Source organism: Phodopus roborovskii, unplaced genomic scaffold (genome assembly GCF_943737965.1).
Source record: "Phodopus roborovskii unplaced genomic scaffold, PHOROB, whole genome shotgun sequence".
NCBI classification, from domain to species: Eukaryota; Metazoa; Chordata; class Mammalia; order Rodentia; family Cricetidae; genus Phodopus; species Phodopus roborovskii.
This window is the reverse complement of record NW_026126459.1, coordinates 8,031,350-8,303,292: the sequence shown is the minus strand read 5'-3', so window position 1 is coordinate 8,303,292 and position 271,943 is coordinate 8,031,350. Positions and strand designations below refer to the sequence as shown.

At 47.2% G+C, this 271,943-nt stretch overlaps 3 protein-coding genes across 3 annotated transcripts; all 3 read left to right on the top strand.

Moving 5' to 3' along the window:
* Positions 1-28,868: 28,868 nt before the first annotated feature.
* Positions 28,869-39,326, top strand: Pnpla5 (patatin like phospholipase domain containing 5). The gene is made up of 9 exons (XM_051189520.1): positions 28,869-29,061; positions 29,358-29,590; positions 31,211-31,276; positions 31,493-31,702; positions 33,006-33,066; positions 33,876-34,061; positions 36,061-36,187; positions 38,042-38,158; positions 38,719-39,326. The coding sequence occupies exons 1-9, from the start codon at positions 28,869-28,871 to the stop codon at positions 38,819-38,821; spliced, it is 1,296 nt and encodes a 431-aa protein (XP_051045477.1). The 3' UTR covers positions 38,822-39,326.
* Positions 39,327-43,841: 4,515 nt separating this feature from the next.
* On the top strand, positions 43,842-63,258 carry Sult4a1 (sulfotransferase family 4A member 1). Its single transcript, XM_051189519.1, has 7 exons — positions 43,842-44,074; positions 50,151-50,281; positions 51,694-51,774; positions 52,158-52,284; positions 55,631-55,725; positions 60,232-60,370; positions 62,831-63,258. The coding sequence occupies exons 1-7, from the start codon at positions 43,906-43,908 to the stop codon at positions 62,941-62,943; spliced, it is 855 nt and encodes a 284-aa protein (XP_051045476.1). The 5' UTR covers positions 43,842-43,905; the 3' UTR covers positions 62,944-63,258.
* A 33,790-nt stretch (positions 63,259-97,048) lies between these two features.
* Efcab6 (EF-hand calcium binding domain 6) lies at positions 97,049-267,329 on the top strand. The gene is made up of 30 exons (XM_051189518.1): positions 97,049-97,193; positions 104,457-104,668; positions 116,454-116,542; positions 121,916-121,982; positions 140,694-140,830; positions 145,901-146,013; positions 162,791-162,915; positions 170,286-170,434; positions 185,768-185,878; positions 188,647-188,755; positions 190,597-190,764; positions 192,806-192,865; positions 192,971-193,131; positions 193,826-193,996; positions 195,642-195,810; positions 204,329-204,443; positions 206,177-206,310; positions 209,506-209,738; positions 216,674-216,770; positions 220,051-220,169; positions 226,778-226,957; positions 230,954-231,109; positions 235,883-236,084; positions 238,979-239,170; positions 252,124-252,351; positions 261,125-261,367; positions 262,506-262,656; positions 262,805-262,989; positions 265,548-265,697; positions 266,898-267,329. Exons 1-30 carry the CDS (start codon positions 97,052-97,054, stop codon positions 267,018-267,020), a joined length of 4,491 nt encoding a protein of 1,496 aa, XP_051045475.1. The 5' UTR covers positions 97,049-97,051; the 3' UTR covers positions 267,021-267,329.
* The last annotated feature ends 4,614 nt before the right edge of the window (positions 267,330-271,943 follow it).

Here is a 271,943-nt window from a genome sequence, read left to right as displayed (position 1 = left end):
ACTGATACAGGTTAGCTGATCAGCTGGTCAGATAAGGGACTGACCTTATCACCAGTTCTGAGCTGTTCCCACACTGGCTGCCAATGTACCTAGTAGGCTTAGCAGAAGAAAGATCTCCAAAGAGCCTGTTATATAGAGAGTGCTGCACTACCTCAAGCCCCGGAGATGGAGTTGGAGGCTCATCATCTGTCCATCCCTAACACACACTCTGAATGGAGGGTGGAAGGAGTATCCACAGCCTTTCCCCAGAGTTTAGCATCTCTCCTTTCTCCAAGTGAAGGGTTACATCACCTGCCATTGTGTTGCAAGCTCCCTACAGTTGTTTTGATGGGATTCAGTGTGATGTGCCCATCGGTGATCATTCTATGTTTGTGTGGATATGTGATTGATCAGCTAGTTGGACAGATAATGTCCACTCATGTACCCACAGGGCAGAGTTATCTGCCTCTGCACTTTCTCTCACAGGAGCCAACTGCTGTGTTGACACAGGATTCATTCCAGGTCAGCCAGGGCCAAGAACCTCTGTTCTTAATGCAGAAGAACCCACCCTAGCAAGGCATGGCAATAATTCTCACTTGTGCTGGTGGGCTCACATGTGTGTGTCTGATCCACTTATCTACCATTATGTCCTGAGCTGTGTACAGTGTACAACATCCTTCCTTTGTTTAGACAGACTCTCAGTCTAGCCTTGAACTCTCTTTATAGTCAAGTATAACCTTGAATTCCTGATCCTCTTCTCCCCCCCCCCCCACCCAGTGCCTTAATGAGTGCTGCGAGTAAGGGAGTAAAGGCATGCATCACCATGTCTTTCACAATCATCATCATCATCATCAAATTCATTATTGTTGTGTGTGTGAGTGCAGACACACATACCACATCTCAAGTGTGGGAGCCAAGAACAACTTTCAGGAGTCAATTCTCTCCTTCGACTGCTTATGCTTATCATTCCCAACATCGACAACAAATGACACTGTACTTTAGGGTCCAGAGAGATGGCACAGCTGTTAAGAGCATTTGTTCTTCTGGAGGATTCAAGTTTGCTTCCAGCACCCAAATCAGTTACAATCACCTGTAACTCCAGCTTCAGGGTATCTGATGTCCTCTTCTGGCCTTCTTAGGTACACACAGATGCTATCTATCTATCTATCTATCTATCTATCTATCTATCTATCTATTATCTATCTACCTTTAAAAAAGTGGTGGGGAATTTCAAATTACATGTCCATCCCTTAAGAACAAACTTTATTTTTTGTTTGGATGATTCATGTTTTTAAAAGTCACGGTTTCTCTGTATAACCCTAGCTGTCTAGAAACTTACTTCATAGACCTGGCTGGCCTCAAACTCAGAGTTCTGACTGTCTCCATCTCCAAACTGTTGGGATTAAAGACATGAGCCACCATACCTGTCAAGAACAGACTTTTATTTATTTATTTCCAAATTTTTATTCATTTATTTGCCTATCTATCTATCTATCTATCTATCTATCTATCTATCTATCTATCTATCTCTATCTATCTATTTTGAGACAGGGTTTCTCTGTGTAACCACCTGGCTGTCCTGGAACTCACTTTGTAGACCAGGCTGTCCTGAAATGCATAGAGATCCACCTGTCTCTGCTGCCAAGTGCCGCCACTATCATCTAGCCACTTTCATCCCTTTTGTTTTGTTCTCTTTTTTCCTTCCTTCCTTCCTTCCTTCCTTCCTTCCTTCCTTCCTTTCTTTCTTTTTTTTTTCTTTTGGTTTTCACTTTTGAGACAGGGTTTTCCTGTGCAGCCCCAGAGCAAACACCACTCAGACTTTTTCTGAACAAGTCAGTTCAACACACGTATTGAGTAACTAATTGTGTCTAATTACTGTTGTACTATTGGTCAATGAGATTCAAAAGAAAGCTCAGCTTTCACAGTCACTGCCTCAAAGCACAAACACATGTATTCTTTTGGAATGCAAAGATGATCTTTGCTACTTCAAAACACAGAAAGCTGAGTTCAAACACTGCCACAAAAGCTAACCAACCAAACAAAAACCTACAATGGAATTGAAACTAGAAAAAAATTATGTCTTCCTTCTTGACTTTATGTCTCCTTTCATGACCGTGTCTTTTTCCTATACACCACCTTAACTCATCATGTCCTGCCTTTGAAAGGCTCTGAATAATATTCCACTGTGTGGATGGATGGAGCACATGTACTTGCTCTGTGTGTGATCCAACTCTTCTTACTCTATCTGGACCTCAAGTCCTGCCTCCTCGGGGATGCTCCTCCCCCTCCTAAGGTTGGCCTTCCCATCCACCAAACAAGACCAAGGACATCCCCTTGTCCTGCACATGTACCATCTGGTCTCCTGAGTCTAAGGGGTTAGAATTGAGAATCCTAGAGTACTGGGAGAGAGAAGAGATTGTTTGGGGAAGGTGGCCACTTGTCAGACTTCTTCTCTGAGCCATGGAGAAGTCTGATGTATGCATCCACTATGAAAAAGGCCACACTGCTTGTGCCCAGAACCCTCCTGTGGCCAATGATGATAGGCTCCCCTCTGCTCAGCCTGTTTACCTCTTTTAGCCCCTTCAGGGTGTTGTCATATTTCTAAGCTGGATGCCTGAGTCTGAGAGTTCCAGAACACCAGATCCAGCCACCTAACCACCTTGAAAGACAGAGGACAAGGCAAGGAAGGAATATGTTCAGTATGGCCCACTGTGTGGAGAGCTTCAGGATTGTCCAGGGGAAGAATAAACACAGACAAAAAGCAAGCAGAGTAGGGCCAGTGAGATGACTCAGCAGGTAAAGCTACTTGCCATCAAGCTTGATAACTCATTTTATCCCTAGGATCCACATGGCGGAAGGAAAGAGCTGGCTCCCTCAGGTAGTACATTGACCTCCACACATGTGGTGGCATTTAAACCTTGGTCCCCACTGTACATACATGATTTAAAAGGGTGAAATGTGAAGCAAGCAGCATGAAGCACAGTGCAAGTGATGTCTGGCTGATGCTGACCTTGAGGGTGAGCTTCATGGGATCCAGCTGGTGCCCAGGAGCTCACAATTAGGTCCTCCTCATGAAGTGACTGTGATGGGCAACCTCAGATTTGCAGTCCCTGGGATATGAAACAGGTCATAGAAGCAGAATGGAGTTAGAACAGTGAGTAGTCCTTTCCCACCATGCAGACTGTACCCTTTGGCTAACCAGGAGACGTGGCCTCTGGTGGCCAAGGTCTGTATTCTAAGCCCCATCCACATCCATAGTATGACAAGAGTCACCTGCAGGTTCAAGGCTCATAGGAGCTGTGTTTGCAAGAGCCTCCCTATTAAGCACAAGACAAGGTTTTTCTTCATCTGATAGCAGCAAGGGTCCAGCCACCTTTTTCTATATGTACCAGGATGCTCATAGGTCAACATGTCCAAACAAAATGGAACTATGTACCACTCTTCTGTCCCCTAGGTTCTCTGTGTATCCAACCTGTGATGAACCAGCCTACCCCCATCTTGTCCTTGAAAGTAATCTCATAGTAAAGACAAACTAGGGCCATTCCTGTTTATGATTTAGCAAGGACCTGTGAGTTTCAGCCCCAGTGTCCTCTCGGGGCCAGGGGCCAGGCCAGAGGCTAAACAAAAAGATCTGAGAATGAACGAATTAGTTCATATATGAATGATTCTTCTCATGGTTCTTTATTCTGATATAGAAATATATACTTTGCATTGGTATGGATTTTGGCTTATTGATACAAATTTAAGTTCAATTTTGTTATATGTATATTATTGTATAAAAATAAGGATGGATAAAACAGGCTGAATAGATGTTTATTCAGGAAAAAACAACTTACAACAGAGACGGATGACCACCAGCAGGTTCCCATCTCAAGGATGCCTTGGGATGCTATCTGTCTCTGACCAGGAAGCAAGAGAGTGCTCAGGGATCTCGACCCCAAACCTAGTTCTCCCTGGTCATGCCCACACCTGTCCCCATCTCCCAGTGGGCATGGTCAGTGCAGTAGGCAGGGTGAATATCTCACTACAATTCCCCTTTTAGTCTAAAGAAAAGATTTAGGCTTGATACAAAACTACATACAAAGATAGTAAATATCAAGCAAGAATATACAAAATTAAGACCTACATATCTAGTCTTAGGGTGATGGCATAACAGAGATTATAACAGAGTTGTCCTAAGATGGAAAGCTTAAGTCTAGTACCTAATATTTCTATCTAGGAGGAGAAATTAATAATTGTGATCCTCATTAAAAACCTGAGAAGGAAGATAACAATACTAGGGTAGGTGAAAGTGCAAATGGGCAGCTTCCAAACTGTGCAGTGAGGACAGAAACAGCAGGCTACCTGGACAGTCACCCAAAGTCTCACAGCAACGTTGGTACAGCCAGTTATGGCTAAGGCCTAGAGTACCCGACAGACCACTACAGAAGCAGGGAGGTAGAAAGGCTGTCATACCCTGACATGGCAAGGTTTAGCAGTCTTCCGTGTTTGTCTCCTGCAAGTACAGTAGGACAGCATGCCCAAGTCAGTGGTCCAGGTCAGGGCAGTTCTTTGCCGAAGAGGCCATTAGCCAAGGAGAGGATGGACTCCAGAAGGAGCAACATCAGTGTCCAACATATTTTCAGGAGCAGTAGTGTCTCATGTCAATGGAGTACTAATTTTAAAACATTGAAATGCCATGTTCTGCAGGCTATGAAGTGTCTGAAAATCAAGCATCTGTGTCTGACTAGTCTCATAGGTATAAGAAACATGGGTGAAGATAATCTGCAATACTCAGGAACCTAGGTATAAAAATGGTTGAAATTTCCCTGAGTAAAGCAGGGATAATTACTTTAGCAACATAACTACGTACGTATATACACATGTAAATCTCTAAAACAGAGGTAGAGTTGAAATGTCTTGATCGGAGGTAGAACTGTATAGTGTAGCATGATAAAAAGATCCTAAATTGTATCGATATTCAAAATATCTTGAACATAAGTAAAAGTATACATACATAGAATATGATAAAGATATTGTGCACAAAACATCGTAAATGGAAAGATTTTACACAATATGACAAAATATAATATACAAATCATCCAAGAAAGGAATACAAACTTAATTTTACATAGGTTACAACATATAAGAATCTATAATAATGTAAGTTATAAATAACTAATAATTACTAAGATAATTTACAAGAAGATAAGTTAATCTACCTATATCCCATCTAAACCATACCTTTCCCAACTATACTATACCACCTGTCTAAAAGAGATACCTGAGTATGTGCTTCACATTCCATATCCAACCCTAAGCAACTAAAACCAACCCTATGAAGATGAATATTATCCCTAAAAGCCAACAGTAGGGGAAGGGGGCGTGGGTTTTGGCTTATTGATACAAATTTAAGTTCAATTTTGTTATGTGTATATTTCTACTCTTGTTTAGGTATTGTGTTTATACAGCTCATTAAAATGTAATGCATAATTACATACAGATTATAGATAATCACCTCTAATAGCCAACACTTATGTTAGTTAGGTTTTCAAGATATTCAAAGATATATTTCAAATGGATAGGCATTCTTCAAAACCTTTCAAAGATCTACAGAATATGGCATTTAAAATGGTTTATTAGGGTTTTTCATTACAATGAGACACAATTGCTCCTGGAAACACCAATTACATCAGAGAGGAATATAGGCATTGAAGAAACTCATTATGGATTTTGCCTTCAATGTGGCAAAACTGACCTATTGGGCAAAGAACTGCTTTTCCTCAACTGCTGACAGTAAGCACATTGTCCATACTAGACAAGCATGTTTCAAAGAAAAATGACTGCTGAATTTGCCAAAACAAGATAGGGCAGTCCTTCAGGGTTCCTGCTTCATGGAAGAGTCTGCCAGACATTCTGCAGGGGCACAGAGAGAAATGACTGAAAAACTGCCAATACAGGTGGTACAGTTCCAAATTTCCTGCTTCACAGAAAAGTCTACCAGACACTGGGCCTATAGGCTGAAGAGGGGCACCCCAACATTACAGAGGAACTTTGGGTGACTGTCCAGGCGGTGAGATGTCTCTGTCAATTCTAGTGTTTATATATTAACCTCCTATGATCTTTGATGGAGGTGAAGACAGTTATAGTCATTGTTTTCCATAGTTATGATAAAAGATAAGTTACATATAAAACTTTAAATTTGTAGTGAGATATTCATTTTGTCCTCACCTGTAGCACAGACCACACCCATTGGGGGTGGGGACAGGGCAGATGTTACCTGGGGGAACTAAGTCTGAGGAAGGGGCTCCGGGAGGCCTCTTGCTTTCAGCACAGGGTCAGGAGAACATCCGGAGGCATCCTTGGGAACATGCTGGTGTTCATCTGTTGTAAGTTATTTCTCCCTGAATAAACATCTATTCGGCCTATCTGTTTCTCATGATCCTTATTAAACCTCAATATAAATTCACAAAGATAGGATAGATGATAGAATATTTTCTTTAAATTTTGCCAAATGTTAGTGATCTAAATATTAAGTATAGTTCTTGCTTGATAACTGCTTTGTTATATATAATTTACTATGTTAAAGTTAAAACCTTCCTTTTTATTTAGACAGAAAAGAGGTGATGATGGGGGATGCCCTTTGTATGCTGTGAATATATGTGTATTGGTTGATGAATAAATGCTGATTGTCCAGTAGCCAGGCAGGAAGTATAGGTGTGGATACCAGGCTAAGAGAATGCTGGGAAGAGGAAGAAAGCAGAGAGGTGCCGAAGGAGTAACATGCCAGAGCACTACAGGTAAGCCACAGCCTCGTGGCAATACATACTTTAATAGAAATGGGTTAATAATTAAGACAGTTAGCCAATAAGAAACCTGAGCCATCATCCAAATAGTTTATAATCAATATAAGCATCTCTGTGTTTATTTGATACAAAACAGCTGCAGAACCAGGCAGTACAGAAACTCCGTTCTCATTATTCTTAAAAAAAAAAAAAATCTTCTCTGAAAGTTCTCTTCAAAAGTTTCTCTCCAAAATAAATCTCTCTTTAAGATTTCTCTTCAAAAGTTCTCTCTCATCCCACAAGGCTTCCAGTTTATATACCCACAGACACAATTAGTAATTCTCTAGCAATGGTAAGGATTCCAGGCATCATATCTCTCAAGGCTAGGAAGGCAGACAAAGTTTTAACAAAATTGGGGTACCTTATGTCTCAGACTTATAAAACGTGAGAACAAACTTAAGAGGTGGTGTTTGTCCAGCCAAATGTTAACTGATTAAAGGGACTTCTCACTTCTGTATCAAAGGGGAACTGAGGCTAATGTAGTGTGAGATCCAGAGGCTACTGCTTCCAGCCTCAGGGAAGCAGTGGGGTGCTCTTACCACTGATGCCCAGTGAGAAAGAATTCCTTCCTCTGGGGCCTATTTGAGAATACAAAGCACCCAGTATAAATTCTATATGTCAAGATTATACAGCCAAATGAATCACCCTCCTGACTTCCCACAAATAAATGTACCCATTAGATGGAATATTTTTATGAGATAAACATACACAAGCAGTGGGAAACACCCAGATCTATCTTTAGGGAAGAGATGAAGTGACTCCATGACTTTGCCAGGCAGAGCTTACCACTCATGTGGAAGGTCGACCTGTTCAACATCAGTTACCCTGCTGTATTTCTCATGGCCCTTGACAATAATTAAATCTCTGTTTCTCAAGGATTGGGCTATGCCCTACATGTAACCTTAAATACAATTGCTTCTGTATTGCCTGTTCCAGGAAATAGCAACCATATCTTTGTTTTAAAAGTTGTTATGAGCTGGGAGGTGCTGGCACATGCCTTTAATCTCAGTACTCGGGAGGTAGAGACAGACAGATCTCTTTGAGTTCAAGGCCAGCCTGGTTTACAAAGTGAGTTTCAGGATAAGCTCCAAAGCTACAGAGAAACCCTGTGTTGAAACAACAACAACAAAAACAAAACAAACAAACAAACAAAAAAACAAAAAACAAAAAGAAAGAAAGAAAGAAAGTAAGAAAGAAAGAAAGAAAAAGAAAAGTTGTTATAACCACTTTGTTATGACCACTGTGGCTACCTTGTTATGGCTGGCTACCTTGCAACCACGTCTTTTGCTCCTGTAACCTTGCTTATTTTCCTGCCAAATCTCCCATTTGGAAACTCCATACTCCTGAGCTATAAAAAGCCTTATCATGTCCAAAGCTGATCTCTTGAACCCTGCCTTAGGGAGAGACAGCCCATGTACACAAATTAAAAAGCTTGCTTTAATTAACTTGGCCATGACTTCAGTTCATGGTCTTTCTCCTCTCACCTGTGGGATTAAAACATGCAATCAGGCCTGGGCTCTTCCATTTTAGGACCTTCCTCATACTTCTTGCTTCCCTACAGCATCCACTGATGGAACCTTCCTCCAGCACTTACATTTATGGACCTCAAATGGTTTCTTCCCTCTCAACCCTGCCCTCCCCTCTCTTCCCCTTTTTCCTTTTCCCTTCATCTCCCCTTTCCCTTCCATTTTTTCCTTCCCCCTCTCCCTCCCTCCCTCCTTCTCTCCCTCCCTCTCTCTCTCTCTCCCTCCCTCCATCCCTCCTTTCCTCCCTTCCTAGGTAAAAGACAAAAGTTAAGGCCTCACACATTGTGTTCATCTGATTTTCTGTTATTTCAACAAACACCCAAGGGAAAAGGAAGGATAAATGTTTATTTGGCTCATGGGCTCAGAGATTACAATCCATGGTGGTGGGCTGGATCTGGGTCTTTGGATATGTGATGAGGAAGAACACCAAGGCTTCAGGGTAGGGTAGAGAAGGCTGCTCCCCTCAACTCCTTTCCACTTGGAAGCAGGGTGGAAGGCAGGGTTGGGGATGTAGGAAGAGTCCAGAAACAGTATATACCTTTGCAGAGTTGTACCTTCAGTGACCTTTCTTCTACAAGTAGAAGACTTCCCAATGATGTCATCATTTCTGGAAGCCATCAAAAGGTTAAATCATTATAAGGTCAGAGCCTTCATGGTACCATAACCTCTCAATGATTGTATTTACCAACTGGGGACCAAGTTTCCAACATATGAGCTATTGGGAGCAACATTGTTTCCAGGAAAGCTCTCACAGGCTTCTAACAACCTTGCAGAGTGAGACTGAAGCCCAGACAAGAATGGCTGGATGGTATTCTACTGTGGCCACCGAATAAATCTCCGCTTGTCACTATTAGTTTGGCTCTTTTAATTCACTTGTGGAGGATGGGTAGCTGAGCCTGGCTTAGGGTACAGCCCATGACCCTCAAGTTTGAGAGCAAAGTGACATAAAGGGACAAAAAATGCATTTGTGTGCTACTAGAAGTGATGTGATAACGGACACAAAGGATGCTGTTCCCAGTGTCTGCCGGAGTCTCCAGGAACTTTTTCTATCCTGCTTCTGCCAGTCTCAGAGGCCTTTACTCTCCCTGTGAAGCAGCAAGATGGGTTTCAACTGTTTTTGATTCTTCAGAAAGCTGGGCCATTGGCAAGTGTCTCTCCAGCTGGAGCACCCCAGGCTTTGCTTTTCTGTTTGCCTTCTGGCTCTTTGGTGTAATTTGGGGTTCTTTTGAACTACTTGGGGAGTTGCCATATGGTGGCTGACTTTGCCTTTCAAGTGTTTGAACAATATTGGGCTGTTACTGTTAAATAGAGAGACATAGCAACCAGCAGCAGAGGAGAGAGCGACAAACTGAAGAAAACACTCAGAACCTGACCACGACTCCAAGACAGGCACTACAGAGATGGAGGGACAATGGCATTACCCAATCAGAGCTTTGCCGAGACATGCAAAATAAAGGACTCCTTTATTTTGGGTTTGTTTTGTCCCTTCAGAGACCCATGTGTATTTTAATCCTCCCAGAAGGAGCCTGTTAGCTCTAGAAGGAAACATGGCTTGATTTCTCCAGGCTATGAAATGATTATCTAGAGTGATCCATGTCTTAAAGGGACAAATCTATAATCTATCAATAATGCTGCTTGGAGAATGGGACTTGCCAGTTGGAAAGATCTTTTCAGCGGATTTGGAGTTTTTCTGAACTATTTTGGGGCATCTGCCATGTGTCAGAAAGTTGAGGGCTCTTTTGAGCTGTTTGTTCCCAGTTTAAATGGGGCTGGGGACCAGACCAGGACTTATGAGCTCTAGGCATGTGCTCTACCAACTGAGCTACATCCCCACACCTCTGATGCCAGCTTCTAACATTCTCGGCACACCTTAGTTAAAACCTGTGGGATGTATACCTCAACCGATTACTACCATAATAAAGTGATCGCTGGAAGAATATGGTATCTTGCCCATCTCAGTGAGCATAACCAAGAGGAATGTTGTCACTTATCACCCTAAGGGTCACTGGGATAATTATCAGTGAATGCCATGGAGGCTAGAGGCATCAGACCCCCTGGAGTTGGAGGTTGTTGAGTGGGTGCTGGCAACCAAATGTCAGTCATCTGAAAGAGCCTCGAGTGAGCACCATACTCACTGAACCATTTCTTCATTCTGTCTCCTCTCACAAAGGGCTTTCATAGGGAGACTTACATGCATCCATGCAGGCAAAGTCACCAAGTGAGTGGGCACATTTCTGGGCAGGCTCAGTCAGAGATCATGCACCATCTGTGTGGGAAAGGTTTGCTGGCAATGTCTCTGGGCAAGGTACTTAGCACTGTAAACAAGGCTTGCTGTCTGGTAGGAATCCCTCAGTGATTTTTGGCTGCTTTCTCTGGGGTACTTTATCTGAAGCAACACTTTTTTTTTTTTTTTTTTTTTTTTTTTTTTAAGTACTGAGGACCAAACTTGAGACCATTCGGACAAGGACAAGTGATCCACCCCTAAGCTATGTTTCCAGACCCATAAAATAACCCTGAAGGAACATTAGCAGGTATTTAAAGCTCTATCCTCCTCCCACAGTATACATGATTGCTCCCACCAAAACAATGCTGTCTAGAGGCTAACATGGCCAGTCAGAAGCATGGACAAAGGCTCTTTGGGCTAGAAACCAGTGTCGAAAAGAGAAGCTTTTGGAAAGATGCCCAAGAGCCCAAGAGGAACAGGCAAGGATTCTAGCTTTTTACTTCTCTTGGCTGCAATTTTTTTTTAACCCTGCCCTTCTTTGTAATTAGGAAGATCTGGACATCAGGAGCTAGTGGATGGAATTCAAGAGGTCTGCAACATTGCCACCTTTACCACCTCTAATGAGAATTTAGTATTTCCTTCAGACAAGTGTGCAGGCAACAATCATTAGCAGCAACAGGTCCTGCAGACCAGTCTCTGACAGGACCTACAGATGTTTCTACTTGTTGTCAAAGGTCAGAGTTGCAACAACGTAGTTTAGCAATCTTTAATTGGCTCTATTTTCTGTTCTGAAATTGGGCAATGACTTTGTAAATTAGCATTAGTGTTCTAAAGAGCCAAGCAGATTTAATAGATGGGAAAGGAGTTGAAAAAAAAAAAAAACTAAACAAACCTGCAGAATGGATTGGTTATTTCAAAGCCACTTAGCAGCTGGTCATGACCCAGACAAGTGGATCATGAGTTTGAGGTCATTCTGGGCTACAGAAGGAGACTCTGGTCTCAAAAGGCTGGGGGTGAACCTCGTAGCTTAGTTGGTAGAGTGCATGCCTAGTGTGAATAGAGCCCTGGATTCCTTCCCCAGTGACACACAAACCAGGAATGTCGATGTGCACCTGCTATCCCAGCAGTCAGGAGACGGAAGCAGGTGGCCATAGTGATCAGTAGTTAAAGGTCATCCTTGGCCAGGGAACTGGAGGCTAACCTAAGCTACATGAGACCCTGTTTCCAAAAGAGGGAAAAAGGAAATTACTTGTTCTGCAAGGCAAGGAGACAGAATAATAGAAAAACGCCTGATTGGTTAACATAGAATAACCTGTTTTGTGTCAGGGGAAAGGTGGAGGACTCTGTTATCATGACAAGGGAAACAGACCTGTTCAGGACATTTGTGCTACTAATTTCTCTAACTAGATAAACAGTTTACAGATGAATACCTTTATTTTGGTGTAGTGACCTGAATGAACGTTTAGCATGAGTGAGTATTTTGTTTTTTAGCTGATTTTGCTGGAGCTCAGAACAAGATACCACAAAGGACAGAGCCAGACATGCTGTCAGGCCTTGGACCCATCTTCAGAGTCCAGGTCTGTGCTAGTTATCCTGCTGCTGCTGTGGTAAAATACATTGACCAAGGAAACTTACAGAACAAAAAGTTTATTTAGGCTAGTGGTTTTAAAGGAGTGAGAGTTGAGCTTGGCCAGGAAGCATGGCAGCAGGAATGAGGCCAGCCTGATCTACAGAGAGTTCCATGATAGCCACGGCTACACAGAGAAACCCTGTCTGGAAAACAAACAAATATATCACAATCACATTTTTAGCCAAATAAAAGTGAGAAAGAAGCAGAGAGAGTGAACTGTGAGTGAGACCTTGAGTGCTCAGGGTCCACCCCCAGTGGCATACTTCCTCCAGCAAGGCCACACCTTCTAAAGCTCCCTAAACAGTGCCACCAACCAGAAACCAAGGGCTCAAAAGCCTGAGACTGTGGAGGCCATTTCCCATCCAAATCACCACAAGGTCACTCTGTTTTGGTTATATGGGTGGCAGCTTCCTGCAGAGTTCATCTGAGGCTGTTGCCCCTCCCCCCAAAACAAAGAACATAGCTACCTGCCATCTTCACATGGGGATGCAACACAAGAGGAGAGGGAACTCTGGGAGGGAGAGAAGACTGAACTCTGTCATCATAGATTCTTGTCTTACCTATGCCTCTACTTTGGCTCAGCACAGAGCCATCTACAAAGCAGCCTTTGTCCCAGGCCACTGTGTGTGTACATGTTCTGTGTCCTCTAGAGATCACCCTCCCCCATTTTCCATACAATTCTCTTTATCCCTGTTGTAGTTTAGCAGCAGTGAGAATGAACCACAGCATACCATGAACCCATGTTGGAAGTTTATTCATGAATTGTGAAAGAGAGGAGTTGGTAGACAGCCTCAGAAAGGGAAGTTGTAGAGAGAGCGAGGAATGGGCCAAGACCTCCATATTTAAAGGGTTTAGCTTAGCGCATGTGTACAGAGACTTATGCAACCACACAGCACATGTGCACAGATTAATTATGTAGGATTCTGGGCTAAGTATTTGTCTTATACTGACAACACATGCCAGGTCACAGGACCCTGGGGCTGGCTAGGTGATGCCATAAATGCTAACAGTCCCCTATTCTCCTCCCTTCCTCATAGGAAAAGGGGTCATAAAAAGGCAAGAGGGGTTGGCGGAATATATAAATGTCTGCATTATAGTGAACCTGTTTCCCTTTGGGTATGGGTAAGCCTGCATGTCCAGCTTTATTTGTAACACAGAGGGGTCCTGTGCCTCCTTCTGATCAGCCTCACATTGTTTTATGATTGTCTGACTTAAAGTAGCTCAGTCAATGAGCAGAACACAACCTTGAGTGCATATTTTGACCTCTAGAAGTGCTGATCCTGCCTGGAGGAATTGGACTTCCTGCCAGAAGCATCTTTACTTTTTTTTTTTTTTTTGAGGAAGTTTTGTCTTGTTTAATGCTTTGCCAGAACAGACAGGCTGTTGCATTTGACCTGTCCTATGCCTGTGCAGGGCCTGGTTCAGGAGCTCAAGTCAAAGCCTGCTACTTTAACATACATGATGGTTGGTGAGGTCTGGATATCATCCATGCTCATTTAGTTTGGGATGTGGGGTTTGACCAGATATGTGCTGTCACTTTTAGTTATTTGTCTTGTTGATGTGACTAACCTGTCCAAAGCAGTTTGGGGCTGAGGAGATGGCTTCTCAGATAGACCCCTCTGGTAACTCCCTCTCAGATATGCCCAGTGACTCCTTACTGCTGAGCCATCTCCCTGGCCCCTTATACATCTACAAACTTAACAAAAGGTGGGTAGGGAGCTGGAGAGATGGCTCAGAAGTTATGAGCTCTTGCTGCTCTTGCTGAGGACTGGAGTCAGGTTCTTAGTACCCATTGTGGGTGGCTTGCAACTGCCTGTAACTTCAGCTCCAGGATATCTGGCGCCCTCTTCTGGACTCCATGGACACCTGCATACACAGATACTCTGTGTGTGTGTGTGTGTGTGTGTGTGTGTGTGTGTGTGTGTGTGTGTGTGTGTGTGGAGAGAGAGAGAGAGAGAGAGAGAGAGAGAGAGAGAGAGAGAGAGAGAGAGAGAGAGAGAGAGAGAGAGAGAATCTCTACCTCTGGGCATCCATTGCTGTACCTAATGTAAATCCATGGACACCTGCATACACAGTACTCTCTCTCTTTCTCTCTCTCTTTCTCTCTCTCTCTCTCTCTCTCTCTCTCTCTCTCTCTCTCTCTCTCTCTCTCTCTCTCTCTGTGTGTGTGAATCACTACCTCTGGGCATCCATTGCTGTACCTAATGTAAATCCATGGACACCTGCATACACAGGTACTCTCTCTCTCTCTCTCTCTCTCTCTCTCTCTCTGTGTGTGTGTGTGTGTGTGTGTGTGTGTGTGTGTGTGTGTGTGAATCACTACCTCTGGGCATCCATTGCTGTACCTAATGTAAATCCATGGACACCTGCATACACAGGTACTCTCTCTCTCTCTCTCTCTCTCTCTCTCTCTCTCTCTCTCTCTGTGTGTGTGTGTGTGTGTGTGTGTGAATCACTACCTTTGGGCATCCATTGCTGTACCTAATGTAAATGAGCTTTGTCTCTCCTGTCAGTTTGTGTACTGTCTGTTAATTTGCACATTCCTGATCATGGAGCCCAAGAAGGTGGGGGAAACCTTTTTCATCAGTGTAGGAGAACAGCTTGTGGAGGAACAAGTTGGAGTCCTAGAGCCAGAAGATTGTGGTGGAACCTCTGACCTGGAGGTCAGAGCAGCCTCTGGTGGTAAACAGATGACGATGGGGTCAGGTATAGATAGAAAGCAACAGATAGGCATAAGCAATATGGCCTATGTGCAGACCAGACCAGGCCTTTATTTTTCAGCTTCCAGTCTCCCCTGCAAGGTTCACTGACAAGACGTAGTCTTTCTCCCAGTGATAATCCATTTTCTAGCCCCAGGACTTCAGGCTTCTTTCCTTTTAGGGCAGATTTCTGGGAGACCTCTAATTTCTTGGGGCCAATTATTTCAACAGTCTGATCTCCAAGGGAATGATGCAGGCTGAGGCCATCTAAAGAGGTCACAGGACAGAGAGGCTGGAATATGGAGGCCAGGGCTCCATGAATGAGGACAAGAGAGGGGTGGAGAGAAAAGGGGCTGGGAGTGCTACCGTTAAAGTGTATTGACAATAGGCGTGTACAAGTGCGCATGGTGGAGTCGAGAGTGAGTCGCAGCCCTAGGAATGGAGGAGGAGGAGAGGCAGCAGCTCGAAGGAGGAGGGGAGCAAGGGGGACAGCCACCAAGAGGACAGGCAGCCTCCCAGTGATACCAAGTGTCTTCAGCCAGTGGAGCTAGGGCAAGCTAAGGGTACGGTGAGGGCTGCTGATGTCTGCGGTGGGAATGAGAAGGAGGTGCGGCCGGCTGTTTGAAGGTTTTTATCAAGAGACATAAAAGAGAAAGGTCTTGACTGGGCTAATTTCCCTGAATGGGAGGGGATCCCCAGTGAGGGCAGGGCCCCAGCAGTTGGTTTTCTAGAGCCAGTTATGGCTTCTCCGAGTCACTCACTGCTTTTTCTAACAGACGAGGTCAGGCTGGTGTTAGGTGCCACTGAGCCCTGGGACCATCAAGGGATGATGCTACCTTTGTCACAACTGATGTTGGAGAATGTTCTACAGTGTACTTGAGAGATTGTGTATATTCTTAATCCTGTTTCAGCCTCCAAGTGCTAGGATTATAGGTGTGGGCCACCATGCCTAGTTGAGTGTCCTGGCCTCCAATTTTTTCTAGCCCAAACAGGACTGGGTTAGCATGGAATGCTCTGTATGTCTTTTCTCCTGCTAACTCCTCCTAACTAAGCCAAAGGACCCGATGACAGGCCAATATGGGGCTGTTTCCATGGCATGCTTGCTCTGATCTGGGCAGATAGGTGCCTTTGCTGGGTTCTGTTTCCCTATGTGTAAAGTGAGACCATGCTTGGCAAGTGATGCCCAGAATATCTACATTTCCAGTGCAGGGGGTTGGATACCTGAGCTTTGCTGTGTGGAGCTCAGCAGGAAAGGGATAGCAACATCTCAGCATCCTGCTTTGTTAGATACCAGAACTTCATTATTTCTTTCCTCCTTCCTTTATTCCCTCTATCCTTTTAATTATTCTAAATTGTGGGCGTGTGTGTGTGTGTGTGTGTGTGTGTGTGTGTGTGTTTCCTTCATGTGTATCTGTGCCTGTGTATATGCAGTGCTATTGGAGGCCAGAAAAGAAAATTGAATCCCCTGGAACTGAAGTTACAAACAGTTGTGAGCTGCCATGTGGGTGCTGGGATTTGAACTCAGATCCTCTGGAAGAGCAGCCAATGCTTTTAACTGCTGAGCCATCTCTCCAGCCCCTCTCCCTTTTCTTTCCCTTCCTTACTTTTTCTTTTTTAAGATTTATTTATTTATTATGTATACAGTATTCTGCCTGCGTGTATGCCTGCATGCCAGAAAAGGGTGCCAGATCTCATTACAGATGGTTGTGAGCCACTATGTGGTTGCTGGGAATTGAACTCAGGACCTCTGGAAGAGCAGCCAGTGTTCTTAGCCTCTGAGCCATCTCTCCAGCCTCCCCATTCTTCCTTTCTTATTGTTTCATTTGAGACAGAATCTGGTTATGAGACAGGATCACCACATCCAGCCCTTTTGCTCTTTTTTAGAAGCCAATATCTCACCAGTTGCCCAGGCTGACCTCCAACTCCTGGGCCCAAGTGGCCCCCCTGCCTCACCCTCCCCTGTGACTGGGGTTACAGATATGTGCCATCATGTCATCTTGTAAAGTGATTTGGGATCATTAATGATGAAGTAAATTGGCTTCCTCTAAAGACACTGTAGAGGGCTTCAGGGGAACTAGAGGCTAAACCAGAACTAACAGCATGGTCCCCAGTTAAGGAATGGGGATGAATTAAGGATGTGGCTCATGTCTGGTGTGGGAACCAGATGAACACTGAATAGGGCTGGGGAATTCTCCCTGGTTGCAAATTGCTGCGATTGAATAGGGAGCTGGGACTGTCCCCTCAGGTAGGTGGAGGAGGAACAGCCTTGATTTCTAGCAGGACAGAGTTCAAGCTGACCCAGTGAGCAGGGCAGATGTGAGGTATCAGGTCACAAAGTGCTGCCTCAAATGAAGAGCAATGGACAGTGCCAGGCCACTGGCTCAGAATTCCTGGCTGGGCACTGCCTCCAGAGATATCTCTGTAACCAGAGAGGAGAAGCAGGAGCCACAGGGCGCTGGCCTCCTGAGTACTTGCACTGAGCCCAGGGAACAGGGACCCAGTTTGCTGAAGGTCATGGAGGAGTCAGAAGCCAGGCTCAGTTTGGCACTTGTCTCTGTGTGAACTTGGAGTCAGAGAAGTCACCACATTTAAAACTATAATGTGTCTTCCCGGATGTTTTGTAACAATAGAAAGGCTCTTGGGGGGAAAAATTGGACAACGTGGATGTTGTGCTGGTTGGTGTGCCAGAAAAGGGTGGAGACATAGTTCAGGGGGTGGAGTTGCTGGTTTGGGTTCCTGGATACCTGAGTGGGGAGATGGACTCTAGACTGAGAAGGGAAAGCGGGCATGGGGACACATACATATAATCCCAGCACTTGGGAGGTGGGGGCAGCACCAGAAGTACCTGCAGGCCTTCTCTCAGAATTCTGGATTGGCAGGTAACAAATCCTTGCCAGGTTGGATGTGAGGAGGCCATCGTCCTCAGTCCCAGCTCTTTTTTTGTCCTCTGGGGTCATCTTTGCTTTCTCTCTGGATCACCTGTCCATGCTGTGGCTTGAGAAGTTCCCTCTGGCCATTGTGTACCTGGCACCTTCTACCCCATAGGCACTCTGTCCCTTGGCAGTCCAGGTTCCCTGGGTACCTCTTTACCCCACAGGGACACAGAGCCTGGCTGCCCAATCCTGAACAACAGGTCTGCAGAGGGCTCAGCACCCACCCCATCCCTGGGGATAAGTTCATCTTATCCCCAGTGGGTGGTGGTGGCACATGCCTTTAATCCCAGCACTTGGAAGGCAGAGGCAGTTGGATCTCTGTGAGTTTGAGGCCAGCTTGGTCTACAGAGGGAGTTCCAGGACAGCCAGGGCTATTACACAGAGAAACCCTGTCTCAGGGAAAAAAAGTTTGTCTTCCTTCTACATAGAGGATGGAGCATGCCTTTGTCAGGGTTCCCTGTGTGGGTTCGAGTTCTTCCAGGTGACCACAATCCAAATGATTGTGGGAGTAAGGTAGGAGCCATTGAAAAGGAAAAGCAGGGAAAACTGAGTTCTGAGCTTCTAAAGGCAAGTGGGATCCAAAGAGCCAGCGGTTTTGAGCATGATGGCATGATGGCATGATGGCCTACCAGCCTTTACCCTGGTATTGGATGAAACTAGGGTTGGCAGTGTCTGGAGCAGGCGGCGTGCATTCCTGGCCTAAGTTCAAGGTGACAGGAGATATTCTAGACTCAGACATGGGTAGGGTGGGTGCCTAGGTTCTGGAATGGCTACGAGGCATGACTCAGGCTGTGGGAGCCAGGCCAACTGTCACAGGGCCTGCCTCTCTGGGAGTGTGGGCTGATGATGAGCATAGGTCATATCCATCTGTTTTGCTCAGAGGAGCCATTTGGACATTGGAACTTCCGATGCTTGCGTGTCCAGTGTCACAGACCCTTCACTGCCCAATACTTCCTTCTGTGGATGGCTTCAGGGCCGTGCATCTTGTAGCTTTAGGGCATACCTGTGCAGTGGGCAGAGGGGTTCCTTGTCTTCATTGGGATGAATCAGTGGGAGTGAGAAGGAGAACCTCCCATGCCATCCTCAGCTGACCTCACTCAGCAAAGCAATATCTCTGGCTAAGTATCCTATCTGCCAACTCAAGGCTGACCTGGCCCTTTAGAGCATCTTGACCCTGCCCAAAGGGCATTCTTTGTCCTCATTTCAGTAAGCTGATGCCAGCTCCTATCTCTATGCTCACTCACCAAGGTGACAATGCACCCTTTGCCCTTCCGCGGGCAGCTATCCTAGATGTCCTGCTGCAGCCTGTCCCCACCCCGATCCTGGCCACTCAGCCTTCACCTCTGCAGTCCCGTGCATCATCTCACTTCACATGCAATCCTGGAAGGTAGCACATACACACCGCCCCTCCATTTGTCCTTCCTCCTGAATTATGGATTCTTGTCCCTTCGAGAGGCACCACATGTCCACATTCCCAGGAACTCCAGAACAGAGTTAAAGTAGAGGCCGTCAGTTCCCTAGGCCTTCACACCTTCCCTCCCTTTCCCAGGGCTGCTGTAGGGACAACTGACATCCATGGCCAGTTATAGTCATCAAAGTAGCCATTGATATGCTTCTGTCTCCCAGGTTCATTGGATTGAGTTCTATTTATCCACGATTCTCTTAAGAACTGAGCAGATGTCCAGAGCCTGTCTACAGGGATAGGAGTGGTAGACAGCCACATGGTCAAAGGCATGCTAAGACTAGACTGAGTGCTCTGCAATGGCACCCTTTACTTTGCATATATGATTTCATGTATTTGTTTGTGTGCATGCATGTATATGGGTGTATTATGTGGAGGCCAAAGGACAATGTGTAGGAGTTGATTCCTTCTATAATGTGGTCTTGGGGATCAAACTCAGGTCATCAGGCTTGGTAGCAAGTCCCATTCCATCCTTTCTAAAGCTGTGGTAATGCCATGAGGGAGGTCCTACTAGAACCTGCTTACAGGAGTAGGGGATTGTGACACTTTGTGCTTAATGATGCCAGAGTCTGCCCTGAGCAGTAGGTGGGCTAGGAATGTGAGGTTAGGGTTGGCAAATAACACATGGAGATGTTTTCTGTGGACTGGATCCCAGTCCTATTTAGCTGAGTGAGGGGCCCATGCTTTGCCCACAGAAAGAGTTGGGGGGCGGGAGACGACACAGAGACCTATAAGGGAGAAAAGGGGGTCTAGAGGACAGGAGCTCTGGAAGTAGAGCCACTTAGCTGGAGAGAGGGGAGAGTGTGGGTGTGCGTGGGTGTGTGTATGCATAGGCGTGTTCCCATATATTTGACTGTATTTGTATACATATGCATGTGGAGGCCAGAGGTTGACATTAGCTGTACCTTCTTCTTCTATGAGTCTCTAGCTTATGTATTGAGGTGGAGTCTCACTCATTCAGAGCTTGCCAATTCTGTTAGTCTGGTAGCCAACTTGCCCCAGGAATGCCCGTCTTTGCCTCCCCAGCTCAGTAACATTTTCGTGTGGGTGCTGGGATCCAAACTCTAGTCTTGATACTTGAACAATAAAAGCATTACCCACTGAGTCATTCCTATGGCTTCATCAGGATGACAGTTTCCTTCAGCTGTTGAAAATGGAGTGTTCAAATCAGGATGTTTTGTACAAACATAAGGTTTAGGAGTATAAGGAGAAAATTATTTATATCAATAAATAAAATGTGTTGTTAAAAGTAATCCCCTTTCTTTCTTTTTTTTTTTTTTTTTTTTTTTTTAGCTATTTCTTCTTCCTCTTCCTCCTCCTCTTCTTCTTTTTTTTTGCTTTTGGGTTTTGGCTTTTGGAGACAAGGTTTCTCTGTGTAGCCCTGGCTGTCCTGGAACTCTGTAGACCAGGCTGTCCTGGAACTCACAGAGATCTGCCTGTCTCTGTCTCCTGAGTACTGGGATTAAAGGTGTGCACCACCACCACCTGGCATGGCTAGGTGATTTAAAATAACGTTCAAGGTTTGAATTTTCCCTGTGTACTTTGGGGGCGGGTAGGGTAGGTACATGGGGGAATGAAGTCAGGGGCTCACATGTATACAAGGCATCCTCCTGCTTTACCTTCTTGAGTACAGGATGCATCACCACACCTGTATTCAATGATATTAAAATATATTATCTTAAACAATTCAGTATATTAAAAAGTTTTCCTTTCAACTTGAAATCAATATAAGCAATAATTTTTTTTCTCCTTACATTTTCTAAATCTTCTGTTTGTATAAAACTGTCTACCACTGAGCTCAACTCAGGACCAAGCCATGAGTTCTATTTCTGTGGGACTGACTTAGTCTTCGGTTCAGTTAGTTTAGATTTGTTTGTTTATTTATTTTAGACAGGGCTTCTGTGTGTAGCCCTGGCTGTCCTGGAACTCACTCTGTAGCCAAGCTGGCCTCTGCCTCCTGAGTGCTGGGATTAAAGGAGTGTGCCACCAATGCCCAGCTAGTCTGGCTTTTCTAAAAGAAGAAAAGGCCACCCAAGTCAAAGACAGAGGGTCTGATGTGGGAGAGGCTGAGGTGTCAGGTGACTGGACATCCCCATGAGACGTCAGCTCAGTCAAGCTCGGTGGCTGATGAGACTCTGGTCATATCAGCAAAAGCTGAGTATGCATAAAGAAGGAGGTGAAGGCCTCACTGTGGCTATCCCTGAGGGTGGGGCTTCTGTGTGGAAGTGGCCTTAGACATCATTAGCTGTACCTCGGGCAGAGGCCAGGCACCTGCATCTCAGCCACAGCTCTGAGAGATTGATCTCTCAGAATCACTGAGAGATTGATAAGCCAAGTCCTTAGTGACTGCCCTCTGGAGTCCAGATGGGGGGCTTCCTGAATCTAGGCACAGTCATACCTGTGGGAGTAGGTGGTACTGGGCTAGTCCCTAAAGCTAAAGTCTCCAGTTGCCATCTGCAGCTGAGGGGCCAGGCTTCCGGTGGGTCGCTGCTGATACAAGGACATGGCACCAGATGCAGGAGCCACTAAGCCTCATAAACACCCACACTGTGCAAATAAAGCTGGTCTGACCTTGGGTCAGGTGAACAAATGAGAGCATCTGGGGACGCAGGCCCTCTGTCCTCTCCTCTGAAAGCTCATTCCCACTCACACAGCCTCACTTCCTGCAGGTGCACATCTCACCCTTCTGGTGACCTGTTCATGTCATCAGAACAATGGGGTCAAGCTTATTGGATGAAGGGTCACCTGTTCAGGGCTGTTCCAACATCTGGGCTGTATGAATTCACTCATCTTCAACATCTGCCTATGGAGGAGGCAGCCTATTACCCCCACTGCAAGAGTAAACCTAGGCACAGATCAGTGAAGTCCCCAGATCACCACTTAGAAAGAATTGGTGTTGGAATGCACCCAGACAGCTTTGTCATAGACATAATGCTGAGGGCACCCGGCTTCACCGTGTGTAGAGCATGCTGATTGGGGGCAGTCTGCAAAGCTAGGCCTTGTGAAATCTCAGTGACCTGGGGAATGGACAGACTCTTGCCTTCCATGCTTGGAAGGGAAGGAATATCCCTACCCCCAGAAGTTCAAGAGTCTCTCTGCATCCTGAATGCCCCGTTTATGGAAACCAGTGATTCAGCTGGAAACAGTAGCACACACCTGTAATCCCAGCACTCAGGAAGTTGAAGCAGGAGGATTACTGAGAGTTCCAGGCCAGTCAGAGCTCCATAGTGAGACCAAAAAAACAAACAAAAGACCAAACCAAAATAAACAGCAAATCCCCGACCTACCAGGAGGCAGCATCTCACAGCTGTATAGAACTCTGGGGTGCCTACCACCCCATCTGGTTTGTGCAGGGCTGCTCCCCTGCTGCCACTATCTGACTGTCTGTCAGTACCAGAGTTGGTCCTGTTCGGATTTGCTGGTTCATTCCCCACTGGGAGTTGAGCTGTTCTTTGTTCTGCACCTCTGCTTCTGTTTGGAAGGCCTGTTGCTGGCTGTCAGTGATGTAGGTAGGTACGTAGAAAGGTCCAGAATGGGTGACCATTGGCCTTTGAAGAGGGCTGGGTTTTCAGGTTTTCCCTGTTGCAATGTTATGTGGTGGGGGAGTTTGTGTAACTGGGACCAGAGCCATTTTGCTGAAAGCAGGGATGAGGTGGCTCAGAGACAGCTGGAGGTGGTTGTAGCTGCTGGGCGAGAGGTGACAGGCTGGGTACACAAGGAAGGAGTCAGGAACTGGAGGAAGGGGATGGGGAGTTATCTGATGAGTGTGGCAAGGGCTGGTGGTGGGACTTCCATCCTGGCATAAAGGACTCCATTGAGGTTGGTATTGCTATAGGTGAGATCATGGGTTCAGGTAGGGCATTTGGAGGTAACATATGGTGGGTGGATGTTCATATGGTGAACAGCATATTCATTGGTAAGGTGACCATGTTTTTCCTTCCACATCATGGTGGACTTGATTGCTTTTTAGGGTCTTTATTGCCACAATCCTCTGTAAAATGTCCGATGAGGAATTCACAGCACATGAAGATGTTAGAAAGAAGTCAAGGGCTGGCTATGGTGGGTACACTCCTTTAATCCCAGCACTTGGGCATCTCTGTGAATTTAAGGCCAGCCTGGTCTACAAGTTGAATTCAGAACAGCCGGGGTTGTTATATACAGAAATCCTGTCTCAAAAAAACAAACAAACAAATGAAGTCAAGGTTCCTTCACTAGTGCACAGGTATGGGAGAATGCCTTGTGCCTTAGTTCCTATTCTTGTAAAAATTATTTTGCACACCTGGGTGTCTCTTCTGCATGTAAGTCTGTACAATCTGTATTTGTCTAGTATTCTTGGAGGCTGGAAGAGGGTGTTGGACTTCCTGGAACTGGAGTCACATATGGTTTGTGAACCACCATGTGGGTGCAAGAGACAAAACCCAGGTCTTCCGCAAGAACCACCAGTGTCTTGACCACTGAGATATCCCTCCACCCTACCATTCCACGCCTCAGTTTCTGATACAGTGGGAACAGCAGTGATGGGGAATGTCCTTTTGTATATATGTTCCTCTTATTGGTTGATGAATAAAATACTGTTTGGTCAATAGCCATGCATAAAGGACAGGCAGGGCTTATGAGAGGGAGGAGAGAGGAGAGAGAGGAAGGCCTCAGAGAGATGCCATGTAACCTCCAAAGGTGTAACAGGTCCAGGAATTCTCTGGTAATCCAAGACCACATGGAAATATTTAGATTATAGAAATGGGTTAGTAATTAAGAGAGAGCTAGCCAGTAATAATTATAATTAATATGGCGCCTGGGTGCTTATTTGGGGTTGAAGTGTGGTGGCACTTGGTGGGACAGAAACCTCCATCTTCACTGCAGCTTCCAGTATGTTCAACCAAAGAGACATCTTAGTCATCAGGAGACAGCCACCAAGATCAGCTACAATTTTCCTTGGTAACCTCATAGCTAACTCCTTACCTTCTTGGACTCAGGTCCTTCATGGTCATCTACTGTGCACCAGGCTCTGTGTGGGACCCTGGACATGTGGGTGGAACACTGAGGGGCTGGGACAGTGTTTACACTGCAGGACTGAACATATGGGTGGAACACTGAGGGCCTAGGAGAGCGTCTACACTGCAGGAGCCTCCACTCTCAGTGGAGGGAGTGTTTTGTGCACTCATGTCTTACCTTGAGTGTAACTTCCTTAGTTATATTTCCCAATGTGTCCTAGGAGCCATAGCAGCTATGGGCCACCCAGGATTTCCTCCATGGATGGAAGGATGATACTGTTGACCCATGGCACCCTAGGGGCATTGTGTGCAGAAAGCTGTGGTTCAGCTACCTAACCCACATGTAGGAAATCCCGGAATGTCAGGGAGCTGCTTCAAGCCCCAGTGAAAATGCTTTCTGCCGGTCTGGTTCCACTGCCATGCCAGCCCCAATTAACACACAGACATTATATTAGATATAAAGCTGTAGGCCAGTTACTAGTTTCTTATCAGCTAGCTCTGTCTTAATTATTAACCCATTTCTATTAATCTAAGCATTTCCACGTGGTCTTATCAACGGAGAGAGGGGCCGGCGTTCTGCTCTCTCAAGTCTCTACATCCTGACCCTCCTTACTACTTCTTCTCTCCTCCTTGTCTCCTAGTCCCACCTATCTTGCTTTCCTATTGGCCAACAGTGCTTTATTCATTAACCAATACGAGAAACATATTTACAAAATGACATCTCCTATCAAAAATGTTGGAGAATCTGGTACCTCAGGGTCCTGGGCCCTGGGTAGAGTGCTTTTTGGGAAACCCTACCACTCTGGAGATGGCTACAGCCACTAGGAGAGAGCATCCTGGACCTGAGGGGCAGTAAGAAGAGGTCTGTATGCCACCAAAGTCATGGTCTCTTCCTCCTCCTCCCTGCCTGAGGCTAACTGAATGGCTTAGTGACATTACAAAATGTTTACATCACAGTTCCCTGGGTACAAGGATTTCCAAAGAGATCTCCCCATCACTCCCTCAGCTCTACTCGCCATGGGCAAGGTTGCCTGGTCAACTGGGGCCATCAAAGTAACTTTCTTTAGAGTCCTTCTTCCCTGTTTGGCACTGCTGACTTCCCTCAGACCCTGCCATAGTCTCTCCTGCTTTTTCTACCCCAAAGCTCCTTAGATGGAGACACAGGGACAAAGCTGGGAGCACACTGTCTCATTACAGAGCCCTTTGAGATAAGCTTGGTAATGTTTAGCCTCTGCTTTACAATTGGAAATTTGGGGGGGGCTGCCACATGCTATTGGGGAAATGGGGGTCCTATCTCAGGGTTCTGAGGCTTATTAAAAGAATATAAGAATGCTAAAAAAAGAATCATGAGGAGAATTGTATTAGAATTTGAAAGTAAAACCTTAGGGCAGGCAAGCTGTACATCTCAGTGACTGCCCGGAGGAGGAAGGCAAATAGAAAAGCCATGTGCTTGGGAGTTAGGCACAGAGGTGTGGCAAGTAGCTACGTGGCAAAAGGGAAGTGGCTTCAGAGAAAGAGTGAAAGCGCCAAAAGTACCAGGGGAAGTATATTATACACTGTCTGCATCTGAAAGAAAGACGCAGAAAAGAGAAAAAGAGATAACCAAGCCCCATAGAACCTCATGGTGGCTTCCTTAGGTAGCACACAAAAACAAGGATTCTGGGAAGGGAAATACATTTACCCTTTAAAGGAATAACTATTCCTCCATTATCTCCAGCATAGTGTTAGGAAAATCTGCTTCCCAGGAATGGGAGAGGGAATCCCTTAGCCAGGTGATTGATTGGCCCAAATGGATTAACTCATGGCTTGGGTAGCTTAGACTGCTAGGTCTCTATTCAGGCCAGAGGTGGATTGCATTCTCTTGACCAGGAGGAAGCAGCACTCTCTCCCTTAAAGGGCCTGTGGCGTCACTTTAACACTCAGGTACTACAGCCCTCTCAGGAACAAGGCATGCTTCCTTGTTCGCTTGTTTTAAGTCAGGGCTTGCTGGGCAGCCCAGGCTTGTCTGGCACTCAGTATGGCCTTGAAACTCATGGCAATTCTCCTGCTTCAGCTTCCCAAAGGCCAGGGTTACAGGAGTGCTTCAACACACCAGCTTAAAATATAACCACATTAGAACCACTTGGAACCCCCAAGCCGATGATCAGCACAGCGCTGTGGTGTGATCCCAGTTCAAATGGGCATTCTCTGACTGTCCCAGTGGTGCCCTTCATGGTGCCTCCTCCATGCCTCCGTTAGATTTGTAACGGAGATGCCATCGCCAAGATTTGGTCAGCTAGGTGATACAACTACATTTCTAATTAGGATGTTTTTAATCTATGAGGGTCCTTCTGAGGTGTCACCAGACCTGAGTGGAAGGCCATCTACCCGGTCGGTGCTCAGCCTTCTTATTACATTTTTTTTTTAGAGACATGGTTTCATTAAGTTACAAAAGCTGATCTTGTCTTTGTTCTGTAGCCCAACCTGGCCTTGTACCCGTGATTCTACTGTCTCAGTTTCCAGAATGTGCATCTTCTTCTATAGGACAAAAGCAACACTACTGAACTTCATTGTCACAATAGAGGTTCCCGACCCCAACCCACCACCTATGCACATCTGCAATCGGCCCCTCATACAGCAGGGAACCCAGCTTCCATGCCCCATGCCCCCTCTTCTACACTTCCCTACCCAGCTGCTGGGCTCTCCTGGGTTCCTGGTACAGGTCTCTGTGTCTTTACTTGTAAAACAGGGCTGGCTGCTCATATGATCTCACAAGGCTGTGATAGAGATGAAAGGGTGTCACCAAGCAGGCCTCATTCTAGAGCCAGGAAGAAGTCTATGAGTAAGGAGAGAAAGATAGGGGACACGAAAGAAATCTGCAAGGGAAAAACACTCTTCCTCCCTACAGAATCTGGCTGGGAGTCACAATAGAGCCAGATTACCACTAAAACTTGTGCTCATCTTCCTGAAGTCTCAAACAAGAATGTTGGGGACTACAAGGTATGGGAGTCCCCGAAGTGTCCCAGTGGGTGAAGGTGGCTGCTGCCAGGCATCACAACCTGAGTTCTATTCCTGAGACTCACTCATGGAGGGACAACACCAACTTCCTGCTATAATTTGCCTTCTCAGCTCCACACATGCACCAGAGTACATGTACACACACACACACACACACACACACACACACACACACACACACACTAAATGTTTAACTACATTAAATGATTTAAAAAGTCCCCTCTTATTTTGTGTGTACACTGTCCTCTTCTTCTGTGACTGTCCCAACATTTGCTTCATTCTCTCTGGTCCTGAAATGGTTTTTGTGGTAAAATCGGGACCTGGCTTTACTTGAGTAGGAAGGGACCTCTTCAGGCTGCTTGCTGGCAGGGGAATTATGTGAGTCCTGAAGGTCTGCTGCCCCTTCATGGCTGCTTTGGTGGGGATGGTGCAGGGAGACTGAATCATGCTCCTCAGTCTCGCCTTGCTGCCACCTCCCACTTGCTGTCAGTCCCTGGATTCAGTGAGCCCTCCCCCCCCATTGCCCTGGACTTCCCAGACAGAGCCACACCCTCTAGGACATTTCGCCTGTGATGTATATTATTTTTACATCACAGAGTGCTGTTTGCATTTATTTATCTTTGTGTGTGCGCAGGCGCGTATGTGGGTGCATGTGGCATGGTGTATGTGTGGAGGTCAGAGGACAACTTACAGGAGTAAATACTCTCCCTTTGTCGTGGGGATCCTGGGGGTGGAAACTCGGGTGCTCAGGGTTGGCAGCACTTTTATAGGATGAGCCAGCCACCTGGCTGGGGCGCAGAGCTTGTTGGGGAAATGTTTGCACCAGGCAGCCTGCGGTTGGTTGCTATCTGCCCTTATTGGCTACTTGTAAGGTCCTTCAGTGCCCAGTGTGGGTCTCACTGGGTTCCACTCATCCCATTTCTTTACTTGGGTCCTCTTTGCTCACCACCCCAAACACTGCTGTGGCCTTGCTCTTCTCAACATCATGGTGTGTGCTTCATTTCCCTTGCCCCTCATGGCATGAAATGACTTGGCTGTGTAAGCACCTCACCTCACCTGTTCAGATATGTGCACCTGTGAGCCTGGTCCCTGCTAAGCGACTCCTTGGAGACTGCAATGGGGGGAACTGGCATGCCTGGAGGCACTGTTCTATAGCAACCTTTCGCTGATGAGTTCAGCTTCAAGGCCTACAGCCTCCCACATGTTTGCTGGCCCCTGACCCCTGATCTCAGAGGCCCTGCGGATCAGGCTTGGCCCTTTCTGATTGTGCCTCCATTTCTTGTTTCGAAATGCAGACACCCCGAGGTTAGACGACTGCAATCTGGAGCAGGGTGGCCGTGCATGCCTGGCCAGGGTGCTTGCAGTTTGTAATGACTCTGACGCAGCTGTACACACCTGGAGAGGGTGGCAGCGCCAGCCCCTCACTTGCCAGGGTCACAGCTGACTCCGCCTAGGGCGGGGCCACTCTGCTGCGCCACCAGAGTTCCATCCCCATCCTTGTCTGGTCCCAGTCCATTGGTATCTGGAGAGTCGTCCTTCCAGCTCCTGTACTACAGACATCCGGGCTGTGGTGTCTGCAGACTGGTGTTCCAAGCAGGCCAATATGGATTTCCTGGAGGCAGAGGGTGGCTGGAGCCTGTCCTTTGCAGGCGCCGGCTTCTTGGGCCTCTACCACGTGGGCGCCACCCAATGTCTTCACCAGCGCGCACCACGCATCCTCCAGGGCGCCCGCCGCTTTTATGGATCCTCCTCAGGAGCACTCAACGCTGTGTGCATTATCACCAGCAAGTCAGCAGGTGCTTGGAGAGGTTCAGGGATCCTGCAGGGAGCTGAACCTGACCACACCCCACACCCCCCACCCCCAAGGGCTTTACACCAAGCCTTTGAATCTGAGGACTGTGGTCACTTCTATCTCCAAAGATGGGGCCTTGGCTTCAGATTTGGGATACTACCCCTAAGGTCATTGACATCCAGGACTGGAGGTATTATGTACTGACTCCCAGGCATCCCTGAGGAAGGTGGGCAGTTGGTGAGTGCGGGTGGCATTCAGTGGTCCCAGGTAGCTGAAACCTTAGTCCTCACCACTCTGCAGATTTCTGCTGCTCCAATCTCCTCGGCATGGTGAAGCAAGTGGAGCGTCTGAGCCTGGGCATCTTCCACCCGGCCTATGACCCCATTGAGCACATCAGGAAAAAGCTGGAGGACATCCTACCTGAGAATTGCCACATCCTGGCCTCCCAAAGGCTGGGCATCTCCATAACCCGATGGTATGATGGCCAGAACATCATAGTTACTGACTTTGCCACTCGGAATGAACTCATCCAGGTGAGCTGATGCTGGATTATGACCCAAGGCCCAAGGAGCATAAACCATCAAATAATTGTGAGCCCAGGGGTCTCTGTGGGTGACCTCGTGTGTGTGTGTGTGTGTGTGTGTGTGTGTGTGTGTGTGTGTGTGTTGGAGGGTGCAGCAGGAGCTAGACTGTATCATTGACTGGCCTGAGTCTAAGGCTCTCTAGGGGATGGGGTGGAGAGGAACCTGAGGTGTTCCTGGGCCAGGCTGAGGGGCAGTCAGCTTCCATGGTCAGGGCATCTAGGGTTGCTCATTCCAGAGGTGTCCTCCCTGCCCCTCCCACCCCCATCTTCCAAGTGCTTTCTGATTGCCAGAGCAAGTATTTACTGAGCATCTATTATGAGTGGGCACTGTTTGTATGCTGTGATTTTTGCCAGGGAGGGGGCACAGATGAAAAACCCTTGCCTTCTCCCAGCTTGTATCTAATGAGCACACCTCATAGGAAAGGGCCTTTGTGAAACTAGATCAGGAGAGCAAGGTAGGAAAGGAAAGGAGCCTGTTCTGATCTGATGGGGTGGAGTGGGTGTGGGCAGGCTTGGAGGATCAGGAAGGTTGAGCAGGGCCATAGGGGAAAGCTCTGAAGGGATATGGGTTTCCATGCTGGAAGGCCTCAGCCCAGTGTGAAGTGTCCCAGCGTCCCTCAGTGCAGCTCTGCCCACCCTTCCTATAAAGGTCTATGTCTGCCTCTGATAATACGGTTCCCAGTCTCATCTTGGTGCCCTGTACCAGACACTGGGACAGCCTGAGCCAGCAGCTACTGGAGCATAGGTGTGTGGTTCTCAATATGCCTGAGGGGTGTCACTTGCTGTGGGCTGGTACCCAGGAAGGGACTTCAGAGCCTGTCCCGGTGTGCTCACCTGGATAGCACATGCAGATACTCTGTGAATGTGAGCTGTTATCAACTGCAGCCATCTGTTGGAAGGACTGGCTTACTCATATTCCAAACCCTCAGAACTAGGACTGTGTCTGCTTCTCTGAGGAAGAGTTGGAGGAATGAAGTCTTTCAGGGCTCTCAGACGAGGCCTTGGAGCCCCAGGTCTGCAGTACTTTCACAGTCCCACTCTCCCCACCCCCAGCACAGTTGACCATGCTGGAACTATCCTTGTCTGTCATGCTCTGCATGCTGCTGGCATCTAGCAGGTGAGACAAGGGATGATGCTAAGCATCCCATGACACAGGACAACTTGCACAGCCCCATTACAGCAAGACCAGCACCAGGTGTTTACAGGATCAGTCTATAAAGCAAGCATCTTCCCCCTCCCCGGTAGGACTTATCAGGACTTTTACTAGGAAACTGTGTCTCTTGTGGGGAGGGAGGCCTGGAAGCACTCCTTAGAGGAGCATCCACTTGGATCAATACTGAGAATCTTCTTTGGGAGATACACAGAGGTTCTTGGTGGCACCTTTGTGCCAGATCCAGGGTTGGTATGGGTGCCTTGGCTTATATATTATGGGGCATCCTAAGTGCACTATCCAGGGAGAGGAAGGTGGTGTCAAGGATACCCGTGTTCCTCTGTTCTTCATTTGAGCAATGGCTGTGTGCACAAGAGCAGGTGTGGAACACTGATCGAGGATGATGGTCTTGTCTTCCAGGCTTTGATCTGCTCCTTGTATTTCCCCATGTATTGTGGGACAATCCCTCCGGAGTTCAGAGGGGAGGTGAGTGTGTTTGGGAGGGGCCTGTCTGCATCCCATTCTGGGCTCTAGGAAGCTGGAACAAGAGTTTGTCCAGAGGTAGAGTTAAGAGTGAATCCCTACTGTGTGCCAGGCTTCCCCTGAAGAGGCTCAGCACCTAGGCTGGAGGGGGATACAGATACCGGTCAGCAGTGAGAGTGTAGGGAAGACAGTGTGGACCACTGCCTCTCTGCCTTGCAGCGCTACATTGATGGAGCCCTGAGCAACAACCTGCCCTTCTCCGACTCTCCCACCACCATCACCATCTCTCCCTTCCATGGGACGGTGGACATCTGTCCCCAGAGCAGTTCGGGCAGTCTGTACGAGCTGACCGCTTTCAATGCCAGTTTCCAGATCTCTACCAGGAACTTCTTTCAGGGCATCATATCCCTGATCCCCCCCAAGCCTGAGGTAGGTCACCCTGCATGGTCCTGGCCCACAACCCTTCCCCTCGGCTTCAGTTACTGCCTGTCATACAAGCCCTGGAGCAGAAACCTGAGCTCAGGTTGGCTCTGCCTCTTCTGCCTCTTCCTGGGTGAGGGCTAGAATCCAGCTGTGTCCTGCACTCAACTGGCAGGCTCAGTGAGTAGAAATGGTTATTTCTATTTCTTTTTCTAGATTTATTATTTTTATTTATGTGCTCACTCGCACATGTGTGCATGTGCGTGCATGCGTGTGTGTGTGTGTGTGTGTGTGTGTGTGTGTGTGTATTTGTGCATGTGAGTGCAGTACCCACAGAGGCCAGAAGAAGACACTGGACCCCTGGAACTAGAGTAATAGGCAGTTGTGAGCCACCCAGCATGGGTGCTGGGATTTGAATTATGAACTATGTTCCTCCTGAGGAACAGCCAGTGCTTTTAATTGCTGAGCCATCTCTCCAGCACCTCATTAGTTGTTTTGTCTTTGTTTCTTTTGAGACAGAGTCTTACTGTGTAGCCCTGGCTGGCCTGGAACTCACCATGTAGACCAAGCTAGTCTCAAACTCACAGAGGTCTGCCTGTCTCTGTCCCCCGGGTGCTTGATGAAAGGTGTGTGTCACAATGCCCTCCAGCCCGTAGGGTGTTCCATTTCTCAGAGGACACAGGCTCAGACAGATTAGGTAACTTGTTCAATCACACAGCCTAGAGGTGGCAAAACCAAGATTATACTCTATTAGTCCGGCATGGCTTTGAAAGTGAGCTCCCAAGGATTCGCATGCGCGTGCATACACAAAGACTGAGAAGGTTCAGCAGATAAAGGCACCCGTGGGGCAAGCCTGGTGACTGTGGTTGATTCCAGGAAGCAGCTGGTGGAAGGGGAGTGCTGACTCCATGGAGCTGTCTTCTGAACTCCACTCTCACTCCCTACCGCATCTCCCAGGGAGGGGAAGGGGCTGCTCTGGCCTGTGGGGAGCCAGGTGGAGACCCCAGTGACCCTGATTCAGGCCTTGTTACTCTGTCTACTAGAGGGAGGACCTCAGAGGGAGGCAGGTGTCTGAGCTCTAGGTAAGAAGTGGGCTGACCAATGGGAAGGGACGTCGAGGGCAGATCTGTGCCTGTGCACGATCTGGGTCTCTCTGACCAGTATTGGGGCTCTGGGGTTTCTGAGCCCTGCAGAGAGTCACTGGAGCAGCAGGCTGGGCTGGGGCTGTGTCCATCTGCTGACTTGTCTCCAGCCAGTGGCTTGTTGCTAAGGAGCCCCAAACACTGTTCCCCCTCTGCTCCGTGTGTCCCAGGTGGTGGCTGACTACTGCAGACAAGGTTATCTGGATGCCCTGAGGTTCCTGGAGAGACGGGGTAGGTGACAGAGGGTAGGAATGGGATGATATCAGTTGAACTCCACTTCTCTGTTGTTTGAACCCTGGGACCTCAGTGCCTGCTCTGTGTGGGGTCAAACCACACTAGGCAGACTGAAAGAAGTCTTCTGGGTTCCATTCTGGAGCCTCCAAAGACTGAAGCAGGGTGATATAGATGGGCAGAAGCTCCTCCAGCAATGGGCTGGGGGCAGAGAAACATTTCATCTTGGCCTGAGATTGGGAGAGCAAGCAGGGCTATCTTCCTGGAGGCGACAGCTGAGCTGGGTTGGGACCAGCTGTAGAGTGCCTGGTTGTGATGGGAAGACAGAGGCAGATGGATGGAGGAGAGTTGCACCCCAAGGGATTGTCAGCTGGGATGTGCATGGTTCCCAGGACTGGAAAGCATGGCTGTCACCCTGTAAGACGAGGTTGAGAGATGAACCCAGGCTATGGGTTCCAGACCCATGAATGCCTGTACTCCATCCCAACCTGCAGCACCCCACTCCAGGTCAGGGCTTGAGAGTACTTCATTAACTCCCATGGCAGCAGGCCTTAAGTTCTTTTTAGAGGGAAACTGAGACAGAGGAGCTGAGGCACACAGGTCTGGCAGGTGGGAATAGGACAGAATTTGACAGAACTATGTTTCTGGGGCTCTGGAGAAGGCTGAACAGCAGGGCAGGGCCCCATTGGGGCCCATCCTGCAACCTGAGTCTTGGAGTTGGTTTGAGCACTGAGACATGTGGATAGTTAGACATCATTTCTCCTGAAGGCTGCCACTGCACAAACTATTACATCTCACTTCTAATCCAGGACTCACCAAGGAGCCAGTGCTGTGGTCACTGGTGTCTAAGGAGCCTCCAGAACTCATTGAGGAGCCTGGGAGTGCTGACCATGACCAGGGCCAGAAGCTTAGGCTGACCATCAGGTGGGACATCCCCAATGTGCTGGTCAAGGATGTGTCCAACTTTGAACTGCTGTCACCGGAATTGGAGGCTGGTACTGCCCTTTCTCACACTACTCGCCTGCCTGAGTGCTCACATCTACCAAGCACCTGCTAAACATCAAGTGTGGCTGGGGGCTTTCCTGTGTCCTTTACTCCAGACTATAACCCAACACTATTTCACTGGTGGGGAAACTGAGGCTCTGAGAAGAGAAGGAACTCAGCTGGTCTTTCTGTCTGCCATTGGAGTACTGAGTCCAAGTCTGTGCCTGGGAAAGCCAGATCTATGCCCTGGTCAGAGTGAGGTACTTAGAAACAAACACAGGCATAGGTGGCAGGTGACATCCAAGAGACATTTCAAACAGCCAAAGATGGAAGGAGGAGAGTTTGGGCAAAGGGTACCACATGTGCAAAGGCCCTGGGGCTGTAGGGGTTGAACTGGTAAGTCTCTGGGGTTATGGCATAGTGTTTGGGTGACACAGCAGACATGAATGTGAGGAGGACTGGGTAGGCAGGAGGGGAGAGCTGGCTGGTGTCTTGCTTAATTTTCTGTTGCTGTGACAAAATACCACGACTAAGGCAACTTATAAAAGAGAGGGTTTGATTGCTCTTCCAGCACCTCGATGCTGGCAGGAATAGCTAATGTAGGAGACACAGAGCATAGCACAATGGGCCTGGTGTGAGTTTTTTGAAATCTCAAGCTCACCCTGGGTGACACATCTCTAACAAGGCCACACCACTTCATTCTTCCCAAACAGTTCCACGAAGCAAGGAGTGAGTATTGAACTAGATGACCCTCTGGGGAGACCTGGTGGTGTGGGGCAGCTAGTGCGGAGGGTAGAGGCCAAATAAGTTTAGTTAATAGTGAAGGTCCAAGAAGAGACAATGGGGCACAGAGGAAGCAAGGTGGTGACAGGCTCGTTGATGGGAGTTTCTGTCCCACCTGGTCCTGCAGCTGTTTAATCCCAAATAAAGACACAGAGGCTAATATTAACTATAAACTGCTTGACCAATGGCTCAGACTTCTTACTGGCTGGCTCTCTCTTAATTATTAACCCATTTCTATTAGTCTGTGTATCTCCACATGGTCTTTGCTTACCGTGATGCTTGGGATCTCCCTCCTTTCCTCTTCCCAGCATTATCCTAGTGGGGTAGCCCTATGTATACTTCCTGCCTGTCTATTGGCTGAAACAACTTTATTCATCAACCAATAAGAGAAACATATATTCACAACATACAGGAGGACATCCCCATTACAAGGGATAAGGATAGAACATTAACTTGTACCCAGAGGGTTTTAGTCTGTACTGAGTTCTAGGTCTAGTTTCTGAATCTGGAATCAGTGGGATGTGGCTATTTCCCCTGTGCACTGCAACTGTCTGGGGTAGGGACTGAGTGTGACTTGAATACCTAGACACCCTAGGTTCCACTCACTGCCTTCAGGAATGTTCTGCCGAGAACCCATTTCCTGTGACTAGGGGATGGAAGGAGTTGGGTGTTGTCTCCTTGGCTGCAAACCTCAGACCTTGTTTCTCAAACCTGAGCTTTAGGCTGAGCTCCCAGCAGTCTGGAGTGGCCTCTTGGCTCTCTTGTCCTGCTTAGCCTAGTGAACAAGGGGGTTGGAGCTGGCAACACGGATGCTGTGCTCACAACTGCTCTGAGGCTATAACTGTGAGAAAGGCCTGGGGATACTTGCTTTTCCAAGGCACCACACAGACTTCTCCTGGTAGGAGAGGAGGGTAGTGCTCAGGACAGGAGCCTGGTGAACCTCGAGGCTGTCTTGGCTCTGCCTCTTTCTAAAGGAGTCTCTCACTAGATACTTCTGAACCACCACTCTGAACCTTAGTGTTTTCCTCTGCATGCCTCAGTGGGTTGAGAGGGTGTGTACATGGTGACCCCTGCTGGCAGCAATGGCTTCATCGGTGTGGAGAGGCTGAGGGTGGATACTCCCTGCTTCTCCTGGACCCTAGCACTTGGTGGCTCCAGGCTGACTGGGGGAGGCAGCTCCACAGCCTGAGGGTACCAAGGGGCCATGGGCCTCTTCTTGTCTTGCAGCACTGAGGAAGGCTTGCAGGCGGGACTTCTGGGCTCGATTACAGTGCTCTGTGCCAGGGAGAGCACTGACCTACCTCCTACTGCCCTGCACGCTGCCTTTCGAGTATGTCTACTTCCGGAGCAGGAGGTGAGGTAGCCTGGGCTGAGGGGCCAGGTTTGTGGCCAGTGAGGGTGGCTGAACGGCTAGGGCTGGCAGGCACATGCCTTCCTCAGTCTACCTGCTTGGTCTAGCCTATGGAGTGCCTGGGTAGGCTCTGCCAAAGAGGACTTGTAGGGAGGTGGTGTGGCTAGTACCTGGACTGCTCTGTGACCTTCTGCTCTGTGTTCCATGGTCAGAGCCCTGATGACAATGTGCTGCCCCTGGCAACTCTCCTAGCTGGTCTACCTCAGATTGGCTATGTGGTCTAGGCCAGCTCTCTTGATCTCTGTGGGTCATGGTATATTTTCTGAAAACAAGACTCCTTGTAGCTGAGCCCTCATCTCATGCTAAGCATTCAGCCTGGGTTAGTGGACCATGCTGCTTCATCTGCTCACTCACCAGCTGCTAAGGGCTGACCAGGGACTAGGTATTAGTTTGGGTCAAGAGAGGCAGGCTGACCCCAACCTTGCTCCTTGCCTGGCAGAGCATACAGTCACACATGTGCACCTGTGCATTGTAACTTCTAGGAGAGAACCTCACTATCCCCAAGCTACCCTCTCCCATACTCAGAACTGTTTGTTCAGAGAAGGCAGGCAATAGCATTCAAGCTATAGTCTTAAGGATGTGCCAAGTCCATCAGGCAAAGAGGAAGGAAAAGCCTTCCAAGTAGACAGGGTACTGTGAGCCAAGGTCACAAGGGAGTCAGGCACATCCAAAGATCCTAAGGAGAGGTGTGGCTGGAATGCAAGATGGTGTCTGTATGAGATGGGGCTAGAGAGTGGCAGGAGCCAGACACGAGGTGCTCTGTATTCAGGCAAGCAAGCTTTATCCAGACAGAGGGGTGCTGTAGGGAGATAGAGTTTTGCTTTGAGATAGGATCTTGCTGTGTAATCCAGAGTGGTTTTGAACTCAAGGTTTCCTCTGCCTGGGACTCCAGGCATGTGCTCCAACACCAGATCTCTCCCATCCCCCTGCCTCTGTCTCTCTCTGTGTTTATTTCTTGTTTTGTTTTGGTTTTTTTTTTCCAAACAGGGTTTCTTTGTAGCCTTGGAGGCTGTCCTGGAACTTGCTTTGTAGACCAGGCTGGCTTCCGACTCACAGAGATCCCCAGTGCTGGGATTAAAGTGTGTCACCACTGCCTGGCAAGGGCTGTGTTTCTAAAATGCCTTTTCTTTAGACAGTCTATGGTGGGGAGCTCCAGGACTGTGTGTTGTATTGCCTTGAGTTAGTGACTGGAGAAGACCTTCCTGACACACTCATCTCACCAAGAGCTGTTTGCTAAAACCATGAGCAGAAATGAAAATGAAGAAATTTAGACTTTTCTGTGGTGTGAGGCTACTGGAGTCATCCCTGAACATACCATGTTCATCCTTGGTCTATAACCCACACACAGGGTATTCAGAGCAGAGGAAGGCACTGGCCTCTGAAGGGAACATGAATGAATAATACGTGGCAGGAAGAGGGATGGATGGTAAGGGCAAAGGACTCTAGGCAGATGGTCATCATTCAGTAGGAGAGGAAAGCTGAGGCTCAGCAAGTTTTTTTTTCCTGGATCTCTAGGCTGCATAGCAGAGTAGCTATAGAGCTAGAATCACATGACACTCTACCCTTCCTACCCCAGCTTTGCACTGGAACTCTATGGAGGCTGATACCAAGGTTGATACCGAAGTTCAAAGCTCACCTTTGGACATCTGCCATGGATGTGACCTATGGGGCCATCCTGAGGTCTTCTTAGCACTCTCCCTTTCCCTTCTCTCCAGCTGTTGCCTGAAATGTAGGGGCCACCCCTGATCTGGGACTACCCCAGAGCACCCTGGGAAGCTGACATTGCCCCTTTCACAGGCTGCTGCTGTGGCTGCCTGAAATGCCAGCCGACTTGTGCTGGGTGCAGGGTCTCCTGAAGAGTACAGCCCTTGAAGTCTACTCCATGGCAAAGACACAGCTCCTCAGGCTGGGCAGGTGAGGCAGGGGGGAAGGGCGGAAGTGTTTGTCAGGACTGAAACATGTTGCCCACATTCACTCCCTAGCACTCAGTGCCCAGCAACCAATTCATAGAACCCAGAACCTAGCACCTACCACACAGCATCCATTTAGTGCCCGGCATGCATCCCATGTCTTTGTGTTCAGCCACATAGGGAGACCTGTCTGTGTTCATTGCTGTGTGTGCCATCCAGTGCCTGGGGTCTCTTAGCTAGTCACACTGGTCAGTCTAGACAGTCTGCTGGCTGGTACAGATCTCTCTCCCCCAAGGCTGGCTCTGTGTATCTAGGGGCTGCTGGCCCACCTTCTGACTGTTTCCCTGATACAGGAGATCAACTCAACCCCCCACTGCCCCTTAGGAAAATCCACCCTGGAGTCCTGATATTCTCCTGTTTGGTCCTGCTGAGGGCTTGAGACCTTCTGCAGAGGGCTAGGGACGAATTAGCCTGCTCCCTGTAAGGGCTGCCCCTTGTGGTAATATCTTACCTTTATCAAACGCCAGGCCTTCAACTCACACATGTTTCATGGTTCCTCTGCAGCCTACCTGTCACAAGCACAGACTCTGGTCTCCTCCAGCCCAGGACAGATGCGTCTGACAACCAGGCCTTGAACCCCAGACTTGCTGATCGTGCAATGGGCTAGGCCAACCACATATGTGACCTCCCTGGACCCTGTCCTTGCCTCATCTGGTGTGCTCATGCCTTTCTGTGGTTCTTTCCCCAGGAGCTCTGAGTCTAGATCAGGGAAATTGCTGAGTTATTGGCAAAAATACCTGGTCTCCTGCCCATGCTAGGCCCTGTGTTTCTTGTGTGGGCAGGTGGCTTCTTGGAGGGGTCAAGAGCCCTCTGCAACTGCTTCTGAGGCCTTTACCCCAGGGTCTTTCTGGATGTCTCCAGGCTACTGTGTGCCCAGGCCACTGCCTTCTTCCTTCCCATTTTGTCAGGGGAGAAAAGACAGAACAAACTGACATGTCTCAGTACTGGATCTCCATGTGGGGGACACAGAAGGCACAGGTGTCCAACAGAGGTGTGTTCCACATTGTGCAGAGAGCACTAACACTAGGAAAGACTGGAACTGGTACCCCAAGACCCAGCTCATGGTAATGACTGCTCTGACAGGGCTTGCCTACCTCCTATTTCTGGTCTGCACTTATAGTTGACCCCTGTGACAAGTGCATATGGAAGGTGGCTAGCTGAGGATACATGTTAGGGGGGACCATGATAATAGATGCATCTTTGGGGAATGGAGCCTACTGCCACTGCAGCCTGGTTTCCTAGGAAGTTTTCTGGGTACCACACATACCAAACTTCCTCTGTCCTCTCCCTGGGGGTCTTTATTTTTTCTGTTCCGGAAGAACCTACATTGTGTCCCTGGCCAGACAATAAGGGACACTCAGCCTGAATGGAGATGGGTCTGTAGAGAAATGGAGACACCAACAAGAGGTGAGATTAAGTAATAAATGGTGTATAGAAGAGAGGATTGTTACTCATTCATTAATTCATTGATCTTAAGTACATTGATCATTCATCTATTCACCATGTATCATTCATTCATTCAGCTCCCAGATGGGACACAGATGGGAAATGATGCCATGAACCTTCCCAAGGGTGCTCAGAAGAGAACATAGTGAGGGAGGAAGTGAAGCCAAGTGGAGAGCCACAGGGACCAGGCTGTCAGGAGGCTGCTCCAAGAAGGCTTCTATTGAGCTGAGATCTGGCAAGAGGCCATGGCTTCTGCAAGGCTCCAAAGGGAGAAGCAGGTGCAGAGGGCTTGCAAAGAGAATGAAGCCCTTGTCACAGCATGGCCACAGCTATGGAAGAGAGGATGGAGGGCATGTTGAGACCACAGAGCAGGTGGTGGCAAGGCTGTATCACCAAGGTGTTTGAAGATTTCTGTATTTTTATTATGTGTGTGTCTGTGTGTGCCACTTGTGTGCAGGGGCCCGCAAGGGTCAGGAGATGACCTCCAATCCCCAGAACTACAATTATAAGTGGTTGGGAGACCCCTGATGTGGATGCTGGGAACTGAACTTGTGTCCTCTGCAGGAGTTTAGTTAGGGCAGGGGGTGAAGTAATGAATGAAAGAAGAGCCAGTGCAGGGTTTGGGGGTGCTGGCACTGATTTGGCAGAGGCGGGGGAATCTCAAGTTCCAGGGTAAACCAGGATATACAATGAGACACATCTAAAAGAAAAAATATCCCAAGCTTCCTGAAACATCAGAGGTGTGGACCAGTGGCACAGGGACAGGACTGAGGGGACCAGGAGAGCAGACGGCATGAGCAAGAGTCTCTCCATTCCGTGGCAGCACCAGGGTTGAGCCAGCCTCACACACTTGTTTCCCCTGTCTCCCATGTGGGCCAGACACAGACTCCATCCTTTATATCAGTGAGGGGCTATCCCTTTGGGGTTAGGTGGTTACAGAAGGCCATTCTCTGTTTCTACTGAGCTGGGGTCACTGCCATGCCCCTCCTTTCAGATGCCAGAGTGAGGTCTCTTCGCCCTGACCAACTGGGGCTCTGGGCGCAGGGGGCTTGTATCTCAGGACACCCCTGAGGACATCTCATCCCTGACCTTTGTGTCTCATTACAGACACAGACTCCATGCTAAAGCTGCTCAGCCTCCCCATGCCACCCCCTTCCATGTCAGCTCCTCACTCCTTAGGGGACCTTCTGGGGTGACAGAAATGCTGAGTGTGTGGTTTCGGGGAACTCAGGGCTTTATCAGTACTAGGCAAGCATTTTAACAACTGGGTTGCATTCCAGTCTGTCTGCCTGCCTGCCTGTCAGTCCTGTGTGTGTGTGTGTGTGTGTGTTTGTGTGTGTGTGTGTGTGTGTGTGTGTGCATGTATGCAGGTGCAGACATCACAGGAAGACTTTGGGTGTCTTGTTGCCTGAGAATCTCTTACTGAACTGGAGGCTCATCCTTTTGGCTGAACTGACCAGTTAGTGTGCTCTTGGGACCCACCCATCTTGACTCTTAATGCTGGGATTACAGGCATGAGCAGCCATACCAAGCATTTTTTCATGTGGGTGTTGGGGATTCAAACTCATGTCATAAAGCACACACAGAAAACACTTTAGCCCCTGAGCTGTCTCCCCAGCCCTTCTCTTAAATGGACATCATCATGCTAAGCGATGCACACACTGAACTGGCCCTCACAGTGAAACAGGTGTGTTTATCACTTCTGATGTTGGTGTCCTGAGGTGTCTCATGTAGCCCAGGTTGTCCTCAAGCTCACTGTGTAGCTGAAGATGACCCCAAACTCCTGATTCTCCTTTCTTCTGGCTCTCAAATGCTTGTCACGTGACACCATGCCTAATTAATCATCCTGGTACTCACTTTGAGGTTGTGCCTCTCTTTGGGAAGTGTGTTTTCAAAGTGTTCTTATCTATTAGAGATCTGCAGGGAGGTACGCATGAATGAGATGATGTGCAAATACCCAGTGTGTGCATGCATGTATTCATAGTAAGCTGATAAAATGAGTTGATAATAGGCATTGTGTGATGAGGTGTGACAGTTGCCTAAAAGGTATCTCATTCTCAGATTTTGTGCATATTTGGTATTTCCAAACCTAAGAGAAACTTATTTATTTAAATTACATGCACTTAAACCACATTCATTTAAATCCCATTTCTACATTCAAATAACATTTGCTCATTTAAATATTCATTTATTTACTCATCTCTATCTTTCTTGGTGCTAGGTGCCTTTACATCTCGCCAACCCTTCCCTTAAGGTTTTTAATAATACAGGGAAATAGGAGAATATGCCTCAAAACAGACTGTTAGTGAAGCCGGGTTGCAGAGGGCCAGGCGGCCAGGGCCAAGCTTTGAGAGTTCAGCACCGCAGACAGCGACAGGGCCCTTCCGCCTCTGTGTCAGCAGCAATCAGAGGACAGAGGTCCTATGTTTACTCCCGTTACACCCCTCTAATTGTCGCCGGCTTACTATTCTGGGGCCCACACTTTGACTGCAGCCCCTTTGTGTCACCCTAATTGCTCTCCATAATGCACTTCTGTGTGGAAATCCGGCGGGTCCTGTCCTCCCTTTTTGCATCCAGGCAGGTCTCTGCATCTCTGGTGCTTGGCAGCAAAAAGGGACAGTCTGTTGCTCTGTTCTAAGCCTTGTCTTGAGAAAGGCTCTCATCCTAGGCTAGCTTCTAATGTACTATGTAGCCGAGGTTGGCCTTGAACTTTTTTTTTTCGTGACAGGGTTTCTCTGTGTAGTTTTGGAGCCTGTCCTGGAACTAGCTCTGTAGACCAAACTGGCCCCGAACTCTCATAGATCCACCTGCCTCTGCCTCACGAGTGCTGGGATTAAAGGTATGCATCACCTGTTGTTCTTTTGCTGCGCAGCTAATGCCTAAGAAACACAAACACGAGACAGTGCCCACGCGGAGTTTATTGAGAGAGGGGAGAGAAAGAGGGGGTAGCTGGTGGCCAACCGAAAGCAGGAGAGAGAGAGAGAGAGAGAGAGAGAGAGGGAGGGAGAGAGAGAGAGAGGGAGAGAGAGAGAGAGAGAGAGAGAGAGGGAGGGAACAGAGAGGGACCAGAGAGAGAAACCAGAGAGAGAGAGCAGAGAGAGAGCAAAAAGAGAGAAGCACTTGGCGGGCTTGCTTTAAAAGAGGCTTGCACTGCGTAACTGAGTCCTCTGGCCACCAGGTAAAGCTGATGTAGAGATGACAAGGCCATGAGCATCCCGCCCATCCTCGGGGTGGGGGTCAGCTGGCTGCTAGTTCCTAACACCACCAACGCCTGGCTTGGTCTTGGATTTTGATCCTTTTTGTTTCCACCTTCCAGTGGCAGGGATCACGAGTGTGTGCAAGCCCAGTATTTGTCTGTTTTCCTTTTCTCCCTGGTCCCAGGGGTTCATGCCAGCTAGGCAGGGGCTCTATTCCTAAGGGGCTTCCCAGACCCTTGGGTTCTTGTTAGCTGCTTCCCCCAGCTGTGGCTCCTGGAAGCAGTATTCCCATTCTCAAGAAGGATACAGACCTAGGCAGGTGGAGGGCCTGGAGAGTCCCCTCTGCTTGGGGATTTCCTAAGGGTGCCATCTCTGCTGGAGGTCTCCTCTGCCTGGGGACCGGTCCTCTCTGCCTGGGGGTCCACTCTGGGGTTCTTCTCTGCCGGGAGGCGGTCTTCTCTGCATGGGGGTTTCCTCTCTAGAGGAGGGGGTCCCCTCCGCTGGGGTGCCCTCTCTGGAGTGAGGGTCCCTACCTGCCTGGAGATTTCTCTGCTGGGGCGTCTGGTCCTCTCTGGAGAGGCCCACTGTGGGGTTCCTATCTTCCCGGGGGACTTCTCTGTTTGTTTGTGTGTGGGTCTTCTCTGCCTGGGGCGGGGTGGTCTTCTGTCCAGGGGTTTCCTTTCTGAGGGTCTCTCTGCCCGGTTTCTCCCTGAGGGAATCCTCTCTGTCACCGGATTCCAGGCTGCCTTTGTCAGCCGCGCTCTGACGCGGGCTTTTCCATCTCTGGCATCAGCTTCTGGAGGTGAGGCTTCCCGGGCCCCGTGGCTCGCCCTGGTCTGCCCCAGGGCGTGGGAACCCTGATCCTGCCCCGACGACTGACAGGCGGCGACACGGACCCGGACGCACCTCTGCGGCAAGCGCGGGGCCTCGGCGCACGACGTCACGGGGCGCGGCGTGCGTGGGTGCGGCCATGACGTCATGCCCGCGGAGCCCCGCGCCGGCGCCGTGACGTCACGCCCTGGAGCTGCGGGCCGGGCCGGGCGGCGGCATGGCGGAGAGCGAGGCGGAGACCCCGGGCACCCCGGGCGAGTTCGAGAGCAAGTACTTCGAGTTCCATGGCGTGCGGCTGCCGCCCTTCTGCCGCGGGAAGATGGAGGACATCGCCGACTTCCCGGTGCGGCCCAGCGACGTGTGGATCGTCACCTACCCCAAGTCTGGTAAGTCGGGAACCCTGCACCGTACCCGGCGCCCGCGCGGCTGTGTGACCTTGGACAGTGCGCTCAACCTCTCTGTGCCCCAGTCCTGCCTGGCTCCCCGTGTGGTGCCGTCAGCCGGGGCGGCGAGCGCTCCTCCAGCGTGGGCTCTGTGGGGGATGGGACCAGCCTCTGCTGCCCCTACATCCTTGTTTACGAGCTGCCTCTGTCAACGGGAGGGACCTGGGCACCTGGGTCCCCAGCAACCATGCTAGGTAGAGCTTCTGGGCAGAGGCTCAGAGAGGGGAGAAGGCTTGTCCAAGGTCACACAGCTGGGTTGGGAGCTCAGCCATCCAGCCACCAGCCATCCAGGCCTGGTGTAGAGACAACCCTGTGGTGCCTGTTCTGGGGTCTGTAGGGCGAGTTCAGCCGGCCTGAAGAGCGTCCTTATCACCGCTGTCCAGCAGGTTCAGAGTAGTTGTGAAGGTGGCTGGCCATCACCCTGCTGTGTCTGAGCAAGCAGTTATAGGAGAAAATATAAGCAGTGTGTCACTCAGGGTGGAGTCCCAGCCCCGTGGGCAGATGCCTAGCATCCTACCAGAGAGTGATGGCTGCTCTCAGGGCGGGCGGGGGTGCAAAGGTCCTGGGGCCAAGTCCAGGTGCAGGCACTGACCCAGCACCCAGCATACAGCCTGCTGGGCTGTCTTGGAGAAAGCCTGGCAGGAGACAGGTCTGACTGAGGCTAGAACCACCCCACAGCCCCCATCTCAACCCTAGTCCCGGCTAGGGTCTCCTTTCAGAGAACTCCCTGAAAGTCATCATACTGGGTGCTTCAGGGCTGATTTGGGCCAGTACTCGGTGCTGTCTCTTTGGGGCCTGGGATGAACCCAGGGCCTTTGGCCTTATGCTCAGTGCGTACTCTGCGACTCGGCTGTGTTCCCAGCCTCTTAAGCTGGACTCATGGTTGTACCGTCCTTGCCATAAAGTATATGAATGTGCGCAAGGGTAAAGAAAGATTCCAGTCCCGTCTTCCTCCTCCTCATCCCGCCACTCTGGGGATTGTGGGGTTGTGGCTGGGATAGTGGAGTAGCTGCTGGGGGACAGGGGCAGAGGCTGAGTTACTGGAAGGGACTGAGGCAGTGGCCAGGCAGTCCTTCGATTGAGACCTACTCAGATGACTGTAGGCTGTGTTAACAACTAGGGACAAGGCCCCAGGTTTTGGGAGTTTCTGTAGTGTGGCAAGGAGATGGGGCCCAGTGTAGCACAGCCACGTGCTGTTGTCTCAACAGAAGGAGCAAGTCACAGTTGGTGCTGCTTCTTCCTCTTGGTGCCCAGTGAGGTTCTGGCCCTGAAAAGAATGCCCAATAGGGTTGGGACCACCTCCCGCCTCTCAGGCCAACGGGAAGCTGAGCTCCCATTTCACAGGTGGGGTGTGTCCCAGGGCTTCCTGTTGCCATCTCACCTTGGTCCTCAGCAGCTAGTAGGGTGCATGCTCCGTGGGGTGTTTCAAGCACTCTTTCCCGCCAGCCTGGTCCCACAACTGCATCAGCCCCAAATGAATACACAGAGGCTATATTATGAAACTGTTGGCCAATGACCAGGGCTTCGTATTGGGAAGTTCTGTCTTAATTATTAACCCGTTTCTATTCATCTAAGTATTTCTACATGGTCTTTTCTTACTGGAGAACACCTCACTGTGTCCTCTTTTTCTGGGATCACATGACAACTCCTCTTTGCCTATATCTCCCAGAATTCGCCTTGTCTCCTAATCCCACCAATCTTGCTGCCCTATTGGCCACAGTGTTTTATTCATCAACCAATAAGAGAAACATATTTACAAAATGATATCTTCCATCAATGAGGTAGATGGAGCACAATGTAGACAGAACTCTCCTTGTTTTAGAAACTTCTCTAAACTGCTTAGAAGTAATGGACAGTAGACAGTCTAGAAGATCAGGTTCGGTTGGGCAGGTGTTGGTTGAAGATGAGGAGGGCAGTTCCCATTGCAGAGCCCTGGGAATCACCCTATAGGGTTTCTTTGGGGTCACTGACTCCAAAAGGCTGTGGACATGGGGATGCAGTCATAGGCCTTGTTCATAGTGGTGGTCAGGTGATAGGTGTCCTTGACAGGATGCCTGGGCCACCCATTCAAGCCCTACAAGAGGTCGGAGGCACCCATCTTGGGGGACAGACCTGTGGTATAGTAGAGACCCATGGTGACTAGAAGTGGCAGATCCTTGCTAGGGAAATAGATAGGCTGGGAGACCTGTGTTCTGTCAGATTGCCCGTCTGTGTTCTGTCAGATTGCCCGTCTGTGACTCTGCCTACCTGTCCTTGTCTCTCTGAGTGTGTGCCTGCCTGTCTGTTTCCCCCTCCCACCTCTCACATGTGCACACACATCCCAGTTGCTTTTGCCTCTCACTCCCACCTGGGAGGGTTCCAGCCCAGGTAGTGAGATGTCCTGTAGGTTGACAGAGACACACAAACACTTAAGTGCAGGAAGAAGACACAGAAGTGTCCCGAGTGTCCCCTCTCATGCCTTTGTGGACTCTGTCCTCAGAGAGTGAGGGTGAGGCCTTCTCAGAAAAAGCATCATGGAGGAGGGATTGGTGGGAGTGCCTTGGGCTCCAGGAAGTCTTGAGAGGGAACCTCAAAGAGTTGTGAAGTGTTGGGCTGTAGGGACTAGCTGAGGAAGTGGTCACGAAGTAGAATGGCTTTATAAAGTGAAGCCAAATAATAGGAAGATAAATGAATTCCAGTGTCTTCCATACATTTTGACCTAGGACTCAGAGTGTCTTGTCAGCCACCACAGGGCACTGATATTTTCCACTCAGGCATTGGCTGTGTCAGCCAAGTGAGCTGCAGATAATGGCATTGGTTCACCAACACACAGAGCCCATGGAGAGTCTGGCTGTGTTCCCAACTGGCAGCTGTTTTCCCTGCAGATTGTATCTGTTGGGGCACAGCAGGCTGGTAGCTCAGGGGTTACCTCCTTCAGGCAGCATGGGAGGTCCCATCTTCTTTTATATATTTCAAGGTGTCCTGGTGTGTGATGGTGGCCACCACAGCAACATAAAATCCTGTGGACTCCCACCCTGCTCTGCCCTGCTGCTCTTCTTCCCAAGTACTGTGGAGGTTTGGCTCCAGACCCTAGTCTGCTCTTTCCCAGCTCTGATATGGCCTTAACTGCCACTCTGTACTTGGTGACTCATTGGGAGACTGGCACTTCTATACCCTGCTAGGAGATCCACACAGGCTGTCATCCAGGAGCTGGCCCACCCTATTAGTCTGTGGCTGGGTGTCCATGTGATGTGAAGCCATATCGTGTCCTCATGCATGACTCTCCCAGCTGGGGAAGAGGGTGCTCAGCCACTAAACAGTCTTGGCCTGGGCAGGTCACTTGTTGGCGCTTTCTGTGACTTCTGTAGAAGGGAGGTTTTGTTTTCTTTGTTTTTGTTTTTTTAAGTGTTATAGCTTTACTTATTTATACAAAATTTCATACATGTATAACATGTATTTTGGTCTTATCTATCTGGTCTCCCCCTCCATATCGCAATACCTCTCCTTCCCAACTTCATGGCCTAAAAAAACCAAAAAACCAAACCAACCAACCAACAAAACAAGCAAACAAATAACAACAACCACAACAACAAAAACAAGAAAACAACCCACAGAGTCTAATTAGTGCTGCTCGTGTGTGCGTGAGTGGCTACCAGGTAATAGCTGCTTTTGGCCCTCATGGTGGTGTTCCTAGCATGAATATGTAGCTGAGGTAAGGGTAGACTTGTGGATGGAGGTGGCTTTGAAATACAGCTCAGGTCTGCTTGGGACTTGGCTTCTGTGGGCTGAAGTCAGGATGGGGCACATTAAAAATGGACCATAGAGATGGCCCAGGAGAGACTCATGACAGGACCGTTCTGGGAAGCCAGCTGAGCCTGAGTGGACAGTGCTCATTAGAGGCAGGCTGGCCTCACCAGCATCTGTGACCTTGGCATCTCAGTGGAGTTTGTGACCTTGGCATTTTGTGTGTGTGTGTGTGTGTGTGTGTGTGTGTGTGAGTGTGTGTGTGAGAGAGAGAGGGGGGGAGGGAAGAAGGGAAAGAGAGAGAGAGAGGGAGAGAGAAAGAGAGAAAGAGAGAGAGCTTCCTACTCCAGCTATGGCCTAGGACCCTTCTTGTATGGCTGCAAAGCTGCTGTGTTACTCCATGCTGGCCATTTCCTTCCTGGTGGATTTGCTCCCTGGTGCCTCCCTGCCCCCCTGTCCATCTTGCCTGCTCAGATGTGTCTAGAAGGCAGGGCCTTGGAGGATGGATGGACCACTGAAACAAATTGGCTTTGTGGCTATAGCTAAGATCTGGATGCATGTGTATGGCTCCTGGGCTGTTGGCACAGCAGGTGTTGCATGAAGGACAGGGCAGCTGATGACAGGCCTTTGCTGATGGGTGCCGTTTGAATAGACATGTAGAGGAAGGAGGCAGGGAGAAAGGGCTCTTATAGAGGAGTCACCTCTGCTGGCCTGCTGGGATGTATGCATTATTATCCACAGGGCCTGGCTTACTGTGGGTGGGGCTGCATGAAGCCACCTAGGGAAGGCCAGAGAGGAAGGATCAACCAAAGGGACCAAAGATCAAAGTGAAGGGACAGTGTGTTCAGCTGTTCATTCTTTTTGAGCTCATGGAAGGTTGACGTAGCTTTCTGGGCAGTGCATGCCCCCATGTCCTGGGAACTGGAGAGCACAGGGGCTGGCCATAGGAGCTGGAGAACTGCAGACATGTCTGCCTGCCTCCCTTCACTCCAGGCTGACTGTCAGTTGTCTAGGCTGCCTGGCCCTGGGGCCCCAGCTCCGACTATGCCCAGCAGAGCCCAGGCAGCATGCTGCATATGACTCATGCACAGCCATTGGAGTGCAGTGGGTGCTACCAGGCTTGGCATGGCGGGAGTGCAGTGAGGGTGCAGATGGCAGCGTGTGCTGTGAGTGACCCTGGGGCTTCTGAGAAGGCTGGCTTTGGGGGTGGGGACAGTGTATCTACATGAGAGGCTGAGTTCATGAGGAGAGAACAGGGAGAGGGAAGGCTAAGGCTGGACTCTGGTGCCTGGGCCTTGTGAACCATGAGAAGTGTGGAAGTGACTTACATTGGAGACAGTGGGCCTGGGCCTAAGGGGAGGGATGGCCCCTGAATTCAGCAGAGGACCTATCCATGTCATGTTGCTCTGGGAAGATGGGGGTTTAATAACAGGTCCTAAGGGCCACTGTCCCCTGATGGGTTCCTCTCTACATTGTATGGCTCATGGTGATCTCAGGTCTGTCCTGGGCCTTGGCAGTCTCCTGTGGCCATAGGGAGCAGGTTGCATAGAACAGGCTTCTGCAGGCAGAGGTGGTTTCTGTCTGTGTGAACCCAGCTTCCACATGCCTCCCATGAGGGATAGTGAGAGATCTGAGGTGGTGGTCCCTCTTGGTGTCTCTGAGTAAGTGACCACTTCCTGTGGCCCCTGGTCTCACTTCTCGCAGCTCATTTTGCAAAGGAACAGCCATAGTCACACCATGGTGCTCTTGGTCCTGGGTCCTCCCCATGTTGGTTGGTGTTCATCCTTCCTTGCCACCGTGTGACCATCAGTGTTTGTCAGGGATCGTGTGTTTCATGAATGACAAAGCTAGGGATGATCTGGAATGTGCCTATTGGCTTGTTTTCTTGATGTGTTCCAGTTTAGTTTAGTAGACACTGGACAGATGAAGGAATCTGCTGGCAGCTGAGGTCACACTCCTCCCTTCTGAGCTTGCACACTCATCAATCCAATGGAAAGCTCAACCCCTGGAAGCCTCAGTTGAAAGTGGTCCCTACCAAGGTCTAGGAATGGCAGGTACACCCTACTTGCTTTCCTAGCTGTCCTGCCCCAGTGAATGCTGAGGAAAGCTCCAGGCTGGGCACTGGCAGCCATGGTGTATTGAGGCCTCACACTTAGTCTGGGGCTCTTTCTGGGTCCCTCTCCAAGGTTCCTCTTGCTCGCTGAGCCCTGTGCCTGCCTCTCAGGCAGCAGGAGTTTTGTTGACTGAGGCTGGCCCAGTGGCTTCTATGAGCAGCCTTCCCTACCTCTTCACCCAGGTACAAGCTTGCTGCAGGAGGTGGTCTACCTGGTGAGCCAGGGCGCCGATCCTGATGAGATTGGCCTGATGAACATTGATGAACAGTTGCCAGTGCTGGAGTACCCACAGCCGGGTCTGGACATCATCAAGGTACTCATGTGACCCCTTCTTCCACAGTTACACCTGCCCAGCGGCAGTGGCTTCTCAAGGGCCTAATAGGTGATCATGGGAACAACTGAGGGCCTCCAGGAAGTTCTAGTTAGTAAGGAGGGAGAAATGAACAGTCTGAGTCCTTAACTTAGCCTGAGTCTTTAAGGATCCTGGGACCTGTCAGGTACAAGTACTGACATCAGAGTCAGGGAGTCTGCGAGGTGTGTTTGGTCATTGACTTAGGGGCTGCCACTGGGGAAGCAGGCCTCAGCCCCCTCCCTCATCTGACAAGGGAGCTGGGGTGGACATGATTGAATAAAATTCTTGGTATCAAAAATGAAATTAGCTAGGTATGGTGGTTTCTACTTAATGGCCCCAAACTGGGGTGGCTGAGACAGGAGAATCACATGGGTTTGAGGCCAACCTGGGCTGTGTGATGAGATCCTGTCTCAACAATAAGAGGCTTTGTGCCTTCTGTCCCTTAGGGGTGTCTGGACCTTTCTTTCCATCCCATCCCCTGCTGTCTCTGTAGTTGAGGCCTTGCAGCCCTCGCCTCTCCTACCTGCCTTTCTGCTAGATGAGTCCGCGGGGAATATATCTCTGAGAGGCTGACCATGTGTTATGGCAGCAGACCCCCCTGCCCTTGGTGAGCTTGTTTCTGACTGACCGGGCACCTGGGGGTTGCCCTCCTGCCTGCAGTCCCGGCTGGGTCCCCTTGGCTTCTTGGCAGAAACACTGGGAGTGTGTGGTGCTTCTGCTCTAAGTGCCCCACTTGCCGGTGCTGCTCCTGGTGCAGGAGAGAGCCGACAGTTCCCACCTCAGGGCAGGAAGTCACGATAGTTAGAACTGGGGGCAGTGGGTCAGGAGGTAACAGATGTCCGAGGAATGTTCAGGAGGAAGAGAGGAGCAGAGGGCTGAATGGACACCAAGACTTGTGGTCCAAGGGGAAGCTGACAGGATGGGAGCCTCTGAGCAGAGGGCCGAGGGAAAGCTGCTGTCCCCATCACCCCCTCATCCCCACCCCACCCCCCCACCAGAGTGGAGGGTAGCCAGAGGCTTTGAAGTCAGACACTCCCATGTTCTTACAGGCTCTCTTTTATGCACGTGTTTCGTGTTTCTGCTGCCCCACAGACTCACAGACTCTTCCTCATTCTCAGCTACTCAAACTAAATCCCTATGGCTGTAAAGGGATCAGCTCCTGGGGCTGGGAACAGGGATTTCATTACAAACAGCTCCTGGGGTCCAGCCACCTGCGAGGTATGTCCAGATGGCTCAAGTGGGTACTTGGTTAGAGCATACTAAGTCCTGCTTGGTCAGGATCCACCCAGAGCAATTAGAAAGGCCCTGGGAGGGAAGGAGTGTGTGTGTATGCATGCATGCACATGCTCACACACTTATGTCTCTCTCTGCAGGAACTGACATCTCCCCGCCTCATCAAGAGCCACCTCCCCTACCGCTTCCTGCCCTCTGACCTCCACAATGGGGACTCCAAGGTAACCTACCTCATTTCCCATCCCCCACTTTTCTCTGACGAATCCCAGGCTTCTGACACCACTGTAGGTGCCTCTAGCCCTGGCCCTGGCCCGGCCCTGGATCATGTCTGTAAGCTTCCTCCATGCTTACCAGGGAGTGAGGGGTGCTCTCTCACACTGGTAGATGGTGCTTCCTGTTCTTGTCCCTATCCTTAGTGGTAAAGTTCCCATGCCACCGGCCCTTACCAGGGCATTACAGTAGAGCACAAATAAAGCAGTTCAGTAAGATAGTCACATGCTTATCCTGCGTACTCAGCTCGTGGCCAGAGCACATCTGTGCTGGGGACAAGCAGGAGGACACCTGGCCAGGAGGAGGGTGTGAGCCATCATTCTGCTATCCACAGGTCATCTACATGGCTCGCAACCCCAAGGACCTGGTCGTGTCTTACTATCAGTTCCACCGCTCACTGCGGACCATGAGCTACCGAGGCACCTTCCAGGAGTTCTGCCGGCGGTTCATGAATGACAAATGTAAGTGTCAGCGGGCATGAGCTCTAACCTTACAAATACCAGCTGGTGCTGGGGGTGTTCCTGGAAGGCACACCATGGGATGGCACCTCACCTGCACTTCGAGAAGTCAAGTGCGGATGGGGCTTGCGTTGTTACCACATGGCAGGGTGTCGAGGCTGGGGAGCTGTGGATCTTAGAGGTGGCGTGATGTAGTGCAGATCCTGGGACTTGCTGAGTCCTGTTCCCCACCACCAGGAGGGTTCTCCAGATACTCACCTGTCCTTCCTGCCTGGGTGCTTACCGAGGTGAGAATGAGAGCTGTGAACTCAGTGGCCCAGATCTCTGTGCTGTGAATGATAGACATCACTGTGAAGGCTGCTATTGGGTGTGAACCATCATATGGGCTGGGCTTCAGAGGCCAACACTGAGCAGGGTGTGCTGGGCGGAATGCTATGTATACTTCCCATTGGCTCTTTCCTAACCCAGGAGGATCAGGGCCTGGCCACTCCAGCCCCCATCTTCCAGGAAGTCAGGGACCATAGGAGGGAACAGCCCTATCTCTGTTTCTTTACCCCACAGGCCACTTGTCTCCTTGGAGCCATTGTAGCAGTTCCTCTTGGGCTGTGTTCCCACCTTTTCCTAGTCACCCACACATCTCTGAGGGTCTTGTGGCCAGCAAGGGACTGTGTGGTATGCACAGTCATAGGAAAGGGCTTATATCACACTGAAGTCTTAGCTCATGTCTCAAAACACACTAACTGCTCTGTGTGGCTCATCAGGGGTCCTGCAGGGAGACTGTGAAGCAAGATGAGAATAGAGTGTGTAATGATGAAATCTCAAGTGAAGCAGGCCTCAGGGCAGCCTCCAGGGGCTTCCTACTGAGGCAGTGATGCAGACAAGGCCCTATAGAGTTGGCTAGGCTGCAGCAGGCACACTGAGCTGCCCACAGTTGGAAACCCACAGGGGCGAGAGGTCCCCAGTGATCTGTTTCCTTCTGTTAAACATCATTTCAGTTGTGCCTTGTGCCCAGGACTGGGTCACATGTGTGGTAGGAAATGTCAGCACCTGTTCCCCAGGGTCCCTGAGCCTGCGCCAGCTTGGTTCCTTGTGAACTATTGAGGTAACCCTTGCAGCCTTCCAGGTGTTTGAACAGCCCCCTTCTGGTTCACGACATTGTACCTGCCAGCCCTGGCACCCATTCTTGCCTCAAAGGTGTGTGGGAACAGCACGGTAGTGACAACAGGCTGCTACATTCAGCCTGTTGTACTGTCAGCCGAAGCTGCTAAAATCTGCCCTGATCTAGGTTTCCCTGTTCACAGTGCACAGTCCCAGAGGCCAAAGCCATGCTCTTTGGCCTGCATCCTTCTTAAAGGGTATGACTTGGGTGTTCATGTGCCTTCTTCTACTCTTAACCACGCAGTGACCACTACGTGGTGACCTTTCCTCCATGCCCAAGGCTCAAAAGAAAGTGGCAGCTAAGAGAAGGATCATTTAAAAAAAAAAAACAACAACAACAAAAAAACATTATTTCCTAGCCAGGATAGTGGCACAGGGTTGTAATCCCAGCTGCTTGGGGTCTAAGGCAGGAAGTGGGCAGGCTCAAGACCTGCCTGAGTTACAGAGTGAATCCAGTGGTAGCTTGGTCAACTTAATGAGACCTTGTCTTAAAATGAAAGGTAGGGAGAAGGCTTAAGATGCAGGCATGCTTACCTAGCATGTCAGGCCCTGGGCTTGGTGTCCCCAGTCCTGGACAGAGCAGAGGATGGAGCAGGGTAGGTGGCACTGTGAGGAAGATCTGTATGAGAATGTTGGTGGCCTGAGACTTCAGGGCTGAGGTTAAGGGAGCACAGGTCAAGTGACATGCTGTGTGGAACCTCTGGACAGGGTCACTGGTACAGTATGGTGGTACTGTGAACAGTCTTTCAGTGACACAGTACATGGGGAGTCTGTGGACAGGGCCACTTGACAGATGTTGTATTGGCAGTGGTCTGTGGACAGACACTGATCTGTGCAGTGTGAGGAGTACATCAAAGGTGACCTCTTACTAGGTGGGGACTGTGTTAAGCTATAGTATCCTGCTGATCATGGGTAAGTGGCTTCATGGTCTCAATAGAGTGAGGTTCACAGAGAAGCAGGGGGTCATGGCAGGGCCCCTTCTCTGGATGCTTAGCTCCCACCAGTGCACACGTGTCTCTTTCCTCTGTGGCTGCAGCTACAGAGGCAATGGGGAGCTCTTGTTATCCCTGGTAGAAGTCAGCATGCCTAACTTCATTTATGGTCATGGCTGGCCTTCCTTGTGCAGTATCTTTGTCCAGACCATCTGGAAGTCCTGTGCCTTCTCAGGGAGTGGAGAGAGTTCCTTCTTTATTGGGTCACTTGCCTTCCTCCTACCTAGGACTTCAGCTGCCTGGACTCAGCTTTGGAAGAACACATGGATCCAGGTCAGGGTCCAAGGCCTCTTGTGCCCTGGCCTGCCACTGCCCTTTCCTGAGACTCAGCTCTGTGTAAAGTGAACAGATTTTCTAAGAGGCATTTGCAAAGGTCATCCAGGTGTGTCTGAGTGGGGTGTGCCTGTGCAGGTCCACTATGACCTAGGACAATTCCTTACCCAGGGAGCTTGTAGGTAGCCTGGAGGGTGGAGCCTCATTTTTGCCTCTGTGTCTCATCCAGTTTGTCCCTTAATGTTGCTCAGCATGGTTAGGATACCACTCCTGTATAGCATCTTGCTGAGTCCTGCTCTGGGGCCCCCATGGAAGTGTGGTATAAAGACTATCACAGGGCTACACAGCTCAACCAAAGAGATGGGCATACACTGGAACTCATCAGTAGGAATGCTGTGGCATAGCTTACAGACTGGGCCAAGTCCTTTCACACCTGGCCAAGGTCTAGCCCAGACCTAGTGCTCCGACCAGACAGGGCTGTGCTGAGGCACATGTTGCCTGATGGTATAGGGCTCCCATCTCTCTTTAGATCCCAACTTTCACTGAGAATGACTGGACTCTATCAGAAGTCATGGGGCAGGGCCTTGTTCTGGAACTATCTTAGAGCTCCTCACACACCAGCCTACCCTACCTATCTCTGTCCTGATTTCTCTGGCCATTATTTTCTCCCATTGTCACTAGTGTACACACCGCGCCCTCATATCCTCAGAGCTCTTCTGCCTTGCCAGGTCTTCAGGGCATTCATTCTTGGGCTGGTGAAGGAGTGTTGGCAGGAGCAGGAGGGATGAAGGTCTTTAGTGCTTTCTTCCTTCTAGGAGACCTTGCAGTTTCCTTCAAGCAACTGGGCAGGAGCAATCTTGCCCTGTGGGGGCAAGATTGCCTGCACAGTTCCCTCCCCAGCTGTGCCCCTTTCCCTGTTTCCACAGTGGGCTATGGCTCCTGGTTTGAGCACGTTCAGGAATTCTGGGAACACCGAATGGATTCAAATGTGCTTTTCCTCAAGTATGAAGACATGCACCGGGTGAGTAGCTGGGGAGATGCCCTCTATTGTGTCGAGAGATGCTGTCCATGGTTCTGGAGCTGACCGTGGTACTAGACCTCTCCATTGCTCCAAGTGGAGGCATGGCCCTGTTAGGCAGAGCCAGAAGGCCACAGAGGGTGACCTGGGAGGGATCTGAACAGTTCCTTCCACATCCAGGGATGCATGTGGGCCACAGAAAAGGCATGGGCTCAAGTCCCTGGTCCAGCACATGACCTCTGTCTGGACAGGTTGGTTCCCAGGACAAGTTCCAGACTGGCTTACTGTGGTGTGAAGTTGTGCACAGCCAAGAAACAGGAACAGAGGCAGGACCCCTGCGACTCTCATGTGCTGTTTCAATACCCTCACCTTGGTGACTGTGTGAGGCAGTGTGCTGGAGTATCCAGTCCTTTCCCTTTCTGCACCAGCTTTTGGGGATGCTTGTGCCCCGTGTGTTAGTATGTGGTGTCCCTACTGGGTGCTCAAGGAAGGAGATTAGCATTGGCTGATTTGTATGTAAAGTCTTGTTCTGTCCAGGTTCTGCTGGGTGTGGTTGTAGAGGTGGGGAACACTCGGTGTGTGAGTATGTCGAGTGACATGAAAGCTGCATCATCCCCCAGGATCTCCACTGCCATGCATGGGTGTACTGATGTTTCTCTGTCTCTGTCTCACTTTTGGACACAGAGTTGCTCTGTATATCCCTGTCTGTTGTGGAATTTGTTATGTAGATCAGACTGTCCTTGAACTCAGAGATCCACCTGCCTCTGCCTCCTGTGTGCTGGGATTAAAGGCGTACACCATCATCACCCAGTGGTTTCTTTCTGAAACCTCTCTCCCTCTCAGTGCCTTACTCATCTCTTCACTTCCCCTACTGTCTCAAGCCTCTTGTTGCCCTGGCCACACCGCTTCCACACTGTGCTGTTATGCTCTCCAGGGATCCCCTACTTTGCTACAGTAAGTGATGGTTATTGGGGTCCTGTCATCTAGCCTTCTAATGATATGACCTCTCCCTCTCTTATCTGGCTGCCAAGTTGCTACCCTCATCTCCCCTCACCCTGTTCTCTCCTATTTATTTTACATTTGTGTGTTTTTAGCCCGCATGTATGTATGAGTACTATGTGCATGCCTGTGCCTAGAGAGATCAGAAGAAGGTAGTGGATCTCTTGGAACTGGAGTTAGGAGTGGTTGTGAGTCACTGTGTGTGTGCTAGAAACCAAACTTTGGTCCTCTGCGAGAGAACTAAATGCGTTTAACTGTTGAGCCGTCTGTCCAGCCTCACATCTGGCATCTTCTTGCTGTTTTCCCCTCACTTAACTGCAGATGACCCACACCACAGGCCTCAGTCCTGGCCTTGTCTGTCATCTTTTCTTCTGTTCACTCCCCTGCAGTCTCATATGTTTGCTAGATTAGTAGCACTGATTCAGTCATGCACAGAGTTGTCTGTGGATGCCCTAAGACATGTGTCTGTGTGGTTCAAGGGTGACTGAAGACTCAATGTACCCAAGCCAGCTTCTGACACTGTCCCTCACAGCCTCAACTGCCTCTTAGTTCATGGTGGGTCGCTCTGCTTTCCAGTGTTGCTCAGGTGAAATTCTTTTATTTGTCCCAATGTCTCTTTCACACTGTGTGTCTGTGTCCTAAGTCTATTGGCTCTGTCCTTAAATCCTCCCACTTACCCATTCATTTGCACCCCGGGCTGTGTGTCTTTCTGTCCATGTTTGCATCTCTCTAGCCTGTTACTGAGACACAATCCCAGACTTTTCTCCTGGCTCCCTCCTAGCCTATCTATCAAGTCATCATCATAGAAGCTGGGCCAACTGGTGCTAAAATGTATTACCACTTATCTTGTCAGAGCCCATGTGGCTGTGGGTGATCATTCAATCTCTGTAGTGGTCCCCAGTCCCTGGATACCTTAACCCCCCCCCACACACACACCTTGTTATTGCTTAAACCTGCCCCTCCAGCTTCTGTTTCAAGCCTGTGCATTTGCTCTGTCCATCCAGAATGTTCTATAGCAATCTACATAGGTTTCCTTCTCATTGCTTTTTCATCTGCTCACAGGCCACCTTGTCAGTGGCTGCCCTACCCTTCCTTTGTATGTGTGTTCATGTGTTCAGATCAGCATGTGTCAGGCTCTTGGCCATTGCTTTCTGAGTTACAGAGTGGCCTCAGGGTGGAGACACCTATCTGCCTTTCCACAAGAAGATGGAGAGTGCCACAGGGCACTGGGAGACAAAAGCCTGTGCAGGCCTCTTGCTGGAGCAAGGGGAGCTGCTGCTTCTCAGAGCAGTCCCTAAGGGTGTACAGGCCTGGGCTGCAGGGAGCCAGGCTCAAATGTCTTCTGGAGGTTCTGAATCAGGCGGACCAGGGCCAAGCCATGCTACCTGCTGTGTCAGAGAATGTAATGGTTAGCGGGAGGGGCTGGAACAAAAGTCTGACAGACTGGAGATGGTGTTAAAGGGGGAGGCAGTCCTCTGTGGACTTGAATATGACTTTGGAGATCTGATCAGAAATACACGGAGGACTCTGGGTGGAGGGAAGGAGCTTATGACTCTCCCTCCCCCCCCCCCCCCCCCCGTAATGATGGCTCCTGAGTACAGGGAAGGTTGTGGTGGTATGGTGTTCATTCCCCCTAGTACCCCATCCTAGATGTCCCTATTGCAGTGACCCTAGGCGGGGCTTGTGCATTTAGGTCCCATGAGTACCATAAAACATGCTGCAGGGGAAAGTAGAGGAAAGGCTTGTGCCATGGAGCTTGCCCTCACAGAGGTCCCTCACCTGATGGGACCCAACTGTCCTGCTGGGAAAACTTAGGGGGCTCTTAGGGGGAAAACTTAGGCAAACAACCTCACTAATTGCTGGTGGCTGAGATCTCAGGGTAGCGACCCCACACCCATGGGGAGAGTCCAGGTAGCCTGGAGGCCCAAGTGTGCAGAGAACCACAAGAGGGTGAGTGTATTTCACCTTATACTTTCAGAGGAGTCTGTCCATGCTCTGATTTGATGATTCTGACCCTGTGATTGGGTGGAAGACATGCTCCATGAGGTTGATTACCTCATGAAGATCAGGAAGCACTCTGGTCCCTGGTTATGGGTAGAAAGTGCACTCAGATGAGTGAGGTGTACAGTTAAGTGTGGCCTGGTAACTATCCAACAGTCTCCTAAACACGTGGCCTTTGCCACATGTATGAATGCCGAGCTGCCTGGAGCAGTCCTGCAGAACACCGCCACCATCTGTCTTATCTCTTGCAGCCCTTTCCTTGGTCGTTTCTTCTGAGGGCCAGTTTTATTTCTCTCTTGTTCTTCTAACCATTTAACACCAGGGTTAGCAGTCCTGGGTTCTTCTTCTTTCCTTTGTGCTTTCTCTGACACCTGTTGTTCATGTAGCCCACTGTGCCATTCCGGTGCATGGGACCTTGGTGCAGTGTGTCCTTGGGAGATGAAGCAGATAGGAGTGGGGCAGCAGGATCAAGGCTTCGAGGTGCGTGGGTGCTGCAGGAATCCACGGAGAGAGGTCACGTCCACCACAGACTGTTAAAGTTAGAAACCTTAGTTAACCAGTGTGTGCCACAACCTTGCACAGATTTAGGGCCTGACCTAACTGGGGTGATGGGGAATGAAGAAAGGACAAACACACATAAGAGAGTCCGGGATCGGGTGGGGCATGCCCACTGATGGTGGTGCACCTTCAGCAGCTTGGAAATTCACTGGGTTTGTTGCTGAACAAGGAAGCAGACTTAGCTAATCTTGGCTGGGGTCTCTGTAGGGATGCAGTCTCAGGACAGAAACATCCAGAAGGAGGGAGGAGGAAGTTGTCCATATGTCAGCATCCACACATGGACCAGGGGAAGGATATGCTGTTCCCATGGGTCTGAGGCTTTGGGGTCTTTAACACATCTGGTTTCATGTTACACACATTCAATCCCATGCCAGTGTCTAGCTGGTACCTCCTAAAGCTTTGGCTGCTAATTTCTTTCTTGAGGGAAAACAGCCTCCAATGTTTTTCCTAATGTTTGTTCAAGGCCGTTGCCAGCAGGCTTTCAGGGACTTGGGAGTGATGGTTCAGGCTTCCCACTGGGAATAGGAGGTGCCTCAGCATTTCCTAGGGAGAACATGGCTGCTGTAGGGAAGCGGTGTGCCTGCTCCAGCTGTACCCTGCCTTCAGTTGTTGGCATTGTGGAACTGTAAATGGCTCTCTGTCCAGTAAGCAACTTAATAGGACTCACTTTCCTTAGTATGGCCACTGGGGCACTTGTGGATACAGAAGGTTCCAGAAGCTTGATGGCATCTAAATCATGCCAGAGATGGATATTCTTTGCTCTTTCTGTTTATAAATGAGCTATAGCTCTTAAGACCTTTTCCTTGTATCTTTACACCTTCCTCCTCTTCCCACAGCCATGAGTTCAAATCCAAGACATGCAGGTTTTGAGCTGAGTACAGTTTCCAGTTCAACTCTGTGCCCTGGATGCTGCCTCTGATGAGTGCTCTGCTCTCTATCCGTGTCTTCCAGGACCTGGTGACCATGGTGGAGCAGCTGGCCAGATTCCTGGGTGTGTCCTGTGACAAGGCTCAATTGGAGTCCTTGATCGAGCATTGCCACCAGCTGGTGGACCAGTGTTGCAATGCTGAGGCCCTGCCCGTGGGCCGGGGTATGTGTCCCCTCTCACCCCTCCCCTCCTGCTCAGGTACTCCCTGTCTATCTAGAACTTTCTGGGCTGATTTCTGTCTGGGTAGCAGCTCTTACTGGCCAGTGCCTGTTGAGAGCATGGTGCTCCAGGAGTAGGGCATGCCCTGTCCTCTTGCACACATGGTACTATATACTTCAAAGGGCAGCAGCTGTTGGGGCTTGTTTAGGCTTTGGGTGAGGTGTGTTCATGCTGAGCCCTGCCCACTGGCTCAATTCAAATGATGATTTGCAATACAGGGCAGGCCACCAACCTAGCAGCTTTCCTTCTGGTGGCTCTGAGTCATGAGCTGTCACCACAGGAAGATGGATCCCATGTGAGGAGCTGTCCTTCCTCTTCCTTCCCTGGCTCAGAAGGTGTTGGCCAAGGAAGTGGCTTCTGGGTTTCCTGTGGCACAGATGACAAATAACCCAGTCTAAGGGCAGCCAAGTATGGGTAGTCAGAGTCAAGACACTGTGGAGGTGGCCCAGATGGAGATGGGACACCTTGGTAACAGGAGACATGTGGTGGGCAGGCAGACCTTGGAGAGAGTATTCCAGACAGGGCTCCTCCCAGGGCCACCGAGTCAGTTTTCAAGCTCTTCAGGGCTTGTGCTAGCTGCTGCTCAGTGGGCAGCTCAGGTACTAAAGTCCCAGGATGTCTCAGAGCAGTGGCTGCATTCCATAACTCCTCTCTGGGTAAGTATGGTCTAGGCTTGAAGCCAGCTGCCAGCAATGTGAGCTGGTAATTTTCAGAGGGTGAGGAGCTGTGAGGGAAGATCTTAGGACTCTGGGTGGTACCCAAGATAGGGGAGAGAAGCTTGGCTCTGATTTCAGCCTGGCTGCCTCCAGGAATGTGTCTTCTGACAGCTAGGGGCCAAGGGCAGTTGCTAGGGGTCAAGTACACAGGGCCTTGCTGGTGAAGGCCTAACTAACTGTTCCTCCAGAGAGCAGATCACCAAACCACATCCCTCTTCCCATGTTTCCAGGCTGCATCATCTTCACAGCACTCTTATGATTTACAGTTTATTTGCCATTCTTCAGTTTCGCTTTCACCATATTTTGTTAACCCTGTCCCTGACCACCTCCTTGGCCCCCTTTTGGTTTGCATGTGGTGGTGAGTGTGTGGTGTGTGTAGTGTGCCAGGTCACATGTGCTCTGTTGAGTCCCCACACATTCCTTCCTTCAGAGGCGTTTGCTCTGTCACTGTTGGCTTTGGTTTTGCTTTGTTTCAGTTCTGTGGTTTTGTTTTCTTTTAGCACATTTGCCTCTTTACTCAGAAGATCGCCTTGAGGTGGCGAGGATGCAGGGGCTCGGGGAGCCGGCTGCATTGCTTAAATTTGGTTCATGTCACAGCATAAATTGTCTTGATTCCAAATCCTAAACCAGGTGGGTGACTCCTCTGACAAGCTCTCAGCTGGGAAAAAAAATAATCATGGAAAACTATATTTATCATGTGGTTGGTCTAGGAACTTCTAATTTGGTCCCTTTGGTATCATTAGAGGGTGGCAAGAACAATTTTATTTTACTTTTCCAACACATACAGATGATGTCTCATTACCAAAAAGAAAGTTCTAATGTGTCAGGAGTTTAGCCGAGCTATGTCAGGGCTGTGGCTGCTGGGACAAATACTGAGGTTAAGACCTGAGCAAGGCTGTTGCTGGAGATGACTTCAGAGTTCTGACTTCAGAACTGCCCCTCCCCCCAAATCCCACTTGTTTAAAAGCACAAAGCCAAGACATAAACCTCATCACTCCTGTGGATGGGAGGTATGGAATAGAAACTCCTAGCCCCTCCCTCCACCCTGCTGTAGGGCTGGTTCTGACCAGACTGGGACAGCAGCTGGATTGTGGGGAGACTCACTATGGAGTTGAGATACGGTATTCTTGTGTGTGACACATTGAACTTATGCTGTGGATGTTTCATTCATTTTAAGCCTTCCCCAACTTGTTTTGAGCTTAGGCCTCCAGAAATCTCCACCATTGATAGCTTCAGAAGAGCTTCCTGCTGGTCCTTGGGATGATTTTTTTTTTAAACTGTTTCAAATTCTCCAGAGGCACCTGTTGTACTGTGGACCTCTGAGTCAAGGACTCCCAAGAGCACTGCCCCCAACCCACAGTACTTCCTCTCTGGCAGGTTTATGGAGGGAGCTAACCTGAAACAAGCGGTGATATCCCTCTTGGTCACAGGTGTGGGTCTGTGTGGTGCCTGGTGCACAGTTGACAGAAGGTAGCAGTAGGAAAGCTTCCCTCCACACTTAGGGAAGTTTGTTCCAGTCACACCACAAATAGGACTCATGTGGTCTAGCTCAGGTGGTCCATCCCATCCAGAAGGCCAAGTTCAGAGGGGTCTAGGCACAGATCTGGACTCTCAGATCCATTCCCAAGGCTTCCTTTTGTCCCAACACTGGTGGATACAGCCAGTTCTACTCTGGTCTGTGTTGCAGGAAGAGTCGGGCTGTGGAAAGACATCTTCACCGTCTCCATGAACGAGAAGTTTGATCTAGTGTATAAACAGAAGATGGGGAAGTGTGACCTCATGTTTGACTTTTATTTATAATACCAGAAACCGCGAACTTGCATGCTCACGGTCCCCAGACGCTCTACTAGCTAAAAGTCCTGTTTGCATTCATTTATTCCTTGCTGGACACACTCTGGAAGCTGCTTGGAAACAGCAGGGGACGAGCCCAGTGGAGAGAGCGAGGAGTGTGATGATGCTGTCCGCAGCAGCCACCTGGCCTGTAGCATTTGAGTCTCCACATGGTGGCCATGCCACATGCACAGGCAGCGAGAATGTCTGTCATGTACCCCATGTTACTCACTGTATTTTATAGCGCTTTTCACTGGAAATCTAAATAAATATCTGTCAACCAAATGCAAGTCAATTTCCATGGGAGAGCAGGAGCGAGCTGTGCCAGGATGGTAGGGAACTCTCAGGGTTCACTGTAATTTTTGTAGTCTTCTCTCTAGGCACAGCCATCACACCTTGTTCTGTAATCTAAGGATGGATTGGGATCACGTGGTGGGGGTGGGGATGCTGGAGAGGTGGGTCAAGCTGTGGTCTAGCCAGTCTTCTGGAACCATCCTGACACCAAGCCAGGGCCTGTTCCAGGCCATTCTCAGAAACACCTCCAACACACAGATTTCTGAGCCTAGTACAGAAGTGCCCAAGGAAAGGTCCATGAGGGAAGCTGGCCTGAGGCTGCAGACAGCATCTGAAGGCATTGATGGTGTGTCAGGAGTCCTCTACAGGCACAAGAATTAGTATCTGTCACAGTCTCTTGTTTCCCAAGGCCGTGACTGCCACACTCCTGCTGACAAGTGATGTGACATAGCATGGTTCTAAAATCTCTAGTCGCTGTGACTCAGCTGTACCAAGGCTCTCACCTATGAGACCTATTTCCATGCAGATAGGACTGTTAAGCCCACTGATGTGAGCGGGCACTGAGACCCTCCGAGTTTCTGAGGGAGTGATGGCCCTGTGTGCCACACACACACACACACACACACACACACACACACACTGCTGTCTTCTGGCTCTAATTTGGCCCAACTGTTGGCCAGATGGAGGTGGAGCAGAGGATTGCTGCTCTGGGACTAACTTGTTCTGTCCCTTACCAGGTTGGGAAGAGCCCAGCATGGTAGTGGGAGGCTCTGGCCATTGAAGAAGCTCCTGTGGGTGGTTTCTAAAGCAGGTCTGGTTGCAGCTGGCATTACCTCTGTCTGGGGAGAAGCTTGTGTGGGCTGGGTGCATGACACTGTGAGGTGGGCATGGCAGCGCCTTTCCTGTGTGTCTGGGGAGGAAGGCTGCTCTCTGTAAAATTTTGTTTCTATTTTTCTATTTTACGGATGTTCTGGAGCCACATGTGGTACTCTGTGCTTGCTTGCATCTTTAATAAAAGACACCTCCCTGCTTGTGTGGTGTGTCTGCTGGGTGGAGAAGGGTCCCTGTGCTTTCTTCTCTAAGGAGTGTGAGCCTCATCTCTTCTCTATTCCCTGGGAATTGCTACAGGGGGAAATAGCCTGGGTTAGGTTCTAAAGAGGCAGAGTTTGGTTGTTTTACCTCTATGCAAATTTCAGTAGGTTGAAGCTCACCTACTACTTCAATGACCCTTGACCTGAAAGTCACAGGAACAGTAAAGGAAGAAAGAAGGAATTGGGGGAGAAATTTTTGTGTTCTGTGACTCTCTTCTACTTACGCAGTCTACTTGCCTCTGGTTCCAGCTCTGAGCATGGTGGGATGATACTGACCTGGTCCAGCCCTTTCTGGCCATCTTCACCAGTCCTGGGGCAGGGGGTGAGCGATCCTGGGCACCATTTCCTTTATAGAGAGGGAGAGCCTAGGGTAGGTACAGATTCTGGTTAGTAATCTTGTGTCCCCATGCTGTGCCTAGAAGGGTCTACCCTTGGTCATTTCCAAACCTGACACACATCAGGGAGCCCAGAGGATCTAGGGTGATGAACTCTTGCCTGCTTTACCCATAACCCTTCTACTGAGGCAGGGACCTTAGTGCTGCTGTGTACCAAATGCTGTGCTAGGCAGCAAGAAGACCCAGCCTTCTAGAGCTTTAGTTCCAATCAGAAAACGAATCAGGGAGACTTAGGTCTAGTTCAGGATCAAGATTGCTATCATGGGCTATTGAGATCGAGGTTGCTCAGTGGTTAAAGCCTATGCTGCTCAAACATGAGGATCTGAGTTCAAATCCCCAACAGTGTGAGAAATTGCCTTAATATATTAGGTGGCAAGCAAGCAAAGAGAACACTTACTGTAAACCTCTGACCTCCACATACTCATGCACCCACATGCACACACATGTAAACATGTATGCATAGCACACACATCCCCTACCTCCCAGAAGGTAGTTACTGCATCTGTTGAGCTCCCATGGACGATTTAGGCTTAGGAGGTTGTGGGATAGCAGGGCTGGTAGGCTCTAGGACATCCTGTGCAGGGGCTATTTGGAGGTCAGCCAGGCATCTGCTCACAGAGCACCCTCTACATCATGAGAACTTGTGTTTTAAACTAATAGGAAGCCCCAAAAGGTTTAATCAGTTTCATGCTACTTTGTCTGTTTGCTCAGGCTTTCTGGCTCTTGAGAGTTTCCTGTGAGGGTGAAAGTCCCCCATCCCAGCTGTACTAGTCAGGCTACAGGGTTGGGGCAGGACCTGTGTCTTAGAGGTTCTGAGCATTCCTGGGGGGTCCTGGTTATTCCCACATGGCTCCTGCTTCTTGCTGGAGTGACAGTAACACAGAATGAGTAACAGCTATCTTGTGGAGCTGGGTGCGGTAAGGAATTGAACAAGCAGAGAAGGGCAGAGTCACAGGCTAATAGCTATAGAATCCTTATGTTTCCCAGTGGTAGGGCCCAGAGTTCAGGTCAGTGGTTTTCTGACTCGAGTCCACAGAAGAAAACCCCAGAAAGTCTATTGGGGAGTGGCAGAGGGTATTCATTCTCCCTTAGAACTGGAAGTTCAGACTGCTGCAGATTTCCTGCCAAGGGTCCCCAAGTTCTACCCTGCCAGAGCCTCTGTGAGCTGAAATGGTTTCCACACTTTAAAGTCAGTGAGCTACTCAACATCAAGTTGCTGCTCAACTGGAATAGTCCCTAACACCACCAGAAGGGAGGCCACCTGGGAAGCAGAGTAAAATACACAAAACCTTCCCAAGCCAGGCATAGTATTACTCACCCTTAAGCCCTAAACCCATTAGTGAGGAGGCTGAAGCAGGAACTTTGTGAATTCAAAGTTAGTCTGAGACTCTTAAAAAAAAAAAAAAAATTAGCCAAACCAAACAAGTTAACACGAAATCAGAACAGGAGTAGTGGTCCATGCATAAAAATCTAAGCAAGCAGGAGCAGAGGCAAGAAGATAAAAGAGTTCAAGGCCTGCTTGGATGACAGAGAAACACTTATCTCCAAAGTCCAAAACAAAAAGTCACAACTAAAAAGAAAACCCTCATCTAGCATGTCCTGCTCATCACCATGCCACAAGCCAGCCAGTGCTGCCACCTGGTGTCAATTTACAGCTTGGGCTTAGCTTGTTGGTTTTGTTCATAGCCCAGGAGGTGGGGGATGGGTTGGACAAGACACCATGACCCAGTGAGCACAGACACTATCAAGAGCGGGGCTCCATCCTGGGGATCTCCTGGGGATGGTTTTTACCCACCCACTTGTTTTCTCATAGGGACAGTGTGGCTCCCTTGTGACTAGCCTTTCTTGGTGTAGCTAGTCCTGCCCTGCTTAGAGCTTGGCAGCCCTTTTCCACAATGTCATCCATCCTTGTACATTGCATGTTGCATGTTTTAGAACAGGGTGGTACCTCAGTCTGGGTATAGCCAGGAAATGACCTCTGACCTTAGCAGCTGAGTGCCCCCATGACCTCAGAGTGGTCCTTGTTATCCCCTGGCAGATTATGGCCCAACTAGGCCTGGCTGACTCTTGGAATGCCACCTCCCCCATCCCTCCCTGAGCCCTTCACATCCACCCAGGCAGCATCTCTTCCTGCACTGAACAGGTTCCTCTATATCCCCACCTTTGCTTGCCTCCTGTTACCCACATCATATCCTGGTATCTTTCTGCCTCCAGGTACCGGGCTGCCCTGGGAGCAGGCTTGTGCTGCCTAACCAGCAGCTGATGAATGAATATTGTCACGTTTCAGAGCCCAGATTCTTCTGTATACTGTTGCTGCTGCTGAGCTGGTAGAGGCTAAATTTCCCAACAGGCACAGGCTGGGCCCCTGGCTCCAGGCCTTACCCATTTCACAGTGGCCAAAGCTCCTCTAGGTGGAGCCGGAGAGTCACTCCAGGAGATTGTGCCTGGTACCTCTCCCAAGGTCCCTCCTAGAGCTCAGTGCCTTGAAGCTACTGGGTCCTTCCTAGGGCATTGCACTTGCCTCTTGCCCCTCCCCTCCATGCCATTTGCTGAGCACCTGCTAATGGTAAAGCCGAGTGCTTCAGCCAGTCTTGGACATTCTGCTCTCCTCTAGATCTTAGCTCGTTTCTAATTCCCTTCCCCATCCCTGTAAGGTCTCATTGCTCTGCCTACCAAAAGTCAGACACTAGCCAAGCAGATGAAAGGAGCCACAGGGGAGAGCAGAGCCAGCACCTTGGAGGTTCAAAGCTAGCAGTCTCAGGAAGGGTGGGGGATACTGCTGGGCAGAAGCAACAGGCAGAAGCAGGGTCTAGAAACAGGAAGAATGACCCAGGGGGCAATGGACAACATAGGGAAATGAGGCCATGCTGTTTTCTTGCCTGGAGTCCCCCAGCCCCACCACCATTCCTGAGACCACAAACTGACCTTTTCATCTTTGATCAGGGTTCTCAACGTGCAGCCCCCTGGGCCTCTTGTGACTTTGGCATGGTTGCCTGGAGAGAGCAGAGGAACATGAGGACCGTAACTCTGCAGCCCAATGGGGGGTGGGCCCAATAGGAGAGAGCCAGCCCCAGAAACATCTGCCAAACATTGTGGCCATAGTCATGGTCTCCAAGGCATGCTGGGCTTCTGCCAGCTCCTCACACCAGAGGACAGTCTGGCTCATGCTTGGATCCCAGTGTGGTGTTGGCTCTGAGTATGAGCTGTGGGTCCCTGAAATCTGCCTCAGAAAGGAGCCTCCAGCCACTGGAAGAGGGTGCTTGTGTTCTATTAAAAGTAGTTTTTGAGACACCAGAAAATGCTAAAGCATGTCCAAAAACTGAAAGGCAACCAGAAAATACATCCTTTAAAGAAGTATTATTTGTGTGTATCTACGTGTTTGTGGTGCATGTATGTACATGTTTGCATGCATGTGAGGCTCAAGAGGTCCCTATTGAGTGTCTTTCTCAGTTGCTCTCTGCCTTGTTTTTTGGGGGGATTGGTTTCTCATGGAGCCTGGAGCTTACCAATTCTGTTGGGCTAGCTAGCCAGTGAGCCCCAGGGGTCAACTATCCCCACCTCTGAACCTGGATTTTCTAGGTGGGTTCAGGGTCCTCAAGCCTGTGGAGCACACACTTTATCGACTGAGCCATTTCCCTAGCCCTCAGCATCTTAAATGTTTTGAAGCCACCCTTATGATGTGTGGTGTTGGGTACCGGCTGAGAGGAAGTTGGAAATACCTCATGGCAGGTCTTCTCTGTGGAGGCACACTCCCTGTTTCCATGGATGCCCTTGGGAATATCTGGCTGTTGTTCTGCTCCCCTCTCCCCTCACAGTCTACTACAGTGTCCAAAGAGGGAGGAGAACCTACTGGGGCTGTGTTTCACTCGTTTCCCGTTGCCAGGGACTCAGTCCAACTGTATAAAGCGTGAGGGCTTTGGGTTCACTTTTGATGGACACTTTACTCCCTGTAACAGATCTGGAACATGGTTGGCTTCTTGGAAAGCTTAAGGAGGACAGGGGCCCAATCCCTTTTACTTCCCTTAGTGTTAAGAAGAATTCGTGGTGTTAGCAAGAAGGGGACTAGAGAGATGGTTCAGGGGTCAAGGGCACCTGTTGCTCTTGCAGAGGACCCAGGTTCAGTTCCAAGGTGGCTCACAACCGTTGTAACTCTAGCTCCAGGGGATCTGAGCCACACCCATCCCTTCTAACTGCTGCTAGTGTGTGTTCCCCACCTTAAAGGTGAGTCTTGGCTTGCTGACCCCCCCACTGTTTTACCTGAGATATTAGGAGCATTATGAAGTGAGACTGACAGGCTGTGGGTGACTGTCTCTGTCCTGGATCCCTACCACACCTGGGGATATAGCAGAAGGAGGGAAGGAAGGCTGGTGGCTGCTTTAGTCTGAGCCTGGGTGAGTGTAGGACACTAATCGCACCCTGAGACAAGATATAGCTGTAGGTTCCTATCTGTTGAGGTGAGCATGGCTTGAATTTGGTAGAAGGAAGAAGTCCCCATATGCTGTTTTCTAGTTCTTAACCGTTCTCCCATTTCCTTCCCAGAGTGGGTGTTTTTAGTCCCACCCCCACCCCAATAGACTATGAGTGAAGCAGTGCCTTGCTCATCAGGCTCCCAACACTGCTTAGTGTAGCATTTCTTTCCTATCAGGTAATCAATAGGTGCTTGTTCCCTAACTAAAGGCAAATTAAATGCTAAACAACACTAATTACAAGCTGTTGCAAGATCCCTGGCTCTCAGCAGAGAGAACTGCTGGTGATTGCTGAGGCTAGCTTGCTGCCCAGGTGGATGAGTCTTGAAATTACTCTTCTCTAACTGCAGCTCAGTTCTGTCCTCCTAAGACAACTGCAGCATGATGCCGAAATTCGAAATTTCAGTGTGTTCCATTGTGTGGTCTTGTTCAGGAGCAAAGCAAGTGCATTTTGATCTCTGTTTCCATGAAAGGAGATGACCAGCAACTGTTAAAGGGGATGAGGGGTTCAATGGTACATCAGCATGTGGGGGACACAGAGGGGCTCAATCAGTGTGGGGGGAAGGACAGAGGGGCTGGATGGTACATCAGCATGTGGGGGGGATGCAGGATGGACAAGGTGCCACACCAAGCTGCTCACAGTTTCCGTATTGAATCCTAAAATGCTCTAGAAAATGCCCCCCCCTTACAGTTATTGACTGTTTAAAAAGTGTGTTTCAGTTTCTGGCTGCTGAGGGAATGAAAATGAGCAGGCCTATCATCTGTCAAGGTAAATAAATATCCAGGGGTGGCGGGGGTGGGGCAGAAGGGGGACTATTTTTAGTTCAGAAAAATAATTGCAGCAGGAGCTACTTACACTTCATTTATTTTAATTTTCAATTATTTTAGGTTTATTTATTTTATGTGAATGGGTATTTTGCCTGCATGTATGTATATATGTGCACCATGTATATGCTTGGTGCTCACAGAAGCCAGGGAGGGCATCAGATTCCTTGGAGACTGTAGTTAGGGATCCTTGTGAGCTGCCATGTGGGTGCTGGGAACTAAACTCAGGTTCTCTGGATAAGCAGCCTGTTCTCTTAACTATTGAGCCAGCTCTCCAGCATCAGCATCATCATCATCATCATCATTATTATTTTTTTGTGTGTGTAGTTTCTTTTCTCCTAAGCATAGCTGAGCAGAGGCTTGTCTCTGTTTGGGAGACCACCAAGAGGACAGTGTTCAGACTTCCTGGTAACGCTTTCAGCCTGAGTGTCACGTGGTGGCCTCGATCCACCAACCTTTAGCATTCATAGCCTGGCTGGAGAGCTAAGGGCTAAGGGGAATACAGAGGGTTACACAGCCCACAGTCCAGGACGCTGAAAGCAGCTCTTTGTAGGGCTTCCCTTCTTTAACCCCAGTTCTGAAGGAACTAGCAGGGTGGGGAAAGTTTTCCCGAGGAGATGAGTCATCAAACTGTTGCTCAGGGCTACTGTCTCCATACAGAACTTGGTCTGTTTGGACAGAGATCAAATCCACACTATGGTTTCACTGGGTAATAAACAAGTGAGCTGAATTTAGCTTCTCTTTACACAGAAGGGAGAAATTGCCAGAGCAGGAAAACACTTCAGAGTAAAGATGAAGGGGGGTAATAACAAAAAATAAAACCGTGGCCCAAGTGGTATGTATGTTATGCATAGAAAATTGTTTTAGGGTTTCTATTGCTGTACTGGAACACCATGACCAAAAGCAACGTGGGGAGGAACGAGTTTACTTGGCTTATTACGCTTCCACATCATAGTCAATCATTGAAAGAAGTCAGGACAGGAACTCAGCAGAACCTGGAGGCAAGAGCCAATACAAAGGCTGCTTACTGCTTGCTCTCCATAGCTTGCTCAGCCTGCTTCTGCTTTCTTATAGAACCCAAGACCATCAGCCCAGAGGTGGCACCACCCACTATTTTGTTTGTTTCTTTGTTTTTTGTTTGTTTGTTTTCAATACAGGTTTCTCTGTGGCTTTGGAGGCTGTCATGGAACTAACTCTTGTAGACCAGGCTGGTCTTGAGCTCACAGAGATCCGCCTGCTTCTACCTCCAGAGTGCTGGGATTAAAGGTGTGTGCCACCTCTGCCCAGCTCAATCACTAATTTTTTTTTTAAAAAATGCCCCACTGTGGGCTTGTCCATACCCAATTTTATGGAGGCATTTTCTCAATTTAGACTCCCTCCTCTCTGATGACTCTAGCTTGTGCCAAGCTGACCTAAAACTAGTCACAAAAATTAAGCCAAGATTATAGGCACCAGTCTGTAATCCCAGATACTTGGGAGATACTTGGGAGACAAAGGCAGGGGGATAGCAAGTTCAAGATCTTTCTAGGCTACAAGGTCAGCCTGGGAAATTTGTTGAGACACTATTTCAGAGTACGTATTGATGGCTGGGAGTGGAACTCAGTAGTAGAGAACTTATCCAGCATGCAGGAAGTTTGGTCTTCAACACCCAGGACCACGGGAAATCAGCCAGTTATGTTGGGGTGCAAATAATTGGTAGGTCTTTTTGGTTTTCTTTTATTTTGTGTAATAAAGCAGGACCATGATCTTCCCCCCCCCCATGGCTCTGTAGTATCTCTTGACATTAGGTATGATAAGAACTGTAGTAGGCTTTCTTTTGGGTCACCAACCAGCTCCCAAATCATGACATGGAGACAATATTAGTTATGAATGCTTGACCTTATCTTAGTTCTTGTTTCTTGCTAGCTCTTATAACTTAACCTGTTTATCTTCATCTACATTTTGCCTCCAGGCTTTTTACCTTTTCCCTTCTGTGTGTCCTACTTCCACTGCTTCTCATGTCTGGCTGCCTGGCAGTTGCCTGGCTTCTGGTCCTGGGCATGTCCCGTTCTTTCCCCTTGTTTTTGCTGTCCCTTCTCTCTTGTTCAGATCCAGCCCAGATTTCTCCTCTTATTTATTCTTTCTGCCTGCATGCTCCCCCACCCCACCCCAACGCTTGGCTATTGGCCATTTAGTTCTTTATAGACCAATCAGGTGCCTTAGGCAGGCAAGGTGAGACAACTGCAACACATCTTTACATAGTTAAACACACACAGCATAGACAGATATAACACACTTTTACATTGTTAACAATGTAACAAGCAGCAGAAACAAACATAACACACCTTTACACAGTTAAAATAATATTCCACAGCATAAACAAATGTAACATATCTTTACATAGTTAAATATTCCACAACAGAGAACCCTGGTGACTCTAGTTCGAGAGGATCTGATGCTCGAGAGGATCTGATGCTATCTTCTGGCCCCTCTGGGCCCCAGACACAGACATAGATGGAGATAAAATACCCATACATATATTAAATCAATATATTTTAAAAGAATCTATTGTGAATGGGAAATCATGGCAGCAGGAATTTGACAAGACTGGCCACATCACATCCACAGTCAGGAAGTGGAGAATGATGAGTGTTTGTGGTCATCTAGATTTCTTTTTTTTAGTGGTTGGGGGTTCCAGCCCCCATGGTGCCACCCACATTCAGGGTAGGTGACACCTCAATGAACCTAATCTAAATAATCCTTAAAAATTCCCAGAAGCTTGTCTCTTTGTGAATCTGGATCCTGTGGAGTTGACCATCAATATTAACCATCATACAGCTCAGTAGATTTTTGTGGAAATAATATTTCCCAAAACAATAACAAAAGGTGACTTTTGGAAATCTGTTTATTTACAGGGAGCTGGATTCTCTGGTCTTCTTTGTTCTTGTCTCCATCGGTGCCTCACTTAGCTTGATGAAGAAAATGGTTTTGACCACATGTCCTCTGAAAGGGCTCTAGAGCTTCCTAGAGTCCACTTAAGAAAGCCACTACAAATGCAAGTAAAGCCTTTGAGAAGACTAGCATGTGGGGCCCAGGGTACCAGTACAGGAATTAGACTCTGAAAGAGTCTAATTTTTTTTTAAAGAGAAGACAGAGTGTCAAAAAAATTGTGAACATATACCATGTGTGTTGGGAACTTATGGATTCTACTTCTCAACGAGGTGAGGCCTGGTCACTTAATTGGAGAAATGAGTGTGTCCAGCCTGACCAAAGTAAGTAGGAGAGTTAGCTTACTCCTAAGTAGATCAGGAGGCAGGTACTACTTCATGTTCATTTGTACAGCAGAGGGCACAGTATCCATTAACTCACCTGCTAGCTGAGGTGTGTGTAGGGTATCTTACCATGCAGCTCTGTCTTCCTTTCCAAATAAGAGTGGCATGAAGGCTGTAAGTGGGGACTGTGGACTTAGCTATGTAAGTTCTCATTTTGGGTCTGGCTCCATCAGTTGTGAATCCTTGGAGAAAATGCTGTGTGTGTGTGTGTGTGTGTGTGTGTGTGTGTGTGTGTGTGTGTGTGTGTGTGTGTGTGTGTGTTCTCATAGGCCCTGTCTTAGTATTTCATGAAGAAGACTGAACTACATGTAAAGTACTTAGATGGGTGTCTGAGGAAGGGAACTCCACAGAGCCAGGGACAAGGACCATTGCTTCATGACCATTAACATGATTCTTTGTGCTCTGAGTAGGCCTAGGGACTCTTGGTACTCATGGATTTGTTAAGGCCTTTTGGATGTTCACCATGCCATGTGCTGGGCACAAGGTAGAGCAAGTAGGTCTTGTGTTTGTAGAGTCATACCCTACAGTAGGCAAATAGGCCTTTGCCTGACATGCTAATGCTGATCACCAGAGATCACTCTGGAAGTATGATTTGGGAAAGCCAGATTCATTATCCACAAGTACGATTCTGGCAGTGCAGGGGAGTTGGTTTAGTGATTAAAGTACGTGGTGCTCTTGCACAGGACCCAAGCTCAGTTCCCAGCACCCACACGGCAACTCACAACCATCTGTAACTCCAGCTATGGATGACCTGACACCCTTCTTGGGCCTCTGTGGACACTGCATGCACAAAGTGCACATACACACATGCAGACACATAAACACATGAAAGTACTCTTTTGAGGGCAAAATAAAACATTGTATTTTCCTATTTTTAATTGTTGAGAATAACAATTCTCAAAATGATAGTAAATTTAAGTATATGCATATTTGTACACAGATTTTTATGTATATATACATATATATGTTTATATAGAATTGTGATGCATATAGAAGTTATACAGGGAAAAGGAGAACACAAGAATATTTTGCTATAATAACGTGAAAACAAACAAGTTTTAAAAAAAAAGTCTGCCTCTAGGAGGCAAAGCAGGTCCGAGGGACAACATAAAAAAAAACACCTGGGAGGCACCACACCTGTCTCCCATCCTGCCCAATTACAGCACCTCCGGCGGAAGTTCTACCAGGGTCCAAGCCTCATCGGGCTCCACCCCTCCCTTGGCCAATCGCAACTCTGTTTCTTTCTGGGGGCGGGGTCTCGCCGTCCACTTAGCAAGCGCCCTGGTTGCTAGGGCAACGGCGTCCGGGAGAAGCAGCTCGAGCCCGTCCCCAGGAGCCCAGCGACCTGGAGGTCGGCTCGCGGGTGTGGGCGCTGCGAGGTGGAGGCCACCCAGCCGGGTAAGAGGACGCACTGCCTTGGAGGGCCAGGGGAGTGCGGGGCTGCGCAGAGCGAAGCGAGGGGCACGGGAGTGGGGTGGGGGAGTGGGCCGGCACCCTCAGGAGGTAACTTTTCCGACTTCCCACAGCTTGCGGTGTTTGTCACACTGTTCATTCGTTCCCCAGGTAGATCCTGAACACCACATAGAACTTGAGAGACCTGTCAGTCACACAAGTAGCAAGTTGCAAAGGCAGAACAGCCTCATTCTGCCTATAGGCTTTCTTCCCGTACACAGCCTTGTTTTACATTAGTTACCCTCATTGCCCAAATTACATCTGAAGGCATTTTGTGAAATATACAGAGGTTTCAGGCTGAAGACTGCCCTCTAGCTTACCCTTCCACTACCTTTCTTTCACTATGTAGGTGAGAGAAAGGTCTCACTATGTAGCCCGGCCTAGCCTGAAGTTTGCTGTATAGACCAGGCTGGCCTTGAACTCAAAGATATGCCTGCCTCCTTCTGAAAATATTTACTTTCCACAAGTCTGCCACTTCAAAAGGGCTTTTTAGTCACTCCTGAGCAAAGCACTGTCTTTCTTAAATTGTCTCCGTGTCCTAGAAGGAGTGGACTTAGAGAACTTCGGTAAGTCAGTCCTGTCTTTACACATCACATTTCATCTTGTTCTTTAACCCATTGCCTCCAATCCAATAAACATTTCTTGGGCTAGGTTCCAGAGATCCTAAAACGAATTCACCATGGCTCCTTGGGTTTAGGTGAACATGTGTTTGCCTTTGGTCCAGCCTTACAAGTTTGAGGATGAAAGGTTCGTTTGAGTTATATGTGTATTGCTTTTCTTCTCTACATTCATTTCAGAGCTTGTTTTAAGATTGGTATTTTTTTGGAAGAAATGTTTAATTGAAACTGGACGTGGTGATGCACACTTGCAACCCCAGCATTTGAGAGGTCAAGGCAAGAAGATCTCATGTTTGGGGGTAGCCTGGGCTACATTGAAACCCTGTCTCAAAAATAAGAAACCCACAAACCTTACCTTATAGCTTATATTTCACATACTGGTTTTTATTGCACTTATAGTTTTATATTCTGTTCCCTCTTCCAGCCACCTACTTCTTTTCCTCATACAGAAATTGGGCACCTGTGCTGTTACCCTTACAGGTGATCAGCACCCCAAATGGAACCAGCTCTGCAGGGCAGTTCAGCAGCCTGATGCTAAAGAGGCAGTTGCTTTAGTAGAGCTACCTCACTGCTCTGTATCAAGAGCAAGTGTTTAATTCCAGCTTGTAGATCAATGGTTCTCATCCTGTGGGTCGTGACCCCCTGGGAGTAGAATGAGCCTTTCACAGGGGTTGCATATCAGGTACCCTGCAATCATATACTTATATCATGATTCACAATAGTAGCAAAATTACAATTATGAAATGGCAGTGAAATAATTTTATGGTGTGGTCACCACCACATGAGGGACTGGATTTTTGTTTGTTTTGTCTTTTTTTTTCTTCTTCTTGAAACAGGCTCCCTCTTTGTAGCCCTGGCTATCCTGGAACCAAGTACTAGGATTAAAGGTGGGCAACATCATTGCCCGGCATTTGGAACTATAAAGGGTCTCAGCATTCAGAAGGTTGAGAACCACTGATGTAGATTAGAGTCACAGGATGGCTTCCTAATGGCTCCTTCCCCTGCTATTACTGACACTTAAGCCAACAGCAGTAGATGATAAAACCAGGAGAAAAGATGCCAACAGCCACTTTTTTCCCTTAACATTCTCCATATGATTGTTTTGTAAAGTACATTTATATAAAATAGCTTCGTGAGCTCATGGGATGATATGGGCAGCATTCCTGTAATACACTCAAGTATTAATTCCCTTACAGTATAGCATTCTTTAGGATGCTCTCAGCATCAGAAGAGAGCATGTGAAGGGTGGACATGTTTGGGCAAACCCCATGGCTAGACCTGCAACTCACAGAATATCTCCTGTGCTCCCTGCTTTTCAGCTCTACCTTTCCTTGGTCTTGGTTTTTGACCCTTTATTGCTGTCTCACTTTTTTGGCTTCAGATGGCATTGCTGCCTTTTATTCTGCTCCAATTTGTGATTTGGTCACTGTTCCTATCGATGGGTACACAGAGCACTTGCTATGTCAGGCACATTGGAGGCTCTCACATGGATTTTTAATGTTTTATTAGATTCATTTGTTGTTGGTGGTGTGTATATGTGGGGGGAGAGGAGAGGAGAGAGAGAGAGAGAGAGAGAGAGAGAGAATATGCATGAGAGTCCATGTAGTAGTCAGAGGACAACTTTCAGGAGCCAGTTCTCTCCTCCATGTGTGGGTCCCAGGGATCGAACTCAGGTTGTCAGGCTTAGTGGCAAGTATCTTTATCCAATGAGGTGTGTCATTGGCCCCCACACACCTTTTAAATTTAGTCCCCAAAAAAGGTACAGTTATTATGAAAATGTAATAGTGACACAGGGTCAGTCACTCCACAAACTGAGAAATAGTAGAATGTGCTTTCTGCTCTTATATTGTCTGATAGAAGGACCTCTGTTCTGAACAAGCAACTGTCCAATTATGCACCTGAAGTCCAGTCTAGGCTTTGGGATGACATGTAAGAACACCTACCATGTGGTTAACTAAAATATATAAATCAGCACAAGGAAAAAGTAAGGACAGAACAGTGTCTGAGGTAGCTTAAACTGTCACCTTGACACAGCGTGGATTCATCTAAGAAGGGAGTCTTATTTGAGGGATTGCCCATATCAGATTAGCCTGCATATGTGTCCATAGGGGGCTGTCTTGATTGTTAATTGATGTAGGAGGGCCCAGCCCACTGTGGGTGACATCATTCTCTGGGCAGATGGGCCTGGGCTGTATAAGAAAGCTGTCTGAGCATGAGCCAGTGAATAATTCATAAAGTGAGGCAGCACTTTGGTCTCTGCTTTTAGTTCCTGATTCAGTTCCTACCTTGACTTCCTTCAGTGATGGATTGTTGGTTGAAGTGTAAGCCAGATAAAACATTCCTTCTCTACATTGCCTTTTAGTCTGGGAAAGGAAGTTAGAGCAAACGAGGCAATCGTGGGGAGAAAAGACAATGTTCAGGTCTTGATCAGTAAAATTGGGCTGTGACATTAGCTGTGTCTTGTCAACTTGAGGCAAAGCAGACTTAAAAAAATACCAGTGAGTACACATATAACTCAGCAGTAGAACACTTGCCTAGCACGTGTGAGGCCCTAGGCTCACTTCCCAGCACCTTCAAAATGGAATTTATTTAATACAGGAAAGTAAGTTCTCCTGGGAAGACATCTTTTCTCACATGTAGATGGGAGGGATAGTTCTCCTGGGTTTCATCTGGCAAGGCTGAGAAAGTCTTTGAGATAGCCATTAAATGACAAGCATGTAGGCTCAGTGTCCTCACTTTTGAGAGAGAAGGTGCTGCAGTTTGAACTGAATATTAGAAATTAAAAGTCCCTGAGTCATAACAGTGTCCAGTAACATACACTGAAAATTTCCCCTCTGGGGGTTCCTGAGTGGGGTTATCCTGTCCCCTGGGTTGATTTCAGTCACCTGTTGTGTTCATTTTCTTAGCAATGGTTCAGTAAGCACTTGTCCAGTTCTAACCCTAGTCTGGGCTTTGAAGACGGTCCCTGTCTTGACTTCATATTTCTTCAGCTCCCATGAGGCAGTCATTTCTGCAGTGGTTTTTCTTGAGTTTAGTTTGATTGCTTGATTATCCTTTAATACCCTGAGATGGTGCCGTTGACCTGTTTTCTGCACAGTGAATGGTGGCCCCTCTCCAGCTATGAGAGCAATGGTCTTAGCAATTTTTCTTTTTTAAATGTTTGTGTTTTGGAGGGCATGGGCAACATGGCATACATGTGGATGTCAGAGGACAATCAGTGGGAGTTTGTTCTCTCTTTTTACCTTGTAGGTTCTGGGGACTGAACTCAGATCATCAGGCAGTGCAGTAAGCACCTTTACCCACTGAGCCATATGGCAGGCTCCTTGTCCATGCTGTTGCTTGCTCCAGGAGAAGCTCTAGAGTCAGTTTATCCCCCCCACACTTTTGCATTTGGTTGAGAGTCTGCAGAGCTTGTCAGAGGTCTCATGTGTTCCTCACCCTTAGGATCCAGGTTGAGAACACACTTAAAAGAGAGCAGCTGTTTCCATTTTGCAAATGAGGAGACTGGACCAGGAGAAGAAATCACCTTGCATGTTTGCACAGTAGATGGCATTGGCAGTCTGATCCACACCCTTTGTTTTTCCCACTGTCCAAAAGTGAAGATGCTTGGTGGCTGAGATGTGTATGGAAGAGTGTGTAAGGTTACAATGGGGTGTGTGGCATTTTAATACACATGCACCCAGGTGGAACAGAACTCCCATTTGATGGTCCAATAGACAGCATTCAAGTATGTGGATATAGCTGCCCACATCTTTTGTGTGGCTCATGATCTTTTTCCACTTTAGTCAAATGCTCTCTCTCTCTACCCTGTGTGATGCCAGTGCCAACAGTTTGCTCTTTATGCCATTGCTGTTGGCTGTGCGTAGTTTCCACTCTTGTGTTGAGTTATGTGTTCTCTGGGTGCCAAGGCAGATGGATGGTACTTTTGTTAGGATTCTGTTATAAATAGCATCTGGTAAAAACTGGACATCAATCCTTCTCTGGCAGATGAACAGATAGATCTGGGAACTAGCTGCCACATGGTGGCTCTGCCTGTGGGCAAGAAGCATTTTTGGAGCTGGGTGTGGTAGCTCACTCCCATGATCCTGCAGGCAGGGAGGTAGAGGCAAGAGGATTAGGAGTTCAAGGTCGTCCTCTGATATATAGTGAGTTCTAGGCTAGACTGAGCTACACAAACCCTGTCTCAAACAAAACACCAAAGCCATTAAAAAAAAAAAAAAGCCCTGACACTCTGCAAGTTTGTGGTTTTTGCAGGATATTGGCTTTCCAAGCATTGTTAATTTCTACTGCCAAGTTCTGAATAGTTCCATTTGTTAATGTCTCAGGATGGTCTTTTCTTGGAAAACCTAAGGTTGGTATAGTTAGGGATGAGATGTGTAGAATCTGTCACAGTGTCTTGTCCTGCACAGCACCTTATTAGCTTTCAAGAGCCGGGTAATACCATCCCAGGCCTTTTCCTCACAGTGTAAGGTATGCATTGCAGCCCAGTAAGAACAAAGGCTGATGTTGTGCCCATCCTGTACGGTGTTTATCTTCATCCTTCATGATGCTCATCCTGACCGGCGCTCACCCTGTGCAGTGGTGCTCATCCTGCACCGTGTTCATCCTGTGCTATGCTCATCCTGCTCTGTGTTCATTCTGTGCCAGGCCTCAATAGGTCTAAAAAGCCAGTGGAGCCTCTTCTGCTGGAGGAGCTTGCTGACTATTAAGTTCCTTTGTATCTGCAGAAACATCTAAGAGCAGAGAATCAGTGAACATTGAGATGGGGCTAGAGGAACAGACAGAGAAGTATTACTTTCATGCATCTCCCATCTGTGGTCCTGACACAGGGCTGTAACTGCAAGTACCTCCGGGCTTTGTATCTTTTTCTTTATCAAGCAAAGTGGTCAGAAGATAATCTCAGAGCCCTAAGCTCTCTGTAAACATGATGGATAGGGCATCCTCATGAAGGGAGCATTGCATTTTTAATCTTTTAAAATATTTATGTGTTGAATGTTTTACCTGCTTGTATGCTTGTGTACTATGTACATGCAGTGCCCACAGAGGCCAGTTGAAGGTGCTAGATCCCATGGAATTGAAGTTAAGGACAGTTGTAAGCTACCATGTCTGAAACTGAACCCAGGTCCTCTGCAACAACAGCCAGCGCTGTTAACTATGAGCCATCTCCCCAGCTCTCCTGCCTTGTTTTGTTTTTTGTATATGGGGATTTACTGTATAGCTTTGGTTTGCCTGGAAATTGCTTTGTACACCACACTGGCCTAAAATATTGCAGATATCTACCAGCCTCTACCTCCAAAGTGCTGAGATAAAGATGTGTACTGCCAGGCCTGGCTCTGTATCTTTTATCTTGAAACATGAAATGTGCCAGGTGGACAAGGAGTGTGATGGCTGAATAGCTCTCTTGGTTGTCACTTTGGCACACCAGGGCAGAAGAAGCCTCAATTAAAGAACTGCCTCCATCAGTTTGGCCTGTGGGAATCTTGATTGCTAAATGATGCAAGGGCCTCATACACTGTGGGCAGTGCCATCCCTAGGCAGATGGGCCTGGAATGCAGAAGAAAGGTAGCTGAGCTAAGCTGGAGGAAGCAGCTCTCCTCCATGGTTTCTGGTCCAGATCCTGCCTCCATGTTCCTGCTTTGAGTTCCTGTCATGGCTTCCACTGATAACTGTACTGGGTGGTTCTGTGTGTCAATTTGACATAAATTAGAATCATCAGAGGAAGGAGCCTCACTTAAGAAAATGACTCCTTGAGATCCAGGTATAAGGCATTTTCTCATTTAATGATCAATGGGGGAGGGACCAGCCCATGGTGGGCAGTGCCATCTCTGGGCTGCTGGCCCTGGGTTCTAAAAGAAAGCAGGCTGAGCAAGCCAGGGGAAGCAAGCCAGGAAGCTGCTTCCCTCTATGGCCTCTGCATCAGCTCCTGCCTGCAGGTTCCTCCTCTGTTTGAGTTCCTGTCCTGATTTTCTTCAGTGATGAACAGCAATGTTGAAGTGTAAGCCAAATAAACCCTTTCCTCCCCAACTTGCTTTTTGGTCATGGTGTTTTCATCACAGCAATAGAAACCCTAACTAAGACAATAATGTAATCTACAAACAAAAAATCAAAACACCAAAACCCCAAAAAACCTTTCCTGCCCAAGTTGCTCTTAAAAGTTGGGATTTCATTGTTTGTCTTCAACAAACATTTACATTATTTTATAGCCTTTAAAAATATTTTTATGTTTGCATAAAAGTTGAAAAAATAGCATAGAAAGGCTGTGGGTACTCCCAGCTCCCCTCCCCTATCCTCAGTGACCCCATTAGCAAAATTACCATAGTGCAGTGCTCAGAACTGAGGCACAAGCTCAGATACAACGTCAGTTTAGCTGAACACATAATTTAAAACTTGATTTGTATTTCAGGGGTGTTTTTCTTTTTCTCTCATTGTGAGGAGTCTCTGAGACCGTGGTCAGCAGAGTAAGGACACTCCAGAGACAAGGCAGTTCGGTTCAGCACAACTCAGTAGCTGGTGTTGATTTAGAAAGTTCAAAAGTCTGACCCCAAGTAATTTATTTTAGGTGTATTTAATTAAGCACGGCACAATTTGGTGAAAAAATTTCTGGTGATAAATAACTTAATCCCTTTTTCATAATAAAGCTTAAGACATGACTGTGTGGGAACTACTTTATAAAGTTCATGTGACAGCTTCCATAAAGATGAGTTTTATAGATTGAGAAAAACAATCTGTGAGAGGATCTGGTGTGGTCTTGCCACACAGATAGCACAAAAATCACCAGGTTATTAACCACATCCTCTCCCAGCCTTCTGGGTGGAAAACAGGTTGCACATCTCTCCACTTGAAGAGGTAACCTTGTATGTTTAACACTTGTGGTCCCCTAGTGCTTATTTGTGTGTATAAGGAGGCAGGGTCTGCTATGTTGCACAGGCCTTTAACCTATGGTCCTTCCTCTCCTTAGGATTACTAATGTCCAACACCTGTCTCCCCTGGCCACCATGGTCCTGGCCACCATGGTCCTGGCCACCACACCTGGCAGTATGCTCTTTAAGAATAAGGAAATAACAGAATTTTGTACTTTTTTTTTTTTTGTTTTTGTTGGATGGGCATGCATGAATGCATACAGGTGTGTGTGTGTGTGTGTGTGTGTGTGTGTGTGTGTGCCGGAGGACAACCCTCTGTGTCATCCTTAGGAATGTTGCCTTTCTCCTGTCTCTGCATCCCCAACACTGGGGTTTTGTGTATATCATCATTCTGGACTTCATTTTTTAATGTGGGTACTGGGCATAGAACTCAGGTTAGGTTCTTGTAAAGCCTGTACGTCCTGAGCCATCTCCCTGGCCCATCTGTGTTTCTGAGCCAAGAACACAGGCAGGTGGATGGGAGGAGAGAGACAAAAGTCTGCCTTGTGATCTAGATGTATGAAGTTAGATGTACAATGTGATCTAGGATGCAGAGAAAAGCAATGGGTGCCTGAGGTGCTCTTCAAGCCAGTATGTGGTCCCCGCCAAGTGATTAGAAAGAAGGTAGAGGGAAGCTATAGAAGAATTTTTTGCACAGAGTTCTCAAGCTTCAGAAGTAGTAGCACCTGCTTTGTCCTGTCATTTTGAACCCTGAACTGAATACTCTCCTGGGATCTAGGATGCAGAGGTGACATTAGTGATGTGGATGTAATATATAATATAATATATAATGGTAATATTTATATAACAATATATTAATATAAAAATTTGTACTTTTTTATATTTTCCCTCCCATAACCTCCCCACTCCCTACTCACTCAACTTCATTCTCTCTTCTTGCAATTTCTCTCTAAAAAAAAACCTGAGCATGGTACATATCCTAAATACCAGCACTTGGGGAGGCAGAGGCAAGTGGATTTCTGAGGCCAGCTTGGTCTACAGAATGAGTTCAAGGACAGCCAGGTCTACACAGAGAAATCCTGTCTTGACTCTCCCCAACTCCCCCCAAAAGCACAAAAATGAAAATCACAATTAACAAGCATAAGACAAAAAAGAAAGCCAAAACAAATAAAATGAAACAGAAAGTCCACACCCCACCCAAACAAAACAAAACAAAAACAAAAACATGGAGTTTGTTTAGTGTTGGTCAACTAATCCTAGGCCCTGGAGCGTGGTTGATATACCCAGTGTCACTTCCTTTACCAGCAGGTATCAGTTGTCCCATGTCCACTCTCCTCTCTCCGTGCTGGGACCCTGTCTAGTCTGAACTTTCATTGGTCTTAATGCGTTGCTTTAGTCTCTGTGAGCTCCTGTGTGCCCCAGTCCTGCTGGGTCTGGAGTTATCTCACCTCTGGTATGTAGTCTTTCCATCTTCCATGTAGACTTCTGAGCCTTGAGAGGAGGGGTTTGATGAAGACATCCCATTTATGACTTAGTGCTCCAAAGTCTGTCACTCTCTGCACACTGTCCAGTTGTGGGTCTCTGTATTAGTTCCTTCCTATCAATGGTAGGAAGCTTCTCTGATGAGGGATGGCCACAGGGGTCCCATGGAACCCTGCAAACACCTCAGGCTACTGCCAAGGCTATTAATTGCTTTTTACAACCTGATGGTAAGACCCTATTGCTGAAGACAACACTTATTTATGTCATTAAACATGAGAAGTCAATCTAGTGCCTAATTAGAAGTTTCACAACCCCTACTGATTAGCATTCATAATGCTGGCAGGTATTTTGTATGTTATAAGAGGAGAAAAGTGGTCATCAATATCACCCAGCTATAAACCCTGCAACCAACATACAAGATATACTGGTGCAATTGTGGCACAAACATTATGGGAGTAATCAACCACTTTTTGATTGGAATTAAGACTACTCCATGAGATGGAACCCATACCTGATACTGTTAAAGTGGCTAAGAACCTACGACTAGATAGGTCATGGGCCTAGAGGAAAACAAGACTGTTATTTTGCTAAAGGAACATAGCAATAAATTGACTACTGATGACATACTGATATACTCATAGAGCAGTACCTTGCTCAACCCTCATCAGAGAAGCAATTTTTAAAAAATATTTGTCATTTATTTGTGTGTGTGTGTGTGTGTGTGTGTGTGTGTGTGTGTGTGTGTGTGTACAGGGGGCAGTAGAAAAGGGCATTGGACCCCCCTAGAGTTGGAGTTACAGGCTATTGTGAGATTGTGAGCTGCCTGTTGTGTGTGCTGGGAACCAAACTCAGGTCCTCTGGCAGCAGTTTTCAGTCTCCTGGACTCACCAAAAGACACATCATTGCAAAATGGATGAAGGACTGTGAGGGGTAACTGAGGTCAGTGTAACTGTGTAATGGAGGCTGGTCTGTGTGGAGGCAGTAGCAGTCCTTCGGAACTTGGACACATTCTTAGTTCCCAACTGCTTTTCATGGCAATTGGAATCTAGAACTGGATGCAGCAATCTGTTTCTAAGAAAGATTCCAGGTGACTCTGAGGGACACTTAGGCTTGAGAAGCAGTGAGCTCCAGGACGAGGAGAGTTCAGCAGGCAGAGAGGGAGAGGTGTGGGTGGGTAGGCAGAGGTGACAGCATGTGAAGCCAAGGTGTTTGTGTGGAAAGGGCCTTGTCCCAGGGACCACCAGAGCCACTGTGGTAGAGGTGTGGGGACAGGAGTAGGAAGCATGCAGAAAGACACCAGCTGATATGGTGCCTTCCTGGGTGTCAAGACCCAAGGAGACTGACTGTAAGAGTGACAGTGATCCGAAGGAACAGGACAGCATAGGGCTTTCAAGTTATTACTCCAACTGTTGTGTGGAAGATGTGTGTGTAAGAAGGGGGGAGGAGAAGGAGGAGAGAGAGAGAAGAGGAGATGGAGGGAGAGAGAGGAGAGGCAGGAGAGGGAGGAAGGGAGAGAGAGAGAGAGAGAGAGAGAGAGAGAGAGAGAGAGAGAGAGAGAGAGAGAGAGGAGTTGGGTTGCAGCATGGGAAGAGGAGTGTGCTATTGTGGCTCACCAAGGAAACTGGCCAGCCCATGGGTACTAACGCATCTGCTCTCTTCTTTCTCAGGATTCTCAAGTTTGCAAGTATTTGATCTAGGAGAAAATGAAGCGCAACAATGTCAAGCTGAATGTGGCCAAAGCCAACAGCACCAGGTCAGGCAGCACCAAAGCCAGGTAAGCCTGTGCCGAGCCTCACGCTGTGCAGCTTGCAGGGAAGGTGCCTTCAGAGTTGGTGGAGCTCATGTACCTCCTCCTTCTAGTTTGTGTCAACCATTTGTCTGGCATATAGGCCTATTCCTGTTTGTTCAGAAAGCCCTGGCTTGTGCATTCTGACTTGGAGTGTCCTGACAGGGAAGTTAACCCCAATAGCCACTATTGGATACCCTGTGGGAACAATTGGACCTCAGAATTCCTGCTGCAATTCCCTCTTTCTGCCATAGGTGGCAGAAGCAGCTAATGTTTGGTTGCTCTAACTGAAGCAGGAACACTCCAGAAACTTTGCCTGCTGCACAGGGCTTGGGGGACCTGGCTGGACTATAAATAGCACATTACCCTGTCTTCTGGTAAGGCAGGGGAAGAGTGTAATCATTTCTAGTTCTTACACTTTGGAAATGCTGAGGGCAGGACAGCTCTGTGATGGCAAACTGTGGCTCTGCTTCTTCCCATTGTCCTGTCTGTGTCTGTCAGAGGGGTGTGATGCATGCAAGATTGTATGGTGTGTGTGATATATGGTGGTGAGTGTGTATACTAAGTGTGTGGTGAGAGTATATGGTGTATACTGTGTATATAGAATATGTGCAGTGTGGAGTGTGAATGGTATATGTGTGCTGAGTGCCTGTGTATTGAATGTGTGGTATATGTGGTGTGTGTGTGTGTGTGTGTGTGTGTGTGTGTGTGTGTGTGTAGTGAGTATGCAGTATGTGTGGTGAATGCATGTGTGGTGAGTGTGTGTTATATGTGCAGTGTGTGTGATGAGAGTATATGATGTGTATTGTGTGTAGTGTATGTATAGTATGTAGTGTGTGTGGTGAGTGCCTGTGTATTGAATGTGTGGTATGTGTAGTGAGTGTGTGGTATATGGTGTGTGTGTGTGGTGAATATGTAGTATGTGTGGTGAATGCATGTGTGTGAGTGTGTGTGTGGCAAGTACCTGTGTGGTGAGTGTGGGGTGAGAGAGGCTGTTTGGTTTCATGACACTTGTAAGTCTAGTTTGCAGATTATGGTGGGTGCAGAAGCAGTCCTCGTGCCCGGGGACTTTGGGTGGTAGGAAGCTTCAGCTAGGAGTGGAAGGACACAGCTGGTGGTGGGAAGCGCAAGGTGGGCAGAAGCCAGCTCATATGACCCACTTATAAGAGAACATTTGAAGCGAAACGACCCAGTCCCCACCATCCCGGTACAGCTATTTTTGCCACCCGTTCTCCTTGCTGTCCATGTGAAGGGGCCAGTATTTATATCGGCGTGTTTGGACTGCACACTTACTGGGCCTTTTTCTTTACATTGTTCTAAATGCGTTGTTACTATATATTCTCATAATCGCCATTTCCAGCTCATTAAAACACATCATCTTTAGGAGTTGTGCTTGTTTCGTTTTTGGGTTTATGAGGTCTGCCTTGTGCTGTGACAGGGTAGGTTTGAAAGCCCAGCAGCATTTCTTAGGCTGGGTTAAAGATAAAGGAGGGGCCCTGCAGGGATGTGGGAGGCCCCAGTGAAGGAAGGGTAGGGCTCACACAGGAGGTGCTGTCATGGAGACTGGTCAGTTTATAACCATGGTTGTTTCTGCTAAATTGAATTCATATGACTGGCTAAATTGTTTTTTAAAGATACCCTATCATTTGGAAGCAGCTTGCAGATCTGCTCGCATCCTTCTAATTTTCCTACGTTGAGGACCATAGACTGGGATTTGCTGCAGCCATGAAGTCTTAAGATGGAGGCAGTGTGAGACACCAGGTTAGGCTTCCCATGTCAGTGCCTGGACCCTGGGTTCCTCAGGAACACTTGTGCCTGCATGTATGTATTGAACATACATCTGTGTGTAAGCATGTGGAGGCCAGAGTTTGAGATTGGGTGTTTTCCTCTCTTGCTCTCCACTGTGCTTATGAGACAGGGCCTCTCACTGAATCCGAAGCCTGCTTTTATGGCTGGAGTGGCTGACCAGCAAGTCCTAAGGATCTGCATGCCTCTGCCTGCCAGCACTGGGGTTATAGTTACATGCTGCCACATCCAGCTGTTCACATTGCATGCCAGGGATATGAACTCAGGTCCTTGGGCCTGTGCACCAGGCACTTTACGCCCTGAGTCATCTTCCAGGCCTTTCGAGTAACTGCAGTCACAGACTGCAAACTCGGGGTGTTGTTGTGGGTTGACAGTGAAAGTTCCTTATTCCCCCATCAAACCTGTGTAAGTCCCATTGTCCATGCAGACCCTTCCCACATGCACACACAAACACATGCAAATGCCCACTGGTGTAAGTGTGTAAGATGCTGAGGATTAAGTTTAGTTTGGGTCTCAGCCTTAGTGACCCAGTAAATTTGGCCTTTTTTTTTTTTTTTCCCCCTCTAGTGTTTAATTTCCCCTTCTTGAAAGATACAGGTAATGGCATTTAACCTCGGAGATTGCTACAGTATTGATGATTAGATACTCATCAGCCTGATAAATAGGTACTAGGCCTTGTGTTTGAAGCTTATGTTTGAAGATTTGCTAGCTTTTTGCATTGTTTTGAATTAAAGCCTGTGTATGTAGAGAATTTTGGGGCAAGCTTGAAAAAGCTGCATGGGCTATGTTTTATCAGTCCACTTCCAGGGTTTCTGAAGTAGTGGATAAACTTGTTCAACCCAGCTTGATGTCATCCGAGAGTTCACATTCTGAGAGGACACATTCAAGGCTGACTTGATGGCTCAGGGACACTGCACCCCTCTCTGCAGGGATAATATATACATTTGGCTTTGTTTGTTGGTTTTAAATTTTATTTTATGTGTAGGGGTATGTTGCCTGTGTGTCTGTGTACCACACTTGTGCCTGGTGCTGGCAGAGGTCTGAAGAAGGCATTGCATCCCCTAGAACTGGAGTTGCAGATGGTTGTCAGCTACCATGTGGGGGCTGGGAACCGAACCCATGTCCTGTGGAAGAGCAGTAAGTGCTCTTAACCTCTGAGTTATTGCTTTAGCCTCTATGATATATATTTTTATTCTTAATGGATATGGAAATTTGTATAAGTTTATAGAATATTGTTTGACCCCTTTTATTTTTGGTGGTACTGGGGATTGAATCTGAGTCACACACACACACCTTATATATACTAAGCAAGCAGTATCATTGAGCTATATCCTCAGCCTCAGTGTGCCATCCAAATACATGGATTCTGTGTGGAAGGAACAGATCAGGGTAGTTGGCATGCTCATCACTTCAAACACTCATCATTTCCTGTTGTCTGGAACATCCAGGAGCCTCTCTCCCATGTTTGAAAATGTTGTTAATGCCAACTGAAGTTGCCTTCCTGTGTGGTACAATGTTAGGGCTTCCTTCTCTGTTCAGCTGCACCTGCTGACCATCCCCTGTCCACGTTTCATCTGCTCCTAGCCTTCCATTCCACTGTCTTCTATTTGATCAACTCAGTCTCTATGTGACACTGACTCCCTACATTCTATACTGGAGTTGTGAAAGAGGGCGGGGCTCTTTGCTCCTGAATTTGTGTGTGTCTACCCATGTGTATGGACACATAAGTAGAGGCCATAGACAGTCTCTTCCCACCTTAGTTTTTGAGACAGGGTCCCTCACTGAACCTGGAGCTTGCCAAGTCTATAAGGTTGACTGGCTAGAGAGCCCTAGGGAGCCTTCTGTTTCTGCCTTCCCCACACTGGGATGACTAAAACCCTGCCACCATGCCCAGCTTATTTACATAAGTCCTGGGGGCTTGAAATTATGTCTTCATGCTTGTATAGTAACCGCTTCACTAACTGTGCCACCTTCCCAGCCCTGTTCCTGTCTTATGTTATTATGTTCGTCTATCTGCTGACTAAGATGGAAAGACACAGGAGGGCAAGAGGGGTGTGTTTCCGGTCTCTACACCCCAGTGTGGCTTGCCTGTAGATTTTGATGAGTGGATACTCATTTTGGAATATGTTTGCATCATGAATATTTAGGGTGAATATCACATAGGGTCTGTTTACAGAGTCTTCCCAATCAGCCCTTCCGAGCATCTGTGTGGTAACTGCATCTTATCACCTTGTGGACAGGAAGGAGAGTTGGAAGTGCCAGCATAGGTCATCAAGCCATCCTTCTGGGAAAGGAGGTGGTTCTCTGCAGGGCTCTCAGTGGTTTCAGGAGGAATTACTTTTCATAGGATGATAGTTTTTCTTTCTTTCTTTTTTTCCATGCTGCCTTCTGCTAAGTGTTTCCTGAATTGAATGGCTTTGTATTGAAGCAATAAAGCACACCTCAGGCAGTGGTTTTGGGTTGATTATCTCACTCCTCAGGTGGCACAGTAAGGCATGGGGCCAAAGCCTAGGCAAGCTGCGATGTTATTAAGAAGGGGATTTATGGGGAAAATAAAAACCCCAGGCCCCTGTGCAACAGCGTGTGCTGCAAGGGCTGTGCTTCTGTGGATGTTCTGTCTGCCTGCAAGGAGACCCCGTGCTCCCAGCCCCTCTAGCCCTCGGTCTTCCAGGAACTTAACTCATTCTGTAAAATCACAAGGCATACTTGGTCATCGACTAACATGCAAACTTGTATAGCCAAGGCTGACCTTGAAGTCTTATCCTCTTGCCTCCACATCTCCAGTGATGGGATTGTAGGTGTGCACCATTGTCATAGTTTTTGACAACTTGACATAAATCCAGACATGGTTAGGTGGGGGAGGGAATCTCAGTTGAGAAAGCACCTCATCAGATTGATCTTGGGCATGCCTGTGGGGCAGATTGATGTAGGAGGACCCAGTCCACTATGAGCAGTGTGCCACTCTAGGTGATCTTAGGTTGTATAAGAAAGCAGGCTGACAGATACATGATGTGACAGACTTTGATGATCCCCCATAGAAGGCCTCACTGTCCTTGGGGAGTGGGATAGGGGTGCTGGAGGGGCATGGGAGGATGGGAGGGAGAGGGAACTGGGATTGATATGTAAAATAAGATTGTTTCTAAATAAAGAAAGGAAAGAAAGAAAAGGAAGGAAGGAAGGTAGGAAGGAAGGAAGGAAAAAAGAAGGAAGGAAGAAAGAAAGAAAGAAAGAAAGAAAGAAAGAAAGAAAGAAAGAAAGAAAGCAAGCAAGCAGGCTGAGCAAAGGAGTGAGCAGCCCCCTCTGTGGCTTCTGCTTCAGTTTCTGCCTCAAGTTTCCTGACTTGGCTTCTCTGGCTGACGGACAGATGACAAGTTGTAAACTCAGATAAGCCCTATTCTCCCCAAGTTGCTTTTGGTTGGTGCTTTATAAGAGCAACAGAAAGAAAACTGGGACGGCCCCACAACTGGTTTTATATGGTGCTGGGGTTTGAACACGGGGCTTGGTGCATTCTTGGCAAGTGCTCTGCCAATCAAACCACATCCTTGGAGCCTTACCGTCTTTACTGTCCCTCTTCATTGCTACAGTGTTAAGTCTGAGAGGCCCAGGGTTTTATCTGTTCTGTCCACACATCCCCAGTCTTGTAAGAAGGACATTTAAAAACTGTGGGTTGACCCTGTGAACACACAAGCCAGCTGCTTCAGAATTTGTAGATCTGGAAGCTTAGCTGTGATGCTGTGTCCCTTGCTTTCACAGTGGTCACAATCAGCAGGTTCTAGAAGGTGAGCTCAGCTGGGGCTTTAGGGTTCTGATGGGGTAAGCCACATGCTGTGGTTTTGATGCAGATGGAGTATAAAGATCACATGTAGAAGCTTGATCCCTACTGTGCCAGCATCACAGGTGATGGGACCCTTAAGAATAGAGGTTTAGAGCTGGGCACTGGTGGCACACACCTTTAATCCCAGCATCTGGGAGGCAGAGGCAGAGAGAGAGGCAGAGGGAGACAGAGAGAGAGGCAGAGAGAGAGAGGGAGAGAGAGAGGCAGAGAGAGAGAGGCAGAGAGAGAGAGGCAGAGAGAGAGGTAGAGAGAGAGAGAGAGAGGCAGAGAGAGAGAGAGAGAGGGGCAGAGAGAGAGAGAGAGAGAGAGCGCCTATCTGTGAGTGTAGAGGCCAGAGATTGATGTTAGCTGTTTTTCTCTTTTGCCAAGAAGCCAGAGTGCTGTACCTCTGAGCTGGCCCCGGCCTTGTTAGCTTTTATTTGTCAAACATCTTTACTTCCCGGGGTGAAACTCACTTGGCTGTGCTGTTGTTTTAACCAAGTTGCTAGGTTTAGTTAGTACTAGTCCCTGTGTCATGTAGAGCTTGGCTCGTTGGCTGTGATTTCTGGTGCTGTGGTCTGGTTTTTATTGCTAGCTCTCATAGATGTGCGGACAGGTGCTGCCCTCTTGTCCTCCTGTGATTCTAGGCGAACACTCTATCACCCAGTGTCATGTGAGTCCCGCCTCTTCCTTTTCAGAAGTGTTTGTGATAGACTGGTTTTTAATTTTTTCTTGAGCATCTGGTAGAATCTCTGGTTAGTCCATGTGACACTGGCCTTTCTGTGGCAGGTTTTCAATATTAATTCAGCCTCTTTGTCATCATGCTGCTTGGATTTCCTGCTTCTCCCTTAGTTCTAATCCCTTGTCTTCCTCACAATACTTCTGTCTTCTCTCGGTGCCCAATTGTACAATGTCTTTTAGGATCCTTATTTCTGGAAGGAGAGTAGTAATGTTTCACTCATTTCTAATTTTAAAGGGTGTTTTCTATTTTTTTCTTGTCCCACCCCAGTATTTATCAACTTTGCTAATATTTTCAAATAGTGACCTTTCTGCTCTGTGGCTTTTCTCTGCTTTTCTTAGGCCCCCAGCCTTCAAATTTCCTTCCATTTGGTGGCATTGGTTTTATTTTTCTTTCTTAGGGAAGAAGCTTAGTTTATTTATACAAGATTAAAACAAAAACCATAGGTACCTGGGGCCAGCAAGTTGGCTGTCTGGTATAGGTGCTGCTGCCAAGCCCGATGACCTGAACATGAGTCCCAGGATCCTCATGGTGGAAGAAGAAATGACTTGTAAATTGTTCTCTGCCCTTTGACCTCCTCATGTACACTGTGGCGTGCAAGCGCACACTGAATAAGCCAGTGGTGAATAATTAAATGTAAGTGTCTGTATCACAAATGTCTGTGTTGATTTATAAACCCCTTGTGTGCTTTCCTTCACCTTCCACCCAGTGATGTGGGCATTCTCATTGTTCCTCTGACCATCTGGCTGTTGAAGAACATATTAATTCACACACAGTAAATGACCTAGTTGTTGTCTGTTACTGACATTCATTTCTGTGTGGTTTAAGAACATATTTTGAAGATTTCAATCATTTTAAGTTTACTGAGGCAAGTTTTTTGTTTTTTAAATTAAAAAAAATTTTTACTTCTTTATTTTATGTATGTGAGTGCTCTATCTGCATGTACCCCTGCTTAACTGAAGAGGGCATCAGATCTCATTGCAGATAGTTGTGAGCCACCTTGTGGTTGCCAGGAATTGAACTCAGGACTTCTGGAAGAGCAACCAGTACTGCTTAACCTCTGAGCCATCTCTCCAGCCCCCAAGGCAAGTTTCTTCTGATACTGTCTATTGGGACTAGTTTATTGAGGCAATTATCTCCTGATATAGTCTATCAGGAGAATGATCTCCTTTGTATTTGAGAAAAATTTGTATCCCAGTGAGTAGGTGTTCTGCAGGCATCTGCCAGTTTGTTGGGGCTTTAATGACTCTCAAGTCTTGGCCTTACTTTTAAGGCTTGCTTTATTTTATGTGTAGGAGTGTTTGCCTGATGTGTATCATGTATGTGCAGTGCTTATGGAGGCCACCATGGAACTGAAGTAACAGGGTTGTGAGTCTCATGTGTGTGCTAGGAAATGAACCTAGGTCCTTTGGAAGAGCAGCAAGGCTCTTAACTACTGAACCATCCCTCCAACCATTGATCATCTTCTAAGTAGTTTGGCCACTGTTAATGGTGGGTATGGAAGTCTCCAGCCATGGTTGTTGAAATGTCTATTTCCCTGTCTGCCCGGTTGTGTCTGGTGCTGCCATGTATCAGGCTCTGTTCTGGGAGCACATAGCTTCTTTGACATCTGCATCTCCTGTCTGAAGCACTCTGGTTTTATTGGTATGATTTCTGACCTGTGTAACTTTTCTTTGTTTCTGAAAATGTTCTTTGAGAGCTTTTGCAAGGAGGTCTGCTAGTGATGATTATCTGAATTTTCATGGAACCAAGGAAGCCTTCATTTCTCCCTTACTTTTATGCTGGATACAAAAGGACTTAGCTTGTGTACTTTTTCTTTTAAGATTTTTTAATTGAAAAACATTTTTTCATACAATATATTTTTATAGAACTCTTCTTGATGGCCTAGCTTCTGAAGGTAAGCATGTATGGACCATTCTTTCATTTAAATTTTGTTTTCAAAGACTTATTTATATTTTTAATTACTAAATTATTTTTCCAATCCCAGTTCCCTCTCCCTCCTGTCTTCCCACTCCCCTTAAATATTTATTTTATTTTAAAGCATGTGTTAATCATGAGTGCAGGCCAGAAGAGGAGGTCAGATCCCTTGGAACTGGCATTACAGGGGGTTGTGATCTATCTAATGTGGGTGCTCGGAACCAAGTTCTAGTCTTCCTTATGCATTCTTAACAGTTGAACCATCGATCTCTCCAACCCTGGACCATACTAAATTTTTGTTTAAAACTTGGCATTTGAAATAATTCATGGATGAAATCATGGCAGTCATGTTCTCATCCCTTCTGTTATTTATTTGTTTGTTTATTTATTACCTTTCATGTTTGGTGAATTTTCTAAACTCATTTTGTAAGGTTGGGCCTCTACTCTGTCCAGCCCCCAAGTGTGGTTGGTTGATGATCTTCGTAGTTAGCTTATGGTGGGGCATTTTCTCAGTGCTTGGGAACAGCCAGTATCCCAAGTTTTCTGGGTGTTACATGTTCTGGAACGTTCATTCCCTGTCTCCCAGCCAGGCATGGGCAGTTCTGCCCAGCCTTCTTCACTGGTTGTGCAAACCTTCAAGGGCAGCCTGAGGGGAGAGTTTGGGGTCCCCTGGTCACTTAGGTGGCCTCCTAGATTTCCAGAAAAATGGGGAAACTTTTCAGAGCCTCAGCTTTCTCTTTAAGGTTTGGCTAGCAAAATTTTGCTACATTGCCTACTAATCCATGAAGTTGTGACTTTTAATTCTTCTTTATTTAAAAAAATGTATTTTTCATTTTACATACCAACTCAGTTCCCCCTCCCTCACCTTCTCCCACTCTACCACCCCCATCCCCACCTCCATTCACTCCTCAGAGCGGTAAGGCCTTCCTTTGGGAGTCAACAAAAGTCTGGCAGACCAAGTTGGGACAGGACCAAGCACTTCCCCACTGTATCAAGGTTGAACAAGGTATCCCATCATAGGGAATGGGCTCCAAAAGGCCAGTTCGTGAACCTGGGATAGGTCCTGGTACCACTGCCAGCTCCCTACTGCAACAATCAAACCACATAACTGTCACCCACATTCAGATGGTCTAGTTCAGTCCCATACAGACTCCCAAGATGTCAGCCCATAGTCTATGTCCCTCTAGCTTGGATCAGCTGTCTCTGTGGTTTTCCCACCGTGCTTGTGACCTCCCTTGTTCATATGATCCCTCCTCCCTCTCTTCAACTGAAGTCTAGAAGCTCAGCCAAGTGCTTGGTTGTGGGTCACTGCATCTTCTTCCATCAGTTAGTGGATGTAGGTTCTATGGTAACATTTAGGGTAGTCACTAATCTGATTAAGGGGCAGGCCCATTTAGATACTCTCTCTAGGATTGATAACAATTAGGGTAGTCACTAACCTGATTAAAGGGGAAGGCCTGTTCAGCCACCCTCTCCACTCTTGCTAGGAGTCTTAGCTGGGGTCATCCTTGTGGAGTCCTGAGAATTACTCTAGCACCAGGTTTCTCCCTAACATGAAGGCTCCCTCTATCAAGGTATCTCTTTTGTTGCTCTCACCCTCCATTCCTTCCCCAACTTGGCCTTCTTGATCCCTCATGTGCCCATCCCCCATCCCTTCCCTTTTACCCCCTTCCAGTTAACCAGGGGCTATTTTCCCTTCCTGGGGTCCTCTATGTATGTCCTTTTAGGGTCTTCCTTTTTACCTAGGTTCTCTGGGTTGTGGACTGTAGGCTGGTTATCCTTTGCTTTATGCCCAATATCCACTTATGAGTGAATGCATAACATTTTTGTCTTCTGGGTCTGGGTTACCTCACTCAAGATGTTTTTTTCCTAGTTTCATTCATTAGCCTGTAAATTTAAAAATGTCATTTTTTTTTTTTTTTTTTACAGCTGAGTAATCCTTCACTATGTAAATATACTATATTTTCTTTACCCATTCTTTGGTTGATGGACATCTAGGTTGTTTGCAGGTTCTGGCTATTACAAATCATGCTGCTTGTATGTGTATGTGTGTGGGCATATGCCATGGTATACATATGAATGTCAGAGGACAACTTGTAGGAGTGGGCTCTTTGTCTTTCTCTCTCTGTGTGTACACATGCATGCATGCACATGTGTGCACACAGGGTGCAAGTGCATGTGTAGATGTCAGAAAACAAATTTGTTGAGATCAGTTCTCTCCCTCCACCACAGGGGGCCTGAGGATAGAACTCAGGTGTCAGGCTTGGCAGAAAGTGCCTTCACCCTCTGAGCCCTCTTGCCAGCCCTGACATCTGGCTCTGTCCATGGTACTAGATCATTGTGAGATTCATTCCCATAGTGCCAATAGTCTTTGGAGACTCTTGGGTGCCATTTGGAGATGTTTAGCGTGGAGTCCTCATGCCTGTTCTTGCTGCTTTTTGTTAGCAGTACTGCTCTTCTTGAGCACTGGGAGACTGAACATTCTTTTGTTTTCTGAGATAAGCTCACCCTCTGCTGCTTGCCTCCCCTCCCCAGTGCTTCTCACTTCTTACTGCCTGCCCCAGAAATCAGTCAGCAGTACTAATGGATCTCTAATTTCAAGAATTATTCTTCGAGAATTTCATGCATATATGTAATGTATTTGGATCACATTCACCCCTCCTCTAGCTCTTCCTACCCCCTCACTTTCCCCCTCCATCTGTGCTGGGTGTTGATTGGCTTGGGCTGATGAAACACTGAAAATATACATACGTGTGTGTGTGTGTGCGCACACACACATAAACATATATGTATACATACACGCATACATTGAAAGTCCACAGGTGCCAAGTCAGACTACTATACCCAGCAGAACTATCTGTCATAACTGAAGGAGAAGGAAAAACATTTCATGATGAGAGCAAGTTGAAGGAATGACCACTAAATCAGTACTGCAAAGGATGCTGGGAAGGGAACACTTCAGACTTGAGGAGGAAAGGCATAGCTAGGAAGCAACAGGAAGAAACAACAAGATCAAGCCCATGATTAAGCAGAGGAACCAAGAAAACAACACTTAAACAATCTGTATCTCTGCCCTTTTGAAGTTCTTTGGATCTGCTGAAAACAGTCTAAACGTGATTTGGTGTTCCCCTTAAGAATGGTCAGACAGGAACATCCTGGAAGTAGGTCATGTTTGCACGATGAAGATGCTGTAATTTTCTCTATTTCCTCTCAAAGGGATTTAATGCTCAAAATGGCAATCTTACCAGACTGGCATAGTCTGTACCCGAGGACCCGGAAGCCGACATATTCCCGCCCCCACTCCTCACCATGCAGAGTGTATTCAAAGACTGGTTTCCAAGATTTGTGCAGACCCTCTTCATCAAGTGAGTGTTTACAAATAATTACAACACAAGTAACTGTCCACAGACACCAAGTGGGCTCTCACAAGTGACTACCACACTGTCCACAGACACCATTTACTTTGAGATGTGTCAGTTAAAGGCATGTCATGAGTTATGTTCTGATACTCTCCATATATACCCTTACAAACATTTTTTTGAGCTCTGGTTTAGGATGAGCACTGTTGGTAGGTGCTGAGAAGGGACTGCTGAAAGGCCAGCCCTGCAGGTAATGTAGCCAGAGAGAAGGAAATGAGGCAAACCGAAGTATGCACACAGCAGTGAGGATTCAAGCAAGAAATCAAAAGGATGCAGGATGTAGTAGGGGGAAGGAATTGTGAAGGACAAATGGATACGGCCGGTATGCACAGACAGGCACTATTTTCACTGGACACATGCTTGTTGATAGTTAGTGAGACTTTACTCCAATGATCCTATATGTCTACTAATGATCCTGGGGATACAGGCTTGATATACAACGACCACCTGTCTACCTTAACTTGGGGTCTGTTGTTAATGTGGTTTCTGATGAAAAAAAAAATGACATAGTAAAATGCCAGTCCATTCCAGCTCATAGCTTCATGTCTACAGAACAGTGCAGGGGGTTGGTCTCAGTATACTTGACATATGTGATGGAACAAAGGAGACTAGTGTGAAGGGGCTACTGAGTCCAGGCATCCATCTGCCAGAGTTCTTAAACACTACTGAAAGACCCTGCAGAAGCTGGTACATATGTGCTTTCCCCAAAGAATATTATTGATACTGACACAGACATGCGTTGATAAGTTTCCCAACAGAACATTAATTTCGTTTGGCATCACCACTCTCCCCTCCCAGTAGGCACCACCAATAATTCAGCACTCTGTTGTCCATGATTGCACATGGATTTGTAGATGTAGCTGTGTAACTTGTACAAGCAGATAATATCAAGTATCCGAGGCTGGAGCAATGGCTCAGCTGTTAAAGAGCATTTGTTGCTCTTGCAGAAGACTGGAGTTCTACTTCCAGAACCCACATCAGGTAGCTCATAATGGCCTACAGCTCCATCTCTGGGGAATCTGATGCCTTCTTTTGGCTTTTGCAGGCACTGCATACAGGTGGCACACAAGGATACACACACACACACACATACACAATACAGATGAAAATAGTAAGTTAAATTTTTTTTTTATCTTTGTATTTCAACTTCACACTCGCTGGTTCTTTCATTCCATGTAGTCTGATACTAAGCCAAGCACATGATCTGCTAGCTGGGTCTCCAGGGGCCATCTCCTGCATCATAGCTCTCCTAGATTTTGGTCGTGGTGGCAGGGTTGGATATCCAAACTTTTTTTTTTTTTTTTTTTTTTTTTTTTTTGCCAGCTCCTCCAACAGCTTCTGCAAGTGGAGGGACTTGCAGAAGCTGTTGCTGTCTTACGGTTTCTTTTGTTGTGAAGAGACACTATGGCCATGGCAGCTCTTATAAAGAAAAACATTTAATTGTGGTGGCTCACTTACAATTCAGAGGTTTAGTCCATTATCATCATGGTGGGAAGCAAGGCAGCGTGCAGGCAGACATGGTTTGGAGGAGGTGCTGGGAGTCCTACATCTTGGCTTGCAGGCAACAGGAAGTGGTCTGAGCACTGGCTGTGGCTTCAAAGCCTGATTCCACAGTGACCATACCCACTCCAACAAAGCTATACCTTCTAATAGTGTCACTCCCTGTGAGGGTCATCAACTTTCAAACCACCACAATTGCCTTGCCTTGAACCTGTAGCAGTCCCCTGATATTCCATGGGCAGAGATGCCATGTGTTCCACAGGGATTTGCCTTGCCTCTTCCCCCTGTAGCCAGCCTCTGGAGAATAGCTGCCTTGGCTGTGGGAGACCTAATGTGCTAGGGTGCTGTTATATAGCTCTCTGCCACCTGCCCAGCTGCTCCTCACATGCGTGTGACCAAGGCCCTGGATTATTGTCTGCCCATCAGTACATGTGGCTACTGAATGTGGGGTTGTTTCCTTCTCTTCTCGCCTGTGCTGCGTCTGCTCCCTCCTCTCTGTGGAGAGAAGGCACCATCTTTCTGGGCTGTTGAGGAGCAACTTGTCCTTTGTGATATTTGGTTTCTGTTGTATCTTGGGGTCTTGGCTTGGTTGGAAACTGTACATATTCTTAACTCATTTTGCTTGCTATCATGACAGGGCTAGATGGCGTTGTTTGGCCCTCCTGGCAGCTGTTGAGGAGGTTTGGGTCTGGCTTTCATTTCTAGTCTGAGGGGCTGCATGGGGCTTGTGAAACCAGAAGCTGCTCTCCAGCACTCCCACATAGTTTCCAGTTAATACTGTCTGCCGCCTTTAAAGCACAGCTCTGAGTGCCAAGTTGGGGCTTTTTGGAAAGCAATTAAAAAATACACAAAAAGTCTGAGAAGAGATCTCAGGGTGGCAGCACGCATTGCGAAGAGGGTCCCCTGTGACACCCAGCGAGCAGAGGAATTGCTGTCACTCTAGCTGATTCTCACCACACAGCTCCTCTGTGGGAACCAGCTGCTGCTGAGAGTCTCAGCGGCTGAAAGAGGACATGGGAGAGTGGAGGGGCTCCTGCCTTGCTGAGATCCTCAGGGGTCTGGTGGCAGGCTCTGGAGCCTTCCTCTGCCTTCAGCCTCTGTGTTTGGTCCTCCTGCTGTCGCTCTCCTGGCTCTGTCATGGAATGTCATGTGTAAGCAACCTAACCAGTTCTATGCTAATTTCCCCACTAGGCTCCAGGGCACATACCTGTTGCTTGACTGGCTTTCTGTTTGCCCCTTGCAGACACCTTGCACAAGCTCACAAGGTCACTTGTCCTAGTATTCATCCACTGGCACCATCATTGGTCAAGTTCCTCACACTGAGCATGAGGCAGGGTCCTGATCTACTTCTTCAGATTCTGCCTGTCCCCAGGCCACATTGTCTGCAAGACCTGGTTGGTGCAAGAGCCAGCTGACCATGTCTCTGTTTGCCCTTCCTTTGTTTCTTGTCCCTAGAGTCCATTCTCTGTAGTAGCCAGAATGATGTATTGTTGCTTCCCTGATGATCCCTAGGCCTTTCTCTAGCATTTTAAGAAAACCTTGGGCCAGACAGTGGTGGAACACACCTTTAATCCCAGCACTTAGGAGGCAGAGGCAGGTGGGTCTCTTGAGTTCGAGGCCAGCCTGGTCTACAGAGCGAGTTCCAGGACAGCCAGGAAGGTTACACAGAGAAACCCTGTCTCAAAAACAAAACAAAACAAAACCCAGATCCTTTGTCCAGGTGCTTGAAGCCCACATGCAGGTGCCCCACCTTTCCTAACCCGGCTCTTCCTCCTTCCCCCACAGCCACCAGGGCCTCTGTTCTCTTAAATAGACTCAGGTTGTTCCTACATAGAGCTCTTCAGAGCTGCTATGGTCATGTTTAGAATATAGTCACCTTTGCTTGCTTGCTAGCTGGCTGGCTCATTTCTGACAGTCTGATCTTGGCTCCAAAGCTTCCTGGGGAGGGATCCTGGACCGCCTGGCTAGACCAGGCCATGGTGACACCTTCCCACACTGCTGATCTCTTGCCATCCGTGCTGCATTCACAACCATCTGTCATCACCCTGTGGCATACTGGCTGCCTGCCCCTTGTCTGTCTTGTCCCCTCCAGATGGTAGACCGGGTCTGTCTGCCCACTGCAGTATTTTTGGCACCAGGAACAGGGAGGGGCTGACAGTGACAGGTGTCTGGTCAGCAGCTCTGGAATGGTGAATCCTACTTTCCCCAAAATTGGGGTTTTCCGGATAACCCTCCTTACTTCCTCCCCCATTGCTTCCTGTGCCACAGGCTTCTGCCCTACCCCAAGCTCTGTGGTCTCCACATTATAGATTCAGCCTTCAAGGCGGCACGCACACTGAACTCAGGAATTCTCTCGTAAGCCTTGTCCTCCTCTGCCCCAGGTGCAGAATGCGGGGGATGAAGCCTCACACACAGTGTGTCACATCTCACCCAAGGTGCCATTGGTCTCAGGCACAGATGCTGTACACAACCAGGGGTGGGAGTCGGAGTAAACTCCTTCCTCTTCTTGTTGGTGGGAGTGACAGTGTGACTGTGGTAGTTAGTTTGTAACCTGACACAGTCTGGAATAACCTGTGTGCGGGGGATGTGGCCTCATGAAGAGTTATCTGGATTGGAGTGGCCATGTGTGTGGCCATGTCTGTGAGGGATTTTCTTAATTAGGCTCCTTGAGGCAGGAAGACCATACTAGATGTGGGCAGCACAGTTTCATGGGCCAGGCCCTGGGTGCATGAAAAGGGGAGGGAGCACCGATCTAATCCATTGCTGCCTGCTCTTGACCATGGACTGGGTGTGGCCATGGCTTCAAGTCCCTGCTATCTTGACTTCCCTGGGCGATAGACTGTGACCTGGAATGATGGGACAAATAAACTCTCTCTGCCTTGTGTTGCTTTGTCAGGGTATTCTATCACAGAGTGACAGTGTGAGCAAAGACTGCATGGGGAGGGCTCACTATGGCCGTCTTGGAAACTTCTATCTCCTGAATCTTTTGCTGTCCTTTCAGTGGAGACCATGACCAACCTGTCAGGCTGTGTGGGCTCCACTGTCTTCCTGCTTCCCATGACACATCTAATCAAACACCCTGTGATCTCTGCTTTTTAAAATCTCCCCCATCTACTCTTATGACCCTCATGTTGGGGAGAGCTCCATAAGCATGTGCCTGAACAGCTGGGATTGCCTGACCTGTCTCCACGCTCTGGCCTCCTCACCTGTCCTTCCTCCTCCATGCAGGAATAGAGGGAAGCTGAGAGCCAACACTGGGTTCTGTCATTCTGTTGATGGAAATGTCATGGTGACATCCCATAACCAGAGCACAAACCCGAGGGTTGGACCATCTGTGGTGTTTGGCTGTGTTGCCTCCACTGGACTCCTCTTGCATCCACAGCACCCACTCCCTTCATCCCTGCTCTGCTTCTCAGGGTCAATCAGTTACAGCCCTGTAACCACAGTACCTGGCAGAAGCAAATGGGAAGATGGGGTTCAGGCTCACTGTTGCAGAGAGTTTCAGTCCATCATGGTGGAACAGTTCAGGTCACCAGAGTGTTTGGTGGGTGTTGTTAACATAACAGTGGATCAGGAAGGGGGGAGGTGAGAAAGAGGAGAGGAGAGAGAGTAGAGAGGGAGAAAAGAGGGAGAGGAAGGGAGGGAGAGGGACAGAGTCCAGGGACTGGATACTACCTTCATTTATAACAGATAGCAAATAGGTTCCATAGCCTCTCCACACAATGTCACCTCTTTCGGTCCCTCCAGAACAGCCACCCCTTTCTAGGTTTCAGTGGCCTTCATATATCTGAGCTTGTCTTTGAATCTTATTTCCCATTCTGGTGTTTAGCTACCTTCCTGGAGAAGTTGTGGGCATTGGGAGTGAGAGGCATCCTAGTCTCCTAGGCTTCTCAGTGGGGACTTGCACAGCCCTTGACTGTGATAAAGAGGAATTGCCCACAGCCTAACCTCAGGTGAGAGTGGTTCGAACAGATACCCACCACAGCATGGACGGGGAGCCCATGTTTCTTCCCTGTATCACCTTTGAGAAAAGATGGTTCAGGCAGCTTACACTGTGACCCAAGAGAGCCCTGGAAATGATTCCACAAGTCACTGAGGGCCTTCTGAATCTCTGATCTGGCCCAGGCCACCTGAAGTGAAATCCTTCACTTGCCCCAGGCTGGTTAAAAAACAAAAGCATATTCTAAGAGAAGTAGCTAGAGTCTGGGCTCCCTGACTACCATTGTGAATATAAAAGACAAGGCCTTGAAACTTTGTCACACACTGGAATCTACTGTGCAAGAAAAAGGCCTTAGTAATAAACATGAGGGGCTTGCCCAACCACTGCTCTTAGCATCCTCTTTGCTCAGCCAGCTGTGGAATATCAAACAGAGAGCTCTGTGTTTACACATCTGCTCTGATGGGTGCTCTGGGGCTCATTGAATTATTGCATCTCCACAATTGTTTCTGTCTGCAATAGAAGTCATGGAGGCCTATAGCCTGTCACCTCTCATGGGTGACCTGTGAACCTATGAGACCTGAAGCAGCAGATGGGACTCCCCCTGCCCCCAGAAGTTGGAGCCCCTGACCCTTACCCACAGTATGTTGAACATTTTCACACCACGTTTCCACACCCAGGCTGTTCACATCTCCAGCCTTGAAAGGGAAAAGGGTCCTAGTCAAAGATTTCCTCCAAAACTGTCAAGGTCATAGACGGCAGGTAGGATGCTGTAAAGGTTGATTTAAGGGTTGAGAAGATGGCTCTTGGATAAAGTGCTTGCCAGGCAAACCTGAGAATTTGAGTTTAGATCCCCAGCACCCATCAAAAGTGGTTGTGTAACCCTTACTAGGGAGGTGGAGACAGGAGGATGCCTGGGTTTTGCTGGTCTGTTAGCTCTAGTTTTTTGTTTAAATAAATCCTCCCCCTCTCTCTCTTTCCTCCTTCTTTCCCCCCTCTCTCATTTCTTGAGACAAGGTTTCTCTGTGTATCCCTGGCTGTCCTAGAACTCACTCTGTAGATCAGGCTGGCCTTGAACTCACCGAGATCCACCTGCTTCTGACTTCTGAGTGCATTAAAGGTGTGCACCACCACTGCCCAGTAGCTCTAGGTTTAGTGAGAGGCCTTATCTCAAAAAACAAGGTAGAGCAGAGATTGAGGAAGCCATCCAGTGCTGACTTCTGACCCCTACATTGGCATGTTCTCATCTATGTGCACTCACATGAACATACATGTACTCACACACACAATAAGATTCATTGAGGACTGTTGAGATGGTTCAGCAGATAAAGGCACTTTGCTATTGATCTTGGTGACTCAAATTTGGTATCTGGGACCCACATCATAGAAAGAGAGAACCTACTCCCCCACACTGTCTTCTCACCTCTACATGCATGCAAAGGCATTCCATCAACCACATATATGCACACCACATGCATGCACACACACACAGACACACACACAAATTATAAAAATAAAGATTGACTTATGAGATACATTTCTTCTACTCCTCAAACTTTCTTCTCATATCCTATGTCCTTGTAGGGAAGGTCACCTTCACCTCTTTCCCTTGTGGGTGTGATCCTTTGCTAACCAATTCCAGGGGTGAAAATAAATTTTCCTTGTTGAGGCATTAAGTGAGTAGATACAGGGAAATGAGGGAACTGGGCTCTGTAGTCTGTGTTGTGTCTTGGTCTAAGTGCACTCACTAGGTATCTCTGTCTCATCCACAGCCACAGCGATTGTGAATCCAGTACTGTCCTTCCTAGACATTGAACGGATTCTATCTCAAAAGATTTCCAACAAAAGGGATGAAATGAAAAAGGTCTTCCAGGTACTTGACCCGAACCACAGCCAGACGGTGACAAAGGGGGAGCTGAAGCGTGCCATCACGACATTCCTCCTGCCGCTCACCAGAGAGCAATTCCAGGACGTGCTGGCACAGGTAGGACGAATGACATTCATTATGGGATATTAGGGAAAACAGGAGGGTAGGGGGGTAGGGGGGTGGGAGTTGGCAGAGGAGCACATGGCCTGCTCTGTCTTCTCACTGGCCGACTTGAGCAACTGGAGTTGTGATCACTGTTCCTCATTCACTCAAGTTCCTGCCAATTCGGATGACATGATCAGTGTCACATTTTACACACATTAGTAGTAGTAGTAGTAGTAGTAATATATATATATATATATATATATATATATATATATGTATATATATGTAAATATTTATTTGTTTGCCAACTTATTTTTTGAGATAAGGTCTTACTCTGTAGCTCTTGCTATCCTAGAATTCACTATGTAGATCTGGCTGGCACCTTGAACTCACAAACATCCACCTGCCTCTGCCCTTCAAGTGCTGGAATTAATGGCTTGCATCCTGGGCTCAATTTCTGGGTGAGGATTTTGTGAACTTCTGGGTGGGGCAGGTATTGTAGAAGATATGGTGGCTGCTGTACAAGCTTGAGGATCTGAGTTGGGGTCTCCAGAACCACATATAAACTGGCACAGTAGTATGCATCTATCACCAGTGCTGGGGATAAGGAGAGGGGTGGGGACAGGCAGGTCTACAGCCAGCCAGTGACAGAGGAAGAAAGGCACTGCTGACTTGTGACCTCTGCATGTGTGTGCACAGGCCCTGGGATGATGCCAGGCCTGAAGAGGTATGTGGGAGGTGAGGATCCTTGGGCCAATCACTGGTCTACCCCAACCAGGGTGGTGGAAAGAGTAAATATTTCTAGCACAAGCCTGCAGGACCCTTAAGTAAAGGAATGTAAACCCCCTAGGATTTCAGCATTAGAAAGTTTGTGTGTATCATAGCAACTGCAAGAATGGAGAGTCAGCTGGGGCATCCACAGCATCCTTTCTAGCATGAGAATAGAACTTCGGCACACATGTGCACACACATGTAATCATGCTTTGCTCCATTCATTCTTAATCACAGTCTGGCTTCATGCTATGGTAGTACTTTTAAAAGCCTATTTCATGTTAGAATTTGATGTATACACCACCCAGGCTAATTTGCATGTAACTGACTCAGGGGGATGAAGTGTTTTGAACACAGTAGTTCAGTGGACTGTAGATGTCACCAAGTTCTTATTTTAACTCCAGGAGTTCATTGCATTTCTTCCACTGACTTAAAAAAACAATTTAAATGGGCTGTAGTGAAACACACTGTGACCCCAGCACTAGGGAAGCTAAGGTAGCAGGATCTTAAATTCCAGGCTAGCCTGGGCTACATAACAAGTTGGACTGTCTAGTGAAGCCCTGGCCTCAAGACAACACCCGTGTTCTGGATTTTGTTTCTTCTTATGCATATCACATTGTTCTTCAAGGTTTATCCTTTGTTCAGTTTTGCTTTTTTTTTCTTTTTTTTGGAAGTTCTCAGTCATTTTTAGTCGAATATATTTTTAGTCCCATCTTTTCCGTTTTCTGGCATTTGGTATTGTCCCTGTGGACTCCTACATGTCTCTGTTTTAAAACATCATATTCTCTGTAATTTTAAGATTGGATATCAGGTATTTATCTATTCCCAAACCTCCTGGGTTTTTCCTACACTCTCCATGTTGCTATTGGTACATCATCCCCTGAGCCTGCAACTTTAGACATTGTTTATTGACATCTAGAATTTCATTTGGTTCCCATTTCTCCTCGTTTGGATTTCGCTCTTCCGTTTGTCTCTCTTACTTCCTTGAACACAGTTGAAAGAGCTGCTCTCAGGCCCTTGTCTGGTACATCTAACATGGTTGCTCACCCCTGAGTTGGCTCCCACCAATGGTCTTACCTTTTGAGAAGGGTTGGCTTTTATGGCTGTTCATGTTTGAGTATGTTTGATAAAGATATAGACCAGATTGGTCCAGTGAAATAATGTGTGAGCCGTACAGGTAAATTTTCTAGCAGCCAGCATAAAAGGTGAATAATAGATTAAATGAACTTTCTTTCTTTCTCCCTCCCTCTCTCCTTCCCTCCCTCCTTTCCTTTATTACTATTGTTTGGTGTGTGTGTGTGTGTGTGTGTGTGTGTGTGTGTGTGTGTGTGTGTGTACATGACGGAGTGCATGTGGAAATCAGAAGACAACTGTGGGAATCAGTTCTCTACTTCATGCAATCAGGAATTGAACTCAGGTTGTCAGTCTTGGAAGCAAGCCCCCTACCTCCTGAACCATCTTGATGGCCCAGGAATTAATTTTAATAGTGGTTTCCTCAATCATGAATGTTCAAAACAATGTTTTCACTTGTTGAAATTGTTAGTGTTTTACCTTCTTTTCATGTCTAAAGTCTTTAAACATGGTGAGTACACACACAGTTTCAGTGTCTTCATAGGAAATACTTAATCTGGCTGTGATCCCATGAAACTTCTGCTTGAAACAGAAGATTCATATCTTCAGCTTTTCAAAAGCATACTTAGACATTTCTCAATAATAGAATCAATATGGGTTTTGAAATTTAGCACTAAATGAAGTGAAAAACAGTTAATCACTTCTATTGGCCACATCTCCAAACTTAGCAGCCACGTGTGTGTAACAGGCTTTTTCTTTTGGGACACCAATCAGTTGCCACATCATGACACAGAGACTTATTATTAGTTTTAAATGCTCAGCCTAGCTTAGGCTTGTTTCTGGCTAGCTCTGTTTAACTTAAACCAACCTGTTTCTCTTTATCTACCTTTTGCTTCAGGGCTTTTTACCTCTTTCTCCCTTTCTCTCTCCCTCTCTCTTTCATCTTATTTTCACTGCTTTTTTCTGACTGTCTGGTAGCTGCCTGACTTCTTGTCCCATTCATTCTCTCCTCCTCCTTCTCTTGTTCTACCTGAGCCTAGATTTCTCCTCCTATTTATTCTCATTGCCCACCAGCCCTGCCTATTCTTTCTCTGCATAGCTATTGGATGTTCAGCTCTTTATTAGACCAATCAAGTGCCTTAGGCAGGCAAGATGAACTCGATACAATATATCTTTATATAATTAAGCATACATCCTTACATCATTAAACAAATGCAACATAAATAAAAGTAGCACACCTTTACACAGTTAAAGTACTACTCTGCAACATAAACAGATATAATACATCTTTGCCTGGGGAAACAAATATTCCACAACACAGGAGGTTCCAGCCATGCTTAGGAAAGCTGCTGGCCTCTGGCTTCTGTCTGTCCCTCTGGAGATGCTTGGCTAACTATGAACTCCATCTTGCCTGCAGAGGGAAGAGCTCATATCTTAGTTTAGATATTTTGTGTTTAGCTGTACTGCTTTGACTCTTGTACACCTGGGGTTCCCCGAGGTCAGCTAGACACTTGGGTAGAGCTTATAGCACCAGAAAGTGGGTGTCTACCCCTGACTCCTCTAGGTGCTATGGTTGTTCTTGTTTCTGCATATTAGTCCCTATTGGCCAGAAAGACAGTTCTCTTTCTCTTAAAATATACCATTCTATTGATTATTTGAGGATTTATATATAATGTGTATAATGTATTTTGAGAATATCCATCCCCACTTCTGTAACTGCTCCCAGACCCACCAGCCCCTCCCAACTTCATGTTCTCTTGTCTTAGAACAGCCCACTAAGTCCTGTGGACTATCTACTGGAGTATGGTTGACCCACCAGAAGCCATATCCTTAAAGACACCATTCATCTGGGGGTGGGGCTCATGAGGCCCATCCTTCCATGCTGCAATGTTGACTGGCTCAATCTTGCACAGGTGTTATACAGCTCTTCACAGATGCTGTAAGCCTGTGGGTTCAGTCTCTTCAGAAGACACTGTTCTGCTCTGGTCCTCCCCAACCTCTGACTCTTATGAACTTGCTATCTGTCCTGTTCCTACAATGTTGTTTTTTAAAATATATTTTTATTCAAACCACAGTTCCTCTCCTTCCCCTCTTCCCACTCCTACTCAATTCCCCGCATCCCCCATCCACTCCTCAGAAATGATAAGGCCTCCCAGGGGGAGTCAACAAAGCCTGGCACATCAAATTGAGGCAGGACCAGGACCCTCTGCCTTGCATCAAGACTGAACAAGGCATCTCACCATACGGAATGGGCTCCGAAAAGTCAGCTAATGCACCAAGAATAGATCCTGGTTCCATTGCCAGGGGCCCCACAAACAGACCAAGCTACACAACTGTTCAGTCCCATGCAGGCTCCCTAGCTATTGTATAATGGACTTTGAGCCGTGTGTGTATGTGTGTGTGTGTGTGTGTGTGTTTCAGAATTTCCATTTTTAGGTTAACATTCCAATGATGCTTACTCTCTCCACTGTGACCAGTTGTGAGTTTCTGTCTCATCCACCATCCACTGCACAAGGAACTTCTCCAATGAGGTCTGGTGCTGAATTAATTTGTACAGTTTGATGCTATCTATGCTCATGCTCATGCTCTTGCTCATGTTGCAGAATAAGGCTGGGCTTTTCACTGGGTTTTAGGCACCGTGTGCTGAGCAGTGACTGTTGCCTAGCCTGAAGCTACATACCACTGAGAACTGAGAGCTCTCCCACTACCTGCCCTGTCTAGGTTTCAACTACCTCCAAAACAAACCCTGCTTCCCCCTATTCCCCAGAACTCTGTCACTGTCATAGCCTTGTGTTTTTAAAGAGAAGTCATAGGCAAGCTGGGTGTAGAACTTGTAGAACCCTTTTCCTAAGCCATTTGAGATAAAGCTCTTGGTTAGCCACAGGTGCTGTAGTCTGGATTTCCTTCAAATCAAGGTGTTGCCTCCTATAAGCCACAACCCAGCCATTCATGTAGAGGCTTCCCTTGCTGAATGACTCCAAGCCCAACCCTAGATTCTGTGCATTTGTCCCATACCAATCTTTTAAGGTTAGGTGCGGTCAGACCCTGCTCTTCATTTGGGTAACCATTTGTTACTGTTAGTCTGGGTCTTTCCCTGGCTCTGCATTCTGCTACTGCAGAAGTCATCATGTGGGTTTGACAGGGGTTTCCTCTGGAACAGGTGTTGGCAGCATCTCTGTTGGATGTGTCCTGGTAGTGGGTGTATTCTGGCAGTGACCTCCAGCTCTTCTTAGGCCGTATTTGTTTCCAGTGAGTCTCAGAGCTGCTGACGATTGCCTTGGCCACTTTATAAGTGGAAATCTCTCAGGCTTTCTGGGATGTGCACTTGTAGTTAATATTCCATGAGGGAAACATTCAGATTAGTAAATATTCCGTTTCTCATCTGACTTTCAATCTGTTCATCCACTGTTTACATATTTGCAGGGAGTGGAGGTCTCCTAGTAAGTGGATTATGAATCCATTATTTATTTACTTTGGGGTTTAAATTATCCCTGTGCAGCCAGCAGGAACCCCCTTGGTGTGTTTCCCCCAACATTGGACATACTCTATTACTCCTGAAGACTTGTTGTCCTTCTAAGACAGACCAACCTTTTGTGTAGCCGCCTTGGCTGAGTCCTGGAACCACCCACTCTCCAGAGCTCTGCTCACTTTGGATGGATGAAGACTTCTGGAGCCAGTGGGCAGAGGGTGGCTCACATCATTGGGAGGCTGTCACCAGCAGCATCTTGGTGGGCAGAGCTCCAGGAGTCCATTTGTTCATACACATTACCTCCATTTTTGGGTCATACAAAGCCACAGTTCAAGATAGTGTCTTCAGTTTTCCCCCACTGTTCCAGTGGGGTGTGTGTGTGGCTGCCTGCTCAGTGAGTGAGAAGCCTGGACTCAGCCATCCTTAGCATGTTTCCTTGACCAGCCTTCCTATTACATGGCTCCTCTCGCCAGGGTCTCCTCTGGGTTTTGCAGGCTGCTTGGCATTTTCTCAGGGTCTTCCTGTAGTAACATGACAGCAGAGGGCGTCACATGCTGAACCACAGTGCCTGAGACAGAGAGAGACTCACTGATGTCTACAATTTTAATAGCAGCTTAATTAAGATAAAATGTATATGCCCTGAATACCAAATGAGCCCAGGCTCATTAGGAGTCACTCCCACCCCCTTTTATCTACCAGGAGTGACTAATCCCCTCATTGACACTAGGAATGCCAAATGCTTATTTCCTTCCTTCCTTGCTTCCTTCCTTGCTTCCTTCCTTCCTTGCTTCCTTTCTTCCTTCCTTCTTCCTTCCTTCCTCCTCCTTCCTTCTTCCCAGTGTCTCACTATGTAACTCTGGCTGGCCTGGAGCTCACTGTGGAGATACAGCTGGCCTTGAGCTCACAGCTATCTGCCTGCCTCTGCCTCCCAGGTTCCAGCTTTAAAAGGAGTCTGCCACCATACCTGGCGATGCTGAGTGTTTCATACAAATGACATCACATCAGTGTGTGCTTTCATGTTAGACTACTTTCACTTAGCATGGTCAGTACTCACGGGGGTGGCAGGGGTGGGGGTGATAGTGGGGTGGTGGTGGTGAGGGGGTGGGGGTGTGGGGGTGTGGCGGTGTGGGGGGGGTGCATCAGGGCAACACTGGAGTCCTTCCCAGTCTTTGAGGTCTTTAGGTTGTTTCTGCTCTCTGACATTGTGGATGTTGCTGCCATGAACATTGCCTCACCAGGGTTTTGTGTGGACAGAGTTTCTCACTCTCTTGGGGACCTGCTGAGGGTGGGGTGGCTGTCACATTGGAATGTTTCTGACTTAAGAAAACAATTTACCCTTGTAAACACTGGGCAGACACTTTATCCAAATGGAGAATTAAAATAGAATCTCTAGTGGTACATGCCTTTAATGCCAGCATCCTGGAGGCATAGGCAGATAGATCTCTGTGAGTTCAAGGCCAGCCTTTGACTGATAGGAGTTCCTATAGAGTTCCAGGACAGCCAGGGACACCCAGAGAAACCCTGTCTTAAAAAACAAACAACAAAAATTCCTGCTGTGTCCTTACAGCTATGGTCTGAAGTTAGTTGATAATGGTAACAATCACGCCAAGCTAAATGGCTACGCAGAAGTACAGAAACTATGACATATGTGTCACTTTTAGAAGTACTGGAAAATGGAGACTTATAAAACAGTGGATCTTGGTCCTCTCCCCCTAACACCAAGGACACTTCCTCAGGGCCTGGAGCTGCTGGATCTCTATTCAGTGACAGGGGCCAAGGTCACTGTGAGTGACCTCAAGCATGATGCCTGGGCTGAGCAGACATATTAGCTCATGGGTGCACAAAACCAAGAAAGATATTTGTCCTAGAAGTTAGAATGGAGTGTTCCAGAAGCCATCTACACAACCTTTAGCACTAATGTTCTTTGCAGAGCCATATCAGGATGCTTTAATGTTGGGGCATCTTAGACTTTACTGTGACCTGCTCTGCAACTTTATTTCCATGAAGAGTCTCTAAGTACTGACAGGACCCCCCACCCCACGTGTGAGTGTGCGTGTGTGCATGTGTGTGCATGTGTGTGTGTGTGTGTGTGTGTGTGTGTGTGTGTGTGTGTGTGTGTGTGTGTTTGCCTCTGCATATAGCTGTGGAGGCCAGAGGTCAACTGATTGTCCTTTTCTATTGCTTTCCACCTTACTTTTGGAGACAGGGTCTTTCCCTGAACCTGGAGCTCACTGATTGGCTAGACTTGTTGGCCACCAAGCCCCACTATTTACTAGTCCTTCTGCCCCTTCAGCATGGGGTTACATGTTTCCATGCCTAACCTTTCCATAGGTGTGTGGGATCTGATTTCAGGTTTTCTTGTTGGTGCATCAAGCATTTTACCCTGTAAGCCATCTCCCTAGCCCAATCACAGACCATTTAATAAATAAAAGTCTTTCGAGTACAAGGGTCTCAGAGAACTAAGTTGTATGCTGGCTCTGTGGTATGTTAAGTTGGAGGCCAAGGTTGTGAGACTGCTCAGTATGGTAAATACAGATTGTGAAACTCCCTCCCTCATCTGCACACAGGATCCCAGCACCAGAATTTGCTTCCTTCAGTCCACATGTCTGTCAATGTGTGTGTCTGTTTATTGGATATAATCTGGAAAGTGTCTTCTCATTCTCTTATATCCTGTGTGTGTTGTGTACACGTGTATATGTTCATGTGCATCTGGAAGCCAGAAGAGAATGTCAAATATTGTTTCTCAGGGACTGTCACCTTGTTTTTGAGACAGGCTTGCTCTTTGGCCTGAGACTTACCACATAGGCCAGGCTGGTTGACCAGTGAACCCCAGGGATCCTCCTACTTTGCCAGCACTTGGATTATAACCACATGTTGCCACACTCAGCTTTTTAATTGTGGCTTCTAGGGACTGAATTCAGGTCCTTGCAAGTACTTTACTGTTTCATCCCCCAGATCCCCAGTCTCTTTTATCTTATCACTGGGAACATCCAATTTTGAACCACACATTTGACCTGTTCTTGACCATCTTTTGTCATTTTAGGAACATTTCTAAATACCTGCTACTACCATATCTGTAAAATACACACTACCAGAATTAGAAGTCGCAGGTGCCCTTTGCAGGACAAGCTTCTCCACAGGCATACCATCAGCCAGCATCCCTCTGGCCTAATTTCCTAGTTACACATGTTTTAAATTGGGAAGAGAAATTTATCCTTTGGGGGAACACTAGATAACCATGCTAGGCTTTGAGGCTGCTATTTCAAGTCTAAGTAAATATCAACTCAGTTGTGCAGACTTGGGAATCATTAGGTGTGAAGGATAGTACATTATGTGAACCTATATGAGACTTATTATAAAATATTTGTATTGATCAGGTACTTACATTTATTTAAATTCTAGATCCATAGTCCTTTTTAAATAGTTACCTTCATTTAAAAATTCAACTTTGTATTAGAAAGAATTCTGAACCTTCAGAAAATTTTCTTTAAGAACGAGATACTAAAAGCATTTGTGGCACAGTAGTCTTTATGTCTCTCTGTTTTGAGTTGTCTGTGGAACACACTTCCCTTTGTTTTCCTGGGATCTCAGCTCTGTGTGTGTGTGTGTGTGTGTGTGTGTGTGTGTGTGTGTGTGTATGTGTATGCATGTGCACACACATGTGTGCAAACACTGTGCATATTTTCAAAAGATTTATTATTTTATGTGTATCTGTTTGCCTGCATGTATGTATATGTCCCATGTGTGTGCAATGCTTGTGGAGGCTCCTTGGAGGATTCCTTGGAACTGGTGTCACAGATGGTTGTGAGCCATCATGTGGGCACTAGGAACTGATCCTGGGTTTTCTGAAAGAGCAACCAATGGGCTTAGCCTCTGAGCCATCTCCTTAGTCCAGTACCTGTGTTTTTATTAGCGAAGAACCATGCTACAAAACAACACCTTCTCTTGCTATTCCCTACGTTTTTGTAGCATACTTCAGTCCTACTCATCCACCTCACTCTTTCATTCCATCCCTTCATCCCAACAGTCCTTTTACTTCCAAATGTCTTATTTTTACACTTTTAAAGTTTAGACTGTGTGTAAGAGAAAGCATGTCTGTTATATCTGCCCGAGTCCGTCTGTCTTCACTGAGCATGGTCACCTCCAGCTCTTTCCATTTTCCTGAAAGTGACATGATTTCATTCTTCAGGGCTGAATAAAACTCCATTGTACATTCACCACATTTTTTCCCATCATCTGTAGATGGACACGCAGGCTGGCTCTATAGCTTGGCTATTATGGATGGTGTTGAGATAAATGTGGATGTTTAAATATCTCTGTGATGTGAAGATTTAGTGTCCTTCATTGTGTACCCAGGAGTGGAACAGCTGTATCCCATGGAAGTCTTGCTTTTAATTTTTGTAAGAACCTTGCATATTGAGTTCCATAGTGGTTGCACTAATTTCCATCCCTGCATAGTACATAGGGCTCCTTTTCCTCAGAGGTCAGCCTTTGTTATTGTGTTTGCTTGTTCACTTTTTAAATGACTGGAGTAGGAGAGAAACACATTGGAGCTTTTAAAAATTAACCATGTCACTTAAAATTTTAATTTTAGTGGTGTGTGTCCGTGTCAGTGTGCAGTACATGCCTGTGTATGCACATGCAGAGGCCAGAGGAAGATATCAGTGTCTTCCCACTTCATTTCCTTGAGCAGGGTCTCACTGATCAGGAAACTCACTATTTTTCTTAGAATGGTTGGCCAGGCAGCTCTTGGGATCCACCTGCCTCCACTCCCCAGTGCTGCATTTACAAATATGGGTATCCATGCCTTTTTATAATTATTTTTAATTTTTCTATTTTTTTTTAACCTGGGTGTCAAGAATCCAAACACAGGTCCTCATGTTTGCAGAACAAGCACTCTTACCCAGTGCACCCCCAGAGGCCCACATTGTAGACTGGATTTGCACTTCCCTGATGACAAGGGAGGTTGGACATCTTCTTATGCATTTATTAGCCACTTGTACTCTTGAGAACCATTTGTTCAATTCATTCACCTGCTTATTGATTATTTGTTCTTTTGTTATTCAGTCCTTCAAGTTCTTTATATATTCTGGATACACCTGTCAGATGACTGGCTGGCAAAGATTTTCTCCTGTCCCCCGTGCCTGTGCTAACACTCTGGCGATTGTTTGCTTTGCTGAAGAACTGTGAGCTGTGTGTGTGAAGAGAGTTCCTGAGCTATGGTGTCATTTTCAGAAAGTCCTTGCCTAGATCTTTAAGCATCTCTCCTGCATTTTCCTTCAGTGGGTTCAGTGTTTCAAGTCTTACATACATGTCCTTGATGCATTATTTTGGGGGGCAGGGTGAGTCTGGGGTCTAGCTTTGGTTTTCAGTCTCAGAGTGTCCAGTGTTCCAGTACCATGAGTTGAAGAGAAGAGACCAGTATGTGCTCCTGACCCTGCATTGAGCACTAGGTGGCTGGAGTGTGTAGCATCCTTTGGGGGCCTCCGGTCTATTCTATTGGTAGGCATCTGTGTCTGTGTCAGCACCCTAGTTTTGTTACCATGGCTCTGTAGTGTAATTTGGGATCTTTGTGTTTCCATATTAATCACAGGGCTTTTTGTTTGTTTTTCCTGTGAAAAATGACATTGGAATTTTGATGGGAATTGTACTGACTCTATAGTTTGCTTTCAGCAATGCATCTGTTTTCATGAGGTTAATACTTCTGATTTGTTGTGTGAGGGAGGTCATGGATCTTCTGGTGTGGTCTTCAACACACTGATGTGCATTTTGTTTTCTGGAGAAAGTCTTCAAACATCAAGGAAGTTGAGTCTCACGGTTCTTTCTGACTTCAAGGCATAGATTTCCTAAAAACAAGGACTGACTTCTCCCATAATCACAGTACAGTGCCAGTCTCAATTGATTAATCATTTTATTTAATCTATAATTCATTTGGCTCATTTGACCCAGCAGTATCCTTTATAGAAGTTTTTTGGCCAGTGAGGTTTCCCAGTGGGTAAAGATGCTCGCCAAAAGCCTAACAACCTGAGGTCAGTCCCATGCGGTAGAAGAGGAGAAGTACTTCCTGGAGCAGCCCTCTGACCTCCACACCTACACTGTGGCATGCGTACCCCTCCCCCAGTAACTAAATAATTATAATGGAAATTTATTAGAAAAGTAACTCTTAACAGTGATGGTTTCTCTCTTGAAACTAGATGAATGTCTCTGCTCTCCCCTCAGTTCCAGTACACGTAACACATAGGAAATATCTGTGCGGATTCTGTTGGATGCATATGTGGATGTTAGGCTGAGCTCAGGTCAGATGTTTGCTTTTTGAGGGTACGTGCCAGTTCTGACTCCTGGCAAGGACTCACAAATGTTTACCAGAGTATCTCTTCCCTCAGCAGCTTCGATGGTATACAATTGCATGACACAGAAGCCTGCTGTGATGTCTGTGGCTGAGCCTAAATTCTCTAACCTTTTGTCACTCTTCCTATCTGACCATAGATCCCGCTCACCAGCTCGGGTAATGTGCCATATCTCGAATTCCTGTCCAGGTTTGGTGGAATTGATCTAAATATAAATGCTATAAAGAGGTAAGTGTTTTTTGTTTTGTTTCTTGCTTTTTGTTACTCACATTAACATTTGACACTTGATAAGATCAAATGATCAGAGTCATAAGCCACTAGAGTCAGTCTTGGTCACACATCTATACCTGCGTCTGTATCTCTCTGAGGCTGAGGCTTACTGTTTTGAATCATGATCCTCCTGCCTCAGCCTCTTGCAGCACCATGCTTAACCCATATCTGTATCTCCATGGAAAATGCATGGGAGAGCTTGTCCATGTAATGTTTACTGGATTAATCTGCAGTCAAAATTTTATTTGGAAAGAAGAATGAGGCTATACTAGAACATGAACACAACAGGTTAAAGTTAGGTTTGAAATACCCTGTGTCCAATGTATTTTAGATCTGGAAATAGCAGGTTTTAATGTTGAAGTAAAATATTAGGATTCCAGATTTGAAATTTGTTGTTTTTGTACATTTTTGTGCTGTTCATCAGAAAGTGATTTGTTGGATGGAGGAAAACAGGGTGTTAAAAGTTTTGTAAAGGCACCTCTGTGATTCACAGTTTTAGCATAAATATAGGACTCACTGGCTTGTAATAGCCTGTGGGGGCTGGCATACAACCTTCAATGGCTCAGTCAGCAGGAATGCTTTGGGTCCCAGTTTGTGGCTTAGGAAATACTGTTTTAGTAAGAAAGTTACTCACTGCTTATCTGACTGTGTGAATAAGCCTCATTTTCTATGGAGCTATGCAAACAATTAAGTAATTCAGTTTGGGGGCTGGAGAGATGACTCAGCAGTTTGAAAGACCTGAATTCTGTTCCCAACACCCATGTCAAGCAGCTCATAACCGACTATAACCGATTGAGGGATCCAATGTCCTCTTCTGGCCTCCATGGGCACTGCCCTCATATACACTCAACACCTAAATAAAGACAAGTTTGATCCTGTACAGTTAGCACCTTTTAGTATTGCCCTTATAGAGTTACCTCCCCCTCCACCCCTGCAGCTCAGGCACAAGCATCATTGCAGCAGGAGGAAGGGGTGATGGGGAGCTGTAGACAGTGGGGGAACTGTAGCAATGGGGAGTCGCAGGTGATGGGGAGCTGTGGCCCTTAAGACTTCTGCAGTATGCTGAACGCTACTGAACTATGTACTTAAAACCCGTTCAGCGGTTTTTTGTTTTTTTTTTTTTTTTTTTTATCTTTTTGTGGTGGTAAAAGACTGAGCCCAGAGACTTCATGCATACTAGGTAAGTACTTTTTCCATGGAGCTACATTCCTAGCCCATAAGAACAAATTTTATAACTTTCTTTTCTTTAAATTGCAATTTTAAAAAATCATTAGCAAAATAGCTCTAGCTGCAGTGACAGATACCAGCTACTCTCCATGGCTTGAGTGAGTCCCCAGGAATTCTTATGTTCACCTTAATTCCTTGGTTGGCACTGCTGGGACTGGGGCCTGATGGAAAATGTTTGGTTTTGCGGTAAGAACCTGCAGAAAAGGTTGTACTGTTTTCACAATAGTGGATCTGTCTTCCACACATGCCTGGCTGCCTTTCAACCCCCATCTGCCTTTCCACACGTGCCTGCTCTTTCTCTCTCTGCCACCAGCTGAAGGAGTGTGAGACCCTCGCTTGGACCGTCAGTTCTTTAACCAGTTCTTTCTCCCTGAGCCCAGACAGTTCTTTTCATTATAAACTGCCCAGTCTTGGCTATCCTGTCACAGCACCAGAAACATACCAGGTATAGTCTGTGCCTGGGAGGCCTCAGTGCTCTGTTTGGTGTTGAATAAGTCATAAACTAAGCTGCTTTCCACAGTCATCAGAACAATGACTGGTTACTTCACAGACTCCGTATCCACGGCTAAGCTCTTGACCCAAACCCACCCCATTTGTGGGGTACACCTGTTTTGAATATTCTTTGTTAAAAAAAAAAAAAACTAAGAATCTAGGAAATCCAAAAGTAAGATAACTTTTTGTGTGTAGATTTTTTGTAGTAGACTGTCACCTGTGGTTGCCCTTTGGAAGGGGTGACCTGGTATGAAGAACAAACTCATGGCAGCTGTGGCAGTGTGTCCCAGAGGTTGTCTTTATCTTTGCCCTTTCCTGAAACTGCTCTATTTTACAAGCTGCCATGGGCCACATAAGCTCTGCTCTACCTCTCATTGCCTGGTGGCTGGAACATCCTGAGTGAGGCATTTTATCACTGCACGAAAAGAAACTAAGACCACGTGAGAGTCATGGACATACAGTAGAAATCACATGTCTCCTCTGAGCCTTGGTCCTTTCCTAGTTAGGGGCATGCAGTACAGCTGTCTTGTGATGTGAGGTGTGGGGAGTGGCTGCTCCTGGTCAGCTGGGGTTGAGCCGCTCACACCCCGCAGCATGCTGCTATGCCCACTGTGGTGTGGGGAAGGCTTGGGAAAGCTGTGTTATGTAGAGTTTGGTATTTTCCACAGCATGAATTGAGCATCCACGCTTGGAAACAGCAGAACCACACGTTTGCTTACTGTATTCAGTCCAGTGTATTTCAGCCAGGTCCTGTATGATTTCTTCATACCAACTTGCCTAAACTGAGGGACAGCCCATGAGAGCTGCTTAACTGGGCTGCAGCAGAATAATTAGCTCAAGTCCCTACCATGGTGGAGGTGAGACTTACTGTGGATACAGGACTTCCTTCCTGGAAGATGGCTGTGGAGGACACTTTTATTCCAGGTCACACTCCATGCCATTGAACATGCAGAGGAAAGACCATTCTGAAAAGGTCTACACTCCATCTCCTGCCCTGGCCTCCTTAACTACCAGAACTGACCAAATATAAAAATTACCATAGGGGCTCCTGGTTGCCATGGCAAACTAACTAAAGTGGAGGCAGCAGGAAGAGCATGAGGGATATTTTGCCTATAGATGCAATTATAACTCAGATGCTATGTTCAAGATGAGGGATTGTTTGTCCAGTGCGGAGGGGCTTGTGCTCTCTGTAAATATGGACAGCATCACCATTCATCTTTTAGAAACACACATGGGTAATTTACTAAAAGAGAAGTTAATATTCTCTCTTCTGGTGTGGTTTTTTTTTTGGGGGGGGTGGGGTGGGGGATATTTAGGAGGACCAGCCAGAGCCTTGCTCATGCTAGGCAAGCTCTATACTGAGCTACATGCCCAGCCAAAATGAGCCAGTGTAACCACTGTCATTTACTTCTAGTGGGCACATCAGACACCTTTATATATGGGCTGTACGAAGAGCCCTCTGTGCAGTGAGGAATCCACATGGCATTGGCACTGTGCTGACTGGATGAACTATAATAGTCTTCCATGTATAACACCATGCAGATCTCAGGGAAGTTGACAAAGCATTCTGGGCTTTGCCTTTAACCACAGAGTTCTGAAGAAGTTTCTGGAGCGTGATCATTATGTTGAAAGCTGAATTCCCTACCAGAGAACAGGCCTTGTGGTGTGGTGTTGCCTGCCCCAAATAAAGATTTGGGGCCAAATAAAGACATTTTAAATTTTGTTTGTGGAAATTGGCAGCCAATCTGAGATGCTGACTCACCAGTATAGAAGAGGTAAAAGAAAAAAACGCGGTCAAAAGGCAGAGATTTTAGAAACATAAAACAATGAACTTTGTGAAACTGAGGAATTAGAAGTGTGAGTGGCTATGCAAATGGTCACAGAATTTCTGAGGGTGGACTGAGTTGGAGTTCGCTGAGCCTGAGCCCCAGCTGTTTCTGGCAGGAGACTGGGTGCATGAACATCACATACAGAACATCACACACAGAGGTCACATTTGCACATTGTTAGGATTTTTAGGGAAGCAAATGTTTAACTTCCAGACGGGAAAAAATGACTAGAGAGAGAGAGAGAGAGAGAAAGGAAGAGATGGAGGGAGGGAGAGGGAGACACAGGGAGGGAGAGGGAGAGAGGGAGAGAAAGAGAAAGCTAGAACAAGTGGCAAAAACAAGGAACATAAAGCAGATTAACAGCCCCAAACACACGTGTACATTATGCATTCTATAAAGGAGCTAAATTATCAGTTAAAGGATAGACGGCAGACTGGTAAATTCAGCTATCAGCTTTTAAAGTGAAGATGCCTTCGGCACAAGGATAAAAAGGGTTGGAGAGAAAAGATGGAAAGACTCTCCCTACAGAGTCAGAGTAACTGCTGGTTACAGGAAATGTATATTATTACACTTAAACATTTAATTATTGTAAACATTTTTCTTAAAAGACAAAGATTGACTGGTTCCAGCTAGAGAAAAATATAGGTCTAGACACACAGAAGGTGAAAAGCGCAAGATTTGAAAAGGTTGTACTATTCTGCGCTCATCATCGATTTTTATTCTGTAACTCTTACATGTATGCTATTGCATTGACTGAATATGCCACTCAAACAGCAGTAAGAAGCTTATGTTAACACAGAGTGAAATTGCTGACCCGTCCGTCTGTAACTTGGGCACATAACTGACTTGTGCTCAGCACTGCCTTCTTCCTGCATACATAAAGCGCTGCTCCAAGGGCTTCATGCTCCCTAGTTAGAAGTCCAGATTCCTTCTTATGGCTCACAACACCTCTCTGTCTCTGAACTTCCCTTGTGTATCTCTGATCCATCCATCTAGCTCCAGCCACTTAATGCCGACTCCTGTGTGCTGAGCACCTGCCTCTGGGGCTGCCTGCCATTGCCTATTCCTTTGTGTGGCTTGGAGAGCTGCACTGTCCTTTAGCTCAAGGGTCTCTATTGACATGACACCTGAGCAGAGGCCGCTTATTACCCTCACCCCAAACATTACCCATTGCCCTGCCTCCAGCTTCCCCTCATTCATCATTATTCTCTCCCTGGTGTCTATCATCACTTGTGTTTTGTCATCTGTTGCTGTCTCTAGTGGGGATGGTGTCCTGCTCACCACTCCAGCCTAGTCTGGCTGTGTGGGAGGTGATGGAGAAATGGCACCCAACCCTACCAGTCATTCTTAAAGAAAGCTCCAACATGCTGCTGGGTGCCACACAGATCCTGCAAACCTCAGGAGAGCTGGGACCAGCAGGTGGAGCCCAGCAGGTGACACAGGCTCAGAAGTCCCTTACTGAAAGATTCCTGGTGTCAGATAGGACTGGGAGTCCACCACCCAGACTCCTTATTGGATGACCACTGGCCCAGAGCAGTGCTGTGGGCTTGGGTGAAGTGAGGTTTGGTGTCCGTCAAGTGCCCACACTCCCTGAAGACAAGTAAATACTGCATTTCTTTTCTTTGATAAGGGAAATGCAGCCTGGGGAAGCTCACGGTCCTGGAAAATACTCAGCATTTTACAAGAGGTGATTCAGAAAGGCTTTGGAATATCACTGTGCAGGACCAGTGTCACCATCAATTGGGGGAAATGTTAACAAAAATTGTTTTATTTTACTTTCAAGGGGAAATGGGAAGGAGGTAGACTACAAGCGGACATTCAAAGAGCTTGAAGCCCAACTGGCTGAAAAGGTAAGAGTGATTTAAAAAGATGCTTTCCTCCCCACTCTGCCAGCCCAGGCAGGTGACCCTAGTGTGGGCTTCTGGTCATGTGAGTTCTGTGAAAGAAGACACAAACTCTGGCACCCTGCCTGTCACTTTGCAGCTCTTGGCAATGACATTGACTTCTGTGTTAACTTGGGACACATATCAGCAGCTGCCTGTCCTGTCTCTGTGTCATATTTGAGCAATTTTCTCATCAGGATGAGGAAGCAACTGCTCCTGAGCAGCAAATGCCAGTCCTGAGCAGTGTAGAGAAAATAACCCGTCCAGTGCCAAGAGAGAGGTATCACAGTGAGGGGTCACTCAGCCCCAGGAGCCACTGTATGTGTTTAGATGAGATTTGGTGGCTCTGCCACTTGGTTAGGTCTCACCATGGCTGAGTGGGGGTGGGGATGCCATACTGGGCTTGGAACTGAGATGTCTTTTTAAAATGCACTAGAGCCTGTCAGTTCTGTGAACAGTTTGAGAATCATGGCTTAAATTACTTGATTCAATATGTTGGTTTGAAATTGGATGCATTTTCTTTCTTTTTTGAACTCTTCTGAGACTTCCATACATTTCAAACTCAAAAATAACCAAGAAGGCCACAAAATGTTTGCTTCCAGCTCTTGGGATTGTCCCGTCTACACCAGAGGAATCATGCAACTTATCATTTCAGAGCATTGGGTGTCCCCACTCCTGAGTCACATGGTGGGTATGAATTAGAGCCCTGGTCCTAACTCTGGTGTAGTCCATGGGTTATTCTGTAGAAATACTCAGTCCTAGTGGTAATTACTTTGGTCACATCTTTGTCTTTGTGTAAGCTGTATTCATACAGAACACTCCTGGGAAAGCCAGCTGTGTAGGATGGTCCTCCCCATCCTGGCAGCTTAAGTATCATCATGGGTGCATAGGAGGTATTACAGAGAGTCCACAGTGAATGGACATGGGTGGGTATTGTAAATATCACAGAAAAGCCCTTGCCATCCTGTGCTCACATACAAAAGGGGCACCCCTTTAGGCTTTTCTCCCCCATGGGAGCTGCAGGACAGTGAGTCTAAGCCACCACCGGCTCATGTGAGGGTAAAGGCCACCAGTAGAAGCTGAAGCTCCAGTTCTGCCTACAGCCCTGACTGTGCCAACCAAAACTAACCTCAGACCACACCATGGCCCGATTCCTCTCTTAGGTTGCTGCCATCTTCCAGCCAGGTGGCCTCAGGCTGATTCCTTGTTACTGAGTTTGTTCATGTGTCAGTGCGGACAACGGTGCCCACCATGAAGAGTGTGTGTGGTGTGTGTGACTAAAAACATCTGCGAGGAAGCCAGGCAGCTTGGAGTGGTGTCTAGCTGCTAGCTACAGCTTCTTTCTGAGGGGAGGCGGAGCCCCAGAAAACCTCATAAAACATCTCTGTTTAGCGGGGAAGGGGGGAGCAGCAGATGCCCTGCTGGCTGGGTGAAACCTAATTCCCAGGTCCTGTGAAGATCCCACTTCTGACACCAAATAAAGTGTGGGAATTAAGGTTCACTGGACTCATTTTAGGTTAAGTGAGGTTTATTTGGGGAGAATTCACTTACATATGAAGCAGATCACTGCCGCGGGTTCCCACTCCATGGATGCCACCCTCCCACCCAGATGCTATCTGCAACTCAACCAGGAAGCAAGAGAGAGAGCTGGGGTCCAGGACCCCAGACCTAGCCTCCCCTGTCAAGTCCGTTCCTGTGACCATGCCCAAATGGGCATGGTCAGTGCAACGGGTGTGGGTGGTGTGGATATCTCACTACATACATCTCTTCTACTATGCAGCGCACAGAGGACCACCCCACTGAGTATAACTAGCTGTCCACCCCTCACTCCTTTTTAGGTTCCCTGGATCCTGGTAGTGGTTACATGGTGATGCTAGAGGCTAAGAAGATGGCCATGAGGTTAATGAAATTAGGCACTTCCTGTGCCGTCCTTCCCCGGCTCAGAGAGAGTTAGTTTGTAATGAAAGAAAGCTGAATTTGGAGGTCAGATTTTCCTCGTGTGCATATGAATTTGCTTTCTGAAAGTAGCATGATAACTAGGCAGATTAGCTGGCCCCCAGAACTGGCATCCTCTCATTTTTGCATAGTGACAGCTGGTTTATCAACCTCTGCCTTCTGACTCAGACTTCCAAATGTGTTCATGGTCACCCTCATTATCCAGTTAACCCCTGGGCATTGGAGTCTTGGCCTTCATCCATCAGCCAGAGCATAGTCTGGGCTGGATGATTCCCAGGCCCAGTCTCAATTCCATGACTTTGCTGTATGGGTGGAGAGATACCACTTCCATGGGGCTCACCACTGTCAGTCAAGGGCATTCCCAGGGCAGACTCAGAAGAGCCTACCTAGTCTTGGCTTAGGTTTAGTCTGAATGCAGGTCCCTTCCACTCACCCTGAGTTCTGCCTGGACCTCACACACTCATTGCCTTGGCCATGGTCTTCGTTGTGGTCACAAAGAAGCCCTTTGGCTGAGTGTTCCTGGACCTCTATTGTATCTCTCTAGCATTTAGCTTTCCTGTTTCTGAAAACTAGGGACAGTGGGGGTCTAGAGACAAGCTGCTTAGTGCATGGGTGTGCCCTGCCTCTGATGACTAGACCCCTCCATGCCAAACCCCTAGCCTGACATGACACTAGGTGGCGCCTTCTTGGCCACATAGATAAGTAACATGTTTCCAGGTGAGGGCCAGGTGAGGCCTCTGCTTCACTAGATGGGGAGAGATGATGGGAGAGAGGGGGTGGGGAGGCAAAGGGAGGGGAGGAGAGGGAACTGACTCAAGATCAGCCAGCCTTTTCTCTGTCCTCAGGTGTGACACTTCAGGGCCATTTTCCCCATTCTTCCAACTAGTTCTAAAGGAAGGTATGCTGGTTAGTTTTAAACCACATCTTGCCACAGCCTAGAATCACGTGGGATGAGTCTTACTGGCCAGTAGGCATATCTGTCAGGGATGTCTTGATTGTTAATCTGCAAGGAGTCACCCTGAATGTAGGCAGCACCATGCCATGGGTTGGGTCCTGAATTGGGTGAGAGTGAATAAAGCAAGGAAAGCATGAGCAGCAAGCAAGGATGTGGCTCCTCTCCTTGCTCTTGACTGTGGATGTGGTAGGACCAGCCTCTTGAGTTTCTGTGTCAATTTCCCTGAAATGATGAACTGCGACCTGGATTGTGAACTAACAGAGCCTTTCTTCTTTAAGCAGCTTTTGGTCAGGGCATTTTATTACAACAACAGAAATTAGGACACAAGGGGGAAACTTCTTCCCATGCCTCACAGCTGGGGTGTGCCCCTCACCCACTTCTACCCTTGGCCTGGGAAGGAACAGGTCCTTACCAGCAGCCTGAACCAGCTCTGTGTGTCTTGCATGTGGTGGCTGGGGGCCATCCAGCAAGAGAGAGCAGGGCAGGAGGAGGAGAGGAAGTTGGTTGGGGAAGGCACCTGACCATTGGTTTTCTGTTGGATACTGATCAGTGTGTGGCTTTTGCCAGCTCTGGTTACAGTGCTCACTAGGACTATTGTAGCAGTGTGCTGAGCACCCTCTAGGACTATTTAGGAGCTTCATTGTATTGAACCTGTTTCCAGAGATTCTCACAAGGTAGGACCACTCTCATCCCATACAAATATATGGGAAACCGAGGAAGGAGTGAGCAGCCGGGCCATGAGTACACAGCTGTGGGTGGAGAAGGCCCTGAGCTACCCTCCTTTCTGGGTCTCTCAGGAAAGGTGCTGTGGCTGATTTTTGTATTCAGCAAACATGTACCTGGTCCTGCCCATAGCCAGGGTCACTCTTCATCTAAGAGTAGCATCTGTTGCCTCTACCAGAGTTGTAAACAAAGCTGCTCTGACCATGAGGTCACCTGTGTATTTGTGGGGCAGGGCTTCCCCTATACTTCCTCTGGCACCCTGTCCTTTCACACTCCTTCCCACCTTTGTGCCTGTGTCCTTGCTCTTGTCTGCCTTGTGGGTTCCAGCTTCCATTATAGGGTGCTGGATAAGTCCAAGCCTCAAACTTAGCCAGTTCATGTTTTTTGAAGCTAGGGCTTCAGCCGGACAAAAAGGAATCAAAGTGAAATGTCAGTGTATGATCAGGCTAATGGTATTGGTCTTTGCCCTGTTTTGCATTTGTGGACTCCCACATGAGGTGCAGTAGGAATGAAAGAGGCTGGTAAAGGAAGAAAATATCACCCTGTCCCTGGGTGGGGAGCACTAATAGCCATGTACACGGAATAACTAAGAAGCCCCCACATGGTTCTGCCTTGCACAGGAATGTGGCACATAGTGAGAATGGCTAGAGCTCCAGACCCTCCTCAACCTGTCACACACAAAAACAGTTCTGAACCAGAGACTGGAATTCAGGCATATGTCATTCAGTTAAGGAGGCACAAAAAGGAGAAACTGCCAAAGGCCCAGCCTGTTCACATTGTGTGGTTCTCCAAGTTAAACTCTCAAAAGGAGAAAGGGCTCGAGGGCATGGGCACTAGTGATGCTGGAACATCTGGTCGACCCAGTCAGCTGTGACTACCATGTCTGTTGAGTACTGAGTGATCCCACCCAGCATTGATGGGATTATTGTGGTGCCTCAGAATTGTAGGATGCAGCCTACATCATTTTCGAAGTAATTGGTGAATCATTCAAGTAAGCTGCCTGCTTGCTCTGTGCTCCCCCTGTGGAGAAGACACAAGAGTGAGGGGTAGGTTGTCTTTCCTAGACAGGTGAGCTTTATTTTAAAAAGGCATTTACAGAGTTGTATTTAGGACTGGAGAGATGGCTCATCTAGTGAAGTGGTTGGCTTGCAAGCATGAGGACCTGAGTTCAGCCCCCAGCATCCACTTAAGAAAGCTGATCATTTAACATATGCTCGTAATCCCCGTGCTGGGCAGGTGAAGGTTTGTCTCTGCAGCTTATTGGTCAACCATCTAGCCTGTTTATGAGTTCCAGGTCCCAGTGAAAGATCTGTCCCCCAAAAAACATGATTGGTTCCTGAGGAAGAAGGTCTGAGATTCCATGTGTACAATGTGTACATCCACTTGCCTGCATGTATACCAGTTCCTCATGAACACACACACACACACACACACACACACACACACACACACACACACAAAAGCCATGTCAGGCTGAATCCAAGGTCATTTGCTAAACCTACAGGCTTCTGGCCCCTGCTTACCCTGGCCCATCCTCCAGCTCCTGCTTCCTTGGCCCCTCTGGAGCTCTCAGTATTAATCGCCTGCTACAGCAGGTATTTGAACACATCTCCTCTTTCATCTGAAGAAAATATTAGCATATCGCAGAGCTGTTGGGACAGATTGTATCTGAGGCACTTCTTCCTCCCCGCAGAAAAGCCCATCAATCATAACCGAATATAGTGATTAATAATGTCACAGCTTCCTCCACGTGCCTCCGTGCAGCCAAATGAAGAGCAGTGCTTCCATGCTCATCTCACACCACAAAACAACCACTTGCCATTCTATCAGAAAATCATACTGAAAGTGCTTCTAGCCCAGAAGCTATTTTTGGTTGATCTATTATTAATTTACTGAAGCTTCATGAGGAAACTGTATCAAGGACTCAATTGGAATTTATAGTTATTTCAGACTAAGTTTATCTTTTTGCCTTTAAACTACATATCCTACATATGGTAAACCAATAGCATAAACAAAGGGGGATAGTCAAGTGTTTGCACAGAGTGAGGAACAGGGCAGCCAGAGTGGACATCTGAACCCCAATGTTGAGTGACCCTGAGCAAGCTGGTCTCTCCCTTATCCCCCAGACTGTTGCTTACTGGGGAAACCAGGAAATGGTGTTATTGGGTTGTGCTTCTGTGTGAGAATAGATATGAGAGCTTATCATGCAAGAGGTTCATAGAGAGCTAGAAAATTAGGAAACAGTTGCGTGTAGAAGGCACACCAATAGTAGGTGAGAAGTGAAGTGGTGGCATGTGGTTTAAAGTCCCAAGGGGAGGGTGAGCAGGCCCTGCACTGATGGAGCCCACATTTACCTCTTCTGGGGTGCTAGTCTCACAGGTATCCAGAGAAGCATCACTTCTGGCCTGCCTTGCTCAGTCATCCATATCTGGCTCTTTGGTCCCTTCTCTTAGTCTTTAACACAATGTGCTACATGAGAGCCAGAGTTTCTGTTGGAACCACAGACCAGCTCTCATCAGGCTTCAGGTGAGGATGCCCATGGGTTTTGTTACCCATGGAGAAGACATAATAATCCTAAATCCACACTGAGCTGGGAAAGCCTGCTTCTCCTCCCTTTATCCCCCTAGACAGTTTTCTTCCTGGAAACTTGTTCCAGGTAATATCCCCAAACCCCACACTAGGCAGTTCTGCCTTTCTTCTCATTGATTTTGAGACTAAGAAGCATGGTGTCTTAGTCACTGTTCTATTGCTGTGAAGAGACACCATGGCCACGGCAACTCTTATAAAGGGAAGCACTTCACTGGGGCTGCCTTACAGTATGAGAGGCTCAGCCCATTATCATCATACAGGGAGCATGCATGATATTGGAGCAGTGACTGACAGCTACGTGCTGATCCACAAGCTGAAAGAGGCAGTGAGAATCTGGGCCTGACATGAGCTTTTGAAACCTCAAAGCACCCTCCAGACCCCTGTCCCCCCCCACTCCCTCCAACAAGGCCACACCTAATCCTTTTAATTCTGTCAAAGAGTTTAACTCCCTGATGACCAAGAACTCAAATATATGAGTTATGGGGACCATTCTTATTCAAACTACCACATGCTTAGTCACACAAGCTTTGTATGGCCCTTTTTTTTCCTCTTAAAAGTTTTTTAATTTTTTGATGTGTTTAAGTGTTTTGCCTTCATATATACATCTGTGTGTCACATACACGCTTGGTACCCATGGAGGCCAGAAGATCCTTTGTAACTACAGTTTCTTCCTTCCTTTCTTTCTTCCTTTTCTCCTCCTTCCTTCCTTTCTTTTGGTTTTTGGTTTTTTGCTTTTGTTGTTGATGTTGCTGTTGGGACAGGGTTGCATTATGTAAGTGCTCTGCCTGTCTTGGAACTTGCTTTGTAGGCCAGGCTGGCCATGGACTCACAGAGGTCCCTTGCCTCTGCTACCCAGTGCTGGAATTAGAGGCATGCAGTTGTGAGCTGCCATGTGGTTGCTGGGAATCATGCTGGTTCTCTGGAAGAGCAACCTGTGTCTTAACCACAGAGCCATCTCTCCATCCCCTCATTAGCATTCCCCAGAGATGTTATCTGAGAATGCACCTTCAACACTCAGACTTCTGGCAAGTGTTTGCTTCTTTATGAGTGGACTACATCTCATGGCTGTGGCACCTTCTCTGTGTCACTCAGATGCACTGAACAGCTCCTACTAACTGACATAAGACATACACTCAGCAAATGCTGATTGGATGCTATGGTGTGGAGAACAGCTCATGTACCTTGGAGTGTTTGGGAACAGCTGATGATAAAAGCAGATGGGAGTCAGGAATAGCTTTTGGGGACAAAGTGAGAATGACTTGGGAAACTGTGATGGGGCACAGTGGAGACAAGGTTGGGTATAGAGAAAAGATAATCCTGTGGCTGTTCTGAGGCAACCTGTGATCTAAAGACAGATGGGACAGGGTCTGTTTCCAAAGTGAGGCTGGGGAAAAAGTAGAAGGCCAGATGTAAACACTGATGTGTGGAACAGGAAAGGGCTAGATTGAAGGTCTCTGGTGTGAGGGCATGGCCCTGGGGATGTGAAGGTGTGTAGTATCATGGGGGAGCCTTGCAGAGGACCAAATGGAATTGGGATGCCTGTGAGGAGGCCTTTGAAACCACTGGCCATATTTTCTCCTTGGGCTGTATTTGCTGAGTATGTGCTGGGGAATGGAGACCAGGTGGTGACAGGTGACTTGAGACTAAGACCTGATCCTTGCCCCCACCCCAACACATAAAGTCAATGCAGGAACACAAGCCCTGATAGAGGATGGTGGTCTGTTGTTTGTTTGAGATTATAATATAACTACATAATTTTTCCCCTTTCCTTTCCTCCCCCCAGGCTTTCATGTATACTTTTTGCTGTCTTTCAAATTCATAGCCTTTTTTCATTAATTGTTGTTACTACATAAATGCATATACTCATACAAAATATACACATACACACATATCTCCAAATGTATAGGTACAACTTGTTCAGTCTGTATAATATTACTTATATATGTGTTTTCAGGTAGTGGATAACGAATTGGTGTGCTCTTCCCTGGAGGAGACGATTTCTCTTGCTCTCAGTATCCCTTGGTTGCTGGTAGTTCTTTGGGTAGGGTTGAGGCTTCATGAGCTTTCCAGTCCACATTCACATGTTTATTGGTGTTATCTTTGTTAAGGTCATGTTTATACAGTTTTGTTGGTGAAACTTTGTGGGTGTAGCTTCTAGCATTCCAAGAAGACACAATCTCACAGCATCCTCTCCAGTCCTCCTGCCCCCTCTTCTATAATGTTTGCTGAGTCTTGGGTACAGGAGTTGTTTTGTGCATACATCAATTAATACTGTGCTGCACAACTCCATTTTGATGGTTGTGGTTTTCTGTAGCGATTTCTGTCTTTTGGAAGAGAAATTTCCTTGATGAATTGTGGTATTCTGTTTTTCACTGGTTACCTCATCACCTTGAATGAGAAGATTTAATTCTGAATAAACCAATTTTGGTTGCTATGTGGAAGCCAGCTGAGGGACATGGATAGTGGGCCTTGTGGGTTCATCAGAGGAGGAAAGACCATTGGGTGTCTTAGAGCACAATGTGTGGCAGGCTGAGCCTGGCCTGAAGAAGAGTAAGACTCCAGGGATCTGTGTTTACCATATACTCCCAAGTCTGAACAACCAGGAAGAAGGTGGAAAGACAGAGTGGGGTTTGGAGACACTACCTGAAACAATTTTCCAGGAAAAAAGGTGTTCAGGGGCTGAAGGGAGAAGATGAAGGCTTTCCTGGCCCAGTGTGCCCTGAGTGAACCTAGGTTCTTGCCCAAGATATGCTATATCAGATGCAGTTCTCTGTCTCATCCATCCAGCTCCCCATGCTGAACATGGGATGCCATCTTGTCTCTCCTTCCCTTCCCTCTCCACCTCAGCTGTCACCAGGTCCATAGACCCGGTTCCCTGAGTCTGCCACATCTTCCTTCTTTAGTGCTGTTTGCCTGAGTCTTATGGGTTCATGGAGACACTGGTGAATTGAAGTCTAAGCATCACTGCAGAGGCCCAGGCATGGCTGCAGAGACCCAGGCATCACTGCAGAGACCCAGGCATTGCTAAGGCACCATTCTGGCTCTCTCTACATGTTGCCCAGGAATAGGCAGGCAGAGGAACTGCTTGGAACATGCCCAGGGAGATGACAGGGCTTATCTTTGCCTGTTTTGGACAGGATTCTGGCTTTCTCATGTTCAGGATGCTAGGATTAGCTCAGGTCTTGGCAGCACCCAGTACTGGGTCTATCAGAAAACTTTTCCTGAGTAGCCCCCTTGGGTGTGCTTGCTTGCTTCTGAGCAGGGCCTTCTGTAATGATGTGCAGCCAGAAGTAGGTATCAGGTAGGGGGGAGTCCAGTCGTCCCTTCTGTGAGGCTGTGTCCTGAGTGAGCTGGGGTCTGAATGTAGGCTGCATGAGAAGGAGAGCCAGGCATGCCCTAGGAGGCAGAGGCAGAAGAATTGCTGTAAGTGCAATGTCAACTCTATATTGTAATTTCCAAGTCTGCCAAAGGTTACATAATGAGACTGTATTTTAGTAACAATAACATCTAAAACCTTTTAAAAGAAGAGAAGGAAGGAAGGAAGGAAGGAAGGAAGGAAGGAAGAAAGGAAGGAAGGAAGGAGAAACAGGGAGGAGGAGACCTGGCACCCTTGGGTCCCTTGGTAGATGGGCATGGGCCTTTTGTCATGGGTCTCCTAGGCTATACATCTTGGGTGAGCATCTTAACACTGAAAATGAAATGTAGGCTTTGTGTGTGGTCACAGAGCACACAGCAGCAAGCCTCCCTGTTTACTTCCCTGTGGGGACACCAGGCTTTTGTTCCATCACAGGAACTGCAACTTCTGGGTTTCTTTCATTTGCCTTTCTCTTTTTGTCTGCCCTCTTTTCTCCATTGCCATGGCTTCCATTCAGATGTCTTTTTATGTACTCTTGTTCAGTTTTGGTAGAGTCAGGGTATGCATATGCTCAATAAATAAATGCAACGTCTTTGTGCCCACGGGTGTGTGTGGGGGGTGAGCGCTAGAGTGTGGAGAGCCCAGGGACTCTCAGGCAGACAGGCAAAGGCTTTGTTAGAGGTGAGCAATGCCTGGGCCGCCACTCCCCCACACGTCCCCGAGCTGCGAGTCTGTGTTTATGAGGCTCTGAATGCAGTCTAATTTTTTCCTATCTGGTTTGGCTCATCTCTACCAGCTGGTAAATAGGAAATGTTCACGGTAGGAAGCCAATACTCCTCAGAGTGTAAACAGATGGAATCGATATAAAGTGACAAGTCAGACTGCGTTGCTGAGAACGCGGAGCCAAAACTCAGAACATAACCGTCAAGCGCCTACTCCGTTCCAGTTCATTTAGCCCTGAGTAGTGCTTCATATCTACACAGCTGTGTTGTTCTTTTCTCCCCCTTCCTTTCTTCTGGGCTGATAATGACAATTTCAAAGAAAAACTTTAATTAAAGATTTTATACAAAATAGCCAAAAGTAGAATAATAAGGAAAATGAGCATTGATGTGTTTATTGTAAGAGGGACCCTTTTTTTGTGGTCTCATTTCAAAATGTTCACTTGTTCAATTTGAAATGAGTCTGGTGGTGGTGACAGAAAGGTGGCAGACAGACAGCAGTGGCTGTTGAACACTCTCTTGCACACTGCAGGGAGCCAAGACAGGGGCAGTAGCTGCTCCCCACCCTGGAGCTCAGTCTGCAGGCTGCCTCCCCCATCTCTCTCTCTCTCCTCTTTCTCTCTCTCTCTTTCCTCTCTCTCTCTCTCTCTCTCTCTCTCTCTCTCTCTCTCTCTCTCTCCCTCTCTCTTTCTTTCTCTCTCTCCCTCTATGCAGCTCTTGACCCCCTTCTGTCAGAACTAGGAAGGAAGAGGTGGATTCAAGAGAGGGACTGTTGGCCAGTAGGTCAGATAACTGGGAAGCCCGTAGGTCGGTGCACTTGACTAGTCTGCAGTTTTGTTCTGGCAACAGCCTCCCCATAGCCAGGCTGGTAGAGTAAGTCCCTTTAAAGTCTGCCCCTTTAAAGTCTAGTTGCTTATAGCCAGGTGTGATGGCATGTGCTTGTAAACCCAATCCTGGCCAGACAGAGACAGGTGGCTCCTTCAGCCTTGGGTTGGCTGGCCAGCTCCAAGCCAGTCAGACCCTTCCTTAAAACCCAAGGTGAATACCTGAGGTGATTCTTGTCTTCTGGCCTCCCCACACCTGTCCATGTACACATACGCACGCACGCACGCGCACACACACACACACACACACACACACACACACACACACACACAAAGTCTGGGTGGCCTTATTTATTTGGGCTTGCGGCTTTCTTTTCCAGAGCTCATACTGTGTACAAAGCATTTGGAACAAAGCCCCGCAGAGTAATAACGAGTAATAACGCATCCACTGCAGGCAGTTTGCAGAGCTGTCTGAGCTCAGTGGGGGACAAATAGGAAGCAGTTGGATTTTCCTCCTCAAGCCGCTCTGCAGGCCTACACAGATCTCCTCTTTTTGTCACTGAGGGATGCCTTTGGTGGGTCTCCTGGTTTTCTGATCACATGTAGATGTAAACCAGGCCAGTGCAGGCCTGAGGGTTAGAGGTCTCCGTCACATAGAAGTTCAGGATGTCCTTTATCTGTTTCTGGTGTCCTCAGGTCATAGAGTCTGTGACCCAGAAGGGGATAGTGAGCAAGGACCTACCTCCTTGCTTGTCTTCTCTGGGAAGTGAAGTCTTAGGAGCCTCAAAACTGTGTGGGTGCCTAGCTCCATTCTCTCATCTCCTCAGCCCACATGCCTGGTGGTCTATCCATAAGCTCCTACTGCTGGGGCCCCTCATCTGACCAGCAGCTTTGGGAACAGGAGTGTACAGATTGCTGCCTTTCCTGGTGTCCATTTAACCATGGAGACTTCAGGTGTCCTGTCCATGTACATGCCACCATCAGGGAGGCTGCCAGCATTATTCGACCCCTTCACTGGACTTGCTCTCAGTTCTTCTACCAAGAGGATGCTGAGCAGGTCCCCAAGTCTAACAGAAGTGAGATGCCTGACTACCCTGCTTCCAGGGATCTGCCCATCTGTACAAGATTCCCTTAGATCACCCAGGTTATTCTTTATGTGTGTTTCAATCGCTGCCCATCATCCATCCTCTCACTCAACCATCCATCTATCTAGTTAGCCAGCCAACTTGCCACTATCCATCATATATCCACCTGCCTGTGTATCCATCCATCCTCCATTCATCACCCATCCATCTAGTCAGCCAGCCACTACCATCAGTCTATCCACCTATCCACCCACCCAGTCAACCATCCATCCATCCATCCAGCCAGCCAGCCAGCCAGGCAACTAGTCATTACCCATTAGTCTACCCACAAATTCATCTGTTCATCTGTCTACCTATCTAACCACACATATGTATGTACATACATACATACACAGTCAGCCATCCAGCCACCTACTCTTATCCATCCACATCTGTCATCTGTCTATCATCTAGCTAACTAGCCATTATCTACTAATCTACAGTTTGTTAACCAAGCCATCAATTCACCTATATATCCATTCATCCATACAGTCAGCTATTACTCATCAGTCTATCCACAAATCCATCTATCAATATTTATCCACCAGCCAACTAGCTATTATCCTTCAGTCTACCTATCTACCTACTTACCCACATATCCATTTATCACCCAACTGTAATTCATCATCCATCCACCTACCAACTTATTTACCTATATATGCCATCTACCTATAGACCTACTTACCTATATATCCAAGCCACTACCCATCCATCATTTATCTGTTCAGCCAGCCAACTAGCCATTATCTAATCTATCCACCCCTCCATCAATCTGGGATGGTTACTATTGTCAGTTTTATAGGATCTAGAATCACCTGGGAGATAAGCTCTGGGCATGCCTATGAGATACTAGCTAGAATGGATTGATGTGGGAAGACCTACCTTGACTATTGGCAGCAGCATCCCATGGGCTGGGTCCTGGACTGATTGTAAAGGGGAGATCCTCTTAAAAGTCATCTAAATGCTTCACAGGGCAACTTTAAATCCTGATCCTTTATTTAAAAAAAAAAATCTAGTGGTCATTTCCTCATCTTCACTTCTGTGTGAAAAGAGGCTTTGTTTTAACATTTGGGTTAAGGGATCTTGGTTTACAGCTACACACTTCAGAATGCTGGGCCCTCTCTCCTGGTAGAAGAGCTCAGAGACTTCGATGCTGGGTTATGGTGCGGGGCTGGGTGGAGCAGCACAAACTCAAGACTTCTTGACAGTATCCCACCTCACACAGGGCTCAGAGAGCTGAGGAGGAGCTGGGATGAGGTCTGTTCCCAGGGGATGAAGCGGTGATCAGGAAAGAAACGCTTAGGACAGCTTCTTGGCAAAAGCCTCTCACATAATTCTGTGTTAGGTACTCTCCTGTTGTAACTAGCAGTGTTTGGGTCTTTGTAGCCCTTGACCTCCTGATCCTCCTGGCTGTACCTCTCAAGTGCTGCAATTACAGATGCGAACCCTCACAAAGGGGCAAAACTGATGTGTTTTGTTTTTGTGACAGTACATAGCCCAAGCTGGTCTCAAACCTGTGACATTTCACCTATTCCACATGCCTCAGCCACTGGAGTACCTGGCTGTCAGCTATCTGCTTTAAATCCTCTGCACTTCTTCTCTGTGCATGTTTCTCCCCTGAAATGCCTTCACTGTTCAGTTGTCTGCAAGGGATGTGTGGGTGGGAGAGCAGAATGCCCAATGATCGTATACTGCAGAGGGTCAGGGAGGATGGAGTAGATCTGGTCTTTGTGTCCCCAGGATCTTTCCAACCTGCTGCCTGGGTCCTGGTAGGGAAATCAGCCCCAACAATATGTAAATGAGTAGGCATGGCTGAATCCTTTACATTTATTTGTAGACACTGAAATTGGAAATTCACATTACTTCATATGACATGCAATAGATTCTTTATTTGATTTTCCCCCAACTATTTGAAACTGCTAAAACCAATTTTAGCTTTCAGATATGTAAACTTGGTTGGCAAGCAGTGGTTTCACATACTTGCATGGAAGTTAGGTTTCCATTAGGAATGGAGACCAGCACAGAGGCAAACATCAGGAAGGCTGACCTGTTGGGGTAGGCATGAGGTCCATACCTTGCTCTCTGAGAAGTGTGCTGGTTTTGAACAGGGCAACTAGGAGTAGCAACCCCTCTTTTTGTAACTAGTATCTACTCCTCCCCAGTGTGACACCAGGGCCTTGGGAAGGGCTACAACAGACAGCATAGTCAGACAGGGAGTGGACATGGCCCTCCTTCCCTCAAGGGAGACTACTCATCTAATTCTGACCAGATTTACACAGGATATCCAGGTCAGCATCAGGGGACACTGCCAAGGTAGACGAGCAATTAGGAAAGCTGGGGAGAAGGTACCAGACTTCCCTTGTTAGTTTTTATACCTGGAGCCACTTGGGAAGAGGGCACATCAGTTGAAGAGTTTCCTGAATCAGATCGGGCTTTGACTATGTCTATGAGAGTGTTTAGTTGCTACCTGCTGTGGGAGGACCCAGCCCACTGTGAGCAGCACCATCCTTAAGCAGCTGAACATAAGCAAAGAGCAAGCCAGTAAGCAGATTTCCTCTGTGATTCCTGCTTCAGTTCCTGCCCGACTTCCCTCAGTGGTAGACTGGGACCCGGAAATAGACACTGAAATAAACCGTGTCCTTCTTCAGTAGCTTTGGATCAGAGTATTTCCCCACAGCAACAGAGAAGCAATCCCTGCCTCACTGGACAGCAGAGGACGGGGGAAGTCTCTCTGGATAACAGTTACAGCATGCAAAGCCCAGGCAGTACTGAGTCCCAAGGGTACCACTGCAGATTAGAGCAGGGCTATTTTCCATACAGGTGCAAAGAGAAATGAAGCAAGTGGTCAAACAGGCTGAAGGTATGCCCAGGCATCTCTCTGAGCAGATGCTGTGTGGCCAAGACACAAGTGAGGGCTGGGCAGGAGCTAGCCAGCAGAAGAGACCAGAGCTATGAAAGTGTTTATTTGCTTGCTATTGTGAGCAAGGGTGAGGGTGGGCTCACCGCTAGAGCAGAGGAAGGGAGACAGAGAGGCCAGGATCATTAAGGGTTTTGTAGTATTCCAGCACAGAGAAATGCTCCTGGCTTGTGGGAATTCCAAGTCACTAACACTGACAGGGGAGGTGTAATGGTGGGGCAGGGTAGGGCTGGGCCCTCATTGTTTGCTTTCTTGTTCCTGTGGTCTTCTCTCCAACCCCATCCTGACCAGTCCTGCTCACCATGGCCCTCACTCAGTTGCCTTCACTAAGCCTTACCATCTGTAGCTTCTGTGGCTGATGCCAAACTTGCGTCTGACAAGTGATAGGAAACTTGGAGAAGTACCTCAGGTGGGCATGAGCTCTGTGCCAGGCTTGCGGCTTGCGGCTCTCCATGTAGGGGACCCATATGGGTTGCCATGGGGCTGTAAAGCAGGGTGTCACTCCTGTCCTCCTCCGCGTTCCCAGAAGAGGAGGACAGGCACTTAGCAGCAGAGACGATGCTACAGTGCTTCTTGGCCCTGGGAGCAATTGCTGTGGGTATCTGGAGCTCCATCTTTAGACTCAGGGATGGAGTGGATGTGCAGGCTAGTCTGTGCTTTCCCCAATCAGGGTCACTCATGTGCTCTGGCTATTAGAAGACCGTGGGCTGTGGTGAATTCAGCATGTGGTTTTCCAATTGGCAGTCAGTGATCCTATGATGGTTGTCATATGGACAGCAATCAAATGCCGTGGTTACATCTTTTAACTGGGCCAGAGCCATTAGATCCCTGATAGGTCAGAGAAGGCCCTTGCAGTTAGACCACAAGGCTTCCCCGGCATATTTCTTTTTTTCCAGGCAGGCAAGAAGGATCGTCATTCATTCCCGCACATGTTTCCTGAGCATGAACATTCCACCCAATGGCACCCTAGACCCCAGGACTAGCAGGGAGAGAGCTCTCCTGAAGTGTTGCTAATGTGTTCTGAGGGACCACAGAGACAACAAGGGTCCTGTGAGCTTCCAAGGATTCTTCTAGAAGTGCAGGAAAGTGCTGAGGGGCTATCCAGATGGGCTGGATGTGAGTGAGTATAGAGAAAAGGCAGTATATCTGCCATCCACGGGGTGGGAGGGTGTGGGAAGCGCTGCTCCAGCGTGGCAAATCTGAGGGTCCCTGGCATGTAACAGATAAGTGTTGGATATTCATATCTGGGCTCAGCTATATTCTCCATAAAGCAAACAGCCAGCCTGGCAAGGAGGGGGCAGGACATACGACATAAAGATTGGGAAAGTGTGAAGAAGGTGGGAATGGGGTTGGATATTGGTTCCATGGGGACCCTTGCCTAGCGTATGCAAAGTCTTGGGTTCAATTCTGAGCATAGGAATGTGTGTATGCATATGTGGCTCTCTCTCTCTCTCTCTCTGTGTGTGTGTGTGTGTAAGAGAGAGAGAGGGTATGTGTGTGTAAGGGAATATGTGTGTAAGGGAGTGTGTGTGTGTGTGTGTGTGCGCGCGCGCGCGTGCGCTCGTGTGTGCACTATGGCAGCAAAGAAGGATCATAATGCAGTACCCAATCCTGGTGGAATGAGAGTTCTGAGTTAAGGGGAGAGGAAGCACTTATTGGTACATTTCTCTCCAGGCACATCAGGCCTCCTGGGAGAGTCTGGGAGAGCGGCTGAAGAGATGGCTCAGCCATTAAGAACATGCACTGTCCTCGGAGAGGACTGGCGTTTGATTCCCAGTCCCCATAGCAGATGGCTCACAACTGTCTATACCCCCCCCACACACACACACACAACTATGGGATAGGCCATGGACTGAATCCACTCAAGGTTGGGGAGGTAGAGAGAAGGGGGGTCATGTATTGGAGGGGTGCTGATGAGGAAGAATAGGGAGTGAGGGCACAGAGGAGAGGGTTGGAATTGCAAGCAGGGGACCGAGTGGGGCAAGGCTGGTGGGCTTTAGGTAGTGGAAGTGGGGGCCCTAGAAGGCCAAGGGAGCAAGCACCTTGATCTGCAGGGTCAGTGGCTGTTGGTACAAAGATGGCACAGAGCTTGTGTAGAAACCATGGCTTCGGGAAGTGAGCTCAGGCGTCAGAGGATGGTCTTGCATAGACACACAGGGCTTAGATAGCCCTGGCAGGAGAGTCTGGTGACACAATTAGAGGGGTGGTGCAGTAGGCGGAGGGACAAGTGGCCAGGGTGAGGCAGAGGCAAGGGCTGGAAGCAGCTCCAGAACACCACTCACCCTACCCAGGTCCTGACTCCTCATGGAAGATGGCTGCCCTGGGGAGGCTGCAAGAGAGATTGTCCTATGGATAGGTTCTGTCAGCCTTGGACAGCATAGGAACATGTAGGGAAAGGGAATCCACCTGCTATCTAGCAGTTCTCCCCACTCTTTGAGGCTTGCTAAATCCAGGCCGGACATGCTGGATCTGCTCCTGTGAGTGTAAAAACAGATCCCTTAGGATCCAGCCCTCTCACCGTTTCTCTCTCTCCCGACTGTGCCAGTGCCTCCTGTCCCCACTCTGGGGTCACCCACCCCTGCCAGCTCAATGCCACCTCCTGCAGGAAGCCTCCCAGACTACACTAACCAGAAGTGTTTATGCTCCTCTGAAGGCCCATGCCTCTACCCGCCTGGTATCTGGCTCTCACTCCCAGCTGCTGTTTTCCTCTGCTGACACTGTGTTTGCATGTCTAGCCTTCCTTCAGGGGAGTGCCACGAAAAGACAGGCTGGAGCTGAAAGATGGCACCGTGTTGTCTAGCTGCATGCTGCTGAGTCAGGTCTCCTTGGACCTCAGTTTTTATATCTGAAAATGCAGATTTGGTGGGATGGGAGCACTTGCTAATAGGGCTATGTGTTCTCAAATGAGCCCCATAGAAGTCTAACTGGATGAAGACCTGCTCCCCGCCCTTGCTTCTTTCCCTACCAAACACCTCACACAGTGACTCTCCTTTGCTGAATTCAGAGATTATTGCAAAACTTTTCTGTGGTATCTTAAAAAAAAAATTGGGAGGTTGAAATAGACCGTCAGATTTTCTAGCTAGCAGTAAAAATAGTTCGCATATGGCCATGAAAAGCAAAAATCACACAAGTCCAGCTATGCCAGGACTAGTTTTTCAGCATCAATTAACAAAAAAAAGATTTTTTTTTCATACAGCCCTAAAAAGGGATGAATTGTGTATGAGACTTACTGCTTTACATTAAAAAGAGTTTTTTTTTTAACTTACTAAGACCATTTACTGAGACAATTGCCTTGCAAACTCTCAATATATGCAAAGTGTTCTTTTTTCCAAAGATGTCATTGTGCAATGTGTACTGCTGAGAATCTTTGAAAACATATTATTTTACAAGAAGTAGTAAAAAAAAAAAAAAAAAAAAAAAAAAGCTTCCACACAATTTGTTAGCATTTGAGTTTTTACGATTTTACGATCAGATAGGGCCTCTTGACTCTTCCAAAAATCCCTCTTTATTATGTAGATCTTCCGAAACATGAAGACCATGAAGAAAGCCTTCCAGCTCATCGATGTCAACAGCACAGGCAAGGTGCAGTCCCAAGAGCTGAGACGGGTCCTGGAGACATTCTGCCTGAAGATGAAGGATGAGGAGTATGAGATGTGAGTGGCAAGGCCAGAGAGGCTGGGATGATCCATGCAGCCAGGGCCTGCCTGGGTCAAATGACGAAAGCAGGTTGATGGGTCCCTCCCTCCATCTTCATTTTGGACATTTCTCCCAAATTCATAAGGCTGTGAACTCAAAAGTGGGACCTAGTGTCTCTTACTCCTTGAGCAGGCACGACCAAACGTCTTTCAGATCTAAACACAGGATACTGACTAACCCATTGCCTGTTGTCACTCTTTTCTATTTAGTGTCCCCATTGTGTATGTTTTCAATCCATAGCAAGTTTGACTCCAGGCCTGGGGCAAAGAGAAGAGGCCAGTGTAGAGATTCACTGTTGGTGCCCACTATGGGCTCTGCCTCCTCACACAATGACTCCAACACCCTTCTCCTTTATGGACATTATTCCTGGGACAGCAGGTTGTGACAGAGGATGGGGACTCACATAAAGCATTTATCTGCTTCCTGGCACTTGTCAGATGTCACCACCTGCTCTGACTCAGGTTACACCACGGCACTCAAGGTATAGACTCAGGATGCTTGTCTCCTGCCCTGCGTGAGTTCCAAGTGAGAAGCACTGGAGGAGGGCCCTGTGGTGCTTCTTTATGAATGCCCAGCTGAGAGGGTGCTCTCCTCCTGCTCTTTCCCAGCCCAACTCTAAGCAGAGTGGCTGCCCTGGGCCTTAGCTCCATTTCCTGGGGTGTCAGTTACCCACAGTTCACTGGTCCAAAAGTACTCCGTGAAAGAGTCCTAAAATAAATAGTTCATGTATTCCGAATGCCTTCTATCATAGAGTAGCATCTTGTCCCCCCTTTAAGTATTCTTGTTAATGTCTAAGTATGCTTATGAATTAACAGGAAAAAAATAATACATAATACAAACAGACACACATGTGTACATATGTAGAGAGATGGTTCAGTGTCACATGATTTCAGGCATCCACTTGTGGGCCTAGGCTCATGTCCTAGTGACTCGGGAATGCTTGGACCATTCAGGCTGCTCTCAAAGCACCATCCCTTTATTGTTTCTGCAGAGACTAAGAGCATGGCTTTGCTCTGGAGTTACAGGCTGCTGTTGTGAGGTGTCACTGTGGCTTTTGACACACCTCCTAAAGAAGGTCAGGGATGCAGGCAGTAGAGGGACTTTCCCCAGAGCAAGGTGTCACAGAGGGCATGTGACTGCAGCTCAGCTGGGGCTCACAACCAGAGCCTTAAGAAGAAAATAGATTCCACTCTTGAATATGCTCTTCTTTCTTCCTCTTTATAACCTACCTCAGAATATAAAAGGCATAATAGATGTTTTAATTTTTACATCCTTTCTGGCTGGGAAAGTGTCCAGAATAAGATCCAAACAAAACAAATTAAATAATTTTGTGCATGCAATTACAGAGCGGAGGAAGCCCTCTTCTAAAACAGGCCGTCAGAAACAAAGCAGGCTTTTATTTGACAATAAACCTTGTGTTTGGCACTGCAGTCTCCAACCTAGTAAATCTATAAAAAAAGTTACTGTCTGTTTCCCCATCTCTTAAGTATTGAATAATAAAGAACTCCACAAATTTTTTATTCGAGATTGCTTTAAAGCCTCAGAAACAATGCTATTTTCTCAGCACAGCCCAAACAATGTCCCACAATAGAATTGGTTCCTGCAGACCCACACAGACACTCAAAGGAGCTGGCTTCTGCAGGGGTTATCGTGCCTTCCTTCTTGAGGCCCCACAAGACACTGTCACCTGTGGCTGCTTTGGTATTGACTTCACCCTCTGCAGTTTGGAGCAGGATGCACAATGTGTTTTTAATAGTTCAGTCTAGCAGCTTTCTTCTGTTTAGGGTCTGCAATAGGTTTGGTAGGGATGGGCTAGGCTCTGAAGTCAAAGCTGTGCTTGACATTCCCTGATTCTGGAACACCAAGATGTTTCCAGGATTCAGTTTTCTGTTAAAGAAATGGGTGTTGAGTGGGCTGGGATGGCAGAATGCTTACCTTGCTAGCATGAGGACCTGAGCTTGATCCCCAGAAACCACATCAAAGAAAAGAAAAACAGTAGGACGTAGTGGCATGTGCTTGTAAACCCAGGGTTTGCAAGGTAGAAACAGGTGGATCTCTGGTGTTCACAGGCTAGCCAGCTCTGCCTCCTTGATGAGTCCCAGGCCTATGAGAGAACTATTTCAACCAACAAAACAAAACAACAAAGACAAGTGGATGGCACATGAGGATCAATAGCCAAGGAAGTTGTCCTCTGGTGTCACCATACATACCCAACCACATTCACCAGCATGTTTGTGCACGCATACACTCACAATGAAAGCATATGAGCACACACATATGTGCATGCACACATGTGGAAAATGGAATAAACACCGAGAAACACACCGCACAACATGGGAATGAAGACATGATATAATGTGGCATGCCTGTGATATGCTTGCATGTGACAGGTGCTCATCTCACTGGACAGTTTCACAATATTGATGACCCAGGATATGGTTACAACTTGTAGACAGTTGTTGTCTGCCCACAGAACACCTCTCAGCCTATACATAACCCAAGGTCAGAGATGAACTTACCACCAGGTTCATCAGCGCCAACCAGCACCATCTAGCATCCCACATGCTGATCTTCTTTTCCTGGATCACTCCATCCCATGTTCCATCTTTCCCCAGGCCCAAGCATTTGAATCTAAATTTATGTCAAGTCATTGATGAGCAGCCCAGTAGTCAAGCAAACCTCAGAAGGCTGGCCTGAGCCAGGATTGCCCCCAAGGGGCTTTCCCACATGGTGATGCTGGAAAGGCCCATAGGCTCACTGGGATCCCTTTCTCCCTCAATTCAGCCTCCAGTGAGCCCCACCTGCCTGCTGCTTTCTGCAGGCTGTGTATCCATCCCAGCCTTGACACCTGGAATCTGAGTCCCTGGGTCTTAAGAACAGTTTCATTGAAGTTCTTTCTTTGAAAACCTTTAGAATTGTTTATTGTATGTTTATGTTCACACATGTATACATGCATGTGTGTGCACATGCACAGGAAAGCCAGAGGTCAGCCATGCCATTCCTTGGGAGCTGACCAACTTGCGTTCTGACTAGGGTAGATGGATTACCCAGTGAGCTCTGAGGACTCTCCTCCCCAGCTCTGGCATTATAGTATGTACCACTGCACCCAGCTGGTATTTTGTTTGTTTGTTTTTTAAAGATGGGTTCTAGGGATCAAACTCTTGTTCTCATCTTGCACAGCAAACATTTCACAGACTGAGCCACCTCCCTGGCCCTGTGTAAAGCCCTTGCCTTTCTGTTCAGTGCCAGACTTCTTCATCCCTATGATCTTTTCTCCAGGGTGCACTACTGTGGGCTTCCATCTGTCCTCTGTGTGCATGCAAGTTTCTGAGCATAGGATTCCAGAGCCTTAGCCCAAGCTAGCATTCTCCTGTGAGCAGACCCTGGCTGCTGGGCTGCTGCACATGGAGGTCTCCAGTGCTGGGTGAGCCGCTCACCATGCTTCCCCTGCCTTGCTAGAACAGTGTGCTGGCCATCAGCCTTGCGGGACTTAGAAAGACACTGGCAGGTATTGCTTCCCGGGTCTCAAGCTTCTGGGCTGTTTTCACAGGATCAGGGCTCAGAGTCTGTTTAGAAAGTTCCTTAGTTAACATCTGGCAGCCATCTTTTCTCTGGATAAGTTTTCCTATCAGGACAATAGGAAGCGTCATCAAAGTGGGGAGAGAGGTACAAGGGGGGAACAGATACAGATATATGGCACTCTCTGCTCAATCTGGAAACCAGAAAATAACAAATACTTTAAGTATTAATTACTAAATTTTGAGGAAAGCATGAAACTAGGTAATTATAGAAACCAACACATATGGGGAGAATATAACCAAACATTTAAAAACTGTGAATTTTTTAGAAATGTAGTAACCCAGAAATCATCTAAAAAATGTTTATCACACACAGATTTGAATAATAGCAAACACATTAAAAACCAGAGCATCCTATTTATCTCAGTGTATTTTAGAGATAGACAGGTGTTTTGCATGTTTTTCAATTTTCTTGTTCTAAGCTGGGTGTGATAGTCCCATACCTATAACTCCAGAACTTGGAGGTCAAGGCTAGAGCATAGCAAATTCAAGGCCAGTCTGAGCTGTCTGAAAACAAGCAGAAAAAGTCTTTTTATATGTAAACACCGTAAATGCCCCAGGAACAGTTGGACTCCCTGGCCATTTGCTGATTGGAGGCCATGTGTCTCTGTGGGATGAGGTTTCTGTTTCCTGAGGTGATAGGCTTCTGTCAGTTAAAACAATGATCTGCTTGCATCCCCCCACCCCTCACACTCTGGTTACAGCAATGTGATTCTCGCTGGCTCACTGTCCAGATCCCTGTCTCTATACTTTCTACAGAAAGCTAGTGTTGTTTCTGTTGTCCAGTGAAAAGGTGGCCTCCTGGGCCTAGGATCTGGTGTCCTCCCTTCTTCTGGTGTAAGAAGTATGTCTGGGGCATTCCCAAGTTCCCAAGAAGGGGCCTAGTTATTCTGTCTCATTCTCTCTCTGTGCCCTTCTACAAGGTGATGAAGTGTTTCTTCAAGAGTCTGCATTTTTGGTCTGTAGGTGTGTATATGCATTGGAGACTAAAGGACAGCCTTGGATGTTGCCCTCAGGGATTGCCTGCCTCTTTTTTTTTTTTTTCCCATTTTGTTTCATTGTTGTTTTTGTTTTCTTGAGACAGGGCCTCTCACTGGCCCCAAGGAGGACAAACTGGCTGGCCAGTGTCTGGAGGAGTCTGCCTACTTTCGCCTCCCCATCACTGGGATAGCAGAGACACTCCCATGCTGGTCTGTTTCATGTAGGTTCTGTGAATGGGACTCTGGTCCTTGCATTAGCACAGCAGTGCTGTATGGACTGAGCCATCTCCCCAGTCCCAAACATCTGTATTTAAGAATTGCAACAACAGTATTTCCCATGGTCTTCTTGCTAGAGCTGTGTCAGGAAAACACTACAGTCCTGTACCCAACCAGTAGGAAGCAGATCTTGTAATAAGCACGCATCTGTCCATACTTGTGGCTCTGGCTTCAGCGAACATCTGTATTGCAGGTTCTTGAAACAGTACAATATCAATGGCTCTTCCATGGTGGACTTCAATGCTTTCCTGAAGAACCTCAGCGTAAGCAATGACTTGAACTTCAGATACTTACTGTCCAGTCCAGGTAAGAACTTCCCACACTCATCACTAAGGGTTTTAATGTTTCTTTTCTTATCTAAGGAAATAGAGCCCAGTATGGCAAAATGCATCCACTACAGAGATACCCATGGTATCATTATTTAAAAGAATAATGTGAGGGCTGGATAAAAGAAAAGGGCTGGGGATGAGCAGTGATTAATGGCACATACTGCTCTTACAGAGAATCCAAATTTTGTTCTCAGAACCCATGTCAGGGGCCTCATATCAGCCTGTAACTCCTGCTCCAAAGGACCTGGTACTCTCTTCTGGTTTCTGTGAGCATCTGTTCTCACATGGGCACCTGCACACACACACACACACACACACACACACACACACACACACACAAAGAGAGAGAGAGAGGAACGAAGGGAGTCACAGGACCCACCCAGCAGCATGTGCATCTGGGAAATGTGTGTGGAGTTGAGCACACACTGAACTCACAGGCTGTCCTTACCTGAGGCCCTCTGGGTGTCGTTTGTTCCTCTTTCTGCTGCTTTTGAACTTCAAAGAATTTAGATGGTGAAGCCTGCTTCGTAAATGAGGAAGAACTTAGATCTTTGGATGCATGCCTTTGAAGTGGAAGCTTTCCTGTGACAGTCTTTATCTTAGCCTCAGTAACATGGGGCCTGGAGCTGTCCAACTGGTGGAGGTTCTGAACAGAGCTGGGGCCCATTTCTTTGAGGAGAATGTTTGAGGCTCATAACTGGACACTCAGGTCACTTGGTCATTCTTCTCCTCAGCCCCCTGACTTAGGGCCACTCCCATGACTGGCTTCTTCAACACCTGTCCTCATTGTACAGTTTTGTCTTATTGCAGCTCTACAAATGCCTTCAGGGCACATCTATGACATCGGATGCTGCCTTCCCAGCAAGCCAAAGAGTGGCTGTTCAGGCTGGCTCTGCTAACCCAGATTGTTGGGAGCAGGTCCCAGGACTCAGCTCTTTGGACACGGGTGCCAGGCATTCTGCTGAGCATGGTTTCGTCATCACTTTTCATTCCCTGTAGCCCTTACTGGACAAGTGCAAACAAGCCAAAGGCTGAAGTAAGCCACCACAACAATGCCACCACTCAGAAGCAAGCATTGGGTCCTGGACAGCTGCTCTTCCAGAGGACCCAGGTTCAATTCCCGGCACCCACATGGCAGCTCACAACTGTCTGTACTACCTGTTCCAGAGGATCTGATATCCACAGACATACATGCAGGCAAAACACCAATGTACATAAAGTAAAAATAAACAAATTATTAAATAAAGAAGCAAGCACTGGCATCCTCGCCCTGGCATCTTCCCATGCACTGGATAGAAATGAGTGATGGCAGGGGGTGCTTGCAAAGATTAGCTCACAGACCATTTTACAAGAATGTACTGTCACTTGGGGGGTGGGGTATCAGCAGGATAGGAACTATGAAGAAACTCGAGGAAGCAGGGTTTCCATCATGGCTGGATTAATAACTGAGAATAAGTTTCTCTTTCAGAAGGCTCCCAACTCTGATGCCTGGCCGTGTCTGTGAGGTCCAAGGCGTGCGTGCTTCCCCTTCTTGGTGACAGTTGGATTTTTTCAGCTGTCTATAGAACTTTGTAGCAAGTTTTAGCGGCAGAGCAGGGCATGCCTCATCACTGAGCCTTCCACAGCAATTTTCTAGAACAAAGTACATTTTCTACTGTAAGCTCAATTGTTCAAGGTTGTTGTTATTGCTGCTGCTTTTAGTGTTTGATATATTTTTAATATGTCTTGCAATTTCCAGGTTTAGGGCATGAGGGGTACAAGTGATCCTTACGTTGGACAGTCTCTGCATTCTCTTACGAGCGTATCTCCAGTTTTTCTGCTGCTGTTTCCCATGGCCATCCTATGCCTTCACCTGTAGTCTGGCTCTTGGCATGGCCCAGCTTATCCCTGATGCTTCTAACTGGCCTATCTGTTCTCCTGGGGTGTGTGGAATCACTTTCTGCCTCATTTTTAGGTTCTACCCTCATGTCGCCACGCCCTTGTTTTATTGATTTATGTTCTCGTCAGATCACTATAAAACACTTCATGTCTTGTAGGTGTGACCCTGGTCTTTCCCATGCCATGCTGCTCTCTCTGCTGTCTCCTCTCTCAGTAGTGTTTGCACTGCTTGCAAGGAACGAGAATACGTTGAATGTGGTTTTTTTTTTTTATTTATTTTATACAACCAAGTCCATTTAAATGAAAACAAACATTTATAGACAATATTTGGGAATCTGGGCGTTGTTCTTTCCAAACTACTTCCTGCTGGTAAGGGGCCCTGTCATGGAGGATTCGAAGAAGATGCAGAAATCCTGGCTGTAGTCTGTAAGGCTGCTTTGTCCAGCTGTTTTGAATGTAGGATCACCTGGTACTCTGTTTCAGGTGGTCTGGCTTGATCAAACCACATTAGTCTGGAAGGAATCCACAGCTTTTTATTTTCTGTGGAAACAAAAATAGAAATCCTTTTCCCCAGTAACTTGTCCTTGAACTTAAATTTTGGAGTCAAAGCATTTTTTTTTAATTTAATTTATTATTTTACATGTCAATCCCAGTTCCCTTTCCCTCCCTCCCTCCCTGCCTTCCTCCCTCCCTCCCTCCCTTTTACTCTCTCTGCCCTCTCACATGCACTCTAACCACCCTCCCATCCCATCCCCCACCCCAATTCCATATGTAGGGCAATGCCATCCAGTTGGGGTCATGTAGATCTGACAGGTCATGTGAAGTAGGGACTAGGGCTTCTCTCCTGTCTCTAGGTTAAGGCAGTTATCCCTCCATGGGGGATGTGTTCGCAAGGTCCTTTTGTGTACCAGGGATACATCCTGGCTCTACTGTCTGAGGTCCCTTAGACTGCTCAGTCCTTCTGGCTGAGACCCATATTCAGGGGACCCTGAGTCAGTCCCATGATGGCTTCCCAGCTATCAGTCTGGTAGCCCGTTAGCTCCTCCTTGTTCAGGTAAGCTGTTTCTATGTGTTTCTGCCACCTGGTCTTGTCCTCTCCATCTGCATCTGGGTTCTAGTTCAACTCAGTGTTTATGTATGGGTGTTTGCTCCTGTTTCCAACAGGCATTAGATGAGGGCTCCATAGATAAGTTAGTTGTTGATCTCACTATCCGGGAAGGGCATTTATGGTAGCCTTTCCACGGAAGCTCAAATTGTTAGTTGGTGGCAGTCTTGTAGTTTTCTAGACCTTTCTTCGTGTTCAGTTTTATCTTCAAACCAATATTGGCTCCCTCTTTTATGTTCTCTCTCTCTCTCTCTCTCTCCCTCTCTCTCTCTCTCTCCTGTCTTCTATTCCTAACTGGGCTCAATCTTCCTGGTCGCACGTGTTTTCCTTTCCTCCCCCTCATTTTCTCCTACTTCTCTTTCCATTCGCTGCCCCCCACTTCCCCTGTGCTCTGGGGGACTTGTCCCTTCCTGGTTCTGTGAGGGACTTTATATGATCTCTTAGAATACACCTTGTATCCTAGTTCCTCTGGTGGTGTGAATTTTAGGCTGGTGATCCTTTGATCTAGGTCTAAAATCCATACATGAGAGAGAGTATATACTATGTTCCTCTTTTTGTGACTGGGTTACCTCATTCAGAATAGTTTCTTCAAGTGCCATCCATTTGCCTGCGAATTTCAAGATACCATTTTTTTTTTCTACAGAGTAGTATTCCATTGTGTAGATGTGCCACATCTTCATTATCCATTCTTCAATTGAGGGACATCTAGGTTGCTTCCAGGTTCTTGCTATCACAAATAGTGCCGCTATGAACATAGGTGAACAGATGTCTTTGTTGCATGGATGTGGATCATTTGGGTATATGCCTAAGAGGGGGATTGCCAGGTCCTGTGGTAAACTAATTCCCATTTTCCTGAGGAACCGCCATACTGATCTCCAAAATGGCTGTATGAGTTTGCACTCCCACCAGCAGTGGAGAAGTGTTTCCCTTTCTCCACATCCTCTCCAACATGAGTCATCATTGGTGTTTCTAATTTTAGCCATTCTGGCAGGAGTAAGATGGTATCTCAAAGTTGTTTTGATTTGTATTTCCCTGATAGCTAAGGATGTGGAGCACTTTCTTAAGTGTCTTTCAGCCTTTTTGATTTCCTCTATTGAGAATTCTTTCTTCAGTTCTGTACCCCATTTTTTGATAGGGTTATTTGGTGTTGTGTTGACTAGTTTCTTGAGTTCTTTGTATATTTGGGAGATCAGCCCTTTGTCGCATATAGGATTGGTGAAAATCTTTTCCCAGTCTGTGGGCTGCCGTTTGGTCTTGTCAACTGTGTCCTTTGCCTTACAGAAGCTTCTAAGTTTGAAGAGGTCCCATTTATTAATTGTTTCTCTCAGTGTCTGTGCCCCTGGAGTTATGTTCAGGAAGCGTTCTCCTATACCAATTTGTTCAAGGGTATCTCCTACTTTCTCTTCTAAGATGTTCAATGTGGCTGGATTGATGTTGAGGTCTTTGATCCATGTGGACTTGAGTTTGTGCATGGCGACAGACATGGGTCTATCTGCAGTCTTCTACACATCCTCATCCAATTGTGCCAGCACCATTGTTGAAGATGCTGTCTTCTCCCCATTGCATAATTTTAGCTGTTTTGTCAAAAATCAGGTGTTCATAGGAATATCAATTCCATTGGTCTACTTGTCTATTTTTGTGCCAATACCAGGCTGTTTTCAGAACCGCTCTGTAGTAGAGCTTAAAGTCAGGAATGGTAATGCCTCCTGAAATTCTTTTATTGTATAGGGTTGTTTTGGCTATCCTGGGTCTTTTGTTTTTCCATATAAAGTTGATTATTATCCTTTCAAGGTCAGTGAAGAATTGTGGTGGGATTTTAATGGGGATTGCATTGAATCTGTAGATTGCTTTTGGCAAGATTGCCATTTTTACTATGTTTATCCTACCTATCCAAGAGCATGGAAGATCTTTCCATTTTCTGGTATCTTCTTTAATTTCTTTCTTGAGAGCCACAAAGTTCTTATTATATAGGTCTTTTACTTGTTTGGTAAGTGTTACACCAAGATACTTTATGTTGCTTGTGGCTATTGTAAAGGGTCTCTGTCTCTTTGTCGTCTGAAAAAAGTAGGGCTACTGATTTTTTTTGAGTTTATCTTGTATCCTGCTAGTTTGCTGAAGGTGTTTATCAGCTGTAGGAGTTCCCTGGTAGAGTTTATTGGGTCACTTATGTAAACTCTTATATCATCTGCAAATAGAGACAGTTTGACTTCTTCCTTTCCAATTTGGATCCCCTTGATCTCCTTTTGTTGCCTTATAGCATTAGCTAGAACTTCTAGTACGATATTGAAGAGATATGGAGAGAGAAGGCAGCCTGTCTTGTTCCTGATTTTAGAGGAATTGGCTTAAGTTTCTCTCCATTCATTTTGATGTTGGCAGTTGGTTTGCTGTATATTGCTCTTATTATGTTTAGGTGTGTTCCTGTTATTCCTGATCTCTCCAAGACCTTTATCATGAAAGGGTGTTGAATTTTGTCGAAGGCTTTTTCAGCATCTAGGGAGATGATCATATGGTTTTTCTTTTTCAGTTTGTTTATATGGTGGATCACATTGATAGATTTTTGTATGTTAAACCATCCCTGCATTCCAGGGATGAAGTCTACTTGGTCATGGTGGATGATTTCTCTGATATATTCTTGAATTCGGTTTGCCGGTATTTTATTGAGTATTTTTGCATTGATGTTCATCAGGGATATTGGTCTGTAGTTTTCTTTCTCAGTTGTGTCTTTCTGTGGCTTGGGTACCAAGGTTATTGTGGCCTCATAAAAAGAGTTTGGCAATGAAACTTTTTGTGGAACAGTTTGAGGAGTGGTGGTATTACTTCTTCCTTGAATGTCTGGTAGAATTCTACACTGAATCCATCTGGCCCTGAACTTCTTTTGGTTGGAAGGCTTTCGATGACTGCTTCTATTTCATTGTGGGTTATAGGTCTATTTAATTTGTTTGTCTGTTCTTGATTTAATTTTGGTAAGTGACAGTTATCCAGAAATTTGTCCATTTCCTTTGAATTTTCAATTTTTGTGGAATACAGATTTTCAAAGTATGACCTGAAAATTGTCTGGATTTCCTCTGTGTCCATTGTTATGTTCCCCTTTTCATTTCTGATTTTGTTAATTTGCATGTTCTCTCTCTGCTTTTTCATTTGTCTATTTTGTTGATTTTCTTAAAAAAAAAAAAAAAAAAAAACAACTCTTTGTTGCATTGATTTTTTTGTATTGTTTTCCTGGTTTCTATTTTGTTGATTTCAGCCCTCAAGTTGATTATTTCTTGGCGTCTACTCCTATGAGGTGAGTTCGCTTCTCTCTGTTCTAAGGCTTTCAGTTGTGCAGTTAATTCTCTTATGTGACTATCCTCTGTTTTCTTCATATGGGCACTTAGTGCAATGAACTTCCATTGTAGCACTGCTTTCAATGTGTCCCATAAGTTCGGGTATGTTGTGTCCTCATTCTCATTGAATATTAGAAAGTCCTTAATTTCTTTCTTTATTTCTTCTTTGACCCAGGTGTGGTGCAATTGCACATTGTTCAGTTTCCATGAGTTTGCAGGTTTTCTGCTATTTGTGTTGTTGAATTCCAATTTTAAAGCATGGTGGTCTGATAAGATACAGGGGACTATTTCTATCCTCATGTATCTGTTGAGGTTTGTTATGGCACCTAGTATGTGGTCGATTTTAGAGAAGGTTCCATGTGGAGCAGAGAAGAAGGTATATTCTTTTGTCTTTGAATGGAATGCTCTATAGATGTTTGTTAACCCAAGTTGAGACATAACGTCTTTTAATTCTTTTGTTTCTTTGTTGAGTTTCTGATTTGTGGTCCTGTCTAGTGTTGTGGGTGGTGTATTAAAGTCTCCCATTAAAGTGTGTGAGGTTTTATATGAGCTTTGAGTTTTAGTAGCATTTCTTTTACAAATGTGGGTGCCTTTTATTAGGGGCATAGATGTTCAGAACTGAGACTTTGTGTTGATGGATTTATCCTGCGATGAATACGAAATGACCGTCTTCATCTCTTTTGATTAATTTTGGTTTGAAGTCTAACTTGCTAGATATTAGGATAGCCACGCCTGCTTGCTTCTTGGTTCCATTTGATTGGAAGATCTTTTTTCAACCCTTTACCCTGAAGTAATGCCTATCTTTGAAGCTTAGATGTGTTTCTTGCATGCAGCAGAAGGATGGATTCTGTCTTCGTATCCATTCTGTTAGCCTGTGTCTTTTTATAGGTGAGTTAAGACCATTAATGTTGAGGGTGAGTAAGGACCATTGATTGTTGATGCTTGTTTGATTTAGATTTGTTGTTGGCAGTGGTATTGTAAATATATTTGTTCTGCTTTATCCTTGGTTTCTGGTGTAGTTGGATTATCTGTTGCCTACATTTTTGTGGGCGTAGTTACCTTCCTTGGGTTGGAGTTTTCCTTCCAGTACTTTCTGTAGGGCTGGATTTGTAGATATGTATTGGGAAAATCTGGTTTTGTCATTAAATATCTTGTTTTCTCCATCTAAAGTGATTGAGAGTTTTGCTGGATATAGTAGCCTAGGCTGGCATCTGTGTTCTCTTAATACTTGTAGAACATCTATCTAGGACCTTCTGGCCTTGAGGGTTTCCATGGAGAAGTCAGGTGTAATTTTGATAGGTCTGCTTTTATATGTTATCTGTCCTTTTTCCTTCACTGCTCTTAATATTCTTTCTTTATTCTGTATGCTAGGTGTTTTGATTATTATATGTTGAGGGGTCTTTTTTCTTTGGTCTGGTCTATTTGGGGTTCGGTATGCTTCTTGTACTTTCATGGGCATGTCCTTCTTCAGATTTGGAAAGTTTTCCTTGATGATTTTGTTGACTATGTTTTTGGCATCTTTGAACTGGGCTTCCTCACCTTCCTCTATGCCTATTATTTTTAGGTTTTTCCTTTTCACGGTGTCCCACATTTCCTGGATGTTTTGTGTTAAGGATTTGTTGGATTTATGATTTTCTTTGGTTGATGAATCTATTTCTTCTAGTTTATATTCTGCGCCTGAGATTCTCTCTTCGATCTCTTGAATTTTGTTGGTTATGCTTGCGTCTGTAGTTCCCGATTTTTTGCCCAGTTTTTCTATTTCCAGCATTCCTTTGGTTTGTGTTGCCTTTATTTTCTCTATTTCAGTTTTCAAGTCTTGAACCGTTTCCTTCACCTGCTTAATTGTTTTTTCTTGACTTTCTGTACTTTCTTTACTTTCCTTAAGGAATTTGTTCATTTCTTCCAGTGTTTTGTTTGTTTTTTCCTCCATTTCTTTAAGGGATTTTCTCAAATCTTCTTTGAGGGCCTCTATCATTTTTATGATGGTAATTTTTAAGTCGTTTCCTTCTGCTTCCTCTGCTTTGTTGTTGTGTTCTGTTCTAGTTGGTGTAGATTCCCTAGATTCTGGTGGTGTCATGCTTGTCTTTCTGTTGTTAGGTGTTTTCTTGTATTGCCGTCTTCCCATAGCTTCTTCCAGTAGGTGTTGGTAGGTTCTCCCCCTCTCTCTATGGTACTTCCCCGGTGGGCCTATGTGGGTCAGAGATTAAATATCTGTAGCTCTGGGTGGTCCAAGCTCTATAGGAGGTCTCTCTGCAGACAGGGACCCAGGGATGGGGTCAGGGCTGAGGTCCAGTAAAAGATGCCTCTAGCCAATGGCTCTAGCCAATGCCTGGCAGAAGAGGACTGAGCTGAAACTTGGGAAGTTTCTGCATGATAGTGGAATCTCACTGGAAACTGGCACTCTCCAGCTGAGGCCCTTTCTTTACCAGAGGCCCTGCTTTGGGGGTCAAGGGAACTCAGAGTGGACCCGCTGCAAGGGGCCCGGGACTCCAACAGAGGACTGGAGGTGGGGTCAGAGACCAAGCAGGTGGAAATTACGGGTGGTCCCATGTGGATAGGCAGGTCTCCTTTGTTCAGAGTTGCTCCTAGAAGTCTCCAAAGTCGGGTGGACTGTTGGTTCCACCCTCTGTCCCAGTGCTCAACCAGAGCGGCAGGACAGTGGGCAGGGTAGGGCACAGGGTAGGAGGGGCAGCCTTATGGTGGGGATGGGTGGGGGTGTATCAGAGCTCCAAGGGTGCTCTCGATGGGAACAGGACATAGAGCAGCGGCATCAGGGGCCAACCCAGGGAGTTCGGGGGGGGGGGGGGAGGCGAGTTGAATGTGTTTTATTCCACTCTACTTAATGTTGCTAATGTATTCCTTACTTATTTGTGCTTGTTCTGGGGTTCCTTTTATACACCTTCATTAGTCAGAATCTGCATTTAGCTAGCATGAGCTGAGGCAGGGAGCATACTCAGAACATTGTTTTGGCTTCTATCCCACTGAGGTAGTCTCAAACACTGTTTAGAAATTCAAAGACTCTTAAAGTGCTCTAAAGCTAGTTGATTTTGAACCTAGTCAAGTTGATTAAGTCTCATAAGTATATACCTTGTCACACTGACACCCAATCACTATGCTTTTAAATCATAATATTCCACCCTAGCCTCAAAAGACCAGGGCCATCTCATAATGCAAGCCATTATTCGTTCAGTTCAACTTCACAAGTCCTCCTAATCTTCAACATCCCTGACATTGCTCAGAAGCCTGTCTCAGGCCACTGAGATGGATCATTCTGTAAAAGTGTCTGCTGCAAGCTTGACGATCTAGTTCAGTCTCTAGGACCCACATGGTAGAGAGAACATTCTCTCTCTCTCTCTCTCTCTCTCTCTCTCTCTCTCTCTCCCTCTCTCTCTCTCTCTCTCTCTCACACACACACACACATACAGATTGACACACACACCCTCTGACACATACTGACAGACACATACACATGTACACACACTCACAGAAACACACTCTCGTCAACACACTCTCATATACAATTTATCACACTCTTACACACTCACATGTAAACAACCCCCTCACAGACACACACACACAGAAACATATACACTCCCTCTCTTGCACGCACATACAGACACACACTTTTTCTCTTTCACACACACTTTCTGTCTCTCACACATGAAGACAAAATAAATGAATAAAATGTAATTTAGAATTTTCTAAAAGACCATCAAAAGCCTAAAGTTTCCTCTGAGACTCAAGATTTCTAACTGTAAAGTAAATACGTTACATACTTCTGATATACCTAGAGTAAACTTCCCATTCTGAAGGGTAGAATGGAGAAGTAACAAGCCAAGAATGGTTATAGCAAGACCCAAACCCAGCAAGGCAAACACTGGGCCTTACAACTCCATGTCCAGCATCTGAGTCTTGTGGTGTTATTATCTGGATTCCAATGAGCATAGATTTCCCTGCCCCACCAGTAGCAATCACCTCTCTCTTGGGCCAGGTTGGTCCTAATGCTGCAACTGTGACTTAGGCATCACTTTCACAGTGTGTGATGAATCCAACTCTGCCACACATCGTCTGGCCTCAACAGCTTTCTGGAATTTTGATGCAACCCTCCCAGACTTGGTAACTCTTTACATTTTGCAAATCTCCAAACCCAGCATAGTTGACAACACTTCCAAGTTCTGTGCCAGCTCCAGATGTAGTCTAGACCATTCTGCCACAGCACAGTGAGCTCTGTGAGCCTTGAAGCCAAACCCAGGACAACACTGCTCCTACAAATTGTTTTGGGGCAGGAAACCCCTTCAGCTGGGCAGTCTAGGCTCAGTGTATATCCTTTAAAATGAATTTACAAGTTGGACACTAATGAGTGGGTCTCTGCTGACAAAGTCCATTTTCCTGGTGCAGAGTGAAGGCCTTTCCTTAATTGTACTGGCTTCCTTAGTTAAGGACAGCTGCTTTCTTTGTATCCCTCCACCATCAGCTTTATCCACAGATTCCTGCTCCCCCTGTAGTTCTTACTGTGGGCCTGGGTGAGAGTAGGGAGCAGTAACCATGCCACAGCCTAATGTGCTCTTAAAATCTCTTCTGCCAACCCAATTAGTGCATTACTCTTAATTCAGCCTCATTCAGATTGCCAGGATTTGGGTACTCTCTCTCTCTCTCTCTCTCTCTCTCTCTCTCTCTTTCTCTCTCTCCTCCCTCTCTCTTCCACCCCCCTCTCTTGCTCTCTCTCCCTCTCTCTTCCATCCTCCCTCCCTCTCTTCCATCCTCCCCCCCCCCCCCCGTGTGTGTGTTTGCCAGAATGTAACACAAGTGGCCTCTTTCCAACTGCTGTTGAGCCCTTTCGGTCCCCTCTGAATCCTTGTGGACACAGTGTCTACTGTCTATAACGCTGTTCAGATTCTGATCTTCAAATGCTTGCTAGAATGGCCTACTGAGCTCCACTTACAGCTCTAGAGCATCTCAGGCCAATAGTTCCAAACATCTACATTCACATGGACAGTTCCCAAAGGCATGTTTATGACAGCAATGGCCCCACCAAATTTCCCTGTGTGACTTAGGGATGGTTAGTCTTATTTGAGTCCTGATTTGAGGGGATTTGGGGGAGGCATGAAAATAGAGGCAGGAGGCAGCTGGTCACATTGTGTCCATTGACAGAAAGCAGAGAGAGAAGAATGCTAGTGTTCAGCTAGTGTTATTTCTCCTTTCTGTTCAGTATGAGGAAATCTAGTCTATGGGTTGGTACCCACATTACAAGTGGGTCTTTCTCCTTCAGTTAAACCTTTCTGGAATTTTCCTCACAGACAAACCCAGAGGTTTGTCTCTTATCCAAAGCCATCCAAGCTGACAAAGAAAATTGAGACTAGTTTAAACCCCAAACATAAACACCTATGTTACAAGCTGTTTTCCTGCCAGCCTTGTCCCACAGCCACACCAGCCCCAAATAACACACAGAGACACTGTATTAGATATAAAGCTGTTGGCTTGTTACTAGCATTGCTTATTGGCTAGCTCTGTCTTAAATATTAACCCATTTTTATTAATCTAAGTATTTCCATTGGTCTTGGCTTACCAGAGAGAGGGTTGGGACCTCTGCTCTTTTGTTTCTACATGTTGAATCTCCTACTCCCTACTCCCAAATCTTCCTTGTCTCCTAGTCCCGCCTATCTTACTCTCCTATTGGCCAACAGTGCTTTATTCATTAACCAATAAGAGAAACATATTTACAGAATGACATCTCCCATCACACCTGCGATTGATGTCCTGAGTATATCATGTCCTTTTTCACTGTGAAGATTTCAGTCATTTTTGTTTCAGGGTGCTTTCTTGAATTGTCATTTTTAGTATTTTTTCTATTCCGTTGCTTGCTTCTGTTTTCAGTTACTCATATTACATGTGTCTTAGACCTTTTTTATGTCTTCTTTTATAAAGCTTGCTTTTTCAGATGTCCGCCTGCCTCTCCCCCTCCCTCCTTCCCTTCCTCTCTCAGTTCTTCCTCCCCTGTTCTTCTCCCCACTGCCCATCCTTCTTACTTTGTATAGTCTTTATTATTTTACTCTCACTGCTGTTTTTATTTGCTCTGTGTTCCTTTCAGTTTAATTGTCATATTTTTGGTGATTTATGTATTTTCTACTCTTCTCATTTCTTTGACAAAATATTTACAAGAAGCTACTTTATGGAGAAAGATCTGTGTTGGGCTGGACCTCAGGGAGCACAATCCAATAGGAAAGAGAGGTTTGTTGGGCTGCTGCCTGCTCACACCTCAGTGGATCAGGCAGTAGAAGGGGTGTGGGGCTTAAGTGGCTTCCTTTTTTCACAAAGACTTAACTATCACCTTTATTGGTAGATAATCAATAGCTGTTTATGTCTAATATGGGTGATACTTTGATGTGGTGTGGAATGATTACTACAGTCAAGTTAATTAATACATCTGTGATCTTACACTGACCCTTTTGGTATGTGGTGGCAACACTTATTATCTGGGCCTCAGCAAATCTCACGGTGAGGTTAGTGGCTAATAGTACAGTGTTTTTTGTCCTAGGAGTGGTTTTCACTTCTACTTTGCACCCAAGCTCCTATTGCCACTAAAGGCTCTTCCTAGTCTTCAGTTACTCAGAAGTTTCTCACTAGTTGATCCACAGATTAAACCTACTGATAATCTACCAGGAGCCACACAAATATATCCATGAACTCACTGGATGTGTGGCAATCCCATGATAAATACCACTCCCCCCCCCTTATTTTTGCTAGTGAGAAAATAGTAGTTCAGGCTGTGTAGCTAGGGAGTGCAGGGCCAACAGTCACAGGCAGGTGGGGTGTTTGTTGAGCAGTCTGTCCTGTGTGTTCAAGGTCATAGCTACTAAAGGTTTAGGGACTCCCACTGGGAAAAACATCCTGAGACACCCTGTCCCCACTCTGTTACCCTAAGCTACCAGTACTTCACCAATATATCCATTTGCATGTTTTAAATGTTTACTTTTGTAATTAAAAATGATACTCGTAATTCTTTTCCTAAAATAATTTTCACTTATTTTTGGACAATTTTATGCACATATACAACATATTTCACATATGCCCACCCCATTCGCCTCTCTTAAGCCCCTCCTACTGCTAGAGCCTTTCTCCTATGTATGTGTCTGTTTTAATTTTTTTTTTAAAGTAGCTCATTTAGTTTAATAAGGCTTGCTTGCACGGGTCCCACTTAATTCTTCACACCCAGCACTGGATGAGCTGTGAACTTCCATTGCAAATTGTGATTGATGGGATGGAATTTGCTAGAACATGCTCATTTGTTGATAAAAACAGCAGTTCGTGGATTCAGGGTTGTCCTTGAGTTCAAGCAATTGCTACCTTTGATTTTTCTGAATAAAAGGCAACAGTTTCTATTAATTTTGGCTACATTGCCATCCATAGTTGCCTTGCATGTCAAGAGCATGTGAAGCAGTCACTCAGGGGTGAGGGACATTTTCTGCTTGCTGTTCTTGGGTGGAGCCTTAGCTCTGCTTTAGCTTTTGGGTTTCTCTGGATTGTTTTAGTGGAACACTTAACTAGTGTGGAAAAGACTCGAGTTCCATAACCATCCCTCTCAAATGAAAAAACAAATACAGTAGAAAAAAATTGCTGGAAACCACAGAGTGAAAGTGAATGAGCCCTGGGATGAGAGAGCTCGCAGGCAGACCTTCCCAGATGAGCCTCCTGCCTCACCACCCCCTCCAGTCCACTGCATTCTGTTGAAATAGAGGATGTATGGGCTGTCCTGGCTCTATATATACGCACACGTGTGTGAGAGTGTATGTGTGTGTGTCATGTGCATGAGTGCAATCATGCCTGCCTGCATGTGTGTGTTCATGTGTATTCATGTGCATGAGTGCAATCATGCATGCCTGCACGTGTGTGTTCATGTTTATGTGTTTGACTGCATTCGTGTGTGTGTGTGTGTGTGTGTGTGTGTGTGTGTGTGTGTGTGTGTGTGTGTGTGTTGCTGTCCTAGGATCTCAGAGTAGAGAATTGGAATACCACAGGGTCTGCTGGGAGCCAGGGCCACAATGGCCATGTCAGAACCTGACCTGTTCTGTTCTGAGACCCAGTTGGAAAGACAGTCTCTGTGTCTCTAATGTAGCTAAGCAGAACCTGGAGAAGGGTCTTTCTTTCCTTTCCCTCCCTTGAAGATGAGAAAGTGGGATTCCAGATGACTGACAGCCTGTTAGCTGTCGCTAAAGTAAGCGTGCCTCATTTGGCCATGGCTTATTTGCAGACATTTTAGGAAATAAATCTGGGGAACCATTTGTGCCTTTTCACATCTGACACTGAGAGAGAACATGGCTACACTTGTGATGCACTCCATTTTTTTCTGTTTGGAGAAGCACACAGGCTTGTTGGACAAAAGCCAGAAGCAAAAAAACCAGAAAACCCCCCCCACACACACACACACCATATCTTGCACCCTTCCACCCTCAGCACTCTTCTGGTAAGATCCTCCTAGACTTTTTTTCCTGGTGCATAAGTCAGCAGATGATGGATAGACAAGAAGACATATAAAATAAGTGAGAAAATGAAAATTAAATTGTAATTTCCCTTTTAATCATGAAAGAATATATTGTAAGGAAACTCACATTTGCATCACAGACATGTCTTTCTTGATTTTTTAAGACTTACTTTATGTGTGTGGTTTGCTGGTGTGTATACATTTGTGCACCACATGTGTGCCTGGTGCCTGAGGAGGTCAGAATACAGCATCAGACCCCATGGATCTGGACTTACAGGCTGTTGTGAGCTTCCATTCGGGTGCTGGGAACTGAGTCTGGGTCCTCTGCAAAATCAACAAGTACTTTTAATGGCCGAGCCATCTCTCCAGACCAGGTCTTGGTTTTTGATGTCTGCATGGCTATTGCATAGCCCTGGCAGCATCTGTTTTTGAAGCTGCTCCCTGTTAACACCACTGGTTGTGTTGCAGCTGTTTTCCTTTGGCACTGTACAAAGTGTCATCAGATGCAGGCCTTTGCTGGGTGGCCTGCTGCCTGACAGATAGCAAGCAGTAGTAGAGCTCAGCATGTTCACACATGGTTTGTTTCTGTGCCAAGTGAGAACAGCTTTCTGCCATTGTCCTATGTGTGTGTGTGTGTACATGTGTGTCTGTTATCTCTCTGTGTATATGTATGTATTGTGTGTTTGAGCCAGAGGATTATCCAGGTGTTGCCCTCTGCTGTCTCTGTCTTGATTTGAGGAATACCCACTCACCCTGAGGCCCACCATTTAGCCCCTGATACCTGCCTGTCTCCCTGAAATCCCGGTGCTGGGTTACAGGTGTGTAGAACCATGTGTGGCTTAGGATTTGATGTCATGTCCTTGTGTATGAACCTTAACACTGGGCCCCTTGGCCTTCTTGTTCTCAGTTATCTTCATTGTCCTTGCCATGATAAGTTGAAAATATCCCGTTTTAAGTAGATTTTTAAAATTCCCAACGATTGTGAACACTTTTATACATTTACTATATTTTTTAGTTCTTTGTATGTCCATTTCCATCTCTAACCTTAAATATTTGCAATCATCTACTGGTTCTTAAGAGCTGCTCATACAATATGAACATCAACAATTATTTTAATGTGTTCTCATATATATATATATATACACGATAATATATATATATATACATATATACACATCTATATGAATGATAGGATCCTGCTGTGTAGCTCAGGCTGCCCATAAACTCAGAGCCCTCCTGCCACTGCCTCCTGTGTACTGGGATCACAGATCTAGTCACAGATGTAGTCCAACTTCAATCTCCTGTTGTTTTCCCTGCTCAAGTGAGAGATCCACCCAGCCGCACCTGTGGCACTGACCATGCCTATTTGGGCGTGGTCACAGGTATATAGGTGAGCTTGTGGTATTTGGTCTAGGGTCCAGGACAGGCTTGCTCTCTTGGTTCTGGTCTGGTCATGGAGAGCAGCATGGGTGTGGATCCTTGGAGTGGGAACTTGTGGGTCATTGGTTTCTCATGTAAGTGACTTCTCCCAGAATAAAATATATAACCCATATTTTATCCTCATCCCATGTATTTTAATCTGTTCATCATTACCCCGCTTACTTCACTTTCTCTGATCTTTGCTCTGAGCCTGCCTGTCCCTGAATGGTTTCTGGTTTTGCTGTTGCCTCTGACATGTCTTCTGTTGATGCTCATAATGTCTAGAATGGTCCTAGTTTCCTTGGACTGAACAGACAATTCTAATTTCGTCATACTTAGCTCACATTTCAGGGTCTGTCCTGGTGTACAGTAACACATAGAGGGCCAATTTTCCCCCATTTATCAATTTAATTCAGTATAGGAATCCAATAATCCACCCTTTTCTTGGTTAATTTATCTTGATTTTTATCAAGCAGGCAATGATCAGAAGCAAACAACACAGATTCAGCCTTTGCAATGTGAATAAACCAAAGCGGTCTTGTCTTACTAGAGATCTCAAGGGAGAATCGACAAGTCAAGACTGCCAGGAGGGAACAGCCACTCAACCCTGTGTCATCTGAAGATGTCTGGAAGAACTACTCCTTAGATGATGTGGAAAAGACCTTTTGTCAAGAGGTGAGAGCCAAGTGTCACCACAGGCAAGCTGATAACCACAGGAGCTATCTCCGTGGTTGTGGGTGTGTGTAGGTGTGGGGTGTGAATGTGGGGGTAGGGGGTATGAATGTAGAGATGTGTAGGTATGGGGTGTGAATGCAGAGGTGTAAAGATGTGGGGTGTGAATGTGGGGTATATAGGTTGGCATGTGAATGTGGAAGGTGTGCATGTGTGGGGTGTATATCTAATGGTGTGTGCTTGCTCTATGTGGCCATGTGTGTACATGTGCACAAGCCTATGAGTGTACATGTGGAAGCCAGAGGAAGACATTATCTGTCTTACTGTGTTGCTCTCCACCGATTTTTGAGATAGGATTTGGCTCTGAACCCAAAGCTCTCCATTTTGGCTAGGCTGGCCCATGGGTGAGATCTCAGGGTCTGCCTGTCCCCAGCTGTTGACACTGTGGTTTTAGACACACATGGGTGTGGGCTTTGAACTCAAGTCCTTTTATATTCATAACAAGCACTTTTACCCACTGAGTCATCTCTGCAGCCTGACAAGTTCATTTTAAGCGTGTCCTCTATGCTACTTGCAGGCTAACTTAAGATAAAATACAGAAACCATGTAAAAGAATGGTACAGTTTGGTCATGTGACATAAAAGAAAACTTGACTAAATAAAGAAGCCTCTCCTGAACTCTAGGGGGCATTGGTCATTAATGAGTACACGGAGAGACCCTCTTCTAAACTTGGCTTGGGGCTTAGTCAGAATCTCTGGTCTCTATATTTGGATTATGTATGTGTCTCCTGAGAAATTAAAATTGAGGATCTCTCCTACTACATTTAAATACCTTGTAAAGGAGTAGTAGCCAGGACAGTGGAGAGCTGGTGTAGCCATGCGCTGTCAGAATGGGCTAGGAAGACAGTTGTCAATGAGTCAAACTGAGCCTGTGAGGTCAGCCTGTATTGTTCTGGTTTCATTTTTGTTGCTGTGAGAAATGCCATGATAGAAAGCATCTCGGGAGGAAGAGGTTTATTTCAACTTACAGTCCATCATTGCAGGGAAGTCCAGGCAGGAATTTCACGCAGACAGTCACCTCACATCCACAGTGGCAAGCAGAGAGAAATGAGGGCGTGGTGCTCACTTTCTCAGCTTTCTCTCCACTCATACCCAGTCAGGAGCCCCTGCCTAGGGAATGGTGCTATCTACACTGGGCTGAGTCACCCTGCACTAATTAACTTAACAAAGACACTCTCCCACAGACAGCCCAACCTGATAGGCAGCCCCTCACTGAGTGACTGTGGGTTGTGTCAAGTTGACAGTTAAAGCTAACCATCACATATATAGTACAAGGTATTTCAGTGAAGCATGGCGTGCGTCAATGGTGGTTGTTAATGATGAAATTATCATTGAGATTATCTGTCAGCCGGATATTTGTTGGAAGAAAACTTTTACCCCTCATCAAAACCAATTTCTACACATAGTAACTACTGTAAACCTAGAATTAACAATGTGGGTAAAAAGTGATTTTTGTGGTATTGGGCATGGGATCATATCCTTTACCACCAAGCTGCAGTTGTAGCTCTAGCCAATAGGAACAATTCAAAGTTTGAAATTGAAGTATATTTTGAGTATGAAGTAAAGCCTAAAAGCCATATGGAAAAAGATGAAGTTTGATAGCATGAAAATTTTAAGAAGTATTTTTGTATGGCAAAATGGTATTACATGAGATCAGCTTGACAAATATGATGACATAAATAACAGATGAATAATCACTCTTAAGATGTTTTTATATGTATGTGTTTGCATGTGTGTCTGTGTACCTGTGTGTGGGCCCAAGGAGGCCAGAAAGAGGACACTAGATTCCCTGGAGCTGAAGTTTCAGGTGGCTGTGAACTCAGGTCCTCTGCAAGAGCACAAGTGTTCCTAACCACTGAACCATCCCTCCAGCCTCGATATCTAATATACACAGAACTTTGCAGTAATTAATGTGGACTTGTAAGGAACACTGACAAAGCTAGCATTGGCAAAGAGATCCGAGAAAGGAACACATTCATGTCTACCAATAAATTGGCAAAGCTTGCTTTCCCTTCTTGGTGTTTTCATAAAAATTGTGGCCTTCCCAAAATACATGACCCTCACAAAAAAAGTGTGTGAGCTGTTCTGGAAAGCACATGCAGGAAGCAGGAACTCATCCACAGCCCCCCATCCAGAGCAGCTCAAGCTGTATTTGGTGACCCCATAAGTATTCTTCCTTGTTGATGTGTAGAAAGACAACTGCATTAGCGAGCAGGTAAATAATAGAAAGGGCATTGCTGGGCAATATAGTGCTTGCCACCCTGGGGATACTGAGGCAGGGGGATCTGAGTTCCAGGCCAGCCTGGACTACATACATGTCAAAAGAAAAAAAAAAGTCTTTTAAAAACGTACACTTTTAAATGTCTTTGATTTTTGCCAGGAGTAAAGCAAGGCTCAGTGTCATGTGACATCACGATTAGCCCTGTTCACGGGGTGTCCCACACCAGGCCAAATCCCCTTGGTGCCCTGGAATTACCAACTGAAGTTCCACATGACAGGCACGGGTTATATGTGGGTCTTCAGGTGAGAAGGCCAAGGCAGGAGGAGGGTATACAACTTGCCTGGAAGTCCAAGCAGTGCTGTTCTGGGTCCCAGCTGTCACTCCCCCTTCAGAATTGTCAATCACAAGTGACAGGAAGACACCCTGGAACTTTGGATGTCTGTTTCCCACACAACATATTAAGTCCCTGAAGGGACATTAACACAATGAGAGGGATGGAGAAAGCCAGGCGGAGCTGAAGAGGTGGTGATGCATTTGAAGGGGCTGGCTGGCTGCCGTGGAACTTGATGACAAGTGACAAGTGACTGACACTTGCTGTGTTTCTTCTGCCCATCCCCCACTCCACAGATTCTGCTGTCTATATTGTGTTCTTGGAGTTGGTAATATCTTTATTATGTACAGTTATGGTAATCCCCAGATGTCTGGCCTTTGTTTCATACCCAGATATATTTGGTGGCCACCAGTGGAGTTGGGTGCTTTGGCATTCTCCTTTTTACTTTGATTTAGTTTTTGCTGGCTGGATTTCATTGTCTGGTAATTTCCTCAAGAAAGGCTCATGGGTGCTCCCCTTCCCTGTGTCCACTCCTAGGAGACCATGTCCCTTGGATGGCCAGTTCTGAGCATCTCACCATAAGGGAGTGGATGCTTTTGGCTCCCACCGCTCTTGTGAGGACTCTGAGGTCATCCTGACGTCGTTTCTGCATATTTGGGTGTTCCCAAATATGTTCTTATGTTGAACCTTGAAATGTAAAAGCCAAGCTGAGCTTTGTCCTAGCTTGGAGCATTTTGATGTCACTTCTTGAAACATGGGTGTATTTTTCAGATGTCCAGTCTGCAAATATCCTGAGTCATAACACAAAACCACACACACCTTGTCTCTCCCTCTTCTCCTCATTCCAGGACTGCCCTCTCCCCCTCTCTCACGCCTTCACTACTACTCCCAGGTGTCCTTGTATTGAGTCTTCTTTGTCCTGATGGCCAGCACAGTCCCTACTCCAGGTTACATTAACTCTGCTTTGAGATTATTCCAAGTCCCATCTTTTTTTGTTTGTTTTCGGTTTCGTTTGACTTTTTGAGACATGGTTTCTCTGTGTAGCCCTGGCTGTTCTGGAACTCATTTGGTAGACCAGGATGGCCTCAGACTTACAGAGATCTACCTGCCTCTGCCTCCTGCGTGCTGGGAGTCAAGTTGGGCATGCGCCACCACTGCCTGGCTTGACTCCCATCTTTTCACTCATTTCTTTCATGATTTTATTACCTTCTGTAACAATCATTTTTATTGTCGTGATCTCATTTCTAACACACATACCCCTTCCCTCTTTTACTATTAATCATTTCAGGGAGGGCACCTTTTTAATGAGTCCCTAGTTTTATCTTGTTCATTTTTATGACATAACATTTTTGCAAAAGATGATTATTTGATGTCCCTTGCAAGCTGGGGTCCTTTGTCTCCTGCTTGCTATGTATTTGTCTCCTGCTCTGCCCATTCTGCAGTGTGTTGGCACAATTGCAAAGGCCTTTGTTGTTACCCTGTTTGTGCTTAGGATATGATCTAATACAGCTGCATTAGCACCTTCCTGTTGCAGGCTTCATCATCACCTCCCCCTGCAGTGTCTGTCATCGCCACCTCTGCAATGTCTGCATCACCTCCCCCTGCAGTGTCTGTCACCTTCACATTGTCTGTCATTACCTCCCCCTGCAACAATGTCACCTTCCCCTACCCCTGCATGGTTTCTGTCATCACCTCCTTCTGCAATGTCTGTGTCACCTCCCCGTGCACACTATCATCACCTCTCCCTACACAGTGTCTGTCCTCTGAATGCTAGTATGTCACATGTTCTCCTGTGATTGTGTTTGGGTTGTATCACTAGGTACCGCTATGAATGTTTATTTGTATAGCTGTGGCACTCAGTGTTGTGTGCCCTGGGAATCCCATCCAGGCATGGAGTTGCTGTCTCAGTTGATCCTCTAGAACATGATTCTGTTTTAACGAAGGATCACCCTGTTGCCCACGATCTCTTGCACACCCACCATAAGCATATAGAGTTCTGTTCCATGGGCCTCCCTACCTGACACAGTTAGACTTGTTCACATTTGCCTGTCTGATGCAGCCTCCACTGGGATTTTGAGGCTTGTTAGTCTTTTTCCTAAGACACGGAGCATCTTTTTATATTTTGTAACTTTTGTTAGAACATTTTTCCCCCTGTAAAACATATCCACTTTTAGATATATTGACTAACATGTGCCAAATCTGTGCTGCCTCCTGGGTTACTATTAGTCAACCAAACCAGCCTAAGTACTTCTATCTTGAAGTCCTCTAGTCCTGGTGAAGAAGAAGGATGAGAGACAACACACACAGTTGTAAGCATAACATTGAGTGCAGACACAGAAAAGGACAGTGTGCTGGGGGGAGATAGTAGAGTCTTCTTGAGATGGGCACAGGGAGATGTTCATAGAGTCACTTTCTTACTCAAGATGGAAGCTGGCTGTTGTAATTTAAGAAAAGTGGCTTGCTTGAGAGAAAAATGCCATGCAACAGGGTTCAAGCACAGGGTTTTCTTTTTGTTTTTTGGTTTTTTTTGGGGGGGGGAAGGGATCATTAAAAAGGGGGAAGGGAAGTGGGGAGACTGGCTCCTGATGGGAGCAGCAGGAGAGAGGAGAAAGGAATGGGGGAGAGAGAGGAAAAGAGGGAAAGAGGAGAGGGAGGAAGAAGGGAACAGACAGAGAGGGGGAGAGAAAGAAGGAGAGAAGGGTTGGAGGTGGGCAAGGCCCCTTTAAAAGGGAACATAGTGAATGTGCATAGGACGTGCTCTTAGTGGCTGCAGCTGAGAGCGTATCCTGTCAGAACCCCAAGGACAGGCCAGTGCAGATGCCTGAATACTAACAGCTGTAACTCTTGCCAGTGATGCCATGGTATGCCATGTGTCACCCCAAAGAGCTGATATGCACTGGTTCTTATGAAAATGTTTCAACACATGTTGCTAAGTGACAAAAGCCCCTGTCCATCCTGAAAGTGTGACATATTAGCCATTTGTAAAATTTTCTCTGTAATTATGACTGCATCGGAGCTTCCAGAGTGCAGACCTGGGAGTGTGAGATATCCCACCCATACTTCTGGTCCTTTTGTGTACTTTGCTGAATTGCTTGTATTTTTCTTACACAAAACCTTTAAACAGTGAGGTTCTTTTTGGCTGGGGGGGGGATTCATAAGTCACCTAGATACTCTTTCTGTGTCACTCTAGAAGCTCTTGGTGGTGGCTGCACATGCTCTGAAAAGCCTTGAAGCCCACATACCTTTGAAATGTTAAGATGGATTCCACCAGTGGCTTAAGGTTTTAATCCCCACTCTCTGGAGGCAGAAGCAGGCAGATCTCTATGAGTTTGAGGCCTGTGTGGCCTATATAGTGAATTCTGGACCAGCCAGGACTGTATAGTGAGTGAGACACAGTTTTAAAATATAAAAAAAGATTTTATTAGCAGAGTAAATGCATGAAAACTTGAAGAGCATTATGTCACAAGCTGCTCTTGTTTCTCTGGGTGAGTCTTCTCCCTGGCAGGGGCTCAGTTGAAGCTCTCTCTCTCATGGAAGGAGCAAGTGAGCTCACTAAAATTTGTGTTAATTCTTTCTTGGAAGCTTAGGCCCTTTCTAAGAGACTTGGATCTTTAAATATTTTAGAATTCTAAAATGTAAGTGTGTGTGTGTGTGTGTGTGTGTGTGTGTGTGTGTGTGTGTTCTCTCCTCCACTGTATTGACTCAGGGTCTGTCACTGTGTTGTGTATACCAGGCTCTCTGGCCAGAGACAGTTTTCCTGTCTCTGATACTTCCCACCTCTCTGTAAGAGTGCTGGAATTACAAGCGCATGTCACAGAATATGGCCCTTTATCTGGGTCTCAGGGATTGTACTCTGATTGAGGGGATTTGTGCATCAAGAGCCCCTCCCAGCCCTTTAATCCCTCCAGGTATTTTAAACAATCTCCAGTACTGCTATGTCCACTCAGGAGCATCTCCAAACTTACTTCATATTCCCTGGGCAGATGGAGACACCTGTACATGTCTGACCATTTCCAGGCGCCTTTAAAGAAAGCTCTCTCTTATACCAAATTGGTGATTATTCTAGTTTTCATTTAGCAGGAAAAACTGAACTCAGACAAACTGAGGTGGTTGAAAATAAATATAGTTATCAGCCAATATTAAATAGCAGTGTTCCATAAGTGATGACTAGCATCCACAGTGTTTTTATGAGTCATGCAAACCAGCTTTGAACCAACTTCACTGCATCCTTAGAGTCCCAGAAAAATCCTGGTTTACTCTTTTATAATTACCCCCTTTTAAAACCACAATTTATGAGGTGCCCAGTATCTATTATGTATATATAATTCTTATATTAATCAATTTCCATACCACCAAAGCAACTTCTATTTTTAATAAAATGCTCCCAGCTTGCAAATCTGATGGCTTGACTTCTCAGAAGTGTGTGGCATGGGCTCTCGGTAGGGAATGCTGGAAGCATATTAAGATGCCCCACACTGGCAGTGCTGCTGAGCATTTTTAGTGCTACAGTCAGAGGTAAAGCCATCGTCCTTGCTGTCCCTCCCTGAGAAACTTGTCAGCAGTGAGCAGGGTGCTGTTTGTAATGAGCTCATCAATTAAACATTTGAGGTTCAGTACATGCCACAGTAAACTTTTTGATCAGTTTTCAGAGACGGAGATGTGGGGAGGTTTTGGTTTAAGAAGAAAAACAAAAATGGCAGGGTTGTGTGGCTCCAGGATGTTGACTTGGCTGGATGCAACACTGGAATTTTAATCCTTGCAGCTTTCAAAGTCTTATGAAAAGATCGAAAAAGCCCTGAGCGCAGGAGACCCCTCCAAAGTTGGCTACGTCTCTCTGAATTACCTGAAGGTTGTCCTTGACACTTTCGTATATCGACTACCAAGAAGGATTTTTATCCAGTTAATGAAAAGGTAAGAATCCATTGTTTCTTGACAGGTTTTCCCTCAGTTGTCATCCGGGACAACACAGAAGAACCTCGTTTATTTTTTATTTAGTGCTTTAAACTTGGTGCCACGGAGATTTCCCCACATGCAAAGGCAAAGAGAAAGCCCTACAAATCCACTCAGAGCTCAGTTCCCAGCTTTGAGAGCCCCCAGGTGCCTGCTGGTTACTGCCTTTGCATCTCTGCTCATTTGCCTCAACCCTGATGTCTGAGAAAATAAACATGAAGCCTTCCATTTCTGTTTGCACCTCCAATAGATGCAAACTCTTTATAATGACAAGACAGCTTCATACCAAACATAATCATCACTGTTATTAATAAATATCTATTCAGGGCCCAAGTGCCACTGCTCAGCTCCTGTTTTCTTTTTCAGTATCAAGAGTCAGAATGTAAATCATTCTGCATATTGCCATTTGTGGCTCACCTCATTTCTCAGTTAGGTTTCTGTTGCTGTGATAAAACACTGACCAAAAGCAACTTGGGGGAGGAAAGTGTTTACTTCATCTTCAGTGTCAAGGTCACACTCCATCATTTAGGTTAGTCAAGGCAGGAACCTGGAGGTAGGAACTGAGGCAGAGGCCATGGTCCCTAAGGTGAGCTCAGTCTGCTTTCCTATTGCACCTAGGAACACGAGCCTAGGGATGACACCACCCATAGTGAGCTAGGTCCTCCTACATCAATCAAAAAAAGGCCCACAAGCTAGTCTGGTGAGGGTGCTTTCTCAATTAAAGTTCACTCATCCAAAATGACTCTAACTTGTGTTAACTTTACATAAAACCCACCAGCACACCTTGACTCACTGTTAATCTGCAGGCTTCCTTCCCACCTGTTCCTTTTATACAAGGCTAGGTTAAATGTTCCTTGGAGTTTCTCACAGCCTGGATTTGGTTGTTATAACCCACAATACCATTTCCTAAGTCCGCTTTCCCTCCTGCAGCTACCCTCCCCTAAACTGGCACCCATGAGGACCCAAGGCTGTGGTTTTATTTATCAGCTTCAGGCAAAACTTCTCCACAGACTGGTGAGATGTGTGGGCTGCCTGTCTATCTATTCATGTTAGCTGTCTCTGTCAATCAGACATAGATCCCATAGTTCCCTAGAGACCATAGGGTGGTAATATTCTCTTTGTTCTTCTACTGTGTTACAATGCTTCTGTGATGAGTGTTGTCTCTACAGTTAGGTAAGAAAGCCAGGGACTAGGGAGACAGCTCACTGTGGAAAGCACTTGGCATGCAAGCACAACTACCTGAGTTCAGATCCCCAGGACCCATGTAAAACTGGACTCAGGAGCACACATCTGTAACTCGGCTCTGCTGTGGTGAGATAGGAGGACACAGAGGAGTTCTGGGAAGCTGAGGTCTTCCTTATGCAGCCGTGAACAAGACACTGTCTCCAACAAGGTGGGAAGTAAGAACTAGCACTGGTGACCTCCACATCTCACACAAATCAAACGGCAGCAGCAACAAAACCAAGTACAGTGCTCAAAGAAATGCCATTGGCTTGGCCTTTCTCTGGCTGCTTTTCAAAATAAGGAGTTGGTCCACCAGCCTCTTCCACAGAGAGGAATGGGAATCTTTTCCTAATAACCTTTTCTTAATTATTCTGAATTCTCAAATTTAAACGTGTTTCATACATTCTAATTCACTAGTTATTTTCCCCTCATGCTTTCCTCCCTCTCTTTTCTTCTTCCTCCTTGTTAATGTCCTCAAACATGGTCTCACTTTGTAGCCTAGACTGGCTTTGAACTTGAAACCTATCTACCTCAGCCTCCTGAGTGCTGGGATAACTGGCTGCACCTCCGTACCCAGCGGGTTACAGTCATACTTGTTGAGACTCCATTTTTGCTCTTGGCTGGTGGGGCTTTTTCACACTGCTGCCCGTGTCTTGTTGCTGAGGCCAGCATGGACTCTAAGAGCCTTTTTGCCTCCTGATATGATAAAACACCCAGTCTCTTCTACCCCTTGCCTGACACCAGGATTGGCAATCTCTGTAAGGAACCCTTGTGCCAATGGGAGTGTGGCATATAGACACAAAAATATTGCTCACAATAGTCTTGTTTTCTTGTGCAAGTCACACAAAGTGAGATGGAAGCAAATGGAAAGAGTATCCTGTGTAACTATAAGTGGGGAAAGCCATCTTGAGCTTGTCTAGAGAAGATGCCTGAGAGCAACAGAAGAGCCCAGCACCACACTTGGGCTGGATTAATTCTGGGGTACTCTGATAGCACCATGCATGACAGAGAAAAACCCCACCTGGAATTTCCAAAGCAAGTAACAAATTGAGCCCAGTGAGTGGCTCTGTGGCTCAGGAAACAGCTCTGTTGATGACCAACCTCAGGACTTATTTCTTAGATAGCTAGAAGCCATATATATAGAGCCCCTTCTTTGCCTCAAATTTCATAATAGTAATGTAACAGAAATAATGGAAGCAGCTAGAAGATGTCCCTCCCCCTTGCCCAACACTCTGTGTTGCCCCACACCCTCATTCACACGCATAAGAAACTTTTACATTTGTAGTCAGGTACACCTACAGTGTTGCTTTGATTTTAAAAATAGAAATGGCTGTCTTAGACTCCTTTCCTATTGGCTTCATATTCTTGGAAATTATCATTTTAATGAATGCATGAAATGTCATTCCGCTAACATTTACCAAGCGCTTTCCTCTGCCAGACACTGTGCTAGGTGCTAAAAATGCTGAAAGAGACAATGAATAGATCCCAGCTGGGGTGACTTGCCAAGTGATGAGTACCTTGGGTACATAGAATGAGCATGTGAGGGATGCAGGTGGCCATCATGTTCTCTTGGTAGAGCCTCTTCTTCAGGGACCCAGATTTTTCTGAAGCCCTTTTTGTACTTATCCAGAATTCCCAGGGGTACAGCACCAAAAACAAGAGCAAAGTGAATGTCCCAGTGTCTGTGTCATGATTTAAATATGGGTTAGCATCTCCAGCTTGAAAATCCATATTCCAGGCTGTGGAGATGGCTCAGTGGGTAAAGGCAATTGCTGCTCAAGCCTTATGAACGGCCTGTGTTCAGTCCCTGGAACCCACCTACAGGTGGATGGAGAGAGCTGACTCAGCAAGGTTATATTTTGACCTCCATACATGAGGCATGCCCCCCCCCATATACACAATAATACATTTCAAAAAGGAAATCCAAATTTTGAAGTGCTTCTGAATCTGGAACTTTCTGAGCTCTGATGTGACATCCAAGGGTCTGTCCCCAGGTCCTTCACTATATATGGAAGCATTCCAAAACTCAAAGAAATCCCAAATCAAACATTTCAGATATGGAACAGCTACCCGGTGTGACACCCATGTCCTCTATCGTAGACCTGAAGGTGCATGTGTGACCATCTCTCACCAAAATCATGGATTGCCAGTCTTATCTAGCATTGAAACACTGTAGTAATGTCCTACCTAATGTTTGTCAGGTGTCTTCTACTAGCCAAGTTTTTTAGACAGGGTTTCACAAAGTTGCTCTGGTTGGCCTCAAACTCAGAGTCCTCCTGTCTCAGCCTCTTGAACCCTGAAGCTGTAATCATGCACCACTATGTCTAGCTTTTTTTTTTTTTTTCTTCTTTTCTCTCTTTCTCTTAGTCTAGCTAATAGGAGTCTCAGTTGTTTAACCTTTCTTAACCACTGAGCCATAGCTCCAGCCCTTGTTTAACTTTTCAAAAACTCAACTTTTACCTTCAGGATCTTTTTTTCTAGACTTGGATGTATTTCCCCTCTTTGCTGCTGATTCTGTGTCTGTGGTTCTTTTTAGTGGTTTGTTTGGGGTTTTGGTTTCAGATTAACTTGTCAAAGATTGGAGATATTTTCTTCTCCTTCCCTACCCCCCTTCTCTGTATTCAAGTTGCTAAAATTCCTTCTGTGTCCCACCCTCTCCTAAGGTCCCAAGGACAAACTAAGGCATGATTTTGCCAAAGTTCACTCTGTGAAACCAATGAGTTTATCAGGCTTCCTACAGAGAGGTTACATCGGGTGTGGGTGTACCTACCCCAACAGGAGGGACCTGGACAACCTTTACCTGGCAAGGATGAGGGCTTCCCCTTACCTGCATAGATGAAACCCCCTCCACCAGTCTTTCCTATACACTCTAGCTCTCCCATGGGTATGTTCAGTTAAGGCAGAGTTGCCAGCAACAGGTGGTAAGGAGGCTGGGAACTCAGGTGAGGGTCTTATAACCCTCCACCAGGGTGCAAACAGTCAACAAGCCCAGCTGGGAGGACCTTTTGAAAAAGGGTGCAGCTGAATTCCCCAAGATGGCTGTTGTATGGCTCAGAGGATAGACTGGGACAACAGTTCCAGCACGGGCACACACACGTGGAAGTCAGAGGGCAGTTAGGGAATTGGTTCTCTCCTCCCACCTCCCCAAGCAGGGTTCCTCTTGTTCTGGCCGCTGCACAGCATGTTGCATGCCGGCTGGCCTTCTTGTAGGCTGAGGGCACACGCCCCTGAGTGGAGTTTCTGCAGGACCACCCAGCTGTCCTTGTAGAACAGCATCCCAGCAGTGTACATTGCCATCACAAGCTGTGAGTGTCCCAGTTACACTTCCTCTCCTGAATTACACATTAACGTCATTTTAAATATTGATCATGTATGAGGCACAAAGTGGTGGCCTGTTATTGTCTTAATTTGTCTTCCTGGGGCTGACACTGAGGCTAGGCGCCTCTAGGTGCCAACCTGCTGTGACTCTGCCTCCCTCGGTGGGAATCTTCCTTATGTCCTAATGGGCTGATGGCCTAACAGAAGGATTTAGAGTGAATTTTATCACCTTTGGGTTTAATTCTTTATAATCATGTATGCATCAAAAGAGAACCTGTCTAAGAGCTCTCTCAGCTTGCTATTTCCTTTTAATTAATGCGATACTTTAGCATCTCAAAGTTTGTATTTTAATATAATCAAACACATCCATCTCCTCTTGTTCAATGTCTTCTGTCATTTAAAATTTGTCACTCATCTCATCGTTCCTACCCAGCTTGGGTAAAGAGCTTGCTCTAGCCCATGTTGTCTCATTCTTAAAATTAAACACTTCAAAACACTTCAATCCATTGTAATATAAATTGGATATTCAAATTAAAATTTTTTCCAAATCAATGATTTATTTTCCTGTTGTTGTTTAGTAGATTATCCTTCCTTTTTCTGTTGTTGTAAAAATAGCTCATCTGTAACCTTTTTCTATGTACATACACACACACACACACACACACACACACACACACATGCAGCAGATGTAGAGGTCAGAGGACAACTTGCAGGAGTCAGTCTCCCCTTCTGCCATGTGGGTTTGGATCACCAGGCTTGACAGCAACCCCTGTTACCCAGTTGGTTTTGATTTGCCATATCTTAAATGATTGCTCATAATTTGAGCCAACCTGTATTCCCTGTACTATTACATCAGTTTAGATTTCCACTGTGCACAAACACTTCTCTGTAGATCCCATCTGGAGTGGCCTATCCACTGAACAAAGACAAGCCATTTATTTTCCATTATGGCTTTAGAGAGAATGCTAGCTCCCCATGCTGTCAGTTTTGTTCTTAACCCTATTTCTTCAGTTTAAATGGTGACTGTTAAAGACTCAGGATTAATTCGTCATCCCCTATGAAGGGAAGCCCTGCTGGATTTTACCATGAGCAACCTGTACTGGGGCCTGAGCTAGGAGCAGAGAGTCATGAATGCCCATGAGGAGCCATGCTGGCATCACTTGGTCCACAGGGTTGTGTCCATATCTCTCTTGCTTTTACCTGAAGTGGTCCTGACTACTGTCTGCCCTGGACTCAGGGCATTAACAGGAAACCATATGTAGTCTAAATATTTTTTATCTCACCATCATGGTGTGTGTTTACCTGGGCAGATTTTGTCTGACTTTGTCTACTAAGTACCCATTCCTGAGCATTTCCAGCTGTTCTGTTCACAGTCACCCTTGACCAGAAACAAGTGAAAGGCAGTGGCATGAGGTGTCTTGGTTTTCAGGCTCCCCCTGCATACACCATCTGCAACTACTTTTTACTGCCCAGCAAAGATACTTCCTTATGCAAATGATCAGAATCACTGGCCCAACCCAAGGCACCACTCAAGCATGTGTCACTTTGTTTGTGATTGGTGGCACAAGGACCAGGAGCCTTTTATTTTAATGGGACTCTTCCAGCCAAGATGCCAAGTCCCTAGGCAGTTTACAGGATGGTGGGGCTTCATAGCATCCTTTGGACTCCCATGTCTCTCTATATAGCCTCCATGGTAATTTTCCCTTCATTTGATGACCCTTACTTCATAGCAAGAGTACAGGAGATACAGAGTAGTGAGAGCAAAGCACTTTATTTCATGGCCTTCCTAAGTTAAAATCAGCTTAGAGAACAGGCAAGTGGCAGTGAACTCCAGCTGACACAAAGTGATGGTTTATATTCTTTTTTTTAAAGATTTATTTATTCACTTACTTACTTATTATACAGTATTCTGTCTGCATGTGTCCCTGCAGGCCAGAAGAGGACACCAGATCTCACTACAGATGGTTGTGAGCCACCATGTGGTTGCTGGGAATTGAACTCAGGACCTCTGCAAGAGCAACTAATGTTCTTAACCACTGAGTCATCTCTCCAGCCCTGATTATATATTCTTAATCATGCCTCTCTACCCCATGAATTCCTCATCATGAGTTATTCTAGGAGGTACACTCTTCTTGGTGTCTAGCATTGCCCCCTCCCCAGATTCCTTATCCTATTGGTTCAGCTCATAAAACTTCAATGCACATCCTGGGCCTTGAGAGTCCCTCCTTTTCTGACCCATGACATGTCACATAGCATACTGCCTGTAACCGAGGGTAAACTGACAGAGCTTAGGGAAGATGGGCCTGCTGTCTCCTTCTTATCCATGACTCTCCCATACTGAAAATGGGCCCCCACCATGACTCATTCCTTACAGGTGTCCAGTGTGGTGGTTGTGGCACATGAGAACTTGCAGGAGTCAGTCTCCTCTTCACATTTTGTTCCACAGAAAGCAGGTGGGTCAATGCTTCTAAGACATGTGCAGGTCTGCTGCTGGCCCTGCCCTGTGAAGGAACCTGTGTTGTGAGGCACTGGACACTTCCAGTCACTTTGTCCCTAGATGCACAGGTGATGCCAGAGCATGTGGAGTTCCATGTTCGTTTGCATCATTACCTCACTCCACAGTCATTGTCCCAGCCCAAGGAGCTTCTGCATTGGCCAACCAGGTGACCAGTTGAAACATGGTAGGAACCGGACCACATCTTTTCACTCCTTAGCAGTAACCCCAGTTTTCTCTTGCCCAGCAAGGGCACATGGGGAAGTTGGACTGTCTAACTTGCCTGTGCAAAGTGTTGCCCCCTCTGGGCCCATCCTGTCATGGTTGCTCTTATCTCACCAGTCAGTGCAAGTGTTTTACACTGACCAACAATCAGTTGCAGCTGGTGAAGCAGCTACAGGATAAGCCTGTAATCTCCAGGGGCTTTCTGGGAAATGGATTCAACTTTCACCCAGCACCTCTGTGAGCCTCAGCTCTACCCAACAGACTTTGCTGGTTCTATGACTTTCCACGGCCTTCACCCTTTAGAGCCCTGTTTGCTGACACCTTAGCTGCTTGGGGTGTCTTTTCCTAGTGCAGTCACCTTGGTGCATGGTGGACAGACCTTCCTGGCTTGAGGGAAACCCTGGAGCATCTAGACAAGGCTGGGAGGAATCTCAGCTGTAGCCTTGGCTGTTTAGCAAGCTTGTTCTCCATGCGTATCCAGAAGCATCCTTGATCCAGGAACTCTGGGTCTGAGTGCTAGGCTGTATGTGTCCTGGGAAAAGGCCACAAATTTTTACATAAAATGGTCAACTCTAGCATCTGTTCACTCTGTTTTGGACTTTCTGTGTGGATCTGCAGAGCCAAGAATATCTGGCTGCCCTTTGGTCCTACTTGAGCACCCTGTGAGCACTTTGATATGGCCAGAAATCCTCATGTGCATGAACATCCTATCATTCAGTGGTGAGTGGTGGTGACTCCTTTAATCCACAGCTGTAGGAATAATCCAGCAGGAGCTTGGGTTTCAGCAAAGAAATGGTGTCTCTGTCCTGACAATGAAGCCAAGCAAAACACACCATGGTTGCCTCTCAGCTCATGCTCAGGTATCAGAAAACCTGAGGGCTACCCATTGATGGGCCATGTGGCAGTCAGCCTGAGAACACAGAGCAGGGAAGCTAGAGGGGCAAGCAGCAGGCCCTGTGTCCACCTAGGACACTGACCACTCTAGGCTCACTGTGGAGGACAGGGCCTTCCAGGTTTGCCATATGTAGGAAGGAGCTCAGTGGAGTTGAAGGCAGGAGAGAGAATGGGTAATGCTCATTAGAACAAAACCAGTGTTGCTGCTGAGCAGCCATGAGCAGCAGAGTCAAGGCCAGCAGTGCAGGTGCAGACTAGATGGTATGGCTGGTTTAGCAGACAAGAGGCACAGACAAGGCTGCCCCAGAGGTGACCATGACTGCAGGGGGGACAAGGCTGAAGCTTTAGGCACCAAAGAGGGGACAGTGTCAGCCATGTCGGTTCTATCTCCTCCTTTTTCTGTCTTCCTCCTGCCCTTGTCATTGCTGTACCTGTGCTACATTCTGCACAGAACGCCTGCTTGTGTCCTCCTAGTCAGGGTCCTGGACCCACATGACTCATCTCTGTTCCTGCCACTCTTCGTTGCCTCCCTTGACAGTAGTCATTGTCCAGCCATGCAGCTTTTAGCAGTGTGATGCAGTGTTTCTTCTGCTGCTGCATGGTGGATGCAGCTGCCGTTGTAATTCTCCACCCAAATCCCTGGGGTGGGGAAAACACAGGGAGCAGGCTCTCACCTAAGGATCCAGAGCAGGGCTTGCCTAGGGCAGTGAATGATTCATGGGTAATGGAGAGATACAGAAGCCAGGTTCAGGAATATCGCCCAGTGTCTGGCTGTACAAGACCCAGAGTTTGATCCACAGCCCCGTGTGGAGGGTGGCTGTCTCTCTGTATTTTAGGTTAATAGTGCTCTCTATGGAAATTCTAGGGAAGGTATGCTCTGTGTTTATTATGTTAATTATAGTCATGTATGTTCCAAACAGGAAAACAAGGAAACCATAAAGGGAAAAATAGATTACCTAGGCTCATAATAGCTAGTGATACTACTGCTAATACAGCCAGAGATAGTACTGCTAAGTAGCCAGAGATAGCCCCTGCTGATATAGCCAAAGATAGTGATGCTAATGTAGCCAGAGATAGCCACTGCTGATATAGCAGAGATAGATATTGCTAGTATTTTCTACTTGACTTCAGAATCTGTGAGTACACACACTCACATATCCATACTCTCATGTATTCATAGCTGGAAACATCTGAGGTATAATTACAGTCTGTTTTCTCACAGACTCTTGCATCAGAAGCATTCTCATTCTATTTAAAAAGCTGAAATGCATTTTGTCATTCCTCAAGTCAAAGGGCTTGAACCATTTTAAGGTTTACATTACATATTGTTAAAATGCACTGCAGAAAGGTGTTAATTTATTCTTACAGGGGAGGCTCAAGAGAGCCATTTTTTGGCAGGCATTTAACACTGGGGCTTTGGAATCCTTGCTAATTGATAGTCAGCAGCATAGTTTCTTGTTTTGATATGCCTGTTCTTCATCTCCGGTGATGTTTTCCTCTCTCTCTCTCTCTCTCTCTCTCTCTCTCTCTCTCTCTCTCTCTCTCTCTCTCTTTGAAGGTCATAGGGTAACTTGTAGGTATTGGTTTTCTCCTCCCATTTCAGAGATTGAACTTGAGTTACCAGGTAGCAAGTGCCCCCCCCCCCAGCCCTTTCATCAGCCCATCGTTTTCCATTAAAAATATTTATGTGGCTCCTTTAAAGTATGTTCAAGGACTTTGTTTAATTTTTATGTCTTTACCCTTTCTCCCCTAGCTCTGTTGAAGTTTAACTTTTATGTCATTCTTCATTGTGTAGTTTGATGAGTTTGAGCAAGGGTGCATTGTGCTATTGCTACCTCAGTTGAGATAGACAGCTATGGTTTTTGCTCTTGTCCTTTGTAATCAGCCACCTTCTACTATTACCACCACCACCACCACCACCACCACCACACACACACACACACACACACACACACACACACACCCCAATACAATTACATATGTGTTTTTAAAAAGATTTCTTTTTAGTGGTGTGTGGGGAGGGTAGGTTTGTGCACATTGGTACAGTGCCTTTGGAGGCTAGAAGAAGGCATCCAATCCCCTGGGGCTGGAGTTAGAAGTGGTTGAGAGCTCCCTGATGTAGGTGCTGGGAACCAGACTTAAATCCCCTGAAAGAGCAGCAAGCACTCTTAACAGCTGAGCCATCTCTGCAGAATTTTGTTTTAATTAAACATGGAATTTTAAAAAAAAAATTACTTTTCTGGATGTGGTCATGCATGCCTTTAATCCCAGTGTTTGAGAGTCAGAGGTGAATAGATTTCTGTGAGTTTTGGACTAGCCTAGGCTATACAGTGAGATTCTGTCTCAAAAAAGTTACAATTCCAACTATTTGTGGCTAATAATTAGAAATATAAGCGATTTTAAATTATAATTATTTTTATGTTTATGGGTGTTTGGCTTCCATGTATGTCTGTGCACCACATGTATTCCTGATGCCCATGGAGGCCAGAAAAGGTCATCAGATGCCCTGGAACTGGAGTTAGAGATGACTGTGAGCCACCATGTAGGTGCTGGGAATTGAACCCAGATCCTCTCTCTGCAAGGGCAGCCAGTTCTCTTAACCACTGAGCTGGTGTTACTTCAACATAAAAATACAAGTAAAATATTCATTAAATCTAAATAGTGTGTTTTTAATGAGTCCCCTGACTTACTTACTGGTCTAGAGTTCTGTTGTAGACACCTGATGTTTTCTGAGTTTGCCAGTCACTGGTCCTGAGAATAAAGACCTCTCATACCATATAGCCCCCTGTCTCTCATCTCTTTCCTGCTTCATCGCACTTAGGAAGTTTTCCTCTCTGTCACCCTTCTCCCTGACTCTCAATCTTGTGCACATCAGGTCATCCATGGGCTTTCCATAGCAGATATCCTTCATTCATTTATAAAAAAGTTCTTTTCTATTCCTTACCTGCCGAAAGGCTTTTTTTCTACCATGTATGTTGAGTTCTGTCAAGTTCTGTTCTGTATAGAGTATGACTGCCATGTAGCTTTTCTATACCAGACTACTAGAGAAAACACAACTTGAGATGAAAATACATAATGTTGATAACTTACACAGGGTTCTTTAAGGAAACTGAACAATAGAATGAGTATCTGTTAAAAGGAGTTATTAGATCCGCTTGCACCATTTTGTCTGGGTAGTCTAGCAATGGCTGTCTTACATCAGAAAGGCCAAGAACACGGTAGCTGCTTCGTTCACGAGGCTGGATGTCTCAGCAGTCCGTTGTGGAGCTGTAGGTCTGGAGCATTCTTGGAAAGCTATTATCCTACACAGAGCTTTTGATGGCCGATGCCATTGTGTCTGTTGCAGGAGCCAGGGCATCAGTTCCAGTGCTGGACTGAAGTGTCCCTCAGTGTCCCTCAGAGTGGCAGTGGAGGAGTGGGGACAGCTAGCTCTCCTGGAGGTAGTCTAGTTGTTTTCCAAGGGAATGGTTAGCCAGAGCTCCTACTTGGGGTAGCCAGGCACAGGAAGAGATCTGACAGTTGTCATTGAAGTGACTGATTGCTTGCCCCACATAGTTCAAATTGTTCAAAGAAGAAAAAGCAGGAAACAAAACACAGCAAGGTTTGTGTGTGTGTGTGCATATGCCATAGGTTCAACATGCAATTAATATTTTCAGAAGTGCTTAACTTTGAACAGAGGCTCTTGGTGAGGTCTGGCTCTCCCCGTCTCAAGCCAACAGTAACTCTTCTCTCATATTCCTCTCTCTGTGGCCAGCCAGCACCACTCTCACTTGGAATATTTATGGTGCCCAGTTGTCCGGTGTCTAGTGACAATGATGGCATTTCTGCAATGGACTGTTGTTGCACCAGAGGCTCAGCCTGCTGCCGATAAATCAGTCAGTGGAAGGTAGGGCTGGCAGAAAACAGTTTGCATACAGTGACCTAGTGGATGGGAATCATCACAGGCATTCTGTCCTAAAGAAGCCTTGTGACAGATGTAGATGTAGTTCATGCAGAAGATGGTGACCATAGGCTGGTGGGCACCTCATCACAAGTGAAGGATTGGAGCCAATGACACACATGACCTTAATCCTCTGGCTGCAGATGCTTCCCAGGTCTGCAAACCTCTGGGACAAAGACAACCACTCCTTCAGGTTGTTCTTGTCACACAGTGGACAATAATAAAAAAAAAACAAAAAACAAAAAACAAAAAACAAAAAAACCCAGAGACAGTAAGATTAACTAAGGCCAGAGCTAGGCCTGGTCCCCTGCTTCAGCTTTTGAACCATGGCAGTCATCTTACAGTCTACCCTGCGTGCTGAAGGCGGGCTCACAGCAAGCCACACCCCCTCTGCTTTCTGTGCTTTGAGATATCATCAGTGTAAGCCACTGGTTCTCAGCCTGTGGGTCCCAGCCAGTTTAGGGGTTGGATGACCCTTTCATGGGGGTCACTGAAGACCATCAGAAAACACAGATATTTACATTAGGAGTCATAACAGTAGCAAAGTTACAGTTATGAAGTAGCAATGAAAATAATATTATAGGCCCGGCCCTTTCCTGTTGGGCTTGTGCGCAGGAGGCGGCGGTCTCGGACTCCGGGTCTCTTGTTTTCATTGCATAGATACCTTTACTGAAAACATGGTGAACGTACCTAAAACCCGAAGGATTTTCTGTAAGAAATGTGGCAAGCATCAGCCTCACAAAGTGACCCAGTATAAGAAGGGCAAGGATTCCCTGTATGCCCAAGGAAAGTGGTTACGGTGGGCAGACAAAGCCAATTTTCCGAAAGAAGAAAATGGTGCTCAGGTGTGAGTGTGTGGAGCCCAACTGCAGGTCGAAGAGGATGCTGGCCGTTAAGAGGTGCAAGCATTTTGAACTGGGAGAAGACAAGAAGAGAACCAGCCAAATGATCCAGTTCTAAAACTTGTGTCTTCTGAGAGGAAAATGCTGAAGCAGTAGGAAAATGACTTGTTAGAAAATAAAGTTATTGTTCCTGATAAAAAGAAAATAATTTTATAGTTGGGGGTCACTACAGCATGAGGAACTGGCGATGTTAGGAAGGTTGAGAACTGCCGATGGAAGCAAAGAATTCAAGTTTTTCAGTCCAGTTTTCTTTCTTTTTTGTTTTGTTTTTTGTGTTTTTTTTGTTGTTTGTTTGTTTTTTGAGATAGAGTTTCTCTGTGTTACTTTGAAGCCTGTCCTGGAACTCTGTAAATCGGGTTGGCCTTGAACTCATAGAGATCGGTCTGCCTCTGCCTCCTGAGTGCTGAGATTAAAGGTGTGTCCAGTTTTCATGCAGATTTGTAAAGCAGCAGCCTGCCTCATGCTGGCTTTGGCATCTCAGATGGGATGTTTCTATGTGGGCTCTTGATGGTCCTGTTGTGGAGGGATGTGTGATATTAGTGTTTGGCCCACATGGGAAGCTGAGGTACTTGATTAAACACTTGCATGTTATTATCCCCTACACACACACACACACACACACACACACACACACACACAACCTGCATCCGTGCCTTTATCCTTTAAGAGCTTCCTTGACTATTACAGCAGTGGTTTTACAGGTGAGCAGTTAGAAAAGGAAGCCACTTGTCAAAGGTCTCCACACTAGGAAGGGAAGGGACAGATGTATGCTTGATCTCGCTCCAGGATGTCCCCACTGGCATCTTTAACTCCATGATTTGGGGACCCTGACTCACAGGGCCATGTCAATTTAGAAATGCACTTTTGGCCAATTTTCAGTTATTCTTACTAAAGCTTTAATTATGTGGGGAGACTTTCTGGGCATAGCTTCTGACATTACCCAGAGACACAGTCTCTTGGCAAACTCCCCAGTTCACTGTTTCTTACAGTTTTTCCTCGCCCTCTTCCATAAGTTCCCAGTGCCTTAGGTGCAGGAGTTGTCTGGCTAAACATGAGCTGAACAAGGACAGGGGAAACACCATGAGGCCTCAACCCTACACAAAGAATTACAGACAACTAAGAAACAATCCTCCCCAGGGAAGAGTATACCAACTGGTTATCCACCACCAAATGGTCAGCCCTGAAAACACACATTCAAGTAACATTGTACAGACTGAACAGGTTATATTTAGGAATATATAGGTAGATAGTACACACACATGCATGTAACAACTATTAATGAAAAAAAGATGTTGTAAACTTGAAAGACAGCAAGAAAGGCAAATAGGAAGGTTAGCAGGCAGGAGCGAGAAGGAAGAAATTATATAATATTAATCTCAAAAATGAATAATTAAAAAAACTTTGTGTACCAGTTTATATTGCTGCCATGGCAAAGACCTTAAGTCCAGTACCTCCAGTGCCATAAAATCTTCCTAATGTGTGGCAGGAGATGCCCAGTGCAGGGATCAGTGGACTAAGGTATAGATATGAGCAGGAGCCCTGGAAGCCCAGGCTTTTTCAGATACTGTGGGCCCATGCATGTGTTGGCTCCTAGTTTCTTAGACACAGTGCCTCCTACTGCCTGTTAGCGGCTTTCTCCATGTGTAAGGAAAGATTCATGTGGGTCAACCATACAGTCAAGGATACCTTTCCACTCAAGGCCTAGCCTTGTTGTTATCATTGCTGGTATGTGTGGATGTGTGTGTGTGTGTGTGTCTGTGTGTCTGTGTGTCTGTGTCTGTGTGTCTGTGTGTGTATTTAGCAGGGCTGGTGATTAAATCCAGGGCCTTGCAAATGCTAATTAAATACCCTACCACTGAGCTCTCCCCCAGCCTGAAAGGTCTACCCTGAACCACTGTACTGTCCTCTCTACTATGTACAGTAAGCAGTGACAGGCTCCAAAATGAGGTCATGACTACTTTAAAAGCCATCATCTTGCTGACCAAATTCATTGACTTCTTCAAGTAATGAGTTGGGAAAGATTACCTCATGAACACCAGAATTTTGACCAGACCCCTTTGTTTCTTCCTTCAGCACTTGCCACCCACTGACAGAACAAGTTGACACAGGGTGCAAAGATCCTCTGGTTTCCCCTTTTAAAGAGTCAATCTGTGGCGCTATTTTACAAAACGATTTTGTTTGCCTTAGATTTGAAGCTTCATATAAATTCATAGCAGTTGGTTTCAACTCACTATTAAGTATCTAATCCATGTGGTATTATAAGAAAAATGGTTTAATGTAGTTTTTGTTTCATACAGGTTTGGACTTAGAACTACCACGAAAGTCAATTGGAAGCAGTTTTTAACTGTATTTTATGAGCGGCAGGGGTTGGAAGTCAGCAAGGCAATTCCCCAGAAGAAAAGAAGCAGGTATATTCAAAACCAGAGTACAAACTACAATATGCATTAGGTTAGAGAACATGTGGATTGAATTTTTTTTCATTTATTCAATGACCAACTGTCTTCATTGACTAATTGTCAATGTTTAACTAGTGCTTTAGTGTTTATACATAATTTTGCATTCACCTTTTTTGCTTAAAGTCTCCTTAAACAGTAGGGATGGCATTCTTGTTCCAGCTTCTAGAGAAAAAGGAGCCTGGGAAATACCAGTGGGACCACACACCCTGAGCTTGAAGGCTCCTCCAGCACACACAGCACCTGCTCACAGGGCTCCCCAGGAGACCATGTGCAAGCACAAACCGGCTGTGTGTTTTATGGAAAGGGAAATAACCTGCTTTCCTGTTGCTCTGCTAGTGATGTGGCAGTCATGGGAGTTTCTTGCCTCGGGCACCAGTGTTTGTTTCCTGCTAATGTCTGTTGTAACTTCAACTGGAAGTTGTAGTGGCAACTCAGAAATGTAAAATGAATAAAGGACTAAGACACCACTTTAGAATTTAGACTTTATCTCCAAGGAGTCTCTCGTTTACCTTCTGTGTGATCTTTATTGATTACCATGCATGAGCCATGAAGAAATAGACAAAGTGTTTTTTTGTTTTGTTTTGTGCGTTTTTTTAAATAAATATATAATTTCATTGGGTACATTGAGAGTGCTTAGCCCTATTGCAAAGCAAAATGTACCACAGAGTTAGTGCTCACTCTGCTTCACTGGAGCCTTTCCCACCTGAGGACTCAGATATTTAATGACCACCATGGCTATCAGCTTTTCAGATGTCCAGAGTTCTCTTGCCCTGCTGCAAGGAGGCAGCTGTGAGCATGTGTCTGAGGAGGCAGCTGTGAGCATGTGTCTGAGGAGGCAGCTGTGAGTGAGCATGTGTCTGAGGAGGCAGCTGTGAGCATGTGTCTGAGGAGGCAGCTGTGAGTGAGCATGTGTCTGAGGAGGCAGCTGTGAGCATGAGTCTGAGGAGGCATCTGTGAGTGAGCATGTGTCTGAGGAGGTGCTGTGAGCATGTGTCTGAGGAGGTGCTGTGAGCATGTGTCTGAGGAGGCAGCTGTGAGCATGTGTCTTGAGAAATTCTATTTTGCTACAGTTTTCTTGTCTGATAACACCTTGTTTAAGGCTATTTGGATAAAATTAAAGTTTCATTTATTTGTGGCATTTTTAAAAATTAGAGACAGTGTCTTACTGTGTGGCCTAAGCTGGCCTTGAACTTATCATCTTCCTGTATAGGCTCTCATTAGCTTTAAAACAGCAATCCTCCACTAGGGGCAGTGTGCCTACCAGGAGGCTCTTGGCACTATCACAGGATACTTTTGATTGTCGTGGTGGTGGTGACAATGTCTAGTGAAGTCTTTGGTAGGGAGGCCAGAGGTGCAAGAAGTCTTCCCACAATGGAGAAGGACCTGTCACCATGCCTGATAGTCATGACAATAGGTAAATGGGGATCGCTTGTCCAGTATCTGCTTGTAGCGATACAGTCTAATTTTTGTGTCACTCTCTTCCAGTTAGTCACATGAGCCATGAGGTACAGAGCCAGAGTACATTTCTAAAAAGGGGTAGTAGCTGTGTTGTTGCAGAACTGCATATTCAGTGTATCAAATCCAACAAAAGTGAGAATGGTGCTACACATGAACCATCTACCCCTGGGGAGTAGGTGTGGCGCCGCAGAGGTGCGTAGACGTTTGATCAAAACCCCAGCAATTGTGAGCATAGTCCCATACACAAACCATCCATTGCCATGCTCCCCTCTTGTGGGAATAGGAAATATCTATTGAGAAATGAGGAAAGGGAGGACCATAACTGAATTTTATTACAAAGTATCTAATTTTTCAATTGCTATAACAAAACCACGACCAAGGTAACTTATTTTTTAAAAAGCATTTATTTGGGGCTTATAGTTGCAGAGGGTTAGAGTCCATGCCCACCATGGTAGGGAACATGGCAGCAGACAGGCGGGCATGGGCTGGATCAGTAGCTGAGAGCGCACACCTTTATCCAAAAGTTGGAGGCAGAGAGGACGAACTGGGAATGGCATGAGTTTTTTGAAACTTCAAAGCCCACCCACAGAGACACACCTCCTCCAGCAAGATTAGGTATGCCTCCTAATCCTTCCCAAACAGTTCCACCAAATGAGCCCGTGGAGGGCATTTTTATTCAGCACCATGCAGGGGTCTGTTCTCCCTTTCTGATGGGAATTTACAAGCCTTAGCTCGCAAAGTGGGTGGCCGTGTCCTCCAAGAACACTCATATGGTTGATGGAGCTTCAGGGTAAAAAGTCAAAGGTGAAAAAAGAGAAGAAGTCCTGAGAGTGCAAGTGGCCATGGCATAGTCACTGGAGGACAGAGACTGGGACTTAAATGCCCTCAGCTGTGGGACTGGTGTGCTGTAGCTTACTGCCTGCCCCAGGGTCCAGGTGGCCAGCAATCTTTGGTTTCCTTCTTGGCCTTTTTGTGACATCAAATTCATGGGTTTTGAAAGACGCCTGACTAGGACTGTTCAGCATTGGGAGCAGAGGGAAGTAGGATGCATAGCTAATGGAAGGCTGTGCACAGCCCCTCCAGGGCAGTTAACTGTCATATGCACCTAGTAGCAAACAGGCCTGCCCCTGTACACTACCCTTTTTGAAGAAAGAGCCCCCACAAAGCCAGTACTGTGAGAATTGAGGGCACTTGCTTTTTGCACCAAGAACAAGACCAAGGGTGCAATATCCTTCCTGGTGTTCTCCTGCTCCTCTTTGCAGCATCGACTCTAGAAGCCAGTCTCGCAAGGAAAATATCATCAAGAAGTTATTCAGGTACTCGGAAGAGCGCTACACAGCCCTGAAGAAGGCATTGTTAATTATCAGCACGGTAAGAGCCTGAGCCCTTGTCCTGGGAGACCCACTGGCGGTAGGAAAGTCCACACTCAGTGTATCTAATGAGTGGAAAGGTGATCAGGAGGCTACAGCTTGTCCAGGAGGATAGGGTAGTCAAAGCGACTGAGTTGACAAGCATGCAAAGACATCGCAGTTCTATACGCTGCTTCTGAGAATGAAAACTGGTTCAGCTGCTACGAACAACAGTGTAATGGGTTCCTTAAAGATCAAACAATGGACCATGTGATCTAGTGATTCCATAACTAGGTATCAGCCAAGAGACACAGAAACATATCCTCGAAAAGACACAAGTATAAATGTTTCAAGTGACACTCGTATGTTCTAACTGAAAATAACCCAGACACAGAAAAGCAGTATGTGACATTTCCATACAATACCAATTAGGAATGAAAAGAAAGGGGATGCTGGGCATGAGAGGGAACACAGTTGTTCAGGAGACAGGTTTGGGGGTGATGCAAATGTTCTTGTCTCCTTGATGTTGACCACACAATTCTGGGCATGCCTCAGAAGTTAGTAAGGAAGTTGTCAGTGATTCCTGTTTGGATGATTGAACACTAATTACCATTCAAAACCAAACCACAAACAAGCATGTTTAGTTCAGTTACCTCAGAGAACCTATCTTTCATAGCTGGGAGATGTGAGTACTAACACTTGCTGTGAAAGCATGAGGACTTGAGTTTGAATCCCCAGCACCCAGGAAAGAGCCAGACGTAGCCATGAACCATGTGCCTGGTGCCATTGAGAAGAAGGCAAATGGATGGCTGGGCTCTATGGCAGCCAACCTTGCCCCAGGTTGGGGGGGGCTTTCTCAATAAAGTGACATCAGGACACCCTTTAACCTTCTCTGGTCTTCACATGTAACACAAGATACCTGCACTCGTGTGTGTGCATACACCACAAATGCACACAGAAAATAAAAACAAAAATAAGAATTTTAGGGGCTCAGCACTTAAGAGCACTTGCTGCTCCTTCCAAGGACCCAGGTTCAGTTCCCAGCACCAACTTCCTGAGACTCCTCTTCCAGGACATCTGACACAAAAGAGGTTCTGGCCTCCAAGGGTACTAGGCACACACAGATACACATGCATACACATACACAGGCATTAGCACATACATATATAAAAATAAATTTAAAAAAGAACTCTGCTCTCTTCTCAGCTTCTGAACCCACATTTATACCAGACTGTGGCAATGAATGACAGCTGCTGACTGACACTCAGAATGTCCCTCTCCAAGTTAGAGGCTCTGTGTTACCTTTCCCAGAAAACAGGGGCTCTTAATTTTTCATATTTAGTTAACTTATTGACAGTGTTCAGTTCCATGGGGACATGCTTGCTTCAGAAGGCTTTGCTTCTAGTATTAATGTAACATGGCAGAGATCTTTCCCTCAGCAACTGCCCATCTCTGTAATCCACGAGGTTGGAGATACTGGAAACACATCTGGTTGACATTCTGAGCCAACAGGTGGGACTAGGAGGAAGAGGGTTTTAATGCTGTGGAGACCCTTTGGAAGGGGTTGGCCTGTGCTCCCCAAAAGGACCTCATTCCTCCAGGCCACTGCATACCTGTTTCCTAGTAGAGTAACTGTTATAGGAAGAGCCTTGGAAGCCTTGGAAAGCCTTGGTGGCTTCCACCTCTGCCCTACTCTTGTCACATGTGGCATATGGAGTAGCCATTTACTGCTGTTTTAAGTCATGACTCAGCTTGGCCAAAGCCTATGCGTTACTGTTGTTGAATACGCACATGGTGTTTCCTGACTTTTAAAATGTCTTTTTAAAAAATAATTCCTGATATTATTGATGTTGTCCTGCTCAGACACCCAATGGACACATGACTTGGGAAGAATTTCGACATGTTCTAAACTGCATGGTTGCAAAGTTAAATGACTCAGAATTCCACGAACTGAAGCAGACATTTGACCCTGAGGGCACCGGAGCAGTGAAGGTCAGCTCCCTACTGGAGGCGTTGGATGACAGCCCTAAGGTAGGTCTGTGAAGGTCTCTTGGCTGGGAGTCAGTGTTCTTAACAAAATACAGTTTAAATTAATGACTTGACATTTTCACATGTTTTTATTTCAAGTTACAGTTGAGAGATTATTTGATTTAAGTTTTTGTTTTCTAAACATTTCTGGAAAATCTGCCCTGAAGTGACAGATACTAGGCAGGGCTGAACTTACAGCCAGGTCTCGCAAAAGAGTATTTTGGAGTCACACTTGGTGGCAGCAGCACACACTCGTGGCCCCAGCACTTGATGGGCGGAGGCTGGAGAAGTGCTGTGAGTTCAGGGCTACTCTGGGCTAAAGAGAGTACCAGCCTAGCCAGGGCTACATAATAAACAACTACAACAGAAACATGTTTGGGAAGAGATCTCATGCCCTGATCTGACAGAGTTTTAGATACAACTACCGTGTCCCCTGATGTCTACCAGTAGCTTTTAGTCATTGCTGCTTTTGACTGAAAACTCTGCGGTTACATTAAAAGTAGCTCTGCAGCACCAATTAGCATTAGCAATATTTGAGAACATTTAGAAAGTCAGATTAGTTGCATGCATGGCCTTATTGTCAGAATGTTGGGCTATTTGCCTTCACTATGGAGGGAAATTGCTGAGCATGGACTTTCACACACTGAAGTGTGATGTACTAAGTCAAAATGTATAGGTATGTCCATGCCTACACACACACACACACACACACACACACACACACACACACACACCACTTCTTTCTAAGAATGAGAAATATAGGACATGATGGAGGGGTTTGTGGTCCCACAAGTAAGACACTGGTTATGGCCATACTTGGCCATATGGGTAAGGAGGGATTGGATCTGTGTGCCCAGGTACATAGGTATGCCTTAATTTAGTTTACCACTGGTGCTTGAGAACAAGATCAAATGAGTTTTCAGGATACAGAGGTCATCTGGGGTGGGGAGCTTGAGCCAGTGTTCACTTTGTGGCCACCATCTCCATGAGCTGCATCGGGGGCAGATGGTGTATCTCTTGAAGACACATGTCTTTTACGACAAGATTGGTGATAGTAGCAGCCTGTAGTGTTGCTGTGGAAACTCAGCAGGATAAAGTATACACACCAAAAATGTTCCAAATCTAAATATTCAATCTCAGTCATTTGATGAATGCCTGAGTATCTCTTGCACAAGCACTGCCCACACCCTGAGCCTTCCTAACCCTGCTTGCAGAGTGAGTGGTAGTTTTTAGTACCTTTCCCAACCCCAGGGTAGCTCAGGTCTATAGTGGCCAGGGCTTCTCACCCCGGGGGGGGGGGGGTGCAGCAGCTGTGCACCTTTTCGAACCAAACCAAACTGAGACTGTAAGCAGCCTCTCCATGCAGCAAGGGACATGATCTTTGTTTGATGTAACCTGAGAAGTGACACGTGTGTGTGTGTTTGTGTGTGTGTGTGTGTGTGTGAACACATGCTTAAACCTGCCATGTATATGTGTACACATGCTCAAACCTGTCATATGTCTGTGTACACATACTCAACCATATCATGTACATGTGCACACACTCAAACCTTCCATATATATGTGCACACATTCAAGCCTGTCATATATATGTGCACATACACTCAAACCTGTCATGTATAACCAACCCTATGATTTGTATGTTGACACACATACTTCCTTTATCAAAAGCAGTTATATTGGAGCATAAATTATGCTTTTAAAAGCATTCACATCTACCATATGCATTTTTGATGGGTTTGGATATATGCTTTTATGTATTGCACCCGACTTTGCCTACAAATAAGTTCATGTTAATGTGTTTAGTCTGTCATCCTTCATTAAGCCACCACTACCATTTAACACAGTGAGGTTTGCTACCTAATTTTAAAGGATACTGTAGATCCTCCTTTGTTATCATCTTGTCATCCAGTTTTTTTCCCTTTCGGAAATTTTGCTCCAACCTGGACCAGTCAGGCAGAGCCAGCGTTCAAACCCAAGCCTGTAGCTTCCTGTCACCACACAGGAAACACTTGTACTGATAAGGCTTCTCTCATTCACTTAGGTGAGAAAAATGTTCCCCTCTACAGACACCAAGGCAACTCTGCCTGTGGCTTGGGATTCAGTAAGTACCACCAGCCTTCTGTTTGTATTTGCCGTCCCCATGAGCTCTGAGGGTGTCTGTATCCCAGCTTCTCGTGCAATAAATGTATTACTTTTTGTGTGTTAGGTAGAAGAAATGGTGCTTAATGCCATCAGCAGGAACCTCCAGAACTTTTACGGCATGCTGCAGTCATATGACCTTGGGGACACGGGGACTATAGCAAGAAATAACTTCAAGAAAGTCATACGCATATTCTGCCCATATCTATCGAATGAGCACTTTATAAAGTAAGTTCACGGGTCCTTCACTTCCTGCTCCCCCCCCCAAGCCTGCTCCATGACACCTGTGGATAGTATTGGTAATAGACACTATCTGTTGAGTCCTCACTGAGCAGCAGGGTAATTCAGTCTTACCACCACCACTAATGAGTATGGATGGAGAAGCTGCATGGCCTCAGTGAGTCCTTAGTGAGTGGGGGGACTCAGGTTTCAGCTGGGTCTCTGGGATCTCTGGTTATTCCTTTTTTTTTTTTTTCTAAAAAAGGATTTATTTTTAAGTGAGTGAGGGTGTGTGTGTGTGTGTGTGTGTGTGTGTGTGTGTGTGTGTGTGCGTGTGCAAGCACAGTGCCTGCAGAGGTCACACATCCTCCTGGATACTTGAGGTTGGGCCTCTTAATTTTTAGGCTTGGGCTGGAGAGGTGGCTCAAAGGGTAAGGGTGCATACAGCTCTTTCAGAGGACCCAAGTTCAGTTCCCAGCACTCACATCAGGCTGCTCACAACCACATGTAACTCCAGCTCCAAGAGCTCCAACACCTCTGGCCTCACTGGACACCTGCACTGACACATACATCTGTGAAAAAATACACATATATGGATGGATAAATATGTAGATACACATCTACCGACACAGATTTTTTTTTTTAATTCTTAATTTTAGCCTTTTTTAAAATGGGCATACTCTTGATAATTTTCCAACTTCAGACTCTCCAGTAAGTTTCAAGACACAGCCTCAGGAAGGGTCCTGTACAAGAAACTTCTGTTGTCCATCGGTGTCAGTATCCCACCACCCATCTGTCCACTTTCTGTTCCGAAGGATCAACCAAGTGAACAGCTGCAAAAGGAGGAGCAGGGTCAGCCAGATCTTGCTGAGAGGTAATGTAAGAGCAAAGAAGGGTGCCCTAGCACCACGGTGCCTTGCTGGAGGAGACACTCCTCGGGTACTCAGGTCTGCTCTGTGTCACCAGAATTGTGATCAATTAAGAAAGGACAGCGCACTAGATGCTTGTGGTTAGAGCAGGTGGAGCTCTTGCCAATAATTGAATCCACTTTCGGATTTTAGAAATGAAAGCTGGATAGTCCCAGAGCTGGGGGAACTTGCCAAGGTTGTTCTAGTGTTGACAGTCTAGGACTCTCACCTCCCAGACAGCTTAAATGCTCTGCACCTGCATGCATCCCCATCTCCTCTCTCACAGGAGCTAGAGCCTTCGCCACAGCTTACCATTTATTGTAAAGCACACCCATTAACACAGCTAACATCTTCCAATGTGAAAATAGTGGAGCTGTTAAAACGATAGCCAGATTGAACTGTCTGAACTGTCAGCTGCAAAAAAGACCAGACTGATGGATATTCTGGCTTTCACTTCCTTTTGAAAAAATATTGGTTCTGTGTAAGGAAACGATGCCGTTTTAACCGCTTGTTCGTAACATGTCATGAGCCTGCAGGAATGGCAACACCTGGGAGGTGCCATCTTGTCATTTCTCTTTTTCAAACTTCTTGAGTATGGGGTGATGGGAATGTTTTTTTAAGAGAAAGCTTAACTATCTGGCGGCATGTCTCCCTAAAGCCAGGAGAAGGAATAATGGCAGTTAAGCTGTTCATAAAGCAGGCTTTCCCAGAGGGAAGAGTGGAACTCTGCTCTGCATAGCTGTCCCATGCTGTCCCATCCTTTCTGATGGGCTCAGGAGACTGTAGTGGGCAGGGGAAGAACTATCTCCCAACTGCACACCCCTCCTCATAATATGCTTTATGAATTAAGTTGTTTCTGCAGAGCAGCTCAGGGTAACCATGACTTCTCAGAGCTGCCATAGATGGCCCATGACTTCATTCACTTAGTTCCTACAAAATGCTTTGCCTAACTTGAAGTGTCCCTGTAGGCCCTGACTTTGTTTCCCTGGTTCATGAAAGCATTTTGTTTTCAATCTTATATGCAGCCCCTTGTGACAGTGGGGTTGAGACTGCAGGAGCCAGAAGCAGCTGGTCACGCTGTATCCACAGTCTGGAAGCAGAGAAAAATGGATACCGGTGTTCGCCCACTTCTTTTAAGCAGTTCAGGCCTCCAGCCTGGAGCACAGTGCAGCCCACTTTTAGTGAGGGGTTTGTTTCTTCATCTCATTTAGCCTAGTCAACATACTCCTCAGAGGCATCCCCCAAGGAGTCCCTCCCAGGTATTCCTGGTGCCTTGTCTCTAGGCAATTCCAGATCCTGTCTAGCTGACAACAGTAACCATCACATGTGTCTAGCCTCATGCTCTTTCCACAGGCTCCAAGTTGAGAGCCTTAGTGTGAAGATAGCACTGCCCTTCCTTGATGGCTTGTCACCGTGCACAGGCAGCAGGACCTCTGCTGCTAAACTGCAGCCCTGCCTCTGCAGCCACAAGCACAGAAAGAAAGCCCCATTCTCTGATGGGGTTATCACTTCTGATGGGGGCTCTAAACCCCCTTGCTACCATGGAATGCATGGTGAGCAGGCAGTGGCGTGCCAGCTGGTGGAAAGCTCAGTGCCTACTTGTGATTTCAGAACCCAGCCCATGAAGGACAAAACAACGGAGGCCAAGATCATGACCAAGGAGGAAGTCATCAACAGACTCAAGCAGTGTATCCAGCAGCAGGACCCGGTATTCAAAAAGCAGTTTCTTAGCATCAGCAAGCAGCCCGATACAAAGATCGGCCTGGAGGACTTCCGGAAGGTAGGAACCCATGCCCTGTGAGGCATCCTTTCTGACTGAGTTGTGTGTTCCATCCCACCACCACACATGCTTCATCCATCGTTGCTGCTTATTTATTTTGCAGTGGGGAAGGATGCTGATAGGTAGTAAAAGAATTTACAGGCAGTGCCACCAAAACACCAGTTCATTTAATATGTCGTGAGGCGAGGAGCACAGGCTGGGCAAGTCATAAGAGCACAGCCTATAGACCAGAGCTGGCTACAGTGGGCAGACTCAAGAGCACAAGTGTGGTTTGTTGTTTGGCAGGGCCACCCCATTTCCAGTTGCCACTCAACAACTTCAGAGGATCCCTAGGGCCCCAGATCATCAGCTTTGGCAAATTTCTTCCAAAAATTTTTCCAGTATGGATATGGCTTGATTTGGGTATTTAAACCTTTTCAAACAACATTTCTTGCTGTTCTGTTGGGCTAGCCATGTGTACCTGGCCCTGTGCATTTGCTGGAACCATGGAGCAGGGGTACAGAGCTGTGTGGGCCCCTGCATGCTAGTGAAGGGTCATCATGATGCTAGATAATAGATCTGGGATTTGTTCCTCTAGGAGGAGGTGGTGGCGGGGGAGACATTGAAACCTGGGAGAGACAGGGTGCTTATGGAACCAGCAGATTTGTATAAAAGTCCCAACTTGAAGGGCCCTGCATGGGCTTTAGGAGTTCATTTACACTATTGCTTAAGACTCCTACAAAGCACTCCAGCCTGCAGTGCTTTGGCTATTCCCCCGAAGACGTCTCAGTTAATATGCTGTAGTGGTCATGTGGACAGGCTAGGAAGCAGTGCAAACAGTTTCCAAGAAGACAGTACTCACTTGCGTGCCTGCTATTTCCCTGGTGTCTACCTCCAGGCCATGCATCATAAGCAGGGGCCCCGATGAAGAGCTCTTTCTGGTGTCTTCACTCTGTGATTCCATTTAGAGCAGTTGCAGATAAAGGCTTTGAATACTGGGCTATTGTCTTACTTAGGGTTTCTTTTTTGCTTTTGTTTTTGTTTGTTTGTTTGTTTGTTTTTCAAGACAAGTTTCTCTGTGAAGCTTTGTAGACCAGGCAGGCCTTGAACTCACAGAGATCTGCCTGCCTCTGTCTCTGGAGTGCTGGGATTAAAGGCATGTGCCACCACCACCTGGCTTACTTAGAGTTTCTATTACTGTGATGAAACACTATGACCAAGGCACCGTGGGGAGGGTGGGTTATTTGGCTTGCATTTCCACATCATAGTTCATCACTGAGGGAAGTCAGGCCTGGAACCTCAACAGGGCAGGAACCTGGAGGCAGGTGATGCAGAAGCCACGTGGGTAGATCCTGCTTACTGGCTTCTTCCTTTTATCTTGCTCAGCCTGCTTTTCTTATGGAACCCAGGACCAGCAGACCAGGGATGGCACCACCCACAATGGGCTGAACCCCCCCACCCCAACCAACTAAGAAAATAAAATGCCTTGCAGTAGGATCTTATGGAGGCATTTTCTCAATTGAGGGTCCCCACTTTCAGATGACTCTAGCTCATGTCAAGTTGTCACAAAATTATCCTGCACAGCTGTATTCTGCCACTGTCAGCACAGAAGGGACTCTTGTTGTCTTTCTGGGTGCCTAGCCAGATTCAGCACGTAGAGCAAAGGTTCTCCTCACTGGGGCTCAGGAAATGCCCTGGGGAGCAGCTGAAGCCTCCATGATGGATGATGGGTGAAGGAGAGTGTATAGGCTTAGCTCAGTGACTGGACTCCCTGTCTCCAAAAGCTTCCTGATGTTCAGGATGCCTTAATGGGGTCACCAGCTTTGTAAGAGGTCCTCTGCACCTGATTTCATTGCCTAAGCCCCACAAGACCCTCAGAAGTTTGGGCTTATTTCTCTGCATTCCGGCTCCAGCCTTGGCCAGAGAACAGCTGGATTCTCAGGGCAGGTAGACACACTCAAACTGGTACAGTGGCAATGTACTGATCACTCACCATTATCGTCTTGGGCCAGTTCGCAGGAGGCTTGGTTTTCTGAGGATGTCAGTTGGGCTCTATGAGTTTTCAGAAGTTCTATACGTTTACCAAGGTCTTGACTGACTGCTCATTCCACAGACATGAGAGAGGAGAGAAGTATGACTGTCTTTCTTGTTTGTAGGTTCTTCTATGTTCTGTTAATGCTGTGTGAGCCACCCTGAGGCTGTTACTGAGAGACACTGCATGGCCTCAAGGCTATTTTCCTTCTGGTTCCTTCCTTTTGGTGACTGTTAGGCTGGTGTTGGTTTTCTCACCTTTGACTTTCAAACTCACTGGGCACTATCAAGCAAGCCTCTTGTGGGCACATTTAACTCACTTTTCATAAAGTATAGTCAAGCATCTTAGCTTTTTTCTCTAACCTGAACATCACATGGTTTGTTTTCTGCCCATTCCTGCCTTTAGGTTATTCAGCTACTTCTGTTGTTCCATACTCCCCTGTATCCCTTTATGAGTTGACCAGTTTCCATTCCCATAGTAAAGGCTGTGCTGGAGACTACAGCTCACTGCGTGCATCTCATAACAGTGCAGAGCACTTTAGTATTGTGGAAAAAAAAAAAATCCTGGAAAGAAATCCTGTCTGCAGAGACTGGCTGACGGATTAGAGTTCCAGAGACTGGAATATTGCAATTCCAGGTGCTAATGACCTTATCTTGGGCTAGTTATAGCCCCCCAGACAGCCATTCATTGCCCACCTCTGTATGGAACTAATATCTTGTGACAAATAGATTAAAACCTTATGGAATCAGTTAACTTAGCAGACAACTAACTTCTACCAATCCAAAAGCTTCCCGCCCCCATCTCATTGTACCCATCTCTCTGGTGTACCCACCAGTGTATTTCAAAGTTGCCTTGATTTATAACTTCCTTTGTTCTATAAAATTCTTGAAACTTCATGAAACTGCCTCCTTGTAGGAACATGGAATTTGGGGTGACCTAAATCAGTGTTGCTGGGTCATGGTCACTCAAAATGGTTCTGAAATAAACTGTATCTTATTCCTTTAGGATAAGAACTATGGGTTATGTGCCAAAAGTACTTTATCATCTATTTTGTGGTACTGTTTGCCACAAACTTCAATTTTACATATAATCTAAAATTCCAAGGGACATTATCTTTTGTGCTATAATTAACCTGACCTAGCAACCTGTCCATACATATTTAGACTAACTGTATGTCTGTCTGTCACTATATCCTCCTCCTTTTCCTTCTCCTCCTGTTCCTCTTTGCTTGAAATTGACCTCATTTTTTCATCCTGCCTAAAGCTCTCCCTTTGTACATTCTTTAGTGAGAATGTCCCAGCTGCCCATTCTCAGATTCTGTGTACAGCATCATTTAGTGAGAATGCACCAGCCGCTCACTCTGAGTTTCTGTGTTTTAGAGTTCCTTAGTTTTCTGCTTAAGGCCCTTCATCTAGACTACACTCAGAACACTATGGAAACTTAGTCACCCATCCCCCAAGGCTCCTCTTGGCTATGACAATTTTCCAGACTTGTTATTAATTTTCCATTGTTTTTGAGGATCATGGCTAATTTTTGAGGATTCCTGATCAGAATTAATTTTAATTAAATAAGTGTGTGTGTGTGTGTGTGTGTGTGTGTGTATTGGCACACACTAAAAATTCCAGTTTTGGTGGAAGACCTAAATTTATGGGTTTAAGAAACTCAGAAGATCCAAAGTAGAATAATACAAAATCAGAGACAAGGTGCTAAAAACCCAAATCAAAGAACAGTGTGAGCCATGCTCCAAGTGTCTACCTAACCATCTGCAGGAATGATGGAGCTGAGGGACAGTGGGACACACTAGAGGCGAGAGTGGGCACAATCAGAGCCACATGAGCTTGGAACTTTGTGTCCAGTCTCCCTTTAAAAATGGAGACAAATGCTGGGTGGTGGTGTCACATGCCTTTCATCCTAGCACTCAGGAAGCAGAGGCAGGCTGATCTCAGTGAGTTCCAGGCCAGCCTGGAACCCTGTCTTGAAAAACAAAACAAAATAACAACAAAAAAGGGAGTCAAATGGATGTCTTCAACTTAAGCGAGGTAAAACAAAAGGAAGGCAAACCTAAGGAACTCACTGCAGCACCAGCCATGCTGTAGGAAGTTCCAAAACATAAGGAACGAGATGCTGTGAAGACTTAGATGCTCCCTATGAGGGACAAAGAGCAGTATCAACAGCACCTGCCATGCAGACATGAGCACTGGAGTTCACATCCCCCAAGTCCCACATAAATACTGTGTAGGCATGACTACCTGTAATTTCTGCATTGGCCAAGGCAGAGAGATCTCTGTGAGTTCAAGGCCAGCCTTATCTACAGAGTGAGTTCTAAGACAGCCAGTGATGCTTGAGAATAGTTCCCAGTATCAGCCTAACACACATACACACCATACATGCACATGGGAACAGAGAGCAGTTGGCTAAGTGTGAAAGGCTACTCTTAATTTACAGAATGTACAGGAGTGTTTGAGGCTAAAAACTACAGCCTTGCCTTGGCAAATTTACTATCTATGTAGATATAGACAAACTACAGCACAGCAGAAAAGTCAGCAGGGACCCCAATGGCTTCCAGGATTCTGCCTTGTGTGTGGAGTGATGCAATGTTCCCTAGCTCAGCAGTTCTCAACCTTCCTGACACTATAACTCCTTAATACAGTTCCTCGTGTTGTGGTGACCCCAACCATAAAATTATTTCATTGCTACTTAATAACTGTAATTTTGCTACTGTTATGAACTATAATGTAAATACCTGTGTTTTCTGATGGTCTTAGGTGACCTCTGTGATAGTGTTATTTGGCCCTAAAGTGGTCATGACCCACAGCTGAGAACCACTACTCTAGATGGAGTGTGTAATGTTGTAACTTCAAAAGAAAACACTAGACAGAGGTGAAGCAAGCACGCCACATATGCAGATGTATCCATCCTGTCCCAAGCAGTAAGGCCTGTCTCCTCAGCCACTGTCACTGGGTACCTGCCATTCAGAGTACCAAAAGCCCCACAATTTAATAAGTTATCAGGGCCCCAAGGAAGGCTCTCTCTACAATGAAGTCTGCCCCAGGCAGGGGCAACAGAGGTGACCACTTGAAGCATTAGAAATGTCAGACGGGCTGGCAGGATAGCTCAGTTGGTAAAGCACTTGCCTGGCAAACATGAGGACCTGAATTTGATTCCTAGAACATATGAAAGAGAAAAAACACGGCAGCACACTCTTAGAATCCCAGTGTTGGGGAGCTAAATATATGTAGATCCCTGGGACTCACTGGTTAGCCAGTCTACCCTACTTGGTTAGCAAAACCAAACACACACCACACATACACACACACACACACACACACACACACACACACACACACACACACACGAAACCTAGGAAAAGAAGATGAGATTCCATCTTAGTTTGTCATTCTTCAGTAGACCTTTAGGAGTGTGTCTTCCACAGAAGCCAGGGTTTGGATGGATAAAGTGTTTCCAGTCTGTTCACCAGGCTGTGGCTAAGGCCCACTGCCTGTGAGTTGCTGGCAGGTGTTGAGAATTAGTCTTCTGGATTGGCTGCTGTGTTCACTGCAGAGGAAAGAGGTATGAGGGCACCTTGGGGGAGTACAGAACTTCTCAGCTTGCCAGCGAGGCCATGCTTGCTCCCTGGGCTCTGTGCCCCTGGGGAACGGCACACCCAGCTCAATGGACAGGCTGTATAAGGCTCCCTCCTACGTGTCCCTGGTTCTTCTCAGCCCTCCAGGCTGGGAAACATTTGCCTGCAGACATCTTTTTTCCTCTCCATTGCATATGTTTTTGTGAAAGGACTAAGCAGGAGGACTTGGCAATGAATAATTCATGTGTGATTGTTTTCAAAATAGGAAGTTATTTTTCAAAGTGAGTAACCCATCTATTCATTCCTGAGACCCATTGCCTCTGGGTGCATCTGTGTGGGCAGCAGCTTTCTATCTAAACATTCGTTGCACCCCATGCTGCAAATGCTGCGACAGGTTCCTCCACAAATCTGGGCCTGGGAACACAGGCAGAGAAGAGTGCAGATGGTGTGGGATTCCCAGGAAGGCCTTGGGATTCAGCACCTCTCCTCAGTAATGGCACAACCCCTAGTCCTGCAGTCAGCACATTATGGCCTGTTCACTGTCACACACACACACACACACACACACACACACACACACACACACACACACTCATGCACACACAATCAAGGCTAGGCTCCACAAATCAGGAAGGATATAGCAGCCATCTTCCCACTATTCAGCTACAGCTCCCTGCATCCTCTTCCTGCACACGGGAAAGGAGGGTGACACCCAGATAACCTATGGCCTGTCCTTGCTCAGAGCCAAATCTAGACTGCTCAAGAGGTTCAATGTCTAGAGCTGACGGGGAAGAAGTGCCCGGAAGCTCTACACTGTGCCCGGTAGGGAAAGGAGGAGAAACTGCTTTCTGAAGCCTCTGAGCAAGATGAGGGCACATGAAAAATGACCTGTTCACACCCCTTAGTGGCCTCCTGAAACCTCCCATTTGGTGGGGGGTCACAAGATATTTGCCAAGACTCCAGCTAGCCTTCCCTGTGTTGCCAGTTAGGCCTTGTGTGAGGATCCCAGAATTCTACAACAGCAGCTCCCTCTTCGCCTGGGTGTGCACAGTCTGCTAACTCCCCATTCTTTCTCCACCCTGGTTTCCTTATTCCAACAGTGTGAGATGGTCTGTGATCAGAACCAGGTTTGAGGCCTAGCCCTGCCACCCCCAGGTCAGGTGACCAGGGCAAGCCTCTGCTTCCAGGTCTTCGTACCAGGGTTCTGAGAGGTCCTTTCTCCAAGCTGCCGACGGGGTGAAATAGAGGGTGCCATAGAGTGCGTGGCTTGTAGCTAGAGAGCGGTGTCACCTTGCGAGGGTGATGGATGGGATCCAGCCCTGTCTTATGCCTGTCCTGCAGACTCTCCTCCACCTGCCCTCTGCCCTGGGCTTTGTGCAACAACACCAGAACCATGTGACAGGCTCCCCAGATATATCTTTTCGATGTCAAGTCTCAGTGCAAGCTAAGGGGGGCACATATGACATTCAGATGAAAGTCCACAGAGCCTGGGAGCTAGTGTGCCCTAGAGTACCTGCCTCCTCCTGATGTCCCATGCCAAATGCTCCTGAGAGAGCAAGACACCCAGGAACACAACTGGCTAAGCTGATGTCTATGCCATGGCACCTGGCCTATAAACTTTTTCCAGTACTGACCAGTGTAGGTCACCATGGAAAAGACAGCACAGATTGCATGGTGTCCAGCTGGTGACCCCACCTTCCTGGGAGTGAATTTCTTAATTTTTTTTTCCTGATTTTTCCAGGTGAGGTTTCTCTGTGTAGCTTTGGAGCCTTTTCTGGAACTCACTCTATAGACCAGGATGGCCTCATCTCACAGAAGTCCGCCTGTCTCTGCCTCCCAAGTGCTGGGATTAAAGGTGTGTGCCACCACCACCAGGCTTCTGGGAGTGAATTTCAGTAAAGCTTCTACTCACGTGCAACCAGGTGTGATTTCCTCAACTAGTCGTCACAATATCCACTGTTCCAGTGTAGCTGGGCAGCAGACACACCACCTTTCCCTACAAACTTACACACCCAGCCTCCAGCAAGCTTTCAACAAGCTGTCTGTGGCTCTGTCCCCAGTGAGTTCAGCCATCCTGCTCACTGCACCATTCCGTTCTGAACCTGGAGTCTGCAACAGTTGTTGAGCAGGTCTCCAACCTCAGACCATGAATGCTGGGCGAAAAGCAAGGACTGTGTCTTCTGCCTTCTGCACTGATCCCCACCACCCCTCTGTGGGAGGCACCCTCCAGGCAGACAGCTTCTGGATTGTCCCTGTCTATCCATTGGCTCAAGGGCATCATCTTACCCACAGCAGCTCAGCCAGTGTCCCCTAGGAAGGTGGCTTTAGGACAATTCTGCCCCAGGGTTATACAAGGACACATATTTGTTCATTTGTTCCCCACCTCACGCCATGTACAAAGATGGAGCAGGAGGGTGCGTCTGTGTCAGAGTGAAAAGGGTGCAGAAGCCGAAACTCACACAAGGAGAGGTCAAACAGTGCCTGTGGGTTCCCTACCATCAGACAGCCACACAGTTTTCCTCTGTGGCTCATGGTGAAACTTGAGGGGCAATCTTATTTTCCCTTCTAAAATTGCCTTTATTGGGCTTTTGACTCCTGAAAAATGTGTGGATAAAGAGCTAGCTTATGAGACCCAGAAGCCACTGGAGAGACAAGAGAGAACTGGGTACCTTGTGTGGCAGGGCCCTGGCAAAGAGCAGTTGAACTGGCTGTGTCTGGGTGTCATACTGCCTGTACCCTTTGTTTACTCACAAGCCCCAAACAGGCCGGTGCCTCAGTGTAGGGACACAGGAGGCTGGCCACACCCTCGGCAGCCATGGGCGGGGGCATACAAGTAATAATGACTGCTGGAGACTGTGGAGGGGCAGTGGAATGTAGGGTAGACACCCTAATACCTCTGTCCCTCTTGCCCTCCTCCCTGCTAGGTCCTGGAGGAAAGTGGGATGCCTATGAATGATAGTCAATATGCAATGCTGACCTCCAAGATTGGCTACAAGAAGGAGGGCATGAGTTACCAGGACTTCACCTCAGGATTCGAAGGTAGCTAGCTGGCAGGTACTCATGTATCTTGCTATGATGGGGCCAGATGGCACCACAGACCTTTCTTGCAGTGCTATGTCACCTGCTTGCTCATGTGACAGCAACCTTATCTGAAAGGCGGAAGCCATCTTGGCCTAATCTTATCTGTGTTTCAGCCATTTCACCAAGTTAAAGAGAAATTTGGTAGCAGACTACAAACATACATGTTCCCAAGAGTGCTTCCCAGATGGTTCCCAGACCTTTAAGACTTTTCTCCATAAAACAATGATCATCTGAGGTCCGGGGATGTAGCTCAATGCATGAATTCTGGCCTGGCATGCACAAGGTCTGGGTTCAAACAAGCAATATCGGGGAAAACAACCCCCCCACACACACACCAAAAGATGGGTATACAATTAGCAGTGTCACCCACAGGTGAGTGTTCCCTCCCTCTTCACAGGTAGGGATACAGACTTTCTAGAAGAGTTAGTGATATACCCAAGACCACTCAGGCATGTCCTGCCCCAACCAGAATGGTCCTTTCAAAGTTGGGAACCAGGTTTTGTGTCATGAGGTAAGGCAGAGCCGAGTCAGCTTCCTGGCAGCTGTGCCCCCTGCTCTCTGGCAGTTGAGGGAAGACAGTATCATCTCTCAAGATTGCAGGGAAAGCTGGGCCTCTGACCATTTTAAGGTTCCAGAACTGTCACCTTCTCTCTGCCTCCACTGCCCCAGCACAGAGTCACAGGAGTTCACTTCTCATTGCTACAAGAAACCTTCAGGGTGGCTGGCTGGGCAACTCTAGTGATTCTGTGTGATAGAATAATATTTTAAAGTGTGTTACTCTTGTTTATGCTGTGGAACATTTGTTTAGTGATATAAAGATGTGTGACTTTTGTTTATGCTGCATTTGTTTAACTCTGTGAAGCTGTTACTGTGCCTGTCTAAAACACCTGGTGGTCCTAATGAGGAACTGAACGGTCAGTGGTGAGGCCGGATCCAGGATAGGCGGGGCTGGCAGGCTGGCAGGCAGAGAGTATAAATAGAAGGAGGCGTGAGGAAGGAGGAGGACATCAGGGGCCAGCTACCCAGCCAGCCACAGGAGTAAGAGTAAAAAGCCGAGGCAAAAGGTAGTTAAGAAAAGCTGACTAGAAACAAGCCAAGCTAAGGTTGGGCATTCATAAGTAAGAATAAGTCTCTGTGAGTGATTTACTTGGGGTCTGGGTGTTAGATTACTCCCCCAAATGCTAAAAGAGTAAAAAACCATTTTAACAATCTTGGGCACATGTCCCTTTCCCTGTCACTGGCTTTGAGGGGTGACTTCATTGCCTCTGGCAATGCCCCAGGCAGCACCTCTACTCACCAAGAGACAGACCCTACTTCTGTAGAGGGTGGGGAGACCCTGGGCAGCAGGGACAGCTTAAAATGCTACCACCTTCTGTCTGTCTTGACACCCTTAAAGGAAAGAATCCCTGAGACATGGTGCTGGGCAGGGTGAGTAGGTCATTTGCCTGAGGTCTGAGCTAGGAGAGTGCTGTACCTACTCTCTCTCTCTTCCTGCCTTTCCTCTCCCTCGTCCATCCATACCATTTTGAGTAGCCTGTTGTCCTCTACTAGGCCCCATAGGGCCAGCTGCTTTAGGAAGGGAAAGTCATGCTCTATGGCCTTAGGCAGGCACACAGGCAGGTTTCAGAAGGGAAGTAGACAAGGGGTTGGGCAAAGAGCTAATGGAAGTCTCCCACTTGGTATCCTTTCAGACACTAAGCTGAGTGGCCTGGAAACTGTTCCACCGCAGCCACGTACTGCCACCAAAACAAATTTAGATGACCACTTCATATCAGCTGAAGAATGTGTGAGACTCTTTCCCAAGAAGCTAAAGGAGTTGTTCCAGGTAACATGTGATCCTTACACCATAGCTTCTCTAAGTCTCTGCCCTGGTCCCCACCCCACCCCACCTCACAGCTTACACACGAGTGAGTTCTGGTGTCCAGTCAGACCCAGCAGCTCCAGGGGACACACAGAGACAGGGACTGGCCTGCTGGAATGCCTAGTCAACACTGATGGTAGAAATCAGGAGCCCCTCTTCTCAGGGGGCGTGGCTACCCATGGGAAAACAGTGGGCTCAGGATCCTGCACACACCCACTTGCATTTATTCACTCACTAAACACATATTGCATGTTCACTGCATGCCCGTGTCTGTACTACATGTATGAGTACCCTGCCTGGAGTCTTCTCTTGTCTAAGACACAGACAGTGAGTGGCTATTCATCCACATTGTGGCTGGCTGCTGAGGGAGACCTAGTAATGTGGGTCAAGGCAGAGCCCTTTAAGGTAGACTACTCAGAGGAGGAAGGGGACCCCTGCTCCAACTCTGGAGCCCAAATCAAATGCTTGATCTTCACCCCGATCACCTGTCTGGCAAGGACAATTGTACCAGCATGCCAGTGTCTGTGTCTCTGCAGGTCCTGGCTTTTGCACCTACATCCCATCCCTTTAAACAGCAAGCATGATGAAGCAGGCCTGCAGGAAGATGACACATTACCTTTCTACACTCCATTTTCCACTGCGTAGTCTGCATCTAACTTTGCAGGGTGCTCCGTCCACATGTCTCTGGTCATTCACCTGCTTCACTCGGACTGCTTGCTCTAGTTCAGCTCGGCCATGGCCCCCATCTCATCTGTATACTTTCTGTTCCCTTCCTGGGAAACCCCTCCTTTACCTTGGGACAGCTTTGACTGCCTCATCTTCCTCCTTAAGCCTTCACATGAGCCACATGGATCTGCTGGCCCTCAGAGTACCCAGCCTATATACTGTTGTAAGCTGCTTGATCCAGAATCCCCGTCATTCCTTCACCACCCCCCAAAGTACCCCAAATGGCTGCCACCTGCTTGCCACATGGAGATCAGTGCTTAGTTGGTGAATAAGTGAAGTTTCACATCATGTGCCAGGTGGTGAATGCATGTATTTGTTTTAATCTCCACCCACCCTACCAAGTGAATTGAGGAAAATGATGGTCAGAGATGGAGAGAAAGTTACCCAAAGCCCGACATCTATTGAGTGCAATAGCTGGGATCTGGAGTGCATCTGTTCAGGTGTAAGGTCTGTGTGGTGATACTTGGGGTTGTCATGCTGGAGAAGGGACTGCTGATATGAGGGGTGGGCTAAAGTTTGTACACGTGGGAGGATTATAGGCACCAGGTCCTCAATGTACCTGCAGCACAGCAGTGAAGGCTGGTGGGACACTGGTCTCACCCTTGGCTGCTGTGTTGCGTGTCACATTGGAGTGCTATTACTTGCTTCCTCTCCAGCACTATGAGAGGGCCATATGTCAAGGGCTGTGTTTCTGCTGCACCCAGAGGGGAGTTAGCATCTGACAGGTACCCAGAGCATATTCTTAGCCCTGTTTATCCAACAAGCTTTATCGTACATGACTGTCGGGCATTGCTCTGGGAGCTGGGGCTTGAGCCAGACAGATGGAAGCACAAGTCGGCCTGCAGGCAGAGGCAAGGAGTGAGAAGTAGCTTTGCAGGCACTGTGACTGTAGAGGAAGGGCTCATTGACATGGTCCAAGGCAGTCCTGGGCGTCAGAGAGCAGCAGGGGGAAGGTGGGAAGAGATGGGTTTCATAAATTGGGCTCTTTACAAAGGAGACACAGAGCACAGGGGATGGGCAGCATGAATGGTCAGAGTACAGAGATAATCTGATGTAGACTAGATGGAGTTAGATTCCTGAGGGATGGGCCTTTAGGTGGGATTGAAGCAGTTAGGTTTAAGGGCAGGTTCCACATACAGGGGACAGGGGGAATGTGTGACACATTGATTCCTGAGACAGGACTCTGACTCTGAAAATTTAGTCTGAGTAATTAGTAAGAACAAGCTACCTTCTACTGAGCCAGAAGCCTGCAAGGATTGGGCAGGAGGTTTGCGTTTGGCCTTGTTCAGTCTGAACATCGGAGCATCTGAGTATGAGAAGCCTCAGAGCCAGACTTAGAGGGAACCAGTGAATGGATGGGTCTGCAGCCCACTGAGCACCCACCACCACCAGAGCACCATCTCCTCTGGCTGGCAGTGACTCTGAGGCAGTACCAGAGTCATCTAAACAAATCCCCCATGGGGTTCAGCACAGCATAGTAATGTTTGGTGACTGAATCCGTGAACAAGCTCAGCTAGAACTTTCCACAAAATCCCAGGGCATCTAATTAGACACTAACATGGAACAACTCAACATGGAACAGTTCTGAACAACTGTTACTGGGGAGCTGTAGAATGAGGGGGTCGGGGTCGTGCCTTCAAGACCCCAGACAGGTTCCCAGGGAAGAGCTGTGTGAGGGACCCACAGACACAAGGGTACTAAAACCATGCCAACAGTGTCACAAGCCAGATGTACAATGCACACGGTGGCCATAATGCAGGTGTTGGCCCAGAAAGAGGCTCATGATTGCTGTCTGACTTCAGGTGACAAACAGCATTTTAGGACACTCAGAAAACATGCCAAGTGACCTCTAAAGTGTGGCACATTCTTTTGCAATTTTATAGATGAAGGAACAAAGGGTGTCAAGGTCAGATGCCTTGCCCAAAGTCACACTGGTAGTAAGAGGGTGTGCAAGTAGTCTGCTAAGGGATATACCAGCAGTTAAGTCACGAGTTCCCCATGCCCCTTGAACCTGTTTCTTCATATGCAAAGTAGGAATCATGGAGCCTCTGGGCAGCACCATGGACAGAGCAACGCTTGTGCCCAGCCTTCCAGACACCTGAGGCTCCTGGGTGTGAAACCTGGCCTGGAATTTGCCTATCTGGAAAGAGAAGTGGCCAGACATCCCAAACACTCCAGGAAGCAGGGAGAGCTTTAAATTCTCTAGGAAGCCCCACCCACTTTCCTCAGCCCACATACAGGTACAGGACTTGCAGGTGTCCTAAGCTGTCCACACTCTCCAACTCTCCAAGTTTTTTGGCATCCAGGGCCAGGAAGCCAGGGGCAGAAGGGTCTCCAGGAGCCAACTTGGAACCCGTGTCCCTGCAGGTGGTGGCTGTGAGTGGCAAGTGGTCATGGAAGGGAAGTGCATTGATGTGTGCATTTTGTTTCTAGGACCCCTACTCTGCCTTCTTTAAAGTAGACACTGACATGGATGGCATAATCAACATGCATGATCTTCACAGATTGCTACAGCAGCTACAGCTCAACATGAAGGACAGCGAGTATGAGCGCTTCCTCGGCCTCCTGGGCTTGAGATTTAGCGTCACTCTAAACTTCCGAGAGTTTCAGAACCTGTGTGAGAAGAGACCCTGGAGATCAGATGAGGCACCTCAAAGGCTCATTAGGTGAGATGGTGGTATGTGGTCAGAGCCATTGATGTGTGCCAGCCTCTCAACCTGGAAGACCAGTGGAACACAAAAATTACCCTGGAGCCATCTTTTTTCCCCTGAGTTTAAGAACACACTCACACACACACACACACACACACACAGGAACATATGCACACACACATCACATGGTAGATGGAACAATCAGATAAGACATGCAAGGTTCCAGCATGGGGTGTGGCTTTATAGCTCGCTGCTTATTGTTCCAGGCTTTTTCTCATACATGTAAATGCACACACATACTTAACTGTCCATTTCTCTGCCTGGAGTCAGATGTGTGCTAACATTGGCAACCCTTGGACACACTCTGTTGTCTGAGGCCATGGAAGGGTGGGGTGTGGGTGCTTCACAGAAACAAGGTTCACAGAAATAAGGCATCAAACAAGATGACCCTGTCTCCTCAGCTCTAGATATCCATCTTGGCCATGTTTGGATGTTTAGAAAGGCACAAAGCCATCCAAGGCAGTTTCTCAGGAGATGCAGGGGCCTTCTTCCAGCCTGTCACAAACAGTGATGCCTCTACACCCCTGCCTGACCCACAAGGCCTCATCCTGGCCAGGAGAGTCTCAGTGTCCACTCAGGCTTCCCTGTTGGTCTTTCTGATATTCCTGAGATTATAGTAAGTGGGCTGCCACCCAAGAGACACCTGTCACAGAAGCACCTAATGACACCTGAGGAAATCTGGCCTTTGAGCAGAGTAGCTGGTCTGTCCTGGACAATTACTGCATCGTCCTTTTAAAACGTGTGTTTCTGTCTATGCACATGATGGGTGTGCGTGTGTATGCATGTGCACACAAGTGTGTGGAGGTCAGAGTTCAGCATCAGAAGTCAACTCCAGGTGTTCTTGGGGAGCCATCCACCTTACACTTCTCACTGAGATGTGGGGTTCACTTGGCTAGACTGGCTGACCATTGAGCCCCAGAAATCCTCCTTGTCTCCACCTTCCTAGCATTCGATTGCAAGCATGTACTAACACACCTAGGTTTTTACCTGGGTGCTGGGGTTTAAACTTGGGTGCTTATGCTTATAAGGTGAGTACTTACAGACATCTTCCCAGTGCATTATTCTTGACCCACTGAGGGGGCTACAGACCATCATACCTCTTATCTGGGCACATGAAGCTGCCAGAGGTGTGGCCCTGATAACATTTAACAAAGCTACAAAAAGGCCTTTGATCATGTACTTGTTTAATTTTCCCTGGATTTATGGGTTTTATTGCAATTATTACGGGGGGGGGGGAGCTAAGAAAATGGCTTTAATCCCTTCCTAAGCACAAGGATCACATGACACATGTGAGGGGTGCCTATGTTCCTCGCTTGGATTCTAGAGGGTGTTCGTGTGAGAGTAATTGTTTAACATTGAAATGGAACCAAAATAATCCTCCCAGGCAGAAAAAAGATGGCTCAGTTGTTAGGAGTATTGGCTGCTCACACAGAGGACCTGAGATAGGCTCGTAGGCTCATAATCACATTCATCTGTAGCTCCAGGGGATTCCATATCTTGTCCTGACCTCCATGGGGCACCTGTACACACACACACACACACACACACACACACACACACACACACAATTAAAAATAAATTTTGAGGGGCTGGAGAGATTAAGACCCTGTCCCAGAGGACCTGATTTTGGTTGTCAGTTACCCACATTAGGTAGGTAGCTCACAATTACCTGTAACTGCAGCTCTAGGGAGATATGACATCTCTGGCCTGTCTGTGCACCTGGGCACTCATGTAAACTTAGCACAGACACCTGCTCACACAGATGTATAATTTTAAAGAATAATAATAAAAATACTTCCAAAGAGTACTTTGAGAATGTGTACAGAATGAGTATAGAAAATGTCAACACATCATAGACTTTGTCTTGTTCACATCTGTTCAAAGGACTAGCTCAGTGCTGGGCACTGTTCTGAGCCTTAGTGGTACAGATGTGAACAGGGTTCACTGCTGCATCAGGAGCTGAGGCTGGAAGATGAGACGACACAGAAGTAAAGTGCCACACTGGAGCACAGGGAGGGTCCACACAGGTGTCCAGAAGAAGTGGGTCACTTGCCTGGGTCTTGGCTCGTTCCATTGATAGATGGTGGTTCAAGGCCAGAGGACAACATTGGCAGAAATCACAGAGCAGAAGCACCAGGCACATTCAGAAGATGCCGGTGGAGGTGCAGCTGGGATGTGGTAGGGAGGAGTCATGGGGCCAGAGCATGAAGCAGCCCCACACAGGTAGCAGTTTCCTTTTCCAGCAGCTAGGTACATTTTATGTGCTATGGGATGAAGGGATCAGAATGTATCCCCCAGAGTGGAGGATGAACTCAGGGAGTAGAGGCTGGATCCTAGTGGCATATGAACCAGGAGTCTGGGAGAGACATCTCTGAGACCAGGAGCATGACATGGCTTTAGAGAGTACTGTCGTCCTGGACAGATCAGCACTGTGATCCATGAGACATCATGGGCCCTATCAGGAGGCATATCCGTCTGGCCTTAGAGAGGAAGGAACTGGGTCTCAGAGAAGAGCTAGTGATGTGTCCCTAAGGACCACAGGAGAGGTAGAGGGTAGGGAGGAGCACTGGTGTCTCCTGGCAGCCTTGCCCTTTCCACAAAGCCACCTGTTTCTAGAAACCGTCTGTCCCCTTGGTTGGGCCCAGCGTGCTACAGACCTTCACTGCCCCTTGACTTTGAGAGTTTGTTGCTCTGTGAAAGAGATAGCCTCTTGTTTGCTTCATTGTTACAAACACAGGTTTTCCCTTTGTGGTCCCTCCTTGGGGCTGAGTGGGATGGAGAGTGTTTACCACCCAGACCCCACTCCTAGTCACTGGAAACACACTGAGGCAGGAGACTTGTATAGCTCCTGAGAAGGCAGGTACTTGTATAGCGTTGAGAAAGAGGGTGGGACTTCTGGATGGGGTGAGATGTAAGGGCCAATGATATTTTGCCAAGCCTCAGTAGCTGGGCAGAGGCAGTTTTGCTGAGTCACTTCTATGTGGAAGTGATAAGCCAAAGACAGGTTGCCAAACTCTAGCCAGGCTCAGAAAGGTCCACTAGACCTTATGTCCGGGCCTTTTTAGGCCCAAGGGGATCAACACAGTGAGCCTGCCAGGTCTCCATTTGCCTTTAAAAATGCCATTCAATGTGTGTGTGCAATTTGGCTCCTGTGAGCTGTGTCCCCCATAGGGCTGGCTGGTCTACCTCTGTCCAATTGCATTGAAGCTCCTTCCTGTCTCACCTCTAGTCCATAATCATCTGAGAGTTGGGCATAAACAGTAACCCAAAGCCATAGAGGGGTGGTAGAGACCTCTTAAAGGCACAATGGAACTCTGGGCTCTGCAATGAGAAACTAGGACAAGTTCATGAGGATGCCTGTCAGCATCCCTCTCTGCTGGGGAGATTATCAGCTCTCTTCTTAAAATATTTACCTCTATGTATGCTACATGTGTGTGGGTGCCCATGGAAGAGAGCAGGGTGTTGGGTCCCCTGAAGCTAGAATTGCAGGCAGTTGTGTAAGCTGCCTGATACTGATGCTGGGACTCTCTTCTTCCACCTCCCACCCGCCTTCCTCCCCTGTTTCTTTACTTAGAATGTGCATGTACCCAGCCTTCTGCAGGCTCACCCTTTTCTCCTGGGCAAGTCTTTGGGCTACCAGACACTGTAGGATCTCACAGTTTCAGTATTTCACTCATGGGTGTATCTTTTACCTTGATAGTTTTTGAGATTTTCTTTTTTATTTTTATTTATTTTTTGGTTAATAATAGAATGTTGAGTCATATCCTGGGCAAATGCAGCATTTCATTATGATACTCTGGGCCTGTTAGACTCCTCCATGCTTGTTTACTGGTCAGCCTGTCTCAGTAGGCAGTTGACTCCCTTTGTCTCTTTAGCCTGAGAGCCCTGACCTTCCTCCTGGAGCTACTGGATTCATTCAGCTATACAAGCCATTACAGCATTCCTCCAGGGGCACTGCTATGTACCCAGGCTCAGGCCAAGTGGCAGTGTCAACTCCCAGAGCCACTGCTAGACCACCAGCTGACATCAGAGATAGATCTGGACTTCTGACATCAGTGTGGGGCCCTTCTCCTAGATCACTCCCCTCTCTGACTCTACCTGCTCTCTCCTGCTGAGGGACTAATTTCTGACTAGAAAATCTTAGGCTTGAGCCTTTAGTGTGATATGAGAAAAGAGAGAGAGGGAAAAGGAGAGATGGAGGAGGGGGGATGACAAGAATTGCATCTAGGCCTCTCAAGGCCCAGGGGTTCCCTGAGCCTTCACAGTACTTGTGAGCTATTCCCTGCTTAAGCCTTCCCTCCATTTCTGGAGACAACTGTCTCTGAGGTAATTTGATTACTTTTGTCTGGCGTATGTATTAAGTCATAGTGTCTGCTCCTTGAGGATGTAGACTGAAGGTGCCAGGCCTGTACATGTTTGCTGTGGTTGACTGGAGGAAGGCTAGTGTGACAATTGTCAGAATCTAAGGAGTCAAGGGACAAGAAAGGAATGGGTCATTGCTGGAAGAGGCCAGGCAGAAACAGGATCAATCTACAGGGAGAGGAGGCATGACTATAAAAGCCTGAACCTGGGTAGCTATGTGATGATGGAGGCCTAGAACCTGAAAGAGCAGCAGGGTGGTGTACAGCTGCTTGGGGGGATGTGATAGGGCTGAGGGAGTCTGTGTCCCAAGGTCCAGGAAAGTTCTCTGAATTAAGAATCTAAAGGTGACAGCAGGGAATGTCCCTGTGAGCAATCAGTATCTATAATGGTCAGCAAGCTTGTATCTTCCCATGCTACCACAATCTATTAGTGGTCCTGAGTTTACAAGCTGCCTTAGTTTTACCAAGTACTTCTCATTTCATTTGATTCCTGTGGTCATTGATGACACAAGATCTTGTCATCCACTCATTTTTCATATAGGTTTTTGGTTTTATTGACTTGAGACAAAGTCTCTTTGCATAGCCCAAGCTGGCCTGAGAACTCACACAATTTTCCTCTCTCTACTCCTGAGAGCTGAGGCATATACCACCATGCCCAGCTTATATATTTTAGTCTCAGTAACTCTCAGCCCCCAGTCAGTCATCTATATATACAGGCTACAGAGTGTCTTCAAAAGGGCTAGAGTTCAAAGGGCTGTACTGGAGGCCAGGATCCCATGCAGATGTAGAGGATGTGTCTGTAGGAGACAGCTCAGAATTCTATAGCCTCCAGCACAAGGCTATCCAGAGCACAAAGTTGCCAAGTGCAGGTCAGCATGGCACCTTCTTCTGAGTGACAATTGAAAGTGAACTATGTGTCACTGCATGAGAATCTGTACCTAAGCTGGAGTCCAGGGACAGAGATGGGGTCCTTCCCCATAACAGTTTTCCTGGGTGACCAGGTGGTGGGTCTCTTGCCCGCCCCGTCTCATCTTAAGGTACTCCTTCTTTGATTGGCCAAGGTGAGGGGCTATGTCTGGCAGGGCAGATAAGCTCCCATACCTGGCATTCCTGATAGGGTCCCACCTATGCACAGGCTGTTATTTATTGGCACAGATAAATTATTTACCAGTTTGTGGCTCCCGCTGTGCTGGCAGATGGCAGTTGTTTACTTGTGTAAACAAGATGCAGCCTTGTTCCATCCCAGTGCTTAAAGAAACTCAGGCCAGAACGCTGCTCTCAAGAATGGAGTCACAGAGGGCAAGGCCACCCAAATCTACTGCTCTGCACAGTGTGGGGTCACCCCGGGAGGCCTCTGCTCCTCAGCACCTCACTGGGATTCCATCCTTCCAAGCCAGTGGAGAAAAAAAAAATCACAGGATCCTGACAGCCTTACCAGGTCCCCCACAGATGCCACAGCCACAGGGACCTGGGTGGCTGAACAGCGGATCCTTTCCCACCCTTGAAGTTCCGTGATTCTGAGGAGTCCAGTAGGCAGTTGGAGAGAAATGGCGAAGAAACATGGGTGAGGCCAGTCATTCACAGAATTGCTCTGTGGGTAGAGGGGGTGTAGCCAGGGATACCAGAAATATTAAATGGGAAAGGCAAGAAGGGGTCAAACCAGGAGGCAGGTAGAAAGGGCCCAGGGCAAGGCATGGGTCCTGGAGGCCAAAGGCCTCAGTTGTTCATAGTTTCCTGATCTGGTAGACAGGACAGCTCCCTCTCCAGCCATAGCCACCACTGTGCCTCAGGCAGACCTGTCCAGGGCCAGCAGCACAAGGTCTTTTTAAGCTCTCTTAAGTGTCCCTCATCTGTAAGTAAATACAATAGAATTGTGATAATCTGTTAATCCTATAAACTTAAGCCTTGAAAATTAGTGGTGGTGGGCATGGGGGTGTCTCAGCTGTTGGGAATATGCCCTGCTCTTACAGAGGCCCCATGTTCAATTCCCACCAATGCTCACAACTGCCTGCAGCCCAGCTCTTCTGAGGGCATCTACACTCGCGTACTTACTGTGTCCTTCCCATATATACACAGCATATTTAGAAATGATAAAAGAAGTCTTGAAAAGGAGAAGTAGCTGGGGCTGGGGAGGGACCTCCATGCTTGCTAATTGCACCTTTGCTGACTTAAGTCTGTTCTTCTACCTGAACTTGCAAAATCAGAAAGAAACATTGCTAGCTGCTCCCTTCCTAAGACACTTAATGTAGTATTATACATATATTCTGCTTTCCCAAACCCCCAGGGAAGAAACAGACCCTGTGAGCTTCATATGCTAGGGAAAAAATGATTTTTCTTAAATCTGAAAATAAAGTTCCCAAAGACCCCCTGCCATGCAGCTGGGAGAAATAATGTGTTGTAAGAACTGTTAGTCTAGATGTGAAATCACAGACTTTCATGGTATCTTTGATGCACCGAGGGTGAGGATGGGGGGCCCTTGGGAAGATCCTAAGCCTATCACTTCTAAACACAGTTGTTTATTCTTTTAAGATATAAACAGAAAGTTGCAGATTCCGAGCTAGCCTGTGAGCAGGCCCATCAGTACCTCACCATCAAAGCCAAAACCAGATGGGCGGACCTGTCCAAGGTAAGGAAGGGGAAGGGAGGCAGAGCCATGCAGAGAAAGGGAGATAGCACCAGGTACCCATGATGTTGGCCCCTGCCTCTCTTCAAAGACTTTCCCCAATACTCTGAATGGTCTTGGCTTTGTCTCTGATCAAAACACCATCATTGACTGCAATTATAAAGTTATTTGGATATTTCTATTATTGTTGAATACTAGAGATGTATAGCTATAAAGACTATATACTTTTAACAACTAAGGAAAGTGAAACCTAAGAAGGCATTCTATTTTTGAAACATTAATGTTATCAAAGATGCTTAAAGATACAATAAAGGGCTGGTAAGATGGCTCAACAGGTAGAGGAACTTGCTGCAAAGCCAGAAGACCTGAGTTCAATACCCAGAACCCTTGTAGTAGAAGGGGAGAACTGACTCTTGCAAGTGGTCCTTTGACCTCCACACATGCACTGTGGGATGTGAATATGCACACAGAGATACAGAGGAAAGAAGTTGCTCATGGTGGCATGTGCCTGTCAGCCTAGCATTTTTGAAGCCAAAGTGGTGAGACCACTGTGAGTTCACTGGCAGACTGAGACGACATAGAAGACCGTGTCTCAGAACACCAAAAGAAAACTCAGGTACAGTGGCTCACGCTTGCCATTTCAGCTCTAGGAAGGTGGAGGTAAGGGAATCAGGAGTTCAAGGTCAGCCTCAGCTACTGCTGAGAGGAAGGCAGGGGGAGACAGATTAATTTTATGATTTTCAAATGTTTAATTTGTTTTATTCATCTAAGATAGTATATCTTTCAAGAATTAATCATTTTAATTTCATGAAGAGCACCAACCTAAAAACATCATCTAGGGGAAAATCTGAGAGAGTGTCACCAGCGATTTTGCACAGCCACCAGCAGGCATCTGAAGAGCTGTTTTATCCCATCTTGAAAGGGTGACAGAAAGTGTGCTTCCAAGGCATGTGACCCCCATGAGCAAGCTCATAAGTTGTGTCACTGACAATGACAGTGACAGCTAAACCACGGGACAGTAGGACAGAATGATTAGGGTAGGTTCTTCCTGACTCTAGAATGTGGAGTCAACAAGGACACAGTGGCCTCGCTCTAGAAAAGGAGGGTCATGATTGCATGCTAGAGTGTCTTCTCACTGTTTCTGAGGGCCTTGTAAGGTCATTTGCCCTCCCATTGGCTCTTTTTTTGGCTCCTGCTTAGTGCAGAGCTCTGTTGGATTCTCTCAAGCCTAGGCTTACTTCTCCCCACAGTGTCCTCAGTACTGGCTGTGGCCCAAAGAGGCAGGCTGTACCCTCCTTTCTCTCCCTCCTCCCTGCTCTCTAAGAGTTGCCCATTTCCTCCTCCTGTGGCAATTCTGCTCTTGGTGGGCAACCCCTGGGTCCTCATGGCCAGGTACAGTTGCCAGCTCTGTGGTTGTTCTAGCTGTCTCTTGTCTGGTTAAGGATGCTCCCTCCTGATCCTGGTTTGCTGAGAGGTATTGTCATCAGTGAGGGTCAGGTTTTGTCACGTGCTTCTGCAGTGGTTGAGATGATCAAGTGACTGTTTTCCCCTCTGTCCATGTGATGGATCACAGTGGCGGATTTTCAAGCATTGACCCTGCCTTGTACAGTGAATCCCACATAGCCAAGGCATCCAGTTCCTACCAGTGGTTGGTTCAGTTTGCTGGTACATGCTTGCCCTCAGAAGTGATGGATCTGAAGTTGACTTGTCCCACGTTGTCTAAATGCTAGGCTCACAGCATGAGGGAGGAAGGGTCCTTCTGTCTTCCTGGCATCTTGGGGTTTCTGTGCACACATCTCTGCTCTGACAAGTTGCACCTGTGTGTCTCCAGCAATAGGCAGCGGCTTGCCCTTGGGCCTCACTCCTCTTACACAGCTAACCGCCGGTGGTGCTTATTTGCTCAGGTGTCCAAATGCTTTTGGGACAGTGCACTGCCTTCCAGGACTCCTGCATACCAGTCCTAAGGTAGAACCCACTGCTGTTAGCTTGGTTATATTTAAGCCGTGATTCCTCTGAGGTGGGACATGTAGAATGCAAATATGTCATTTAAAGAGAATTAAAGGAATTACCATGCAGCCTTCATTTGGATGGAGGGGAAGAATACTATCATGCTGGCAGCCAGCACTCTTCTGCAAAGACCAGACAGGACACATTTTGGGTATTGTGTCCCCCCCTTCACTCCCACCTGCAGCACTGTGCCCCCACATGGGAGCTTTCCATCCCAGCGGGTGTACGATGATCTCCTTTGTTGCTGATTAATGAGAGTGCTCATCTTTTCACTAATCCGGCATCCTGCGAAATGCTTCCTGGGGTCCTTTTGTTCTGCCCTGCTGTGATTCTGGTGAAGACCTTCTCCCATTCTCCTGGAGGAATCAACAGTTCAGGTCCAGCTGTGCACTTTATGGGAGGCATGCCCACCTTCTCCTCTGCATGGTGACCAGGTGTCCCTGTATTTCATTTTCAAGTCCACCTTTACCTCACTGCCCTGCAGCTCCAGATCTGCCCTCCACTCCTCCCACAGAGCCTCTGAACACCTCATCTGACTAGCAGTCAGTTTGTCTGTCCTGGCTCCAGTTCTACACCTTTCTATTTGCTGTAACTTGGGAAAATGCACCTTAATCATTTCTTTTTGTTGTTGTTGTTGTTGTGGGTGAGGTTGAATTCAGGTCTTAGTGAATGGGAGGCAGGTGCCACTCTGCTGAACTGCCCTCCAGTCCTCACAGATACATCCTGTCTGGCTAGTGGGCAACGCCATGTTCTTGAAGAGTGTTTTAAAACCATTTTTCCAAGTTCCATTAAAAAAACATTAGAGGTTGGGGAGATAGCTCAGCTGATAATCCGAGTAACAGATGTAGTGCACACCTTTAATCCCAGCACTCAGGAAGCAGAGGCAGGTGAGTGTCTAGGAGTTTGAAACCAAACTGGTCTAGGCCTGAGTTTGATCTCTAGGACCCACATTTTAAAAAGCCAGACATGGTGGCCCATGTTGGTAATCTCATTGCTTGCCGGGGGGGGGGGGTGAAGACAGGAAGGGTCCCTGGGGTTTGCAGTCTTTCCTGGGGCTGAATCAGTGAGCCCCATATCTCAGTCACAAAAACTGAGGCAGGCATTGCCTGAGGCATGGCACCTGAGCTTATCCTCTGGCCTCTCACACCTCCATATCCCAACATTCCCCACCTCAGAAACAAAAACACTAAACACACAGAGAAGTACTTTAGAGTGTTCCAGAAGCTGTCGACAGTTCTCTGTTCTTCTTGTGACTGAATACCATCTTCCATTGTAGAATTTCATAGAAACAGACAATGAGGGCAATGGCATTCTCCGGCGAAGGGACATCAAGAATGCACTGTATGGCTTTGACATCCCCCTCACCCCGAGGGAATTTGAGAAGCTTTGGCAAAAGTAAGTGCATCTGCAGTGGTGGAGGGGGGGGGGGATCTGTGTGTCTGGCCAATTCAGTGCAGTTTCCACCAGGGTTTCAGGGCAAATGAGCTGGGATGGGTTTTTCTTTTTGGCTGCATCTGATCCTGTGTCCTGTGTCCTCATTCCTGGTAGAAAGTAGCTGTGGTTGTGGGTGTACACGCTGGTCCTCAGGCCTCTGAAGAACTGGGTAGTCCCCAGCAGCAGTACTGAGTGGAGATGTTTAAATAGTCATAGTTCAAGCTCCTGGTTTCTCTGCAGCAGAGAAAAAAATCACAGTCCCACCAACAATCAGGGAACTCCTTCAGCATAGATGACAAAGGTGAAGGCAGTCTGCCCATGCCTAGGGGGTGGCAGTCTATGCTCACAAGCTGTTTATCGAGGAAATCAGCAAACCTTGACAACTTGGAGCATTTTTCTGGGGTGGGGAGGGGGGCTCTTAAACTGGAATAGGATCTGATGCAAGAGCCATTTTTCAAATCATTTTAGGCTTAGCTGATTTGAACCAGGCCCCTGTGTTGATGCCTTACTTTCCAGGATGCTAACATTGTAGTGTGCTCTGAGCTTACAGTACAGTGAGCTATGACCTCTGGTTCCAGCTTTGAATGACCTCTTTCTTCAGTACATGTTCACCCTCAGGTCCCCAAGATGTATGCACCAGCATCGCAAGTCCACTTGGGGTCATGCTCATTGAATGCTGTATTCCTTTTTTCAGCTTTTCACCTGCCCACGGTGGAAGATTTAAATGCAGATTGAGTAGAATTGGGTGGTCTGTTTTCTGCCTAACTGACAAATGCAGCTTGGAGTTACTACTATCTGGGAGGCTGGTACTTCATGTGTTCATGGGGGAAAGGTAGAGAGCTCTTGGTGGTGTCTGCCCGTGGGATATATCCTCAAGAAGGGGCCATTCAAGTGCAGGAGTATCCAGGACTGTGTGCCTTAAGTATCGGATGAAGGCAGAAATTCGGATTGCATTCAAGGAACAGACACAAACATGTCAGAAGGTTTGGAAGCCTAAGGGGATCACAATGTTCCTTGGGGACCAGGAGCCAGAGGAAAAGCTGAGGAAGGAGAGCTACAACAGTGATCCCCAAATTTCACCCCAGTGTCAGGGTTCAGAGCAAATCAGGGCATCTCTTACAGATCATAAAACTGTCTCCACCACCACAAGAGCCATATCTAGGTGCTGCCACAGAAGCTGCTAGAGTTAGGAGCCGCCACCACTGACCCAGCAGTTGGTCTGGATATTCTTGGAATAGCAGGGTGGGACACAGAGGTCCTGCAGAAGGATGAACGAGGGGAACCACCGAGTGGGTGTCACTTTTCAGGACAGCTGCTGCTGGAAGATAGTAGGGCTTTCAGAAAGGAAGTGTTGTGGCCACTCAATGACAACTGAATTGCATGAATGCCTGGTTGCAGTCAACCTTGTCCTGAGGACCAAGAGACCAGTAGGAAAACAATCTGGACAGACCCACATTCTAGAAACCTCCTGGGCTGCAAGGAGGAAGGGAATTGCAGGAGGCCAACCTGGAGCTCAGAGGCCAACAGAGGCTCTTGGTTCTAAGCAGGAGGAGACTGTGTGCTCTCCAGAAGGAGACAGGAAGGAAGGAGATAAGGGTTGAGGAGTCCAGTACCAGCCTGGAAGTGAGATAGTATGAAAAGACAGCCGCTCCCAGGATGTGACGGACAGAGCAGCCCACACACTTAGCCATGGACCTGGGGTCCACCAGGGACAGTGCAGGGCACTGTGCAGTGCATGTGGAGAACACAAGGCATCTGCAGGCAGAACAGCTAGCCCAATGGAAATCCAGATTAGAAAGGTCTGCTTGTTCAGGTGAGCTCAAGGAGAGCAGACAGCAGGCATGTAGACTGGATGTGGCCTCTTTATCCCATAGCTTTCTGCTCCCTGCAGCTTCTTCCAGAGCTGCAGATGAAAACAAGCCAGCTCTGCACTTTTGCAAGGGGGGGGGGCGGAGGACTATGAGCAGTGCAGAGGCCCCCTCAGGAGTTCTCAGGGCATCAACAGCCTCCTCCAGCTATCCCAACACTAGCTTGTACCCAGAAACACAGTGAGACAGGGCTGACTGATAATGTAAGGGAGGCAGTGTAAACAGGGCCTGGGACCTCTGGAGTAGCTTGGGCCCACATGATGCCTTCCAGCTCAAGGAGTGTGGATGTGTCCAAATGATTCTGCCAGAACAAAGAGGAAAGTGGTGTGGGTCTTCTGAAAACCAGACAATTGGAGAATACAACAGATCCAGCCAGGAAAGGCTTTCAGCATCCATTATTCACTCAACACTTACTTGAGCCTATGAAGGGCACTTCCTAGCCTGGAAGGATGTGGTTTATGTTATGGAGATAAATTAATAAACTGACCCCAAATCTCAGTGCTCAAGCTCCTCCATATCCCCCTCTTTACCCAAACTCCACAGTGTACCTGGCTCTCGAGGACATCTCCTTCCCAGGAAGTGAGGAAGGCTCAGCCAGCTTTCAGGGGCAGCTTCAGCATCTCTGTGGGTGCTCGCCTAGCAGATGGGTCACACATGGTCCCTTCTCGTTGCCAGACCTGGCACACAGGGATCAGGCTGCTTATCAGGGTTGACAAACAAAGGACTGCTGCCCACTGAAACCAGCTCTGGAGCTGTGAGCTTGAGCTCCCAGGAGCAGCCTGCGTGAATAGACTCCGGGGAGCTGCTGAGGTGTGCTCACCTTCAGTCACACAGAGGCTCTATCTGGCTCCTGAAGTTCCCAGCCAAAAGGCAGATTTGCCCCTGTGTCCATGCAGCAGCTCTAGGACAGTACACTTCAGCTGAGTCTAAACTGGCAGCCATTGAACCCAAGAAGCTGAGGGTAGGGGAAGGGTATTCATGAGCAGAGCTTTTGGAAGGAGCTGAGAATGTGCCACTTACATGGGAAAAAACTAAGACTTCAGCCTGTCCAGGGCCCACAGGGTGGGGTGGGGCAGGGCAGGGCCTCCCCTGGAGCCACACTGGCATTCTGAGGCATCTAAGGCCTCATCCCATCAGGTGGGACTCAGCTGACTTAAATCCAAAAGCAATTTCTTGGGATCTGAAGAAACCTGGTGGATGTTCTGTTATGGTAGAAGAGTACAGTAGGAAAGCTGCCAAGTCAGAAGTTCTGTGGTGACCAGCAGATGTGGAGACCAACGGGTGTGGAAGACAACCAGCAGGTGTGGAGACCAGCCAGAAGGCCCCACCTGGGAGCTGGTTTATGCTCAGTTCTGACAGGGCCCTATGTTGGGACTTGTATAAAAGAATGGTTTACAGTATCGTGCTGTGTGCCAGTATTCAAACCTAACCAAGAACTCTGAAACAGAAGCCAGGCTGTAGGCCGTCACTCCTGTTCTTCATTAACAGGAAATGAGGTCGCTCCTGTCATCACTGATGGCAGAGTGAAACCCAGATACCCTGTGTAGATATCAACTGGGTGATGTCTGGACAGAGTGCCTCAAGATGGAGAGGCTGCCTGAGCATGGCCTGCAGCTTAGGAAAGAGGATTGGCTGGGGCAGAAACGTGTCACCCACAAGACTCAGTATGGAAACCTTGCCACGGGCTGGAACAATGAAGAACTCCAGTGGGGACAAATGGAGCCTGTGTCCTATGGCTCTCCACAGAGCTAAAGCACTATAGCCAGGACAGCAGAGGAAGTGGCCTGGCACAGGCTGCCTCATAGCCTGCAGCTCTGTCAGTATTTACTAAATGTGCCCAATGGGCACCAGCATGGAAAGTTGGCCACTTTTCATTCTGAGGAGTGACTGTTTAAGCCATCAACTCTCCAAGATGGCTCCATAGAGAATTCCTCCCATTCTAGCTAGCACAAGGTTCTGGGTCATCTGCAGGACATGTCCCATAGCCCTTACCAAGTCCTTTGCCTCTGGTCGGTGGTGCTCAAAAGTCCTGAAATATATGCAACATAGCACGAAGCATCTGACTCTCAGAAAATCCAAGTGATGGATGTGCATGTGTTCAGGTCCCATGTGTGACTGCTCACAGTGCACATCAAATGGGCAGTCACCTGCCTGTGTCATGACTTCATGGCCACTGCTGTGTGTAAATGCAAGCTTTTATGGGACACGTTTTCTTTGGCACATCTGTTGCTCAGCCATTTTAAAATTCAACCTTTATAGGCAGTTGGTTTTTTTTTTTTAATGTTACACAGAGGATTGCATAATGAAGGGTGAGGTTATGTAAGCAGAATTAGCTCTATGATTATCCACATTCATAGCAATATTTTTTTTTGCAACTGTGCAATCTGCTCTTCCATGTCTCGGTGATGAGAAGAGCCTGTTTGTGATCTTCATTAATAAAGTAATTAAGAAGTGCCTTTTCATTCAGCCCAAGTGTCACGGCAGAGAGCAGGCTGTGGGGGAAATCTGTGCCTTAGAAGTATACTGCCTCCATCTGGCACACACACACACACACACACACACACACACACACACACACACACACGCATGCACGCACGAGAGTCATATGGCTGCAGCAAGCCTGCCTTGAGCCTGCTAGTTGAGACCAATAGATAAGATACAGTGGTGCCTCAGGAAGCTTACATGATCTAGGAGATATGAACTGGACCCAGCACCTCATAGAGCCTACCCTTGACTTGTAGGGAACAACAGCAAATGCAGATTCTGCTGGATGTTCCCATAAGCAGTAAGTGTCCCTCACTAGCCCCTAAGACTCAAAGGGAGGCCAGGATCATGGGACTTTAGAACTGGCAGAATGGACAGGTTTCCCCTGGGGTGGGCCATGAGAAGAATGGGTTATTGATACTCTATTGGCAGCCCTCCTGTGGGGAGTGTCTTACTTGAGTCACATGGTACATCAATCACTCTGGTGTCAGACTAGCTGCAGCCCTGAGGCTAGACAGGTGCTCTGTCTGTGCTTTGTTTTATTTAAGTATTTTTTAGATTTATTTATTTTACATGTATGAGTATTTTACCTGCATGTATGTATATGTGTCCCACATGTATGCCTGGTGTCCTACAAGACCAAAAGAGGACATTAGATCCCCTAGAAGTAGAGTTATGGGTGGTTCTGAGCTGCCATGTGGATGCTGAGAATCAGACCTAAGCCCTCTGGGAGAGCAGCCAGTATTCTTACTCATTGAGCTACCTCTCTGAGCCTCATGTGCATTGGTTTAAAAGTAACACGCACAGGTAAAGGCAGGCTGCACTTTCTTGGGTTTAGAGTATGAAGGTCACACACACCTGGGAAGGGCTTGGGGGCTATATTCATAGTGGTAACATGCCCACAATGCAGCTGTCCTGAGCCTCTACCCTGAAGGGCTGCCATGGCTCCTGGGAGTTGGTAGGGCCTTGCTAGGGCTCCCAGGGTACCCTGAATTGCCTCAGTTTAGGGAAATAAGTTACCCTCTGGTGACTTCCTCAATGATGTCAGAGACAGGTCTGTTGGTTGAAGGGTAGCTGGAGGTCCACAGAGCAAGGGGGACCAGAGGCAAAGAGGCAAGGCTACATCTACCATAGGCATCCAGACAGGCCTTCTAGCTTAGGGGCAGGATGGTAGCCTATTGGCTCCTGGCATCCTTGCATATTGGAGCACAGAACTCACACCTCTGCTGCAGCTGCCAGCTCTGCCAGCTTCTAGCTATTGCTCTGCCTGTGAGGAGCATGAGCTCTTAGAAGAATAGATAGCTCACCTCACTGTCAGGGTACAGTGTGTCCATTCTGGGGTGTCTCTTGGTACCACAGAGCAGTGCCTCCTAAAACCATTATTGTCCCCTCAGGAGAATTGGGCTTGCATGCCTTAAATGGACGGCCCTGCTAAATTAATCTAGGGAAGGCCACACTTACAGTAGATTTCACTTTTTCTTTGGTGAGCTGGGACCAAGATCTTTCTGTTAAAAACAAATGTCTCAAAAAGAAGAAGAAAACAGTCAATTTGCCTTAAAAATTTTTATTGAAGTAATTCTATTCTATGTGAATAGCATCAGGAGATAAAACCTCCATTATTCCCTTTTTAATGAATTATAATTCAGAAAAATCTTGATAACAGAAAATGACTTAAAAGGCACAATGCATAGTTCTTATCTTGTTTCCTTCTAGGCGCTCTTGCTGGGTATGTGTAATTGGCGTCTCTTCAAAGTGGAAACGGGCTTTTAACATCCTTGAATCGAGTGGTATTCATTTATTGAGGCTTCAAGACATAGAATATGCTTCCTGCAAGATTTTCTTCTAACCCTTAGCACAGCTCCATTTACAAGGAGGGTGCAGAAATAAAAATGTGTGCAAAGGGGGTTTCAGTTTTCTGGATTTGCCACTGTGTTTCTACAAATATGGCAGCTGTGTGATTTGGTTCCATTCTCTTAGGATAGGTCACTCTGATGATCAAGTCATTGTACTTGTGGGCCACACAGGTCCTGTTAAGTATAGGTGTAGAGAGGATCGGAGGCCTGGGCTGAGACTGGATTTGTGATTAACCTGTTGGGCTTGCTTGTACCTAACAAGGAAGAAAACTTCCCCCCAAATTGCTGGTGTGGCCTGGCTCCTGAGCACCAGCCAGCCCACCTTCCGTGCCACTGATGCTAGCATCATTTTTGTTTTTTAAAGCTACGATATCGAGGGAAGGGGTTACATCACATACCAAGAGTTTCTGCAGAGACTGGGCATTCGATACTCCTCGAAGATCCACCGGCCCTACAAGGAAGACTATTTCAACTTCCTGGGTCACTTCACAAAGCCCAAGCAGATCCAGGAAGAAATCCAGGAGCTGCAGCAGACAACTGAAAGGTGGGTGTGTCAGCATCGGGGAGGGCTGCTTCTGCATTCTGTCCTCATTTCACCCAGACAGTGAAGGCTCCTCTGACAGGACTCCTGTAAGGCTATGACATCATGCACCACTGTAGGGCCTAGAAATAGCTCTGCCAAAGAGCCACAATACAGGAAGCTTTCCACATCTTTTCTCAGCCAGCCACACCTCACATGTGCTTTCATATTTTATTAGCCCCTCCACTTGAATATCGGCTCTTCCTAGTTGTGTACTGCATGGTGCCTGCACCCCGTTGTGGCCCACTGGAATGTCTGCACCACAGGATGTCTGGTGATACCCCACAGGTTCTATGTAAGCACCTTTAAATGAATGCATGGATGAATGAATGGCTGTGGTTTAAGCCCCCACTTCTGCTTTGTGGATTTTTCCCCAGGATAACCCAGAGCTGCTTAGTGATTGCACTGGGTGACACACAGTGCTCCTTTGATTTCAGCAAAGGAAACGCCTTCCCACCTTAAGTCAGCATGCTGGCCTTGGGGCGTATTGGAACAATTGCTAGAGACACTGGAATGCACGTGACAACGGTCCAAGGCCGTGAGGGTTTGATACGTTTGCATGAAAAGTTCAGGATGTTTGTGCATGTGAGCGAGGACAGGGAGACACCAAGTGAAGGTGAACCATTGGATATGTAGCTGGGCTATGGCTCCTCTTGATTTTACCTATGTGTGTGGCTGTCCCTTACTTGTCCTTTCAAATTGTGGGACGCAGCTCTCACCCCCAACCATGCCCTGCATGGTTCCACCCAAAGTAATGGAACAGGGGCTGTCAAATAACTCCCAAAGAAAGCAAGGAAGCCACAGACACAGGCCAGAGTGGGAATGAGGTAGGTTTAAGAGGCAAGCAAGTGGAATTTACCCCTGGATTATGTTGAAGTTACTACTACACCACAGAAAATGCTGGTAGAGATCTGAGTTTGTGAAACTCAGTGTAAAATATGCACAAGGTTGGTATAAATCAAATATGCCACAAACTGATGAAAAGAGGAATTTATCTTCAGCAGACAGGGCTGGCCTCATTACCCACAAGGGTCTTCACTCCCGTCTCCCCCATGTGTGAGTAATGAGGCTCCTTAGCCCTTCTGAGCACATGTGCCTTCTCTCCTCTGTGCTGGTGACAGTGCAGGGGTGAGCCGGAGGCATGTGTGCTGTGTGACTCTGTGTTCTCACCCTCAGGACCAGATAATTCACGCACACGCGCTCGACCGCCCAGGCATGGTGGTGCCTCCTAATGATGCCAGTGCTGACAAGGCGGGGAAAAGTGGGTCTCAACCTGGAGAGTGAGGCCAGGAAGTTACCCTGTTTCAAAACAAACTGATGGCTTCTAAGAAACAACTCCCAACACCTCTATCCCTGGCCTCCATGCACACCTGTACACACATAAGATACTGGCTTGCAGGAATCATTACATAATGACTGCCTGCCAGGGTGACTGGCTTTCTGAACTCAGATCAGATGGAGTATTAGATTTTTGTCTCCAGCAGGAGTTAATTTTGCTCAGAGTGCCCTGGTGCATGCTGAAGGCAAAGCAGAGACTTCCGTGGTCCCGTATTCGTGCTCCTGGTCTTTATTCTGCTCTTAAGAATGAGAGGCAGAAAAGCCACAATGAACAGCCACCAAGCACAGGCCCTTTCTAGGATGCACATGGAGAGGGGGCAGCTAAACCCAGCAGAGAAGGAAGTGAACAGGACTCAGTGACTACAAGGTCACAGCTGGGTCCTTGGCCTCACTGGCCAGAGCCAGAAGAGGGCAAGACCCCAGACCAGCACTGCTACTCAGTGTGGGCCAACAGTAGCTCTGGTTGGCAGCGTTCTTCCATCTCTGTTCCAAGCCCTCATTTACTCTGTGCACATGTTTACTCTGAAAGGGAAATAATTGCTGCTCAGAAGACAGTCCAAGAAATGCTGAATGCCTCAATTTTCTAAAAATATGTATCTCCAAAAACTGTTTAGAGTCTCCCCACTTTGATTCGTGTTCACTTTGAAGAGCTAAGTGGGATAGCATTGTTGTGGTGACAAGCAGGGGCTCTGTAGCATAGGGCTGGGTCCACAGGACACTGTATGCAACCCAAGGCAGGTGCTGTTGGTTACACTCGGGACACCCGGCACGCTCACCTGGGTCAGATGCCAGTGTCATGAGCCCCTTGCAAGATGGGAGGCCCACAAGGGAAAGGTCTGGGCCTCCACATGGCTTCTGCTAAATGCCGCTACCCCTGCTGAGTAACCAATACTTCACTGCAGCCTGCCTCTCCTGCGTTTGGACAGTTTTGGTTCAGGAGTTTGTTTTCAGGCATGCGCAAGTAGCCATTCCATAAATACCAAGTGGAGACTATAACAAGAGTGAGAACAGATTCAGTGCTTAGCGTGGGTAACCCATTCTGTCCCCTGAGGGACAACCAGGAACCAAGATGGCACCTGAGCTCACCAGGTAGGCATTTCTCTAAGAGGCTTTGGAGAAAGATTTTCAGAGACATGAAAGAGTGAACATGACAGAATTTAGACAGCCATGCTAGAGGCAGGGAGGCAGGAGAATGCATGTGTGGGTGTACATGTGTGTGCTGGCCATGTGGAGGCCAGAGGTCAATCTCTGGGCACCTCAGGTGCCATTCTCCATGTTCTTTGTGACAAGGGCTCTTAGTGACCTGGAGCTTGTCAATCAGGCTGGGCTAGCTGTCGAGGCCCAGAGATCTGCTTGCTGGTCTCTGCCTTGCACGCCAGCCTCACCACCCTTGTCTTTCTCACATGGGTGCTGGGGATGTCGAGGGTCCTCACACTTGCACAGCATCATACACTCTACCCAGGGAGCCCCTCCACACTGCGCTAGTCCCCTGAAGTCGGAAGTCTTCCTCAAGAGTAAATCATAGAGACTGGTACATGGGCTACAGAAGCAACCCAGAGTCCACACAGTCTGTCCTCATCTACCTTGTGGGCTGAGACCCCTTGGCAGGGTCACTGAGAAGGTCCTGTATGTCAGCACACTGTGGGATGCTGCCTGCCTTGTGAGTCACACAGGTGGTGGCTGTCTTTCTAGAAGTAGAAAGGCTTCATCAGAAGAGGAAGCCGGGCTGAGAGACAGCTCCGTGGTTCAGAGTGCTTGCCGCTCTGCCAGGGGGCCTGAGTTCTGCTCCCAGCACTCAGCAGGTTAAGCACCTCTCCCTGAAACTCTAGCTCCTGGGGTCGACCTGGCACCCTTCTGGCCTTCAAAGGGCACCTGCTCTCAGGTACACACACTCATAGTTAGGCACACATGTGCACATAATTTATAAATTATAAAATATAAATAATAAATTATAGAAAAGTAAAATGAAAAGATGAGGTGTCCCAGGATGCTTTGTTCACAATACTGACAGGACCCTGGGCGTGTCTCTGGCCCTTGCTCACTGACCTCCTCCAGTCCTGTCACCTTGGTGTTGGCCAGCTAGTACCCTCATGAGCATCCCTCCTGTTCAGAAGGACAGGCCACTGCCGCTGTGGGGCTTGGTGGCCCCTTTCACGGGCTTTCTTTTCTAGCAGCCCACTGTGCTGTGCACATGTCCTCTCCAAGCCCCTAGCCTTGTCCCTCTGTGATCTTAGTTCTGCTGAAGGTTCTATTTGAGGCCATTGTATGCCACAGCAAGACATGTCACATAGTAGGTGCACACAAGCATTTATTGAGGGTAGAGGCATTTTTCTTACCTGCCATATCTTTGTGTTAAATTCTTGGTTCCCTTTGACAACCACCAACTCTAATACAAACACAGGGTCGGCATTTCTCCAGGGCAGTTTTGCTAATGACAGTAATAATAAAATGACAGTAGCAGAGGCTGATAGCTCTTCTCTGGGACACCTTTTCATGTAAACATTGCCTGCAAAGCACCTTCCAAATTAGCTTTAGGCTGAGCAATCAAGTTGTCACAGTAGAGTGGGCATCAAGGGTCACTTTTCTCCTGGCTTTAGGTGTCTGAGGTGGGTTCTCTTTCAGGGAGAAGCTCATGAACCATTATGAAGAGATCAGCAAGGCGCTCAGCATGCTGGAAAAATCCAAGACGGGCTCTGTAGCCCTCTGCAAGGTGCTGAAGGTGCTGCATGATTGTGGGTGTCCCCTGAAGGAGGAGGAGCTCATCAGCCTTCTGAAGAGGTTGCTTGCCCTTCCTCCCTTCCTCCTTTCCTTTCTTCCTCCTTCCCTCCCTCCCTTCTTTCCTCAACACCCCCCTCCCCTTCCTCTAGTATCTACCTCTCTGTACTGGGCTGGTATGCTGGTTTTTTTTTTTTTTTTTTTTTTTTTTTCCTCCTTCTCTGTCTACTCAAGCAGCCTTTGAGCTTGAAGTGACCTCCACTTGTTGCTTTGCTGTTCTGTGTTTTAGCCAGAAGCAAAGAGACCACCAGTTTGACAAGGGCTTAACTGCTCCCAGGGCCTAGTTTGGGGAAAGCAATGGCCCTTTTGCCCCTGCCCCTGCCCCTGCCCCTGCCCCTGCCCCTGCCCCTGCTTCCCAGCCCCAGTCAGTAGCTCAAGGCTTTTAGTTGTTGGCTTTGGAACAGAATTGTCCTTTTCTAGATGGCAAGCTTATATCAACACTTCTTGGTGTGTGTGTGTGTGTGTGTGTGTGTGTGTGTGTGTGTGTGTGAACCTATAAGCATTGTTGATATAGACATGTCAATCCTCATTCCTCAGTTCCCACCACATAACACAAACATACAGAACTTACCACACAGTTGCTGGCCCTGACTCTGGGTGGTCCCCCAGTAGGACCCACCTCTGGTCCTTACCCATCACTTTTCCTTTCTATCTAGTACTATCCCCGGGGTCATGTGATTATTCTTCATGTTTGCTTAGTGTCCTGGTTCCTTGTCACCACTAATAAATCCCCAGCACACGCTGTGACAAATGTTCCTATTCAGTGTGTTCTGTCTCCTAAGGCACGCTATTTTGTGTTCTGTGATTTTTGGAAGTTTTCTTGTCTTAGCTCATTAACAATTTCCTTTCCTTTGTTCATTTTGAAATTTTGAAGCTTCTGTGGCTGAACAGTGAGTCACCCTGACTTAATCCCTCAAGGGCTCTGATCTTTCTCATTGATTTGTATCTTTTACTTTTCTGGGAAAATGCCCTGGTCCTCACTTCCCAGTCTTCTTGCCCCTACTGTCTTCAAGTATTCAGTGCTTGGGTTTGTTCTCTATGAGCCACTGTCTTACAGAAAGACATCCTATTCTTAGTTCATCGACATCAAATTTCATTTATCAAAAATTAACAAACTGTTTTTGAAAGTTTTCTTGGTGTGTGTGTGTGTGTGTGTGTGTGTGTGTGGAGGGGCATGTTTCAGAGGGTCAAGACACTTGCTGCCAAGCCTGACCATCGAGTTCAATGCTCTGGGTCCTGGAAGAAAAGAATGAATCCCCACAAATTGCCCTCTGACCTTTACATGCAAACTATGACACATAAACATGCATGTACATATGCATATTTAATAAATACATAAATACAAATTTGAAGTCTCTTTAAAAAACAGCTTCCTTTGCCTGAGAAATCTCTCCTCAGTGTTGCATTTGTAGTTTGACCTGATGGGCCTTGAGAGCTTCTTTGGAGGGTCTAGTAGGGGACTGCAGCTACTCGTATACCCTTGACCAAAGACCAGTCCTCCTCCATTCGGGCAAGGTCGTCCTCTTTGGCCAAGTGCACAACTTGAGGAGGGACACACATGAAAGGGTAAGGGAGGAAGGGGACACCCACCCAGCCATCTGGATCAGCTGAATTAACCATGTTCACCAGTGGGGTGACATGTCACAGCCAGGTCTCCCTCACATTCCACACTGTTGCAATTTTACCAGTCCTCCATATTGGATGTGCCTTTCATAAGCATACTTATGTTACTGGGGAATGCTGGGAGCAGAGTAGAAGTTCCCCAGAGAGGTGAGTCTATCATAGTCCAGACTATAGGAGAAACGGATGCATTGTCTCCTTATTCAGGGCTACAGGAGGCTCAGCTGGAATAAGTGGTTCTCAGATTAAAACCATGACCCAGGCAGTTCTGGTGCATTTACAAAAACACCCTATCCTTTCCAAAACATGAAGGGCATTCTCAGGTCTCCAGAAAGAGAAGAAAGTGAAGCCTACAGGTTGCTGGGCACTGCTGGGCCACATGACTTCCTTGCACACTCAGCCTCTCCAGTGGAATCCTATAAGCCCTGAGTCTGTGCATGTACCTGTCTTTCCAGGTTTCAGGGCTACATTTTTCCCTGTGACCTCACATCTCTGCTGGGTCCAAGAAAAGCCATCCAGTGTGTACAGTTTCTTCTTGTTGGACTGAGGGCCATGCTGCTGAGTCTGCTCACAGCTGAGCCTTTGAATTCTTACTTGTGTTCTCCCTTTGCTGGATCCCTTCCTGGAGTAACTTTCCAGGAAAGGATAGACAAGAAGTACCTTACCTGAGTCATTTCATTCTGGACTCTTCATTCTCTCTCATACAGATTGTTAGCTTATATGCACCTGGAATCCAGGAAGAAAATGATTTTCCTTTCTGGTTTTAAAGGCATTGCTTCATTATCTACAAGCTGTAAGAAGCTTACCGCCTCTGTGTGTGTGTGTGTGTGTGTGTGTGTGTGTACACATGTCTATTGTGTGTGCATGTGCATACTGTGTGTTATATGTATGTGTATGTTATATATTATAGTGTGTTTATATGTAGTGTGTATTATAGTATGTATTGTTATGTAGTAGGTGCATGCATGCATGTATGTGTGATGTTTATGGTATGTGTTTGTGTTATGTGATATGTGTATGTATGTATGTATATGTGTGCATTTGTGGTATATATATGGTATGGGCATGTATGTGGTATCTCATGGTATGTGCTATATCATCTATATGTGTATGCTGTGTATATGTGTAAGTTGTGTGTTTGTGGTATGTATGGAGTGTGTGCATATGTTGTATGGTACATGTGATATGTGGAAATGAAGGGCCATACCATCTTGAACTGCTCAGTCTTTTTTCCTTTCAGAGTCTTCTCACTGAATCTATTTCCAGCTAAATAAGGATTGTTATGTTCAATGAATAAATCATGGGGAAATAGATGCAGATAAATAATTAGTTAAATGGTTCTGAGAGAGTCTGGTTAAATTGTAGTTAGACTTGATACTTTTATAAACAGTATAAAAGACCTTGGAGCTTCTACGCTCCACCTTTCAATGGGTGATCAACTTTCCTATGTGTTGAAGCCTTAATAAGGATCCATCACTCAGTCACTTGTTCCTCCTCAAAGACCCCTTGATGATAAACATCTTGGCTATTGGTAATTACATGTAGATTATTCTTTCCCAGATCCAAAATAGGCTTTTCTAAACCCTAGTGAGGAGGTTCTCATATGCATTTGCTTTATTGCTGTATTTTAATACTGCACTGGCAGCTCCTCCCTGCACATGAAGCAGTGCTGATTGTCTGTCTCCTTGGGTCCCTGTCACATGATCCATGCCAATGCAAGCAGACTGGGATGCTCTGCAGCTGCAACTTGCAAACCTAGGCTTTTGCCTCTTCTTCAAAAGCATCCGAGTCACTAGAAACTTCTCTCCCGCTCAAGCTTCTAAGCTTTCCTACTCTGATGCTTGCTCTCATCCAGCTGACAGAAAATCCAGGCACTCAAGGATCCCAAGAATGTAATCACAGAAGTAGCAACCTTTTGTTTGTGTGCACACATGTGCAGGTATACATACACATGTGTGTCCACACACATGAATGTTGTCTACCCCCTTCCTTCCTTCCCTCCTTCTTTTGTTCGTTCATTCCTTCCTCCCTCCCTCCTTTCCTTCCTTCCTTTTTTTCTTTCTCTTTTCTTCCTTCCTCACTTCCTTTCATTCATACACTTTTTTTCAGACTGGGAACGGACTTATAACTCACCAATTAGGCTATGCTAGCAAGCCTAGGCATCCATGTATCTCCTTCACCCCCCACACCTAGCCTTAAAAAACAAACAAACAAAATAGGGGTATGGGATCAAATTCAAGTCCTTGTTGTTATTCAGCAAGTGCTTCCATCTGGGTCATGTCCCCAGCCCAGGAACTGGGAGCATGAAGACAAGAAACAATACTCCGAGTCACTAGTGTCTTTAATAAACACACTGGGTGTTTGTAGGAAACTCTCCAACCTTACTCAAGTTATTCTTTCAGAATTTAAAGGGAATTGTTTCCAGTCTGAGTTGAGGACACAAAGGAGCTGTCATTGCTGCATGGATGTCCTTGTGGGGACATATACTGAGATGGAATTTTTATTGAGGAAATATTAAGCTAGATAGGTTTTGCACAATGCCCTTGGAGAGCCTTTGGCTTGACAACTTCATTTCAGTCAGACTTAGGAGAGAATTTAGTGTGCCTGCCTCAGTTCTCCCATCCTTGTACTGTCCCTGATGCACTCCTCTTCTGAGTCCCATTGCCACACCTCCCTGCACACCCCATAAGGCCACCACCATGATGGGAACCTCCTATCCAGCTTGTAGTTCAGATGGCCGATGCCCAGTTTGTCCTGCTATCCTCATCAGGCTGTCCTTCCACAAATGCCCCAGAGTTGGGTGGGCCAGCATCTTTCACCCAGCAACCCTTGCTGCCTCCTGCTCTTTGAAACTCTGAGCCCCAATACCCAGCCATCAGGTTTGGGGTCTTGGGACAGGGCAGTCCATGGCCTTACCTCTGGGGCAACTCCCAGTCTTGCATCTCATAGCCCTCACCTTGTTTCCTCTTTATGGTGGCGTTCATGTGTGCACATCAGAAAGCAGCACCTTTAAGCAGGCATGTGTCAGCAGGGAGGGCACTCTCCTCTTCAAATCATTCTCTTCCCCACACTGCTCCCGTATCCTGCAACTGTTTGTTGGATGAATAACCAACTTTTTTTTTCCAATAAATCTGTTCTTTTCTTTTGTGGGGGAAGCTTGGGCATCAGTGTGCATAATAATTGCATCAATCCCCAAGACTTGTTGAGAGCACTTGAGACCAACAAGACAAGCAAAGCTCAGCCAAAAGAAAAAGAAGAAAGCACACCACCACCAATCAACTTTTCCAGGCTGAACCCTGAGGAAGTGGTGAAGAGCATGCAGGTGTTGGTGGACTCCTCCCAGCCTGCTTTGTTAAAGGTAGGGTAAAGTGCAAAGAGCCCTGTGGTGTAAACTCCCTTCTATTCCTTCCAGGGGTTCCAAACTGCCCAAATCCACCTCTCCTGAATCTCTTGATCATCTACTTGATCCAGAGGAGGTTGCTGATTGGAAAAACTGTTCCTCCCTGGTTGCTCTGTAAAATGTCACCCTGACTTTGCTCAGCCCATTTAGGTGGATTCAGCAAACATCAGGCAAGCTGATGCCACAGGGCCAGGCAGAAAAGACTCCTCATATAAGGAGTGAGATGAGGCTGACACCTTGGCCTATCCTCAGACCTCTACATTGGCACACATGTGCCCACATTCACACACACAAGTATAATTTGTTTTAAAGGGCAGAGAGGCTGGATAGTAGTGGCTCACACACCTCATGAATTCTCATGTGCTCAAGCAAGTGACCCATGGGAACGGAAGTTAAGGTGACTTTCAAGAAGTTGAACAGGATAGGATGTGTCACAAAAATGGTAGTAAAGGAGACCAGAAAGCCATGGACCATCTGAGGAGAAGGATTTCTGCCAGTCTCCCCTGGGTAGCCCCATTTGTGTGATGTGGTACTTCGAGCTGTCTGGTGTCTCTGGAAAGAGTCATTTGGAACTATGTTCTTGAAGGTGTCCCCAGCCTGGTCCACAGTTAGCGGAGGTCAGCATACCAACCCCAGGTGACAACAGTCAGCTCAGACTAAAAAATGCCAGAGGCCACTAGGACCATGTGCATGAGGCCTTTACCAGGAAGATCCACCCCCACAGCAGAGCCCTAGCCTCCACATTGAGAGGGCTTGGCTTGCATTGATGGAAGCTTCCAGAGCTTTGTGGATGGACAGCCATGCTCCTGCCTTCGGAGAGCTTTGGTCGGGTAACAACCTTCATAGAATCCATGGATTTTTATCTCTCCCCAAGCAGAGTCTGCAGGTTGGGGTCACTCTGTTCTACAGGTGGGGAAACTGAGGCTCGGGGGAAACTGAGGCTTGCCATAGCCTCATAGGTCACAGGTAGCAGAGCTGTGAACATGGCTGGGCATAAAGAAGGACCAGTCCATGCCCTTCTTTTCCCAATCTGGGAGGCCTAAGGAGTTAAAGTCCTAGCTGGGCTCTCTGGCTCACAGCTGTTATCACCTTGATTGGGAGGCTGAGGCAGGAGAATTGCTGCAGGTAGTAGACCAGCCTAATCTATGTAGAAAGAACACTGTCCCTGGAGAATGTTATAGAGTTGTTTTACTGATGTGTAAATGTCTATTGCTCACCAGAAACACAAGTTCAGTCTCTTAGATTATAAAGCCCTCCTGGGCAGAGGCTCCCAAGGGACTCTAAACTTAGAATATCCATCTACTCCCTCTGTGTAAGGAGGTGAGGCAGGCTCTTGCATCCAAAACTGAGGGGCAATGTGGAAAGACACAGAAAGATGGGTTTGGACTAACCAGCTGGGAGATGCCCTGGAACTTGGCCTCTCTCCTACAAAGCAGGCATGCTAGTATTCTCTCCATGAGGATTTAGCATCCCAGGTCATTAACCAGGAGCAAAGGGAAGGCAGCTTTACAGTGTGGCATCTGTGTGAGCTGTAGGAGGACAGGTATTCACCAGGCTTATCAGTTTGGGGACAGCTGAGACTCCCACTTTCTGCATACTGGCCCCTTTTTCAGAGTTTTGGAAGCACCATGCAGAAAAAGAACTCCATGTTCAGGGTGTTTTGTTCTTCTTTGGTCCTCAAGTGGCACATCAAGCTTGGCATCTCAGGATATTTCTGAAGCTGGGGACCACAGGCTTCGGGGAGGAGGGGGAATCAATGGTTCCTTCTGAAAAGTGTTCTTTGTGTGGCATGAGGTTCTATAGCAAAGAGTACAGGATGTGAGCTGTGGGGTGGAGGAGGGCTGAGGGCAGGGAAAAGAAGGAGGGGAGGAGGCTGGTTCAGAATGGCCACCACAGGGGACAGGGCATGTGAATACATCCCTGAATGCCACTGCAGATGCCACATACCTGTCTTGTTTCCAGACAGTATAGCTGCCATGTACCCTTGCAATGTATAGATTTCAAAGCCTTTTCCTATTGAGCTCCTACATCCGTGCTGTGGCTAGCAGACTGAGTTTACACACAGGCCTGTGGCTAGAGGGAGCTGTGCCCACATCACTTCTCAGGTGTTCCCCAGAATGTCAACCGTGTCTTCTCCCCATACCACATGTCTTCTAGCATCCTCACAGCACAAATGGATTTTCTTCAGATGGCTGTGCACCTGGTTCCCACAACCCTGTATTTTCTAGCCAGAGACTCACTCTTAGCCACCCTCAGCTAAGTCCACCTTTATGGACAATGTGCTGAAGATGGGAGAGATCAGGACTTAGCTGAGCATCTCAGCCCAGGACCCAGGGTCAGGGACTGCCCCGTGTGTCCCCTGCTGTGTCACCAGCTGTGTCCCCCCTGTCCCCTGCTGTGCCCCATTGTGCCCATGCTGTGCCCTGCTGCCTCAATGCTGAAAAGCATTGTAGTATACCCCTGCCCTGAGGTGTGCCTAAAGATCAAGAAAAGCAGTCTCAGGGGAGCTGGGCTGGAGGTTGCAGACATGTTAATTTTTACTTTTGAAAACAGCATCTTAAGTCCACCACTTGATAAAACTCAGTGCAGTAAGAATGAATGATCTTGTTTAGGCAGATGGGAAAAGATGTGCATATATTGTTTATGGCATGTTTTTTCGCCTTCTTTGGCGATGACTGCACTTCTTGACCCGCGGTGCGCCACTGTTACCACATGCCCGCCCTGCCATGTGTTGGGATGACTGCACAGTTTGGCTCATGGTGTGGACACAGTCCCTCAAGCATAGGTCAGGATAACCATTTGCCAGTTGCATTATAGCTTTTCTTGTGTGTGTGTGTGTGTATGTGTTTTAGGCATTTTCTGCACTGGATAAAGAGGACACGGGGTTCGTGAAAGCTATGGACTTTGGAGACATCCTGAAGAGTTTCTGTCAGAAACTAACAGATAACCAGTATCATTATTTTTTGAGAAAATTAAGGATTCACCTAACACCCCATATACACTGGAAATACTTCCTGGAGAACTTTGGCTCCTTCCTGGAGGAGGTAAGGTGGCTAAGAGGGACAGCAGATCCAAGACGAGAAACTGAGAACTATGGAGAGTGCTAGAAGGGGGAAGTGTTTTGTTTCAAAGAAGCCTGGAGCTTGCTGTTATCTGGTGGCTTTTGCCAGCCCAAAGGCTCTCAGATCACAGAAACGAGGCCCACTATGGCCAGACTGAGGACTGCACCAGCAGAGACCCAGGCAGAGGTGAATGTGGAGCTGTGGTGGGTCCTGACAGACACACAGATGGAAGGCAGAGAGTCCCTTGGGAAGCCAGGGAGGACATAACCAAGGGGCAGTGAAGACGGCCGCCCACAGGGTTGTTCTCTGTCATCCCTGGAGAGTGACACTGGGTGTCACTCTTGCTTTGTGTGGCTGCAGAAGTAGGTCTACACCATTGACAACAGTTCCGGCCTAGTTGAATGAGTAGATGCTATTCCACACTGCCCTCTATGCTGAGGCAGCAGGGACACAGCTTTTGTGACCCCTGCCTACATGGAGGCAAAAATTTAAATGTGGAGGGATAAGAGGGTATAGTAGACAAACCACAGAGAGCGCATCCTAGATGGGGCTACACTGTCTTCTGAGCTGGCTGCTCTGGTCCTTTCTTGATGTCCTTTCCAGTTGTCTGCCTATGTGTGACCATGTGTTGCATGCCCAAGCCCATTGTCCTTAGTCATGTATCGCAAATAAATTCCTATAGAGGAGATGGCCAGAGCAGTGGCCTGGTTAGGCACCACCTAATAATATGACAATTTTATAGGTAAAGATTCTGGCTCAGAGATTTTGGTGATGTCTCCAGTGAGCAAGTGTAGGCTGATGTGTGAACCCAGGAGGCCAGGCTTCAGGTCTCCCACTTGTGGATGTCCTCCTGCCTCAGCCTCCCAGTCTTGGAATTACAGTCATGAGACAGCATGCCCAGTTTTTACTGAGGTTAATTAATACATTGGCTTTAGTTCACCCACACAAGTTGTTATAAAAATAATCTCCATATTAAATGGAAATATCCTCTGTCAAGAGCACACTAGTGTTCTTGTGTGTGTGTGTGTGTGTGTGTATGTGTGTGTGTGTGTGTGTATTCCCACCCTCCTGCTGGGAGCATATAGTTTATCTTGTGTTTCCTCCATTATAGACAAAGCACAAGCCTTTGTGCCTGTCCCCTGTGACACACATACATAAATATACACATATGTGATGCATGCATGTAAACATGCATGGACAATCATGCACCAGGGTACACATATAGCTGCTACATGTGAAATACCTATTGGTTCTGATGCTGCCTGCAGTCTCTTATGTGGTTATGTGGTGCACACTAGGCTTCCTCATGCTCCATGGTCCCACCAGCCCTCTGTCTTCAGCCACATTTGCCTCTGCCTTGGTGTTAAGAAGATCAGGCTGCAGGGATTTCAGTCCCTTGTTGCCTGCAAGTTGTGAAGACCTTCTCCTGGTCTGTGGCAGGATTTTGATCTTCACATCTGGTGGCCATTGCTCTCCACTGTGATTATGTTTTTTGTCATCTTATAAGATGCATTGTTTGTTGTACAGAATTTGGAAAAGGTAGCAGTTATATGACCCCCACAGTGACAATGACTTGTTAGTATAAGAGATGCAGTGAGCTCTGGCTCGACCCTGGGTACTTCCTGTATGTTTCCTCACCTACAGAGCTTCTAGACATCAGGTAGAATGATGCTGATCCTTGAAAATTTCCCATTGACCCTCTTACTCCTAATCGTTTAGATTTTTCTGACTTTTGCCAATGTGATTTATTCTTCAGTGAACACTGTCTTTTGTTAATCTATGTCCACATTTTAAATTTTCCAACATGTACAGGGTGCTTGCACGTGTGGCCATATGTATATTTGGGTGCATGAATGTGGAGACTGGAGGTTGATACCTCAATTTCACTCTGCTTTATTTCCTGTGGCTGGGTCTCCTGATGACCAGCAGTTTAGCTAGCCAGCTCCTCCTGATGACTACCTCATGAGGGCTGACATCACAGGTGGGCTGCTGTACCTGCCCAGTTTGTTGAGTTTTATGTTTGTTTGTTTGTTTTTTGTGGGGGTTTTTCAATATTTTGAGGATCTCATCAAATTGTGTTTACATTATTTCCAACCCTTTCATCTCCCTACTCAAACTCTTCCCCTATCCTCCCCACTCCAGGCAAATCTGTGACCTCTTCTTTAATTATTGTTGTATAAATATACATACATGTGTACAGAGAGAGAGAGGGTGGGTAGACAGAGCAAAAGCCTGTTGAGTCCTGTCTTAGGGTTTTTATTGCTGTGAAGAGACACCATGATCATGACAACTATTATAAAGAAAACATTTCATTGAGGTGGCAGCTTACAGAGTCAGAGGTTCAGTCCATTATCATGTGTGCCTGCAGCACACAGGCAGACATGGTACTAGAGTTGATAGTGCTATATCTTGTAGGTCATGGTGTCTCCATCTTTAACAGTCTCCATGTGTTGCAAAAAGCCTCTAGGATGTCGGGTGAGAGCTGCACTTCTCTGTAGTATGCAGATAGGTATTTAGGATGCATTCAGTCAACCTCACCTCCAGACACACTTTGCCTAACCCCCGATGAGGGTTCTAGAAGAATGTCCATGGAGTGATACTAACTGTACAGCAGTGGAGCTCTGGAAGAGCCCAGGCCACAGGGGGCCACTGCCACCCTCTGCACATTAACTGTACCATAGTGAGATTGGTCCAGGAGGATGCAGCAGAGAGCTAGCTGCACCCCATCCCTGCACATCCCCCAGGGTTCTGAAGACACCTGGCTGAGAGGGGAACACCTAAGCCTGGGTGAACCACAAGACCATCGTTTATCAGGATGTCAAGCTGAGCCAGGGATCACAGGCTCAAAGGACCATCAGTCCCCATGAAGGGAACCATAGCATAGGCACCATGTGGGTGTTCCTTGGTTCTGTTTACTCATCACCTGGAGCAGGAAGTGGGGGGGGGCGGAGACCACCCACCAGCTCTTGAGTGCTTTTCAGAGCATAGGTGCCTCATTCTGGGCCACAAAGTAATGACTGGAGACTCCCCGCTCCTTGTTATTGGAGGGTTGGAGGGAAACAGGTTTTTGTCACTGAGTCTGCTATAGTTTAATGCCAGGCTCTTCACCAGAAAGTAAGAAAGGTCACAAGTGATAGGGCTGGTAAAGCATCACTTAAGCTCATTACTGGGACACTTGCAATCCCTTCCCTCTGGGGACACAGAGGAGGCAAGTAATTAAAAAGAGATTACTGAAGTGTAATTAAGAAAGCCAGCACCTTCCTCAGAAAGGAAATCAGCACCCCCAGCCATGGCCACTGCATTCTTGGGATGTAGGATTGTACTCCTGCCCTCAGTAAGACCTCAAGTGTATGAAAAGAGTAACGTGTCATTTCACTCCCCCTGTTTGTCATGCTCAGTGAGCCTCAACGTCTCTTCTCACACATGTGTGTGATCTTGTGGCTGTCGAGCAGACATGTGCACTTGAGTCCTTCCTGCAGGAGCATCTGTCCTTCTGTATCCTGGGTCCTGGCTCCATGATGGGGCTGGTCTAGCACAGGTTCCTTCTGCTTCCAGAAGCACCAGTGCAGCTGGTGCTTTGCAAGAGGCAGGGTCAGGGCAGAAGAGCACACCCAAGGCTGTAGTCCCACTGTGGGCAGGCTCAGGAGTCCACCTGTGAGCCAGGCCTGAGGCACTTCCTATGCAAGTTGCACTCACAGGAAAGCCAGTCCCATGGTTACAGAGGCCAGTGGGCCCATACAGGTGACTCCAGTGTTCCTCATCATTGGAAACCCACCACACTGACTCCAGGATTAGACACTTTGACCTCCCCGGCATTTAGGAGGAAGGATACATGTTAAACATGAAATGTGACCAGTGGCCAGGTTAGAGGACAAAGCAGTCAGCAAGGGACAGGAGCTGGGTGACAGCACAGGCCCTTCTTCATGCTCATGTCCCTTCCCAGCCAACCTTTCCACCTCCAGAAAAACTTTCCACACCCAAGTACTTCATGCAGAAGACAGAGCATCACCTTGCTTGAAGAAAACCACTCCTGCTCTTTGTATTTTTGGATCTACTGAATACCATAGTGAGTTCATCAGTGACACTGCCAGCTAGTCATGCCAGGAAGCCAGGAGCCAACCTCAGGGTCACTGCATCAAGGAGGTCCTGCAGAGAATGGCTGTGATACAGACTCCCCCACCATGATCTTCAAGCTGTATTTGGTAGTTCCTCAATTCCAGGTCCAGGCATGTGATGGACAAGGAGGTATACTCAGAGGACCCTATTGGGTGATTCATCAACACAGAAATGGTCACAACTGTTCAAAAAAAAAAGAAGCAAAAAAAAAAAAAAAACCCAAGTTCGTGGCCCCCACAGACACTGGATTTTGGAGTGTGCTGAGAATTTAAGAAGAAAGAACAAATTGCTCAACCAGTGATTGTGCCTGGCTAGCCACCATCACAATAAATGTCACCAGGCAGGTGGATATCAGGTGGCAGGTGCTCCCAGCCAGCCATGTTCCAAGCATTCCCATAATCCCCGTGGCTGGTCCTCACAATAGCATTGCACTCTGTGAGTGGGTTACACCAAGGCTGTGTTACAAAGGAGGAAACCGAGGTTCAGAAAGCTGTGGTACCTCCTATGTTTAGACGCCCGGTCTCACCCCCACTCCCAGAGATAGATATCCAGTGCTGGGATTAGAACCCTGTGTCTAGATATCCAGCCTGGGGACTCTATTTCCCTCTAGTAAAGTGAAGGCTGTCCCACAGATGACTGTGGTGGACAAGGCTTCGCAGAGAATCCCTGGCCAGCAAACGCCAAATGTCTGTATAATTATTTGCATTCTACTCTACTCCAGTTTGTATTGAATGCTTGGTGATGATGTGGTCAGTGGTGTGGAAGTTGAGTAGAGGAATTTATTAGCATTTTCAGAATCGACTTAGCCCCTGAGTTTATTGAGTCATAAAAGGGCCAAAGGGGCGGCTTTGATTCTTCCCACTTTATGGAGATTTCATGCTCTAGGAGGATTTGTGAGGCAGGAGTGTGCACAGGTCTGTAGATTCTGTGTGGAGTGCTCCCTGTGTACCAGGGGTGAGCTGGAGAGCTAGGAGTGGTGCAGCAGCATGGGGTGGGCTGAGGAAGCAGGCAGGGGTGGTTTTCTGATTGGTGAGAGTGTGTGAAGGGAGAGTTAGAGTCATGGCTCAGACCATAGGGGCAGACACAGTGGAGGAGCACTTTGTGGAGAGTCCCGAGACAGGGGAAGCAGTACACATCAGGCGTAGTCAGGGCATGGAGAGTGGGAGAGGCTGCCTGCATGCTGTTTCCTTCCTGTGGGCATCTTTGAATGTTCTCTAGGACAGAGGTTTCGGTCTCTCATGGCCCTAGCATGGTACCTGGCATCTGCCCTGTAATGTTTGTAAATTTCTGAATCCTCTTTCAAGGAGGCTCCTGTGTGTATCCCTGCATGACTGTGCAGCAATCACGTATGCCTACTGGCCTGTTTCTAGAGTGGGACTACTTTGAGCTCTGTCACTGGCAGGGGGACACTGAGGACAGCATAAGCCCCCCTCTCAGAGTCCATCCCTGTGGCTTTATAAACCAAAAAGCCCCAGCTTCCCAGGAGAGTGGGAGGATATAGAGACTGCACCCTGTGAAGGCAGCAAAGTGCAGCATGGCCAACAGCTCCTAGGCCAGCCTCAGCAATCACTGACAAGGTTGATTTAATTTAGGACCTTTACAGAGACATTCTGGAAGCCAGGAATTCTCCATGCACAGCTATAATCAGCAACCTCAGAAGGAAACACTTATTCTGCCTCTTGATTATTTGAGGGGACATGGTTCATTGTGGTAGAGAAGACACAATGGCAGTCAGCTCCATGGGCAGCTCCATGGTGAAGGGAATATGTTCATATCCTTAAGAATCAGGGGGGGGGGACTAGAACCTGGGCTGGGAATCTCAGACTTCCTCCAGGTAGGCCCCACTTCCTAATGCCCCATAGTCTCCCAGTTGGGGGCCAAGTATTTAAACACATGAGCCTATGGGGACATTTCACATCAATCTCCATAATCCTCGGGCCATCAAGACACTGGGACAACACCTGGGGTGGTGGCATCACTGTCTCAGCATGCAGAGTCCTGGGTCGTGACACCTGCCTAGTACAGTCCTCCCTGGGGTATGAGCACCCACTGCCCTTCTTGCCTCTGCTCCTACTCCTCAGCAGACATCACAGGTGGGCCATGGGCACCTTCCTTCCAGAAATCAGACTTCATTTGTATCTGGATTTTCAATGCTCCATTTATTTATTTGCTTATTCATTTATTTATTTTATGTGAACAGGCAGTTTTGCTACTATTGTTATATTTGGCATTCATTTTACCCACTGTAAATACAAATGAAGTCACAGTACAATTAATTTCCTTGCTAATCAAAATATTTGATGGAATGAAGCAATTTTTCAATTCCTGGAACTAATCACAGGCATTCTGGAGAAGAAAGTGCTGGGTTCTGTGCTGTGCCTAATTAGAATCCTCTTGTTACCTGCTGAGTTCTTGTGGGTGAGGTTTTGGGAGGTTCCCTTGCTCTGGGGGATTTTAAGTGACACTGAAGGATTGTCTCTGAGTCCTGAGAACAGAGCTGGCTCTGGGAATCATGGTCAGATGGGCCAGCTCTGACCTTCATAGTTGATTTCTACACCCATGGGTTTCGGAGCTGATGTTGTAGTGGACCTCACTAACCCACCCTGTCTGAACCTGCTTGCTCTAGGGCAGGTTACTGCCACTGCTCCAGAGGTGTCTTGGTAATAGATGGTTGCCAGGAGCCAGGCTCCTCTTCCCAAGGGTGTCTCCTGAAGCTACAGACACACAACACATACATGTGCACCCAGGTACATAACTCACACACAACACATACATGTGCACACAGGTACATACACACATACACACACACAGACACAGACACACAGACACACACACACACACACACACACACACAAACACACACAAACACAAACACAAACACGCACACACTTTGGCCCCTGTCCTGTGGTTCCTGTTCCCAGGGCCCTTTGCTATAAAGCTGGATGCTGGTGGGAGGTTTCTGCATCTGAAGATGATGGCAGTGTCTTCTCTGATTAGGAAGAACATTCCTCTTAGTTATAGAAAAAAAGCACAATTTCCCCCCATTCAGATGGGACACAAAAGCGCCAGACCGGGAACCATCTGTTCTTCCCTGGCACCCTCGGGTGCTCAGTGAGGCTGCTGGGGGCTGAGCTGAGAAGCAGAGGAAGTGAGGCCAGAGCCCAGCAAGGGCTGAGAAAAGCCCAAAGGAGCCTGACTCTCTGCATGGGACCTCTGGGTGGTGTTGATGTACACGTGGGGGCAACAGTGGCACAGTGATTGCCACAGAGGCCTGAGGACCTTCTTGCCAGTGTTTTGTGGGGGTTTAGAGGTGATAACAGCAGTTGATCCAGTGGGTGGGATTTTCAGTGACCTTCCTGTGCGTGATTTCTGTGCTTTCTGAGTGACCTCAAGCATGACTGGTACAGGACAAACAAGGTCTCCAGCTGGCGTGAACTATGAACTGCTTTGTCAGCAAGAGGTTCCCATCTCCTTATCTTTGTTTTCTGCCATCTCTGAGCATCTTCTTGGACAGCATTTAAGGTTCTCCCTTTGCTCCCCCTACCCGCCCCCACACACTTCTGGCCTGAGAGGGGAATGATGTCATCAACACAGTGGCCTACTCTTGGGCTGCAGGGCCATGCTGAGTTGGCGTGGGGTTAGGATGTGAGTACCACTCTGCCATCTCTGTGCCTTCATGACAGCATCAGGAGAGGCATTACACAGACCAGGGCCATGTCCCTTCTTGAGGGCCCTCCCTGTCACCTAGGGGACTTGGCCCATGTCTCTGTCTGTCTGTCTGTCTGTCTCTCTCTCTCTCTGTCTCTGTCTCTCCTGGGACACTCCATGTGAGCAGAGCCTGGAGAGCCATTCCTTACCTTGGTCTCCAGGTGAAGTAGGTGTGCCACCTATCCCAATCTCTGCCCACTGTGAATGGCTGATTCACCCGGAGTGGATGGCCCAGGCAGGAGTTGCACCCACGCCTCGGGCTCTGGGACTCACTCTGACCACTACTTTCTGGATGGAGACACACACATGGACAGCAGGGGAACTGGATCAATATCAGAGATGGCGTGCGTGAGTCTGGTCAGCATCCTGCCTTGTCACCACCCCTCAGACTACAGACGTGTGGGGCATGTGTTGATTATGGTATGCACAGGTGTGTGCAGGTGTAACCATCCCTAATGCAACCACTTTGTGGTCTTTCTCCATTCCTCCTTCTCCATTGCTGATGCTTTCTGGTTAAGTTTTCCCTTGGAACCTTCTAGCAGCTGCACTGTAGCCCATCTATAAAAATAGCACATTCTCCCTAACCATGTGTCTGAGGTTGTTATTGCCAATGCTTTGTTTTATAAATCTGCTAATTTTCTCTCCTTTGTTTTCTAAGGGGACTGCCAAAAGAGCCAGGGCTGAGTTGACCACAAAGATGCTTTCTGGTTCCATAAAGCTCCTCCTCCTCTCCACGTGGAGATAGATGATCAGAGTTCATGGTTAGCTAAAGTGAAGCTTGCTGTCATTCCCATTTCTGCGTGTGCAGTTGATTCACGACTACCACTCAGTGCAGGCAGAATCCTGCCCCCTCCCTCATTATACCCCTGGCAACACTGACATCATTCATTGTGTGTCTGCCATTTGTTGCTCGGTCCCACCTCCCTTGACCCCTGGGGACTCACTCCCCAGGAGACAGAGGACTGGAACCCTTGCTCTCTGTGAAGTCCATCTGTCAGAGTGAGAAAGCAAAAGGGAGTGTGGAGGTCGGAGAGAAGTGTGACAAGAAACCAGCAGGGGAGGGGACAGACGGGAGGAGGGCTGGGGAGAGAGAGTACACAGGTTCCCTGGGCAGTGCTGCACCTGTAGTGTCCTGTAAGTAGCAGCAGGGCGAGTGAGCTGGCCCTTGGCCTGGGGGCTCTGTGGAGCCCTCGAGGGTCTGGCCTTGGGGATAGTCACTTCTAGAAAAGTGCCACCTCTGGGGAGCATGCCCAAACATAGGCACAAGAGACTTTCCCATAGAGGTAGAATGGGACTGAGCTGTTGGGGTTTGTGAGGGGCAGAAAACAGTCAACACAGCTGGCTGCAGGCCCTGAGGCTGGGCAGGGGGCTTCCACTTGCTGAGGCAGAAACCAGGTTGGCTCACTGTCTGCTGTTGGTGCTCCAGGAGAGGAGTCTCTCTGATGAAACTGGCGAGCTGCATCTTGCTTGGGCTCTGCCCCTCACAGGGGCCATCTTTGTAAGACAGCCACTCAGCTGTCTAGTGCTGTGACACAGCGGCCTCTTGATTAAAATACTTTAGGGAGGGGGCTGAAGTCTCATCCCAGGTGGGCAGAGCCTTTGCCCAGCAACACAGCTGGAGTCTCAGCCGAGCTCCATGACTCTCTCTAGATCATGGTTACAGCAAGCTGTCCAGGGATATTGATTTAAGGTGTGTGATTTTTGTTTATGCTGCATTTGTTTAACTCGGTGAAGCTATGATTCTTTGCTTTGTCTAAAACACTTGATGGTTGGATAAAGAGCTGAATGGCCAGTAGTGAGGCAGGAGCAAGAATAGGAGGGGCTGGCAGGCAAAGACGATAAATAGAAGGAGAAACAAGAAAGGAGGAGAGCAGCAAGAGAACAAGGAGAGAGGGACGTCAGGGGCCACCCACCCAGCCACCCAGCCACCCACCCAGCCAGCCACCCAGACACCCAGCCAGCCACCCAGCCAGCCACCCAGCCAGCCACCCAGCCAGCCACCCAGCCAGCCACCCAGCCACCCAGACACCCAGACACCCAGCCACCCACCCAGCCACCCAGCCAGCCACCCAGCCAGCCACCCACCCAGCCAGCCACCCAGCCAGCCACCCAGCCAGCCACCCAGACACCCAGCCACCCAGCCAGCCACCCAGCCACCCAGCCAGCCACCCAGCCAGCCACCCACCCACCCAGCCACCCAGCCAGCCACCCAGCCACCGAGAAAGAAGGAAAGTAAGATACACAGAAGTAAGAAAGATAAAAGCCCAAAGGGAAAAGGTAGTCGGGATAATTTAAGAAAAGCTGGCAAGAAACAAGCCAAGCTAAGGCCAGGCATAAAAATAAGCCTCTGTGTGTGAGTTATTTGGGAGCTGGGTGGTGGGCCCCTCAAAAAAGATGAGAGTAAACAGCCAGCTTCAATATCTTGTGGGTCAGATCCTCCTGTTGCTAGCCTTTCCTAAAATTTTATGACAGCATATTTTTAATTATCAATGTACTTGGCAAAATGTCTATTGATTCCCATCCCCCCTTCTCTGTATATCCAGTGAAGGAATGTGGGGAGAGGAGGAGGAGAGGATGGGAGGAGAGAGAGAGGCTGTGTGCACAACCTCAGCTGAATTCCTCAGGAGCCATCCACCTTGTTTGGGGATAGAATCTCCCATGGCCTGAGACTTAGTCTAAGCTGGCTGACACATGAACCCTGGGATGCCTCTGTCTGCACTTCCTCAGGCTGGAATTGCAGGAGCACATCACCCTGCTCCCTCTTTAGGGTGAGACCTAGGGATCTAGTTCAGGTCCTCCTGCCTATGCAGCAGGTACTTTACCCATGGAGCCATCTCCCCAGGCCCCAGGGAGGTTTTCTTGGAACTTGAAAGAGGCTTTGTTATTGCGGTTAAATAAGGATCAGGATAAACAAATAGGCCGAATAGATGTTTATTCAGAGAGAAATAACTTACAACCTAGACAGTCTCCTGTCAGCGATATCAGACCAGTGGCAGGCGAACAAACCTTACTCCTTACACTTTGTGGCTTGAATCTGAGTCTTGTTCAGGAATATGGCCTTGCTCCCCACCCCATCCCTGTCTCATCTCAGTAGATGCAGGTCTCTCCTGGGAGGCTCTGTCGCTCTCAGGATCTCACCCATGTGTTCAGCCTGTCACTAATGTGATGAGGAATTCTCCTCACTTCAGCTGATAACTAGTGCTTTTCAAAAGCAGGCATTACTTTTTGTGGTTTTAGCTCAGATTGGACCGCTTTCCTAAATTGTTTGGAGACTTTCCAGCCAATTTGTCTTGTCTAGCAAGAATGATGTCTTCAGCATTTTACTATTCATCTTCTTGTCTTATCTCAAAAGGTAGATCTTCTTTAAAAAAAAAAAAAAATGTGTATAATAGGCCAGGTGTCTCTCATCCTCTGTAGCCAGCCTGAATTAAATCATAAAATAAAGCCCAACTATATAGGGCAGGCAGAGCGTAAAGATGGTAAGGATATTGCTCCACCCCGGAGACCAGAGTCCAATCACTGGAACCATGCAAAGGTAGGAGAGAACCAGTCTCATGACTTATCTCCTCATGGTCATTACCTCAGGTCAGTTTTATTCAACAGACAGAAAGTTGGCAAGCTGCCCAGCCAGGCAGAGGCGGGGCCAATTTGAAACTAGCCCTGGGCCTGCCATTCTCCCATACTGAGCTGCCTCAGAGTTTCAAATGGGTTTTTTTTTTTTGGACTTAGAGGCAGGACTCCACACCGGGCAGGGGAGCACCCTCTGGTCTCCGGGTGCTGACACACGGTCGAAGGGCAGAGATGCTAGTGGATACTGATCTCTGGTACTCACACTTCCAACCATGTGAATTCTGAAAGGCATGAGACACACCAGTGATTCCATTTAGATTTTTCTCAAGTGAGAGAAGATGTTCCTTTACCTTACAAATGACTTCAGGTGGGCATATAGGAAACTCTGGTACCCATGGGTGATCAGAGCTTGGGTCTAAGTGGAATTGTGCATCTGTGTTTTTAAGGACATTCCCAGCTGCTGCTGGGGTTTGCTACCGTTTCATAAAACATGTCTCCAAATGGTGACCGAGTACAGGCATCACTGTTGGATCATTTAAGGTGTGGCCAAGTTTGAGGATCTGCAGTCAAAGCCTACTGATTGTCTAGCACAGCCCTGGTATCCATAGTAAGAGCCAGTGTCAAAGCAAGGACCACAATGAGACCAAGATATGCCAGGACCAGGGCCAGTATTCTTGCACCGGACCTCTTGAATTCTCTCTCCCCTGGGTTATCACTGGGTTATCCTTTGACATCAAAGTGCCACCTTCCCCTCCCATGTCCTAGCTTCAGGATGTTTCGCTCACTCAGCAGGGAGGTACTTGCCAAAGCTGTCTCCTACCTTGCAGGAGGTTGAAGACTCTATTAACACACGCCTTGACCCTTTGGGTCTTCCAAGTCTGGTTGCATCATGGTGCTCAGTCTCCCCAGAGGCCTGAACTGGCTAGCTCCTGGCGCCTTTGCTGATGTTTCATGAGTGACTACCCTTTGCCATTACAGTCCATCTATCCCCCTAGTGAAATACCAAACCCTGAAGGGGTGGGGTTTAGGCCTCCTCGGTCTCCCCATCTGCAAGCCCTTTGCCCACTCATAGTTATAAAGCTCCTCCTGCCTCGGTCCAGGAAGTCTCCGATCCTGGCCAAGGTTGCGCATCTCTCTCCCCAGAATCTGGGACAGCTCTAGTTGTCCCTGCCGGCTTCTGGGGATCCAGAAGTCCTGCTAACCTAATGTGGCTGGCACTTTACCAACTGAACCATCTCCCCAGCCCTTGTGTTAAATGAACCCAAAGACACCCATCAGGAAGAAACAGGAGAGAGTATATGGTGCACCCTCCCTGGGGCTTCTCAGTGTTCTGCAACCCACCTTCCAAGGGCAGAGTGCCCCCCAGGGAACCATTTTCATGGCAAGTGAGCCCAGGCTTCCACACAGCTGGGCTGACCTGTCATTAGAAATCACAACACATCTGTTCTTCTCTATCCTATTAAGCTATGCCTCCCTGCACCCAGAGACAAGAGGTGTCTACCGTTTACTCAGTGGATCAATTTGCATTCTGTTGTGTGCAGACTGCTGATGAGTGGGCAGAGAAGATGCCCAAGGTCCCACCCCCCACATCTCCCAAAGAAATGGCCAACAGAGACATCTTGGCACGAGTGCACAAGGCAGTGACTTCCCATTATCACACCATCGCCCAGGAGTTTGAGAACTTCGACACCACGAAAAGCAACACAGTCTCCAGAGATGAGTTCAGATCTGTCTGCACCCGCCATGTGCAGATCCTGACCGACGAGCAGGTAGGACCCTGGCTGCCCACCCCAAGCAGAGAGTTCTCCACCGCACTCTACTTTTTAAGTGTTTAATTTTCCACCCCCACCCACTTGTCCTTTTCTCCCTCCTCCTCCTCCCTCCTCCCTCCTCTTTTTCACCTCTCCCCTTCTTCCACTTCCTCCTTTTTCCTACTCCCTTCCCCTCCCCCACCCCCTTTTCCTTCGCTACCTTCCTCTTTAATGAGCTCTCAGACTATAGTCCCTAATAACCTGGAACTTAAACAAGACTGACCTTAAACTTCCTGCTTTGGCCTCCCCAGTCCTGGGAGTGCCTGCCTGGGCTATGCTGAGGTCCTATTTTGTGGTAAACCATACAGAGATTCACAGGAGTGGCTGGTGCTCTAACAGCTGTGATCCACACCCTTCAGTTAGAGTGAGCTTCCTGTCCCTTTTGCTGTTAAAATCAGCCCCAGCTCCCAATCTCCTGCATCTGTGATCACCGTTCACTGGTATGATTAACAGGACTTTCCCTCTCTCTGCTGCACCCGGGGGCAGCATGCTGTGCCAGGAGTGCTGGGGATGGTGCCAGAGTACTAAGTACCATTTAACTGCCATCTTGTCTCCATGACCTGGCTCACCTGCATTGTTTTACACTCAAAAGAGTCCAGCTTTCCTGATTTTCAGAGCTCTGTGAGTGGTGGAAGGGAGGCGGCTTGGAACCCTGTGAGTAAAATCAACCTTCCAGAGAAAGAGAACAGCTTTATCAGGAAGGGGTATCTCTGAACATTTAGATGTGATTTTACCCCCAAAGCAGGCACCTCTAGCAGGTGAGAAGTATGCTTGTAGGTAATAAAACAATTCAGACGTCTATGCTTGTACAAGCTGTGCACCTGTCTAGCTATGTGACTCAGATAAGTCAGTTGGCATCTATGTGTTTTTCCCCTGACTCCCCCCCTGCCAAACCACAGGCCGGCATAGCATCCTTCCTTCTATCCAGATACCTTCTCTGCCTCTTCCAGAGCCTGGCCCCTGCATCTCTCACTGCCTATGCCTCCTTCCAGATAGTAAGCAGATTCCAGATTCCCAGCCCCACTTGGCAGACTTATCCATGTCCCACGTGGCCCATCCAGCCCCCTCCATCTTCCCAGCTCCCATGTTTCTGGTCTCCTGAGTCCAGCCTTAGCCTCTGAGATGGTTCCTAGGATCATAGACACCCATCTTGATGTGCAGCAAATGCCCAGAGGCAGCAGAGCCCACTCATGCATTGAGTGGCTGTCAACAGAGGAATTTTACACCAATTGCTGTGTACCTGACAGAAGCACTGTGAGGAAGGGAGGGTTTATTTTGGCTCACAGTTTGAAGGTGCAGGCTCTGATGATGGGGAATGCATGACAACAGAGGCTTGAGGCAGCCAGCTATGTTGTGTGCTCAGTCAGGAAATAAAATGAGGTAACTGCTGTCACTTCCTACTTTTTATTCAGCCCAGGAACCCAGCCCATCAAATGGTCACTCACATTTAGGATGTGTCTTCTCTCCTTTAATCACTCTAACCAAGAAACCTCTACACAGACATGTGAGGTTAATCTCCTAGGTGATGGTAGATGACAAGATTAATCATCACTGCAGAGGAGGGACATCAGAGGCCAGTGGAGCAGAGCTTGTGAAGGAGAGCAGGCCTTGCTGTGTTGGGAAGGAGCTGAGATGCTATGGCCAGGCACCTGCAGAGGTCTATGGTCTCCCTGAAAACAGAATGCAGGCCCACAGAGACAGAGAGCAGTGCAGACAGGAACAGTGCGAACCAGGAACCACAGGTTTTACTGCTGCTGCCAGCAGCCTGCTGCCCTGGAAGGTCTGCATTCTCGGAGAACTTTTAGACAGTAAACATAACTAAGTAGAATAGACAGTGTCTTAGCCAGTGATGATGCTGTATATTTCTTTCATGGCAGGAAAAGGGTACAGACAGGGGGTAGGAAACATGCTTGTAACTAGTAGGGTTGAGGAGGCTCCCTGAAGAGGTATCCTCAAAGGGAAGACCTGGCTACTATGTAGGGTTAGCTGGAAGCAGAAGGGACATGAATGAAGAGAGCTGTGATGGGGTTGGACCATTGGCAGATGACCAGTGCTTTGAGGGGGATGAGCCCAATCCAGTAGTCTGTCCGGTAGGACAGGATCCAAGTGGGGAGCATTTTGTCTTTACTCAGGGGTGAAAGAGGGCTGCATCTGCCCTATGCCAGTTGATCTGATCAGTGGCTTTAAACAGAGCCCCTCTGGCTGCTGTGTGGAGATAGATGATGAGCAGGGGACCAGGGGTGAACCATTTGTGAGAGGGGACAAGAAGAGGTGCTGAGGGTGTCAGAGCTGAATCCCACGGGACATGCCACGGTGCTCACTGTGAGAGTGTGGCTGTGTTCACTATGAGTGGCAATAAAGCCAGGTGTTGGGCAAGATGGAGCAAACAGGTTCAATGTGAGCTGCCCACATGGAGCTGTAGAGGTAGGTGCCCAAGGCAGAGGGAAGCTGGAGGATGGGCAAGGTGAGTGTGGACAGAACATGGCAAAGAACCCAAGATACAGGCTGAGGGTGCCAGGGGCAGGTGGAGCTTGGGGCAACAGATGATAAGTCTGGGATATAGGCCGGGGTAGCAAAAAGACCATGCAACTACATTGTGAAATTGGGGAGAAGATGGGGAGATGCTGGATGTGATTTGTGTGCATTTATGTGTATATGCATGAGTGTGCTAGTGTGTCACATATGTACGTGAATATGTATCTGCACATATGTGTGCACACACTATGCATGTGTATGAGTGCAGGTGTTCTTTTATACAGTACATCACTGCAGTTGGGTGGACCCTGCATGCACAGCTCACTCTTGGCTCTACTCTGGACTGTGGTCGAGCCATCCTCACTTTGCCCAAGGAACATCAGCTGGTACTCTCTGAAATTTTCACTTTCTATTCTTGCCATGCAGGCAGCACCTGTTTTGTCCACTATGTGAAGTGGGGCTCCACAGTCCTGGGGACTCTGTGGTCCTCCCTCATCTCAGTCCCAGTGCTGTCTGTCAGCCATTCCCTCCCAGAGGTCTGTTCTAAGTCCATTTTTCTCCAGCAGATTGTAAATAACCAGCACCAGGGTCTCTATGGCTCTGTCAGGCCAGGAGTGTCTGCCACATTCTCAGCTTTCTGTGAGTGTTTCAGGGCCATCACATCAGCTTCCCTGGAAGTCAGGTGGCAGTGCATACTGTAATACCCATTCGGAGACAGGGGCATCATGAGCCCACTGCCAGTGTGGCTTCATGAGTTCCTGCTTCCAGGGGGTGGGAGGAGGGGAACCTGTGACACTTATTGGATTGCACCAATTGAGCTTCCTGTCTACTGACCCAGACTCCCTCTCTTCCTGTAGGTCTCTGCTACTTTTCATTCTGTTCTATTGTTACTGTGTGGGATCCTCTGTGTCTTTAAGGTCTGTTTTGTTTCATTGTAAGGAAACACTTATAACTTCATACCTTCAGTTAAGTTTTTCAGTTAAGTTGTCAGCCCATTCCCTGAGCTGATGCCTCAGGCCAGTTCTGAACAGCAAGCAGGTGTTCTTTCTGCCTATATGCCTGTTACTCTTTTTTCTTGCTTTGTAGCAATGCCTAGATCCCACAGTCCCTCTAAACAGAGCGGTGACAATGGCTTCCCTGTTCTAGCCTTGATTGAACAGGAATGCTTCAGTGTTCCGAGGTTAAATCTATTTTCCCTAGAGACACTTTGATATATCAAATGTCAGGAGCTCTTGATCAATTGTTAAGTTCTTTGTATGCCTATTTTTCTAAAGCCCAGCAACCATGGCTGGGTACTGATTGTATCAAATGCTTCTCCTGAATGTATACATGTATCAAGATAGGCATCTAGTTCTTGTTATTCAGTTTCTCAATGCATGGAGTTGTGCTGATAAGCAGTGTGATACTAAAGCAAACATATACTTCTATTGTAAGCACAGTTTGGTCAGGGTGTGTTGAAAGTATTTCCATGGCTGGAGAGATGACTCAGTGGTTAGGAACACTGGCTTCTCTTGCAGAAGACTTGGGTTCTGACCTTTATAACTGCCTATAATGACAGTTCTAGAAAATCCAATGCCCTCTTCTGGCCTTGGCAGATTCCCATGGTGCACATACAAATATGTACCCACATTCTTGCCCTCCCTTCTCCCCTTTAAACTTGAAAAAAAAAAAGCCAGTTGTGTTGTTTGTGATGCCAATCTGTACTTTCTCATGTTTGTGTTTTGTTTGAATCGAGTACACCAGCTGTGTAAGTAGAGTCTAGGATTATGTGCTTCCTTGTTTTGCCAGAGGGGTCTGGGCAGAACTGGGCTGCAAGCTGCTTGAAATTAAATGTTGGTAAAGCTTTCTGTGGGCACAGAGTTTTAAATTAGGGGGGTTTTAACTGCCACTATGGTTTTCTGATGGCTACCGGGCCACCCAGGCTTATCCATTCTTGTGGCTCATGTTTTTACATGAGTCTCACTTTTCTGATTGGCATACACAGACTCACCATAGAATCTATGTCCACACAACTGGAGCATGCAGCACTTGGCTACCCCTGTCTTCATACTACAGCCCTGTGTGCTCTCTCAGTCTTTCTGAGGATCAGCTTTAAGCTCTCCAGGATTCCTGCTGTATTGACAGCCTCTCTCTTGTTCCCTCTGCTTTGGCATAGGTTGGATGCAGGCTTTGGATTTCAGCTGTTCTTCCTTCCATAATAGGCTCTTAAAACTGTACATTTCTGTCTAATTACTACTTTAGCTGCATCCAAATTTTGATACATAGTTGTAAAATTATAATGGAGCTCCTAGTCTCTTATTCCCATCTTGGGTTCTTTGATTTAGAAATACGGGTGTTTTTTTGTTCCTGAATGAATGTGTTTTTAAAGAGTTATTAACTTATAAATGAACATGATTTTAATTAGAGAATGGAACTGGGTCTTATCAGTTATTAGAATTATCTGAGATTGGATGTGTGGTCATTCTTTATGTTTCATTTGTAGCTAGATGGTATGTTTTGAATGGAGCATTATGAAGCGTTCTACACCTGCTGATTAAAACCAGCTGTTACTTCTAGCCTCAGAATCTCTGTTCTCTTTTAGCTTGGCCCATGAGTAGCTGAGAAATGTAGATACTTGCAACTCGGTGTTAGATGTATCAAGTTCTAAGAAAACAGCTTTTAATCTTAAAGTCTATTTAATGTGATAGTAGCATGACCCTGGGCCTCTTTCATTTAGTGTCTGCTTAGTAAACCTATTTAAACTACTTCAAATCGTTGACACCCGTGGTATTTGTTTTGTGTGTAGGCTTTACAAATAGCATATAAATGGTTTCTTAAACAGCCTCTCTAGTGATCCCTGCCGTTTTACATGGGTGTTTGACTCATTTACATTTATTGTTGTTGCTGTTGTCTCCATTTATTTCCATTATCAATATTAAGCTTCCTGCCATACTAATTTCCTTTACATTGTTCGAAAGTGTATTTTCTTGGCATAATTTGGATTGAGCTCTTTAAAATCCTTTTTATAGCCTATTTGTCAAAAACTACATATTTTCCTAGTCAATCAATGTCTGTTACCCTTACATCTTAACAACCCTTTCTTCTGCTCATTTTTTTTTTCTTCTAAGTATGGCCTTTTTTTGTGATCTGTTAATGAAATTTTTTCAATGATTGCATTTTTTATTTCAAGGAATTTTATTTTCCCCTCATTTCAAATGTATGCCAATTGTGTCTTTCTCATGGTTAGTGCTATTGCTTGGTCACTGACAGTTCTTATATCTGAAGGCAGAGTCAGCCTTGGCTTACTCCTTCATATGTGGTGATTTTATTTCTTTGAATGCCATTAGTAGGCTGAGTTTATCTGGGAACTGTTATGCTGTTGTATTTAGTTATGAAATAGGCTTTGCAGGGAGAGGTGGAGTGAGCACCTGGGGCCAGATGAAGAACACAGCAGAACAAAGGGGAGGTGGGCATGCAGATGGTTTCAAGGAGAATGTGGAAACAGGAGGGGAGGGGATGAGGACAAGAGAATGTTGTTTGAAGATGAGATTCCAGGGGCATCACAGTCGTCATGCTGCCTTTAGGGGTGACCTTTTGAGTCACCCCTAAAGCCCAACATTGGAGAGTGGTCATGAAGCTTTATCACAGCAATAGAAACTCCACCAAGAGTCTGGATTTACAGGGCACACCACTTGTCTTTAGGAATGCATTGACCTAAGATGACAACGGAAAACATGGTAAAGAGAAAGCCAGAGCCTGTGAGATGTTGCTGCTGCATGTCTCCATGCTAGAAGGCCTTGGCCAGCTCTGTACCTGATGCAAAGAGCTGTGGGAGTTCAGAGACCCCCATCATTCTCAGGGGCAGAGTTGGGTTCAGAGGGAGTTTAAGGATGTGTCTTTTATTTTTTGACATTATCAAGTTTATTATGCAATTTTCAACCTATCAGAAAAACAAATCACCGACAACAGGGGGATGGAGCCTTGACCTTTTGATTGCTGGGATTTTCTTTTCTCCTTTTGCTATAAGGAGTAAAACTAAAAATTCTGTCATTGAGTAAAAACAAAACAAAATGGGGAGAAAACAGTTCTCTGGCTAAACAGCTTTCCTGGTATTCTGTATATTTTCCCTGACTGTCACTTTACTTGGTTTTCTCTACATTTTAAAAAAGACACCCCCAAGCTGCTTTCAAGAATAAGCTCATCACTTAACACTTGGCCAGTTGGGCAGGGTGCCATGTTCTGAAATAGAATAGGGATTGGCTTGGGGACAGGAAAATAAGCTACATCTGTAACCTCTGTCCCAAGGTTATGTGTTTTACCAATGCTGAGGGGTACTCCCTTGATGACTGAAGGGGTCCATAAGAAGTATTCTGGGAAGAGAAGAAGGATCCAATTCAGTCTCTCCCCTCTTGAATCTGATAGATCTCCAGTGACCCTATGCCTCACCTCATATGCCACATCTCTATTCACATTAGATGTCATAGATCCTGCAGATGCATGCACAAGGAACATTATTACCCTACCATATTCCAGGAGCAACGTATCACAATTTGGATGCTGACAAAACAATTCCATTTGCCTGTGCAGAATATAGCCACCAGTGTGCTGGTCCTTATAACTCTGAGCTGAGTTCGCTTAAGTCAGGCTTCTTTTCTCCTCTGCTTTGTCAAAGGCAGGAAGCACCTCCAGACCAAGTGAGGGGAGTATTATAGTAAAGGGTTCGTGGGTTTTGTGGTGATGGAGAGAGTTCCTCAGAGCACCATGGAAGAGTAGGGATGGGGGAGGGTTACAAAAGAAAGGCCTGAAGTCAAATAGCTTGGGAAAATGAACATCCTGGTTGGCAGATGAGGGTGTGGTGGCCATATGTACAGACACGGTGAGACTTATGCTGGCTGGGTCTGGAGACCAGAGCTAGCCTGGAGTGGAGGCTGTTTGGTGGAACACTGGGGACCTGTTAGCCTCCCAGGTGTGAGTTGGACCACTTCACTTGCTTTTTGGCAGAATCCTGTACATTTCCAATATATTCTTTTACTCTTCCTGTAGGTTCTGAAGTTGAATCAAAATTCCATGGGCAGGGCTTAGCAGACTTCTGGGGAGATTCTGCTTGCTAGAGCTGGAGAAGCCCTGGGCTAGCCCACCTCCAAGCTCATCAGCTATGTGAAGTCATGTTACCCATCATGGGTTGTTTTTCTCAATGATTGCCAATCCTCCCAGATCCAGGCACCCACCTGTGGGGAATATGCTTGGTATACATGCCTGTTTGTAAACCCCACACATAGGAGCTGCTTGCCTTCAGACTCACAGGTCAGGGTGGTGGAAATCTAAGATGCCCTAACTGAAATCCCAGAGAGGCACCCACATGTCTAACCCCAGGATTAGGCTGGTATGGCAGCTCACAAGCCTTTGGGGACTTAAAATGGAGCCTAAAAGTTAGTTACTTTAAGTCATTGGCTGTGGATAAACTCCAGGAGAAACACAGGAGCAAACTATGTTTCTTGTGACCCCTAGACTGCAAGGGAAACAGGCAACTGTCCCCCGTCTATCCTCCTGGCCTCTGTTGCTTGGGAAGCTAACAGCTGTGGGGTTTTTTTGCAAACAGTCGTAGGGGGGACAAGAGCCCTTCTTCTTGGCTCCCTGAAAGCCCTGTAGCCATCAAAATCATCTCATGTGGGAAGCCGCCTGCCGCTTGGTCCTGTGCTGTGCATAGTTTCCATACGGTCTGTGGCATCAGACAGCCACCATACAAAGCCATAAACTTCTCCCCAGATTCCAAATGCTTCCTTTTAATCTTGCAAGAGGGACATTTCTTACCTTTGGGGTGAAATAAATTGCAGATGTGATGGCAGTAGTTGGGGTGGTAGCACCTGTGAGCTGCCGCCACTCAGGTATGCAGGGATGGCTGAGAAATGAGGCTGGTAGCTTCCCTGGGATGGAGGTGGGGGCCTGGTTTGATTTGCATTTTCTCCTAAAATGTTTTTATGCGCCACAGCTCGGTCACTGTGACTAATCACAAGATTTAATGGCCTTAAACTGCTCACCGAGGGCCCAATTCAATTAAAAAATGTCCTGCGGAAGCCATGAATAATCCTCTTGTCTTGCCCCCCACCCAGTCTTCCATCCTGCAGAAACCAAATGGATTGTTGTCCTTAATTTTTTTTTTAATTGACATGAACCATGGTTCACAGTCACTTCCTGTCACCTCTAGCCCCACTCCTCCAGGACCCTGAGAGACCCCAACTGGGTTCACATCCCCCTGGGACTGACTTGCTGCTCTTAGTTTGACAGGCTGTGGAGCGAGATGCCCGTCAACGCCAAGGGGAGGCTCAAGTACCAGGACTTCCTCAGCAGGTTCAGCACTGAGAGAGCACCCTCACCACCCATGGCTGCTGGCGACTCTGGAGACTCCACTGTCGCCCAGAGGGGAAGCAGTGCCCCTGAGGTCTCCCAGGGAATCAGATCCAACCTCTGCTCTCCTTCTCGGGACCCCAGGGCGGGGTTGAAATCCCGGAGTCACCCCTGTGTGAGTTTCCAGCATGCCCCATGTCACCTCCAGGCAGGTCACTGAGAGACTGGCTCATGAGTGTGTGTGCGCACACGCTCAGGAGGCTAGGGGGAGCTCTAGTGTCCGTTTCTGGCAGGGGGCAGGGCAGGGTGGAAAGAGAACCCTAGAGAAGGCCAGAAGGGGAGGAAGAGGAGGGAGTAGGGCACAGCATCCATGGGGCAAGAAGCCTGGCTCTGAGAGGGATAATCGCCTGACCTTGGGCACCACCTGCACGAATGAATGTGTTCTCAGTTTACACCAGAGCCAGGCAAAGCCTACAGTTTTTTTCCTGGGCCTCGGTCCTCAGTGTGACGCCAAGCCCTTGGCTGTCATCCCAGGCTTGCCAGGAGGGAAACTCCTGGGGGTGCCTCCCTTGCCCTTGAACAGAATGACAGTGTCTCCAGGGACAGGCAACTGAGGCCTTACTACACCTGCCCACAAGGCCAATGCTGTGTGCTTAGACCATGTGCACAGAAATAGGATGGCCCTAGACACAGTGCCTATCATGTGCTCATAACACTCAGCACTGTTTTCTGTATACCTACTATGCACTGGATGTTTGTTATGCCTCAAAATAGGCAAAGGTCCCGCTCAAGGGGGTTATGGTGGCACAGACAGCCGAGTGAATGTGGTCTTTAGTGAATTAGAGGAGGTATAGAACAGTGGTCAGAAACACCTTAAGGCTAGCCACCTCCTATCACCCCACATTGGGAGGGGCACTTGGTTGCTGGCCTGTTGAGATCTAGACAGAGAGATGGCCAGAAATGCACAGGGGCTTTAAATGGGGAGTCTGGAAAAATAAGTGTAGCCTTAAGAAGCTAGGCCCAGGAAAGGCTGGCCTTGAGCGTGGAAGGGGACCCCAAGCCAAGGAATGCAGCGAGTTCCTGGAGGTTAGGAAGGGCAAGAAGGGCTGCCCTCTAAAATATGGCTGTGCATTTATTTCTAAAGCTCTTCTGCTTATTATGGGTTGGCTTCAGATGGCTCACTGGCAGAAATAAGGTCCTGTCCATTCCTGGCACCTACAGAGCTGATCTCCAGACCCCAGGTCACTCTGTGGTTCCCATGACTGCCCCCATGAGACCTCCAGTTGAGGTACTCTCTCTCTCCATCCCCACAGACTCCAGTGGGCACCCCACCCCTGCAGAACTGTGAGCCCATCGAGAGCAAGCTCCGCAAGCAAATCCAGGGCTGCTGGCGCGAGCTCCTGAAGGAATGCAAGGAGAAGGACAGTGACAAGCAAGGGAGCGTTACTGCAGCAGAATTCCTGGGTCCGTTTGATTCCACCCCTGGGGAGAGATGGGTCAGGCCTGCCAGCTCTGGGGTGTGCGGGGTGGGAGGAGCCCACCCGCAGGTGGCTAAATGAGGGCAAGAATTCATGAATCCCCACCAACTGCACTGCGGGCTCTTGGTCCTCAGCTCTCGTGGAGAAGTTCAAGCTGGACATAAGCAAGGAGGAGAGCCAGCAGCTCATTGTCAAGTATGACCTGAAGAACAATGGCAAGTTCGCCTACTGTGACTTCATTCAGAGCTGCGTTCTCCTGCTAAAGGCCAAGGAGACCTCATTGATGCGGAGGATGAGGATCCAGAATGCGGACAAGATGGTAGGTGTGTTGTCCTGGAGACCATGGGGTCCTGAACCAGGCACCCCTCACTTGTCAGCACAGGCGGACCTGGTCACACAGGATCCTCAAGGACTTCTGGTCAGAGAGCCTGGCCCTCCCCTGACAGAGGTCCCCAGTGTCACTGCCCTCTCCCCACAAATGTCCCTTGGATCTCTGGCTACCTGGGATCTGTACTGAGAGTAAGGCTCTGCTCCTTCATTCCCCGACTACCTGAAGGCCAGGACAGTGGAAGGTGGCCGCCAGGTCAGCTAAGATAGTGGGGTCTGTGTGCCAAGGTGTGTTCCTGCAGGTAGGGGAAAAGGGGGTAAAGATGAGACTTGGGGGACATCAGATCTGTGACATTAAAAAAGTCATAGAAGCTTAATTTCTTTAAAAATATTGTAAAGAAATCTCTCTGCTTCTGCATGTGAGGGCCAAGTGTAGAGGTACAGCCTTGCGGCTAGAGCCTGAAAATCTTTTGGTGGGAGCCATCTACCCACAATGGTCTTTCTTGGCATAGGCCTGTGCTTCCTCCCCTCAGAGTACCATGAGAGTTAAAAGGCAAAGTGGGCATGGGGGGGGGGCAGGGCTCACAGCCAAATTAAACCTTCAGAACTTGGATGTGAATGTGCAGGCTAGGGGTGGAGCCTGGGCTTGAGTGTGAGTGAGGCTTGAGCAGCTCTCTGACAGCCCACCCCACCACCACTGCTCATCCTCTGGGGTTGTCATTCCTTTATAATATTCTTGCTTGCCTTTTCTCTTTGTTGGTGGAGCAAAGCTTTTGGAGACAGGGTCTCACATGTAACTCAGGCTGGCCTGATATTCCTTGCAGTCTTCCTGCTTTACCACCAATACTCAGCTGTGACATCAGAAGATGGTAAACACTAAGACCCAATTGGGGGAGCATCCCTGGCTCTCCCCTTTCATTCTAAGCTGTGAAATAGTCATTAAAACTGCATCTAGTTCTTTCCTAAGCCATCCTATCCTAACCTTGCTCACATTTCTCCGGAACACAGTACTACAAAAGAGTCTCTCACACAAGGCCTGGGAGCAAGCAAATCCAGTTCCAATCTCGTTATAGTGGGGGGCTGATGACCTCATCTCGCCCACACAACCACCTGGGCAGCCATCAGAGGGACTGGAACAAATGATCCATCCTAAAACCATACAGGAAGCTCACATTTTCTAGGTGAGATCCAGTATCCAATGCCACTTACCTGTAGGAGCCAGTCAGAGGCAAAGCCAAATATACCACAAGATAGCCCAGCCCTGGGGGGGTGGTTGGAGATGCTGTTCCAGTCCTCTTTGGATTCTCCTGGGGGCTCTTGTACCCTGAAAAGCCTCTCCCAGTCTCTTTCTGTTCCTCTGACCTGTTTCCCCTTCCAGAAATGAACTAGAATGGTCTATGAGACGTAGATGACAGGTTTCTACGGGGATGAGTACATTGATGCCTCTTTTTGTCTAGAATAGAGGGTATCTTCAGACTTTCCCCAACCTTAGAGAGTCTGGAGGGCCATGATGGGAGCTCTGAGCAACACAAGGAGACTGGACTCTTGTCAACTATCCCAGAACACACCCACTAGACTCCCCTGTCCCAGGAGTCCATTGAGTACAGAATAGTTCCCTTTCCTTAGTTGGAAAGGCTCCTTCCCTGCCTCATGTCACCCCCAAGGCAGAGGAGCCCTGTGCCATCCTGGCTACTGTGTGCCTCAACTTCAACTCAGAAGCCCAAAGGGAGATGCGCTCCTCTGGAGGTTTCAGTTTGCTCAGAATCTTCAACAGTGGGGGGGGGGGGGTAGGCGTGGCATGGGGAGGCAGCATGGGCCACAGGCAGTGGCACAATTGGCTGGGTTGGGCACCAGTATGGATGAGCCAGGTTAAAGAGGGCCCTGGCAGGTGGAAAAATTGTCAGCTAGCAAATTCTGGGGCACTGGGGGTGTTAAGTGCTAAGTGACATACAAACTGAAAGCAATGTAACCTCGTTAGTTTGTTTTAGGTAGCATGCGCCATGTTGCGGCTAAGATTTCGTGGGCCTTGCTTCATGTTCTTGCCTATAGTTCACCTCCATGATGTGCAGACATGTGTTGGGGCTAAAACACTCAGACATCCTGTTTTCATCCCGTAGCACCTAAAGGATAAGCACAGTGCTGTGATACTCCCATTACCACATGTGGTCGCACCTGTCACTTTCCAGATACCCTTCATTACAAGATCCTGCTAGAAGGCCTCAGCTTTGTCTTATCTCTGTACAACTTTGAAATGGCCCTGACTTTGCAAATGGGACCTGCTGTTGATTGCGTCAGAGCTAAGATCATGTTCTCTCCCTCAGCCCCAAGGTTCCCCGAGAACTGGAGGTGGAAGCAGCCCCACCACCACCACAGGTTGTGGGACCTCTGAGGTGTTCCCACAGCCCACGGTGCCCCTGAGGGGTAGATCTGAACAGCCCTCATTGCAGAGATTCAGAGCAGAGCCAGGCCATCAGCTGAGGAGGAAGAATGCTGTGCCTCCATCAGGCCCACCCCAGTTCCCAAGAGCGGCTTCCCTTATCTTGATTTTAGAAAGAAGCTGGTGTGGAGACACAGTCCTTTTACTCAGCCTTGCTGCGGATCCAGCCCAAGATTGTTCACTGCTGGAGGCCCATGCGGCGTACCTTCAAGGCCTATGATGAGAACGGGTCAGGGCTCCTGAGTGTGGCTGACTTCAGGAAGGTGAGACTCTGCTCTCTCTGTGGCTGTCGACCCAGAGCAGGTACCATGCACAAAAGGCCAGGAGCATGGGAAGTTCAAGAGAGACCCTGCACATGCCCATGGAGGCCTAGACTGTGGCCTGTTTGCCCCTTATTTATAGACTACTCCCTAAAGTTTCTGGAAACTTCCAGGGTGTGGGCATGTGTGTGCTTGTGCGTGTGTCTGTCTGTGTGCACACATACATGCACACACAGTACCTTTGTTTCCTTTGAATACCATACTACTGCTACTGCTAGGCCCTTGTGCAGGCCTGGGACCTACTTGTGTGTCCTGTCATGATCCTGGGACTGTCAGGACAGTTCAATAGTGTATATGTGATCTAGGCCTCCCACATAGTGAGCCCCACTTCACCTCACAGTACACAGTAGAGTGGTGCCATTTGGCTTCAGCCAATCCTGGGTGCCACATAACTTTGAGTCTGCTACCCTCGGCATCCTACCCACAGCCCAACTCCTGTCCTGCTCCAGCTTCCCATGCATGCCAGGGCCAGACACCATCCCAGCCAGGGAGTCTGTGGACTTAGTCCATCTAGGATGGGAGACAATAAGATTAGGGTTCTCTTCCCCTTCCCAGGGACCCAGGGTGTGGCAAGCAGAGAGGATGGTAAGATGGGAATGTCTTCAGCAGAGCTGGAGGTGAGGGACACATGGGTGTGGCCTCAGTTTCCTCCTCCTCTGCTTTTCTCCCATTAGGCCCAACGGCCACCAGCTGCCCTCAATCCTGGGGCCTTTTAGCCTGTGTTCTGTTCTCAGAAACAAATAGTAGCATTAGCTTCAAAGGAGAAACTATAACTCTAGCAGTATTTATCTGGGCTGTAAGGGTGAATAAGGCAATAGCGGCTCCAGGAGGAAGGCTCACTCTTGCCCTATAGAAGGGTAGAGGTGGGACTTCCCAAGAGGCACAGCAGTCGGGGGTCAGGGATCCAGTTGCCCTGCCACCCTCAACACCCAGCTTCCTTCCCCACCTCTGGAGTGCCCACCTCATCCCAGATATTAAGAGAAAGATATGCCCCTTCCCTTCAGAGAAGGTGCCCTGGGTCCTGCCATTGTGGTGGGCACCTGGCATCCTCAGCTAGGGCTCCTCCATGCCCTGAACCTGCGGATGAAGGATGAGACTCTACTGGCAGCTACCACCACTGCTAATTGGCCTTCTGGTCCTCAGGTGCTGCGGCAGTACAGCATCAACCTGTCGGAGGAGGAGTTCTTCCATGTGCTCGAGTACTATGACAAGTCACTATCATCCAAGATTTCCTACAATGACTTCCTGCGCGCCTTCCTGCAGTAGGCATCCAGGTGGGGATGCACTGGGGACAGATGGAGCCTCAGGGTCTGTCCCCAAGACTAACAAAACCAGACAATGGAGGGCTGCAGTCAATTCCCCAAAGCGGCTTCAGAGCCTAACCCTACCCAGCATCAGGCTCCAGAGATGTAGGTTCTCGCTCCAACCTCATGGGGCCTCTCTGGGTGACAACAGGGCGGCAGCTGGCCTCAGGCGTCCTCACTCACTCATTTGAGCAAATAAAATAGTCTTTGCAGGAACGACTCTTGAGACTTTAAAGAACTACTTACTAATAAAATGTTTGAAAGCTTGGGATTCTTGGGGGTTTGTTCATGACTGACTGCAGGGCAACCCCTCCCATCCTCCGTCCCTGCACCAGTATTCGAGGGTCAAGGCTTCTTCTTCTGCCCACCCACTTCTGTCTTAGATCAGAAGACAGTTGGAGCCCCATGGCCATGTCCTTCCTGGCTTTTTTTTTTTTTTTTTTTTTTTTTTGCCAACTTAGCACACACAAGCTAGGAAAGGAACCTCTGAGAAGAGGAACCTCGACTGGGAAATTCCCTCCATCAGCTTGGCCTCCAGGCAAGGCTGTAGGGTATTTTCTTGATTAATGACATGGGAGTGCCCAGGCCACTGCGAGCAGTGTCACCCCTGGGCAGGAGGTCCTGAATCATAGGAAAAGGAGGCTGAGCAGACCATGGGGAGCAAGCCAGTAAGCAGTGTTCCACTGTGGTTTGCATCAGCTCCTGCCTCAGGTTCCTGTCCTGGCATCCCTCAGTGATGGAGTGTGACCTGAAAGCTGTAAGATGAAATAAACCTATTACTCCCCAAATTGGTTTTGGTCATGGTGTTTATATAGTAGTAGCAAACTAGGACAACGTCCCTGGCCCTGCCCTCTTCTGCTGAGTCCCACACTCCTTCCAAGGTCCAACTAAGGTCACCTGCTTGGGGACCCTCCCATGACCACTAGAGAGGCCAGCATTCCCATGCAGGCTGCACCCCCGTCCCTCCCCTCTTCACAGTGGCACTAGGTACAAAGTCCAGCTGGTAGGCTGAGAGTGGAGACCTGTTTTGCACCCCCACCTGGTGAAGGTGATTAGTCTGGCCCCTGGATCCCTCTCTCAAGAAGAAAGCAAAGCTGCAAGTTGGGTGGTAGCTTGGGTCCAGGGATCAGCTCTGCTGGATTTTTTTTGGGCATAGGGAGACCTACTTTCTAAGCTTGGCCACATCTAGCTCCCAGTACTGTCAGCCAGATGCCTGGTATGAGAGTCCCTCACTGACATAGCCCAGGAGACACTGGGCTCTTGGAGAGCTGGTACATGCCATTCCAACCCCAGAAACCAAAAGAGTCCCTGCTCTTGTTGAATAACCTATTGAAGTCCAGTGTGGAGGGTGGGCTGAAGGGGTTGTGGGTGCTTACACATGTGCCTAGAAATTGGCATTCATCCCATCCTGTGCCTTGGCTTTCATCTTCTCCATACTGACTGTCACACAGCCTTGAACTCAGAACCTGCTGTCCCTTCTCCGTGCAACGCAGCCAACCCCTGTCTTCCTGTGGCAGAGACACTCTTGTCTGGCACTGTTTATGAGCTGAGGAAAAGGATGGCAACAATAAAAGGCAGGACTTGAGGTGGCCCACAAAGACCCAACCATTCACTCCCTGTCCTTGTATGGGAAAGGGTGGGAGTCCATTGGTACACATGCTCAGCTTTCAACAAAAATATTCCCTGTTCCAAAAATGACACTTTGCAGAGACAAGCGTGAGGATCAGATGTGACACAGATTTTGGAAACTACCAGAAGGTTTTGTAAATGGCAATGGAAAAGGAAGACAGCAAATATGGCTATATAGGAAACTCCAGCAGAGAGGAAAACCACAGTGACATGATGGGACTTGTGGGCAAATGAAATACTGGACATGGTGGCATGTGGGCAGTGCGTGGGAACATGGAAGACGGGGCTGGGAGCTATCCGGCAGGAAATGAGAGGACAGAGAACCCAGGAAAGAGAATATCTACAAGCCTGCTGAAGACTCCCAACATCAGAAGAACACAGGGCTAGGTGGAGTCACACTCACACCCAGATGCATCCTACCAGGCACAACTGTGGAATCAGCTGAGGGAAGAGGCCCACCGCCTGCATGGGTCAGGGTAAAGACCCGAATGCCTCTTCCTAGAAGCCACCTCTCCCCAGATGGCCAAAGTTGAGGGCTAACAGGAGAATGGTGGAAACACCACAGCTCACAAAAGACCCTGCCAAAGCAAGGGACACAGCTCTATAGACACACACAATACCCAAAGGAAACTTAAAAGTAGGGCTTGATGGCATATGCTCGGAATCTCAGCCCTGGGAGAGGTGGAGATGGGAACACTTGGGGCTCCTCAGGCAGCCAGGCAACCTGCTTGGTGAGCTTCAGATTTGGGAGGGGCCCTGTCTCAAAAACAAGGTGGAGAGTGACTGAGGATGAGCTCTGGTCTACACACGTGCATACGTGTATGCATATATACACGTGCACACGAATGCGCACTCATACACATGTAAGCACACACCTGTGCACACTTGTACCCACACACATGCAAACTTCTCTCAGCAGTTGAAACAGTGAAACAAGATTGTTGCATTGAACCAGCATGACTGTCTGTACAAGACATTCCTAAGAGCCAAAAACGCTTTTAGAGTTAAGTGGGCAGCGTGCCGCCAGGTCATTAGAAGTTGTGTTTTTCTTTAATTTTTGCTACCTTGTAAGCTGGCTATCCTATTCAGCAACTGCTACTCCACCGATACCAGCAGGGGCTAGGCTGTAAGAGCTGAAGCCTGAGGGAATTCTGTTCTCTGAGGCGCAGACTCTTTCAAAAATACTAAGGAAACTTATTTAAATTACCTGTCCTGCTAAAGAACTCAAGATTCAAAGGTTGAGGTAAAAATCCTGCTTCCCAGAAAGGATGTACAGCAAGCAGCTCACCTCCTGAGTCGCCCAAGAGTAATTCTGCCCATCCTTATAAACCCTTCTCCACCTGGCTCCTCCCTACAACTTCCTATCAGCTAGTTGCTGAGCCACCCTCCTGACCGCAGGTGAATCTTATTTAATCAAACACATCTTTACATCATTAAACAAATGTTCCAGAGCATAAAAGTAACACACCTTAAAATAATATTCTATAACAAAAAGTCACTAGCATTTCCAGTTAGTATACACAACCCAAATGGAACTTTAAAAACACCACCACTTATGACAGCCCCTTCCAGTAGAACACACAAACCAAAACAAACAAACAACAACAAAAAAAAAAAAAAAAACACCCAACAGGTCATCCTGTACAATGGCAGGCTATGAAACTAAAAATAAAACCAGAGATCACAGTCAGTACAGAGATAAGCAGGTGCTCCTGGGTTGGTAGACTCGGAGTTGTGGACATACCTTCACAGTTGGGTTTTCCCCCTGAGATTTATATCATTGTATGTGTGCATATGGGTTCATGGGCCACGTGTGTGCAGGTGCCTACAAAGACTGAAAGAAGTCAAATCCTATGCAGCTCAAGTTCCAGGTGGTAGTGAACCACTCAGTGTAGGTTCTGGTAATTGAACTCTGGTCATCTGCACAAGCAGCAAGTGCCCTTAACCACTGAGTAATCTCTAGCACCGCACAGTTTGAGCAGTGCTTTCTATACAGTCCCAGCCAGGATCTCACTAGCCCAAAATGTATGTAGAAAATAAAGGGGGCTAGAGTATTCTCCCTCAAAAGCTAAAATAAGTAGATAACAGACAGACACACAGACAGACAGACATTAGTGATACGGTGTCAGCAAAAGATGGAGCAAAATGGGAAGCCCAGAAATGTCCTGGTACCCGGTGTGATTGTCAGCCCTTTGCATGATGCCCCTCAAAAAGGGAGAAGATGGAATTAAATCACCCCCAACCACTAGAAGATTTGGAACCTCACTGAAAATTGTAGGATTGCCAAGTGTTGGGAAGTCGATCTTCTTTAATGTATTAACCAATAGTCAAGCTCTGCAGAGAACTTCCCATTCTGCACTATTGACCCTAATGAGAGTAAAGTGCCTGTGCCAGATGAGAAGGTTGACTTCCTTTGCCAATGTCACAAACCAACAAGCAAGAGAACACTCTGGGGGCCCCTTCCTCAGACCTAGTTCCCCCAGGTCACATCCACCCCTGTCCCCACCCCCAATGGTCAGTGCCACAGGTGTGGGCAGAGTGAGTATCTCACTACACAGATGCACCCAGCTGATTCTAACACATGGAGGAACAGTACCTGAGTGCAGAACATGAACCTTGGCACACCTCACACCATGTAAGAATGAGCCCAGAATGTGCAGGTGTGTGAAACAGAACCGAAACATGAAGGAAATCTGCACAGCCTTGAGTTTGGAAGCAACACCTGCCTTAGCTTCTCCTCACTGTGATAAAATACCTGAGATGGGACACTTCTAAGGAAGGAAGGTTCAGTTTGGCTCAGCTTCTCAGAGGGGACAGTCCATTGGCTTGGTTGCTTTTGGCTGTTTGATACACAAAACAGGAAGATATGGTAGAGAGGATTGCTCACCTTGTAGCAGCCAGGAAGGAGAGTAGCTGAGCTCCCAACATACCCCCTTCGACCATATACCTGTGGTAACCTAACTTCCTCCTGCTAGGCCCCACCTCCCAGTAGAGCCACAGGTTGATGACCACCTGTCAATCCATGAGACTTTGGGAAACACCTGTTGCAAATGATTACAGTATCCAAAGAACAATGGAATGAAAGAAACAGAAATGACAAATTGAGCTTAATAAAAATCAACATTTGCTCTGAGAATGGGACTGGGAAGACAAACCCAGAGATGGAGAGAATATATAGAGATTTTAAATCATCAGCAAGAGGCCAGAGAGAGGGCTTGGTGGTTAAAGCACATGTGTACAAGCAAGAGAATCAGAG

Bases quoted from the DNA above. Each gene is read 5' to 3' on its own strand.
- Sult4a1 (XM_051189519.1), top strand. From the start codon at position 43,906: ATGGCGGAGAGCGAGGCGGAGACCCCGGGCACCCCGGGCGAGTTCGAG. The intron at 44,075-50,150 runs GTAAGTCGGGAA...CTCTTCACCCAG, and splicing joins CGTCACCTACCCCAAGTCTG to GTACAAGCTTGCTGCAGGAG. The intron at 52,285-55,630 runs GTAAGTGTCAGC...CTGTTTCCACAG, and splicing joins GCGGTTCATGAATGACAAAT to TGGGCTATGGCTCCTGGTTT.
- Efcab6 (XM_051189518.1), top strand. From the start codon at position 97,052: ATGCTCAAAATGGCAATCTTACCAGACTGGCATAGTCTGTACCCGAGG. The intron at 185,879-188,646 runs GTATATTCAAAA...TCCTCTTTGCAG, and splicing joins CCCCAGAAGAAAAGAAGCAG to CATCGACTCTAGAAGCCAGT. The intron at 209,739-216,673 runs GTGAGATGGTGG...TATTCTTTTAAG, and splicing joins GCACCTCAAAGGCTCATTAG to ATATAAACAGAAAGTTGCAG.
- Pnpla5 (XM_051189520.1), top strand. From the start codon at position 28,869: ATGGATTTCCTGGAGGCAGAGGGTGGCTGGAGCCTGTCCTTTGCAGGC. The intron at 31,277-31,492 runs GTGAGTGTGTTT...TCTGCCTTGCAG, and splicing joins CTCCGGAGTTCAGAGGGGAG to CGCTACATTGATGGAGCCCT. The intron at 34,062-36,060 runs GTACTGCCCTTT...CTTGTCTTGCAG, and splicing joins GTCACCGGAATTGGAGGCTG to CACTGAGGAAGGCTTGCAGG.